The 251,975-nt window shown below is 57.5% G+C and overlaps 40 protein-coding genes, 1 long non-coding RNA gene and 1 other non-coding gene across 51 annotated transcripts in view; 4 read left to right on the top strand and 38 right to left on the bottom strand.

Annotated features, from left to right (window-relative positions):
* Positions 1-2,805, bottom strand: part of LOC130149602 (coiled-coil domain-containing protein 81-like) — a 4,200-nt gene extending 1,395 nt beyond the window's left edge. The window contains exons 1-5 of one of the 2 annotated variants that reach the window (XM_056339431.1): positions 2,703-2,805; positions 2,231-2,292; positions 1,647-1,800; positions 1,016-1,475; positions 620-744 (exon numbers count right to left, since the gene is read on the bottom strand). In XM_056339431.1, coding sequence (XP_056195406.1) covers positions 1,171-1,475; positions 1,647-1,800; positions 2,231-2,292; positions 2,703-2,805 — 624 coding nt within the window. In that variant the 3' untranslated portion in view covers positions 620-744; positions 1,016-1,170. Of the gene's footprint in view, positions 1-619; positions 745-1,015; positions 1,476-1,646; positions 1,801-2,230; positions 2,293-2,414; positions 2,559-2,702 lie in introns of those variants that run through there. The other variant, XM_056339430.1, reaches the window with a different exon arrangement.
* Positions 2,806-2,879: 74 nt separating this feature from the next.
* LOC130149591 (coiled-coil domain-containing protein 81-like) lies at positions 2,880-7,088 on the bottom strand. Of its 3 annotated transcripts, none has more exons than XM_056339408.1 (7): positions 6,698-6,827; positions 6,514-6,575; positions 5,930-6,083; positions 5,299-5,758; positions 4,903-5,027; positions 3,607-3,715; positions 2,880-3,252 (listed from the first exon to the last, which is right to left on the bottom strand). In XM_056339408.1, exons 4-7 carry the CDS (start codon positions 5,430-5,432, stop codon positions 2,880-2,882), a joined length of 741 nt encoding a protein of 246 aa, XP_056195383.1. In that variant the 5' UTR covers positions 5,433-5,758; positions 5,930-6,083; positions 6,514-6,575; positions 6,698-6,827. The 3 variants fall into 3 exon arrangements, with proteins under 3 accessions (XP_056195383.1, XP_056195385.1, XP_056195384.1); XM_056339410.1 differs by lacking the exon at positions 6,698-6,827 and adding an exon at positions 6,986-7,088 and having other exon boundaries at positions 2,950-3,252; XM_056339409.1 differs by having other exon boundaries at positions 2,950-3,252; positions 6,698-6,824.
* A 74-nt stretch (positions 7,089-7,162) lies between these two features.
* Positions 7,163-9,746, bottom strand: LOC130149592 (uncharacterized). Its single transcript, XM_056339411.1, has 4 exons — positions 9,582-9,746; positions 9,186-9,310; positions 7,890-7,998; positions 7,163-7,535 (listed from the first exon to the last, which is right to left on the bottom strand). The coding sequence occupies exons 1-4, from the start codon at positions 9,713-9,715 to the stop codon at positions 7,163-7,165; spliced, it is 741 nt and encodes a 246-aa protein (XP_056195386.1). The 5' UTR covers positions 9,716-9,746.
* Positions 9,747-9,760: 14 nt separating this feature from the next.
* LOC130149725 (coiled-coil domain-containing protein 81-like) lies at positions 9,761-10,353 on the bottom strand. The gene is made up of 2 exons (XM_056339676.1): positions 10,213-10,353; positions 9,761-10,041 (listed from the first exon to the last, which is right to left on the bottom strand). Exons 1-2 carry the CDS (start codon positions 10,235-10,237, stop codon positions 9,761-9,763), a joined length of 306 nt encoding a protein of 101 aa, XP_056195651.1. The 5' UTR covers positions 10,238-10,353.
* Positions 10,354-14,445: 4,092 nt separating this feature from the next.
* On the bottom strand, positions 14,446-15,653 carry LOC130149609 (coiled-coil domain-containing protein 81-like). Of its 2 annotated transcripts, none has more exons than XM_056339440.1 (3): positions 15,551-15,653; positions 15,079-15,140; positions 14,446-14,648 (listed from the first exon to the last, which is right to left on the bottom strand). In XM_056339440.1, exons 1-3 carry the CDS (start codon positions 15,651-15,653, stop codon positions 14,466-14,468), a joined length of 348 nt encoding a protein of 115 aa, XP_056195415.1. In that variant the 3' UTR covers positions 14,446-14,465. The 2 variants fall into 2 exon arrangements, with proteins under 2 accessions (XP_056195415.1, XP_056195417.1); XM_056339442.1 differs by lacking the exon at positions 15,551-15,653 and adding an exon at positions 15,263-15,473.
* On the bottom strand, positions 15,630-25,634 carry LOC130149566 (uncharacterized). 4 transcript variants are annotated; one of them, XM_056339349.1, is made up of 10 exons: positions 25,492-25,634; positions 23,725-24,002; positions 21,658-22,545; positions 19,367-19,428; positions 18,783-18,936; positions 18,355-18,611; positions 18,152-18,237; positions 17,755-17,879; positions 16,459-16,567; positions 15,630-16,100 (listed from the first exon to the last, which is right to left on the bottom strand). In XM_056339349.1, the coding sequence occupies exons 2-10, from the start codon at positions 23,891-23,893 to the stop codon at positions 15,728-15,730; spliced, it is 2,223 nt and encodes a 740-aa protein (XP_056195324.1). In that variant the 5' UTR covers positions 23,894-24,002; positions 25,492-25,634; the 3' UTR covers positions 15,630-15,727. The 4 variants fall into 4 exon arrangements, with proteins under 4 accessions (XP_056195324.1, XP_056195323.1, XP_056195326.1 ...); XM_056339348.1 differs by having other exon boundaries at positions 25,496-25,634; XM_056339351.1 differs by lacking the exon at positions 25,492-25,634 and adding an exon at positions 22,634-22,725 and having other exon boundaries at positions 21,658-22,542; positions 23,534-23,864.
* Positions 25,635-27,083: 1,449 nt separating this feature from the next.
* LOC130149589 (uncharacterized) lies at positions 27,084-31,835 on the bottom strand. Its single transcript, XM_056339405.1, has 5 exons — positions 31,359-31,835; positions 30,728-31,187; positions 30,332-30,456; positions 29,036-29,144; positions 27,084-28,678 (listed from the first exon to the last, which is right to left on the bottom strand). Exons 2-5 carry the CDS (start codon positions 30,859-30,861, stop codon positions 28,288-28,290), a joined length of 759 nt encoding a protein of 252 aa, XP_056195380.1. The 5' UTR covers positions 30,862-31,187; positions 31,359-31,835; the 3' UTR covers positions 27,084-28,287.
* Positions 31,836-33,318: 1,483 nt separating this feature from the next.
* Positions 33,319-36,012, bottom strand: LOC130149724 (coiled-coil domain-containing protein 81-like). The gene is made up of 6 exons (XM_056339675.1): positions 35,872-36,012; positions 35,646-35,799; positions 35,218-35,474; positions 35,015-35,100; positions 34,619-34,743; positions 33,319-33,431 (listed from the first exon to the last, which is right to left on the bottom strand). The coding sequence occupies exons 1-6, from the start codon at positions 36,010-36,012 to the stop codon at positions 33,319-33,321; spliced, it is 876 nt and encodes a 291-aa protein (XP_056195650.1).
* Positions 36,013-36,878: 866 nt separating this feature from the next.
* LOC130149720 (uncharacterized) lies at positions 36,879-40,539 on the bottom strand. Its single transcript, XM_056339674.1, has 6 exons — positions 40,515-40,539; positions 39,931-40,084; positions 39,300-39,759; positions 38,904-39,028; positions 37,608-37,716; positions 36,879-37,251 (listed from the first exon to the last, which is right to left on the bottom strand). The coding sequence occupies exons 3-6, from the start codon at positions 39,431-39,433 to the stop codon at positions 36,879-36,881; spliced, it is 741 nt and encodes a 246-aa protein (XP_056195649.1). The 5' UTR covers positions 39,434-39,759; positions 39,931-40,084; positions 40,515-40,539.
* Positions 40,540-41,163: 624 nt separating this feature from the next.
* Positions 41,164-45,545, bottom strand: LOC130149715 (coiled-coil domain-containing protein 81-like). Its single transcript, XM_056339670.1, has 8 exons — positions 45,272-45,545; positions 44,802-44,863; positions 44,218-44,371; positions 43,790-44,046; positions 43,587-43,672; positions 43,191-43,315; positions 41,895-42,003; positions 41,164-41,536 (listed from the first exon to the last, which is right to left on the bottom strand). Exons 1-8 carry the CDS (start codon positions 45,372-45,374, stop codon positions 41,164-41,166), a joined length of 1,269 nt encoding a protein of 422 aa, XP_056195645.1. The 5' UTR covers positions 45,375-45,545.
* LOC130149714 (uncharacterized) lies at positions 45,449-49,034 on the bottom strand. The gene is made up of 6 exons (XM_056339669.1): positions 48,502-49,034; positions 48,074-48,330; positions 47,871-47,956; positions 47,475-47,599; positions 46,179-46,287; positions 45,449-45,821 (listed from the first exon to the last, which is right to left on the bottom strand). The coding sequence occupies exons 1-6, from the start codon at positions 48,524-48,526 to the stop codon at positions 45,449-45,451; spliced, it is 975 nt and encodes a 324-aa protein (XP_056195644.1). The 5' UTR covers positions 48,527-49,034.
* A 3,531-nt stretch (positions 49,035-52,565) lies between these two features.
* LOC130149578 (zinc finger protein 239-like) lies at positions 52,566-65,477 on the bottom strand. Its single transcript, XM_056339387.1, has 4 exons — positions 65,376-65,477; positions 56,511-56,558; positions 54,738-55,015; positions 52,566-53,559 (listed from the first exon to the last, which is right to left on the bottom strand). Exons 3-4 carry the CDS (start codon positions 54,904-54,906, stop codon positions 52,658-52,660), a joined length of 1,071 nt encoding a protein of 356 aa, XP_056195362.1. The 5' UTR covers positions 54,907-55,015; positions 56,511-56,558; positions 65,376-65,477; the 3' UTR covers positions 52,566-52,657.
* Positions 56,952-59,373, top strand: LOC130149584 (uncharacterized). The gene is made up of 2 exons (XM_056339400.1): positions 56,952-58,903; positions 58,941-59,373. Exon 1 carries the CDS (start codon positions 57,328-57,330, stop codon positions 58,273-58,275), a length of 948 nt encoding a protein of 315 aa, XP_056195375.1. The 5' UTR covers positions 56,952-57,327; the 3' UTR covers positions 58,276-58,903; positions 58,941-59,373.
* Positions 65,478-67,851: 2,374 nt separating the features above from the next.
* LOC130149713 (uncharacterized) lies at positions 67,852-71,102 on the bottom strand. Its single transcript, XM_056339667.1, has 5 exons — positions 70,739-71,102; positions 70,536-70,621; positions 70,140-70,264; positions 68,848-68,956; positions 67,852-68,062 (listed from the first exon to the last, which is right to left on the bottom strand). Exons 1-5 carry the CDS (start codon positions 70,901-70,903, stop codon positions 67,852-67,854), a joined length of 696 nt encoding a protein of 231 aa, XP_056195642.1. The 5' UTR covers positions 70,904-71,102.
* A 25-nt stretch (positions 71,103-71,127) lies between these two features.
* Positions 71,128-72,006, bottom strand: LOC130149610 (coiled-coil domain-containing protein 81-like). Its single transcript, XM_056339443.1, has 3 exons — positions 71,935-72,006; positions 71,751-71,812; positions 71,128-71,320 (listed from the first exon to the last, which is right to left on the bottom strand). Exons 1-3 carry the CDS (start codon positions 71,990-71,992, stop codon positions 71,138-71,140), a joined length of 303 nt encoding a protein of 100 aa, XP_056195418.1. The 5' UTR covers positions 71,993-72,006; the 3' UTR covers positions 71,128-71,137.
* A 4,528-nt stretch (positions 72,007-76,534) lies between these two features.
* On the bottom strand, positions 76,535-79,898 carry LOC130149590 (uncharacterized). Its single transcript, XM_056339407.1, has 4 exons — positions 79,510-79,898; positions 79,114-79,238; positions 77,818-77,926; positions 76,535-77,460 (listed from the first exon to the last, which is right to left on the bottom strand). The coding sequence occupies exons 1-4, from the start codon at positions 79,641-79,643 to the stop codon at positions 77,070-77,072; spliced, it is 759 nt and encodes a 252-aa protein (XP_056195382.1). The 5' UTR covers positions 79,644-79,898; the 3' UTR covers positions 76,535-77,069.
* Positions 79,899-80,101: 203 nt separating this feature from the next.
* On the bottom strand, positions 80,102-81,694 carry LOC130149612 (coiled-coil domain-containing protein 81-like). The gene is made up of 3 exons (XM_056339445.1): positions 80,909-81,694; positions 80,725-80,786; positions 80,102-80,294 (listed from the first exon to the last, which is right to left on the bottom strand). The coding sequence occupies exons 1-3, from the start codon at positions 80,964-80,966 to the stop codon at positions 80,112-80,114; spliced, it is 303 nt and encodes a 100-aa protein (XP_056195420.1). The 5' UTR covers positions 80,967-81,694; the 3' UTR covers positions 80,102-80,111.
* A 4,346-nt stretch (positions 81,695-86,040) lies between these two features.
* Positions 86,041-89,036, bottom strand: LOC130149711 (uncharacterized). Its single transcript, XM_056339660.1, has 5 exons — positions 88,682-89,036; positions 88,479-88,564; positions 88,083-88,207; positions 86,787-86,895; positions 86,041-86,431 (listed from the first exon to the last, which is right to left on the bottom strand). The coding sequence occupies exons 1-5, from the start codon at positions 88,844-88,846 to the stop codon at positions 86,041-86,043; spliced, it is 876 nt and encodes a 291-aa protein (XP_056195635.1). The 5' UTR covers positions 88,847-89,036.
* Positions 89,037-89,070: 34 nt separating this feature from the next.
* Positions 89,071-90,663, bottom strand: LOC130149611 (coiled-coil domain-containing protein 81-like). The gene is made up of 3 exons (XM_056339444.1): positions 89,878-90,663; positions 89,694-89,755; positions 89,071-89,263 (listed from the first exon to the last, which is right to left on the bottom strand). Exons 1-3 carry the CDS (start codon positions 89,933-89,935, stop codon positions 89,081-89,083), a joined length of 303 nt encoding a protein of 100 aa, XP_056195419.1. The 5' UTR covers positions 89,936-90,663; the 3' UTR covers positions 89,071-89,080.
* Positions 90,664-98,042: 7,379 nt separating this feature from the next.
* On the bottom strand, positions 98,043-99,304 carry LOC130149613 (coiled-coil domain-containing protein 81-like). The gene is made up of 3 exons (XM_056339446.1): positions 98,850-99,304; positions 98,666-98,727; positions 98,043-98,235 (listed from the first exon to the last, which is right to left on the bottom strand). Exons 1-3 carry the CDS (start codon positions 98,905-98,907, stop codon positions 98,053-98,055), a joined length of 303 nt encoding a protein of 100 aa, XP_056195421.1. The 5' UTR covers positions 98,908-99,304; the 3' UTR covers positions 98,043-98,052.
* Positions 99,305-101,548: 2,244 nt separating this feature from the next.
* On the bottom strand, positions 101,549-106,999 carry LOC130149586 (uncharacterized). Its single transcript, XM_056339402.1, has 5 exons — positions 106,611-106,999; positions 106,408-106,493; positions 106,012-106,136; positions 104,716-104,824; positions 101,549-104,360 (listed from the first exon to the last, which is right to left on the bottom strand). The coding sequence occupies exons 1-5, from the start codon at positions 106,773-106,775 to the stop codon at positions 103,970-103,972; spliced, it is 876 nt and encodes a 291-aa protein (XP_056195377.1). The 5' UTR covers positions 106,776-106,999; the 3' UTR covers positions 101,549-103,969.
* On the bottom strand, positions 106,993-108,590 carry LOC130149614 (coiled-coil domain-containing protein 81-like). The gene is made up of 3 exons (XM_056339447.1): positions 107,807-108,590; positions 107,623-107,684; positions 106,993-107,192 (listed from the first exon to the last, which is right to left on the bottom strand). The coding sequence occupies exons 1-3, from the start codon at positions 107,862-107,864 to the stop codon at positions 107,010-107,012; spliced, it is 303 nt and encodes a 100-aa protein (XP_056195422.1). The 5' UTR covers positions 107,865-108,590; the 3' UTR covers positions 106,993-107,009.
* A 653-nt stretch (positions 108,591-109,243) lies between these two features.
* On the bottom strand, positions 109,244-115,506 carry LOC130149618 (uncharacterized). Its single transcript, XR_008821960.1, has 3 exons — positions 115,383-115,506; positions 114,463-114,601; positions 109,244-114,161 (listed from the first exon to the last, which is right to left on the bottom strand). It is a non-coding gene; the product is annotated as an uncharacterized LOC130149618 (long non-coding RNA).
* Positions 115,507-124,593: 9,087 nt separating this feature from the next.
* Positions 124,594-127,884, bottom strand: LOC130149705 (acrosin-like). The gene is made up of 5 exons (XM_056339651.1): positions 127,267-127,884; positions 126,657-126,922; positions 126,220-126,365; positions 125,576-125,746; positions 124,594-124,821 (listed from the first exon to the last, which is right to left on the bottom strand). Exons 1-5 carry the CDS (start codon positions 127,443-127,445, stop codon positions 124,594-124,596), a joined length of 990 nt encoding a protein of 329 aa, XP_056195626.1. The 5' UTR covers positions 127,446-127,884.
* Positions 127,885-131,445: 3,561 nt separating this feature from the next.
* Positions 131,446-133,667, bottom strand: LOC130149703 (acrosin-like). The gene is made up of 5 exons (XM_056339645.1): positions 133,507-133,667; positions 133,051-133,162; positions 132,696-132,747; positions 132,460-132,605; positions 131,446-131,986 (listed from the first exon to the last, which is right to left on the bottom strand). The coding sequence occupies exons 1-5, from the start codon at positions 133,665-133,667 to the stop codon at positions 131,621-131,623; spliced, it is 837 nt and encodes a 278-aa protein (XP_056195620.1). The 3' UTR covers positions 131,446-131,620.
* Positions 133,668-137,680: 4,013 nt separating this feature from the next.
* LOC130149702 (acrosin-like) lies at positions 137,681-139,907 on the bottom strand. The gene is made up of 4 exons (XM_056339644.1): positions 139,747-139,907; positions 139,332-139,402; positions 138,700-138,845; positions 137,681-138,226 (listed from the first exon to the last, which is right to left on the bottom strand). Exons 1-4 carry the CDS (start codon positions 139,905-139,907, stop codon positions 137,861-137,863), a joined length of 744 nt encoding a protein of 247 aa, XP_056195619.1. The 3' UTR covers positions 137,681-137,860.
* Positions 139,908-143,845: 3,938 nt separating this feature from the next.
* LOC130149572 (acrosin-like) lies at positions 143,846-147,243 on the bottom strand. The gene is made up of 5 exons (XM_056339365.1): positions 146,503-147,243; positions 145,988-146,188; positions 145,378-145,643; positions 144,941-145,086; positions 143,846-144,467 (listed from the first exon to the last, which is right to left on the bottom strand). Exons 1-5 carry the CDS (start codon positions 146,856-146,858, stop codon positions 144,102-144,104), a joined length of 1,335 nt encoding a protein of 444 aa, XP_056195340.1. The 5' UTR covers positions 146,859-147,243; the 3' UTR covers positions 143,846-144,101.
* Positions 147,244-150,084: 2,841 nt separating this feature from the next.
* Positions 150,085-152,387, bottom strand: LOC130149696 (acrosin-like). Its single transcript, XM_056339629.1, has 4 exons — positions 152,227-152,387; positions 151,812-151,882; positions 151,180-151,325; positions 150,085-150,706 (listed from the first exon to the last, which is right to left on the bottom strand). The coding sequence occupies exons 1-4, from the start codon at positions 152,385-152,387 to the stop codon at positions 150,341-150,343; spliced, it is 744 nt and encodes a 247-aa protein (XP_056195604.1). The 3' UTR covers positions 150,085-150,340.
* Positions 152,388-156,403: 4,016 nt separating this feature from the next.
* Positions 156,404-159,053, bottom strand: LOC130149582 (acrosin-like). Its single transcript, XM_056339397.1, has 5 exons — positions 158,980-159,053; positions 158,465-158,665; positions 157,855-158,120; positions 157,418-157,563; positions 156,404-156,944 (listed from the first exon to the last, which is right to left on the bottom strand). The coding sequence occupies exons 1-5, from the start codon at positions 159,051-159,053 to the stop codon at positions 156,579-156,581; spliced, it is 1,053 nt and encodes a 350-aa protein (XP_056195372.1). The 3' UTR covers positions 156,404-156,578.
* A 3,726-nt stretch (positions 159,054-162,779) lies between these two features.
* On the bottom strand, positions 162,780-164,863 carry LOC130149695 (acrosin-like). The gene is made up of 4 exons (XM_056339628.1): positions 164,703-164,863; positions 164,247-164,358; positions 163,656-163,775; positions 162,780-163,182 (listed from the first exon to the last, which is right to left on the bottom strand). The coding sequence occupies exons 1-4, from the start codon at positions 164,861-164,863 to the stop codon at positions 162,817-162,819; spliced, it is 759 nt and encodes a 252-aa protein (XP_056195603.1). The 3' UTR covers positions 162,780-162,816.
* Positions 164,864-168,880: 4,017 nt separating this feature from the next.
* On the bottom strand, positions 168,881-171,530 carry LOC130149581 (acrosin-like). Its single transcript, XM_056339396.1, has 5 exons — positions 171,457-171,530; positions 170,942-171,142; positions 170,332-170,597; positions 169,895-170,040; positions 168,881-169,421 (listed from the first exon to the last, which is right to left on the bottom strand). Exons 1-5 carry the CDS (start codon positions 171,528-171,530, stop codon positions 169,056-169,058), a joined length of 1,053 nt encoding a protein of 350 aa, XP_056195371.1. The 3' UTR covers positions 168,881-169,055.
* Positions 171,531-175,120: 3,590 nt separating this feature from the next.
* On the bottom strand, positions 175,121-177,770 carry LOC130149583 (acrosin-like). Its single transcript, XM_056339398.1, has 5 exons — positions 177,697-177,770; positions 177,182-177,382; positions 176,572-176,837; positions 176,135-176,280; positions 175,121-175,661 (listed from the first exon to the last, which is right to left on the bottom strand). Exons 1-5 carry the CDS (start codon positions 177,768-177,770, stop codon positions 175,296-175,298), a joined length of 1,053 nt encoding a protein of 350 aa, XP_056195373.1. The 3' UTR covers positions 175,121-175,295.
* Positions 177,771-181,362: 3,592 nt separating this feature from the next.
* Positions 181,363-183,584, bottom strand: LOC130149694 (acrosin-like). Its single transcript, XM_056339627.1, has 5 exons — positions 183,424-183,584; positions 182,968-183,079; positions 182,613-182,664; positions 182,377-182,522; positions 181,363-181,903 (listed from the first exon to the last, which is right to left on the bottom strand). The coding sequence occupies exons 1-5, from the start codon at positions 183,582-183,584 to the stop codon at positions 181,538-181,540; spliced, it is 837 nt and encodes a 278-aa protein (XP_056195602.1). The 3' UTR covers positions 181,363-181,537.
* Positions 183,585-187,602: 4,018 nt separating this feature from the next.
* On the bottom strand, positions 187,603-189,824 carry LOC130149693 (acrosin-like). Its single transcript, XM_056339626.1, has 4 exons — positions 189,664-189,824; positions 189,249-189,319; positions 188,617-188,762; positions 187,603-188,143 (listed from the first exon to the last, which is right to left on the bottom strand). Exons 1-4 carry the CDS (start codon positions 189,822-189,824, stop codon positions 187,778-187,780), a joined length of 744 nt encoding a protein of 247 aa, XP_056195601.1. The 3' UTR covers positions 187,603-187,777.
* An 11,146-nt stretch (positions 189,825-200,970) lies between these two features.
* On the top strand, positions 200,971-204,054 carry LOC130149599 (reticulocalbin-3-like). Its single transcript, XM_056339425.1, has 7 exons — positions 200,971-201,211; positions 201,588-201,794; positions 202,179-202,369; positions 202,663-202,835; positions 202,947-203,007; positions 203,295-203,494; positions 203,825-204,054. Exons 2-7 carry the CDS (start codon positions 201,589-201,591, stop codon positions 203,930-203,932), a joined length of 939 nt encoding a protein of 312 aa, XP_056195400.1. The 5' UTR covers positions 200,971-201,211; position 201,588; the 3' UTR covers positions 203,933-204,054.
* A 487-nt stretch (positions 204,055-204,541) lies between these two features.
* On the bottom strand, positions 204,542-211,166 carry PRMT1 (protein arginine methyltransferase 1). Of its 3 annotated transcripts, none has more exons than XM_056339368.1 (11): positions 211,020-211,115; positions 209,501-209,554; positions 209,169-209,270; positions 208,216-208,371; positions 208,069-208,132; positions 207,510-207,652; positions 207,071-207,158; positions 206,862-206,977; positions 206,444-206,594; positions 205,808-205,929; positions 204,542-205,413 (listed from the first exon to the last, which is right to left on the bottom strand). In XM_056339368.1, the coding sequence occupies exons 1-11, from the start codon at positions 211,047-211,049 to the stop codon at positions 205,330-205,332; spliced, it is 1,110 nt and encodes a 369-aa protein (XP_056195343.1). In that variant the 5' UTR covers positions 211,050-211,115; the 3' UTR covers positions 204,542-205,329. The 3 variants fall into 3 exon arrangements, with proteins under 3 accessions (XP_056195343.1, XP_056195345.1, XP_056195344.1); XM_056339370.1 differs by lacking the exon at positions 211,020-211,115 and adding an exon at positions 210,088-210,108; XM_056339369.1 differs by lacking the exon at positions 209,501-209,554 and having other exon boundaries at positions 211,020-211,166.
* A 379-nt stretch (positions 211,167-211,545) lies between these two features.
* POLD1 (DNA polymerase delta 1, catalytic subunit) lies at positions 211,546-223,383 on the bottom strand. Its single transcript, XM_056339345.1, has 26 exons — positions 223,330-223,383; positions 222,908-223,077; positions 222,427-222,534; positions 222,087-222,227; positions 221,593-221,718; positions 221,242-221,410; positions 220,622-220,866; positions 220,176-220,342; positions 219,627-219,731; positions 219,270-219,410; positions 218,718-218,828; positions 217,977-218,168; positions 217,596-217,684; positions 217,373-217,489; positions 217,026-217,139; positions 216,616-216,763; positions 216,265-216,360; positions 215,674-215,811; positions 215,130-215,305; positions 214,529-214,681; positions 214,065-214,167; positions 213,613-213,745; positions 212,895-213,008; positions 212,715-212,767; positions 212,351-212,448; positions 211,546-211,766 (listed from the first exon to the last, which is right to left on the bottom strand). Coding segments are annotated over exons 1-26 (3,306 nt in total). The 5' UTR covers positions 223,332-223,383; the 3' UTR covers positions 211,546-211,669.
* Positions 223,384-224,117: 734 nt separating this feature from the next.
* RPS9 (ribosomal protein S9) lies at positions 224,118-228,064 on the bottom strand. The gene is made up of 6 exons (XM_056339424.1): positions 227,941-228,064; positions 227,166-227,271; positions 226,968-227,090; positions 225,909-226,095; positions 224,890-225,098; positions 224,118-224,181 (listed from the first exon to the last, which is right to left on the bottom strand). The coding sequence occupies exons 2-5, from the start codon at positions 227,260-227,262 to the stop codon at positions 224,921-224,923; spliced, it is 585 nt and encodes a 194-aa protein (XP_056195399.1). The 5' UTR covers positions 227,263-227,271; positions 227,941-228,064; the 3' UTR covers positions 224,118-224,181; positions 224,890-224,920.
* LOC130150895 (small nucleolar RNA SNORD88) lies at positions 224,251-224,344 on the bottom strand. The gene has a single exon (XR_008822420.1). It is a non-coding gene; the product is annotated as a small nucleolar RNA SNORD88 (small nucleolar RNA).
* Positions 228,065-229,740: 1,676 nt separating the features above from the next.
* LOC130149692 (serine/threonine-protein kinase LMTK3-like) lies at positions 229,741-245,667 on the top strand. The gene is given in 20 exon segments (XM_056339624.1): positions 229,741-229,875; positions 231,418-231,551; positions 231,655-231,799; positions 232,925-233,001; positions 233,089-233,207; positions 233,309-233,396; positions 233,757-233,795; positions 233,797-233,906; positions 234,248-234,332; positions 234,947-235,068; positions 235,695-235,844; positions 236,644-236,758; positions 236,760-237,508; positions 237,625-238,901; positions 238,979-240,472; positions 241,019-241,380; positions 241,497-241,584; positions 243,311-243,410; positions 243,956-244,475; positions 245,554-245,667. Coding segments are annotated over 19 exon segments (5,454 nt in total). The 5' UTR covers positions 229,741-229,772; the 3' UTR covers positions 244,053-244,475; positions 245,554-245,667.
* Positions 245,668-247,318: 1,651 nt separating this feature from the next.
* Positions 247,319-248,933, top strand: LOC130149601 (neuronal pentraxin-1-like). Its single transcript, XM_056339429.1, has 3 exons — positions 247,319-247,504; positions 248,034-248,214; positions 248,722-248,933. The coding sequence occupies exons 1-3, from the start codon at positions 247,319-247,321 to the stop codon at positions 248,931-248,933; spliced, it is 579 nt and encodes a 192-aa protein (XP_056195404.1).
* A 1,250-nt stretch (positions 248,934-250,183) lies between these two features.
* Positions 250,184-251,975, bottom strand: part of LOC130149579 (cytohesin-2-like) — a 4,759-nt gene continuing 2,967 nt past the window's right edge. The window contains 4 exon segments of the mRNA XM_056339388.1: positions 250,184-250,563; positions 250,993-251,066; positions 251,068-251,148; positions 251,693-251,764. Of these exon segments, the coding sequence (XP_056195363.1) occupies positions 250,476-250,563; positions 250,993-251,066; positions 251,068-251,148; positions 251,693-251,764 (315 nt within the window). The 3' untranslated portion in view covers positions 250,184-250,475.

Genomic DNA, 251,975 nt, shown 5'->3' with positions numbered 1-251,975 from the left:
CTTGGAAGGAGGTTTACACCGAGAGAAGGACAGGCTCTGATAAATCCCGAGCAAGTCAAAACTACGTGCAATATTCCTCCCCTCGTTTCTAAGAAACGCAAGTCCTCCTTGAAGCGGTACGGGTTATGCCGGCTGTAATAAATTAATCTATCAAGATCCTGCCTGAGATTCTGCTTGGGGGATCCTAGGGTTGAGCAAAAAGGGAAAATATCTGCATGAGTGCATGTGTGGAGTCGAGGCAGCGTGCCCGTTGGATCAGTGGCCCGCCATGAAGGGTCTACAAAGTCTCAGGTGGTAGAACTTGACGCCTTGAGCGTGCACCAAGTTCCTTTTCCCCAGCAACCAGCGCTCACCGGGCTCCTCGGCGAAGGTACGGGTAGCGCCGGGGTTTGGAAAAAGGGGAGGTGGGTGATGTAGGCAAGCCTCTTTTGGAGAGGGAATGTTAAGTCATTCCCAAGAATCCGAGCATCCTGGCCCACTCCCAAAGCCAAGCTTGGGAGAAGAGGCCGTGCCAATGTGGCACGAAGCTTTGGTGCAAGCATTTGACCATCATTGCTGTGGATTTTCCTACCGGAAGCCGCTTGCCCATGCTACGGAAAAGAGCCGGGAACTGCCTTACCTTTTGTGTGTTGCCTGATGGGTGGCAAATCCTCTTCTTTCTTCCACATGTCCTCACCAAGGGCACGCCTCAAGACCTTGAGAGGGTGCCTGGACTGAGATTTGGGCACAAACTCCAGTTCAAACCTGGTGACAAAGAGGTGACAGTGGCATGATCAAAGGCACTACCAGCCCTTTTTGCTCTGCTCCCAGCCAGAGCTTGGCACCATTGTAAAAGGTGTTTTTTCCCCCCACAAATCATCCATTCCCCATCCCCAGGGAGCATCCCAGGAAATGGGGTCGCCCAGGAAAGGTGTCCCGGTGTCCTCAAATCCTTCCTCCATCCCATCGTTTGCAGGAATGACAACAGGGCAGAGCCACAGCAGGACCCCCGTGGTCACTTGGGGGAAGGACTCACTCAGGAAAGATGATGACACGGCTGGTGCGAGTCAGGGAAGAAACAGGTACCATCCGGGACACCACCATGTCCAGCAGCTGGGGAAACTGCAATGGAGGAACACGGAGATGCCAGGACATCCTCGACGTGACCATGACACTCAATCACGGAGGAGTTCAGGGCGGCATGAGCCGCTGGAGCCACAGGGAATCCAAAACACTCACTATGAGTGCAGCCATTCTGAGGTTTGTCTTCCCAGATATCTCTTCCAGGAAATCATAGTAGAATCTCATTTGCACCATCCTGTCTTCAATGAGGAGCACCCCAACATCTCTCAGGACAAGTGCAATGCTCTTCCCCTTTGCCAGGCAGTGAGACAGGAGGGACATGGTGCCTAGGATGCATCCCTCCACTTTGCACCGGGACACGTGGGCATCCGTGGCCACCTTGGCATATTTCACAGGCGCCAACACCTTATTGTCTGGAAAAACCACACGAGAGGGATGGAGGCGCTCACCCTGCAGCCCTCCCCGAGGGATTCTTACTGCGCGTGTCCTGTTTGCGGACCAGCTTCGCAGAGGGGCCAGTTTGCTTGTCGCAAAGGGATGTGATAACTCCCATCTTCACCCACACCATGCAGTTGTTGTCCTACCAGACAGGTCATCCTCGTTGTCCATGAGGTTGTGGATGTCTCTGAGGGTCCTGGACAGGCGAAACACAGGCCTCTGGATAGTGACAATCTCTGTCCCAACCTGCTTCTGTGCGGGGACCACGTCAAAGGAGCCGAGGGTGGGAATTCGTACCCCCTGGAGCAGAGAAGAAGGGCGTGAAGGGTGAAGAGGGAAGAGCTGGGGGATGGCTCCACCCAGGGATGGTACCTCGGACCCTGCCACCTCCCGCTCTTTGGAGGCACCAGCTGGGACAGTGGGGAGAGCTTTGGGGAGGAGATGCCGAGTCCTCTCCTTCCTTTTCCTCCTTGGAAAAAGCGGGACTTGGGGGCAGAAGCCACTCAAGGGCATCCAGGGTTCTCCAACAACGGATCAGCCTTGCAGTAGAAGACTACCTAGCAGAGGTGACACCACCCTTGCCCGAGCCCTGTTTTCTCTCTCAGTGGGGATTTTGTGGGGAGTTCCCTGCTTTTTGAGGAGGGAAGGAGCAACTGCAGCCCAAGCTCCACGGCCACGGGATCCCCCCAGCTTCTCTAGGGGGATGAGGAAGATGCGGGTGTCACTCTACCTTGTGTAGCAAGAGCTGTTGTTGGATGTAGCTGGCCACTGCGTCCCAGATGGCTGTTTGCTCTGGAAAGCAAAGGAAAACCAGGTCACACTCTCTGTCTGCTGGCTCTGCCTGCGTCCCACCCCCACAACGCCACAACTCTCAGTCCTGACAACACTCCTGTAGTGGCTGTGGGTGCTTGTACCTCTGAGGGTGATGCTGGGCATCACGAAGATGGGCTTCATCCCATCCCAGAAGTCCATCTTGTTTTGCCTTATGCTAGCGGGTCACTGCTTTGTGGCAACAGCCGTGTAGGAAGCTCTTCCCTGTGTTCACCCTAGAGATGCTCCTCCAGAGTGTGGGAACAACCACCCTACACCCCCTTTTGTACCCCTGCGTGGCCTGTGTCACAGACCGTGCACATGCCTGCACAGAAACGCTTGCCGAGGGAAACCATCCCTTGGGTATCAAATACAGAAACAGCACTGAAAACCTTGACTTCTGAGAGAGTCACTGCAGCCTTCTCCCAGGTCATTAAACAGCATGCTGGTGGCTGGGATCACCACTGCGTGTGCGTCACTTGCTTTCATGTCCATCTTTGTTACCCAAAGATTGGTCGAGTGAACTTTCCAAGACTTGTTTTGAAATTTAGAAAGCAGGCATTCTCTTATTACGGTGCCGGGAGCATGGGGGATCCCGCTAAGACTGTATACCGTGGGTCTTTCAGCACCGACCGGAACCTTTCAGGTCTTGATTGTACTAATTGTGCTGCCTCGTCTCTTGTTGGCAGCGGAGTCATGACCTTGTAGGTGAGCTCCTTGGGCATCCAGGCTTCCGGGCTCATTGATGAATTTGTTTCAGTGTTGAATTTGCTTCCAACAGGGTATATTTTTTCTCCTTGTCTTTGCTTGTGCCTCTGCAGTCTTGCTGCTTGTGTTTGGTTCGGCTTTGCTGCTTGGCCTTTGGCTGCAGGTTTGCCTTTGGATTGGCCGCTCACCAGCAACTTTTTTCCAGACACGGCCCCGGGGATCCCTGGCAGCTGCCTGGAAGGACATAACACAAGGACTTTGCCCGAGGCCATGATGGCTTCAGGGCTACATCCTGCCCTGCAAGCCATGTGCCTCTTGGCGCAGCCTCCGGCAGCTCAGGAGGGGAAATGCCCTCCCCAAGCCGGCACCCTCAGCTGACACACAGCTGTCCCCATGTCCCCAGGCCACACCTGTGCTCTCATGAAGGGGAGGAGGACCCCCCCCCCCTTTGAAATGGGGGCTCCCCTAGCCCCATCGCACTGCCCTGTGCTGCTGTCAGGCAGTGATGAACCCAGTGAGGGTTTGGGGCTCTCACCGGGTCGGCAAATAACCCGATGCAGATGCTCAGTCCTGAGCCCCCAGACTCACCTAGCCTGGCGCTTCGTCCTCTTATTCATCGCCGCCTTATTGTGGACTTCCTCCTGTTTGTTAGTAACCGAGCTGGAATCAGCAGGCAAAGGCACTTCAGGAAGTCCCGCTGCAAATGGGAAGGAGAAACCTCGTCAAGAAGAGCATCACCGTGATGCTCCCAGTCCCAGGGACATGGAGCGGTGCTCACATCTCATCCCAAAACATCCAAGGCAGCCGTTCTGCTCTATCCACTGCCTCCCCAATACCAGCAAAAGTGATATGAATCACTTAGCATAACTTGGCGTTAGCAGCTGGGAAGCCTTGGCTGCAAGCTGTGAAAGCTAAAATCGTTGGATTTACACCCACATTTTTCCCTACTTGGACAAAAGGAGGCCTTGAGACAGCTGCTTTTATCAGCATAAGGCTTGAGGAAAGCGGGTGAACCCCTGTCTGCTTTCACGTGGAAAGGATGATGATTAACCTGTGCTCCATCGCTCTGGGGATTTGCTTATTCCCCTACTATTTTTTCAAGGGTTCTTGGAAATAAAAGGTGTAGAATTAGCAGGCAAATCTGCTCTCATTCGGGACATGGATTACTCGGTGCTGACCAGTAAAACTAAAGATGTGTCCTAGGAGCTGTCTGCTTACAGGCTGTACTAGCAGACACCGTGCATCTCCCACCAAGTTATGGCTGGCTTGGAAGGAGGTTTACACCGAGAGAAGGACAGGCTCTGATAAATCCCGAGCAAGTCAAAACTACGTGCAATATTCCTCCCCTCGTTTCTAAGAAACGCAAGTCCTCCTTGAAGCGGTACGGGTTATGCCGGCTGTAATAAATTAATCTATCAAGATCCTGCCTGAGATTCTGCTTGGGGGATCCTAGGGTTGAGCAAAAAGGGAAAATATCTGCATGAGTGCATGTGTGGAGTCGAGGCAGCGTGCCCGTTGGATCAGTGGCCCGCCACAAAGGGTCTACAAAGTCTCAGGTGGTAGAACTTGACGCCTTGAGCGTGCACCAAGTTCCTTTTCCCCAGCAACCAGCGCTCACCGGGCTCCTCGGCGAAGGTACGGGTAGCGCCGGGGTTTGGAAAAAGGGGAGGTGGGTGATGTAGGCAAGCCTCTTTTGGAGAGGGAATGTTAAGTCATTCCCAAGAATCCGAGCATCCTGGCCCACTCCCAAAGCCAAGCTTGGGAGAAGAGGCCGTGCCAATGTGGCACGAAGCTTTGGTGCAAGCATTTGACCATCATTGCTGTGGATTTTCCTACCGGAAGCCGCTTGCCCATGCTACGGAAAAGAGCCGGGAACTGCCTTACCTTTTGTGTGTTGCCTGATGGGTGGCAAATCCTCTTCTTTCTTCCACATGTCCTCACCAAGGGCACGCCTCAAGACCTTGAGAGGGTGCCTGGACTGAGATTTGGGCACAAACTCCAGTTCAAACCTGGTGACAAAGAGGTGACAGTGGCATGACCAAAGGCACTACCAGCCCTTTTTGCTCTGCTCCCAGCCAGAGCTTGGCACCATTGTAAAAGGTGTTTTTTCCCCCCACAAATCATCCATTCCCCATCCCCAGGGAGCATCCCAGGAAATGGGGTCGCCCAGGAAAGGTGTCCCGGTGTCCTCAAATCCTTCCTCCATCCCATCGTTTGCAGGAATGACAACAGGGCAGAGCCACAGCAGGACCCCCGTGGTCACTTGGGGGAAGGACTCACTCAGGAAAGATGATGACACGGCTGGTGCGAGTCAGGGAAGAAACAGGTACCATCCGGGACACCACCATGTCCAGCAGCTGGGGAAACTGCAATGGAGGAACACGGAGATGCCAGGACATCCTCGACGTGACCATGACACTCAATCACGGAGGAGTTCAGGGCGGCATGAGCCGCTGGAGCCACAGGGAATCCAAAACACTCACTATGAGTGCAGCCATTCTGAGGTTTGTCTTCCCAGATATCTCTTCCAGGAAATCATAGTAGAATCTCATTTGCACCATCCTGTCTTCAATGAGGAGCACCCCAACATCTCTCAGGACAAGTGCAATGCTCTTCCCCTTCGCCAGGCAGTGAGACAGGAGGGACATGGTGCCTAGGATGCATCCCTCCACTTTGCACCGGGACACGTGGGCATCCGTGGCCACCTTGGCATATTTCACAGGCGCCAACACCTTATTGTCTGGAAAAACCACACGAGAGGGATGGAGGCGCTCACCCTGCAGCCCTCCCCGAGGGATTCTTACTGCGCGTGTCCTGTTTGCGGACCAGCTTCGCAGAGGGGCCAGTTTGCTTGTCGCAAAGGGATGTGATAACTCCCATCTTCACCCACACCATGCAGTTGTTGTCCTACCAGACAGGTCATCCTCGTTGTCCATGAGGTTGTGGATGTCTCTGAGGGTCCTGGACAGGCGAAACACAGGCCTCTGGATAGTGACAATCTCTGTCCCAACCTGCTTCTGTGCGGGGACCACGTCAAAGGAGCCGAGGGTGGGAATTCGTACCCCCTGGAGCAGAGAAGAAGGGCGTGAAGGGTGAAGAGGGAAGAGCTGGGGGATGGCTCCACCCAGGGATGGTACCTCGGACCCTGCCACCTCCCGCTCTTTGGAGGCACCAGCTGGGACAGTGGGGAGAGCTTTGGGGAGGAGATGCCGAGTCCTCTCCTTCCTTTTCCTCCTTGGAAAAAGCGGGACTTGGGGGCAGAAGCCACTCAAGGGCATCCAGGGTTCTCCAACAACGGATCAGCCTTGCAGTAGAAGACTACCTAGCAGAGGTGACACCACCCTTGCCCGAGCCCTGTTTTCTCTCTCAGTGGGGATTTTGTGGGGAGTTCCCTGCTTTTTGAGGAGGGAAGGAGCAACTGCAGCCCAAGCTCCACGGCCACGGGATCCCCCCAGCTTCTCTAGGGGGATGAGGAAGATGCGGGTGTCACTCTACCTTGTGTAGCAAGAGCTGTTGTTGGATGTAGCTGGCCACTGCGTCCCAGATGGCTGTTTGCTCTGGAAAGCAAAGGAAAACCAGGTCACACTCTCTGTCTGCTGGCTCTGCCTGCGTCCCACCCCCACAACGCCACAACTCTCAGTCCTGACAACACTCCTGTAGTGGCTGTGGGTGCTTGTACCTCTGAGGGTGATGCTGGGCATCACGAAGATGGGCTTCATCCCATCCCAGAAGTCCATCTTGTTTTGCCTTATGCTAGCGGGTCACTGCTTTGTGGCAACAGCCGTGTAGGAAGCTCTTCCCTGTGTTCACCCTAGAGATGCTCCTCCAGAGTGTGGGAACAACCACCCTACACCCCCTTTTGTACCCCTGCGTGGCCTGTGTCACAGACCGTGCACATGCCTGCACAGAAACGCTTGCCGAGGGAAACCATCCCTTGGGTATCAAATACAGAAACAGCACTGAAAACCTTGACTTCTGAGAGAGTCACTGCAGCCTTCTCCCAGGTCATTAAACAGCATGCTGGTGGCTGGGATCACCACTGCGTGTGCGTCACTTGCTTTCATGTCCATCTTTGTTACCCAAAGATTGGTCGAGTGAACTTTCCAAGACTTGTTTTGAAATTTAGAAAGCAGGCATTCTCTTATTACGGTGCCGGGAGCATGGGGGATCCCGCTAAGACTGTATACCGTGGGTCTTTCAGCACCGACCGGAACCTTTCAGGTCTTGATTGTACTAATTGTGCTGCCTCGTCTCTTGTTGGCAGCGGAGTCATGACCTTGTAGGTGAGCTCCTTGGGCATCCAGGCTTCCGGGCTCATTGATGAATTTGTTTCAGTGTTGAATTTGCTTCCAACAGGGTATATTTTTTCTCCTTGTCTTTGCTTGTGCCTCTGCAGTCTTGCTGCTTGTGTTTGGTTCGGCTTTGCTGCTTGGCCTTTGGCTGCAGGTTTGCCTTTGGATTGGCCGCTCACCAGCAACTTTTTTCCAGACACGGCCCCGGGGATCCCTGGCAGCTGCCTGGAAGGACATAACACAAGGACTTTGCCCGAGGCCATGATGGCTTCAGGGCTACATCCTGCCCTGCAAGCCATGTGCCTCTTGGCGCAGCCTCCGGCAGCTCAGGAGGGGAAATGCCCTCCCCAAGCCGGCACCCTCAGCTGACACACAGCTGTCCCCATGTCCCCAGGCCACACCTGTGCTCTCATGAAGGGGAGGAGGACCCCCCCCCCCTTTGAAATGGGGGCTCCCCTAGCCCCATCGCACTGCCCTGTGCTGCTGTCAGGCAGTGATGAACCCAGTGAGGGTTTGGGGCTCTCACCGGGTCGGCAAATAACCCGATGCAGATGCTCAGTCCTGAGCCCCCAGACTCACCTAGCCTGGCGCTTCGTCCTCTTATTCATCGCCGCCTTATTGTGGACTTCCTCCTGTTTGTTAGTAACCGAGCTGGAATCAGCAGGCAAAGGCACTTCAGGAAGTCCCGCTGCAAATGGGAAGGAGAAACCTCGTCAAGAAGAGCATCACCGTGATGCTCCCAGTCCCAGGGACATGGAGCGGTGCTCACATCTCATCCCAAAACATCCAAGGCAGCCGTTCTGCTCTATCCACTGCCTCCCCAATACCAGCAAAAGTGATATGAATCACTTAGCATAACTTGGCGTTAGCAGCTGGGAAGCCTTGGCTGCAAGCTGTGAAAGCTAAAATCGTTGGATTTACACCCACATTTTTCCCTACTTGGACAAAAGGAGGCCTTGAGACAGCTGCTTTTATCAGCATAAGGCTTGAGGAAAGCGGGTGAACCCCTGTCTGCTTTCACGTGGAAAGGATGATGATTAACCTGTGCTCCATCGCTCTGGGGATTTGCTTATTCCCCTACTATTTTTTCAAGGGTTCTTGGAAATAAAAGGTGTAGAATTAGCAGGGAAATCTGCTTTCATTCGGGACATGGATTACTCGGTGCTGGCCAGTAAAACTAAAGATGTGTCCTAGGAGCTGTCTGCTTACAGGCTGTACTAGCAGACACCGTGCATCTCCCACCAAGTTATGGCTGGCTTGGAAGGAGGTTTACACCGAGAGAAGGACAGGCTCTGATAAATCCCGAGCAAGTCAAAACTACGTGCAATATTCCTCCCCTCGTTTCTAAGAAACGCAAGTCCTCCTTGAAGCGGTACGGGTTATGCCGGCTGTAATAAATTAATCTATCAAGATCCTGCCTGAGATTCTGCTTGGGGGATCCTAGGGTTGAGCAAAAAGGGAAAATATCTGCATGAGTGCATGTGTGGAGTCGAGGCAGCGTGCCCGTTGGATCAGTGGCCCGCCATGAAGGGTCTACAAAGTCTCAGGTGGTAGAACTTGACGCCTTGAGCGTGCACCAAGTTCTTTTTCCCCAGCAACCAGCGCTCACCGGGCTCCTCGGCGAAGGCACTGGTAGCGCCGGGGTTTGGAAAAAGGGGAGGTGGGTGATGTAGGCAAGCCTCTTTTGGAGAGGGAATGTTAAGTCATTCCCAAGAATCCGAGCATCCTGGCCCACTCCCAAAGCCAAGCTTGGGAGAAGAGGCCGTGCCAATGTGGCACGAAGCTTTGGTGCAAGCATTTGACCATCATTGCTGTGGATTTTCCTACCGGAAGCCGCTTGCCCATGCTACGGAAAAGAGCCGGGAACTGCCTTACCTTTTGTGTGTTGCCTGATGGGTGGCAAATCCTCTTCTTTCTTCCACATGTCCTCACCAAGGGCACGCCTCAAGACCTTGAGAGGGTGCCTGGACTGAGATTTGGGCACAAACTCCAGTTCAAACCTGGTGACAAAGAGGTGACAGTGGCATGACCAAAGGCACCACCAGCCCTTTTTGCTCTGCTCCCAGCCAGAGCTTGGCACCATTGTAAAAGGTGTTTTTTCCCCCCACAAATCATCCATTCCCCATCCCCAGGGAGCATCCCAGGAAATGGGGTCGCCCAGGAAAGGTGTCCCGGTGTCCTCAAATCCTTCCTCCATCCCATCGTTTGCAGGAATGACAACAGGGCAGAGCCACAGCAGGACCCCCGTGGTCACTTGGGGGAAGGACTCACTCAGGAAAGATGATGACACGGCTGGTGCGAGTCAGGGAAGAAACAGGTACCATCCGGGACACCACCATGTCCAGCAGCTGGGGAAACTGCAATGGAGGAACACGGAGATGCCAGGACATCCTCGACGTGACCATGACACTCAATCACGGAGGAGTTCAGGGCGGCATGAGCCGCTGGAGCTACAGGGAATCCAAAACACTCACTATGAGTGCAGCCATTCTGAGGTTTGTCTTCCCAGATATCTCTTCCAGGAAATCATAGTAGAATCTCATTTGCACCATCCTGTCTTCAATGAGGAGCACCCCAACATCTCTCAGGACAAGTGCAATGCTCTTCCCCTTCGCCAGGCAGTGAGACAGGAGGGACATGGTGCCTAGGATGCATCCCTCCACTTTGCACCGGGACACGTGGGCATCCGTGGCCACCTTGGCATATTTCACAGGCGCCAACACCTTATTGTCTGGAAAAACCACATGAGAGGGATGGAGGCGCTCACCCTGCAGCCCTCCCCGAGGGATTCTTACTGCGCGTGTCCTGTTTGCGGACCAGCTTCGCAGAGGGGCCAGTTTGCTTCTCGCCAAGGGATGTGATAACTCCCATCTTCACCCACACCATGCAGTTGTTGTCCTACCAGACAGGTCATCCTCGTTGTCCATGAGGTTGTGGATGTCTCTGAGGGTCCTGGACAGGCGAAAGACAGGCTTCTGGATAGTGACAATCTCTGTCCCAACCTGCTTCTGTGCGGGGACCACGTCAAAGGAGCCGAGGGTGGGAATTCCTACCCCCTGGAGCAGAGAAGAAGGGCGTGAAGGGTGAAGAGGGAAGAGCTGGGGGATGGCTCCACCCAGGGATGGTACCTCGGACCCTGCCACCTCCCACTCTTTGGAGGCATCAGCTGGGACAGTGGGGAGAGCTTTGGGGAGGAGATGCCGAGTCCTCTCCTTCCTTTTCCTCCTTGGAAAAAGCGGGACTTGGGGGCAGAAGCCACTCAAGGGCATCCAGGGTTCTCCAACAACGGATCAGCCTTGCAGTAGAAGACTACCTAGCAGAGGTGACACCACCCTTGCCCGAGCCCTGTTTTGTCTCTCAGTGGGGATTTTGTGGGGAGTTCCCTGCTTTTTGAGGAGGGAAGGAGCAACTGCAGCCCAAGCTCCACGGCCACGGGATCCCCCCAGCTTCTCTAGGGGGATGAGGAAGATGCGGGTGTCACTCTACCTTGTGTAGCAAGAGCTGTTGTTGGATGTAGCTGGCCACTGCGTCCCAGATGGCTGTTTGCTCTGGAAAGCAAAGGAAAACCAGGTCACACTCTCTGTCTGCTGGCTCTGCCTGCGTCCCACCCCCACAACGCCACAACTCTCAGTCCTGACAACACTCCTGTAGTGGCTGTGGGTGCTTGTACCTCTGAGGGTGATGCTGGGCATCACGAAGATGGGCTTCATCCCATCCCAGAAGTCCATCTTGTTTTGCCTTATGCTAGCGGGTCACTGCTTTGTGGCAACAGCCGTGTAGGAAGCTCTTCCCTGTGTTCACCCCAGAGATGCTCCTCCAGAGTGTGGGAACAACCACCCTACGCCCCCTTTTGTACCCCTGCGTGGCCTGTGTCACAGACCGTGCACATGCCTGCACAGAAACGCTTGCCGAGGGAAACCATCCCTTGGGTATCAAATACAGAAACAGCACTGAAAACCTTGACTTCTGAGAGAGTCACTGCAGCCTTCTCCCAGGTCATTAAACAGCATGCTGGTGGCTGGGATCACCACTGCGTGTGCGTCACTTGCTTTCATGTCCATCTTTGTTACCCAAAGATTGGTCGAGTGAACTTTCCAAGACTTGTTTTGAAATTTAGAAAGCAGGCATTCTCTTATTATGGTGCCGGGAGCATGGGGGATCCCGCTAAGACTGTATACCGTGGGTCTTTCAGCACCGACCGGAACCTTTCAGGTCTTGATTGTACTAATTGTGCTGCCTCGTCTCTTGTTGGCAGCGGAGTCATGACCTTGTAGGTGAGCTCCTTGGGCATCCAGGCTTCCGGGCTCATTGATGAATTTGTTTCAGTGTTGAATTTGCTTCCAACAGGGTATATTTTTTCTCCTTGTCTTTGCTTGTGCCTCTGCAATCTTGCTGCTTGTGTTTGGTTCGGCTTTGCTGCTTGGCCTTTGGCTGCAGGTTTGCCTTTGGATTGGCCGCTCACCAGCAACTTTTTTCCAGACACGGCCCCGGGGATCCCTGGCAGCTGCCTGGAAGGACATAACACAAGGACTTTGCCCAAGGCCATGATGGCTTCGGGGCTACATCCTGCCCTGCAAGCCATGTGCCTCTTGGCGCAGCCTCCGGCAGCTCAGGAGGGGAAATGCCCTCCCCAAGCCGGCACCCTCAGCTGACACACAGCTGTCCCCATGTCCCCAGGCCACACCTGTGCTCTCATGAAGGGGAGGAGGACCCCCCCCCCCTTTGAAATGGGGGCTCCCCTAGCCCCATCGCACTGCCCTGTGCTGCTGTCAGGCAGTGATGAACCCAGTGAGGGTTTGGGGCTCTCACCGGGTCGGCAAATAACCCGATGCAGATGCTCAGTCCTGAGCCCCCAGACTCACCTAGCCTGGCGCTTCGTCCTCTTATTCATCGCCGCCTTATTGTGGACTTCCTCCTGTTTGTTAGTAACCGAGCTGGAATCAGCAGGCAAAGGCACTTCAGGAAGTCCCGCTGCAAATGGGAAGGAGAAACCTCGTCAAGAAGAGCATCACCGTGATGCTCCCAGTCCCAGGGACATGGAGCGGTGCTCACATCTCATCCCAAAACATCCAAGGCAGCCGTTCTGCTCTATCCACTGCCTCCCCAATACCAGCAAAAGTGATATGAATCACTTAGCATAACTTGGCGTTAGCAGCTGGGAAGCCTTGGCTGCAAGCTGTGAAAGCTAAAATCGTTGGATTTACACCCACATTTTTCCCTACTTGGACAAAAGGAGGCCTCGAGACAGCTGCTTTTATCAGCATAAGGCTTGAGGAAAGCGGGTGAACCCCTGTCTGCTTTCACGTGGAAAGGATGATGATTAACCTGTGCTCCATCACTCTGGGGATTTGCTTATTCCCCTACTATTTTTTCAAGGGTTCTTGGAAATAAAAGGTGTAGAATTAGCAGGGAAATCTGCTCTCATTCGGGACATGGATTACTCGGTGCTGGCCAGTAAAACTAAAGATGTGTCCTAGGAGCTGTCTGCTTACAGGCTGTACTAGCAGACACCGTGCATCTCCCACCAAGTTATGGCTGGCTTGGAAGGAGGTTTACACCGAGAGAAGGACAGGCTCTGATAAATCCCGAGCAAGTCAAAACTACGTGCAATATTCCTCCCCTCGTTTCTAAGAAACGCAAGTCCTCCTTGAAGCGGTACGGGTTATGCCGGCTGTAATAAATTAATCTATCAAGATCCTGCCTGAGATTCTGCTTGGGGGATCCTAGGGTTGAGCAAAAAGGGAAAATATCTGCATGAGTGCATGTGTGGAGTCGAGGCAGCGTGCCCGTTGGATCAGTGGCCCGCCATGAAGGGTCTACAAAGTCTCAGGTGGTAGAACTTGACGCCTTGAGCGTGCACCAAGTTCCTTTTCCCCAGCAACCAGCGCTCACCGGGCTCCTCGGCGAAGGCACTGGTAGCGCCGGGGTTTGGAAAAAGGGGAGGTGGGTGATGTAGGCAAGCCTCTTTTGGAGAGGGAATGTTAAGTCATTCCCAAGAATCCGAGCATCCTGGCCCACTCCCAAAGCCAAGCTTGGGAGAAGAGGCCGTGCCAATGTGGCACGAAGCTTTGGTGCAAGCATTTGACCATCATTGCTGTGGATTTTCCTACCGGAAGCCGCTTGCCCATGCTACGGAAAAGAGCCGGGAACTGCCTTACCTTTTGTGTGTTGCCTGATGGGTGGCAAATCCTCTTCTTTCTTCCACATGTCCTCACCAAGGGCACGCCTCAAGACCTTGAGAGGGTGCCTGGACTGAGATTTGGGCACAAACTCCAGTTCAAACCTGGTGACAAAGAGGTGACAGTGGCATGACCAAAGGCACCACCAGCCCTTTTTGCTCTGCTCCCAGCCAGAGCTTGGCACCATTGTAAAAGGTGTTTTTTTCCCCCACAAATCATCCATTCCCCATCCCCAGGGAGCATCCCAGGAAATGGGGTCGCCCAGGAAAGGTGTCCCGGTGTCCTCAAATCCTTCCTCCATCCCATCGTTTGCAGGAATGACAACAGGGCAGAGCCACAGCAGGACCCCCGTGGTCACTTGGGGGAAGGACTCACTCAGGAAAGATGATGACACGGCTGGTGCGAGTCAGGGAAGAAACAGGTACCATCCGGGACACCACCATGTCCAGCAGCTGGGGAAACTGCAATGGAGGAACACGGAGATGCCAGGACATCCTCGACGTGACCATGACACTCAATCACGGAGGAGTTCAGGGCGGCATGAGCCGCTGGAGCTACAGGGAATCCAAAACACTCACTATGAACGCAGCCATTCTGAGGTTTGTCTTCCCAGATATCTCTTCCAGGAAATCATAGTAGAATCTCATTTGCACCATCCTGTCTTCAATGAGGAGCACCCCAACATCTCTCAGGACAAGTGCAATGCTCTTCCCCTTCGCCAGGCAGTGAGACAGGAGGGACATGGTGCCTAGGATGCATCCCTCCACTTTGCACCGGGACACGTGGGCATCCGTGGCCACCTTGGCATATTTCACAGGCACCAACACCTTATTGTCTGGAAAAACAACACGAGAGGGATGGAGGCGCTCACCCTGCAGCCCTCCCCGAGGGATTCTTACTGCGCGTGTCCTGTTTGCGGACCAGCTTCGCAGAGGGCCAGTTTGCTTGTCGCAAAGGGATGTGATAACTCCCATCTTCACCCACACCATGCAGTTGTTGTCCTACCAGACAGGTCATCCTCGTTGTCCATGAGGTTGTGGATGTCTCTGAGGGTCCTGGACAGGCGAAACACAGGCCTCTGGATAGTGACAATCTCTGTCCCAACCTGCTTCTGTGCGGGGACCACGTCAAAGGAGCCGAGGGTGGGAATTCGTACCCCCTGGAGCAGAGAAGAAGGGCGTGAAGGGTGAAGAGGGAAGAGCTGGGGGATGGCTCCACCCAGGGATGGTACCTCGGACCCTGCCACCTCCCGCTCTTTGGAGGCATCAGCTGGGACAGTGGGGAGAGCTTTGGGGAGGAGATGCCGAGTCCTCTCCTTCCTTTTCCTCCTTGGAAAAAGCGGGACTTGGGGGCAGAAGCCACTCAAGGGCATCCAGGGTTCTCCAACAACGGATCAGCCTTGCAGTAGAAGACTACCTAGCAGAGGTGACACCACCCTTGCCCGAGCCCTGTTTTGTCTCTCAGTGGGGATTTTGTGGGGAGTTCCCTGCTTTTTGAGGAGGGAAGGAGCAACTGCAGCCCAAGCTCCATGGCCACGGGATCCCCCCAGCTTCTCTAGGGGGATGAGGAAGATGCGGGTGTCACTCTACCTTGTGTAGCAAGAGCTGTTGTTGGATGTAGCTGGCCACTGCGTCCCAGATGGCTGTTTGCTCTGGAAAGCAAAGGAAAACCAGGTCACACTCTGTGTCTGCTGGCTCTGCCTGCGTCCCACCCCCACAACGCCACAACTCTCAGTCCTGACAACACTCCTGTAGTGGCTGTGGGTGCTTGTACCTCTGAGGGTGATGCTGGGCATCACGAAGATGGGCTTCATCCCATCCCAGAAGTCCATCTTGTTTTGCCTTATGCTAGCGGGTCACTGCTTTGTGGCAACAGCCGTGTAGGAAGCTCTTCCCTGTGTTCACCCCAGAGATGCTCCTCCAGAGTGTGGGAACAACCACCCTACGCCCCCTTTTGTACCCCTGCGTGGCCTGTGTCACAGACCGTGCACATGCCTGCACAGAAACGCTTGCCGAGGGAAACCATCCCTTGGGTATCAAATACAGAAACAGCACTGAAAACCTTGACTTCTGAGAGAGTCACTGCAGCCTTCTCCCAGGTCATTAAACAGCATGCTGGTGGCTGGGATCACCACTGCGTGTGCGTCACTTGCTTTCATGTCCATCTTTGTTACCCAAAGATTGGTCGAGTGAACTTTCCAAGACTTGTTTTGAAATTTAGAAAGCAGGCATTCTCTTATTACGGTGCCGGGAGCATGGGGGATCCCGCTAAGACTGTATACCGTGGGTCTTTCAGCACCAACCGGAACCTTTCAGGTCTTGATTGTACTAATTGTGCTGCCTCGTCTCTTGTTGGCAGCGGAGTCATGACCTTGTAGGTGAGCTCCTTGGGCATCCAGGCTTCCGGGCTCATTGATGAATTTGTTTCAGTGTTGAATTTGCTTCCAACAGGGTATATTTTTTCTCCTTGTCTTTGCTTGTGCCTCTGCAGTCTTGCTGCTTGTGTTTGGTTCGGCTTTGCTGCTTGGCCTTTGGCTGCAGGTTTGCCTTTGGATTGGCCGCTCACCAGCAACTTTTTTCCAGACACGGCCCCTGGGATCCCTGGCAGCTGCCTGGAAGGACATAACACAAGGACTTTGCCCGAGGCCATGATGGCTTCGGGGCTACATCCTGCCCTGCAAGCCATGTGCCTCTTGGCGCAGCCTCCGGCAGCTCAGGAGGGGAAATGCCCTCCCCAAGCCGGCACCCTCAGCTGACACACAGCTGTCCCCATGTCCCCAGGCCACACCTGTGCTCTCATGAAGGGGAGGAGGACCCCCCCCCCCCCCCTTTGAAATGGGGGCTCCCCTAGCCCCATCGCACTGCCCTGTGCTGCTGTCAGGCAGTGATGAACCCAGTGAGGGTTTGGGGCTCTCACCGGGTCGGCAAATAACCCGATGCAGATGCTCAGTCCTGAGCCCCCAGACTCACCTAGCCTGGCGCTTCGTCCTCTTATTCATCGCCGCCTTATTGTGGACTTCCTCCTGTTTGTTAGTAACCGAGCTGGAATCAGCAGGCAAAGGCACTTCAGGAAGTCCCGCTGCAAATGGGAAGGAGAAACCTCGTCAAGAAGAGCATCACCGTGATGCTCCCAGTCCCAGGGACATGGAGCGGTGCTCACATCTCATCCCAAAACATCCAAGGCAGCCGTTCTGCTCTATCCACTGCCTCCCCAATACCAGCAAAGGTGATATGAATCACTTAGCATAACTTGGCGTTAGCAGCTGGGAAGCCTTGGCTGCAAGCTGTGAAAGCTAAAATCTTTGGATTTACACCCACATTTTTCCCTACTTGGACAAAAGGAGGCCTCGAGACAGCTGCTTTTATCAGCATAAGGCTTGAGGAAAGCGGGTGAACCCCTGTCTGCTTTCACGTGGAAAGGATGATGATTAACCTGTGCTCCATCACTCTGGGGATTTGCTTATTCCCCTACTATTTTTTCAAGGGTTCTTGGAAATAAAAGGTGTAGAATTAGCAGGGAAATCTGCTCTCATTCGGGACATGGATTACTCGGTGCTGACCAGTAAAACTAAAGATGTGTCCTAGGAGCTGTCTGCTTACAGGCTGTACTAGCAGACACCGTGCATCTCCCACCAAGTTATGGCTGGCTTGGAAGGAGGTTTACACCGAGAGAAGGACAGGCTCTGATAAATCCCGAGCAAGTCAAAACTACGTGCAATATTCCTCCCCTCGTTTCTAAGAAACGCAAGTCCTCCTTGAAGCGGTACGGGTTATGCCGGCTGTAATAAATTAATCTATCAAGATCCTGCCTGAGATTCTGCTTGGGGGATCCTAGGGTTGAGCAAAAAGGGAAAATATCTGCATGAGTGCATGTGTGGAGTCGAGGCAGCGTGCCCGTTGGATCAGTGGCCCGCCATGAAGGGTCTACAAAGTCTCAGGTGGTAGAACTTGACGCCTTGAGCGTGCACCAAGTTCCTTTTCCCCAGCAACCAGCGCTCACCGGGCTCCTCGGCGAAGGCACTGGTAGCGCCGGGGTTTGGAAAAAGGGGAGGTGGGTGATGTAGGCAAGCCTCTTTTGGAGAGGGAATGTTAGGTCATTTCCAAGAATCCGAGCATCCTGGCCCACTCCCAAAGCCAAGCTTGGGAGAAGAGGCCGTGCCAATGTGGCACGAAGCTTTGGTGCAAGCATTTGACCATCATTGCTGTGGATTTTCCTACCGGAAGCCGCTTGCCCATGCTACGGAAAAGAGCCGGGAACTGCCTTACCTTTTGTGTGTTGCCTGATGGGTGGCAAATCCTCTTCTTTCTTCCACATGTCCTCACCAAGGGCACGCCTCAAGACCTTGAGAGGGTGCCTGGACTGAGATTTGGGCACAAACTCCAGTTCAAACCTGGTAACAAAGAGGTGACAGTGGCATGACCAAAGGCACCACCAGCCCTTTTTGCTCTGCTCCCAGCCAGAGCTTGGCACCATTGTAAAAGGTGTTTTTTTCCCCCCACAAATCATCCATTCCCCATCCCCAGGGAGCATCCCAGGAAATGGGGTCGCCCAGGAAAGGTGTCCCGGTGTCCTCAAATCCTTCCTCCATCCCATCGTTTGCAGGAATGACAGCAGGGCAGAGCCACAGCAGGACCCCCGTGGTCACTTGGGGAAAGGACTCACTCAGGAAAGATGATGACACGGCTGGTGCGAGTCAGGGAAGAAACAGGTACCATCCGGGACACCACCATGTCCAGCAGCTGGGGAAACTGCAATGGAGGAACACGGAGATGCCAGGACATCCTCGACGTGACCATGACACTCAATCACGGAGGAGTTCAGGGCAGCATGAGCCGCTGGAGCCACAGGGAATCCAAAACACTCACTATGAACGCAGCCATTCTGAGGTTTGTCTTCCCAGATATCTCTTCCAGGAAATCATAGTAGAATCTCATTTGCACCATCCTGTCTTCAATGAGGAGCACCCCAACATCTCTCAGGACAAGTGCAATGCTCTTCCCCTTCGCCAGGCAGTGAGACAGGAGGGACATGGTGCCTAGGATGCATCCCTCCACTTTGCACCGGGACACGTGGGCATCCGTGGCCACCTTGGCATATTTCACAGGCGCCAACACCTTATTGTCTGGAAAAACCACACGAGAGGGATGGAGGCGCTCACCCTGCAGCCCTCCCCGAGGGATTCTTACTGCGCGTGTCCTGTTTGCGGACCAGCTTCGCAGAGGGGCCAGTTTGCTTCTCGCCAAGGGATGTGGTAACTCCCATCTTCACCCACACCATGCAGTTGTTGTCCTACCAGACAGGTCATCCTCGTTGTCCATGAGGTTGTGGATGTCTCTGAGGATCCTGGACAGGCGAAAGACAGGCTTCTGGATAGTGACAATCTCTGTCCCAACCTGCTTCTGTGCGGGGACCACGTCAAAGGAGCCGAGGGTGGGAATTCGTACCCCCTGGAGCAGAGAAGAAGGGCGTGAAGGGTGAAGAGGGAAGAGCTGGGGGATGGCTCCACCCAGGGATGGTACCTCGGACCCTGCCACCTCCCGCACTTTGGAGGCACCAGCTGGGACAGTGGGGAGAGCTTTGGGGAGGAGATGCCGAGTCCTCCCCTTCCTTTTCCTCCTTGGAAAAAGCGGGACTTGGGGGCAGAAGCCACTCAAGGGCATCCAGGGTTCTCCAACAACGGATCAGCCTTGCAGTAGAAGACTACCTAGCAGAGGTGACACCACCCTTGCCCGAGCCCTGTTTTCTCTCTCAGTGGGGATTTTGTGGGGAGTTCCCTGCTTTTTGAGGAGGGAAGGAGCAACTGCAGCCCAAGCTCCACGGCCACGGGATCCCCCCAGCTTCTCTAGGGGGATGAGGAAGATGCGGGTGTCACTCTACCTTGTGTAGCAAGAGCTGTTGTTGGATGTAGCTGGTCACTGCGTCCCAGATGGCTGTTTGCTCTGGAAAGCAAAGGAAAACCAGGTCACACTCTCTGTCTGCTGGCTCTGCCTGCGTCCCACCCCCACAACGCCACAACTCTCAGTCCTGACAACACTCCTGTAGTGGCTGTGGGTGCTTGTACCTCTGGGGGTGATGCTGGGCATCATGAAGATGGGCTTCACGTCGCTGCATGTCGCTCAGATAGGCGATTCGAGAGCCCTTCACGTTAGATCCTTAAACGCTTCACGTCGGGGTCACCAATTTGCAGCGAATGAAGAGACGGGACGCAGCTTGATGCAAGCAAGTTGTCCCTTTATTAGTGATTTTCTTACAATTATATACGTTTCTACCTTCTACATATTACACACTGATTGGTTAAATCTTAAGCGTAAAAAACACTGATTGGTTGATATTTAAGGCACACCGTTAGAACAATAGGAACTTACTAGTTTATCTTGATATAGCAATAATTTCTATTCCAAGGTTAGGGAGTTTCTTTCTACGCAGCTTTCTTGATTACGTATCGGCGCCATCCGTTCCCTTATCTGGCTACTTGTTTCTCTGTCCGGCTGGTTGCCTCCTCAACTGTGACGGCTCAGGGGTCTGCAGTTAGCTTTTTCCTTTGCTCCCAGGGCTTGTGCCCTACAAGTTCTAACAAGTCTCTGTTCATCAGGCTATCACTACTTGGACTCTTGTCCTTGAGGCCTTCTCCTACACATCCCCACCCCTCCTGCATCCCCACCCCATCCCTGTCCCCTCCTGCACTCCCATCCTGGTCCCAATCCCATCCCTGCCCCATCCCCATTCCTCCTGCATCCCAATCCCCCCCCTGCAACCACATCGCAGTCCCAGTGCCATTCCCGGCCAGTCCCTGCACCCCAATCCCAGTCCCAATCCCATCCCAGTCTCGTCCTGCATCCCAGTCCTGCTCCCAATGCCACCGCCATCCCCATCCCTGTGCCATCCGCACCCACTCCTGCAGCCCCATCCCACTCCCTGTCCCCTTCTGCATCCCCATCCCAGTCCTAGTCCCATCCCTTTCCCCTCCTGCACCCCCTTGCTGGTCCCAATGCCATCCCTGCCCCACCCCTGGCCCCTGCTGCATCCCAGTCCCTTCCTGGTTCCTCCTCCACCCCCGCCCCAGCCCTGTCCCCTGCAGCACCCCTATCCTATCGCAGTCTCCCAGTCCCTCCTGCCTAACAGTGCCATCCCAGTACTGCCCCGCACAGCACCCCCATCCCAGTCCCCTCCTGCATTTCCATTCTGGTTCCAGTCCCATCAGCTCCTGCACACCCATCCCAGTCCCAGTCTCATGCTAGTCCCCTCCTGCATTCCAGTCCCATCCTGGTCCCAGTTCCACCCCAGTTCCCAACCTATCTCTGTCCCCTCCTGCACCCCCATCCCAGTCCCACCCCTAGCACCCTCACCACCTCCATACCATCCCAGTCTCCTGGTCCCTCCTGCATCCCACTCCCGTCCCAGTACCCCAGCCTGTCCCCATCCCTGTCTCCCCCCTTGCTGGGCCAGTCCCAGCCCCCTCGGGGTGACAGTGAGAGGGGAGCACCCTGTTCTCCCCTTCCCCTTTCAGTGGGAGTCCCACTGGCTACAGCCAGCGCCAGCTCCACATCCTCAGGGATTTATCTGGCATGGGGGGCACCCTGCTAGCCCACCTCCCATCCTGTGTGGGGCCCAGGCCTCCAGGAACACCGGGGGTGCTGGGTGCACTCTCTGGGGCAACCAGGGGACCCCAGCACACCCCACCAGTGTCCCTGCCAGTTCAAAGGAGCCGCACATCCCCCAAATTCATACCTGCGTTGTGCAACAGCCACTTTTTGGGACGACCCCCCTGCCTCGTTCCTGTGTGTCCCGCCCGCAGAATGATGGCTGCCACCCCCTCACCACAGTGCCTGGCTGGGGGGGGGGATGGTGGGCCACAGCCACTGCTCGGCAAAGGCCCCAGGGGCAACGCTTCACCCCGCATCACACCCCAACTCCAGGCATACCGGTGGTCTCTGCTGCAGATTTTATTTTAAAAAAATGGTGGGGAGGGGGCTGATGGGGGGGGGGGGGGGGGGGGCTGGGGGGGTACAACCACCACTCAGCAAAGCCCCTGGGGGGTGACACCCCTGCCAACTCCAGGCACTTTGGTGGCCTCTGCCGCAGATTTAATTAAGAGAAACAGTGGGGAGGGGGCTGGTGGTAGTAGGGGCGAAGGGGGTGGCAGGGCACGGGGCATCAGAGGGACTTGCCGTGCTGCAGCTGCCAGTGGGTGATGACGTTGGAGCTCTGGCTGAAGCTCTTGCCGCAGTCGGGGCAGATGTAGGGGCGCTCGCCAGTGTGGATACGCTTGTGTTTGGTGAGCGCTGAGCTGGTGGTGAAGCTCTTGCTGCACTCGCAGCAGCTGTAGGGCCGCTCGCCACTGTGCACCCACTGGTGGGTGCTGAGGTGGGTGAGCTGGCTGTACCCCCGCCCACACTCCCCGCAGCGATACGGTTTCTCTGCTAAGTGTGTCCGCCGGTGCCGGAGGAGGTAGGAATTGGTGGAAAAGCTCTTCCCGCAGTCGGGGCAAGCGAAGGATTTGTCGGCACAGTGGGTGCGTTGGTGCTTGGCCAGCAGCGAGCTGTCGGCAAAGGCTTTGCCGCATGCTGGGCAGGGGTAGGGCCGCTCGCCCATGTGAGCGCGCCGGTGGATGGTGAGTGCTGAACAGTCCCGAAAACTCTCGCTGCAGTCGGGGCAGTGGTAAGGGCGCTCGCCGGTGTGAAGGCGCTGGTGGCGGGTGAGGTTGGAGCTGCTGCCAAAACGCCGCCCACACTCAGGGCACAGGTACGGCCGCTCACCTGTGTGCATCCGCCGGTGCTTCACCAGGTCCGAGTTGACATTGAAGCTGCGGCCGCAGTCGCGGCAGGGGTAGGGCCGCTCACCGGTGTGAAGCCGTTGGTGGGTGAGGAGGTGGGAGCTGTGCCCGAAGCGGCACCCGCACTCAGGGCAGGCATAGGGCCGCTGGCCCTGGTGGCCACAGCAGTGGGTCAGCAGGTTGGAGCGGAGCCGGAAGCTCTTGCCGCACATCTCACAGGCATTGGTGCCACTACTGTGCCCCGGCTCATGCTCCTGATCCTCAACCTCCCGCCCGTCACCTGCTGGGGGACATGGTGCTCAGGAGGGGAGGTGGGTGCCAATCCCCCCAGCTCGCGGGGATGAGTGTGGAGCCCACTCCCATCCTGGTACCTGCCGCAGCGTCTCCTTGGCTTGCTTCTGCTGCGGGGCCACAGGTGCCAGGGTCCATGCAGGGACCCTTTGTCCCCTGGGGAGAGAAATTGCTGGGGGGGGGGGGGGCAGGGGGCACTAGCCAGCGGAGCTGGGGTCTGCTGGCAGCGCAAGGCAGGTGACAGGCAACGTGTTACCCCTAAAGCCTAACGGGGCCAGCAGGGGGCTGGGGGGGAGCGCACACACACACACAGCAGCCCAACGACCCCCCAGCCTCAGCACCCTCCATGGAGGGGGGGCCTCCACCCATCAAGGCACAAGGTGGTGTCTGTGCCTACCCCAAGGGTCCCCCAGGCCCACCCAGATGGGTGGGTGGCACAGGAATGGGCTGTCCCCCCTACCTCCTTACCCCACCCCACCCCAGGACCCCCTGCCAAGATCCAAGCACCTCACACCCCTCATCCCACAGCACCATGGCCGCCCCTGGCCACCTCCCTCCAGCACAGCGCCCACAGCAAGGGGCTGCCGGCACCCGGGGGCTCCCTACATGCTCCCCCATGACACCCTCCTCTCCCAGGACTCTTTTTGCTCTGCAGCTGCCCCAAACCTTCTCCAGATTCCCCAAGGCAGGGGGGCTGCACTCTGCCCCGAGCACCCCAACCTCCCCCCAAGCCACTTTGTTTCTCCGCTGGGGTGCGAGTCACAGCGCTTGATGCGGCTGCCACGCGTCTTTTTTATTTTTTTAGTAATTTTTTCACCCCCCGTCGCACTTTCCACCCTTCGGGACACATTTATTATCTGTTATGGGGGCTGCAGGGAGAAACCACGGTGCCTGGGATCTGCCAGGGGTGATTTCCAGGGAATAACTCGCCCCGCGGCTGGGAATAAAGCAGAGAAGGACTTTTATGGGATTGAACCTACCCCGTGGCACGCACGGTCCTGATGGATGCAACCAGCAACAGCAGCGCATTTTCTTTTTCAGACAGAAAATTTTTGGTGGTACCACATTTAACAAACCACCTTCCCTCGTCATTTTGTAGAATCCTAAATTATTTACCTCTTTAAAAAACAGGTTTGTGTTCCACGCAGCCAAATTAAGTTTAATTACGGACCTGGAGAGGTTGTGGGTGCAACACTGCAGCGAAGGAGCGCATCGGTGTCTCTGGTAGCTGGCTCCACATCTGTTTGGTGCTGCCGTCTTACCTGCTGCACCCACAATGCTTCGTTCCTTCCTTCCTCGGGGAATTTGATTCCCAGAAAATAAAAAACACAGGCTGGCATGGTCAAAGTGCGAAATCCTGTAGAGAACGAGACGCGCTGGGGTGCTTCTCCGACCTCTGGGCACACTGCATTTTTCCTGGGAATTCCGACGTCCCTGCTCTTTATTTATCTATATAATAGAGAAGAGATACATACTGTAAATCTTAATTTTTACTCTTTGTTATTCACTTTAACGCGCCTAGGATATACACTTAAATAACAGAGGAGTCTTTAGGGGTAAGCAGTAGCCAGACTCAAGGCACCACACAAAACTTTACAGGCAGCGACTCCTCACGATTTATATTATTTTACATTATTTTAGGTTATAAAATCACCAGTGGCAAAACATAAATAATAAAGGGCTAATCAGGATTAACATCGATAGAGAAACAACTCTAGTTAGTATTAAAAAAAACAAATCACAGGCGTTAGTTAATCCCACTCAGTGGTAAAGCGACGATTACAACACCAAGGGTACGAACCAACAAAGGAAATTTAGGGATGAGTCACAACAAAATTTCATTGTTGCCATGACTCAACAAACTGGGGGGGGGACAGGGACGGTGAGGACAGTAATTAGTCCTTAATTAGCATTTGGAATTCTAGATAAATTCCAAAAAATTAGCAATCCTTTTTTCAAGACAGAAAACTAGCGGAGAGTCTAATTCGAAATATAGCCGCTGTGTTATATATAACTGCGGGTGTTAATGACTCCCAAGGAAAGTACAAGGTGATTATTTGCTCCTGAAGTAAATAATTTTCCAAGAAAAATAAGAAAGTTTTAGATTTTAAAATGAAAATAAAGATTTGGGAAGTGAAGTCGGTGTGCTTAATAACTACAATTCTAACGCAGCTCTAAGTTCACTGCAGCTCCTGCTTGTAACCCAGATATTAATCGAAGCTTTAGATTTTTAAATAAAAAGAAATAAAACTGAGTAATTCAATAACGGACACAGTCAAATATTAAGAAAATGGTGGCAACGGTTCTCAACCAGAGTTAATAATATTAAGATTGAGATTGAAAATAAAATTAGAAAGCGAAGAGAACGTCGTGACCAGCCCAATTTAAATGCACATGGTTTGGGGGGATGGAAATAAACGCCCAAACAAGCACGAATTACTTCCGAGGGGAGCGAGAGTAAAGCCGATGCAAATTACATCAGCATACGCTGCAGTTTAATCGAATTTTTGTCAACGTTTAGATGCTTATTGGGGGTCATTAACGTCCCCGGCACGTTTACCAGCCACAGTGTTTGACCGAAGGCTGCAGCCCAGACGAGACATGAATAAACAGCGAAATAATGACGATGAGTGAGGATCGGCCTTCCCTGGGCGCCGGCCTCCCTCCCTCCCGTCCTTCCTTTTCCAAGGACACGCCACCGCACTCATCAGGGAAACGCAGATATAAACCGGTACCTATGTGCACCCACACATCTACATAGGGAAGAGAGGAAGGCCATGGAACTGAGGCGAAAAGTAAAAAAAAAAAAAGCGAAAGAAAAATAAAGAAAAAGAGAAGCTAAAGACACACACAAAAAAATCGAAATGCAGAAAGAAAGCGCAAAAGGAAGAAGAAAAAGAAAGAAGGGCATTAAGAGAAGAGGAGGGGGCGCACCCACCTACCTTTGGCCTCGGTCCCGCTCAGAGCGTCGCCGCCGCCGCCGCCTCCTCCTGCCCCCCCCTCCTCCCCTCCGCTCCCGACCGCCAGTAACAGCCCCAGGGCCTCCCCGCCGCCGCCTGCCACGGCCCCGCTGCCCGGCCCGGCCCCACTGCCCGGCCCGGCCCCACTGCCCGGCCCGGCCCCGCCCGGAGGGGGGGGGGGGGGGGGGGGGGGGAGGTTCCCGGGGGATCTTGTCACCCCCAGCGGCCTCTCGGGCACGGAGCGAGGCCGAGGCCGAGGCCGGCTGCCGCAGCGGCCACGAGCGACACCGGCGCCCCCCGCGACAGCGGGCGTGCCGCTCTATGCGCCGGAAGTCCTCCAGCGCACCGGAAGCTCCCCTCAGTCGTCCGGAGCGCACCCTCGATGGGCCGGAAGTCCTCCAGCGCACCGGAAGCTCCCCTCAGTCGTCCGGAGCGCACCCTCGATGGGCCAGAAGTCCGCCAAGCACCCGGCCGCGCCCCTCAGTCCTCAGGAAGTTGCGCTCCCTGAAGCAAAGCTGCTCCAAACCAGCAGCAAAGGGCCCCAAATGAACCGCAGCGATAAATACAAGTGACAAAATGCCAGGACGCTGCAGGGACGCCTCTCCCGCCACAACCACCTGAGCACAAGGGCCGCCATGGCTGCTGGAGGTGACGCGGCGTGCCCAGGGGGAGAAATAACCTGTTTGATACCAAAAAAATCAGAGATAAATCTCTTTAATACTCGGGTTTTGAGTGTTCGAAAGCAGGCGGTCTTTATTTCCAGCCCTGGATGCACGGGGGATAAGTCGTGCCCAGCACGCATGCTGACTTTGCGCACTCTTTATTTTAATGTGGGCCAAAGGCTCACATGCTGGGCCAAACCCCCTCTCTTTTTGTTACCAAAGCCTCTTTTAGGGCCCAGAGTTTCATTTTTAGCCTTGAAACCCTCACCTGTAGGGCACAAAGCCGCTTGGGTGCTCAAACCCCCATTGTTACGGGTGTAACCCCTCTTCTAGGGCCCAAAGCTTTGTTTTTAGGGTTCAAATCTTTGTCGAGGCAAAAGACTCTCTCATGGTCCGTCCCCTCGTTTTTACGGTCAGCGAGTCACGTGCCCAGCTCCCTGCCTGCTGCCCCCCTTGTGCCTGCATGTCCCGGTGTGCAGAACAGCCCAGTACTGGGAAATTCCTGCATTTGCTGCCATGGTGACCCGGCCGATTGCGCTCTGACTCCATCTTTATCCCTGTGCTGTACTCCAGCGATAAACAGGAGATCCTTGATGCTGTCCACGGGGGAGGTCTGTCATCACCCCCCCGAGCCGTACCATGCTGGGGCCGCCTCAAGCTCTTGCAGGAGGATCAGGGTGATGGGCTTGGGGAGCAGGAGGGTGCTGGGCCAGTTCCCGAAGCTCTTGGCTCATCTGGCCCAACGAGGGCACAGCCTCGGCTCTGCTCACTGCAGCACTCACCGTCCACCCTCCACAACACAGATGCGAGGAGACCCGTACCCCTGCACAGGCAGAACCCCTGGGCCCACATCTTGCCCTTTTTCCGACGGACTGAATACTCAGCCAAAATGAATTCCAAATCCAATGTAAGAATAAATGCAGGTTATTTTATTATATTCCTATTATATTACAATATAAAAAGGGGAAATATCAGGCAATGTGATAGAAGGAAACAGTACTATTTATTATGCACGATGTGATCAAAGAGCAAGAGCAGCAAAGCATCAAATCAGTCCTGCAAAGTGTTAACGAGACTAAGAATAGGATCCTTCACTGATTCCTGCCTAAACATTGGCCAGCCCCCCCCACACCTTTGGCTGGGAGTCCCGTTGCAGCTGGTGCCAGGAGTCTCTCAGGAATGGTGAAAAAATTCCTGTGCAGCGCGTCTACCCATATGTGAGGGTTCTGCCCCGTCTCGCAGCATGCCCACCTTTATAGTCGGTGAAAAACAAAAATAGTTTACACACCTGCTGTATGTATAATGTTTAATATTATGCAAAGTGCAGGTGTGCGCTGTGTCACGATCTGCAAAGTTCACACATGCCAGGACGTTGGCCAGGCGCGACAGAGTTACCGCCATGACACAGCTGCACACTGTATTGTCTGGATGTTCCTGCTCACATCTTGCTTGTTTGGGGGTCTCAGGACAAAACCCACCTACTCATTAGTTGTCCTTGAGCTCCCTGAGCTCCCAAGTGAAGCGAGCCCTGATTAAAAACAAAGGCTTTTTCAGAAGCAGTAATCAATGTAATAAATTTTAACCGCAGCACCCCAAATTCAAGTGACTCTGGGTGGCGGTGGGGAAGTGAGGGGCTCACTGGGGACACGAAGGTCAAAGAGCTCAAAAGCAGCTTTGACCACGCGTAAAAAAAAAAAAAAATAGGTGACCGTTTTCCTCAGCCCTTTTCAGGGCACCGTCACCCCCTTGTCCGTGAGCCAGGGGCTTTCCAGCTTGCAAGGTCACCCCAAGGGCACTGAGGTCTGTTGCTCCTTTCTTATCACAGAGGTGAACGGTTGTTGCGAACAATGAAAAAACTCAGTGCTATTTCACAGCTTTGCCGTTTTGTTTGTCTCTTTTCACAGCTCCCTGCATCCTGAAGACGGAGAGATTTCTGCAAAAGAAGAGAGGCTCTTCTCGAACAGTACCGCCATGTTCTGGAAGCTCTTTGTCCGCATGTAGACCTTTCTGCCACCTCGGTGGGTGCTCTGAGCACCTCCAAACCCTGATCGCTCCATCCTGGAGATCACCAGTCTGGTCTTCAAACGCGTGGTGTTGTGTCAGCCCAGACCCTTAAAACATATAGGGCATCACGTGGGGAATTGTGAAGTTGTATCCCGCTAAGACTGTATACTGTGGGTCTTTCAGCACCGACCAGAACCTTTCAGGTCTTGATTGTAGTAATTGTGCTGCCTCGTCTCTTGTTGGCAGCGGAGTCATGACCTTGTAGGTGATCTCCTTGGGCATCCAGGCTTCCGGGCTCATTGATGAATTTGTTTCAGTGTTGAATTTGCTTCCAACAGGGTATATTTTTTCTCCTTGTCTTTGCTTGTGCCTCTGCAGTCTTGCTGCTTGTGTTTGGTTCGGCTTTGCTGCTTGGCCTTTGGCTGCAGGTTTGCCTTTGGATTGGCCGCTCACCAGCAACTTTTTTCCAGACACGGCCCCGGGGATCCCTGGCAGCTGCCTGGAAGGACATAACACAAGGACTTTGCCCGAGGCCATGATGGCTTCGGGGCTACATCCTGCCCTGCAAGCCATGTGCCTCTTGGCGCAGCCTCCGGCAGCTCAGGAGGGGAAATGCCCTCCCCAAGCCGGCACCCTCAGCTGACACACAGCTGTCCCCATGTCCCCAGGCCACACCTGTGCTCTCATGAAGGGGAGGAGGACACCCCCCCCCCCCTTTGAAATGGGGGCTCCCCTAGCCCCATCGCACTGCCCTGTGCTGCTGTCAGGCAGTGATGAACCCAGTGAGGGTTTGGGGCTCTCACCGGGTCGGCAAGTAACCCGATGCAGATGCTCAGTCCTGAGCCCCCAGACTCACCTAGCCTGGCGCTTCGTCCTCTTATTCATCGCCGCCTTATTGTGGACTTCCTCCTGTTTGTTAGTAACCGAGCTGGAATCAGCAGGCAAAGGCACTTCAGGAAGTCCCGCTGCAAATGGGAAGGAGAAACCTCGTCAAGAAGAGCATCACCGTGATGCTCCCAGTCCCAGGGACATGGAGCGGTGCTCACGTCTCATCCCAAAACATCCAAGGCAGCCGTTCTGCTCTATCCACTGCCTCCCCAATACCAGCAAAGGTGATATGAATCACTTAGCATAACTTGGCGTTAGCAGCTGGGAAGCCTTGGCTGCAAGCTGTGAAAGCTAAAATCGTTGGATTTACACCCACATTTTTCCCTACTTGGACAAAAGGAGGCCTCGAGACAGCTGCTTTTATCAGCATAAGGCTTGAGGAAAGCGGGTGAACCCCTGTCTGCTTTCACGTGGAAAGGATGATGATTAACCTGTGCTCCATCGCTCTGGGGATTTGCTTATTCCCCTACTATTTTTTCAAGGGTTCTTGGAAATAAAAGGTGTAGAATTAGCAGGCAAATCTGCTCTCATTCGGGACATGGATTACTCGGTGCTGGCCAGTAAAACTAAAGATGTGTCCTAGGAGCTGTCTGCATACAGGCTGTACTAGCAGACACCGTGCATCTCCCACCAAGTTATGGCTGGCTTGGAAGGAGGTTTACACCGAGAGAAGGACAGGCTCTGATAAATCCCGAGCAAGTCAAAACTACGTGCAATATTCCTCCCCTCGTTTCTAAGAAACGCAAGTCCTCCTTGAAGCGGTACGGGTTATGCCGGCTGTAATAAATTAATCTATCAAGATCCTGCCTGAGATTCTGCTTGGGGGATCCTAGGGTTGAGCAAAAAGGGAAAATATCTGCATGAGTGCATGTGTGGAGTCGAGGCAGCGTGCCCGTTGGATCAGTGGCCCGCCATGAAGGGTCTACAAAGTCTCAGGTGGTAGAACTTGACGCCTTGAGCGTGCACCAAGTTCCTTTTCCCCAGCAACCAGCGCTCACCGGGCTCCTCGGCGAAGGCACTGGTAGCGCCGGGGTTTGGAAAAAGGGGAGGTGGGTGATGTAGGCAAGCCTCTTTTGGAGAGGGAATGTTAAGTCATTCCCAAGAATCCGAGCATCCTGGCCCACTCCCAAAGCCAAGCTTGGGAGAAGAGGCCGTGCCAATGTGGCACGAAGCTTTGGTGCAAGCATTTGACCATCATTGCTGTGGATTTTCCTACCGGAAGCCGCTTGCCCATGCTACGGAAAAGAGCCGGGAACTGCCTTACCTTTTGTGTGTTGCCTGATGGGTGGCAAATCCTCTTCTTTCTTCCACATGTCCTCACCAAGGGCACGCCTCAAGACCTTGAGAGGGTGCCTGGACTGAGATTTGGGCACAAACTCCAGTTCAAACCTGGTGACAAAGAGGTGACAGTGGCATGACCAAAGGCACCACCAGCCCTTTTTGCTCTGCTCCCAGCCAGAGCTTGGCACCATTGTAAAAGGTGTTTTTTCCCCCCACAAATCATCCATTCCCCATCCCCAGGGAGCATCCCAGGAAATGGGGTCGCCCAGGAAAGGTGTCCCGGTGTCCTCAAATCCTTCCTCCATCCCATCGTTTGCAGGAATGACAACAGGGCAGAGCCACAGCAGGACCCCCGTGGTCACTTGGGGGAAGGACTCACTCAGGAAAGATGATGACACGGCTGGTGCGAGTCAGGGAAGAAACAGGTACCATCCGGGACACCACCATGTCCAGCAGCTGGGGAAACTGCAATGGAGGAACACGGAGATGCCAGGACATCCTCGACGTGACCATGACACTCAATCACGGAGGAGTTCAGGGCGGCATGAGCCGCTGGAGCCACAGGGAATCCAAAACACTCACTATGAGTGCAGCCATTCTGAGGTTTGTCTTCCCAGATATCTCTTCCAGGAAATCATAGTAGAATCTCATTTGCACCATCCTGTCTTCAATGAGGAGCACCCCAACATCTCTCAGGACAAGTGCAATGCTCTTCCCCTTCGCCAGGCAGTGAGACAGGAGGGACATGGTGCCTAGGATGCATCCCTCCACTTTGCACCGGGACACGTGGGCATCCGTGGCCACCTTGGCATATTTCACAGGCGCCAACACCTTATTGTCTGGAAAAACCACACGAGAGGGATGGAGGCGCTCACCCTGCAGCCCTCCCCGAGGGATTCTTACTGCGCGTGTCCTGTTTGCGGACCAGCTTCGCAGAGGGGCCAGTTTGCTTCTCGCCAAGGGATGTGATAACTCCCATCTTCACCCACACCATGCAGTTGTTGTCCTACCAGACAGGTCATCCTCGTTGTCCATGAGGTTGTGGATGTCTCTGAGGATCCTGGACAGGAGAAAGACAGGCTTCTGGATAGTGACAATCTCTGTCCCAACCTGCTTCTGTGCGGGGACCACGTCAAAGGAGCCGAGGGTGGGAATTCGTACCCCCTGGAGCAGAGAAGAAGGGCGTGAAGGGTGAAGAGGGAAGAGCTGGGGGATGGCTCCACCCAGGGATGGTACCTCGGACCCTGCCACCTCCCGCTCTTTGGAGGCATCAGCTGGGACAGTGGGGAGAGCTTTGGGGAGGAGATGCCGAGTCCTCTCCTTCCTTTTCCTCCTTGGAAAAAGCGGGACTTGGGGGCAGAAGCCACTCAAGGGCATCCAGGGTTCTCCAACAACGGATCAGCCTTGCAGTAGAAGACTACCTAGCAGAGGTGACACCACCCTTGCCCGAGCCCTGTTTTGTCTCTCAGTGGGGATTTTGTGGGGAGTTCCCTGCTTTTTGAGGAGGGAAGGAGCAACTGCAGCCCAAGCTCCATGGCCACGGGATCCCCCCAGCTTCTCTAGGGGGATGAGGAAGATGCGGGTGTCACTCTACCTTGTGTAGCAAGAGCTGTTGTTGGGTGTAGCTGGCCACTGCGTCCCAGATGGCTGTTTGCTCTGGAAAGCAAAGGAAAACCAGGTCACACTCTGTGTCTGCTGGCTCTGCCTGCGTCCCACCCCCACAACGCCACAACTCTCAGTCCTGACAACACTCCTGTAGTGGCTGTGGGTGCTTGTACCTCTGGGGGTGATGCTGGGCATCATGAAGATGGGCTTCATCCCATCCCAGAAGTCCATCTTGTTTTGCCTTATGCTAGCGGGTCACTGCTTTGTGGCAACAGCCGTGTAGGAAGCTCTTCCCTGTGTTCACCCCAGAGATGCTCCTCCAGAGTGTGGGAACAACCACCCTACGCCCACTTTTGTACCCCTGCGTGGCCTGTGTCACAGACCGTGCACATGCCTGCACAGAAACGCTTGCCGAGGGAAACCATCCCTTGGGTATCAAATACAGAAACAGCACTGAAAACCTTGACTTCTGAGAGAGTCACTGCAGCCTTCTGCCAGGTCATTAAACAGCATGCTGGTGGCTGGGATCACCACTGCGTGTGCGTCACTTGCTTTCATGTCCATCTTTGTTACCCAAAGATTGGTCGAGTGAACTTTCCAAGACTTGTTTTGAAATTTAGAAAGCAGGCATTCTCTTATTACGGTGCCGGGAGCATGGGGGATCCCGCTAAGACTGTATACCGTGGGTCTTTCAGCACCGACCGGAACCTTTCAGGTCTTGATTGTACTAATTGTGCTGCCTCGTCTCTTGTTGGCAGCGGAGTCATGACCTTGTAGGTGAGCTCCTTGGGCATCCAGGCTTCCGGGCTCATTGATGAATTTGTTTCAGTGTTGAATTTGCTTCCAACAGGGTATATTTTTTCTCCTTGTCTTTGCTTGTGCCTCTGCAGTCTTGCTGCTTGTGTTTGGTTCGGCTTTGCTGCTTGGCCTTTGGCTGCAGGTTTGCCTTTGGATTGGCCGCTCACCAGCAACTTTTTTCCAGACACGGCCCCGGGGATCCCTGGCAGCTGCCTGGAAGGACATAACACAAGGACTTTGCCCGAGGCCATGATGGCTTCGGGGCTACATCCTGCCCTGCAAGCCATGTGCCTCTTGGCGCAGCCTCCGGCAGCTCAGGAGGGGAAATGCCCTCCCCAAGCCGGCACCCTCAGCTGACACACAGCTGTCCCCATGTCCCCAGGCCACACCTGTGCTCTCATGAAGGGGAGGAGGACACACCCCCCCCCCCTTTGAAATGGGGGCTCCCCTAGCCCCATCGCACTGCCCTGTGCTGCTGTCAGGCAGTGATGAACCCAGTGAGGGTTTGGGGCTCTCACCGGGTCGGCAAGTAACCCGATGCAGATGCTCAGTCCTGAGCCCCCAGACTCACCTAGCCTGGCACTTCGTCCTCTTATTCATCGCCGCCTTATTGTGGACTTCCTCCTGTTTGTTAGTAACCGAGCTGGAATCAGCAGGCAAAGGCACTTCAGGAAGTCCCGCTGCAAATGGGAAGGAGAAACCTCGTCAAGAAGAGCATCACCGTGATGCTCCCAGTCCCAGGGACATGGAGCGGTGCTCACATCTCATCCCAAAACATCCAAGGCAGCCGTTCTGCTCTATCCACTGCCTCCCCAATACCAGCAAAGGTGATATGAATCACTTAGCATAACTTGGCGTTAGCAGCTGGGAAGCCTTGGCTGCAAGCTGTGAAAGCTAAAATCTTTGGATTTACACCCACATTTTTCCCTACTTGGACAAAAGGAGGCCTCGAGACAGCTGCTTTTATCAGCATAAGGCTTGAGGAAAGCGGGTGAACCCCTGTCTGCTTTCACGTGGAAAGGATGATGATTAACCTGTGCTCCATCGCTCTGGGGATTTGCTTATTCCCCTACTATTTTTTCAAGGGTTCTTGGAAATAAAAGGTGTAGAATTAGCAGGGAAATCTGCTCTCATTCGGGACATGGATTACTCGGTGCTGGCCAGTAAAACTAAAGATGTGTCCTAGGAGCTGTCTGCTTACAGGCTGTACTAGCAGACACCGTGCATCTCCCACCAAGTTATGGCTGGCTTGGAAGGAGGTTTACACCGAGAGAAGGACAGGCTCTGATAAATCCCGAGCAAGTCAAAACTACGTGCAATATTCCTCCCCTCGTTTCTAAGAAACACAAGTCCTCCTTGAAGCGGTACGGGTTATGCCGGCTGTAATAAATTAATCTATCAAGATCCTGCCTGAGATTCTGCTTGGGGGATCCTAGGGTTGAGCAAAAAGGGAAAATATCTGCATGAGTGCATGTGTGGAGTCGAGGCAGCGTGCCCGTTGGATCAGTGGCCCGCCATGAAGGGTCTACAAAGTCTCAGGTGGTAGAACTTGACGCCTTGAGCGTGCACCAAGTTCCTTTTCCCCAGCAACCAGCGCTCACCGGGCTCCTCGGCGAAGGCACTGGTAGCGCCGGGGTTTGGAAAAAGGGGAGGTGGGTGATGTAGGCAAGCCTCTTTTGGAGAGGGAATGTTAAGTCATTCCCAAGAATCTGAGCATCCTGGCCCACTCCCAAAGCCAAGCTTGGGAGAAGAGGCCGTGCCAATGTGGCACGAAGCTTTGGTGCAAGCATTTGACCATCATTGCTGTGGATTTTCCTACCGGAAGCCGCTTGCCCATGCTACGGAAAAGAGCCGGGAACTGCCTTACCTTTTGTGTGTTGCCTGATGGGTGGCAAATCCTCTTCTTTCTTCCACATGTCCTCACCAAGGGCACGCCTCAAGACCTTGAGAGGGTGCCTGGACTGAGATTTGGGCACAAACTCCAGTTCAAACCTGGTGACAAAGAGGTGACAGTGGCATGACCAAAGGCACCACCAGCCCTTTTTGCTCTGCTCCCAGCCAGAGCTTGGCACCATTGTAAAAGGTGTTTTTTCCCCCCACAAATCATCCATTCCCCATCCCCAGGGAGCATCCCAGGAAATGGGGTCGCCCAGGAAAGGTGTCCCGGTGTCCTCAGATCCTTCCTCCATCCCATCGTTTGCAGGAATGACAACAGGGCAGAGCCACAGCAGGACCCCCGTGGTCACTTGGGGAAAGGACTCACTCAGGAAAGATGATGACACGGCTGGTGCGAGTCAGGGAAGAAACAGGTACCATCCGGGACACCACCATGTCCAGCAGCTGGGGAAACTGCAATGGAGGAACACGGAGATGCCAGGACATCCTCGACGTGACCATGACACTCAATCACGGAGGAGTTCAGGGCGGCATGAGCCGCTGGAGCTACAGGGAATCCAAAACACTCACTATGAACGCAGCCATTCTGAGGTTTGTCTTCCCAGATATCTCTTCCAGGAAATCATAGTAGAATCTCATTTGCACCATCCTGTCTTCAATGAGGAGCACCCCAACATCTCTCAGGACAAGTGCAATGCTCTTCCCCTTCGCCAGGCAGTGAGACAGGAGGGACATGGTGCCTAGGATGCATCCCTCCACTTTGCACCGGGACACGTGGGCATCCGTGGCCACCTTGGCATATTTCACAGGCGCCAACACCTTATTGTCTGGAAAAACCACACGAGAGGGATGGAGGCGCTCACCCTGCAGCCCTCCCCGAGGGATTCTTACTGCGCGTGTCCTGTTTGCGGACCAGCTTCGCAGAGGGGCCAGTTTGCTTCTCGCCAAGGGATGTGATAACTCCCATCTTCACCCACACCATGCAGTTGTTGTCCTACCAGACAGGTCATCCTCGTTGTCCATGAGGTTGTGGATGTCTCTGAGGATCCTGGACAGGAGAAAGACAGGCTTCTGGATAGTGACAATCTCTGTCCCAACCTGCTTCTGTGCGGGGACCACGTCAAAGGAGCCGAGGGTGGGAATTCCTACCCCCTGGAGCAGAGAAGAAGGGCGTGAAGGGTGAAGAGGGAAGAGCTGGGGGATGGCTCCACCCAGGGATGGTACCTCGGACCCTGCCACCTCCCGCTCTTTGGAGGCACCAGCTGGGACAGTGGGGAGAGCTTTGGGGAGGAGATGCCGAGTCCTCTCCTTCCTTTTCCTCCTTGGAAAAAGCGGGACTTGGGGGCAGAAGCCACTCAAGGGCATCCAGGGTTCTCCAACAACGGATCAGCCTTGCAGTAGAAGACTACCTAGCAGAGGTGACACCACCCTTGCCCGAGCCCTGTTTTGTCTCTCAGTGGGGATTTTGTGGGGAGTTCCCTGCTTTTTGAGGAGGGAAGGAGCAACTGCAGCCCAAGCTCCATGGCCACGGGATCCCCCCAGCTTCTCTAGGGGGATGAGGAAGATGCGGGTGTCACTCTACCTTGTGTAGCAAGAGCTGTTGTTGGGTGTAGCTGGCCACTGCGTCCCAGATGGCTGTTTGCTCTGGAAAGCAAAGGAAAACCAGGTCACACTCTCTGTCTGCTGGCTCTGCCTGCGTCCCACCCCCACAACGCCACAACTCTCAGTCCTGAAAACACTCCTGTAGTGGCTGTGGGTGCTTGTACCTCTGAGGGTGATGCTGGGCATCACGAAGATGGGCTTCATCCCATCCCAGAAGTCCATCTTGTTTTGCCTTATGCTAGCGGGTCACTGCTTTGTGGCAACAGCCGTGTAGGAAGCTCTTCCCTGTGTTCACCCCAGAGATGCTCCTCCAGAGTGTGGGAACAACCACCCTACGCCCACTTTTGTACCCCTGCGTGGCCTGTGTCACAGACCGTGCACATGCCTGCACAGAAACGCTTGCCGAGGGAAACCATCCCTTGGGTATCAAATACAGAAACAGCACTGAAAACCTTGACTTCTGAGAGAGTCACTGCAGCCTTCTCCCAGGTCATTAAACAGCATGCTGGTGGCTGGGATCACCACTGCGTGTGCGTCACTTGCTTTCATGTCCATCTTTGTTACCCAAAGATTGGTCGAGTGAACTTTCCAAGACTTGTTTTGAAATTTAGAAAGCAGGCATTCTCTTATTATGGTGCCGGGAGCATGGGGGATCCCGCTAAGACTGTATACCGTGGGTCTTTCAGCACCGACCGGAACCTTTCAGGTCTTGATTGTACTAATTGTGTTGCCTCGTCTCTTGTTGGCAGCGGAGTCATGACCTTGTAGGTGAGCTCCTTGGGCATCCAGGCTTCCGGGCTCATTGATGAATTTGTTTCAGTGTTGAATTTGCTTCCAACAGGGTATATTTTTTCTCCTTGTCTTTGCTTGTGCCTCTGCAGTCTTGCTGCTTGTGTTTGGTTCGGCTTTGCTGCTTGGCCTTTGGCTGCAGGTTTGCCTTTGGATTGGCCGCTCACCAGCAACTTTTTTCCAGACACGGCCCCGGGGATCCCTGGCAGCTGCCTGGAAGGACATAACACAAGGACTTTGCCCGAGGCCATGATGGCTTCGGGGCTACATCCTGCCCTGCAAGCCATGTGCCTCTTGGCGCAGCCTCCGGCAGCTCAGGAGGGGAAATGCCCTCCCCAAGCCGGCACCCTCAGCTGACACACAGCTGTCCCCATGTCCCCAGGCCACACCTGTGCTCTCATGAAGGGGAGGAGGACACCCCCCCCCCCTTTGAAATGGGGGCTCCCCTAGCCCCATCGCACTGCCCTGTGCTGCTGTCAGGCAGTGATGAACCCAGTGAGGGTTTGGGGCTCTCACCGGGTCGGCAAGTAACCCGATGCAGATGCTCAGTCCTGAGCCCCCAGACTCACCTAGCCTGGCGCTTCGTCCTCTTATTCATCGCCGCCTTATTGTGGACTTCCTCCTGTTTGTTAGTAACCGAGCTGGAATCAGCAGGCAAAGGCACTTCAGGAAGTCCCGCTGCAAATGGGAAGGAGAAACCTCGTCAAGAAGAGCATCACCGTGATGCTCCCAGTCCCAGGGACATGGAGCGGTGCTCACATCTCATCCCAAAACATCCAAGGCAGCCGTTCTGCTCTATCCACTGCCTCCCCAATACCAGCAAAGGTGATATGAATCACTTAGCATAACTTGGCGTTAGCAGCTGGGAAGCCTTGGCTGCAAGCTGTGAAAGCTAAAATCTTTGGATTTACACCCACATTTTTCCCTACTTGGACAAAAGGAGGCCTCGAGACAGCTGCTTTTATCAGCATAAGGCTTGAGGAAAGCGGGTGAACCCCTGTCTGCTTTCACGTGGAAAGGATGATGATTAACCTGTGCTCCATCGCTCTGGGGATTTGCTTATTCCCCTACTATTTTTTCAAGGGTTCTTGGAAATAAAAGGTGTAGAATTAGCAGGGAAATCTGCTCTCATTCGGGACATGGATTACTCGGTGTTGGCCAGTAAAACTAAAGATGTGTCCTAGGAGCTGTCTGCATACAGGCTGTACTAGCAGACACCGTGCATCTCCCACCAAGTTATGGCTGGCTTGGAAGGAGGTTTACACCGAGAGAAGGACAGGCTCTGATAAATCCCGAGCAAGTCAAAACTACGTGCAATATTCCTCCCCTCGTTTCTAAGAAACGCAAGTCCTCCTTGAAGCGGTACGGGTTATGCCGGCTGTAATAAATTAATCTATCAAGATCCTGCCTGAGATTCTGCTTGGGGGATCCTAGGGTTGAGCAAAAAGGGAAAATATCTGCATGAGTGCATGTGTGGAGTCGAGGCAGCGTGCCCGTTGGATCAGTGGCCCGCCATGAAGGGTCTACAAAGTCTCAGGTGGTAGAACTTGACGCCTTGAGCGTGCACCAAGTTCCTTTTCCCCAGCAACCAGCGCTCACCGGGCTCCTCGGCGAAGGCACTGGTAGCGCCAGGGTTTGGAAAAAGGGGAGGTGGGTGATGTAGGCAAGCCTCTTTTGGAGAGGGAATGTTAAGTCATTCCCAAGAATCCGAGCATCCTGGCCCACTCCCAAAGCCAAGCTTGGGAGAAGAGGCCGTGCCAATGTGGCACGAAGCTTTGGTGCAAGCATTTGACCATCATTGCTGTGGATTTTCCTACCGGAAGCCGCTTGCCCATGCTACGGAAAAGAGCCGGGAACTGCCTTACCTTTTGTGTGTTGCCTGATGGGTGGCAAATCCTCTTCTTTCTTCCACATGTCCTCACCAAGGGCACGCCTCAAGACCTTGAGAGGGTGCCTGGACTGAGATTTGGGCACAAACTCCAGTTCAAACCTGGTGACAAAGAGGTGACAGTGGCATGACCAAAGGCACCACCAGCCCTTTTTGCTCTGCTCCCAGCCAGAGCTTGGCACCATTGTAAAAGGTGTTTTTTCCCCCCACAAATCATCCATTCCCCATCCCCAGGGAGCATCCCAGGAAATGGGGTCGCCCAGGAAAGGTGTCCCGGTGTCCTCAAATCCTTCCTCCATCCCATCGTTTGCAGGAATGACAACAGGGCAGAACCACAGCAGGACCCCCGTGGTCACTTGGGGGAAGGACTCACTCAGGAAAGATGATGACACGGCTGGTGCGAGTCAGGGAAGAAACAGGTACCATCCGGGACACCACCATGTCCAGCAGCTGGGGAAACTGCAATGGAGGAACACGGAGATGCCAGGACATCCTCGACGTGACCATGACACTCAATCACGGAGGAGTTCAGGGCGGCATGAGCCGCTGGAGCCACAGGGAATCCAAAACACTCACTATGAGTGCAGCCATTCTGAGGTTTGTCTTCCCAGATATCTCTTCCAGGAAATCATAGTAGAATCTCATTTGCACCATCCTGTCTTCAATGAGGAGCACCCCAACATCTCTCAGGACAAGTGCAATGCTCTTCCCCTTCGCCAGGCAGTGAGACAGGAGGGACATGGTGCCTAGGATGCATCCCTCCACTTTGCACCGGGACACGTGGGCATCCGTGGCCACCTTGGCATATTTCACAGGCGCCAACACCTTATTGTCTGGAAAAACCACACGAGAGGGATGGAGGCGCTCACCCTGCAGCCCTCCCCGAGGGATTCTTACTGCGCGTGTCCTGTTTGCGGACCAGCTTCGCAGAGGGGCCAGTTTGCTTTTCGCAAAGGGATGTGATAACTCCCATCTTCACCCACACCATGCAGTTGTTGTCCTACCAGACAGGTCATCCTCGTTGTCCATGAGGTTGTGGATGTCTCTGAGGATCCTGGACAGGCGAAAGACAGTCTTCTGGATAGTGACAATCTCTGTCCCAACCTGCTTCTGTGCGGGGACCACGTCAAAGGAGCCGAGGGTGGGAATTCGTACCCCCTGGAGCAGAGAAGAAGGGCGTGAAGGGTGAAGAGGGAAGAGCTGGGGGATGGCTCCACCCAGGGATGGTACCTCGGACCCTGCCACCTCCCGCTCTTTGGAGGCACCAGCTGGGACAGTGGGGAGAGCTTTGGGGAGGAGATGCCGAGTCCTCTCCTTCCTTTTCCTCCTTGGAAAAAGCGGGACTTGGGGGCAGAAGCCACTCAAGGGCATCCAGGGTTCTCCAACAACGGATCAGCCTTGCAGTAGAAGACTACCTAGCAGAGGTGACACCACCCTTGCCCGAGCCCTGTTTTGTCTCTCAGTGGGGATTTTGTGGGGAGTTCCCTGCTTTTTGAGGAGGGAAGGAGCAACTGCAGCCCAAGCTCCACGGCCACGGGATCCCCCCAGCTTCTCTAGGGGGATAAGGAAGATGCGGGTGTCACTCTACCTTGTGTAGCAAGAGCTGTTGTTGGGTGTAGCTGGCCACTGCGTCCCAGATGGCTGTTTGCTCTGGAAAGCAAAGGAAAACCAGGTCACACTCTGTGTCTGCTGGCTCTGCCTGCGTCCCACCCCCACAACGCCACAACTCTCAGTCCTGACAACACTCCTGTAGTGGCTGTGGGTGCTTGTACCTCTGAGGGTGATGCTGGGCATCACGAAGATGGGCTTCATCCCATCCCAGAAGTCCATCTTGTTTTGCCTTATGCTAGCGGGTCACTGCTTTGTGGCAACAGCCGTGTAGGAAGCTCTTCCCTGTGTTCACCCCAGAGATGCTCCTCCAGAGTGTGGGAACAACCACCCTACGCCCACTTTTGTACCCCTGCGTGGCCTGTGTCACAGACCGTGCACATGCCTGCACAGAAACGCTTGCCGAGGGAAACCATCCCTTGGGTATCAAATACAGAAACAGCACTGAAAACCTTGACTTCTGAGAGAGTCACTGCAGCCTTCTCCCAGGTCATTAAACAGCATGCTGGTGGCTGGGATCACCACTGCGTGTGCGTCACTTGCTTTCATGTCCATCTTTGTTACCCAAAGATTGGTCGAGTGAACTTTCCAAGACTTGTTTTGAAATTTAGAAAGCAGGCATTCTCTTATTACGGTGCCGGGAGCATGGGGGATCCCGCTAAGACTGTATACCGTGGGTCTTTCAGCACCGACCGGAACCTTTCAGGTCTTGATTGTACTAATTGTGTTGCCTCGTCTCTTGTTGGCAGCGGAGTCATGACCTTGTAGGTGATCTCCTTGGGCATCCAGGCTTCCGGGCTCATTGATGAATTTGTTTCAGTGTTGAATTTGCTTCCAACAGGGTATATTTTTTCTCCTTGTCTTTGCTTGTGCCTCTGCAGTCTTGCTGCTTGTGTTTGGTTCGGCTTTGCTGCTTGGCCTTTGGCTGCAGGTTTGCCTTTGGATTGGCCGCTCACCAGCAACTTTTTTCCAGACACGGCCCCGGGGATCCCTGGCAGCTGCCTGGAAGGACATAACACAAGGACTTTGCCTGAGGCCATGATGGCTTCGGGGCTACATCCTGCCCTGCAAGCCATGTGCCTCTTGGCGCAGCCTCCGGCAGCTCAGGAGGGGAAATGCCCTCCCCAAGCCGGCACCCTCAGCTGACACACAGCTGTCCCCATGTCCCCAGGCCACACCTGTGCTCTCATGAAGGGGAGGAGGACACCCCCCCCCCCCCTTTGAAATGGGGGCTCCCCTAGCCCCATCGCACTGCCCTGTGCTGCTGTCAGGCAGTGATGAACCCAGTGAGGGTTTGGGGCTCTCACCGGGTCGGCAAGTAACCCGATGCAGATGCTCAGTCCTGAGCCCCCAGACTCACCTAGCCTGGCGCTTCGTCCTCTTATTCATCGCCGCCTTATTGTGGACTTCCTCCTGTTTGTTAGTAACCGAGCTGGAATCAGCAGGCAAAGGCACTTCAGGAAGTCCCGCTGCAAATGGGAAGGAGAAACCTCGTCAAGAAGAGCATCACCGTGATGCTCCCAGTCCCAGGGACATGGAGCGGTGCTCACATCTCATCCCAAAACATCCAAGGCAGCCGTTCTGCTCTATCCACTGCCTCCCCAATACCAGCAAAGGTGATATGAATCACTTAGCATAACTTGGCGTTAGCAGCTGGGAAGCCTTGGCTGCAAGCTGTGAAAGCTAAAATCTTTGGATTTACACCCACATTTTTCCCTACTTGGACAAAAGGAGGCCTCGAGACAGCTGCTTTTATCAGCATAAGGCTTGAGGAAAGCGGGTGAACCCCTGTCTGCTTTCACGTGGAAAGGATGATGATTAACCTGTGCTCCATCGCTCTGGGGATTTGCTTATTCCCCTACTATTTTTTCAAGGGTTCTTGGAAATAAAAGGTGTAGAATTAGCAGGGAAATCTGCTCTCATTCGGGACATGGATTACTCGGTGCTGGCCAGTAAAACTAAAGATGTGTCCTAGGAGCTGTCTGCATACAGGCTGTACTAGCAGACACCGTGCATCTCCCACCAAGTTATGGCTGGCTTGGAAGGAGGTTTACACCGAGAGAAGGACAGGCTCTGATAAATCCCGAGCAAGTCAAAACTACGTGCAATATTCCTCCCCTCGTTTCTAAGAAACGCAAGTCCTCCTTGAAGCGGTATGGGTTATGCCGGCTGTAATAAATTAATCTATCAAGATCCTGCCTGAGATTCTGCTTGGGGGATCCTAGGGTTGAGCAAAAAGGGAAAATATCTGCATGAGTGCATGTGTGGAGTCGAGGCAGCGTGCCCGTTGGATCAGTGGCCCGCCACGAAGGGTCTACAAAGTCTCAGGTGGTAGAACTTGACGCCTTGAGCGTGCACCAAGTTCCTTTTCCCCAGCAACCAGCGCTCACCGGGCTCCTCGGCGAAGGCACTGGTAGCGCCGGGGTTTGGAAAAAGGGGAGGTGGGTGATGTAGGCAAGCCTCTTTTGGAGAGGGAATGTTAAGTCATTCCCAAGAATCCGAGCATCCTGGCCCACTCCCAAAGCCAAGCTTGGGAGAAGAGGCCGTGCCAATGTGGCACGAAGCTTTGGTGCAAGCATTTGACCATCATTGCTGTGGATTTTCCTACCGGAAGCCGCTTGCCCATGCTACGGAAAAGAGCCGGGAACTGCCTTACCTTTTGTGTGTTGCCTGATGGGTGGCAAATCCTCTTCTTTCTTCCACATGTCCTCACCAAGGGCACGCCTCAAGACCTTGAGAGGGTGCCTGGACTGAGATTTGGGCACAAACTCCAGTTCAAACCTGGTGACAAAGAGGTGACAGTGGCATGACCAAAGGCACCACCAGCCCTTTTTGCTCTGCTCCCAGCCAGAGCTTGGCACCATTGTAAAAGGTGTTTTTTTCCCCCACAAATCATCCATTCCCCATCCCCAGGGAGCATCCCAGGAAATGGGGTCGCCCAGGAAAGGTGTCCCGGTGTCCTCAAATCCTTCCTCCATCCCATCGTTTGCAGGAATGACAACAGGGCAGAGCCACAGCAGGACCCCCGTGGTCACTTGGGGGAAGGACTCACTCAGGAAAGATGATGACACGGCTGGTGCGAGTCAGGGAAGAAACAGGTACCATCCGGGACACCACCATGTCCAGCAGCTGGGGAAACTGCAGTGGAGGAACACGGAGATGCCAGGACATCCTCGACGTGACCATGACACTCAATCACGGAGGAGTTCAGGGCGGCGTGAGCCGCTGGAGCCACAGGGAATCCAAAACACTCACTATGAGTGCAGCCATTCTGAGGTTTGTCTTCCCAGATATCTCTTCCAGGAAATCATAGTAGAATCTCATTTGCACCATCCTGTCTTCAATGAGGAGCACCCAAACATCTCCCAGGACAAGTGCAATGCTCTTCCCCTTCGCCAGGCAGTGAGACAGGAGGGACATGGTGCCTAGGATGCATCCCTCCACTTTGCACCGGGACACGTGGGCATCCGTGGCCACCTTGGCATATTTCACAGGCGCCAACACCTTATTGTCTGGAAAAACCACACGAGAGGGATGAAGGCGCTCACCCTGCAGCCCTCCCCGAGGGATTCTTACTGCGCGTGTCCTGTTTGCGGACCAGCTTCGCAGAGGGGCCAGTTTGCTTTTCGCAAAGGGATGTGATAACTCCCATCTTCACCCACACCATGCAGTTGTTGTCCTACCAGACAGGTCATCCTCGTTGTCCATGAGGTTGTGGATGTCTCTGAGGATCCTGGACAGGCGAAAGACAGGCTTCTGGATAGTGACAATCTCTGTCCCAACCTGCTTCTGTGCGGGGACCACGTCAAAGGAGCCGAGGGTGGGAATTCGTACCCCCTGGAGCAGAGAAGAAGGGCGTGAAGGGTGAAGAGGGAAGAGCTGGGGGATGGCTCCACCCAGGGATGGTACCTCGGACCCTGCCACCTCCCGCTCTTTGGAGGCACCAGCTGGGACAGTGGGGAGAGCTTTGGGGAGGAGATGCCGAGTCCTCTCCTTCCTTTTCCTCCTTGGAAAAAGCGGGACTTGGGGGCAGAAGCCACTCAAGGGCATCCAGCGTTCTCCAACAACGGATCAGCCTTGCAGTAGAAGACTACCTAGCAGAGGTGACACCACCCTTGCCCGAGCCCTGTTTTGTCTCTCAGTGGGGATTTTGTGGGGAGTTCCCTGCTTTTTGAGGAGGGAAGGAGCAACTGCAGCCCAAGCTCCACGGCCATGGGATCCCCCCAGCTTCTCTAGGGGGATAAGGAAGATGCGGGTGTCACTCTACCTTGTGTAGCAAGAGCTGTTGTTGGGTGTAGCTGGCCACTGCGTCCCAGATGGCTGTTTGCTCTGGAAAGCAAAGGAAAACCAGGTCACACTCTGTGTCTGCTGGCTCTGCCTGCGTCCCACCCCCACAACGCCACAACTCTCAGTCCTGACAACACTCCTGTAGTGGCTGTGGGTGCTTGTACCTCTGAGGGTGATGCTGGGCATCACAAAGATGGGCTTCATCCCATCCCAGAAGTCCATCTTGTTTTGCCTTATGCTAGCGGGTCACTGCTTTGTGGCAACAGCCGTGTAGGAAGCTCTTCCCTGTGTTCACCCCAGAGATGCTCCTCCAGAGTGTGGGAACAACCACCCTACGCCCACTTTTGTACCCCTGCGTGGCCTGTGTCACAGACCGTGCACATGCCTGCACAGAAGCTTGCCGAGGGAAACCATCCCTTGGGTATCAAATACAGAAACAGCACTGAAAACCTTGACTTCTGAGAGAGTCACTGCAGCCTTCTCCCAGGTCATTAAACAGCATGCTTGTGGCTGGGATCACCACTGCGTGTGCGTCACTTGCTTTCATGTCCATCTTTGTTACCCAAAGATTGGTCGAGTGAACTTTCCAAGACTTGTTTTGAAATTTAGAAAGCAGGCATTCTCTTATTACGGTGCCGGGAGCATGGGGGATCCCGCTAAGACTGTATACCGTGGGTCTTTCAGCACCGACCGGAACCTTTCAGGTCTTGATTGTACTAATTGTGTTGCCTCGTCTCTTGTTGGCAGCGGAGTCATGACCTTGTAGGTGATCTCCTTGGGCATCCAGGCTTCCGGGCTCATTGATGAATTTGTTTCAGTGTTGAATTTGCTTCCAACAGGGTATATTTTTTCTCCTTGTCTTTGCTTGTGCCTCTGCAGTCTTGCTGCTTGTGTTTGGTTCGGCTTTGCTGCTTGGCCTTTGGCTGCAGGTTTGCCTTTGGATTGGCCGCTCACCAGCAACTTTTTTCCAGACACGGCCCCTGGGATCCCTGGCAGCTGCCTGGAAGGACATAACACAAGGACTTTGCCCGAGGCCATGATGGCTTCGGGGCTACATCCTGCCCTGCAAGCCATGTGCCTCTTGGCGCAGCCTCCGGCAGCTCAGGAGGGGAAATGCCCTCCCCAAGCCGGCACCCTCAGCTGACACACAGCTGTCCCCATGTCCCCAGGCCACACCTGTGCTCTCATGAAGGGGAGGAGGACACCCCCCCCCCCCTTTGAAATGGGGGCTCCCCTAGCCCCATCGCACTGCCCTGTGCTGCTGTCAGGCAGTGATGAACCCAGTGAGGGTTTGGGGCTCTCACCGGGTCGGCAAGTAACCCGATGCAGATGCTCAGTCCTGAGCCCCCAGACTCACCTAGCCTGGCGCTTCGTCCTCTTATTCATCGCCGCCTTATTGTGGACTTCCTCCTGTTTGTTAGTAACCGAGCTGGAATCAGCAGGCAAAGGCACTTCAGGAAGTCCCGCTGCAAATGGGAAGGAGAAACCTCATCAAGAAGAGCATCACCGTGATGCTCCCAGTCCCAGGGACATGGAGCGGTGCTCACATCTCATCCCAAAACATCCAAGGCAGCCGTTCTGCTCTATCCACTGCCTCCCCAATACCAGCAAAAGTGATATGAATCACTTAGCATAACTTGGCGTTAGCAGCTGGGAAGCCTTGGCTGCAAGCTGTGAAAGCTAAAATCTTTGGATTTACACCCACATTTTTCCCTACATGGACAAAAGGAGGCCTCGAGACAGCTGCTTTTATCAGCATAAGGCTTGAGGAAAGCGGGTGAACCCCTGTCTGCTTTCACGTGGAAAGGATGATGATTAACCTGTGCTCCATCGCTCTGGGGATTTGCTTATTCCCCTACTATTTTTTCAAGGGTTCTTGGAAATAAAAGGTGTAGAATTAGCAGGGAAATCTGCTCTCATTCGGGACATGGATTACTCGGTGCTGGCCAGTAAAACTAAAGATGTGTCCTAGGAGCTGTCTGCTTACAGGCTGTACTAGCAGACACCGTGCATCTCCCACCAAGTTATGGCTGGCTTGGAAGGAGGTTTACACCGAGAGAAGGACAGGCTCTGATAAATCCCGAGCAAGTCAAAACTACGTGCAATATTCCTCCCCTCGTTTCTAAGAAACGCAAGTCCTCCTTGAAGCGGTATGGGTTATGCCGGCTGTAATAAATTAATCTATCAAGATCCTGCCTGAGATTCTGCTTGGGGGATCCTAGGGTTGAGCAAAAAGGGAAAATATCTGCATGAGTGCATGTGTGGAGTCGAGGCAGCGTGCCCGTTGGATCAGTGGCCCGCCACGAAGGGTCTACAAAGTCTCAGGTGGTAGAACTTGACGCCTTGAGCGTGCACCAAGTTCCTTTTCCCCAGCAACCAGCGCTCACCGGGCTCCTCAGCGAAGGTACGGGTAGCGCCGGGGTTTTGAAAAAGGGGAGGTGGGTGATGTAGGCAAGCCTCTTTTGGAGAGGGAATGTTAAGTCATTCCCAAGAATCCGAGCATCCTGGCCCACTCCCAAAGCCAAGCTTGGGAGAAGAGGCCGTGCCAATGTGGCACGAAGCTTTGGTGCAAGCATTTGACCATCATTGCTGTGGATTTTCCTACCGGAAGCCGCTTGCCCATGCTACGGAAAAGAGCCGGGAACTGCCTTACCTTTTGTGTGTTGCCTGATGGGTGGCAAATCCTCTTCTTTCTTCCACATGTCCTCACCAAGGGCACGCCTCAAGACCTTGAGAGGGTGCCTGGACTGAGATTTGGGCACAAACTCCAGTTCAAACCTGGTGACAAAGAGGTGACAGTGGCATGACCAAAGGCACCACCAGCCCTTTTTGCTCTGCTCCCAGCCAGAGCTTGGCACCATTGTAAAAGGTGTTTTTTCCCCCCACAAATCATCCATTCCCCATCCCCAGGGAGCATCCCAGGAAATGGGGTCGCCCAGGAAAGGTGTCCCGGTGTCCTCAAATCCTTCCTCCATCCCATCGTTTGCAGGAATGACAACAGGGCAGAGCCACAGCAGGACCCCCGTGGTCACTTGGGGGAAGGACTCACTCAGGAAAGATGATGACACGGCTGGTGCGAGTCAGGGAAGAAACAGGTACCATCCGGGACACCACCATGTCCAGCAGCTGGGGAAACTGCAATGGAGGAACACGGAGATGCCAGGACATCCTCGACGTGACCATGACACTCAATCACGGAGGAGTTCAGGGCGGCATGAGCCGCTGGAGCCACAGGGAATCCAAAACACTCACTATGAACGCAGCCATTCTGAGGTTTGTCTTCCCAGATATCTCTTCCAGGAAATCATAGTAGAATCTCATTTGCACCATCCTGTCTTCAATGAGGAGCATCCCAACATCTCTCAGGACAAGTGCAATGCTCTTCCCCTTCGCCAGGCAGTGAGACAGGAGGGACATGGTGCCTAGGATGCATCCCTCCACTTTGCACCGGGACACGTGGGCATCCGTGGCCACCTTGGCATATTTCACAGGCGCCAACACCTTATTGTCTGGAAAAACCACACGAGAGGGATGGAGGCGCTCATCCTGCAGCCCTCCCCGAGGGATTCTTACTGCGCGTGTCCTGTTTGCGGACCAGCTTCGCAGAGGGGCCAGTTTGCTTTTCGCAAAGGGATGTGATAACTCCCATCTTCACCCACACCATGCAGTTGTTGTCCTACCAGACAGGTCATCCTCGTTGTCCATGAGGTTGTGGATGTCTCTGAGGATCCTGGACAGGCGAAACACAGGCTTCTGGATAGTGACAATCTCTGTCCCAACCTGTTCTGTGCGGGGACCACGTCAAAGGAGCCGAGGGTGGGAATTCGTACCCCCTGGAGCAGAGAAGAAGGGCGTGAAGGGTGAAGAGGGAAGAGCTGGGGGATGGCTCCACCCAGGGATGGTACCTCGGACCCTGCCACCTCCCGCTCTTTGGAGGCACCAGCTGGGACAGTGGGGAGAGCTTTGGGGAGGAGATGCCGAGTCCTCTCCTTCCTTTTCCTCCTTGGAAAAAGCGGGACTTGGGGGCAGAAGCCACTCAAGGGCATCCAGGGTTCTCCAACAACGGATCAGCCTTGCAGTAGAAGACTACCTAGCAGAGGTGACACCACCCTTGCCCGAGCCCTGTTTTGTCTCTCAGTGGGGATTTTGTGGGGAGTTCCCTGCTTTTTGAGGAGGGAAGGAGCAACTGCAGCCCAAGCTCCACGGCCACGGGATCCCCCCAGCTTCTCTAGGGGGATAAGGAAGATGCGGGTGTCACTCTACCTTGTGTAGCAAGAGCTGTTGTTGGGTGTAGCTGGCCACTGCGTCCCAGATGGCTGTTTGCTCTGGAAAGCAAAGGAAAACCAGGTCACACTCTCTGTCTGCTGGCTCTGCCTGCGTCCCACCCCCACAACGCCACAACTCTCAGTCCTGACAACACTCCTGTAGTGGCTGTGTGTGCTTGTACCTCTGAGGGTGATGCTGGGCATCACGAAGATGGGCTTCATCCCATCCCAGAAGTCCATCTTGTTTTGCCTTATGCTAGCGGGTCACTGCTTTGTGGCAACAGCCGTGTAGGAAGCTCTTCCCTGTGTTCACCCCAGAGATGCTCCTCCAGAGTGTGGGAACAACCACCCTACGCCCACTTTTGTACCCCTGCGTGGCCTGTGTCACAGACCGTGCACATGCCTGCACAGAAACGCTTGCCGAGGGAAACCATCCCTTGGGTATCAAATACAGAAACAGCACTGAAAACCTTGACTTCTGAGAGAGTCACTGCAGCCTTCTCCCAGGTCATTAAACAGCATGCTTGTGGCTGGGATCACCACTGCGTGTGCGTCACTTGCTTTCATGTCCATCTTTGTTACCCAAAGTTTGGTCGAGTGAACTTTCCAAGACTTTTTCTGAAGTTTAGAAAGCAGGCATTCTCTTATTATGGTGCCGGGAGCATGGGGGATCTCTCCTTCTAACATGCTCACCTTGTCCTGACATACATGTCCCTTACATTCTGTATAATCATAAATATGCACTACCTTTCCCCAAAATCCCATACATATTTGATTATTTCCCAGAATCCACTTACATTAGTCCCTCCTTCTTTTTTACATGCATAGTTTTCTTCTGATTTGAGTCGGAGGGCTGCTTTTGCAACCACCAAGTCCTTGCTGGCTCCTGAACACTTCATGACCTGATCAACCTGGTCCTTTTACAAAGTTTCTTGGCAAAACCTGCTAGGTGTCCATGACATTCAATCAGTTCTTTCTCTCATCCTAGATATTCCTTGCAAGTTGGATCATAAATCTCATCCTTTACAACATGAGGTCTTCTCAATCACAAGCTCATAATTATACTAATAAAGCAACTTCTGGGTTACAATCTCATAATTATACTAAGGCTACACATACGTGAAGGTGATACATTACACTTCTGGTATGACAGGCATCACCTTCATCTCTCGCCTGGCACTTGCTACCTCCAGTCTGCAGTATGCATAAAAGCGATTCCGTTTACCAGGAGCTTAGCACTGTGTGAACCCGCTGCATGAAGTCCTGTATTTAGAGAAATGGCTATTAATAATAAAAAGGCTATTAATAATAAATATCTGCAGGGGCTCCTGACCCACATACACGCTTGTGTTTTCTGAACAGTGACGATACATTAAACCTGCAAACTAAGGACTGCGACACCTCTCTTCCTGCCCCTTTTCCTTTGCTCTCGGTCTGGCGTGGGAGCACTTTTCATCAGAGCAGGCACACCACAGACAGCCTCACAGAGGGGAAGGATGGGGAGGGGATAAGGGAAGATGGGGAAAGCAACTACACAAGGAAGCACCTTTGCCGTCCATTGTCAAAGCCTCCCTGGCTCTTCTGCAGGCCCCCCCCAGATCTTCCTTGCAGCCCCTCCCAGAGCCAACCCAGTCCCCCCCCCCGCACCCCCCCTCCTGGTCCCGGTACCATCTGTGTGCCCCCCGACACCCCCATCCAAGTCCCAATCCATTCCTGTCTCCCCCTGCACCCCCAGTCCTGTCCCACTACCATCCTGATCCCCCTCTGCACCCCCAGCCCAGGCCCATCCCCTCTGCATCCCCATCCAAGTCCCAGTCTCACCCTGGTCCCCTCCTGCATCCCAGTCTCATCCCTGTCCGTCATACTCACCCTGTCCCATCCCTGTCCCCTACCACCCCCCCATCCCAGTCCCAGTCTCATCCCAGTACCCTCCTACATCCCAGTCTCATTCCTGTTGCACACCCCTCCCCCTGCCCCCAACCCATCACTGTTCCCTCCTGCATCCCCATCCCATCCCCATCTTCTCCTGCATCCTGGTCCTCATCCCATCCCCACCCCTCCTGCATCCCCACCCCATCCCTGTCCCCTCCTGCACTCCCATCCTGGTCCCAATCCCATCCCTGCCCCATCCCCATTCCTCCTGCATCCCAATCCCCCCCCTGCAACCACATCGCAGTCCCAGTGCCATTCCCGGCCAGTCCCTGCACCCCAATCCCAGTCCCAATCCCATCCCAGTCTCGTCCTGCATCCCAGTCCTGCTCCCAGTGCCACCGCCATCCCCATCCCTGTGCCATCCGCACCCACTCCTGCAGCCCCATCCCACTCCCTGTCCCCTTCTGCATCCCCATCCCAGTCCTAGTCCCATCCCTTTCCCCTCCTGCACCCCCTTGCTGGTCCTAATGCCATCCCTGCCCCACCCCTGGCCCCTGCTGCATCCCAGTCCCTTCCTGGTTCCTCCTCCACCCCCGCCCCAGCCCTGTCCCCTGCAGCACCCCTATCCTATCGCAGTCTCCCAGTCCCTCCTGCCTAACAGTGCCATCCCAGTACTGCCCCGCACAGCACCCCCATCCCAGTCCCCTCCTGCATTTCCATTCTGGTTCCAGTCCCATCAGCTCCTGCACACCCATCCCAGTCCCAGTCTCATGCTAGTCCCCTCCTGCATTCCAGTCCCATCCTGGTCCCAGTTCCACCCCAGTTCCCAACCTATCTCTGTCCCCTCCTGCACCCCCATCCCAGTCCCACCCCTAGCACCCTCACCACCTCCATACCATCCCAGTCTCCTGGTCCCTCCTGCATCCCACTCCCGTCCCAGTACCCCAGCCTGTCCCCATCCCTGTCTCCCCCCTTGCTGGGCCAGTCCCAGCCCCCTCGGGGTGACAGTGAGAGGGGAGCACCCTGTTCTCCCCTTCCCCTTTCAGTGGGAGTCCCACTGGCTACAGCCAGCGCCAGCTCCACATCCTCAGGGATTTATCTGGCATGGGGGGCACCCTGCTAGCCCACCTCCCATCCTGTGTGGGGCCCAGGCCTCCAGGAACACCGGGGGTGCTGGGTGCACTCTCTGGGGCAACCAGGGGACCCCAGCACACCCCACCAGTGTCCCTGCCAGTTCAAAGGAGCCGCACATCCCCCAAATTCATACCTGCGTTGTGCAACAGCCACTTTTTGGGACGACCCCCCTGCCTCGTTCCTGTGTGTCCCGCCCGCAGAATGATGGCTGCCACCCCCTCACCACAGTGCCTGGCTGGGGGGGGGGATGGTGGGCCACAGCCACTGCTCGGCAAAGGCCCCAGGGGCAACGCTTCACCCCCGCATCACACCCCAACTCCAGGCATACCGGTGGTCTCTGCTGCAGATTTTATTTAAAAAAAATGGTGGGGAGGGGGCTGATGGGGGGGGGGGGGGGGGGGGGGGGGCTGGGGGGGTACAACCACCACTCAGCAAAGCCCCTGGGGGGTGACACCCCTGCCAACTCCAGGCACTTTGGTGGCCTCTGCCGCAGATTTAATTAAGAGAAACAGTGGGGAGGGGGCTGGTGGTAGTAGGGGCGAAGGGGGTGGCAGGGCACGGGGCATCAGAGGGACTTGCCGTGCTGCAGCTGCCAGTGGGTGATGACGTTGGAGCTCTGGCTGAAGCTCTTGCCGCAGTCGGGGCAGATGTAGGGGCGCTCGCCAGTGTGGATACGCTTGTGTTTGGTGAGCGCTGAGCTGGTGGTGAAGCTCTTGCTGCACTCGCAGCAGCTGTAGGGCCGCTCGCCACTGTGCACCCACTGGTGGGTGCTGAGGTGGGTGAGCTGGCTGTACCCCCGCCCACACTCCCCGCAGCGATACGGTTTCTCTGCTAAGTGTGTCCGCCGGTGCCGGAGGAGGTAGGAATTGGTGGAAAAGCTCTTCCCGCAGTCGGGGCAAGCGAAGGATTTGTCGGCACAGTGGGTGCGTTGGTGCTTGGCCAGCAGCGAGCTGTCGGCAAAGGCTTTGCCGCATGCTGGGCAGGGGTAGGGCCGCTCGCCCATGTGAGCGCGCCGGTGGATGGTGAGTGCTGAACAGTCCCGAAAACTCTCGCTGCAGTCGGGGCAGTGGTAAGGGCGCTCGCCGGTGTGAAGGCGCTGGTGGCGGGTGAGGTTGGAGCTGCTGCCAAAACGCCGCCCACACTCAGGGCACAGGTACGGCCGCTCACCTGTGTGCATCCGCCGGTGCTTCACCAGGTCCGAGTTGACATTGAAGCTGCGGCCGCAGTCGCGGCAGGGGTAGGGCCGCTCACCGGTGTGAAGCCATTGGTGGGTGAGGAGGTGGGAGCTCTGCCCGAAGCGGCACCCGCACTCAGGGCAGGCATAGGGCCGCTGGCCCTGGTGGCCACAGCAGTGGGTCAGCAGGTTGGAGCGGAGCCGGAAGCTCTTGCCGCACATCTCACAGGCATTGGTGCCACTACTGTGCCCCGGCTCATGCTCCTGATCCTCAACCTCCCGCCCGTCACCTGCTGGGGGACATGGTGCTCAGGAGGGGAGGTGGGTGCCAATCCCCCCAGCTCGCGGGGATGAGTGTGGAGCCCACTCCCATCCTGGTACCTGCCGCAGCGTCTCCTTGGCTTGCTTCTGCTGCGGGGCCACAGGTGCCAGGGTCCATGCAGGGACCCTTTGTCCCCTGGGGAGAGAAATTGCTGGGGGGGGGGGGCAGGGGGCACTAGCCAGCGGAGCTGGGGTCTGCTGGCAGCGCAAGGCAGGTGACAGGCAACGTGTTACCCCTAAAGCCTAACGGGGCCAGCAGGGGGCTGGGGGGGAGCGCACACACACACACAGCAGCCCAACGACCCCCCAGCCTCAGCACCCCTCCATGGAGGGGGGGCCTCCACCCATCAAGGCACAAGGTGGTGTCTGTGCCTACCCCAAGGGTCCCCCAGGCCCACCCAGATGGGTGGGTGGCACAGGAATGGGCTGTCCCCCCTACCTCCTTACCCCACCCCACCCCAGGACCCCCTGCCAAGATCCAAGCACCTCACACCCCTCATCCCACAGCACCATGGCCGCCCCTGGCCACCTCCCTCCAGCACAGCGCCCACAGCAAGGGGCTGCCGGCACCCGGGGGCTCCCTACATGCTCCCCCATGACACCCTCCTCTCCCAGGACTCTTTTTGCTCTGCAGCTGCCCCAAACCTTCTCCAGATTCCCCAAGGCAGGGGGGCTGCACTCTGCCCCGAGCACCCCAACCTCCCCCCAAGCCACTTTGTTTCTCCGCTGGGGTGCGAGTCACAGCGCTTGATGCGGCTGCCACGCGTCTTTTTTATTTTTTTAGTAATTTTTTCACCCCCCGTCGCACTTTCCACCCTTCGGGACACATTTATTATCTGTTATGGGGGCTGCAGGGAGAAACCACGGTGCCTGGGATCTGCCAGGGGTGATTTCCAGGGAATAACTCGCCCCGCGGCTGGGAATAAAGCAGAGAAGGACTTTTATGGGATTGAACCTACCCCGTGGCACGCACGGTCCTGATGGATGCAACCAGCAACAGCAGCGCATTTTCTTTTTCAGACAGAAAATTTTTGGTGGTACCACATTTAACAAACCACCTTCCCTCGTCATTTTGTAGAATCCTAAATTATTTACCTCTTTAAAAAACAGGTTTGTGTTCCACGCAGCCAAATTAAGTTTAATTACGGACCTGGAGAGGTTGTGGGTGCAACACTGCAGCGAAGGAGCGCATCGGTGTCTCTGGTAGCTGGCTCCACATCTGTTTGGTGCTGCCGTCTTACCTGCTGCACCCACAATGCTTCGTTCCTTCCTTCCTCGGGGAATTTGATTCCCAGAAAATAAAAAACACAGGCTGGCATGGTCAAAGTGCGAAATCCTGTAGAGAACGAGACGCGCTGGGGTGCTTCTCCGACCTCTGGGCACACTGCATTTTTCCTGGGAATTCCGACGTCCCTGCTCTTTATTTATCTATATAATAGAGAAGAGATACATACTGTAAATCTTAATTTTTACTCTTTGTTATTCACTTTAACGCGCCTAGGATATACACTTAAATAACAGAGGAGTCTTTAGGGGTAAGCAGTAGCCAGACTCAAGGCACCACACAAAACTTTACAGGCAGCGACTCCTCACGATTTATATTATTTTACATTATTTTAGGTTATAAAATCACCAGTGGCAAAACATAAATAATAAAGGGCTAATCAGGATTAACATCGATAGAGAAACAACTCTAGTTAGTATTAAAAAAAACAAATCACAGGCGTTAGTTAATCCCACTCAGTGGTAAAGCGACGATTACAACACCAAGGGTACGAACCAACAAAGGAAATTTAGGGATGAGTCACAACAAAATTTCATTGTTGCCATGACTCAACAAACTGGGGGGGGGACAGGGACGGTGAGGACAGTAATTAGTCCTTAATTAGCATTTGGAATTCTAGATAAATTCCAAAAAATTAGCAATCCTTTTTTCAAGACAGAAAACTAGCGGAGAGTCTAATTCGAAATATAGCCGCTGTGTTATATATAACTGCGGGTGTTAATGACTCCCAAGGAAAGTACAAGGTGATTATTTGCTCCTGAAGTAAATAATTTTCCAAGAAAAATAAGAAAGTTTTAGATTTTAAAATGAAAATAAAGATTTGGGAAGTGAAGTCGGTGTGCTTAATAACTACAATTCTAACGCAGCTCTAAGTTCACTGCAGCTCCTGCTTGTAACCCAGATATTAATCGAAGCTTTAGATTTTTAAATAAAAAGAAATAAAACTGAGTAATTCAATAACGGACACAGTCAAATATTAAGAAAATGGTGGCAACGGTTCTCAACCAGAGTTAATAATATTAAGATTGAGATTGAAAATAAAATTAGAAAGCGAAGAGAACGTCGTGACCAGCCCAATTTAAATGCACATGGTTTGGGGGGATGGAAATAAACGCCCAAACAAGCACGAATTACTTCCGAGGGGAGCGAGAGTAAAGCCGATGCAAATTACATCAGCATACGCTGCAGTTTAATCGAATTTTTGTCAACGTTTAGATGCTTATTGGGGGTCATTAACGTCCCCGGCACGTTTACCAGCCACAGTGTTTGACCGAAGGCTGCAGCCCAGACGAGACATGAATAAACAGCGAAATAATGACGATGAGTGAGGATCGGCCTTCCCTGGGCGCCGGCCTCCCTCCCTCCCGTCCTTCCTTTTCCAAGGACACGCCACCGCACTCATCAGGGAAACGCAGATATAAACCGGTACCTATGTGCACCCACACATCTACATAGGGAAGAGAGGAAGGCCATGGAACTGAGGCGAAAAGTAAAAAAAAAAAAAAGCGAAAGAAAAATAAAGAAAAAGAGAAGCTAAAGACACACACAAAAAAAATCGAAATGCAGAAAGAAAGCGCAAAAGGAAGAAGAAAAAGAAAGAAGGGCATTAAGAGAAGAGGAGGGGGCGCACCCACCTACCTTTGGCCTCGGTCCCGCTCAGAGCGTCGCCGCCGCCGCCGCCGCCTCCTCCTGTAAAAAACTATGGACTAGGGTATTGTTTATTAAGATTTATGTTAAGCCCAATGTAAAGATTAGGCAGCAAAAGATAAGATCACCGCCAGGTGTCCAGGATGCCGCTTGTGAAAGATAAGATCACCACCAGGTGTCCAGGATGCCGCTTGTGCGTATGAATGAAGGGCCAACACCTCCACTACTTCATGAACACGAAAGTAAAAGAAAAAAAAAGTATAAAAAGGGACTGTTTGAACTGCTCAGTACGGCAGTTGGCGGAGCGCAGACTCCCCTGTCGTCCAGCGCTGTTTTTGCTCATATTCTACTTGCTATAATTAATAAAAATTTTAATTGGATTATGATCTATTGTGGTCTCAATTTATAACAATTCTGGTGCTATGACTCGGATAAGGAACGGTGGGCTTTGGTCCTCCGGGGAGGCGCCCCGCGACTTTTCGCGGCCCCGCAACCAACAGCTTACTCCAACCTTACCGACGAACCTAAATTCTAGAATAATGAGCAAAGGAGAAACCGGTAAAATCCCATAAAAATTCTGTGCACGGGAGTCCGGACGAAGACGCAGGACGCGTAAGTATATTGCGAAGTTTTTCGCGGGTTTGCCGTTCGGGCGGTATTGGGTTTCCTGGAATATAACGAGTGAGAGGTTCGATATACTGAACCAAGCGAGTGCGGACTCTTAAGTACTGCGTCTCCCATCTCCCGCGAGGGACTGGGCCAGGAACAAGGGGAGCGAGTGAGTGTATGTTTGTGGATATTCCAGAAGATGGGGGCGAAGGGCAGCAAGCCTTCGACTCCCATGGGAAGGGTACCCATTGTACCTAAGAATACCCCTCTGGCATATATCTTAGACAATTGGAGATATTTCCCTGGAACTCTAGGGAAAGATAAGCAGAAGGTGATAGAATATTGTACTAAGATATGGGGAGGGAAGAAAATTTCTAAAAATGTCTTTTGGCCAGTCTATGGGTCAGAAGAAGATTGGGTAAGACAGCAATTAAACCTCTGGGTTAATAATAAAAAACCCCTTAACCCGGAGGAGAGTCGATATGCGGAAGTGTGGCTAGAAAGACCGGGAGCTAGACTTTACCCACTGAATGAAATAAAAACTAAACAAAAGAAAAAGCAGGAAGAGTTAGACGAAACCCTTCTAACCCCCCCTCCTTACATTCCTCCTCCTGCTCCTGCAGAGGTCCCCAGAGCGCCCACTCCCCCACCAGAGTCGGAACAAGGGTCTCCCCCTCTTCCTAGACGCGTAACTAGAAGTCAAAAAGGGGCAGCTCAGATGTACCCCCTAAGGGAAATACCCATGGGAGGACCTCAACCTGTGATTGGATATATTTCCGTACCCCTAAACTCGGCTGACCTACGAGATTTTAAAAGAACCGAGATGGGAAACTTAATTGAGGACCCACTCGGAGTGGCAGAAAGATTAAATCAATTTTTGGGACCAAACCTTTATACTTGGGATGAGATGCAATCTATCCTTGGTCAATTATTTACTACCGAGGAAAGAGATATGATTAGACGAGCAGGAATGAGACTGTGGGATGCTCAGCATGCCCAGGGACCCCAAGCAGATGTTAAATGGCCACTCCAAAGACCTAATTGGGATAATCAGGATCCAGTGCATAGAACTCATATGCAGGACCTGAGAACTATAGTAATTCAGGGGATTAGGGAAGCAGTACCCCCGTGGCCAGAATATCAATAAAGCATTTAATGAAATGCAAAAGAAAGATGAAAGCCCTACTGAGTGGCTGGAACGACTGAGGAAAGCCCTTCAGCTGTACTCTGGGGTAAATCCAGACGACCCTTTAGGGCAAGCACTCCTCAAAACTCAGTTTGTGGCAAAATCATGGGAAGATATCAGAAAGAAGATTGAAAAGTTAGAAGACTGGCAGAATAGAGGGTTGGATGAATTATTGAGGGAAGCTCAGAAAGTCTATGTAAGGCGGGAAGAAGAGAGCAGCAAGCGACAAGTAAAAATGATGGTAGCAGCAGTCAGAGAGGATCGCAAAGGGCGAACTGGTGAACACAGATCTGCTGGAACGAAACAAGGGAACGTAGTAGTAAAGAAGGAACAGAGATGTTGTTTTTATTGTGGAAAGAAGGGACATATAAAGAAGAATTGCAGAGAAAGGATCAGGGATGAGGAAATACTGAAAACAGAATAGGAGAGTCAGGGGCTCTATATCTTAGGGGACCGGAGTCATCATGAGCCCTTGATAAAATTAAAAATAGGTCCCCATAAACAAGAGTTCACCTTTTTAGTAGACACTGGGGCTGAAAAATCAACTATTAAGCAAATACCTGAGGGATGTAAAGTTTCCCCTGAAAAAGTACAAGTAACTGGGGCAAAAGGAGAACCCTTTAAAGTAAGCAAAATCAAAAATGTGGTATTCGAAACTGAAAATAAATTTGGAATGGGTGAACTCTTGCTCGTCCCTGAAGCAGAATTTAATCTGTTAGGACGAGATTTAATTGTTGAATTGCAATTAGAAATTAAAGTAAAAAATCAAGAGCTAACAGTGTCTGCTTATCCTTTGACCGTGGATGATCAAAAACAAATTAACCCCTATGTCTGGTACTCTCCAGACACAATTAGTAGACTGGAAATCCCACCGATTAAAATTCAAATTTCCGAACCCCACATACCTGTGAGGGTAAGGCAATATCCTATATCCCTAGAAGGACGGAGAGGATTAAAACCAGAAATTGATCGATTGTTAGCACAAGGAATCTTAGAGCCTTGTATGTCACCCTTTAACACCCCCATTCTGCCTGTAAAGAAACCAAATGGGAAATATCGGCTCGTACATGATTTAAGGGAAATAAACAAAAGAACTATCACCCGGTTCCCTGTAGTAGCAAATCCATACACACTGCTAAGCAAACTAGGACCCCATAACTCCTGGTATAGTGTGGCTGATTTAAAGGATGCCTTTTGGGCCTGTCCACTGGCAGAAGAATGCCGTGATTATTTTGCCTTTGAATGGGAAGACATAGAGACAGGCCGTAGGCAGCAATTGAGATGGACCGTGCTCCCCCAAGGGTTCACTGAGTCCCCTAATCTGTTTGGACAGGCCCTGGAAGAGCTCTTAAAAGAATACCAGGTACAAACGGGAAACGTGCTGTTACAGTATGTAGATGATCTGCTCATAGCAGGGAATAATAAGGAGGATGTAAGGAAAGAAAGCATTCGACTCCTAAACTTTCTTGCACAAAAGGGACTACGGGTATCACAGGAAAAGTTACAATTTGTGGAGGAAAAAGTGAAATACTTGGGGCATTATTTGTTTAACGGCAAGAAGATATTAGATCCAGAGCGCATTAAAGGAATTCTGGAATTACCTATGCCTGTCACTAAGAGGCAAATTCGGCAGGCATTAGGGCTATTTGGGTATTGTAGGCAATGGATAGAGAACTACAGCTTTAAAGTTAAATTCTTATATGAACAACTGTCTAAAGACAATATGCCCAAGTGGACCCCTCAGGATCAAGAGCAGTTTGCCAGTCTCAAAAGGGAGCTAAGCCAAGCACCGGTTTTAAGCCTACCAGATTTAAAGCGGCCATTCCATTTATTTGTTAACATACATGAAGGAACGGCATTCGGAGTATTAACTCAGGAATGGGCCGGACAAAAGAAACCGGTGGCATACTTATCAAAGCTGTTGGACCCTGTGAGCAGGGGTTGGCCGAGTTGTTTACAAATCATTGTTGCTGCTGCCTTATTACTTGAGGAAACAAATCGCATTACCTTTAACGGAGAAGTTGTCTTATATGCGCCTCATAATATCAGGGGAGTGTTACAACAAAAAGCAGAAAAATGGCTTACAGATAGCCGATTATTAAAGTATGAGGGAATACTTATAGAATCCCCTAAACTATCTTTGAAAACTATTGGAGCAGTTAACCCCGCTGAATTTTTGTACCCAGGAGAAGGTAATGAACTATTGCACAATTGTTTTCAAACAATTGAACAGCAGACACGCATTAGGCCAGACTTAGAAGAAGAAGAACTACAATATGGAGAAGTATTATTTATAGATGGGTCATCACGAATAGTGGAAGGTAAACGATTGTCCGGATATGTCATCGTTAAGTTGGAAAAAAGAGAATTTAGGACAATAGAATCAGGCCCCCTGAGTGCCAGCTGGTCGGCTCAAGCCTGTGAGCTGTATGCATTGTGGAAAGCATTAGTGTCACTAAAGGGAAAGGATGGAACTATATATACAGACTCACGCTATGCGTTCGGAGTAGTGCACACTTTTGGGAAAATATGGGAAGAAAGAGGATTCGTTAACTCACAGGGAAAAGAACTGATACACCCAGAATTAATTCGGCGAGTTCTGGAGGCATTAAAAATGCCGAATAAAATAGCAGTTGTACATATAAAGGGACACCAGCGAGGTACAAGTTACCAAGTTAGGGGAAATAATGCAGCTGATACAGAAGCAAAACGAGTAGCAGGCAATTATAGTACGATTTTAACTATACAACAAATACCTGTTAGTAAAAATTTGAGTTTTGAGTCTGCAGAAAAGGAAAAACTAGAACAAATGGGAGCTAAGGAACAGGATGGTAAGTACATATTGCCAGATGGGAGAGAAGTTTTGCCGAAGGGCATAGCACTTGAAATATTTTCAAAAATACATAGTAAAACACACTGGGGAACCCAGGCGTTAGTTGATCATTTCAATCAACAGTTTGCCTGTATAGGCGTATATAACATAGCAAAGACAGTCACGGCAGCCTGCGAGACCTGTAAAAAGGTTAATCGAAACAACATGAGACAAAAGCCTCTTGGAGGACGTTCCCCAGCATACAGACCTTTCACACACATACAAGTGGATTTTACTGAACTACCCAGGGTAGGGCGTTACAAATATTTATTAGTAATGGTGGATCATTTAACACATTATGTTGAGGTTTTTCCTACCTCCAAGGCAACTGCTAACCAAGTTACTAAAGTGTTACTTGAACACATTATACCTCGATATGGAGTACCTGAAGTAATCGACTCGGACAGAGGAACACACTTTGTGTCAAAAATTGTTAGAGATCTAACAGAAAGCTTGGGTATTAAGTGGGAATACCATACGCCATGGCATCCACAAAGTTCGGGAAAAGTTGAAAGGATGAATGGAGAAATCAAAACTATTTTGACTAAATTAATGATAGAAACCAAATTATCATGGATTAAGTGCCTACCCATGGCACTATTAATTCTCAGAACCAGACCCCGAGCAGATGTAGGAATATCAGCGTTTGAAATGGTGTATGGAATGTCCTATAGAATTGAAAGTCCACAAACAAATGTTTTAATTCGAGACCGTGTGATTAATGAATATGTTTCACAATTAGCAGAACATCGTAACAAGCTTTGGGAACATGGACTGATTGTACAACGACCACCGTTGGACTTAAAAATTCATACTCTTAAACCTGGGGACTGGGTATTAGTTAAAACGTGGAAAGAAGAAACTCTAAAACCCAATTGGGAGGGACCTTATCTTGTTTTGCTCACAACAGAAACAGCTGTCCGGACTGCTGAGCGTGGATGGACTCATGCCAGTCGCATTAAAGGCCCAGTGACGAGACCCCACTGGAAAGTAATCAGTACTCCAGGTGATACCAAGATAACATTGAGAAGATAAAGTTATGATAGAGATTTTATTTGATTATTTTGACGCATTACCTTTTGGTATAAAGTGTGTATTATTGTTTACATTTGCTATAGTTATCTCGCTTTTTTATCAATTATATATGGAAGTGTAAGAAGTGTAATTGCTAAGCTCATGCAGCCACACAATATTGAATATAGAAAATATGCTGATGTTAATGATATATGCATTTTGGATATACGAATTAGGTGTAATAATTTGAACTACAATTATTATCCATTTGCTTGTTTTAAATGTAAGATATGCCAGGATAAATGGTGGACACACTGTGAATTCGGATACCCTCCGACAGGAGTTTGTACACAGTATTGGAAAATCCAAAGAACTCTTACTGAGTGGAAATTAAAACAATTAGAGTCTAAACAAGAAATTATTTGAGAAGCCCATGAGTGGTGGGAAATTTTTGCCAAAGGAATAAACTCTCAATATTATTGTTACCACTCCACCGAACCAGTCCCCTTTGTAGCTGAAATCTTGGTTATAAAGTGCAAAAGGGAAGTATTAACCGTGTCTTGCTTTGCCCCATTAGTTAAAGCTGCAAAGTGGGAAGCCTCTGTAAACAGGCAGAAAGCCCAAAGCAGCTGTTCTCCTGAAGAATTCCCTTGCTGCCGAGAAGATGGTACACCTCGTGGCTCGAAGCAACCGAGTCGACGGGCAAGGCAGAGGAGGAACATACTGAGGAGAAAAGAACCAGAACAATGGGATGCAAAAGCAGCAATGGCCGAACTTCCCCAGGACTGGTAAAAATATATTTGGATTGACAAAATTGACAGACACCCTTTTTCCTGGTATACCGTTAGTTTTGTTATTGATAATAACCCAAGCAAATGGAAACCCTCATGAACCTTTTAAATGGACCTTAATCAGGTGGGAAGGACAAGTAACCATTCAGACTCAAGTTACTCCAGGAGCCCCTAGTTTTCTCTGTGCGCTGTGTGATCTCATACTGGTAAAACCCTGCCTGAACAAACATGGATTTTATTTTTGCCCTAGTTCGAACCATGAGAAAGGATACTGTAATTACCCAGGACATTATTATTATTGTGCCTACTGGGGTTGTGAAACAGTAGCCTCAGACTGGGAGGTTGACCAAGACAAGTATTTATGGGTAGGGTGGGGTCCTTTCGGATGTGACCCACCGAAACATGGAACAAATGGAGGTTTTTTGAATGAGGGTACATGTGACAAAATCTACATTAATGTGACACACCCAGAAGATGCAGGTTGGTTGATAGGAAAAACATGGGGGGCTAGACTTTGGGAATCAGGAACCGATAGGGGAGGACATTTCCTTATAAAAAAGGAACCGATACCTCACGATCCTTTACCAGTAGGACCAAATCTGGTCCTGAATCCACCCACTTTATCTGAAGAAAAGGTTGCCCCCATAATTGTCGTAACCCCTTCTCCAGACTCCCTTTCGAAAAAAACTAATGACACTGTGACTGAATTCTCCTTATCCAGGGATCTAGAGTTGTCAGAATCCAAAGACCCCTTATGGAATCTCATGCAAGCCTCTTATCATGCCCTTAATGAAAGCAAACCAAATTTAACTGAGGAATGCTGGTTATGTTATAATGTTAGACCACCATATTTTGAGGCAATTGGAAAACCAGGTAGGATTCAATGGTCTAATGGTTCGAACCCACGAGAAGGCCCATGGGATGACCAGAGGAATCATACGCAAGGAATTACTATTCAATTAGTAACAGGTCAAGGAAAATGTATAGGTACAGTGCCCGAAAAGTATCAGCCTTTGTGCAACCAAACAGTCACTAACACCAATATAGAGAAACACAAGAATCAAAATGACAAATGGGCTATCCCGACACCAGGAGCTAAATGGGTTTGTTCAGACATCGGAATAACGCCTTGCCTATCCCTAAACGTGTTTAATCAATCTCAGTTTTGCGTACAGGTGATTATTGTTCCTCGACTGATCTATCACACCTCTGAGGAGGTGTTATGCCACTTTGAAGGAGACCTGAATAGACAAAAACGAGAGCCAATTACAGTGGTAACCCTAGCTACACTGCTGATAGCGGGCGGAGTTGGAGCAGGTACAGGCATAGCCTCCCTAGTAAAAGGTCAGGAATTACAAAGTTTGCAGATGGCTGTAGATGAGGATTTAGCAAAAATAGAACAATCCATCCAAAATTTAGCCACTTCAGTAAAGTCTCTATCAGAAGTAGTGCTGCAAAATAGAAGAGGATTAGATCTATTGTTCTTAAAGGAAGGAGGGTTATGTGTAGCTCTCAATGAAGAATGTTGCTCTTTTGCTGACCATACGGGAGTAGTCCAGGACACCATGTCTGAACTCCGGAAAAGGTTAGATCAACGTAAGAAAGATCGTGAGGCGGGCAGGTCATGGTATGAAAACTGGTTTAATATCTCACCTTGGCTAACCACTTTGTTGTCTGCTTTAGCAGGACCACTTATTATGTTGATTCTGGGACTTATATTTGGGCCTTGTATATTACGCTATATTTTACACTTTATTAGAGAACGGTTTGACATAGCTAAATTGCTTATTTTAACTACGAGGTCTAGGGCAAAATATAAGAGTGTATCTATTAATGAGGATGAAGATTGTTGCAAATGCATTATGCCACGTGAAAACTATGCCTATTGTAATTGTGAGGTATTACCTTGTGAGTGTTATGATAAATGTTGGGATTGCGGAAAAAGGTTTGTTCACAGTGCCGAGAATGAAAGCAGCGTGTAATAAACAATAATAGGATAAAAAAAAAAAGGGGGAATTGTAAAAAACTATGGACTAGGGTATTGTTTATTAAGATTTATGTTAAGCCCAATGTAAAGATTAGGCAGCAAAAGATAAGATCACCGCCAGGTGTCCAGGATGCCGCTTGTGAAAGATAAGATCACCGACAGGTGTCCAGGATGCCGCTTGTGCGTATGAATGAAGGGCCAACACCTCCACTACTTCATGAACACGAAAGTAAAAGAAAAAAAAAGTATAAAAAGGGACTGTTTGAACTGCTCAGTACGGCAGTTGGTGGAGCGCAGACTCCCCTGTCGTCCAGCGCTGTTTTTGCTCATATTCTACTTGCTATAATTAATAAAAATTTTAATTGGATTATGATCTATTGTGGTCTCAATTTATAACACTCCTGCCCCCCCTCCTCCCCTCCGCTCCCGACCGCCAGTAACAGCCCCAGGGCCTCCCCGCCGCCGCCTGCCACGGCCCCACTGCCCGGCCCGGCCCCGCTGCCCGGCCCGGCCCCGCCCGGAGGGGGGGGCGGGGGGGGGGGAGAGGTTCCCGGGGGATCTTGTCACCCCCAGCGGCCTCTTGGGCACGGAGCGAGGCCGAGGCCGAGGCCGGCTGCCGCAGCGGCCACAAGCGACACCAGCGCCCCCCGCGACAGCGGGCGTGCCGCTCTATGCGCCGGAAGTCCTCCAGCGCACCGGAAGCTCCCCTCAGTCGTCCGGAGCGCACCCTCGATGGGCCGGAAGTCCTCCAGCGCACCGGAAGCTCCCCTCAGTCGTCCGGAGCGCACCCTCGATGGGCCAGAAGTCCGCCAAGCACCCGGCCGCGCCCCTCAGTCCTCAGGAAGTTGCGCTCCCTGAAGCAAAGCTGCTCCAAACCAGCAGCAAAGGGCCCCAAATGAACCGCAGCGATAAATACAAGTGACAAAATGCCAGGACGCTGCAGGGACGCCTCTCCCGCCACAACCACCTGAGCACAAGGGCCGCCATGGCTGCTGGAGGTGACGCGGCGTGCCCAGGGGGAGAAATAACCTGTTTGATACCAAAAAATCAGAGATAAATCTCTTTAATACTCGGGTTTTGAGTGTTCGAAAGCAGGCGGTCTTTATTTCCAGCCCTGGATGCACGGGGGATAAGTCGTGCCCAGCACGCATGCTGACTTTGCGCACTCTTTATTTTAATGTGGGCCAAAGGCTCACATGCTGGGCCAAACCCCCTCTCTTTTTGTTACCAAAGCCTCTTTTAGGGCCCAGAGTTTCATTTTTAGCCTTGAAACCCTCACCTGTAGGGCACAAAGCCGCTTGGGTGCTCAAACCCCCATTGTTATGGGTGTAACCCCTCTTCTAGGGCCCAAAGCTTTGTTTTTAGGGTTCAAATCTTTGTCGAGGCAAAAGACTCTCTCATGGTCCGTCCCCTCGTTTTTACGGTCAGCGAGTCACGTGCCCAGCTCCCTGCCTGCTGCCCCCCTTGTGCCTGCATGTCCCGGTGTGCAGAACAGCCCAGTACTGGGAAATTCCTGCATTTGCTGCCATGGTGACCCGGCCGATTGCGCTCTGACTCCATCTTTATCCCTGTGCTGTACTCCAGCGATAAACAGGAGATCCTTGATGCTGTCCACGGGGGAGGTCTGTCATCACCCCCCCGAGCCGTACCATGCTGGGGCCGCCTCAAGCTCTTGCAGGAGGATCAGGGTGATGGGCTTGGGGAGCAGGAGGGTGCTGGGCCAGTTCCCGAAGCTCTTGGCTCATCTGGCCCAACGAGGGCACAGCCTCGGCTCTGCTCACTGCAGCACTCACCGTCCACCCTCCACAACACAGATGCGAGGAGACCCGTACCCCTGCGCAGGCAGAACCCCTGGGCCCACATCTTGCCCTTTTTCCGACGGACTGAATACTCAGCCAAAATGAATTCCAAATCCAATGTAAGAATAAATGCAGGTTATTTTATTATATTCCTATTATATTACAATATAAAAAGGGGAAATATCAGGCAATGTGATAGAAGGAAACAGTACTATTTATTATGCACGATGTGAACAAAGAGCAAGAGCAGCAAAGCATCGAATCAGTCCTGCAAAGTGTTAACGAGACTAAGAATAGGATCCTTCACTGATTCCGGCCTAAACATTGGCCAGCCCCCCCCACACCTTTGGCTGGGAGTCCCGTTGCAGCTGGTGCCAGGAGCCTCTCAGGAATGGTTAAAAAATTCCTAGCAGGCGCGTCTACCCATATGTGAGGGTTCTGCCCCGTCTCGCAGCATGCCCACCTTTATAGTCGGTGAAAAACAAAAATAGTTTACACACCTGCTGTATGTATAACGTTTAATATTATGCAAAGTGCAGGTGTGCGCTGTGTCACGATCTGCAAAGTTCACACATGCCAGGACGTTGGCCAGGCGCGACAGAGTTACCGCCATGACACAGCTGCACACTGTATTGTCTGGATGTTCCTGCTCACATCTTGCTTGTTTGGGGGTCTCAGGACAAAACCCACCTACTCATTAGTTGTCCTTGAGCTCCCTGAGCTCCCAAGTGAAGCGAGCCCTGATTAAAAACAAAGGCTTTTTCAGAAGCAGTAATCAATGTAATAAATTTTAACCGCAGCACCCCAAATTCAAGTGACTCTGGGTGGCGGTGGGGAAGTGAGGGGCTCACTGGGGACACGAAGGTCAAAGGGCTCAAAAGCAGCTTTGACCACGCGTAAAAAAAAAAAAAATAGGTGACCGTTTTCCTCAGCCCTTTTCAGGGCACCGTCACCCCCTTGTCCGTGAGCCAGGGGCTTTCCAGCTTGCAAGGTCACCCCAAGGGCACTGAGGTCTGTTGCTCCTTTCTTATCACAGAGGTGAACGGTTGTTGCGAACAATGAAAAAACTCAGTGCTATTTCACAGCTTTGCCGTTTTGTTTGTCTCTTTTCACAGCTCCCTGCATCCTGAAGACGGAGAGATTTCTGCAAAAGAAGAGAGGCTCTTCTCGAACAGTACCCGCCATGTTCTGGAAGCTCTTTGTCCGCATGTAGACCTTTCTGCCACCTCGGTGGGTGCTCTGAGCACCTCCAAACCCTGATCGCTCCATCCTGGAGATCACCAGTCTGGTCTTCAAATGCGTGGTGTTGTGTCAGCCCAGACCCTTAAAACATATAGGGCATCACGTGGGGAATTGTGAAGTTGTATCCCGCTAAGACTGTATACTGTGGGTCTTTCAGCACCGACCAGAACCTTTCAGGTCTTGATTGTAGTAATTGTGCTGCCTCGTCTCTTGTTGGCAGCGGAGTCATGACCTTGTAGGTGAGCTCCTTGGGCATCCAGGCTTCCGGGCTCATTGATGAATTTGTTTCAGTGTTGAATTTGCTTCCAACAGGGTATATTTTTTCTCCTTGTCTTTGCTTGTGCCTCTGCAGTCTTGCTGCTTGTGTTTGGTTCGGCTTTGCTGCTTGGCCTTTGGCTGCAGGTTTGCCTTTGGATTGGCCGCTCACCAGCAACTTTTTTCCAGACACGGCCCCGGGGATCCCTGGCAGCTGCCTGGAAGGACATAACACAAGGACTTTGCCCGAGGCCATGATGGCTTCGGGGCTACATCCTGCCCTGCAAGCCATGTGCCTCTTGGCGCAGCCTCCGGCAGCTCAGGAGGGGAAATGCCCTCCCCAAGCCGGCACCCTCAGCTGACACACAGCTGTCCCCATGTCCCCAGGCCACACCTGTGCTCTCATGAAGGGGAGGAGGACACCCCCCCCCCTTTGAAATGGGGGCTCCCCTAGCCCCATCGCACTGCCCTGTGCTGCTGTCAGGCAGTGATGAACCCAGTGAGGGTTTGGGGCTCTCACCGGGTCGGCAAGTAACCCGATGCAGATGCTCAGTCCTGAGCCCCCAGACTCACCTAGCTTGGCGCTTCGTCCTCTTATTCATCGCCGCCTTATTGTGGACTTCCTCCTGTTTGTTAGTAACCGAGCTGGAATCAGCAGGCAAAGGCACTTCAGGAAGTCCCGCTGCAAATGGGAAGGAGAAACCTCGTCAAGAAGAGCATCACCGTGATGCTCCCAGTCCCAGGGACATGGAGCGGTGCTCACATCTCATCCCAAAACATCCAAGGCAGCCGTTCTGCTCTATCCACTGCCTCCCCAATACCAGCAAAGGTGATATGAATCACTTAGCATAACTTGGCGTTAGCAGCTGGGAAGCCTTGGCTGCAAGCTGTGAAAGCTAAAATCGTTGGATTTACACCCACATTTTTCCCTACTTGGACAAAAGGAGGCCTTGAGACAGCTGCTTTTATCAGCATAAGGCTTGAGGAAAGCGGGTGAACCCCTGTCTGCTTTCACGTGGAAAGGATGATGATTAACCTGTGCTCCATCGCTCTGGGGATTTGCTTATTCCCCTACTATTTTTTCAAGGGTTCTTGGAAATAAAAGGTGTAGAATTAGCAGGCAAATCTGCTCTCATTCGGGACATGGATTACTCGGTGCTGACCAGTAAAACTAAAGATGTGTCCTAGGAGCTGTCTGCTTACAGGCTGTACTAGCAGACACCGTGCATCTCCCACCAAGTTATGGCTGGCTTGGAAGGAGGTTTACACCGAGAGAAGGACAGGCTCTGATAAATCCCGAGCAAGTCAAAACTACGTGCAATATTCCTCCCCTCGTTTCTAAGAAACGCAAGTCCTCCTTGAAGCGGTACGGGTTATGCCGGCTGTAATAAATCTATCAAGATCCTGCCTGAGATTCTGCTTGGGGGATCCTAGGGTTGAGCAAAAAGGGAAAATATCTGCATGAGTGCATGTGTGGAGTCGAGGCAGCGTGCCCGTTGGATCAGTGGCCCGCCATGAAGGGTCTACAAAGTCTCAGGTGGTAGAACTTGACGCCTTGAGCGTGCACCAAGTTCCTTTTCCCCAGCAACCAGCGCTCACCGGGCTCCTCGGCGAAGGCACTGGTAGCGCCGGGGTTTGGAAAAAGGGGAGGTGGGTGATGTAGGCAAGCCTCTTTTGGAGAGGGAATGTTAGGTCATTTCCAAGAATCCGAGCATCCTGGCCCACTCCCAAAGCCAAGCTTGGGAGAAGAGGCCGTGCCAATGTGGCACGAAGCTTTGGTGCAAGCATTTGACCATCATTGCTGTGGATTTTCCTACCGGAAGCCGCTTGCCCATGCTACGGAAAAGAGCCGGGAACTGCCTTACCTTTTGTGTGTTGCCTGATGGGTGGCAAATCCTCTTCTTTCTTCCACATGTCCTCACCAAGGGCACGCCTCAAGACCTTGAGAGGGTGCCTGGACTGAGATTTGGGCACAAACTCCAGTTCAAACCTGGTGACAAAGAGGTGACAGTGGCATGACCAAAGGCACCACCAGCCCTTTTTGCTCTGCTCCCAGCCAGAGCTTGGCACCATTGTAAAAGGTGTTTTTTCCCCCCCCAAATCATCCATTCCCCATCCCCAGGGAGCATCCCAGGAAATGGGGTCGCCCAGGAAAGGTGTCCCGGTGTCCTCAAATCCTTCCTCCATCCCATCGTTTGCAGGAATGACAACAGGGCAGAGCCACAGCAGGACCCCCGTGGTCACTTGGGGGAAGGACTCACTCAGGAAAGATGATGACACGGCTGGTGCGAGTCAGGGAAGAAACAGGTACCATCCGGGACACCACCATGTCCAGCAGCTGGGGAAACTGCAATGGAGGAACACGGAGATGCCAGGACATCCTCGACGTGACCATGACACTCAATCACGGAGGAGTTCAGGGCGGCATGAGCCGCTGGAGCCACAGGGAATCCAAAACACTCACTATGAACGCAGCCATTCTGAGGTTTGTCTTCCCAGATATCTCTTCCAGGAAATCATAGTAGAATCTCATTTGCACCATCCTGTCTTCAATGAGGAGCACCCCAACATCTCTCAGGACAAGTGCAATGCTCTTCCCCTTTGCCAGGCAGTGAGACAGGAGGGACATGGTGCCTAGGATGCATCCCTCCACTTTGCACCGGGACACGTGGGCATCCGTGGCCACCTTGGCATATTTCACAGGCTCCAACACCTTATTGTCTGGAAAAACCACACGAGAGGGATGAAGGCGCTCACCCTGCAGCCCTCCCCGAGGGATTCTTACTGCGCGTGTCCTGTTTGCGGACCAGCTTCGCAGAGGGGCCAGTTTGCTTCTCGCCAAGGGATGTGATAACTCCCATCTTCACCCACACCATGCAGTTGTTGTCCTACCAGACAGGTCATCCTCGTTGTCCATGAGGTTGTGGATGTCTCTGAGGGTCCTGGACAGGCGAAACACAGGCCTCTGGATAGTGACAATCTCTGTCCCAACCTGCTTCTGTGCGGGGACCACGTCAAAGGAGCCGAGGGTGGGAATTCGTACCCCCTGGAGCAGAGAAGAAGGGCGTGAAGGGTGAAGAGGGAAGAGCTGGGGGATGGCTCCACCCAGGGATGGTACCTCGGACCCTGCCACCTCCCGCTCTTTGGAGGCACCAGCTGGGACAGTGGGGAGAGCTTTGGGGAGGAGATGCCGAGTCCTCTCCTTCCTTTTCCTCCTTGGAAAAAGCGGGACTTGGGGGCAGAAGCCACTCAAGGGCATCCAGGGTTCTCCAACAACGGATCAGCCTTGCAGTAGAAGACTACCTAGCAGAGGTGACACCACCCTTGCCCGAGCCCTGTTTTGTCTCTCAGTGGGGATTTTGTGGGGAGTTCCCTGCTTTTTGAGGAGGGAAGGAGCAACTGCAGCCCAAGCTCCACGGCCACGGGATCCCCCCAGCTTCTCTAGGGGGATGAGGAAGATGCGGGTGTCACTCTACCTTGTGTAGCAAGAGCTGTTGTTGGATGTAGCTGGCCACTGCGTCCCAGATGGCTGTTTGCTCTGGAAAGCAAAGGAAAACCAGGTCACACTCTCTGTCTGCTGGCTCTGCCTGCGTCCCACCCCCACAACGCCACAACTCTCAGTCCTGACAACACTCCTGTAGTGGCTGTGGGTGCTTGTACCTCTGGGGGTGATGCTGGGCATCATGAAGATGGGCTTCATCCCATCCCAGAAGTCCATCTTGTTTTGCCTTATGCTAGCGCCTCACTGCTTTGTGGCAACAGCCGTGTAGGAAGCTCTTCCCTGTGTTCACCCCAGAGATGCTCCTCCAGAGTGTGGGAACAACCACCCTACGCCCCCTTTTGTACCCCTGCGTGGCCTGTGTCACAGACCCGGTGTGACATCACAATGATGCCGCCGCTGCTGACTTCACCATCCAATGTGAAATGGTCAGCAGTCACCTGCTGCCTGCTCTGACACAAACCTTTTGCCTGCTGTGACATTGCTGCTGATGAAGCAGTTTTAACCACATGAGTAGCCGACTGAGAGCAAAAGGACAAGCACCAAAAGCGGGCCAAACACTGGCAGCGAAATTTCATAGGCGCAGAGTAAAGGGACAAAGGGAGGATTAGAGTGACCTCTGTTGAGGCTGAGCTCCCCTCCTTACAGTCAGGCTCCAGCAAGCACTTGGGACCAGAGATCAGATGGCAGATGGGCTGACAATGGAGTCTGGGGGCGTTTCTTCCTCCTCCTCCTTTTTTTTCCTGCTAGCTGCCCTTTTCTTCCTGTTATTCCTGGGGGGGGTTGTCCCCTTTTAATTATTTTCCTCCTCCTCTACTTCTTACTTGCCCTGCTTTGGTCTTCCTGCTCTTTTCCTTCTGCTCCATTTTCCTCCCCCTCCTCCTCTTCCAAGTTCTCTTCTTAATCTTCCTCCTCTTCTGCATCCCGTTTCTCATTTTCCTCCTCCTCCTCCTCCTCCTCCTCCTCCTCCTCCTCCTCTGTTCCTTTTCTTCCCTTAGCCCATGGACTGCCCCTGTAAAACATCCACCAAATGTCCACAGTTGATGAGGTCCATGATTCCAGGCCCCGCCTCGACAGTGGTCACTTGGGATAGGAAAAGAAGGGCATTTTGTGGAGTTCCTGGGCACCAAAGCCTGCTCAGATCAGAACCTAGAGATTCCCCTCCCTTCCAGGGTCTAAAGTGTCATTTTTAGGATTCCAGCCCATCGTTTTGAGGGTCCAAACCCTTATTTGTAGGGTCCAACCCCCTCTTTTAGGTCTCAAATCCTCATTTGTAAAGCTCAATGCTTAGCTTCTGGTGCTGCAATCCTCCTTTTGACCTCCAAGAAAGGTACCGCTCCTATTACCTTGTTTATAAATACTGGGGCTCAAGTAAGTTTTATGACTTTTCAGTTTCCTAAGGATTAATGCTACTGCATTGTAACAGATTGTGAATTATGACAACAGAGGATTTGCCACAATTCCCTCATTTGAAGGGTTTGGCCACGCTTTGAAGGGTGGAAAATGATCCCTGATCTGGGAATATCCCAGGAAACATCTGGATTATGATCAAGAAGGGCCTGATTTGAAGTTCCGTCTCTATCCTGGTGGAAATAAAGAAAAAAAAGAACAGAAAAATGCCATTTTTATTCTCCCTCAAACCCACATGGACTTTCTGAGTCTGGTTCTGAGCTGCAAGGCTACCCCACGGCAGGGCTGGTCTAATACCTCTTGGAGGCATTTACTTGCTTTTCCTGACATTTGTTGTCCACCAAACCAAGACGGATTTATAAAATATTTCAGTCCTGTCTGCATTCATGTCCAAGAAACTGCTCCATCCAACTTTCAGCTCCAAGCCAGTTGTTGTCACTGGGAAAGGCAGGCTGAAATCTCTGCAGAAAATCCCACTAGCTTCAACAAAACCAAAATTTACGTGCACAAGAAAAAACAACCCCCAAACTCCCAACCGAGCTTCCCAGCTGGGACACGACTGTGCCAGAACATACTCAGATACTTTCAGAAATCACGATTTTGTGCTTGTCTCCTGCACGCTGATGGCAAACAGGGGCCAACACGTTGTGAGCAGCGTTCAACCAATTTGGATCTAAGCCAGCCTTTTCTGCCCAAGCTATTGAGATTTTTGGCTACAACAGCCCCAGGTCTGGACCCTTTTTCAGTCATCTCCAAGGTCCCAAGAGTGGCTGCCGAGGGTGATGGTGCTGCGAGGATGCTGCAAGTCTGCACAGGCTTGAGGAACAACTAGAACCCAAGACCGTGTGAAATAAATCCTTTGGGGGATATTAAATTCAAGGACATCCCGGTCAGCTCAGGAAGGGAAGCTGGGAAAGTATCGCAGGGTGCTTGTCTTGCTCTGCTGCTTTTGTTTAAGTGTCTTGTGTTGGCTCTGTTGGAGGCTGAACCTGGGGCTTGCTGGAGTTGGTCTGAGCCAGTACAGCCATTTCTAAGTTTTCTGCATTTTAAGAGCTCAAGGAAGGTCTCCTAGAAAAAGAAAAGGGTTTCTTTGTCTGATGGGGGGGGGTGGTTGATGGGAAACAGCTTTGGTTTTGCTGGGAGAAGTCCCCCATAACTTGTCACTTTTTCTCCTGGGAGAGGTCCCCATGCCCAGAGGCAGCAGATGTCCAACGGCAGCTCCATCACCCAGTTCCTGGAAATTGTAGATGCACGGGAGCTGCAGCTCCTGCACTCCTGGCTCTTCATGGGCTGCTCTTCTGGACAATGGCCTCATTATCAGTGCTGCAGAGTGCAACCACCACCTCCACACCCCCATGTACTTCCTCCTCCTCACCCTCTCCCTCCTCTACCTGGGCTCCATCTCCACCACTCTCCCCAAATCCCTGGCCAGTTCTGTGTGGGACACCAGAAAATCAGGAGGTAGGTGGCTGGGTGTGTGAAAGGGAAGGTGTTAGAGGATCGTTGTTTTAAAATGTTGACAGCTTCCCGGCCTGGATGAGGCTGGCTGCCTCGCAGCATAAATAAAAGAAAAAAAAAAAAAAAAAGAAGAAAAAAAAAAAAAGCTGTGCTTGTTCTTCTCAGCTCAGTTTTCCCCGAGCAGAGGCCATTTGGGACAATAGCTACAGCAATGAGGGACAAGAGATGCCCCCTCAGCAGAGCAGCTGGTGGGATCAAAGACTCCCCCGCCCTGTCCTTTTTGGGCAGCAGGATTAGGGCAGCAGGATGAAGGATGCTCTTTGCAGCAGCAAGTGAAGGTGACATGGCAGGGGGGAGCAGTATCAGCGATGACAAAGCTGCTTTCCAAGTGGGCGAGGGGGCTGCATGTTGGGGGCAGCCCAAGGGCTGGGGCCATCCAAGAGGGTGGGAGGATACATCCATCCCCATGATGTGATGCTCCATCTTTGCAACATGTCACCATAGTCACTGGATGTTCCCATCTGAAGGCAAATTACAGCCTGCCAAGCCTCCATTCCCAACACCCCCAAAACCTGCCCTCCACCCCCAGTTGTTCTCCTTGACGCTGACAGTAATTAAATTGCACTGAATCAGTGACGTTTGATTTGCAGAACCTTTGTGTTCATTTGAAGGGGAGTGGGATGCCCATTCCTTGGCATCCTCATGGCCAGGGGAAGCCAGCGAGACCTCCGAGCCAGGCGATCAGGCATGACTTGAAATAATTTGTCAGAGTTGGCTTGTATTCATAAATAATCCCTTTTAATCGTTTTCCTGGCCAGAAAATGGAAAGAGCAGAGCTGGAATTCGCATTCATTTCTCTGCCTACAGCCTCCCAACCTGTTCAGAGTAAGGATTTTCAGCTGTGCACAGTTTTGTGTGCTGAGACAAAAGGAGTGTAGCTGAAGGAGGACTCTCAATGTTTTTGGGGGGCCAGTTTCCCCTCTGCAGGGGTTTCTAGCTCCAGACACAAAGGTGATGATTGCGTCATGGCAGATGATTCCTGCTTAGTTCATTTGCTCGCCTGTTTTAAACAAACAGTAGGTGAGGATTTCCCCACTTGCACATCCCTCACCACAGTGATCAATGTGACGGAGCATCGCCCATTTTCTATTAGAAATCCATTCTGATATTTTGAATATCCCTTTTCCAGGATGCTTTTAACAGGACGTTTCATTCTGCAGTTTAAAATTACTGTTCACTTTGCAGTGATGGGAAGTCTCCAGACACGTTCTCAGGGTCACCTAGACCTGTGAGCAGCCCTGGCCAGCGCAGCACACCCTCAACAACAGAAGGGCACTGCCCTACCGGGGGTCGCTCATCGAATCAGTCCTGCAAAGTGTTAACGAGACTAAGAATAGGATCCTTCACTGATTCCGGCCTAAACATTGTCCAGCCCCGCCCCCCCACCACCTTTGGCTGGGAGTCCCGTTGCAGCTGGTGCCAGGAGCCTCTCAGGAATGGTTAAAAAATTCCTAGCAGGCGCGTCTACGCATATGTGAGGGTTCTGCCCCGTCTCGCAGCATGCCCACCTTTATAGTCGGTGAAAAACAAAAATAGTTTACACACCTGCTATATGTATAACATTTAATTTAATGCAAAGTGCAGGTGTGCGCTGTGTCATGATCTGCAAAGTTCACACATGCCAGGACATTGGCCAGGCGCGACAGAGTTACCGCCATGACACAGCTGCACACTGTATTGTCTGGATGTTCCTGCTCACATCTTGCTTGTTTGGGGGTCTCAGGACAAAACCCACCTACTCATTAGTTGTCCTTGAGCTCCCTGAGCTCCCAAGTGAAGCGAGCCCTGATTAAAAACAAAGGCTTTTTCAGAAGCAGTAATCAATGTAATAAATTTTAACCGCAGCACCCCAAATTCAAGTGACTCTGGGTGGCGGTGGGGAAGTGAGGGGCTCACTGGGGACACGAAGGTCAAAGGGCTCAAAAGCAGCTTTGACCACGCGTAAAAAAAAAAAAAATAGGTGACCGTTTTCCTCAGCCCTTTTCAGGGCACCGTCACCCCCTTGTCCGTGAGCCAGGGGCTTTCCAGCTTGCAAGGTCACCCCAAGGGCACTGAGGTCTGTTGCTCCTTTCTTATCACAGAGGTGAACGGTTGCTGCGAACAATGAAAAAACTCAGTGCTATTTCACAGCTTTGCCGTTTTGTTTGTCTCTTTTCACAGCTCCCTGCGTCCTGAAGACAGAGAGATTTCTGCAAAAGAAGAGAGGCTCTTCTCGAACAGTACCGCCATGTTCTGGAAGCTCTTTGTCCGCATGTAGACCTTTCTGCCACCTCGGTGGGTGCTCTGAGCACCTCCAAACCCTGATCGCTCCATCCTGGAGATCACCAGTCTGGTCTTCAAATGCGTGGTGTTGTGTCAGCCCAGACCCTTAAAACATATAGGGCATCACGTGGGGAATTGTGAAGTTGTATCCCGCTAAGACTGTATACTGTGGGTCTTTCAGCACCGACCAGAACCTTTCAGGTCTTGATTGTAGTAATTGTGCTGCCTCGTCTCTTGTTGGCAGCGGAGTCATGACCTTGTAGGTGATCTCCTTGGGCATCCAGGCTTCCGGGCTCATTGATGAATTTGTTTCAGTGTTGAATTTGCTTCCAACAGGGTATATTTTTTCTCCTTGTCTTTGCTTGTGCCTCTGCAGTCTTGCTGCTTGTGTTTGGTTCGGCTTTGCTGCTTGGCCTTTGGCTGCAGGTTTGCCTTTGGATTGGCCGCTCACCAGCAACTTTTTTCCAGACACGGCCCCGGGGATCCCTGGCAGCTGCCTGGAAGGACATAACACAAGGACTTTGCCCGAGGCCATGATGGCTTCGGGGCTACATCCTGCCCTGCAAGCCATGTGCCTCTTGGCGCAGCCTCCGGCAGCTCAGGAGGGGAAATGCCCTCCCCAAGCCGGCACCCTCAGCTGACACACAGCTGTCCCCATGTCCCCAGGCCACACCTGTGCTCTCATGAAGGGGAGGAGGACACCCCCCCCCCCCTTTGAAATGGGGGCTCCCCTAGCCCCATCGCACTGCCCTGTGCTGCTGTCAGGCAGTGATGAACCCAGTGAGGGTTTGGGGCTCTCACCGGGTCGGCAAGTAACCTGATGCAGATGCTCAGTCCTGTGCCCCCAGACTCACCTAGCCTGGCGCTTCGTCCTCTTATTCATCGCCGCCTTATTGTGGACTTCCTCCTGTTTGTTAGTAACCGAGCTGGAATCAGCAGGCAAAGGCACTTCAGGAAGTCCCGCTGCAAATGGGAAGGAGAAACCTCGTCAAGAAGAGCATCACCGTGATGCTCCCAGTCCCAGGGACATGGAGCGGTGCTCACATCTCATCCCAAAACATCCAAGGCAGCCGTTCTGCTCTATCCACTGCCTCCCCAATACCAGCAAAAGTGATGTGAATCACTTAGCATAACTTGGCGTTAGCAGCTGGGAAGCCTTGGCTGCAAGCTGTGAAAGCTAAAATCGTTGGATTTACACCCACATTTTTCCCTACTTGGACAAAAGGAGGCCTCGAGACAGCTGCTTTTATCAGCATAAGGCTTGAGGAAAGCGGGTGAACCCCTGTCTGCTTTCACGTGGAAAGGATGATGATTAACCTGTGCTCCATCGCTCTGGGGATTTGCTTATTCCCCTACTATTTTTTCAAGGGTTCTTGGAAATAAAAGGTGTAGAATTAGCAGGGAAATCTGCTCTCATTCGGGACATGGATTACTCGGTGCTGGCCAGTAAAACTAAAGATGTGTCCTAGGAGCTGTCTGCATACAGGCTGTACTAGCAGACACCGTGCATCTCCCACCAAGTTATGGCTGGCTTGGAAGGAGGTTTACACCGAGAGAAGGACAGGCTCTGATAAATCCCGAGCAAGTCAAAACTACGTGCAATATTCCTCCCCTCGTTTCTAAGAAACGCAAGTCCTCCTTGAAGCGGTACGGGTTATGCCGGCTGTAATAAATTAATCTATCAAGATCCTGCCTGAGATTCTGCTTGGGGGATCCTAGGGTTGAGCAAAAAGGGAAAATATCTGCATGAGTGCATGTGTGGAGTCGAGGCAGCGTGCCCGTTGGATCAGTGGCCCGCCATGAAGGGTCTACAAAGTCTCAGGTGGTAGAACTTGACGCCTTGAGCGTGCACCAAGTTCCTTTTCCCCAGCAACCAGCGCTCACCGGGCTCCTCGGCGAAGGCACTGGTAGCGCCGGGGTTGGGAAAAAGGGGAGGTGGGTGATGTAGGCAAGCCTCTTTTGGAGAGGGAATGTTAAGTCATTCCCAAGAATCCGAGCATCCTGGCCCACTCCCAAAGCCAAGCTTGGGAGAAGAGGCCGTGCCAATGTGGCACAAAGCTTTGGTGCAAGCATTTGACCGTCATTGCTGTGGATTTTCCTACCGGAAGCCGCTTGCCCATGCTACGGAAAAGAGCCGGGAACTGCCTTACCTTTTGTGTGTTGCCTGATGGGTGGCAAATCCTCTTCTTTCTTCCACATGTCCTCACCAAGGGCACGCCTCAAGACCTTGAGAGGGTGCCTGGACTGAGATTTGGGCACAAACTCCAGTTCAAACCTGGTGACAAAGAGGTGACAGTGGCATGACCAAAGGCACCACCAGCCCTTTTTGCTCTGCTCCCAGCCAGAGCTTGGCACCATTGTAAAAGGTGTTTTTTCCCCCCCCAAATCATCCATTCCCCATCCCCAGGGAGCATCCCAGGAAATGGGGTCGCCCAGGAAAGGTGTCCCGGTGTCCTCAAATCCTTCCTCCATCCCATCGTTTGCAGGAATGACAACAGGGCAGAGCCACAGCAGGACCCCCGTGGTCACTTGGGGAAAGGACTCACTCAGGAAAGATGATGACACGGCTGGTGCGAGTCAGGGAAGAAACAGGTACCATCCGGGACACCACCATGTCCAGCAGCTGGGGAAACTGCAATGGAGGAACACGGAGATGCCAGGACATCCTCGACGTGACCATGACACTCAATCACGGAGGAGTTCAGGGCGGCATGAGCCGCTGGAGCCACAGGGAATCCAAAACACTCACTATGAGTGCAGCCATTCTGAGGTTTGTCTTCCCAGATATCTCTTCCAGGAAATCATAGTAGAATCTCATTTGCACCATCCTGTCTTCAATGAGGAGCACCCCAACATCTCTCAGGACAAGTGCAATGCTCTTCCCCTTCGCCAGGCAGTGAGACAGGAGGGACATGGTGCCTAGGATACATCCCTCCACTTTGCACCGGGACACGTGGGCATCCGTGGCCACCTTGGCATATTTCACAGGCTCCAACACCTTATTGTCTGGAAAAACCACACGAGAGGGATGGAGGCGCTCACCCTGCAGCCCTCCCCGAGGGATTCTTACTGCGCGTGTCCTGTTTGCGGACCAGCTTCGCAGAGGGGCCAGTTTGCTTCTCGCCAAGGGATGTGATAACTCCCATCTTCACCCACACCATGCAGTTGTTGTCCTACCAGACAGGTCATCCTCGTTGTCCATGAGGTTGTGGATGTCTCTGAGGGTCCTGGACAGGCGAAACACAGGCCTCTGGATAGTGACAATCTCTGTCCCAACCTGCTTCTGTGCGGGGACCACGTCAAAGGAGCCGAGGGTGGGAATTCGTACCCCCTGGAGCAGAGAAGAAGGGCGTGAAGGGTGAAGAGGGAAGAGCTGGGGGATGGCTCCACCCAGGGATGGTACCTCGGACCCTGCCACCTCCCGCTCTTTGGAGGCACCAGCTGGGACAGTGGGGAGAGCTTTGGGGAGGAGATGCCGAGTCCTCTCCTTCCTTTTCCTCCTTGGAAAAAGCGGGACTTGGGGGCAGAAGCCACTCAAGGGCATCCAGGGTTCTCCAACAACGGATCAGCCTTGCAGTAGAAGACTACCTAGCAGAGGTGACACCACCCTTGCCCGAGCCCTGTTTTGTCTCTCAGTGGGGATTTTGTGGGGAGTTCCCTGCTTTTTGAGGAGGGAAGGAGCAACTGCAGCCCAAGCTCCACGGCCACGGGATCCCCCCAGCTTCTCTAGGGGGATGAGGAAGATGCGGGTGTCACTCTACCTTGTGTAGCAAGAGCTGTTGTTGGATGTAGCTGGCCACTGCGTCCCAGATGGCTGTTTGCTCTGGAAAGCAAAGGAAAACCAGGTCACACTCTCTGTCTGCTGGCTCTGCCTGCGTCCCACCCCCACAACGCCACAACTCTCAGTCCTGACAACACTCCTGTAGTGGCTGTGGGTGCTTGTACCTCTGGGGGTGATGCTGGGCATCATGAAGATGGGCTTCATCCCATCCCAGAAGTCCATCTTGTTTTGCCTTATGCTAGCGGGTCACTGCTTTGTGGCAACAGCCGTGTAGGAAGCTCTTCCCTGTGTTCACCCCAGAGATGCTCCTCCAGAGTGTGGGAACAACCACCCTACGCCCCCTTTTGTACCCCTGCGTGGCCTGTGTCACAGACCCGGTGTGACATCACAATGATGCCGCCGCTGCTGACTTCACCATCCAATGTGAAATGGTCAGCAGTCACCTGCTGCCTGCTCTGACACAAACCTTTTGCCTGCTGTGACATTGCTGCTGATGAAGCAGTTTTAACCACATGAGTAGCCGACTGAGAGCAAAAGGACAAGCACCAAAAGCGGGCCAAACACTGGCAGCGAAATTTCATAGGCGCAGAGTAAAGGGACAAAGGGAGGATTAGAGTGACCTCTGTTGAGGCTGAGCTCCCCTCCTTACAGTCAGGCTCCAGCAAGCACTTGGGACCAGAGATCAGATGGCAGATGGGCTGACAATGGAGTCTGGGGGCGTTTCTTCCTCCTCCTCCTTTTTTTTCCTGCTAGCTGCCCTTTTCTTCCTGTTATTCCTGGGGGGGGTTGTCCCCTTTTAATTATTTTCCTCCTCCTCTACTTCTTACTTGCCCTGCTTTGGTCTTCCTGCTCTTTTCCTTCTGCTCCATTTTCCTCCCCCTCCTCCTCTTCCAAGTTCTCTTCTTAATCTTCCTCCTCTTCTGCATCCCGTTTCTCATTTTCCTTCTCCTCCTCCTCCTCCTCCTCCTCCTCCTCCTCTGTTCCTTTTCTTCCCTTAGCCCATGGACTGCCCCTGTAAAACATCCACCAAATGTCCACAGTTGATGAGGTCCATGATTCCAGGCCCCGCCTCGACAGTGGTCACTTGGGATAGGAAAAGAAGGGCATTTTGTGGAGTTCCTGGGCACCAAAGCCTGCTCAGATCAGAACCTAGAGATTCCCCTCCCTTCCAGGGTCTAAAGTGTCATTTTTAGGATTCCAGCCCATCGTTTTGAGGGTCCAAACCCTTATTTGTAGGGTCCAACCCCCTCTTTTAGGTCTCAAATCCTCATTTGTAAAGCTCAATGCTTAGCTTCTGGTGCTGCAATCCTCCTTTTGACCTCCAAGAAAGGTACCGCTCCTATTACCTTGTTTATAAATACTGGGGCTCAAGTAAGTTTTATGACTTTTCAGTTTCCTAAGGATTAATGCTACTGCATTGTAACAGATTGTGAATTATGACAACAGAGGATTTGCCACAATTCCCTCATTTGAAGGGTTTGGCCACGCTTTGAAGGGTGGAAAATGATCCCTGATCTGGGAATATCCCAGGAAACATCTGGATTATGATCAAGAAGGGCCTGATTTGAAGTTCCGTCTCTATCCTGGTGGAAATAAAGAAAAAAAAGAACAGAAAAATGCCATTTTTATTCTCCCTCAAACCCACATGGACTTTCTGAGTCTGGTTCTGAGCTGCAAGGCTACCCCACGGCAGGGCTGGTCTAATACCTCTTGGAGGCATTTACTTGCTTTTCCTGACATTTGTTGTCCACCAAACCAAGACGGATTTATAAAATATTTCAGTCCTGTCTGCATTCATGTCCAAGAAACTGCTCCATCCAACTTTCAGCTCCAAGCCAGTTGTTGTCACTGGGAAAGGCAGGCTGAAATCTCTGCAGAAAATCCCACTAGCTTCAACAAAACCAAAATTTACGTGCACAAGAAAAAACAACCCCCAAACTCCCAACCGAGCTTCCCAGCTGGGACACGACTGTGCCAGAACATACTCAGATACTTTCAGAAATCACGATTTTGTGCTTGTCTCCTGCACGCTGATGGCAAACAGGGGCCAACACGTTGTGAGCAGCGTTCAACCAATTTGGATCTAAGCCAGCCTTTTCTGCCCAAGCTATTGAGATTTTTGGCTACAACAGCCCCAGGTCTGGACCCTTTTTCAGTCATCTCCAAGGTCCCAAGAGTGGCTGCTGAGGGTGATGGTGCTGCGAGGATGCTGCAAGTCTGCACAGGCTTGAGGAACAACTAGAACCCAAGACCGTGTGAAATAAATCCTTTGGGGGATATTAAATTCAAGGACATCCCGGTCAGCTCAGGAAGGGAAGCTGGGAAAGTATCGCAGGGTGCTTGTCTTGCTCTGCTGCTTTTGTTTAAGTGTCTTGTGTTGGCTCTGTTGGAGGCTGAACCTGGGGCTTGCAGGAGTTGGTCTGAGCCAGTACAGCCATTTCTAAGTTTTCTGCATTTTAAGAGCTCAAGGAAGGTCTCCTAGAAAAAGAAAAGGGTTTCTTTGTCTGATGGGGGGGGATGGTTGATGGGAAACAGCTTTGGTTTTGCTGGGAGAAGTCCCCCATAACTTGTCACTTTTTCTCCTGGGAGAGGTCCCCATGCCCAGAGGCAGCAGATGTCCAACGGCAGCTCCATCACCCAGTTCCTGGAAATTGTAGATGCACGGGAGCTGCAGCTCCTGCACTCCTGGCTCTTCATGGGCTGCTCTTCTGGACAATGGCCTCATTATCAGTGCTGCAGAGTGCAACCACCACCTCCACACCCCCATGTACTTCCTCCTCCTCACCCTCTCCCTCCTCTACCTGGGCTCCATCTCCACCACTCTCCCCAAATCCCTGGCCAGTTCTGTGTGGGACACCAGAAAATCAGGAGGTAGGTGGCTGGGTGTGTGAAAGGGAAGGTGTTAGAGGATCGTTGTTTTAAAATGTTGACAGCTTCCCGGCCTGGATGAGGCTGGCTGCCTCGCAGCATAAATAAAAGAAAAAAAAAAAAAAAAAGAAGAAAAAAAAAAAAAGCTGTGCTTGTTCTTCTCAGCTCAGTTTTCCCCGAGCAGAGGCCATTTGGGACAATAGCTACAGCAATGAGGGACAAGAGATGCCCCCTCAGCAGAGCAGCTGGTGGGATCAAAGACTCCCCCGCCCTGTCCTTTTTGGGCAGCAGGATTAGGGCAGCAGGATGAAGGATGCTCTTTGCAGCAGCAAGTGAAGGTGACATGGCAGGGGGGAGCAGTATCAGCAATGACAAAGCTGCTTTCCAAGTGGGCGAGGGGGCTGCATGTTGGGGGCAGCCCAAGGGCTGGGGCCATCCAAGAGGGTGGGAGGATACATCCATCCCCATGATGTGATGCTCCATCTTTGCAACATGTCACCATAGTCACTGGATGTTCCCATCTGAAGGCAAATTACAGCCTGCCAAGCCTCCATTCCCAACACCCCCAAAACCTGCCCTCCACCCCCAGTTGTTCTCCTTGACGCTGACAGTAATTAAATTGCACTGAATCAGTGACGTTTGATTTGCAGAACCTTTGTGTTCATTTGAAGGGGAGTGGGATGCCCATTCCTTGGCATCCTCATGGCCAGGGGAAGCCAGCGAGACCTCCGAGCCAGGCGATCAGGCATGACTTGAAATAATTTGTCAGAGTTGGCTTGTATTCATAAATAATCCCTTTTAATCGTTTTCCTGGCCAGAAAATGGAAAGAGCAGAGCTGGAATTCGCATTCATTTCTCTGCCTACAGCCTCCCAACCTGTTCAGAGTAAGGATTTTCAGCTGTGCACAGTTTTGTGTGCTGAGACAAAAGGAGTGTAGCTGAAGGAGGACTCTCAATGTTTTTGGGGGGCCACTTTCCCCTCTGCAGGGGTTTCTAGCTCCAGACACAAAGGTGATGATTGCGTCATGGCAGATGATTCCTGCTTAGTTCATTTGCTCGCCTGTTTTAAACAAACAGTAGGTGAGGATTTCCCCACTTGCACATCCCTCACCACAGTGATCAATGTGACGGAGCATCGCCCATTTTCTATTAGAAATCCATTCTGATATTTTGAATATCCCTTTTCCAGGATGCTTTTAACAGGACGTTTCATTCTGCAGTTTAAAATTACTGTTCACTTTGCAGTGATGGGAAGTCTCCAGACACGTTCTCAGGGTCACCTAGACCTGTGAGCAGCCCTGGCCAGCGCAGCACACCCTCAACAACAGAAGGGCACTGCCCTACCGGGGGTCGCTCATCGAATCAGTCCTGCAAAGTGTTAACGAGACTAAGAATAGGATCCTTCACTGATTCCGGCCTAAACATTGTCCAGCCCCGCCCCCCCACCACCTTTGGCTGGGAGTCCCGTTGCAGCTGGTGCCAGGAGCCTCTCAGGAATGGTTAAAAAATTCCTAGCAGGCGCGTCTACGCATATGTGAGGGTTCTGCCCCGTCTCGCAGCATGCCCACCTTTATAGTCGGTGAAAAACAAAAATAGTTTACACACCTGCTATATGTATAACATTTAATTTAATGCAAAGTGCAGGTGTGCGCTGTGTCATGATCTGCAAAGTTCACACATGCCAGGACATTGGCCAGGCGCGACAGAGTTACCGCCATGACACAGCTGCACACTGTATTGTCTGGATGTTCCTGCTCACATCTTGCTTGTTTGGGGGTCTCAGGACAAAACCCACCTACTCATTAGTTGTCCTTGAGCTCCCTGAGCTCCCAAGTGAAGCGAGCCCTGATTAAAAACAAAGGCTTTTTCAGAAGCAGTAATCAATGTAATAAATTTTAACCGCAGCACCCCAAATTCAAGTGACTCTGGGTGGCGGTGGGGAAGTGAGGGGCTCACTGGGGACACGAAGGTCAAAGGGCTCAAAAGCAGCTTTGACCACGCGTAAAAAAAAAAAAAATAGGTGACCGTTTTCCTCAGCCCTTTTCAGGGCACCGTCACCCCCTTGTCCGTGAGCCAGGGGCTTTCCAGCTTGCAAGGTCACCCCAAGGGCACTGAGGTCTGTTGCTCCTTTCTTATCACAGAGGTGAACGGTTGCTGCGAACAATGAAAAAACTCAGTGCTATTTCACAGCTTTGCCGTTTTGTTTGTCTCTTTTCACAGCTCCCTGCGTCCTGAAGACAGAGAGATTTCTGCAAAAGAAGAGAGGCTCTTCTCGAACAGTGCCGCCATGTTCTGGAAGCTCTTTGTCCGCATGTAGACCTTTCTGCCACCTCGGTGGGTGCTCTGAGCACCTCCAAACCCTGATCGCTCCATCCTGGAGATCACCAGTCTGGTCTTCAAATGCGTGGTGTTGTGTCAGCCCAGACCCTTAAAACATATAGGGCATCACGTGGGGAATTGTGAAGTTGTATCCCGCTAAGACTGTATACTGTGGGTCTTTCAGCACCGACCAGAACCTTTCAGGTCTTGATTGTAGTAATTGTGCTGCCTCGTCTCTTGTTGGCAGCGGAGTCATGACCTTGTAGGTGATCTCCTTGGGTATCCAGGCTTCCGGGCTCATTGATGAATTTGTTTCAGTGTTGAATTTGCTTCCAACAGGGTATATTTTTTCTCCTTGTCTTTGCTTGTGCCTCTGCAGTCTTGCTGCTTGTGTTTGGTTCGGCTTTGCTGCTTGGCCTTTGGCTGCAGGTTTGCCTTTGGATTGGCCGCTCACCAGCAACTTTTTTCCAGACACGGCCCCGGGGATCCCTGGCAGCTGCCTGGAAGGACATAACACAAGGACTTTGCCCGAGGCCATGATGGCTTCGGGGCTACATCCTGCCCTGCAAGCCATGTGCCTCTTGGCGCAGCCTCCGGCAGCTCAGGAGGGGAAATGCCCTCCCCAAGCCGGCACCCTCAGCTGACACACAGCTGTCCCCATGTCCCCAGGCCACACCTGTGCTCTCATGAAGGGGAGGAGGACACCCCCCCCCCTTTGAAATGGGGGCTCCCCTAGCCCCATCGCACTGCCCTGTGCTGCTGTCAGGCAGTGATGAACCCAGTGAGGGTTTGGGGCTCTCACCGGGTCGGCAAGTAACCCGATGCAGATGCTCAGTCCTGAGCCCCCAGACTCACCTAGCCTGGCGCTTCGTCCTCTTATTCATCGCCGCCTTATTGTGGACTTCCTCCTGTTTGTTAGTAACCGAGCTGGAATCAGCAGGCAAAGGCACTTCAGGAAGTCCCGCTGCAAATGGGAAGGAGAAACCTCGTCAAGAAGAGCATCACCGTGATGCTCCCAGTCCCAGGGACATGGAGCGGTGCTCACATCTCATCCCAAAACATCCAAGGCAGCCGTTCTGCTCTATCCACTGCCTCCCCAATACCAGCAAAAGTGATGTGAATCACTTAGCATAACTTGGCGTTAGCAGCTGGGAAGCCTTGGCTGCAAGCTGTGAAAGCTAAAATCTTTGGATTTACACCCACATTTTTCCCTACTTGGACAAAAGGAGGCCTCGAGACAGCTGCTTTTATCAGCATAAGGCTTGAGGAAAGCGGGTGAACCCCTGTCTGCTTTCACGTGGAAAGGATGATGATTAACCTGTGCTCCATCGCTCTGGGGATTTGCTTATTCCCCTACTATTTTTTCAAGGGTTCTTGGAAATAAAAGGTGTAGAATTAGCAGGGAAATCTGCTCTCATTCGGGACATGGATTACTCGGTGCTGGCCAGTAAAACTAAAGATGTGTCCTAGGAGCTGTCTGCATACAGGCTGTACTAGCAGACACCGTGCATCTCCCACCAAGTTATGGCTGGCTTGGAAGGAGGTTTACACCGAGAGAAGGACAGGCTCTGATAAATCCCGAGCAAGTCAAAACTACGTGCAATATTCCTCCCCTCGTTTCTAAGAAACGCAAGTCCTCCTTGAAGCGGTACGGGTTATGCCGGCTGTAATAAATTAATCTATCAAGATCCTGCCTGAGATTCTGCTTGGGGGATCCTAGGGTTGAGCAAAAAGGGAAAATATCTGCATGAGTGCATGTGTGGAGTCGAGGCAGCGTGCCCGTTGGATCAGTGGCCCGCCACGAAGGGTCTACAAAGTCTCAGGTGGTAGAACTTGACGCCTTGAGCGTGCACCAAGTTCCTTTTCCCCAGCAACCAGCGCTCACCGGGCTCCTCGGCGAAGGCACTGGTAGCGCCGGGGTTGGGAAAAAGGGGAGGTGGGTGATGTAGGCAAGCCTCTTTTGGAGAGGGAATGTTAAGTCATTCCCAAGAATCCGAGCATCCTGGCCCACTCCCAAAGCCAAGCTTGGGAGAAGAGGCCGTGCCAATGTGGCACGAAGCTTTGGTGCAAGCATTTGACCGTCATTGCTGTGGATTTTCCTACCGGAAGCCGCTTGCCCATGCTACGGAAAAGAGCCGGGAACTGCCTTACCTTTTGTGTGTTGCCTGATGGGTGGCAAATCCTCTTCTTTCTTCCACATGTCCTCACCAAGGGCACGCCTCAAGACCTTGAGAGGGTGCCTGGACTGAGATTTGGGCACAAACTCCAGTTCAAACCTGGTGACAAAGAGGTGACAGTGGCATGACCAAAGGCACCACCAGCCCTTTTTGCTCTGCTCCCAGCCAGAGCTTGGCACCATTGTAAAAGGTGTTTTTTCCCCCCCCAAATCATCCATTCCCCATCCCCAGGGAGCATCCCAGGAAATGGGGTCGCCCAGGAAAGGTGTCCCGGTGTCCTCAAATCCTTCCTCCATCCCATCGTTTGCAGGAATGACAACAGGGCAGAGCCACAGCAGGACCCCCGTGGTCACTTGGGGGAAGGACTCACTCAGGAAAGATGATGACACGGCTGGTGCGAGTCAGGGAAGAAACAGGTACCATCCGGGACACCACCATGTCCAGCAGCTGGGGAAACTGCAATGGAGGAACACGGAGATGCCAGGACATCCTCGACGTGACCATGACACTCAATCACGGAGGAGTTCAGGGCGGCATGAGCCGCTGGAGCCACAGGGAATCCAAAACACTCACTATGAACGCAGCCATTCTGAGGTTTGTCTTCCCAGATATCTCTTCCAGGAAATCATAGTAGAATCTCATTTGCACCATCCTGTCTTCAATGAGGAGCACCCCAACATCTCTCAGGACAAGTGCAATGCTCTTCCCCTTCGCCAGGCAGTGAGACAGGAGGGACATGGTGCCTAGGATGCATCCCTCCACTTTGCACCGGGACACGTGGGCATCCGTGGCCACCTTGGCATATTTCACAGGCTCCAACACCTTATTGTCTGGAAAAACCACACGAGAGGGATGAAGGCGCTCACCCTGCAGCCCTCCCCGAGGGATTCTTACTGCGCGTGTCCTGTTTGCGGACCAGCTTCACAGAGGGGCCAGTTTGCTTCTCGCCAAGGGATGTGATAACTCCCATCTTCACCCACACCATGCAGTTGTTGTCCTACCAGACAGGTCATCCTCGTTGTCCATGAGGTTGTGGATGTCTCTGAGGGTCCTGGACAGGCGAAACACAGGCCTCTGGATAGTGACAATCTCTGTCCCAACCTGCTTCTGTGCGGGGACCACGTCAAAGGAGCCGAGGGTGGGAATTCGTACCCCCTGGAGCAGAGAAGAAGGGCGTGAAGGGTGAAGAGGGAAGAGCTGGGGGATGGCTCCACCCAGGGATGGTACCTCGGACCCTGCCACCTCCCGCTCTTTGGAGGCACCAGCTGGGACAGTGGGGAGAGCTTTGGGGAGGAGATGCCGAGTCCTCTCCTTCCTTTTCCTCCTTGGAAAAAGCGGGACTTGGGGGCAGAAGCCACTCAAGGGCATCCAGGGTTCTCCAACAACGGATCAGCCTTGCAGTAGAAGACTACCTAGCAGAGGTGACACCACCCTTGCCCGAGCCCTGTTTTGTCTCTCAGTGGGGATTTTGTGGGGAGTTCCCTGCTTTTTGAGGAGGGAAGGAGCAACTGCAGCCCAAGCTCCACGGCCACGGGATCCCCCCAGCTTCTCTAGGGGGATGAGGAAGATGCGGGTGTCACTCTACCTTGTGTAGCAAGAGCTGTTGTTGGATGTAGCTGGCCACTGCGTCCCAGATGGCTGTTTGCTCTGGAAAGCAAAGGAAAACCAGGTCACACTCTCTGTCTGCTGGCTCTGCCTGCGTCCCACCCCCACAACGCCACAACTCTCAGTCCTGACAACACTCCTGTAGTGGCTGTGGGTGCTTGTACCTCTGGGGGTGATGCTGGGCATCATGAAGATGGGCTTCATCCCATCCCAGAAGTCCATCTTGTTTTGCCTTATGCTAGCGGGTCACTGCTTTGTGGCAACAGCCGTGTAGGAAGCTCTTCCCTGTGTTCACCCCAGAGATGCTCCTCCAGAGTGTGGGAACAACCACCCTACGCCCCCTTTTGTACCCCTGCGTGGCCTGTGTCACAGACCCGGTGTGACATCACAATGATGCCGCCGCTGCTGACTTCACCATCCAATGTGAAATGGTCAGCAGTCACCTGCTGCCTGCTCTGACACAAACCTTTTGCCTGCTGTGACATTGCTGCTGATGAAGCAGTTTTAACCACATGAGTAGCCGACTGAGAGCAAAAGGACAAGCACCAAAAGCGGGCCAAACACTGGCAGCGAAATTTCATAGGCGCAGAGTAAAGGGACAAAGGGAGGATTAGAGTGACCTCTGTTGAGGCTGAGCTCCCCTCCTTACAGTCAGGCTCCAGCAAGCACTTGGGACCAGAGATCAGATGGCAGATGGGCTGACAATGGAGTCTGGGGGCGTTTCTTCCTCCTCCTCCTTTTTTTTCCTGCTAGCTGCCCTTTTCTTCCTGTTATTCCTGGGGGGGGTTGTCCCCTTTTAATTATTTTCCTCCTCCTCTACTTCTTACTTGCCCTGCTTTGGTCTTCCTGCTCTTTTCCTTCTGCTCCATTTTCCTCCCCCTCCTCCTCTTCCAAGTTCTCTTCTTAATCTTCCTCCTCTTCTGCATCCCGTTTCTCATTTTCCTTCTCCTCCTCCTCCTCCTCCTCCTCCTCCTCCTCTGTTCCTTTTCTTCCCTTAGCCCATGGACTGCCCCTGTAAAACATCCACCAAATGTCCACAGTTGATGAGGTCCATGATTCCAGGCCCCGCCTCGACAGTGGTCACTTGGGATAGGAAAAGAAGGGCATTTTGTGGAGTTCCTGGGCACCAAAGCCTGCTCAGATCAGAACCTAGAGATTCCCCTCCCTTCCAGGGTCTAAAGTGTCATTTTTAGGATTCCAGCCCATCGTTTTGAGGGTCCAAACCCTTATTTGTAGGGTCCAACCCCCTCTTTTAGGTCTCAAATCCTCATTTGTAAAGCTCAATGCTTAGCTTCTGGTGCTGCAATCCTCCTTTTGACCTCCAAGAAAGGTACCGCTCCTATTACCTTGTTTATAAATACTGGGGCTCAAGTAAGTTTTATGACTTTTCAGTTTCCTAAGGATTAATGCTACTGCATTGTAACAGATTGTGAATTATGACAACAGAGGATTTGCCACAATTCCCTCATTTGAAGGGTTTGGCCACGCTTTGAAGGGTGGAAAATGATCCCTGATCTGGGAATATCCCAGGAAACATCTGGATTATGATCAAGAAGGGCCTGATTTGAAGTTCCGTCTCTATCCTGGTGGAAATAAAGAAAAAAAAGAACAGAAAAATGCCATTTTTATTCTCCCTCAAACCCACATGGACTTTCTGAGTCTGGTTCTGAGCTGCAAGGCTACCCCACGGCAGGGCTGGTCTAATACCTCTTGGAGGCATTTACTTGCTTTTCCTGACATTTGTTGTCCACCAAACCAAGACGGATTTATAAAATATTTCAGTCCTGTCTGCATTCATGTCCAAGAAACTGCTCCATCCAACTTTCAGCTCCAAGCCAGTTGTTGTCACTGGGAAAGGCAGGCTGAAATCTCTGCAGAAAATCCCACTAGCTTCAACAAAACCAAAATTTACGTGCACAAGAAAAAACAACCCCCAAACTCCCAACCGAGCTTCCCAGCTGGGACACGACTGTGCCAGAACATACTCAGATACTTTCAGAAATCACGATTTTGTGCTTGTCTCCTGCACGCTGATGGCAAACAGGGGCCAACACGTTGTGAGCAGCGTTCAACCAATTTGGATCTAAGCCAGCCTTTTCTGCCCAAGCTATTGAGATTTTTGGCTACAACAGCCCCAGGTCTGGACCCTTTTTCAGTCATCTCCAAGGTCCCAAGAGTGGCTGCTGAGGTTGATGGTGCTGCGAGGATGCTGCAAGTCTGCACAGGCTTGAGGAACAACTAGAACCCAAGACCGTGTGAAATAAATCCTTTGGGGGATATTAAATTCAAGGACATCCCGGTCAGCTCAGGAAGGGAAGCTGGGAAAGTATCGCAGGGTGCTTGTCTTGCTCTGCTGCTTTTGTTTAAGTGTCTTGTGTTGGCTCTGTTGGAGGCTGAACCTGGGGCTTGCTGGAGTTGGTCTGAGCCAGTACAGCCATTTCTAAGTTTTCTGCATTTTAAGAGCTCAAGGAAGGTCTCCTAGAAAAAGAAAAGGGTTTCTTTGTCTGATGGGGGGGGATGGTTGATGGGAAACAGCTTTGGTTTTGCTGGGAGAAGTCCCCCATAACTTGTCACTTTTTCTCCTGGGAGAGGTCCCCATGCCCAGAGGCAGCAGATGTCCAACGGCAGCTCCATCACCCAGTTCCTGGAAATTGTAGATGCACGGGAGCTGCAGCTCCTGCACTCCTGGCTCTTCATGGGCTGCTCTTCTGGACAATGGCCTCATTATCAGTGCTGCAGAGTGCAACCACCACCTCCACACCCCCATGTACTTCCTCCTCCTCACCCTCTCCCTCCTCTACCTGGGCTCCATCTCCACCACTCTCCCCAAATCCCTGGCCAGTTCTGTGTGGGACACCAGAAAATCAGGAGGTAGGTGGCTGGGTGTGTGAAAGGGAAGGTGTTAGAGGATCGTTGTTTTAAAATGTTGACAGCTTCCCGGCCTGGATGAGGCTGGCTGCCTCGCAGCATAAATAAAAGAAAAAAAAAAAAAAAAAAGAAGAAAAAAATAAAAAGCTGTGCTTGTTCTTCTCAGCTCAGTTTTCCCCGAGCAGAGGCCATTTGGGACAATAGCTACAGCAATGAGGGACAAGAGATGCCCCCTCAGCAGAGCAGCTGGTGGGATCAAAGACTCCCCCGCCCTGTCCTTTTTGGGCAGCAGGATTAGGGCAGCAGGATGAAGGATGCTCTTTGCAGCAGCAAGTGAAGGTGACATGGCAGGGGGGAGCAGTATCAGCGATGACAAAGCTGCTTTCCAAGTGGGCGAGGGGGCTGCATGTTGGGGGCAGCCCAAGGGCTGGGGCCATCCAAGAGGGTGGGAGGATACATCCATCCCCATGATGTGATGCTCCATCTTTGCAACATGTCACCATAGTCACTGGATGTTCCCATCTGAAGGCAAATTACAGCCTGCCAAGCCTCCATTCCCAACACCCCCAAAACCTGCCCTCCACCCCCAGTTCTTCTCCTTGACGCTGACAGTAATTAAATTGCACTGAATCAGTGACGTTTGATTTGCAGAACCTTTGTGTTCATTTGAAGGGGAGTGGGATGCCCATTCCTTGGCATCCTCATGGCCAGGGGAAGCCAGCGAGACCTCCGAGCCAGGCGATCAGGCATGACTTGAAATAATTTGTCAGAGTTGGCTTGTATTCATAAATAATCCCTTTTAATCGTTTTCCTGGCCAGAAAATGGAAAGAGCAGAGCTGGAATTCGCATTCATTTCTCTGCCTACAGCCTCCCAACCTGTTCAGAGTAAGGATTTTCAGCTGTGCACAGTTTTGTGTGCTGAGACAAAAGGAGTGTAGCTGAAGGAGGACTCTCAATGTTTTTGGGGGGCCAGTTTCCCCTCTGCAGGGGTTTCTAGCTCCAGACACAAAGGTGATGATTGCGTCATGGCAGATGATTCCTGCTTAGTTCATTTGCTCGCCTGTTTTAAACAAACAGTAGGTGAGGATTTCCCCACTTGCACATCCCTCACCACAGTGATCAATGTGACGGAGCATCGCCCATTTTCTATTAGAAATCCATTCTGATATTTTGAATATCCCTTTTCCAGGATGCTTTTAACAGGACGTTTCATTCTGCAGTTTAAAATTACTGTTCACTTTGCAGTGATGGGAAGTCTCCAGACACGTTCTCAGGGTCACCTAGACCTGTGAGCAGCCCTGGCCAGCGCAGCACACCCTCAACAACAGAAGAGCACTGCCCTACCGGGGGTCGCTCATCGAATCAGTCCTGCAAAGTGTTAACGAGACTAAGAATAGGATCCTTCACTGATTCCGGCCTAAACATTGTCCAGCCCCCCCCCCCCCCCCACCTTTGGCTGGGAGTCCCGTTGCAGCTGGTGCCAGGAGCCTCTCAGGAATGGTTAAAAAATTCCTAGCAGGCGCGTCTACGCATATGTGAGGGTTCTGCCCCGTCTCGCAGCATGCCCACCTTTATAGTCGGTGAAAAACAAAAATAGTTTACACACCTGCTATATGTATAACATTTAATTTAATGCAAAGTGCAGGTGTGCGCTGTGTCATGATCTGCAAAGTTCACACATGCCAGGACGTTGGCCAGGCGCGACAGAGTTACCGCCATGACACAGCTGCACACTGTATTGTCTGGATGTTCCTGCTCACATCTTGCTTGTTTGGGGGTCTCAGGACAAAACCCACCTACTCATTAGTTGTCCTTGAGCTCCCTGAGCTCCCAAGTGAAGCGAGCCCTGATTAAAAACAAAGGCTTTTTCAGAAGCAGTAATCAATGTAATAAATTTTAACCGCAGCACCCCAAATTCAAGTGACTCTGGGTGGCGGTGGGGAAGTGAGGGGCTCACTGGGGACACGAAGGTCAAAGGGCTCAAAAGCAGCTTTGACCACGCGTAAAAAAAAAAAAAATAGGTGACCGTTTTCCTCAGCCCTTTTCAGGGCACCGTCACCCCCTTGTCCGTGAGCCAGGGGCTTTCCAGCTTGCAAGGTCACCCCAAGGGCACTGAGGTCTGTTGCTCCTTTCTTATCACAGAGGTGAACGGTTGCTGCGAACAATGAAAAAACTCAGTGCTATTTCACAGCTTTGCCGTTTTGTTTGTCTCTTTTCACAGCTCCCTGCGTCCTGAAGACAGAGAGATTTCTGCAAAAGAAGAGAGGCTCTTCTCGAACAGTGCCGCCATGTTCTGGAAGCTCTTTGTCCGCATGTAGACCTTTCTGCCACCTCGGTGGGTGCTCTGAGCACCTCCAAACCCTGATCGCTCCATCCTGGAGATCACCAGTCTGGTCTTCAAATGCGTGGTGTTGTGTCAGCCCAGACCCTTAAAACATATAGGGCATCACGTGGGGAATTGTGAAGTTGTATCCCGCTAAGACTGTATACTGTGGGTCTTTCAGCACCGACCAGAACCTTTCAGGTCTTGATTGTAGTAATTGTGCTGCCTCGTCTCTTGTTGGCAGCGGAGTCATGACCTTGTAGGTGATCTCCTTGGGCATCCAGGCTTCCGGGCTCATTGATGAATTTGTTTCAGTGTTGAATTTGCTTCCAACAGGGTATATTTTTTCTCCTTGTCTTTGCTTGTGCCTCTGCAGTCTTGCTGCTTGTGTTTGGTTCGGCTTTGCTGCTTGGCCTTTGGCTGCAGGTTTGCCTTTGGATTGGCCGCTCACCAGCAACTTTTTTCCAGACACGGCCCCTGGGATCCCTGGCAGCTGCCTGGAAGGACATAACACAAGGACTTTGCCCGAGGCCATGATGGCTTCGGGGCTACATCCTGCCCTGCAAGCCATGTGCCTCTTGGCGCAGCCTCCGGCAGCTCAGGAGGGGAAATGCCCTCCCCAAGCCGGCACCCTCAGCTGACACACAGCTGTCCCCATGTCCCCAGGCCACACCTGTGCTCTCATGAAGGGGAGGAGGACACCCCCCCCCCCTTTGAAATGGGGGCTCCCCTAGCCCCATCGCACTGCCCTGTGCTGCTGTCAGGCAGTGATGAACCCAGTGAGGGTTTGGGGCTCTCACCGGGTCGGCAAGTAACCCGATGCAGATGCTCAGTCCTGGGCCCCCAGACTCACCTAGCCTGGCGCTTCGTCCTCTTATTCATCGCCGCCTTATTGTGGACTTCCTCCTGTTTGTTAGTAACCGAGCTGGAGTCAGCAGGCAAAGGCACTTCAGGAAGTCCCGCTGCAAATGGGAAGGAGAAACCTCATCAAGAAGAGCATCACCGTGATGCTCCCAGTCCCAGGGACATGGAGCGGTGCTCACATCTCATCCCAAAACATCCAAGGCAGCCGTTCTGCTCTATCCACTGCCTCCCCAATACCAGCAAAAGTGATGTGAATCACTTAGCATAACTTGGCGTTAGCAGCTGGGAAGCCTTGGCTGCAAGCTGTGAAAGCTAAAATCTTTGGATTTACACCCACATTTTTCCCTACTTGGACAAAAGGAGGCCTCGAGACAGCTGCTTTTATCAGCATAAGGCTTGAGGAAAGCGGGTGAACCCCTGTCTGCTTTCACGTGGAAAGGATGATGATTAACCTGTGCTCCATCGCTCTGGGGATTTGCTTATTCCCCTACTATTTTTTCAAGGGTTCTTGGAAATAAAAGGTGTAGAATTAGCAGGGAAATCTGCTCTCATTCGGGACATGGATTACTCGGTGCTGGCCAGTAAAACTAAAGATGTGTCCTAGGAGCTGTCTGCATACAGGCTGTACTAGCAGACACCGTGCATCTCCCACCAAGTTATGGCTGGCTTGGAAGGAGGTTTACACCGAGAGAAGGACAGGCTCTGATAAATCCCGAGCAAGTCAAAACTACGTGCAATATTCCTCCCCTCGTTTCTAAGAAACGCAAGTCCTCCTTGAAGCGGTACGGGTTATGCCGGCTGTAATAAATTAATCTATCAAGATCCTGCCTGAGATTCTGCTTGGGGGATCCTAGGGTTGAGCAAAAAGGGAAAATATCTGCATGAGTGCATGTGTGGAGTTGAGGCAGCGTGCCCGTTGGATCAGTGGCCCGCCATGAAGGGTCTACAAAGTCTCAGGTGGTAGAACTTGACTCCTTGAGCGTGCACCAAGTTCCTTTTCCCCAGCAACCAGCGCTCACCGGGCTCCTCGGCGAAGGCACTGGTAGCGCCGGGGTTGGGAAAAAGGGGAGGTGGGTGATGTAGGCAAGCCTCTTTTGGAGAGGGAATGTTAAGTCATTCCCAAGAATCCGAGCATCCTGGCCCACTCCCAAAGCCAAGCTTGGGAGAAGAGGCCGTGCCAATGTGGCACGAAGCTTTGGTGCAAGCATTTGACCATCATTGCTGTGGATTTTCCTACCGGAAGCCGCTTGCCCATGCTACGGAAAAGAGCCGGGAACTGCCTTACCTTTTGTGTGTTGCCTGATGGGTGGCAAATCCTCTTCTTTCTTCCACATGTCCTCACCAAGGGCACGCCTCAAGACCTTGAGAGGGTGCCTGGACTGAGATTTGGGCACAAACTCCAGTTCAAACCTGGTGACAAAGAGGTGACAGTGGCATGACCAAAGGCACCACCAGCACTTTTTGCTCTGCTCCCAGCCAGAGCTTGGCACCATTGTAAAAGGTGTTTTTTCCCCCCACAAATCATCCATTCCCCATCCCCAGGGAGCATCCCAGGAAATGGGGTCGCCCAGGAAAGGTGTCCCGGTGTCCTCAAATCCTTCCTCCATCCCATCGTTTGCAGGAATGACAACAGGGCAGAGCCACAGCAGGACCCCCGTGGTCACTTGGGGAAAGGACTCACTCAGGAAAGATGATGACACGGCTGGTGCGAGTCAGGGAAGAAACAGGTACCATCCGGGACACCACCATGTCCAGCAGCTGGGGAAACTGCAATGGAGGAACACGGAGATGCCAGGACATCCTCGACGTGACCATGACACTCAATCACGGAGGAGTTCAGGGCGGCATGAGCCGCTGGAGCCACAGGGAATCCAAAACACTCACTATGAGTGCAGCCATTCTGAGGTTTGTCTTCCCAGATATCTCTTCCAGGAAATCATAGTAGAATCTCATTTGCACCATCCTGTCTTCAATGAGGAGCACCCCAACATCTCTCAGGACAAGTGCAATGCTCTTCCCCTTCGCCAGGCAGTGAGACAGGAGGGACATGGTGCCTAGGATGCATCCCTCCACTTTGCACCGGGACACGTGGGCATCCGTGGCCACCTTGGCATATTTCACAGGCTCCAACACCTTATTGTCTGGAAAAACCACACGAGAGGGATGAAGGCGCTCACCCTGCAGCCCTCCCCGAGGGATTCTTACTGCGCGTGTCCTGTTTGCGGACCAGCTTCACAGAGGGGCCAGTTTGCTTCTCGCCAAGGGATGTGATAACTCCCATCTTCACCCACACCATGCAGTTGTTGTCCTACCAGACAGGTCATCCTCGTTGTCCATGAGGTTGTGGATGTCTCTGAGGGTCCTGGACAGGCGAAACACAGGCCTCTGGATAGTGACAATCTCTGTCCCAACCTGCTTCTGTGCGGGGACCACGTCAAAGGAGCCGAGGGTGGGAATTCGTACCCCCTGGAGCAGAGAAGAAGGGCGTGAAGGGTGAAGAGGGAAGAGCTGGGGGATGGCTCCACCCAAGGATGGTACCTCGGACCCTGCCACCTCCCGCTCTTTGGAGGCACCAGCTGGGACAGTGGGGAGAGCTTTGGGGAGGAGATGCCGAGTCCTCTCCTTCCTTTTCCTCCTTGGAAAAAGCGGGACTTGGGGGCAGAAGCCACTCAAGGGCATCCAGGGTTCTCCAACAACGGATCAGCCTTGCAGTAGAAGACTACCTAGCAGAGGTGACACCACCCTTGCCCGAGCCCTGTTTTGTCTCTCAGTGGGGATTTTGTGGGGAGTTCCCTGCTTTTTGAGGAGGGAAGGAGCAACTGCAGCCCAAGCTCCACGGCCACGGGATCCCCCCAGCTTCTCTAGGGGGATGAGGAAGATGCGGGTGTCACTCTACCTTGTGTAGCAAGAGCTGTTGTTGGATGTAGCTGGCCACTGCGTCCCAGATGGCTGTTTGCTCTGGAAAGCAAAGGAAAACCAGGTCACACTCTCTGTCTGCTGGCTCTGCCTGCGTCCCACCCCCACAACGCCACAACTCTCAGTCCTGACAACACTCCTGTAGTGGCTGTGGGTGCTTGTACCTCTGGGGGTGATGCTGGGCATCATGAAGATGGGCTTCATCCCATCCCAGAAGTCCATCTTGTTTTGCCTTATGCTAGCGGGTCACTGCTTTGTGGCAACAGCCGTGTAGGAAGCTCTTCCCTGTGTTCACCCCAGAGATGCTCCTCCAGAGTGTGGGAACAACCACCCTACGCCCCCTTTTGTACCCCTGCGTGGCCTGTGTCACAGACCCGGTGTGACATCACAATGATGCCGCCGCTGCTGACTTCACCATCCAATGTGAAATGGTCAGCAGTCACCTGCTGCCTGCTCTGACACAAACCTTTTGCCTGCTGTGACATTGCTGCTGATGAAGCAGTTTTAACCACATGAGTAGCCGACTGAGAGCAAAAGGACAAGCACCAAAAGCGGGCCAAACACTGGCAGCGAAATTTCATAGGCGCAGAGTAAAGGGACAAAGGGAGGATTAGAGTGACCTCTGTCGAGGCTGAGCTCCCCTCCTTACAGTCAGGCTCCAGCAAGCACTTGGGACCAGAGATCAGATGGCAGATGGGCTGACAATGGAGTCTGGGGGCGTTTCTTCCTCCTCCTCCTTTTTTTTCCTGCTAGCTGCCCTTTTCTTCCTGTTATTCCTGGGGGGGGTTGTCCCCTTTTAATTATTTTCCTCCTCCTCGACTTCTTACTTGCCCTGCTTTGGTCTTCCTGCTCTTTTCCTTCTGCTCCATTTTCCTCCCCCTCCTCCTCTTCCAAGTTCTCTTCTTAATCTTCCTCCTCTTCTGCATCCCGTTTCTCATTTTCCTCCTCCTCCTCCTCCTCCTCCTCCTCCTCTGTTCCTTTTCTTCCCTTAGCCCATGGACTGCCCCTGTAAAACATCCACCAAATGTCCACAGTTGATGAGGTCCATGATTCCAGGCCCCGCCTCGACAGTGGTCACTTGGGATAGGAAAAGAAGGGCATTTTGTGGAGTTCCTGGGCACCAAAGCCTGCTCAGATCAGAACCTAGAGATTCCCCTCCCTTCCAGGGTCTAAAGTGTCATTTTTAGGATTCCAGCCCATCGTTTTGAGGGTCCAAACCCTTATTTGTAGGGTCCAACCCCCTCTTTTAGGTCTCAAATCCTCATTTGTAAAGCTCAATGCTTAGCTTCTGGTGCTGCAATCCTCCTTTTGACCTCCAAGAAAGGTACCGCTCCTATTACCTTGTTTATAAATACTGGGGCTCAAGTAAGTTTTATGACTTTTCAGTTTCCTAAGGATTAATGCTACTGCATTGTAACAGATTGTGAATTATGACAACAGAGGATTTGCCACAATTCCCTCATTTGAAGGGTTTGGCCACGCTTTGAAGGGTGGAAAATGATCCCTGATCTGGGAATATCCCAGGAAACATCTGGATTATGATCAAGAAGGGCCTGATTTGAAGTTCCGTCTCTATCCTGGTGGAAATAAAGAAAAAAAAGAAAAATGCCATTTTTATTCTCCCTCAAACCCACATGGACTTTCTGAGTCTGGTTCTGAGCTGCAAGGCTACCCCACGGCAGGGCTGGTCTAATACCTCTTGGAGGCATTTACTTGCTTTTCCTGACATTTGTTGTCCACCAAACCAAGACGGATTTATAAAATATTTCAGTCCTGTCTGCATTCATGTCCAAGAAACTGCTCCATCCAACTTTCAGCTCCAAGCCAGTTGTTGTCACTGGGAAAGGCAGGCTGAAATCTCTGCAGAAAATCCCACTAGCTTCAACAAAACCAAAATTTACGTGCACAAGAAAAAACAACCCCCAAACTCCCAACCGAGCTTCCCAGCTGGGACACGACTGTGCCAGAACATACTCAGATACTTTCAGAAATTACGATTTTGTGCTTGTCTCCTGCACGCTGATGGCAAACAGGGGCCAACACGTTGTGAGCAGCGTTCAACCAATTTGGATCTAAGCCAGCCTTTTCTGCCCAAGCTATTGAGATTTTTGGCTACAACAGCCCCAGGTCTGGACCCTTTTTCAGTCATCTCCAAGGTCCCAAGAGTGGCTGCTGAGGGTGATGGTGCTGCGAGGATGCTGCAAGTCTGCACAGGCTTGAGGAACAACTAGAACCCAAGACCGTGTGAAATAAATCCTTTGGGGGATATTAAATTCAAGGACATCCCGGTCAGCTCAGGAAGGGAAGCTGGGAAAGTATCGCAGGGTGCTTGTCTTGCTCTGCTGCTTTTGTTTAAGTGTCTTGTGTTGGCTCTGTTGGAGGCTGAACCTGGGGCTTGCAGGAGTTGGTCTGAGCCAGTACAGCCATTTCTAAGTTTTCTGCATTTTAAGAGCTCAAGGAAGGTCTCCTAGAAAAAGAAAAGGGTTTCTTTGTCTGATGGGGGGGGATGGTTGATGGGAAACAGCTTTGGTTTTGCTGGGAGAAGTCCCCCATAACTTGTCACTTTTTCTCCTGGGAGAGGTCCCCATGCCCAGAGGCAGCAGATGTCCAACGGCAGCTCCATCACCCAGTTCCTGGAAATTGTAGATGCACGGGAGCTGCAGCTCCTGCACTCCTGGCTCTTCATGGGCTGCTCTTCTGGACAATGGCCTCATTATCAGTGCTGCAGAGTGCAACCACCACCTCCACACCCCCATGTACTTCCTCCTCCTCACCCTCTCCCTCCTCTACCTGGGCTCCATCTCCACCACTCTCCCCAAATCCCTGGCCAGTTCTGTGTGGGACACCAGAAAATCAGGAGGTAGGTGGCTGGGTGTGTGAAAGGGAAGGTGTTAGAGGATCGTTGTTTTAAAATGTTGACAGCTTCCCGGCCTGGATGAGGCTGGCTGCCTCGCAGCATAAATAAAAGAAAAAAAAAAAAAAAAAGAAGAAAAAAAAAAAAAGCTGTGCTTGTTCTTCTCAGCTCAGTTTTCCCCGAGCAGAGGCCATTTGGGACAATAGCTACAGCAATGAGGGACAAGAGATGCCCCCTCAGCAGAGCAGCTGGTGGGATCAAAGACTCCCCCGCCCTGTCCTTTTTGGGCAGCAGGATTAGGGCAGCAGGATGAAGGATGCTCTTTGCAGCAGCAAGTGAAGGTGACATGGCAGGGGGGAGCAGTATCAGCAATGACAAAGCTGCTTTCCAAGTGGGCGAGGGGGCTGCATGTTGGGGGCAGCCCAAGGGCTGGGGCCATCCAAGAGGGTGGGAGGATACATCCATCCCCATGATGTGATGCTCCATCTTTGCAACATGTCACCATAGTCACTGGATGTTCCCATCTGAAGGCAAATTACAGCCTGCCAAGCCTCCATTCCCAACACCCCCAAAACCTGCCCTCCACCCCCAGTTGTTCTCCTTGACGCTGACAGTAATTAAATTGCACTGAATCAGTGACGTTTGATTTGCAGAACCTTTGTGTTCATTTGAAGGGGAGTGGGATGCCCATTCCTTGGCATCCTCATGGCCAGGGGAAGCCAGCGAGACCTCCGAGCCAGGCGATCAGGCATGACTTGAAATAATTTGTCAGAGTTGGCTTGTATTCATAAATAATCCCTTTTAATCGTTTTCCTGGCCAGAAAATGGAAAGAGCAGAGCTGGAATTCGCATTCATTTCTCTGCCTACAGCCTCCCAACCTGTTCAGAGTAAGGATTTTCAGCTGTGCACAGTTTTGTGTGCTGAGACAAAAGGAGTGTAGCTGAAGGAGGACTCTCAATGTTTTTGGGGGGCCACTTTCCCCTCTGCAGGGGTTTCTAGCTCCAGACACAAAGGTGATGATTGCGTCATGGCAGATGATTCCTGCTTAGTTCATTTGCTCGCCTGTTTTAAACAAACAGTAGGTGAGGATTTCCCCACTTGCACATCCCTCACCACAGTGATCAATGTGACGGAGCATCGCCCATTTTCTATTAGAAATCCATTCTGATATTTTGAATATCCCTTTTCCAGGATGCTTTTAACAGGACGTTTCATTCTGCAGTTTAAAATTACTGTTCACTTTGCAGTGATGGGAAGTCTCCAGACACGTTCTCAGGGTCACCTAGACCTGTGAGCAGCCCTGGCCAGCGCAGCACACCCTCAACAACAGAAGGGCACTGCCCTACCGGGGGTCGCTCATCGAATCAGTCCTGCAAAGTGTTAACGAGACTAAGAATAGGATCCTTCACTGATTCCGGCCTAAACATTGTCCAGCCCCGCCCCCCCACCACCTTTGGCTGGGAGTCCCGTTGCAGCTGGTGCCAGGAGCCTCTCAGGAATGGTTAAAAAATTCCTAGCAGGCGCGTCTACGCATATGTGAGGGTTCTGCCCCGTCTCGCAGCATGCCCACCTTTATAGTCGGTGAAAAACAAAATAGTTTACACACCTGCTATATGTATAACATTTAATTTAATGCAAAGTGCAGGTGTGCGCTGTGTCATGATCTGCAAAGTTCACACATGCCAGGACGTTGGCCAGGCGCGACAGAGTTACCGCCATGACACAGCTGCACACTGTATTGTCTGGATGTTCCTGCTCACATCTTGCTTGTTTGGGGGTCTCAGGACAAAACCCACCTACTCATTAGTTGTCCTTGAGCTCCCTGAGCTCCCAAGTGAAGCGAGCCCTGATTAAAAACAAAGGCTTTTTCAGAAGCAGTAATCAATGTAATAAATTTTAACCGCAGCACCCCAAATTCAAGTGACTCTGGGTGGCGGTGGGGAAGTGAGGGGCTCACTGGGGACACGAAGGTCAAAGGGCTCAAAAGCAGCTTTGACCACGCGTAAAAAAAAAAAAAATAGGTGACCGTTTTCCTCAGCCCTTTTCAGGGCACCGTCACCCCCTTGTCCGTGAGCCAGGGGCTTTCCAGCTTGCAAGGTCACCCCAAGGGCACTGAGGTCTGTTGCTCCTTTCTTATCACAGAGGTGAACGGTTGCTGCGAACAATGAAAAAACTCAGTGCTATTTCACAGCTTTGCCGTTTTGTTTGTCTCTTTTCACAGCTCCCCGCGTCCTGAAGACAGAGAGATTTCTGCAAAAGAAGAGAGGCTCTTCTCGAACAGTGCCGCCATGTTCTGGAAGCTCTTTGTCCGCATGTAGACCTTTCTGCCACCTCGGTGGGTGCTCTGAGCACCTCCAAACCCTGATCGCTCCATCCTGGAGATCACCAGTCTGGTCTTCAAATGCGTGGTGTTGTGTCAGCCCAGACCCTTAAAACATATAGGGCATCACGTGGGGAATTGTGAAGTTGTATCCCGCTAAGACTGTATACTGTGGGTCTTTCAGCACCGACCAGAACCTTTCAGGTCTTGATTGTAGTAATTGTGCTGCCTCGTCTCTTGTTGGCAGCGGAGTCATGACCTTGTAGGTGATCTCCTTGGGCATCCAGGCTTCCGGGCTCATTGATGAATTTGTTTCAGTGTTGAATTTGCTTCCAACAGGGTATATTTTTTCTCCTTGTCTTTGCTTGTGCCTCTGCAGTCTTGCTGCTTGTGTTTGGTTCGGCTTTGCTGCTTGGCCTTTGGCTGCAGGTTTGCCTTTGGATTGGCCGCTCACCAGCAACTTTTTTCCAGACACGGCCCCGGGGATCCCTGGCAGCTGCCTGGAAGGACATAACACAAGGACTTTGCCCGAGGCCATGATGGCTTCGGGGCTACATCCTGCCCTGCAAGCCATGTGCCTCTTGGCGCAGCCTCCGGCAGCTCAGGAGGGGAAATGCCCTCCCCAAGCCGGCACCCTCAGCTGACACACAGCTGTCCCCATGTCCCCAGGCCACACCTGTGCTCTCATGAAGGGGAGGAGGACACCCCCCCCCCTTTGAAATGGGGGCTCCCCTAGCCCCATCGCACTGCCCTGTGCTGCTGTCAGGCAGTGATGAACCCAGTGAGGGTTTGGGGCTCTCACCGGGTCGGCAAGTAACCCGATGCAGATGCTCAGTCCTGAGCCCCCAGACTCACCTAGCCTGGCGCTTCGTCCTCTTATTCATCGCCGCCTTATTGTGGACTTCCTCCTGTTTGTTAGTAACCGAGCTGGAATCAGCAGGCAAAGGCACTTCAGGAAGTCCCGCTGCAAATGGGAAGGAGAAACCTCGTCAAGAAGAGCATCACCGTGATGCTCCCAGTCCCAGGGACATGGAGCGGTGCTCACATCTCATCCCAAAACATCCAAGGCAGCCGTTCTGCTCTATCCACTGCCTCCCCAATACCAGCAAAAGTGATGTGAATCACTTAGCATAACTTGGCGTTAGCAGCTGGGAAGCCTTGGCTGCAAGCTGTGAAAGCTAAAATCGTTGGATTTACACCCACATTTTTCCCTACTTGGACAAAAGGAGGCCTCGAGACAGCTGCTTTTATCAGCATAAGGCTTGAGGAAAGCGGGTGAACCCCTGTCTGCTTTCACGTGGAAAGGATGATGATTAACCTGTGCTCCATCGCTCTGGGGATTTGCTTATTCCCCTACTATTTTTTCAAGGGTTCTTGGAAATAAAAGGTGTAGAATTAGCAGGGAAATCTGCTCTCATTCGGGACATGGATTACTCGGTGCTGGCCAGTAAAACTAAAGATGTGTCCTAGGAGCTGTCTGCATACAGGCTGTACTAGCAGACACCGTGCATCTCCCACCAAGTTATGGCTGGCTTGGAAGGAGGTTTACACCGAGAGAAGGACAGGCTCTGATAAATCCCGAGCAAGTCAAAACTACGTGCAATATTCCTCCCCTCGTTTCTAAGAAACGCAAGTCCTCCTTGAAGCGGTACGGGTTATGCCGGCTGTAATAAATTAATCTATCAAGATCCTGCCTGAGATTCTGCTTGGGGGATCCTAGGGTTGAGCAAAAAGGGAAAATATCTGCATGAGTGCATGTGTGGAGTCGAGGCAGCGTGCCCGTTGGATCAGTGGCCCGCCATGAAGGGTCTACAAAGTCTCAGGTGGTAGAACTTGACGCCTTGAGCGTGCACCAAGTTCCTTTTCCCCAGCAACCAGCGCTCACCGGGCTCCTCGGCGAAGGCACTGGTAGCGCCGGGGTTGGGAAAAAGGGGAGGTGGGTGATGTAGGCAAGCCTCTTTTGGAGAGGGAATGTTAAGTCATTCCCAAGAATCCGAGCATCCTGGCCCACTCCCAAAGCCAAGCTTGGGAGAAGAGGCCGTGCCAATGTGGCACAAAGCTTTGGTGCAAGCATTTGACCGTCATTGCTGTGGATTTTCCTACCGGAAGCCGCTTGCCCATGCTACGGAAAAGAGCCGGGAACTGCCTTACCTTTTGTGTGTTGCCTGATGGGTGGCAAATCCTCTTCTTTCTTCCACATGTCCTCACCAAGGGCACGCCTCAAGACCTTGAGAGGGTGCCTGGACTGAGATTTGGGCACAAACTCCAGTTCAAACCTGGTGACAAAGAGGTGACAGTGGCATGACCAAAGGCACCACCAGCCCTTTTTGCTCTGCTCCCAGCCAGAGCTTGGCACCATTGTAAAAGGTGTTTTTTCCCCCCCCAAATCATCCATTCCCCATCCCCAGGGAGCATCCCAGGAAATGGGGTCGCCCAGGAAAGGTGTCCCGGTGTCCTCAAATCCTTCCTCCATCCCATCGTTTGCAGGAATGACAACAGGGCAGAGCCACAGCAGGACCCCCGTGGTCACTTGGGGGAAGGACTCACTCAGGAAAGATGATGACACGGCTGGTGCGAGTCAGGGAAGAAACAGGTACCATCCGGGACACCACCATGTCCAGCAGCTGGGGAAACTGCAATGGAGGAACACGGAGATGCCAGGACATCCTCGACGTGACCATGACACTCAATCACGGAGGAGTTCAGGGCGGCATGAGCCGCTGGAGCCACAGGGAATCCAAAACACTCACTATGAACGCAGCCATTCTGAGGTTTGTCTTCCCAGATATCTCTTCCAGGAAATCATAGTAGAATCTCATTTGCACCATCCTGTCTTCAATGAGGAGCACCCCAACATCTCTCAGGACAAGTGCAATGCTCTTCCCCTTCGCCAGGCAGTGAGACAGGAGGGACATGGTGCCTAGGATGCATCCCTCCACTTTGCACCGGGACACGTGGGCATCCGTGGCCACCTTGGCATATTTCACAGGCTCCAACACCTTATTGTCTGGAAAAACCACACGAGAGGGATGAAGGCGCTCACCCTGCAGCCCTCCCCGAGGGATTCTTACTGCGCGTGTCCTGTTTGCGGACCAGCTTCACAGAGGGGCCAGTTTGCTTCTCGCCAAGGGATGTGATAACTCCCATCTTCACCCACACCATGCAGTTGTTGTCCTACCAGACAGGTCATCCTCGTTGTCCATGAGGTTGTGGATGTCTCTGAGGGTCCTGGACAGGCGAAACACAGGCCTCTGGATAGTGACAATCTCTGTCCCAACCTGCTTCTGTGCGGGGACCACGTCAAAGGAGCCGAGGGTGGGAATTCGTACCCCCTGGAGCAGAGAAGAAGGGCGTGAAGGGTGAAGAGGGAAGAGCTGGGGGATGGCTCCACCCAGGGATGGTACCTCGGACCCTGCCACCTCCCGCTCTTTGGAGGCACCAGCTGGGACAGTGGGGAGAGCTTTGGGGAGGAGATGCCGAGTCCTCTCCTTCCTTTTCCTCCTTGGAAAAAGCGGGACTTGGGGGCAGAAGCCACTCAAGGGCATCCAGGGTTCTCCAACAACGGATCAGCCTTGCAGTAGAAGACTACCTAGCAGAGGTGACACCACCCTTGCCCGAGCCCTGTTTTCTCTCTCAGTGGGGATTTTGTGGGGAGTTCCCTGCTTTTTGAGGAGGGAAGGAGCAACTGCAGCCCAAGCTCCACGGCCACGGGATCCCCCCAGCTTCTCTAGGGGGATGAGGAAGATGCGGGTGTCACTCTACCTTGTGTAGCAAGAGCTGTTGTTGGATGTAGCTGGCCACTGCGTCCCAGATGGCTGTTTGCTCTGGAAAGCAAAGGAAAACCAGGTCACACTCTCTGTCTGCTGGCTCTGCCTGCGTCCCACCCCCACAACGCCACAACTCTCAGTCCTGACAACACTCCTGTAGTGGCTGTGGGTGCTTGTACCTCTGGGGGTGATGCTGGGCATCATGAAGATGGGCTTCATCCCATCCCAGAAGTCCATCTTGTTTTGCCTTATGCTAGCGGGTCACTGCTTTGTGGCAACAGCCGTGTAGGAAGCTCTTCCCTGTGTTCACCCCAGAGATGCTCCTCCAGAGTGTGGGAACAACCACCCTACGCCCCCTTTTGTACCCCTGCGTGGCCTGTGTCACAGACCCGGTGTGACATCACAATGATGCCGCCGCTGCTGACTTCACCATCCAATGTGAAATGGTCAGCAGTCACCTGCTGCCTGCTCTGACACAAACCTTTTGCCTGCTGTGACATTGCTGCTGATGAAGCAGTTTTAACCACATGAGTAGCCGACTGAGAGCAAAAGGACAAGCACCAAAAGCGGGCCAAACACTGGCAGCGAAATTTCATAGGCGCAGAGTAAAGGGACAAAGGGAGGATTAGAGTGACCTCTGTTGAGGCTGAGCTCCCCTCCTTACAGTCAGGCTCCAGCAAGCACTTGGGACCAGAGATCAGATGGCAGATGGGCTGACAATGGAGTCTGGGGGCGTTTCTTCCTCCTCCTCCTTTTTTTTCCTGCTAGCTGCCCTTTTCTTCCTGTTATTCCTGGGGGGGTTGTCCCCTTTTAATTATTTTCCTCCTCCTCTACTTCTTACTTGCCCTGCTTTGGTCTTCCTGCTCTTTTCCTTCTGCTCCATTTTCCTCCCCCTCCTCCTCTTCCAAGTTCTCTTCTTAATCTTCCTCCTCTTCTGCATCCCGTTTCTCATTTTCCTTCTCCTCCTCCTCCTCCTCCTCCTCCTCCTCCTCTGTTCCTTTTCTTCCCTTAGCCCATGGACTGCCCCTGTAAAACATCCACCAAATGTCCACAGTTGATGAGGTCCATGATTCCAGGCCCCGCCTCGACAGTGGTCACTTGGGATAGGAAAAGAAGGGCATTTTGTGGAGTTCCTGGGCACCAAAGCCTGCTCAGATCAGAACCTAGAGATTCCCCTCCCTTCCAGGGTCTAAAGTGTCATTTTTAGGATTCCAGCCCATCGTTTTGAGGGTCCAAACCCTTATTTGTAGGGTCCAACCCCCTCTTTTAGGTCTCAAATCCTCATTTGTAAAGCTCAATGCTTAGCTTCTGGTGCTGCAATCCTCCTTTTGACCTCCAAGAAAGGTACCGCTCCTATTACCTTGTTTATAAATACTGGGGCTCAAGTAAGTTTTATGACTTTTCAGTTTCCTAAGGATTAATGCTACTGCATTGTAACAGATTGTGAATTATGACAACAGAGGATTTGCCACAATTCCCTCATTTGAAGGGTTTGGCCACGCTTTGAAGGGTGGAAAATGATCCCTGATCTGGGAATATCCCAGGAAACATCTGGATTATGATCAAGAAGGGCCTGATTTGAAGTTCCGTCTCTATCCTGGTGGAAATAAAGAAAAAAAAGAAAAATGCCATTTTTATTCTCCCTCAAACCCACATGGACTTTCTGAGTCTGGTTCTGAGCTGCAAGGCTACCCCACGGCAGGGCTGGTCTAATACCTCTTGGAGGCATTTACTTGCTTTTCCTGACATTTGTTTTCCACCAAACCAAGACGGATTTATAAAATATTTCAGTCCTGTCTGCATTCATGTCCAAGAAACTGCTCCATCCAACTTTCAGCTCCAAGCCAGTTGTTGTCACTGGGAAAGGCAGGCTGAAATCTCTGCAGAAAATCCCACTAGCTTCAACAAAACCAAAATTTACGTGCACAAGAAAAAACAACCCCCAAACTCCCAACCGAGCTTCCCAGCTGGGACACGACTGTGCCAGAACATACTCAGATACTTTCAGAAATCACGATTTTGTGCTTGTCTCCTGCACGCTGATGGCAAACAGGGGCCAACACGTTGTGAGCAGCGTTCAACCAATTTGGATCTAAGCCAGCCTTTTCTGCCCAAGCTATTGAGATTTTTGGCTACAACAGCCCCAGGTCTGGACCCTTTTTCAGTCATCTCCAAGGTCCCAAGAGTGGCTGCCGAGGGTGATGGTGCTGCGAGGATGCTGCAAGTCTGCACAGGCTTGAGGAACAACTAGAACCCAAGACCGTGTGAAATAAATCCTTTGGGGGATATTAAATTCAAGGACATCCCGGTCAGCTCAGGAAGGGAAGCTGGGAAAGTATCGCAGGGTGCTTGTCTTGCTCTGCTGCTTTTGTTTAAGTGTCTTGTGTTGGCTCTGTTGGAGGCTGAACCTGGGGCTTGCTGGAGTTGGTCTGAGCCAGTACAGCCATTTCTAAGTTTTCTGCATTTTAAGAGCTCAAGGAAGGTCTCCTAGAAAAAGAAAAGGGTTTCTTTGTCTGATGGGGGGGGATGGTTGATGGGAAACAGCTTTGGTTTTGCTGGGAGAAGTCCCCCATAACTTGTCACTTTTTCTCCTGGGAGAGGTCCCCATGCCCAGAGGCAGCAGATGTCCAACGGCAGCTCCATCACCCAGTTCCTGGAAATTGTAGATGCACGGGAGCTGCAGCTCCTGCACTCCTGGCTCTTCATGGGCTGCTCTTCTGGACAATGGCCTCATTATCAGTGCTGCAGAGTGCAACCACCACCTCCACACCTCCATGTACTTCCTCCTCCTCACCCTCTCCCTCCTCTACCTGGGCTCCATCTCCACCACTCTCCCCAAATCCCTGGCCAGTTCTGTGTGGGACACCAGAAAATCAGGAGGTAGGTGGCTGGGTGTGTGAAAGGGAAGGTGTTAGAGGATCGTTGTTTTAAAATGTTGACAGCTTCCCGGCCTGGATGAGGCTGGCTGCCTCGCAGCATAAATAAAAGAAAAAAAAAAAAAAAAAGAAGAAAAAAAAAAAAAGCTGTGCTTGTTCTTCTCAGCTCAGTTTTCCCCGAGCAGAGGCCATTTGGGACAATAGCTACAGCAGTGAGGGACAAGAGATGCCCCCTCAGCAGAGCAGCTGGTGGGATCAAAGACTCCCCCGCCCTGTCCTTTTTGGGCAGCAGGATTAGGGCAGCAGGATGAAGGATGCTCTTTGCAGCAGCAAGTGAAGGTGACATGGCAGGGGGGAGCAGTATCAGCAATGACAAAGCTGCTTTCCAAGTGGGCGAGGGGGCTGCATGTTGGGGGCAGCCCAAGGGCTGGGGCCATCCAAGAGGGTGGGAGGATACATCCATCCCCATGATGTGATGCTCCATCTTTGCAACATGTCACCATAGTCACTGGATGTTCCCATCTGAAGGCAAATTACAGCCTGCCAAGCCTCCATTCCCAACACCCCCAAAACCTGCCCTCCACCCCCAGTTGTTCTCCTTGACGCTGACAGTAATTAAATTGCACTGAATCAGTGACGTTTGATTTGCAGAACCTTTGTGTTCATTTGAAGGGGAGTGGGATGCCCATTCCTTGGCATCCTCATGGCCAGGGGAAGCCAGCGAGACCTCCGAGCCAGGCGATCAGGCATGACTTGAAATAATTTGTCAGAGTTGGCTTGTATTCATAAATAATCCCTTTTAATCGTTTTCCTGGCCAGAAAATGGAAAGAGCAGAGCTGGAATTCGCATTCATTTCTCTGCCTACAGCCTCCCAACCTGTTCAGAGTAAGGATTTTCAGCTGTGCACAGTTTTGTGTGCTGAGACAAAAGGAGTGTAGCTGAAGGAGGACTCTCAATGTTTTTGGGGGGCCACTTTCCCCTCTGCAGGGGTTTCTAGCTCCAGACACAAAGGTGATGATTGCGTCATGGCAGATGATTCCTGCTTAGTTCATTTGCTCGCCTGTTTTAAACAAACAGTAGGTGAGGATTTCCCCACTTGCACATCCCTCACCACAGTGATCAATGTGACGGAGCATCGCCCATTTTCTATTAGAAATCCATTCTGATATTTTGAATATCCCTTTTCCAGGATGCTTTTAACAGGACGTTTCATTCTGCAGTTTAAAATTACTGTTCACTTTGCAGTGATGGGAAGTCTCCAGACACGTTCTCAGGGTCACCTAGACCTGTGAGCAGCCCTGGCCAGCGCAGCACACCCTCAACAACAGAAGGGCACTGCCCTACCAGGGGTTGCTCCATACCCCCGCGTCTCTGTGGGGAGCCCCTGGCAGGCTGAGAGCTGACCCTGGCAGGTGGCAGAGTCCCTTCCCAGCACACAACCCCCTGGGCTGCAGGGACCCTGCTGGGAGAGACAGCGGTGGGAACACCCAGCTGCACACCCACCTTCACAGCCCTGCAGCCATCCCCGGGAGGAGGGATCCACCATGCTCTGTCCTTCCGATGGTGCAGCAGGCAAGCCCTGCCCTGGAGCATGTCTTCTGCTCCATGCTCCACACCAGAAAATGCAGGAGAGCCATCCTGACAGGTCCTCTCAGCTGTGACATGTGCCAGGTCTAGGAGACACTTCCAGGACCTCCTCTGCATTGCCCTGCCTGCAGAGACTTACCCTGTCAAAGGCTGTGATGATTCCTGCCCTGGTCAGCTTGCACCTATCCTCCCACCACAGACTGACTGTAACACCTCGCTCCCTTCCCTTATCTGCCCTGGGTGCCTGCAGGCAGTGCCTCAGCCCTGCTGCGCTTTGCAGAGGAGCTGCTGGTGGGCAGAGCTGTCTCTCTGCAGCGCTGCCCATTTGCCATGAGCTCCCTCCATGTCAGGAGCCCAGCCCAGCTCAGCAGCAGGGAGCAGCCCAAGGCAGCCCTTGCTCTGCCCCTCTGGGCTCCCTCCAGGGGTCCCTGGGGCTGCAGGGGAACTTGCTGGGGAACAGCCTGAAGTCATCACTGGTGTTACTGCTCTCAGATGGGAAGGGACACTTCTTTCCAGCAATGTCTTTTTTCTGATCAGTGACAGAGTTAGGTCCAATAATCTTGTCCCACTGTGAGACAGGGCACCCAGACAGTCCAAGGGAGGACTCTCCTGTATCCCTGCAAACCACAGGTGTCGTCTGAGGTGCCAGAGGTGCTCCAAGATATTTGCACATCATTGTAAGCCATGCTGGAGCAATTCAGAGGGACATGACAATGTTGGAGCCCTCATTCTGGAGGCTGATGGGACATTCCTTGTGCCACCTGAAGTGACAGCAGATGCCCGCTTTGAGGGCCATGAAGCTTGATCCTGCTTCTACTTTTCAGGGCAGCCTATGGAGCTATTCCTCTGAGTATATGGAGTCATCGCCATGGGGAGAGCCAAGCCTCTCTTCCCCACCAGCTCTATTGGCTGGTTCTCCACTGAGCCTTGTGGCAGGCTTCCCACCGACACCCCTGCAATGCCTAACCTTATCCAGGGCAGCTGCTCAATGTCAAGGTTAACTGCAGCCTGTGGTGCTTCCTCAGATGCCAGGGCTCTCCAGCACAACCGCGTGCCGCCAGCAGGCACAGCACGAGCATTACAGGAACACCATCCCCATTCAGAGCAGCAAAGTCAAACAGAGCCCAAGGGAACCTCAGCCATGGTCCGTGCTTTTGTTCCAGCAGCTGCAGGGAAGCAAGTCCTGCCCTCCCCCCGCCCCCCCAGCCAGCAGACCTGGGCAGTGCTCCTCCACATCCTTTTGTCATCCCTTTGATGACACTTCAGGGAATGGAGCAAAGATTTTGACAGTGTTGCTGCATCACGGGATGTCCATAGGCAAGGACAGTTTCAAAAGCACCTTGTCCTTCCTGGAGGTCAGCTTCACTGGCACCACAGGCTCTCTGGGGCTGCAGACACCACAGGCAGCAATGGCCTCTCCTGCCAGCGCCGCTCAGTCCAGCCCTCTGTCTCTGTGGCACTGAGGACAGCAGGGTTTGCTCTCCTTAGAATCACCTCATTTCCTCTTTTCCTCATCCCCGCTGCTGAGGGGTGGTACCCTGTGAACTGCCTATGGAGATCATAGCGGTGCCACAGGGATCTGCTCCGCACTCTCTGCATTGGCAGGGGTTGCTCCCTGGGAGCAGTCCTGGGTGCAGGAGTATACTGGGAGCTGCATTTGGAGGGCCCTGGAGCTGTGTTATCCCTGGGAGTGTGGTGACAACTTGGAGGACTAGGTCTTCTCCTCCTCCTCCCTGTGGAGCACTTGCAGTCTGTGGTTCCCACGAAGCAGCTGCAGAGATCATTTCTGCGCTGCGGAGATCTGCTCCAGGTCCTCTCCCTGGCACCATTCCTCTGGCAGCGGGAAGAAGGGCTGAATCTGTGCTCTTCTCGGTGGCTGTCTTCTCACACAGTGTGCAGCACATGGTCAAATGGTGGACAGCAGTGTGGGCATGCAGCTCTTGTGCAGGACTCCAGCCTCCTACAGCCACAGGAGTGATGCAAGGGCATGTCCACATGGGAGGTGATGCTGAGCCCGCGTGGCCAGGAGCTTCTGTCCTCTGCAGAGTCCTCCATGCCCATCGTCATGTCCTGCCAAGAGAGCTGTGAAAAGGTCCTGTCCTTTCCTCCTGGAAGGGACGGAACAGTGGGAAACCCCCAGAGCTCTCTGAGGCGACAGCTAAAGACCTCCCAGAGACCCTCCTGGAGGGCTGCAAAGGAAGAGGGGCCAAAGGCACACAAGTAGGTTGGATCTAGGGGCAATGCTTTGAGAGGGAGTAGAGCGGCGGCTCTGAAGAAAGCTGTGGTGTGTGGGGGCAAGGAGAGCAATGCCAAGACCCCAAAAAGAAATCCGCTGTCCATCTGTTGCCCTGACCCACCTCTCCAGAGTTACCTTAGTCCAATCAGGCTGATCCCGTGGTCCCACAGGGTCTGCCTGCTGCCTGCTGCCCTGCTGCTGACCGAGGAAAGAGCCGGCATATGATGGTGCTGGTGACACTGATGCCTGTTGACCAGTTTTCCCATCAGAGCATCTGGGGAAAATAAGAAAAAAGAGTGATGTCCACTTAGGGCTGCTCTTGCAACCTCCACTGGGTATCACTCATTGACTTGGAGCCGTTTGTATGACAGAGAGAAGACATATCAAGACTACAAATGGGGACTTCACTTGGGGTCCTCCCACCAGCTCTGCCCCTGTCACAGCAAGACCTCCTCTTCATACCCGCTATGGCCTCCATTTCATGGAATCGTAAAATCACAGAACAGTTTGCGTTGGAAGGGACCTTGGTGATCATTTAGGTCATGTCTCTTGCCACGGGCAGGGACACCTTCCACTAGACCGGCTTGCTCAAAGCCCTGTCCAAGCTGGCCTGGAACACTTCCAGGGAGGGGGCATCCACAGATTCTCTGGGCAACCTCTTCCACTGTCACCCCACCCTTGCCATAAAGTAATTCTTCCTAACATCAAATCTAAATTTACATTCCTTAAGTTGAAAACTACTGGCCCTCTCCCTATCACTACGCTCCCTGACCAGGAGTCCTCCCCCCCCATCTTCCCTGTAGGCCCCTTTAGGTACTCTGCTCTCTATCAGTCAGCTACAGAGAGCAGACAAGTAGCAGTTTACATGGGGGAAGCAGCCTAAAGCCCAGCAAGGGAAGGGAAGGACTGGCAGCAGGTAGGTCACGTTCGACAGCCCTGAGTGGTGTGGGTAGTAATTGCCTCCTGGGATGGAACGACTCAGGAGGATCAGAAGAGAAATAGCAAAACCCGGAAAAGGAAACGTGTTCTGAACACCTGTTAGTCCTGGCTGTTACCTGACATAAAACAGTAAGGAGGCTGGCTGCCCAAGAGCTGTGTTGCGGTCACAGCAACCCACAGGCGTTTCATCCATCTGGTACCAGAGTCCATTGCTGGCCTGTCAAAGAAAGGCAAGGACATGTGGAGATGAACTGCATGGTTTCTCCTGAACAACACAGGCATAACTACAGAAGCAAGAGTCCACCAACACAGATCCAATGCAGCTGGTAAGGAGACCTTCTCCCCCAGAACCTTGGCTGCCAGAAAGAGTGCCACCAAAGTTTTCCTTCCCCAGCACACATAGTCGCTGTGATGAAGGAAGTGGCTCTTTACCTTTGTGTAGCAGAAATAGTGTCCTGCCTGAGAGCTGCCACCGCTGTGCACCAGGACAGCGTATAAGGTGTAGAGGGGTGGTTCTGCAGCTCCCTGAGACATGTATGGCCGGAGATCCAAGTATTGGGGATACTGCACAAACTGCGGAGAGACCAAGAGGGCTAAGGAGGGATCCTGGCATATGACGTAAAAGAGCCTGCCAAGACCGGGGCCCAGCCATGTAGAAACACATCTCTGGAGCTCATCAACACTCGCTTGTCCCTGAAGCAGCAGGTAATGCCTTGGGTGGCACGAAACTGTTCTTGGGCAGAGCAGCTCTGCTGCAGCAGAGTATATGCTTGCCTTGCCAAGGGAGCTCTCCTCTCCCCAGAAGGGAACACCAAAAGCTCCACCTGAACAGCTTGTGACAGAGCATCCTGCTTTGGGAAATCTGCTCCGGGACGAGAAAGAAAGTGGCTCTCAATTGCGTACACACCTTGCCGATCTTCTTGCTGGAGAAATCAAAGCGTTTCAGGCACAGCGTGTGAGCCCTGGGCATGCGATCAATTGTAAACCTCTTGAGGGCGGTAACCTTCTTGCCACACCTTGAAAGCAAGCAGAGAGACAAGCACCCTAGCTTGCCCCAAGGTGGCCAGACAACCTTTCCCGTCTCACACGTCCTCACACCATTTCAAGACTCTTCAGAATCATTAGCCCGGAAGAAAGAGAAGCTGTGCCTCCTGATTGTGCATCGAACCTCCTGAGGCTCGATGACACGCAGCATCTCCACACAGGCACAAGTCTTAATCTGGTGTTAGTCATCCTCTTATCTGCTACATCGAAAGCTGTTTTCACCAGCCAGCCTCTCGGGTTTGACAAAGTCCTCCAGAGATGCGGCGACAGATGAGGCTGCCTGGAGGGGTGAGAAAGGAGAGCTCTGAGCTGGGGGAAATGTCCTTGCCCAAACACTCAGGAGGAGTTGCCCATGAGACCCGGGTAGCTGCCGCTGAGGAGACCCACTGTGACCCTGCAAACCTTGGCCAGAGGTAGGCGGAAAGAGGGTATGATGCTGAACACTTCCCTCCCTTCCCAGAGATTAACTGGCCGGCACTATCAAGAGCTACCTTGCCGTGCCACCGCTCAGTTCAGCTACTGATGGTGTGCAGGGTCATCAGGAATGAAAACAACACGAGCCATCAGCCTAGGAGCCAGGTGGGTGTTGAGGGAGAGCAAAGAGAAGGCGGCTGAGAGTCCCTCAGAAGTGCAGAGAGGATAATGTGTGCTTGTCCAGCTTGAAGCCAGCACCTACAGGGAGTCCACTGCCATGGCCTCTGCAGGAGGACATCACCCATACCACCTTCGACCCCCCCACACAGCTCTCCTGTGTACACAGTGCACTTTTCAAAGCCAACTGCATGCATTCTGGGAAGCCACAAGGAGTTTGGGAAGTCTTGAAGCACAGTGAGAAACCCTCTTACTTTGATATCCAAAGGCACATCCAGGAAGGCCTCATAGGAATCAGAAACTGCTTTGCAGCTGCAGCACATGACTGGAAGGCAAACGGAAATGCTCAGCAACAGGGGAAGTCGATTGACCGTGCCTGTTTATGCCCTTCATCCCTACTAGAGCCAGCCCCATGCTCAGGTGTCTCTCACGGGCAGACAGCAGGGCACAGGCAAGTGTAAGGAGAGCAACAGTTGTGGAAACATACCTCTGGACCTCAGGAAGCCTCAAATATTTGATGGTCGATGGTAGTATATTGAGAAGAGATGTCCCAGCTGGAAAGAAATGGTAAGGCAGAGAGTTATCTCCTCCAAGAGTTTTCCTGTGCCTGAAAGCCCTGGGCATAGGCTTTCCTTGATGGGGTACACTGTGCATTGAAAGGTCATTTGCTTGTGCTTACGCGCTGCTTCCAGCCAGACAAGCTCTCTGCATGGCAGTGACAGTACAGCGTAAGAAGTCGTGGGCGTCTTCCTGCACGCCAAGCGTGAAATGCCCTCCTATTCCTAATCAAGAGGAAGGTAGTACTTCAGTCCTCTACCAACAGAGGAAAGCATGTCAAAGCACCTGAGACGACTTACATGAGAGGGCATTGATGACGGCCCTGGGCTGGATGGCACAGGCTGAGGTGGACAAGGCATCGTTAACGTGCACTTCCATGATGCACATCATGCAGAAGCCTTGCTGGCGACCTGAAGAGGGAGGGAGGGAAGCTGGTCAGGTTACTAAAATAGCCATTGTGATGGGAAACTTCATGGAGACCTTGGAGTTCTGCTAGAACAGCCTCCTAGTCGTCCCCAGGTGACAATGGCCCAGCAAGCCCATGACATCTCAGTGCATAGAAAACATTCTTGAGAGGGATGCCTCGCTGACAGAAGTTTTCTGTGCAACCAGCAAATATGTAGGTTATATGTAGGAATAGGGAAAGACAGGCAGCACTAGAAAGAGACGTCTTTGTGACAGCAAACACACCTCGATAGGACAAGCGGCTTGTAGGCTTGAGTGTTCCAAGAGCACCACCTTGGCAGTGGCTGAGAAAGAAGGGATGCTTTTCTCCTACATCCAGTGGCAGGTTCTGGGGGTCCTTGGGAAGTGCTCATCAGACTGACAAGGAGATCTTCCTAAAAGTACTCACAGGAGTCACTGTGCTCACGAGAGAGCAGGTAGTTGGCAAGAGGCGGGGTGTACGTCAGGCACCGCAGCACAGAGTTGAGGAAGCACATATTGCCCAGGTTGTAGAGCCCTGCTCCAGCTCTCTGCCTTTGCTGCCAGTCCATGCAAATCTTCTCCAGGGGAAAGAGGATCTTTTGTGGTGGAGCCATTCCCTCGGCAACGACTGCAGGGAAATAACAGGTTTGTTGCATGCAGGAGCGGGCTGGAAACTAGGACCATGCGTGGCAACCTGTTAGCTGAGGGGAATGTGCTCGAGCTTGTCTAGACAACAATTAACATGATGAGACATGTTTACAGAGCACAGGGGAGTGGGAGACGGATGGCGCCAAGGATGGCGCCAAGGAAAGGTAACACCTTGCTGTTAATTGATGGTAGTTAACCACCAATCAGGGATTGCCTAGTATGCAATGCTTAGCTTCAAGAACCAATCTGTTTAAAACATGCAGCTTCTGAAAGTGTATATAAACTTGTGCTTCTGTACAATAAATTGACATTTGCTTGCATCAAGCTGCGTCCCATCTCTTCATTCGCAGCAGTTGCACAGAAACCCTGGGTAGGCCTGGCTGCTCTCAGGAAAAGCTCCAGATATGGGATGGAGCACCAACCATGCCCATTGCATTTGGGGATTCACTAAGGCCAAGCCTGCCGGTGAAACTGTTACTCACAGGAATTGTTCCCCATTGCAGCCGTTGCTCCTCTCAGCAGCACAGTGGGAAGCTTTGGCTGACAATGGATGTCCACCACGGTCCAGAAAGAGAAGATCAATGCCAATCCCATCACCTGGTTGCAATGAAAGAAGCGGAGCTCAAGAAAATCATTCAAGCACCAAAAACCCCAGAGGCCAGAAATCGCCATCAAAAGTGTTCCAGTGTTCATTTTAACTGCCTGTAGCGACTGTTGGCAGCAGAGCCCTCTGGCTCTCCAGCCCACACTTGCCCACCCTGTCTGCAGGAGTGACCAGCTTTTGTCCGCTCCTTAATGATTGCCTTTGCTGGGCTGTGTTTCTGGTCTCCCTTCCTAACCCATCAGTCAAGGTGGGCTTTGGGTCAGGCTACACCGAGCTCGACGCCTCGGGCTGCCACCTCCCTACTTCCCCAGCCTAGGTGATGGCAAAGAGATAGTAATTACCCAAGAGGAACGCTACCCATAGTGCCTGTATGGCCAGCCTTGAAGGATAGAAGAGCTCTGCCTACAGCTTGGGAGTAAGAGAGCAGCCTCCACTTTTATCCCCAATCTACCTCCTGTAGGATCTGTGCCAAAAGTCAAACCCAACTTACCTTTGAAAGAGGGTGGAAGCTGAGGAGGGGTCAGCAGGAAAGGAGAAATGCGTGGAAGGAGGTAGCCACGCCAGGAGCCAAAGAAGGAGCCATGTGTTCCCGAAGGGCAGCTCAGCCCCACTGGCTTTCGCCATCCCTCTGTGCAGGATATCAAGCCCTGACCAGGTTCCGGGCAGGTGCCGCATCACTGCCCCTTTGTAATACGAGGCTACACGGGGACACACGGTGGCCACGCAGCCACCACCTCCCCTGCAGCCAGCAGGTGGCTGCTGCTGGGCTTCCCCACGTGCTGCTGGCGAAGGGCTGTTTGGCTGCCGGCACAGCTCCCACTTCTTCCCCGCTCCGGACAGCCAGAGGAGGAAACACCTGCCCAGGGCTGGAAGCTGCCTGTGCACGGCTGTGGCTGGCACCGTCATGTTGCGCAGGGTTTCTTTGTCATTTGTCCCAGCTACAGGACTGTGCGTGTGAGACTCATGGAGCAAAGGACCTGGGCTCTGACAGGTCTGCTGCCAAGGAATTTCATCTACCTGCCGAGACAAACCCTGACCTTTAGGCATCCAGTTTGGCCACCAACTCACTTGGGTGGCTTTTATTGACCCCTGCCGCTCGGGACAGCTGGTGTTTCCCCTCTCTTGCCTGGGGAGGCTGCTGAAAGAAGGTGTGCCCCGGGGCATGCTGGGAGCTGTAGGCCTGGGGCTGCTCCAGGGCCATGTTGTTCCCAGGGCATGCTGCCAGCTGTAGGCCTGGGGCAGCCCATGGCCATATTTTTCCCAGGGCATGCTGGGAGCTGTAGGCCCAGGGCTGCCTCATGGCCAGGTTGTTCCCAGGGCATGCTGGGAACTGTAGGCCTGGGGCTGCCCCATGGCCAGGTGTTTCCCAGGGCATGCTGGGAGCTGTAGGCCTGGGGCAGCCCATGGCTATTTTTTCCCGGGGCATGCTGGGCGCTGTAGGCCTGGGGCTGCCCCATGGCCGTGTTTTTTTTTGGTGTATGCTGGGAGCTGTAGGCCTGGTACTCCAGGGCAGCCATGTTGTTTCCAGGGCATGCTGGGAGCTGCCATTTACCACCCTCAGCCTCCCAGCAGCCATGTTGGGCTAGGCAGGCACAGCCTGTGCTGTGGCTGGGGCCAGCTGAGAGGGGTCCGTGGCCAGCCGTGGGGTGAGGGAGGCCCTTGGGCCGGCGCAGGAGTGTCTGCTGCCTGCCCTGGGGTGCGGGACGGAGCTCCCAGCCTCCGGTGTGCCAGGCCCCAGGGCAGCCCTGGAGGCAGCCCAGTCCCCTTGAGGGACTGGGAATATGTAGCTGCCTGGGAGAGTCACCAGCCAGAGTATGAGTGCTCAAGCCTTGTTTCCCTTGATGGAAAACTCTTCATTTGTAAATACAGCCTCTCAGAGGCGAGATCCAGGCCGTCAGGATTGCTTCCTGTAGGGAGCAGCCTGGTGACTCGAGGCTGCTGCCTTCGGTGTCAGAGCTGGATGCCTCTCCTCGCTGACAGGATTAAGTTATAGAGCATCACTAGGAGAGGCTGCAGCTAAAGCAATGATTAACTCCACCTATAGAATAAGCTCACCAAGGTGTGGCTAGCCTTCTGAGGCAGCTGGGCTATAACAGTAGCCAAGGGAAGTGGGGTAACAGAGCGTTGCCTTCCAAACCATATAGCACAGAGAATAAATGAAGACCTATAAGAACAAGTAGAGTGCAGGTGCCCCAGGAAAGTTCAGCTGAAGTTCACCAAGTTGTTGACCACCAGCAGTCTCCAAAGACCCCCAGGAGCAAAGTGACATAGGCAAGTGCCTTATGCATATGTAAATAATTTTGAGGAAGTAGTTAGTGCAAAGTACATCTTGCCATCTGAACATGCCCAGAAAGGACCCTGAGGGGCTAGATATTGACTGGTGGAGCGTGCTGATGGGTCGTAGTTTGGGTTTTTTCCTTCCCACAAAAAATTCCATTTTGTTTTGTGGGTAAGCGAAACTGCATATTTCGATGCGTTTTCTGGATTGGTAGTTTTTGCATAACATGTGTGATCTCCAGGTTTAAAACCTGGTGCCAGAAAACTCCAACAAGGACACGTGCCTGGAATAAGGGTTTGCACTTCTGGGGTATACTGTGGTTCTATTTCACGACTCACATCAAATTCTTCACAAACAATGCCTCAGGGGAGTATTCAGATGGGGTAGGGGATTTATTTCCCATGTTTCAACTCTATTATCTGGTTTGGACAAGAAACGTTCAAGGGACCAAGGCCATACCCCATTTGTTAGGCATTTGAATATGTCAACCCGGTGATAAGCTGACTTTCTATTTGTGGTGTATGGATTCACCGTGGGGTCTTAATACATACTGGATCCCCCCTTTGCAAGGGGTCCAGATCCCCTTCCCAGTAGGCAGCTCCTTGAGGGGCCCACCAAGACCTTCTCTGCCAAGCTTCTTTCCAACAAGGTGGCCCTCACCTGTGCTGGGGCCTGGGCTTGCTCCTTCCCAGGGGCTGGACTCAGCACTTGTTGGACCTGATGAGGTCCCTGCTGGCCCCTTTCTCCAGCCCAACTCGGTCCCCACATGCCAGCACACCCACTGTGGTCCCAGACACTCCTACCCCCCGTTTTGTGGGTGCCAGCAGTGCCCAATGCCAGACCATCCCCACTGGGTTCAGGCACTGAGGATGACGCAGCCCCAGCTGCAGGATGGATGGGTGAGCTCTAGCACCAGGAGACAGAAAAGATTGAACATTTCAGATGAGGGGGCACCCCAGGAGGGTCCCAGCCCTGCACCCCGCCAGCTGCTCACTGGCAGGGGAACCCATTGCTCTTGTGGGAGCAGCGCTGCCACCATGGGGGCTTGCAGAAATGGACACAGTGGGGCCGGCAGTCGCATCTCCACCAAGCCTTTGGGCAGCCCCACAGGTGGGAGCAGCCCTCCTGCAGGCACAGTCCTGCCCAGCACAGTCCTGAGGACACCTGGCCACATGCCCTTCCCACGGGCACACAGTGCTGAGGCCTGGGCTCTGCTGGGGTGCTCCTGCCCGGCCCCATGTGGGTGGTGCTGCCCAGGCCCATGGAGCTGATTCTGTCTGGCGTCATGGGGCTCCTCTTCCTCACCCCCACTGGACTCCTACCCACCTGCACAGGGCTGCTTCTGCTTAGCCACGTGTCCTCCCCTTGGTCTTTGTCATCATCTGCCATCTTCTCCATGTGCGCATCTGCCCTCAGCAGCTCCACTCTAAGGCCCTGGGGTCACCCTCTGGGCTCCAGCAGCCCTGGCTAGAGCTGCTCCTCTTTCCTGGCAGCGTGGAGGGAGGGAACTGCAGGGAGGTGGTGTGTGTGGTGTGTGTCCCACCACAGGCTGCCTCTCACTACTTGGCCATCATTACTTGCAGAAACTTTTGGTACTGCCTGGTCACTGTGAGGGTGCCGTTGATGATGCGGATGAGCTCCTTGGTGAGGTTCTGTGTGACCATGGCTGAAGGGCTGCCCCATCACATGGATGGTGCTCTACGCCCTGTTCCTGCCATCCAATGGGGAACTCCTCATGCTTTGGCATCCCTGCCATCCACAAGGAATTCCTCCTCTGGAAGTTCCAGGGAGAGGCCCTGGCCAAGGGCAATTCCCAGCTTCCCCACTGGCACCCAGGTTGCCCTGATGGACCAGGAAGTTGCAGTACCGGGTATGTGGAGTGGCTGGAAGACAACGGACATGTTATGAGCAATCCAGACCAAGTAACTTTGTTGTAATAGCAGGCCGAGCAGGCCAAAGCTGTAACAAGCTGCAGGTGTTGTGAAGGACATATGCAAGGCCAAGAGAAACAAAGAAACTGTGTATTCGCAGAGAGATAAGAGAGTTGGACAGAAAGATGAGAAAAAACCAGGATGCCTACACAAGGGGGGAGCAATGTGTGGGCACCACACTGGGACCAATCCTAGGGGAGGTGGAAGCGTGTGAACGAGTAGTTTTAACCTATCACCTTTTACATAACAAAGCCTGCGTAGAGTGTGTATTTTTAGCTGGGAGTATAAATTGGTGTGAGTCTATTAATAGCATCTGTAGAGTATAAATTGCTGTGTATCCCTTAATAAAGTGGCACTAACTTGATCACATTGGTCGTATAAGTCGTGTCCGAGCCTTCTGCATCAACAGGGTAGTGCCATTGGCTCTGCCATCACACCAGGCCAGTGGTGTGGGACACAGTAGAGGGAGCCCAGGGTAGAAGAGCCGCTGCACAACAGTGACAGCAGCAGGGCCTGTGCAGACTGGTGCTCCCTTGGCAGAACATCTGCACTCGCCCTGCAGTAGAGGATGGGGAAGAGAGAGAAGGCTGTTGCCCTGCAGTGCTCATGCACATCTGCAAGCCCACATGTGGAGGTCAAACTTCTGTTAGTGAGGACTGACAGGTTTCTTGGACAGACACTGGGAAGGCAGTCAGATGTCGAGTTGCCTGAGGATCCTGACCTTTTCTTCCTCAGCCAAAGTGCCACAAGTCACAGAATCACACAATGGTCATTGTTGGAGGGAACCTCTGGAGATTATCTAGCCCAATCCCCTGCAAAAGCAGGCTGTGCTAGAACAGGTTGCAAAAAATCATGTGCAGGTGGTGTTGGAATGTTTCCAGAGGCCTCTCTGGGCAGCCGGTGCCAGTGATCTTAAGCTGGGTGCTGTGCAAGGGTCCCTGTGCTGGTGGGGGGAAGTGCCTGGACTAGCTGCAACATCAAGGCACTGAAAAGGGGCATGGAGATGATGAGCACAACAAGCCCATGCGACGCTCCCTGCCTCCCCACATGACAGTGCCTGTTCCCAGGTCCCTGATAGCTGTGGAGGCCACCTGGCACTGGGCACCCTTTACCCTGGCTACCCTGAGGCAGCCTTAGGTTCTCTCTAGTCCACTCAGGCCACCTTCTACGGCCTTCATAGCACCCCAGACCGCTCTGCAGAGCCTCAGGCACTCAATAAAAGCACACTGGACCAGGGATCTGGTCCCCTAGACTCGACCATTCCACTCAAGTCCCCGTGGCACTCCTCCATAGATGTCTGGTACCCCCAGAGCCTCCAGTTGCTCGTCAAGCGTGGTCGATACTACGGCCAGAAGGCGGCCAAAGAGGGGGGAGGGGGGACAGCCAAGCAGCAGCTGCTTTGCTCCCCGCTCAAAGCTACTGGCGCTCCCTCCAGCCACGGCAGCTGTAGGCTTGGGCTTGGCAACATGGCGCAGCTGTGAAAGCAGAGCAGCCTGGGGAAGCCCAGGAACTCCGCGGCATAAGCAAAGGCCCAAGCTCGTGGATCTGCCCTGACCCCCAGCTGGCCGTGAGAGTCCACTTTCAAGTTTGCTTGCGCCTCGTCCAGAAGCACCCGGGGTTCCCACCAGGAGCCGGCCTAAGGCATTCTCTGCTTCCAGGTGCCACCCCCAAGGCCCCGAGCCCTGCGATGACCTGCCTTCCCTTCTTCCACTCTGTCCTCATGCTTCTCTCAGAGCGGGCAGAGCTTCAGCCCTTTGCAGTGACCCTTTGTGCCCGACGTGGCAGCCCGCCTCCTTCGGCAGCTGCCGGGCGCGGAAGTCCTTGCCTTGCACAGGAGACTGAAGTGGACTGGCGCGTGGTTAGCCGTGCAGACAGAAACACTTTATTGCGAGAAGTCAGCCAGCTTCATTCTGCCCTTGCGAGGAGCGCGGGCAGGACAGAGCAGGCCTTTGACACGGAGGTTGCCTTTGCTTCAGCAGGCATTGCCCCAGCGGGAAGCGGTGGTGGTGCGCTGCAGCCTGCCCTGGACCCTCTTCATCGTGCTGCTCCAAGCTGTTTCCCCCTTAGGTACTGCAGGAGCTCCTGCAGCCGAGTAAAGAAGTCCAGCAGCTTCTGGACTGGAAACGGGCAGGGTGTAAACCTGCCCGCTTCTGTTGGCCTTGGCCTTGGCCTTGGCCTCTGGACGGGGGTGTAGGTGAAGACCGGCTGTGGCCTTGCAGTAGTCGTTACTGCTAGGCGCAGGCCCATCTGCGCCAGGATCCAGTCGTAGAAGTGCTGGGTGGAGGTGTAGACGCCGGGCTTCCTTGCTCTCGCACAGCCCGTCCCCCAGCTGGTCACACCAACAAGCCAGAAGTAGTCCGCGCGCTTGTCTTGGCACACGAGAGGCCCACCGCTGTCCCCCTGCAGCGCAGGAGAGAGGATGAAGGGGTTGCTGGGTGGCCAGCGTCAGCCCGGTGGCGGGCTCCTTCTCTCTCACAGCACCTGCCAGAGCTCTATGGAGTGGCCAGGCAAGCTCTGTAGAAGCTTGCCTGGCAGGGGGCGGTGGGCTTGCAAGGCAGGGCTCGCTCTCACTGCGGCACGGTGATGCTGCAGGTGTAGGCAGACGGCTGTGTCAGGCTTGGGATGGTGGAGCTCTGGGCTGCCAAGGGCACCGGGTGGGCCTTCCAGGCAGAGTGTCAGGCCTCTGGGACAAGGCGGGCAGGCCCTGGGCAAGGGCCTTCCCGTGGGGAAGGGCGGGGGAAGGCCCTCATCGGTGGGGACCCAGCCATGGGAGTGTGAGTGGCCAGCAAAAGGCCGTGAGTGACGGCACACGTTTGGGCGGTTGTGGCGGGGCTGCCTGTGCTGCCGGGGCTTGGCTTGTAGCACACTCCTACCTGGCAGGTGTCGATGCCGCCCTGCGGGTAGCCAGCACAGATGTTGTGGGTGTGGATGGCCCCTCTGTACCACCCGCTGCTGTTACAGACCCTGGCATCGATGAGGTGGACCTGGGCCTCCTGCAGCGCGTATGCCGATGCTCCAGCTGTGAAGAGCACAGAAAGGAATGAACACCCAGCAGCTCACTGCCAGTTCTCCTCCCCCTGTCTGGCGGGCTGAAGGCTTATCCCGGGGCTTGGCTTTGCATGCGGAGAGGCGTTGGACCGCTCTTTCCTTTCTGCCTTGCTCTGGGGGAATGGCTCAGGCCCATCTCCTTAAGAGGCATACGTCCCCACAGCCTGACTCTGGCTTTCGCCTCTGCCATCAGGAAGCGCAACCTGCCTCCCCAAGCTGGCCAAGCTTGCACTCGTGCCGCCACTAGGTTTTGGCAACTCACCTCTTGCATTCCTGGCACCCCAGCCACTGACGTAGCAGGCTGTCAGCTCTGAGACTCTCAGCGAGGCGTCAGGCACACAGGCAAGCTGTACGTAGCTGTTGCACTGGACAGGCTGGTCCAGTTCCAGCAAGGCAATGTCGTTCCTCTGCGTGACATTCCGGTAGTGCTGGTGAACCAGCAGCTGCCTGACGTTGCGCACCTGAGCCTCAGGGCCCAGCTGAGTCAGCTGGGTGACACCGAGCACCACGCGCAAGGCGGTGATGTACCTGCAAGGCAGATGGAGAGAGGGCTCAGAGGGAGCGCAGCCACATGCTGCAGCAGCCTGGCACTTGCCCTGCCTTCTGCTTGGCAAGGGAGAGAGGCAAGCAGCGCTAGGGAGGCTGCGACTGCCCTGGCGTGCCTTGGGCTCAAGCAGTGTCCAGCTGGAGGCTGCTGGCAAGCAGTGGCACGCGAGCCCAGCCTTCTCCTGAGCAAGCCTCTCGGCGGGGCTCCGGAGTGCCCAGGCACTGGGCGTATACTGCAGGGCAACAGGATGGCAGTAGCACGTGCTCCTGCGCTCAGGGCACCTGCTAGTGTTGTGGGGCTAGCCCCGACCCCTGGTCCTCCTTACCTGACCTCGATGAAGCAGTGGGCTGCTGTGAGGACCCACTGTGGGCTGATGAGGGAGCCCCCGCAGATGTGCGCCGTGCCTCCTTCCAAGAGAGCCTGGATGCTGACGATCCAGGGCCAGGCCCCTGGCTGGGCATCTGTGCCACCCACGACGCGCGACATGCCGTAGTGCAAAGCCATGGGCCGAAGGCCGCAGCTCCCTCTGTAACCAGAAACTCCTTACTGTGCTGCTGGATGGCTTGCGCCGTTGCGGCTGAAGGCCAGCTGTCTTCCCTCCCCACACGGCATGGCCAGAAGGGCCGAGGAAACCCGTGGGGCGTGCGCCCGCTCCCCTCGCCCCGCTTTCTGCTTCAGCCCGTGGACCAGTTGTGCCGGCAGCCCGGGAGCTGGCAAGGAGCTGAGCCTCCCAGACGGCCTTCAAGAACCTGTGGGGTGGCCATGGGGGACAAGCAGGCCCCCTCCAGTGAAGCCCACAAGGGTTGCCCAAGCTCCCTCCCAGAGCCTGGGGCCACTTACCCACAGCTGTCCCACGTGCCGTGCACAGGACAGCACACGGCCAGCAGGACAATGAGGACATGCAGAAAATCCATCGCTGCCAGCGACATGTGGCAGTTGCAAGGACGAGGGCTTGTCGCCACCAGTACGGCCGCCGTCGTACTGCCCGCAGGATTCCCGTTGCCTGGGGTTCCCTTGGACGTGGGGCTGATGTCACAGAGTGCCCGGTTCCGGGTGCTGGGCGTGGTGGTGTCGGGGGGGTGGGGGTGGGGGGGGGAGGGGAGGCAATAGGAGGGGTTCCAAGCAGGAGTGGAGGCAGAAGCTGGGATCGCACACCCCGACAGAGCCCCGTGCAATGCCCTGCTTGCGCTGCGCCATCAGGGTGGGCAGGCCCCGTGGCAGGCAGCGGCGCCTGGCTCCCAGCTCTGCCTGTTAACAGCTCACAGGACAAAAGCGAGCATGGCCTCGCAGCCTCTTTGCGAAGTTCCCTGCCGCCCTGCTCTCTGCAGCCCTGTGCCACCGTCTCCTTCCCAATAAAGAGACACCAGAGAGCGGGGCTACTACAGGCAGCACGCGCATGCCTGGGTGTCCAAGAGCCAATCTCTCTTACGGCTGCGGCCGGCAACAGTGCTGGGCAAGCCAAATAAGCCACGCGTAGCCCAGCACTGTCAACCTTGCTGCACAAAGCACAGTGAAACGCAGGCGCAGCACAGTCCTGGCTGGCTATGTCAGCCACAGCAACGCCCTCTGGCAGGCTTCGTGTCCTTGCTGCCTATGAGCTCGATTGCGGTTCTGGGGGCACACCGAGCAGGGCACTTGTGGCAAGGACAAGCAAGGTGAAATTCTCGAGAGAGAAGGATGCTCCTGCTCTCAGCCGTACGTGCCATTGTTGTCCAGGGCTTTGGTAAATCCTGCATCAGCCTTGTCTCGTGCGTCTGCCTTCTGCCGCTGTCTGGCGGAGCCTTGCTCACCTGCTGGAGTGCAGGAGAAAAGCAGGAGCCAGGCACGTGCATTACGGTTGCGCAGCAGGGCTAGGTCCCTGGAGGGTAGAGGGCAGTGGCTTGAAGGATGGCAGCCCCAAAGCTTGTGAGAGGTGCGGCAGCTCCCTGCTGCCATCCTGGCTTGTGTGGCGAGGCGTAAGGCACAGAGCGGAGGGAGCAACTGGGTCCCGAGGAGGAGGACCACGCAGGCTCTGCCTGAAAGCGGAAGAGCTGCTCTCAAGGCGCTTGAGGCGCAGCCCGGCTTCCTAGGCCCCAGAACCGGGCCTCCAAGCAAGCGGGCTCAAGGCTGCTTTGTGTTTTGAAAAGGGACCTGCTGCCGGCTCCCATGGGTCTGCTGAGAGCAGGCAGAAGGCGGCCTTGGAGAAGACAACTTGTGTGCTGGGGAAACTCTGCTCTTCCAGCACCATGTTTGGCAGGTGGCTAGCGGGGAATGCCGTCAGAGGTGGCCACGCTTCACAGCTGCTTGAAGGAAGAGCTTGGGGTGACTTGGAGGAGAGGACTCTGGCAGGGACAGCAGTAGCCAGGCAAGCCCGTCCAGTAATGGCACGCAAGTCCGAGGTGACCTAGCTGAGAGCACCCAAAGACCGCGTGTGTTGACAGGTGGGGCAAACCTGGGAGCATGGCGGGGCAAAAGAAGCGGGGTTGGCCCCGTTTCTGGGAGGAGAGCAGGGCTGAGAAAGGGAGGAGCCAGGGAAGGTGAGGGGCACGTATAAGGATGGCAATTGGAGAGCAGGGGGGATCGAGGAGACTGTCACACAGAAGCAAAGTGCTGGCTGCTTCGCTTGCCTGAGCCCTGTGCCTGATCACCACAGAACCCGCTGGCCTCTTTTGGAGAGCCACCCCAAAGCCCTTCCTGTGTGGGACCACTCTGCACCTGCTGCGCGGTGGGTCCCCAGGCCTGGCTGCTAGCAAAGGCCGACGGCAAGACATGCCACAGGCAGCCAGCGCTTGGAAAGCCACAGTGTCTCGGGCCAGCTGCTGCTGGGAGCCCTGTGTGTGTGCGCAACTCACTAGCGAACCTGAAGCTGGACGAGGTGACAAGCAAGAGGGGAGAGAGAGCCTTTCAGGCATGTGGATGGCCTGTGGCTGCAGCCAACGTGCTTGCTCATCCCCAGCATCTCCACCTTGCAAGAGGACCAGGCCTGCCAGCCACTGGCCACCTCTCCACCTCCTGGAGGCAGGAAGGACTTGCAGGTGCTTGAGCATGCATGCCTGTGGTGACGCAAGTCGGTAGGGACTCCAAAACTCCCTATCTGCGTGGCTGGGTTCAGGCAAAATGGCTCTTCCTTGTTTTTAAGTATTGCTTATATATCTTAGATAGTACACGTGTCACATGCTGGTAGGCTTTCTGTCTTCTTTTTCTTCCTTGCTATTTGCTGTTGCTGCATGTGCCGGTATGCTGCGGTTTTATGTTCCGGGTTTTCACATGCTGTTCACATGCTTGACGTTTTTGTGGCTGTCTTAAAGGTACACGACTAAGCCTTCAAAGTCAACTTGCTCGTGTGCAGACCCCTACACATGCCCTCACCTAGGCACGCCCCCCCTGCGGGAGCTGCAGAAGGGCCTGCCTCTGAAGCTGTGTAGGACCGTCCTCCTCTTGCTCTGCGCTTGGTCCCCGGCAAGCCATGGTGCTGCAGCTCCCAGCTCTGTTCCCACCCATGGCTGCAGGGCACGCCTCCGGCTGAACTGGGATCTCTGGAAACAAGGGCATGCCCTTTGCTTCCTCTCGATCATGCAGTGAAAGGAACACTTATGGCTCTGCGGATGATGCTGGAGCATGCTCCCTCCCGGCACAAGTCCGGCTTTCTGTCAAGAGGCCTCAGGCGTACCTCGTAGCACAGAGCGCAAGGTCCACTCCCCTGCACTCCTAGCAGGCTTGGTAACATCCCCTACACACAGCTTGCTCCCCCAGCACTGCGATAGTCAGAGGTGTCACCAAGCCGAAGGCGCCGCGGAGCTCTCAGGCTGAGCGTGGTCAGTTGTGGGCAGAAGGGGGTCTGCTGGCTCCGCAACAGGGGTCCTGTGTGGAGAAACCCAAGGGGATGGAGCGGCCAGAGGGCATGCTGTGGGAAGCAGCAGGGCCAAGGTCACCAGTGCAGCCACAAACCTGAAGAAGAGCCTGGCACAGGACCAGGCAGAGCCTGCAGGCAGTCATACGGGAGCCCCGATACTACAGCCAGTAGGTGACCAGGGAGCGGGGGACAGCCAAGCAGCAGCAGCTGCTTTGCTCCCCGCTCAAAGCTACTGGCGCTCCCTCCAGCCACGGCAGCTGTAGGCTTGGGCTTGGCAACATGGCGCAGCTGTGAAAGCAGAGCAGCCTGGGGAAGCCCAGGAACTCCGCGGCATAAGCAAAGGCCCAAGCTCGTGGATCTGCCCTGACCCCCAGCTGGCCGTGAGAGTCCACTTTCAAGTTTGCTTGCGCCTCGTCCAGAAGCACCCGGGGTTCCCACCAGGAGCCGGCCTAAGGCATTCTCTGCTTCCAGGTGCCACCCCCAAGGCCCCGAGCCCTGCGATGACCTGCCTTCCCTTCTTCCACTCTGTCCTCATGCTTCTCTCAGAGCGGGCAGAGCTTCAGCCCTTTGCAGTGACCCTTTGTGCCCGACGTGGCAGCCCGCCTCCTTCGGCAGCTGCCGGGCGCGGAAGTCCTTGCCTTGCACAGGAGACTGAAGTGGACTGGCGCGTGGTTAGCCGTGCAGACAGAAACACTTTATTGCGAGAAGTCAGCCAGCTTCATTCTGCCCTTGCGAGGAGCGCGGGCAGGACAGAGCAGGCCTTTGACACGGAGGTTGCCTTTGCTTCAGCAGGCATTGCCCCAGCGGGAAGCGGTGGTGGTGCGCTGCAGCCTGCCCTGGACCCTCTTCATCGTGCTGCTCCAAGCTGTTTCCCCCTTAGGTACTGCAGGAGCTCCTGCAGCCGAGTAAAGAAGTCCAGCAGCTTCTGGACTGGAAACGGGCAGGGTGTAAACCTGCCCGCTTCTGTTGGCCTTGGCCTTGGCCTTGGCCTCTGGACGGGGGTGTAGGTGAAGACCGGCTGTGGCCTTGCAGTAGTCGTTACTGCTAGGCGCAGGCCCATCTGCGCCAGGATCCAGTCGTAGAAGTGCTGGGTGGAGGTGTAGACGCCGGGCTTCCTTGCTCTCGCACAGCCCGTCCCCCAGCTGGTCACACCAACAAGCCAGAAGTAGTCCGCGCGCTTGTCTTGGCACACGAGAGGCCCACCGCTGTCCCCCTGCAGCGCAGGAGAGAGGATGAAGGGGTTGCTGGGTGGCCAGCGTCAGCCCGGTGGCGGGCTCCTTCTCTCTCACAGCACCTGCCAGAGCTCTATGGAGTGGCCAGGCAAGCTCTGTAGAAGCTTGCCTGGCAGGGGGCGGTGGGCTTGCAAGGCAGGGCTCGCTCTCACTGCGGCACGGTGATGCTGCAGGTGTAGGCAGACGGCTGTGTCAGGCTTGGGATGGTGGAGCTCTGGGCTGCCAAGGGCACCGGGTGGGCCTTCCAGGCAGAGTGTCAGGCCTCTGGGACAAGGCGGGCAGGCCCTGGGCAAGGGCCTTCCCGTGGGGAAGGGCGGGGGAAGGCCCTCATCGGTGGGGACCCAGCCATGGGAGTGTGAGTGGCCAGCAAAAGGCCGTGAGTGACGGCACACGTTTGGGCGGTTGTGGCGGGGCTGCCTGTGCTGCCGGGGCTTGGCTTGTAGCACACTCCTACCTGGCAGGTGTCGATGCCGCCCTGCGGGTAGCCAGCACAGATGTTGTGGGTGTGGATGGCCCCTCTGTACCACCCGCTGCTGTTACAGACCCTGGCATCGATGAGGTGGACCTGGGCCTCCTGCAGCGCGTATGCCGATGCTCCAGCTGTGAAGAGCACAGAAAGGAATGAACACCCAGCAGCTCACTGCCAGTTCTCCTCCCCCTGTCTGGCGGGCTGAAGGCTTATCCCGGGGCTTGGCTTTGCATGCGGAGAGGCGTTGGACCGCTCTTTCCTTTCTGCCTTGCTCTGGGGGAATGGCTCAGGCCCATCTCCTTAAGAGGCATACGTCCCCACAGCCTGACTCTGGCTTTCGCCTCTGCCATCAGGAAGCGCAACCTGCCTCCCCAAGCTGGCCAAGCTTGCACTCGCGCCGCCACTAGGTTTTGGCAACTCACCTCTTGCATTCCTGGCACCCCAGCCACTGACGTAGCAGGCTGTCAGCTCTGAGACTCTCAGCGAGGCGTCAGGCACACAGGCAAGCTGTACGTAGCTGTTGCACTGGACAGGCTGGTCCAGTTCCAGCAAGGCAATGTCGTTCCTCTGCGTGACATTCCGGTAGTGCTGGTGAACCAGCAGCTGCCTGACGTTGCGCACCTGAGCCTCAGGGCCCAGCTGAGTCAGCTGGGTGACACCGAGCACCACACGCAAGGCGGTGATGTACCTGCAAGGCAGATGGAGAGAGGGCTCAGAGGGAGCGCAGCCACATGCTGCAGCAGCCTGGCACTTGCCCTGCCTTCTGCTTGGCAAGGGAGAGAGGCAAGCAGCGCTAGGGAGGCTGCGACTGCCCTGGCGTGCCTTGGGCTCAAGCAGTGTCCAGCTGGAGGCTGCTGGCAAGCAGTGGCACGCGAGCCCAGCCTTCTCCTGAGCAAGCCTCTCGGCGGGGCTCCGGAGTGCCCAGGCACTGGGCGTATACTGCAGGGCAACAGGATGGCAGTAGCACGTGCTCCTGCGCTCAGGGCACCTGCTAGTTTTGTGGGGCTAGCCCCGACCCCTGGTCCTCCTTACCTGACCTCGATGAAGCAGTGGGCTGCTGTGAGGACCCACTGTGGGCTGATGAGGGAGCCCCCGCAGATGTGCGCCGTGCCTCCTTCCAAGAGAGCCTGGATGCTGACGATCCAGGGCCAGGCCCCTGGCTGGGCATCTGTGCCACCCACGACGCGCGACATGCCGTAGTGCAAAGCCATGGGCCGAAGGCCGCAGCTCCCTCTGTAACCAGAAACTCCTTACTGTGCTGCTGGATGGCTTGCGCCGTTGCGGCTGAAGGCCAGCTGTCTTCCCTCCCCACACGGCATGGCCAGAAGGGCCGAGGAAACCCGTGGGGCGTGCGCCCCGCTCCCCTCGCCCCGCTTTCTGCTTCAGCCCGTGGACCAGTTGTGCCGGCAGCCCGGGAGCTGGCAAGGAGCTGAGCCTCCCAGACGGCCTTCAAGAACCTGTGGGGTGGCCATGGGGGACAAGCAGGCCCCCTCCAGTGAAGCCCACAAGGGTTGCCCAAGCTCCCTCCCAGAGCCTGGGGCCACTTACCCACAGCTGTCCCACGTGCCGTGCACAGGACAGCACACGGCCAGCAGGACAATGAGGACATGCAGAAAATCCATCGCTGCCAGCGACATGTGGCAGTTGCAAGGACGAGGGCTTGTCGCCACCAGTACGGCCGCCGTCGTACTGCCCGCAGGATTCCCGTTGCCTGGGGTTCCCTTGGACGTGGGGCTGATGTCACAGAGTGCCCGGTTCCGGGTGCTGGGCGTGGTGGTGTCGGGGGGGTGGGGGTGGGGGGGGAGGGGAGGCAATAGGAGGGGTTCCAAGCAGGAGTGGAGGCAGAAGCTGGGATCGCACACCCCGACAGAGCCCCGTGCAATGCCCTGCTTGCGCTGCGCCATCAGGGTGGGCAGGCCCCGTGGCAGGCAGCGGCGCCTGGCTCCCAGCTCTGCCTGTTAACAGCTCACAGGACAAAAGCGAGCATGGCCTCGCAGCCTCTTTGCGAAGTTCCCTGCCGCCCTGCTCTCTGCAGCCCTGTGCCACCGTCTCCTTCCCAATAAAGAGACACCAGAGAGCGGGGCTACTACAGGCAGCACGCGCATGCCTGGGTGTCCAAGAGCCAATCTCTCTTACGGCTGCGGCCGGCAACAGTGCTGGGCAAGCCAAATAAGCCACGCGTAGCCCAGCACTGTCAACCTTGCTGCACAAAGCACAGTGAAACGCAGGCGCAGCACAGTCCTGGCTGGCTATGTCAGCCACAGCAACGCCCTCTGGCAGGCTTCGTGTCCTTGCTGCCTATGAGCTCGATTGCGGTTCTGGGGGCACACCGAGCAGGGCACTTGTGGCAAGGACAAGCAAGGTGAAATTCTCGAGAGAGAAGGATGCTCCTGCTCTCAGCCGTACGTGCCATTGTTGTCCAGGGCTTTGGTAAATCCTGCATCAGCCTTGTCTCGTGCGTCTGCCTTCTGCCGCTGTCTGGCGGAGCCTTGCTCACCTGCTGGAGTGCAGGAGAAAAGCAGGAGCCAGGCACGTGCATTACGGTTGCGCAGCAGGGCTAGGTCCCTGGAGGGTAGAGGGCAGTGGCTTGAAGGATGGCAGCCCCAAAGCTTGTGAGAGGTGCGGCAGCTCCCTGCTGCCATCCTGGCTTGTGTGGCGAGGCGTAAGGCACAGAGCGGAGGGAGCAACTGGGTCCCGAGGAGGAGGACCACGCAGGCTCTGCCTGAAAGCGGAAGAGCTGCTCTCAAGGCGCTTGAGGCGCAGCCCGGCTTCCTAGGCCCCAGAACCGGGCCTCCAAGCGAGCGGGCTCAAGGCTGCTTTGTGTTTTGAAAAGGGACCTGCTGCCGGCTCCCATGGGTCTGCTGAGAGCAGGCAGAAGGCGGCCTTGGAGAAGACAACTTGTGTGCTGGGGAAACTCTGCTCTTCCAGCACCATGTTTGGCAGGTGGCTAGCGGGGAATGCCGTCAGAGGTGGCCACGCTTCACAGCTGCTTGAAGGAAGAGCTTGGGGTGACTTGGAGGAGAGGACTCTGGCAGGGACAGCAGTAGCCAGGCAAGCCCGTCCAGTAATGGCACGCAAGTCCGAGGTGACCTAGCTGAGAGCACCCAAAGACCGCGTGTGTTGACAGGTGGGGCAAACCTGGGAGCATGGCGGGGCAAAAGAAGCGGGGTTGGCCCCGTTTCTGGGAGGAGAGCAGGGCTGAGAAAGGGAGGAGCCAGGGAAGGTGAGGGGCACGTATAAGGATGGCAATTGGAGAGCAGGGGGGATCGAGGAGACTGTCACACAGAAGCAAAGTGCTGGCTGCTTCGCTTGCCTGAGCCCTGTGCCTGATCACCACAGAACCCGCTGGCCTCTTTTGGAGAGCCACCCCAAAGCCCTTCCTGTGTGGGACCACTCTGCACCTGCTGCGCGGTGGGTCCCCAGGCCTGGCTGCTAGCAAAGGCCGACGGCAAGACACGCCACAGGCAGCCAGCGCTTGGAAAGCCACAGTGTCTCGGGCCAGCTGCTGCTGGGAGCCCTGTGTGTGTGCGCAACTCACTAGCGAACCTGAAGCTGGACGAGGTGACAAGCAAGAGGGGAGAGAGAGCCTTTCAGGCATGTGGATGGCCTGTGGCTGCAGCCAACGTGCTTGCTCATCCCCAGCATCTCCACCTTGCAAGAGGACCAGGCCTGCCAGCCACTGGCCACCTCTCCACCTCCTGGAGGCAGGAAGGACTTGCAGGTGCTTGAGCATGCATGCCTGTGGTGACGCAAGTCGGTAGGGACTCCAAAACTCCCTATCTGCGTGGCTGGGTTCAGGCAAAATGGCTCTTCCTTGTTTTTAAGTATTGCGTATATATCTTAGATAGTACACGTGTCACATGCTGGTAGGCTTTCTGTCTTCTTTTTCTTCCTTGCTATTTGCTGTTGCTGCATGTGCCGGTATGCTGCGGTTTTATGTTCCGGGTTTTCACATGCTGTTCACATGCTTGACGTTTTTGTGGCTGTCTTAAAGGTACACGACTAAGCCTTCAAAGTCAACTTGCTCGTGTGCAGACCCCTACACATGCCCTCACCTAGGCACGCCCCCCCTGCGGGAGCTGCAGAAGGGCCTGCCTCTGAAGCTGTGTAGGACCGTCCTCCTCTTGCTCTGCGCTTGGTCCCCGGCAAGCCATGGTGCTGCAGCTCCCAGCTCTGTTCCCACCCATGGCTGCAGGGCACGCCTCCGGCTGAACTGGGATCTCTGGAAACAAGGGCATGCCCTTTGCTTCCTCTCGATCATGCAGTGAAAGGAACACTTATGGCTCTGCGGATGATGCTGGAGCATGCTCCCTCCCGGCACAAGTCCGGCTTTCTGTCAAGAGGCCTCAGGCGTACCTCGTAGCACAGAGCGCAAGGTCCACTCCCCTGCACTCCTAGCAGGCTTGGTAACATCCCCTACACACAGCTTGCTCCCCCAGCACTGCGATAGTCAGAGGTGTCACCAAGCCGAAGGCGCCGCGGAGCTCTCAGGCTGAGCGTGGTCAGTTGTGGGCAGAAGGGGGTCTGCTGGCTCCGCAACAGGGGTCCTGTGTGGAGAAACCCAAGGGGATGGAGCGGCCAGAGGGCATGCTGTGGGAAGCAGCAGGGCCAAGGTCACCAGTGCAGCCACAAACCTGAAGAAGAGCCTGGCACAGGACCAGGCAGAGCCTGCAGGCAGTCATACGGGAGCCCCGGTACTACAGCCAGTAGGTGACCAGGGAGCGGGGGACAGCCAAGCAGCAGCAGCTGCTTTGCTCCCCGCTCAAAGCTACTGGCGCTCCCTCCAGCCACGGCAGCTGTAGGCTTGGGCTTGGCAACATGGCGCAGCTGTGAAAGCAGAGCAGCCTGGGGAAGCCCAGGAACTCCGCGGCATAAGCAAAGGCCCAAGCTCGTGGATCTGCCCTGACCCCCAGCTGGCCGTGAGAGTCCACTTTCAAGTTTGCTTGCGCCTCGTCCAGAAGCACCCGGGGTTCCCACCAGGAGCCGGCCTAAGGCATTCTCTGCTTCCAGGTGCCACCCCCAAGGCCCCGAGCCCTGCGATGACCTGCCTTCCCTTCTTCCACTCTGTCCTCATGCTTCTCTCAGAGCGGGCAGAGCTTCAGCCCTTTGCAGTGACCCTTTGTGCCCGACGTGGCAGCCTGCCTCCTTCGGCAGGTGCCGGGCGCGGAAGTCCTTGCCTTGCACAGGAGACTGAAGTGGACTGGCGCGTGGTTAGCCGTGCAGACAGAAACACTTTATTGCGAGAAGTCAGCCAGCTTCATTCTGCCCTTGCGAGGAGCGCGGGCAGGACAGAGCAGGCCTTTGACACGGAGGTTGCCTTTGCTTCAGCAGGCATTGCCCCAGCGGGAAGCGGTGGTGGTGCGCTGCAGCCTGCCCTGGACCCTCTTCATCGTGCTGCTCCAAGCTGTTTCCCCCTTAGGTACTGCAGGAGCTCCTGCAGCCGAGTAAAGAAGTCCAGCAGCTTCTGGACTGGAAACGGGCAGGGTGTAAACCTGCCCGCTTCTGTTGGCCTTGGCCTTGGCCTTGGCCTCTGGACGGGGGTGTAGGTGAAGACCGGCTGTGGCCTTGCAGTAGTCGTTACTGCTAGGCGCAGGCCCATCTGCGCCAGGATCCAGTCGTAGAAGTGCTGGGTGGAGGTGTAGACGCCGGGCTTCCTTGCTCTCGCACAGCCCGTCCCCCAGCTGGTCACACCAACAAGCCAGAAGTAGTCCGCGCGCTTGTCTTGGCACACGAGAGGCCCACCGCTGTCCCCCTGCAGCGCAGGAGAGAGGATGAAGGGGTTGCTGGGTGGCCAGCGTCAGCCCGGTGGCGGGCTCCTTCTCTCTCACAGCACCTGCCAGAGCTCTATGGAGTGGCCAGGCAAGCTCTGTAGAAGCTTGCCTGGCAGGGGGCGGTGGGCTTGCAAGGCAGGGCTCGCTCTCACTGCGGCACGGTGATGCTGCAGGTGTAGGCAGACGGCTGTGTCAGGCTTGGGATGGTGGAGCTCTGGGCTGCCAAGGGCACCGGGTGGGCCTTCCAGGCAGAGTGTCAGGCCTCTGGGACAAGGCGGGCAGGCCCTGGGCAAGGGCCTTCCCGTGGGGAAGGGCGGGGGAAGGCCCTCATCGGTGGGGACCCAGCCATGGGAGTGTGAGTGGCCAGCAAAAGGCCGTGAGTGACGGCACACGTTTGGGCGGTTGTGGCGGGGCTGCCTGTGCTGCCGGGGCTTGGCTTGTAGCACACTCCTACCTGGCAGGTGTCGATGCCGCCCTGCGGGTAGCCAGCACAGATGTTGTGGGTGTGGATGGCCCCTCTGTACCACCCGCTGCTGTTACAGACCCTGGCATCGATGAGGTGGACCTGGGCCTCCTGCAGCGCGTATGCCGATGCTCCAGCTGTGAAGAGCACAGAAAGGAATGAACACCCAGCAGCTCACTGCCAGTTCTCCTCCCCCTGTCTGGCGGGCTGAAGGCTTATCCCGGGGCTTGACTTTGCATGCGGAGAGGCGTTGGACCGCTCTTTCCTTTCTGCCTTGCTCTGGGGGAATGGCTCAGGCCCATCTCCTTAAGAGGCATACGTCCCCACAGCCTGACTCTGGCTTTCGCCTCTGCCATCAGGAAGCGCAACCTGCCTCCCCAAGCTGGCCAAGCTTGCACTCGCGCCGCCACTTGGTTTTGGCAACTCACCTCTTGCATTCCTGGCACCCCAGCCACTGACGTAGCAGGCTGTCAGCTCTGAGACTCTCAGCGAGGCGTCAGGCACACAGGCAAGCTGTACGTAGCTGTTGCACTGGACAGGCTGGTCCAGTTCCAGCAAGGCAATGTCGTTCCTCTGCGTGACATTCCAGTAGTGCTGGTGAACCAGCAGCTGCCTGACGTTGCGCACCTGAGCCTCAGGGCCCAGCTGAGTCAGCTGGGTGACACCGAGCACCACACGCAAGGCGGTGATGTACCTGCAAGGCAGATGGAGAGAGGGCTCAGAGGGAGCGCAGCCACATGCTGCAGCAGCCTGGCACTTGCCCTGCCTTCTGCTTGGCAAGGGAGAGAGGCAAGCAGCGCTAGGGAGGCTGCGACTGCCCTGGCGTGCCTTGGGCTCAAGCAGTGTCCAGCTGGAGGCTGCTGGCAAGCAGTGGCACGCGAGCCCAGCCTTCTCCTGAGCAAGCCTCTCGGCGGGGCTCCGGAGTGCCCAGGCACTGGGCGTATACTGCAGGGCAACAGGATGGCAGTAGCACGTGCTCCTGCGCTCAGGGCACCTGCTAGTGTTGTGGGGCTAGCCCCGACCCCTGGTCCTCCTTACCTGACCTCGATGAAGCAGTGGGCTGCTGTGAGGACCCACTGTGGGCTGATGAGGGAGCCCCCGCAGATGTGCGCCGTGCCTCCTTCCAAGAGAGCCTGGATGCTGACGATCCAGGGCCAGGCCCCTGGCTGGGCATCTGTGCCACCCACGACGCGCGACATGCCGTAGTGCAAAGCCATGGGCCGAAGGCCGCAGCTCCCTCTGTAACCAGAAACTCCTTACTGTGCTGCTGGATGGCTTGCGCCGTTGCGGCTGAAGGCCAGCTGTCTTCCCTCCCCACACGGCATGGCCAGAAGGGCCGAGGAAACCCATGGGGCGTGCGCCCCGCTCCCCTCGCCCCGCTTTCTGCTTCAGCCCGTGGACCAGTTGTGCCGGCAGCCCGGGAGCTGGCAAGGAGCTGAGCCTCCCAGACGGCCTTCAAGAACCTGTGGGGTGGCCATGGGGGACAAGCAGGCCCCCTCCAGTGAAGCCCACAAGGGTTGCCCAAGCTCCCTCCCAGAGCCTGGGGCCACTTACCCACAGCTGTCCCACGTGCCGTGCACAGGACAGCACACGGCCAGCAGGACAATGAGGACATGCAGAAAATCCATCGCTGCCAGCGACATGCGGCAGTTGCAAGGACGAGGGCTTGTCGCCACCAGTACGGCCGCCGTCGTACTGCCCGCAGGATTCCCGTTGCCTGGGGTTCCCTTGGACGTGGGGCTGATGTCACAGAGTGCCCGGTTCCAGGTGCTGGGCGTGGTGGTGTCGGGGGGTGGGGGTGGGGGGGGGAGGGGAGGCAATAGGAGGGGTTCCAAGCAGGAGTGGAGGCAGAAGCTGGGATCGCACACCCCGACAGAGCCCCGTGCAATGCCCTGCTTGCGCTGCGCCATCAGGGTGGGCAGGCCCCGTGGCAGGCAGCGGCGCCTGGCTCCCAGCTCTGCCTGTTAACAGCTCACAGGACAAAAGCGAGCATGGCCTCGCAGCCTCTTTGCGAAGTTCCCTACCGCCCTGCTCTCTGCAGCCCTGTGCCACCGTCTCCTTCCCAATAAAGAGACACCAGAGAGTGGGGCTACTACAGGCAGCCACGCGCATGCCTGGGTGTCCAAGAGCCAATCTCTCTTACGGCTGCGGCCGGCAACAGTGCTGGGCAAGCCAAATAAGCCACGCGTAGCCCAGCACTGTCAACCTTGCTGCACAAAGCACAGTGAAACGCAGGCGCAGCACAGTCCTGGCTGGCTATGTCAGCCACAGCAACGCCCTCTGGCAGGCTTCGTGTCCTTGCTGCCTATGAGCTCGATTGCGGTTCTGGGGGCACACCGAGCAGGGCACTTGTGGCAAGGACAAGCAAGGTGAAATTCTTGAGAGAGAAGGATGCTCCTGCTCTCAGCCGTACGTGCCATTGTTGTCCATGGCTTTGGTAAATCCTGCATCAGCCTTGTCTCGTGCGTCTGCCTTCTGCCGCTGTCTGGCGGAGCCTTGCTCACCTGCTGGAGTGCAGGAGAAAAGCAGGAGCCAGGCACGTGCATTACGGTTGCGCAGCAGGGCTAGGTCCCTGGAGGGTAGAGGGCAGTGGCTTGAAGGATGGCAGCCCCAAAGCTTGTGAGAGGTGCGGCAGCTCCCTGCTGCCATCCTGGCTTGTGTGGCGAGGCGTAAGGCACAGAGCGGAGGGAGCAACCGGGTCCCGAGGAGGAGGACCACGCAGGCTCTGCCTGAAAGCGGAAGAGCTGCTCTCAAGGCGCTTGAGGCGCAGCCCGGCTTCCTAGGCCCCAGAACCGGGCCTCCAAGCAAGCGGGCTCAAGGCTGCTTTGTGTTTTGAAAAGGGACCTGCTGCCGGCTCCCATGGGTCTGCTGAGAGCAGGCAGAAGGCGGCCTTGGAGAAGACAACTTGTGTGCTGGGGAAACTCTGCTCTTCCAGCACCATGTTTGGCAGGTGGCTAGCGGGGAATGCCGTCAGAGGTGGCCACGCTTCACAGCTGCTTGAAGGAAGAGCTTGGGGTGACTTGGAGGAGAGGACTCTGGCAGGGACAGCAGTAGCCAGGCAAGCCCGTCCAGTAATGGCACGCAAGTCCGAGGTGACCTAGCTGAGAGCACCCAAAGACCGCGTGTGTTGACAGGTGGGGCAAACCTGGGAGCATGGCGGGGCAAAAGAAGCGGGGTTGGCCCCGTTTCTGGGAGGAGAGCAGGGCTGAGAAAGGGAGGAGCCAGGGAAGGTGAGGGGCACGTATAAGGATGGCAATTGGAGAGCAGGGGGGATCGAGGAGACTGTCACACAGAAGCAAAGTGCTGGCTGCTTCGCTTGCCTGAGCCCTGTGCCTGATCACCACAGAACCCGCTGGCCTCTTTTGGAGAGCCACCCCAAAGCCCTTCCTGTGTGGGACCACTCTGCACCTGCTGCGCGGTGGGTCCCCAGGCCTGGCTGCTAGCAAAGGCCGACGGCAAGACACGCCACAGGCAGCCAGCGCTTGGAAAGCCACAGTGTCTCGGGCCAGCTGCTGCTGGGAGCCCTGTGTGTGTGCGCAACTCACTAGCGAACCTGAAGCTGGACGAGGTGACAAGCAAGAGGGGAGAGAGAGCCTTTCAGGCATGTGGATGGCCTGTGGCTGCAGCCAACGTGCTTGCTCATCCCCAGCATCTCCACCTTGCAAGAGGACCAGGCCTGCCAGCCACTGGCCACCTCTCCACCTCCTGGAGGCAGGAAGGACTTGCAGGTGCTTGAGCATGCATGCCTGTGGTGACGCAAGTCGGTAGGGACTCCAAAACTCCCTATCTGCGTGGCTGGGTTCAGGCAAAATGGCTCTTCCTTGTTTTTAAGTATTGCTTATATATCTTAGATAGTACACGTGTCACATGCTGGTAGGCTTTCTGTCTTCTTTTTCTTCCTTGCTATTTGCTGTTGCTGCATGTGCCGGTATGCTGCGGTTTTATGTTCCGGGTTTTCACATGCTGTTCACATGCTTGACGTTTTTGTGGCTGTCTTAAAGGTACACGACTAAGCCTTCAAAGTCAACTTGCTCGTGTGCAGACCCCTACACATGCCCTCACCTAGGCACGCCCCCCCTGCGGGAGCTGCAGAAGGGCCTGCCTCTGAAGCTGTGTAGGACCGTCCTCCTCTTGCTCTGCGCTTGGTCCCCGGCAAGCCATGGTGCTGCAGCTCCCAGCTCTGTTCCCACCCATGGCTGCAGGGCACGCCTCCGGCTGAACTGGGATCTCTGGAAACAAGGGCATGCCCTTTGCTTCCTCTCGATCATGCAGTGAAAGGAACACTTATGGCTCTGCGGATGATGCTGGAGCATGCTCCCTCCCGGCACAAGTCCGGCTTTCTGTCAAGAGGCCTCAGGCGTACCTCGTAGCACAGAGCGCAAGGTCCACTCCCCTGCACTCCTAGCAGGCTTGGTAACATCCCCTACACACAGCTTGCTCCCCCAGCACTGCGATAGTCAGAGGTGTCACCAAGCCGAAGGCGCCGCGGAGCTCTCAGGCTGAGCGTGGTCAGTTGTGGGCAGAAGGGGGTCTGCTGGCTCCGCAACAGGGGTCCTGTGTGGAGAAACCCAAGGGGATGGAGCGGCCAGAGGGCATGCTGTGGGAAGCAGCAGGGCCAAGGTCACCAGTGCAGCCACAAACCTGAAGAAGAGCCTGGCACAGGACCAGGCAGAGCCTGCAGGCAGTCATACGGGAGCCCCGGTACTACAGCCAGTAGGTGACCAGGGAGCGGGGGACAGCCAAGCAGCAGCAGCTGCTTTGCTCCCCGCTCAAAGCTACTGGCGCTCCCTCCAGCCACGGCAGCTGTAGGCTTGGGCTTGGCAACATGGCGCAGCTGTGAAAGCAGAGCAGCCTGGGGAAGCCCAGGAACTCCGCGGCATAAGCAAAGGCCCAAGCTCGTGGATCTGCCCTGACCCCCAGCTGGCCGTGAGAGTCCACTTTCAAGTTTGCTTGCGCCTCGTCCAGAAGCACCCGGGGTTCCCACCAGGAGCCGGCCTAAGGCATTCTCTGCTTCCAGGTGCCACCCCCAAGGCCCCGAGCCCTGCGATGACCTGCCTTCCCTTCTTCCACTCTGTCCTCATGCTTCTCTCAGAGCGGGCAGAGCTTCAGCCCTTTGCAGTGACCCTTTGTGCCCGACGTGGCAGCCCGCCTCCTTCGGCAGGTGCCGGGCGCGGAAGTCCTTGCCTTGCACAGGAGACTGAAGTGGACTGGCGCGTGGTTAGCCGTGCAGACAGAAACACTTTATTGCGAGAAGTCAGCCAGCTTCATTCTGCCCTTGCGAGGAGCGCGGGCAGGACAGAGCAGGCCTTTGACACGGAGGTTGCCTTTGCTTCAGCAGGCATTGCCCCAGCGGGAAGCGGTGGTGGTGCGCTGCAGCCTGCCCTGGACCCTCTTCATCGTGCTGCTCCAAGCTGTTTCCCCCTTAGGTACTGCAGGAGCTCCTGCAGCCGAGTAAAGAAGTCCAGCAGCTTCTGGACTGGAAACGGGCAGGGTGTAAACCTGCCCGCTTCTGTTGGCCTTGGCCTTGGCCTTGGCCTCTGGACGGGGGTGTAGGTGAAGACCGGCTGTGGCCTTGCAGTAGTCGTTACTGCTAGGCGCAGGCCCATCTGCGCCAGGATCCAGTCGTAGAAGTGCTGGGTGGAGGTGTAGACGCCGGGCTTCCTTGCTCTCGCACAGCCCGTCCCCCAGCTGGTCACACCAACAAGCCAGAAGTAGTCCGCGCGCTTGTCTTGGCACACGAGAGGCCCACCGCTGTCCCCCTGCAGCGCAGGAGAGAGGATGAAGGGGTTGCTGGGTGGCCAGCGTCAGCCCGGTGGCGGGCTCCTTCTCTCTCACAGCACCTGCCAGAGCTGTATGGAGTGGCCAGGCAAGCTCTGTAGAAGCTTGCCTGGCAGGGGGCGGTGGGCTTGCAAGGCAGGGCTCGCTCTCACTGCGGCACGGTGATGCTGCAGGTGTAGGCAGACGGCTGTGTCAGGCTTGGGATGGTGGAGCTCTGGGCTGCCAAGGGCACCGGGTGGGCCTTCCAGGCAGAGTGTCAGGCCTCTGGGACAAGGCGGGCAGGCCCTGGGCAAGGGCCTTCCCGTGGGGAAGGGCGGGGGAAGGCCCTCATCGGTGGGGACCCAGCCATGGGAGTGTGAGTGGCCAGCAAAAGGCCGTGAGTGACGGCACACGTTTGGGCGGTTGTGGCGGGGCTGCCTGTGCTGCCGGGGCTTGGCTTGTAGCACACTCCTACCTGGCAGGTGTCGATGCCGCCCTGCGGGTAGCCAGCACAGATGTTGTGGGTGTGGATGGCCCCTCTGTACCACCCGCTGCTGTTACAGACCCTGGCATCGATGAGGTGGACCTGGGCCTCCTGCAGCGCGTATGCCGATGCTCCAGCTGTGAAGAGCACAGAAAGGAATGAACACCCAGCAGCTCACTGCCAGTTCTCCTCCCCCTGTCTGGCGGGCTGAAGGCTTATCCCGGGGCTTGGCTTTGCATGCGGAGAGGCGTTGGACCGCTCTTTCCTTTCTGCCTTGCTCTGGGGGAATGGCTCAGGCCCATCTCCTTAAGAGGCATACGTCCCCACAGCCTGACTCTGGCTTTCGCCTCTGCCATCAGGAAGCGCAACCTGCCTCCCCAAGCTGGCCAAGCTTGCACTCGTGCCGCCACTAGGTTTTGGCAACTCACTTCTTGCATTCCTGGCACCCCAGCCACTGACGTAGCAGGCTGTCAGCTCTGAGACTCTCAGCGAGGCGTCAGGCACACAGGCAAGCTGTACGTAGCTGTTGCACTGGACAGGCTGGTCCAGTTCCAGCAAGGCAATGTCGTTCCTCTGCGTGACATTCCGGTAGTGCTGGTGAACCAGCAGCTGCCTGACGTTGCGCACCTGAGCCTCAGGGCCCAGCTGAGTCAGCTGGGTGACACCGAGCACCACACGCAAGGCGGTGATGTACCTGCAAGGCAGATGGAGAGAGGGCTCAGAGGGAGCGCAGCCACATGCTGCAGCAGCCTGGCACTTGCCCTGCCTTCTGCTTGGCAAGGGAGAGAGGCAAGCAGCGCTAGGGAGGCTGCGACTGCCCTGGCGTGCCTTGGGCTCAAGCAGTGTCCAGCTGGAGGCTGCTGGCAAGCAGTGGCACGCGAGCCCAGCCTTCTCCTGAGCAAGCCTCTCAGCGGGGCTCCGGAGTGCCCAGGCACTGGGCGTATACTGCAGGGCAACAGGATGGCAGTAGCACGTGCTCCTGCGCTCAGGGCACTTGCTAGTGTTGTGGGGCTAGCCCCGACCCCTGGTCCTCCTTACCTGACCTCGATGAAGCAGTGGGCTGCTGTGAGGACCCACTGTGGGCTGATGAGGGAGCCCCCGCAGATGTGCGCCGTGCCTCCTTCCAAGAGAGCCTGGATGCTGACGATCCAGGGCCAGGCCCCTGGCTGGGCATCTGTGCCACCCACGACGCGCGACATGCCGTAGTGCAAAGCCATGGGCCGAAGGCCGCAGCTCCCTCTGTAACCAGAAACTCCTTACTGTGCTGCTGGATGGCTTGCGCCGTTGCGGCTGAAGGCCAGCTGTCTTCCCTCCCCACACGGCATGGCCAGAAGGGCCGAGGAAACCCGTGGGGCGTGCGCCCGCTCCCCTCGCCCCGCTTTCTGCTTCAGCCCGTGGACCAGTTGTGCCGGCAGCCCGGGAGCTGGCAAGGAGCTGAGCCTCCCAGACGGCCTTCAAGAACCTGTGGGGTGGCCATGGGGGACAAGCAGGCCCCCTCCAGTGAAGCCCACAAGGGTTGCCCAAGCTCCCTCCCAGAGCCTGGGGCCACTTACCCACAGCTGTCCCACGTGCCGTGCACAGGACAGCACACGGCCAGCAGGACAATGAGGACATGCAGAAAATCCATCGCTGCCAGCGACATGTGGCAGTTGCAAGGACGAGGGCTTGTCGCCACCAGTACGGCCGCCGTCGTACTGCCCGCAGGATTCCCGTTGCCTGGGGTTCCCTTGGACGTGGGGCTGATGTCACAGAGTGCCCGGTTCCGGGTGCTGGGCGTGGTGGTGTCGGGGGGGTGGGGGTGGGGGGGGAGGGGAGGCAATAGGAGGGGTTCCAAGCAGGAGTGGAGGCAGAAGCTGGGATCGCACACCCCGACAGAGCCCCGTGCAATGCCCTGCTTGCGCTGCGCCATCAGGGTGGGCAGGCCCCGTGGCAGGCAGCGGCGCCTGGCTCCCAGCTCTGCCTGTTAACAGCTCACAGGACAAAAGCGAGCATGGCCTCGCAGCCTCTTTGCGAAGTTCCCTGCCGCCCTGCTCTCTGCAGCCCTGTGCCACCGTCTCCTTCCCAATAAAGAGACACCAGAGAGCGGGGCTACTACAGGCAGCACGCGCATGCCTGGGTGTCCAAGAGCCAATCTCTCTTACGGCTGCGGCCGGCAACAGTGCTGGGCAAGCCAAATAAGCCACGCGTAGCCCAGCACTGTCAACCTTGCTGCACAAAGCACAGTGAAACGCAGGCGCAGCACAGTCCTGGCTGGCTATGTCAGCCACAGCAACGCCCTCTGGCAGGCTTCGTGTCCTTGCTGCCTATGAGCTCGATTGCGGTTCTGGGGGCACACCGAGCAGGGCACTTGTGGCAAGGACAAGCAAGGTGAAATTCTCGAGAGAGAAGGATGCTCCTGCTCTCAGCCGTACGTGCCATTGTTGTCCAGGGCTTTGGTAAATCCTGCATCAGCCTTGTCTCGTGCGTCTGCCTTCTGCCGCTGTCTGGCGGAGCCTTGCTCACCTGCTGGAGTGCAGGAGAAAAGCAGGAGCCAGGCACGTGCATTACGGTTGCGCAGCAGGGCTAGGTCCCTGGAGGGTAGAGGGCAGTGGCTTGAAGGATGGCAGCCCCAAAGCTTGTGAGAGGTGCGGCAGCTCCCTGCTGCCATCCTGGCTTGTGTGGCGAGGCGTAAGGCACAGAGCGGAGGGAGCAACCGGGTCCCGAGGAGGAGGACCACGCAGGCTCTGCCTGAAAGCGGAAGAGCTGCTCTCAAGGCGCTTGAGGCGCAGCCCGGCTTCCTAGGCCCCAGAACCGGGCCTCCAAGCAAGCGGGCTCAAGGCTGCTTTGTGTTTTGAAAAGGGACCTGCTGCCGGCTCCCATGGGTCTGCTGAGAGCAGGCAGAAGGCGGCCTTGGAGAAGACAACTTGTGTGCTGGGGAAACTCTGCTCTTCCAGCACCATGTTTGGCAGGTGGCTAGCGGGGAATGCCGTCAGAGGTGGCCACGCTTCACAGCTGCTTGAAGGAAGAGCTTGGGGTGACTTGGAGGAGAGGACTCTGGCAGGGACAGCAGTAGCCAGGCAAGCCCGTCCAGTAATGGCACGCAAGTCCGAGGTGACCTAGCTGAGAGCACCCAAAGACCGCGTGTGTTGACAGGTGGGGCAAACCTGGGAGCATGGCGGGGCAAAAGAAGCGGGGTTGGCCCCGTTTCTGGGAGGAGAGCAGGGCTGAGAAAGGGAGGAGCCAGGGAAGGTGAGGGGCACGTATAAGGATGGCAATTGGAGAGCAGGGGGGATCGAGGAGACTGTCACACAGAAGCAAAGTGCTGGCTGCTTCGCTTGCCTGAGCCCTGTGCCTGATCACCACAGAACCCGCTGGCCTCTTTTGGAGAGCCACCCCAAAGCCCTTCCTGTGTGGGACCACTCTGCACCTGCTGCGCGGTGGGTCCCCAGGCCTGGCTGCTAGCAAAGGCCGACGGCAAGACACGCCACAGGCAGCCAGCGCTTGGAAAGCCACAGTGTCTCGGGCCAGCTGCTGCTGGGAGCCCTGTGTGTGTGCGCAACTCACTAGCGAACCTGAAGCTGGACGAGGTGACAAGCAAGAGGGGAGAGAGAGCCTTTCAGGCATGTGGATGGCCTGTGGCTGCAGCCAACGTGCTTGCTCATCCCCAGCATCTCCACCTTGCAAGAGGACCAGGCCTGCCAGCCACTGGCCACCTCTCCACCTCCTGGAGGCAGGAAGGACTTGCAGGTGCTTGAGCATGCATGCCTGTGGTGACGCAAGTCGGTAGGGACTCAAAAACTCCCTATCTGCGTGGCTGGGTTCAGGCAAAATGGCTCTTCCTTGTTTTTAAGTATTGCTTATATATCTTAGATAGTACACGTGTCACATGCTGGTAGGCTTTCTGTCTTCTTTTTCTTCCTTGCTATTTGCTGTTGCTGCATGTGCCGGTATGCTGCGGTTTTATGTTCCGGGTTTTCACATGCTGTTCACATGCTTGACGTTTTTGTGGCTGTCTTAAAGGTACACGACTAAGCCTTCAAAGTCAACTTGCTCGTGTGCAGACCCCTACACATGCCCTCACCTAGGCACGCCCCCCCTGCGGGAGCTGCAGAAGGGCCTGCCTCTGAAGCTGTGTAGGACCGTCCTCCTCTTGCTCTGCGCTTGGTCCCCGGCAAGCCATGGTGCTGCAGCTCCCAGCTCTGTTCCCACCCATGGCTGCAGGGCACGCCTCCGGCTGAACTGGGATCTCTGGAAACAAGGGCATGCCCTTTGCTTCCTCTCGATCATGCAGTGAAAGGAACACTTATGGCTCTGCGGATGATGCTGGAGCATGCTCCCTCCCGGCACAAGTCCGGCTTTCTGTCAAGAGGCCTCAGGCGTACCTCGTAGCACAGAGCGCAAGGTCCACTCCCCTGCACTCCTAGCAGGCTTGGTAACATCCCCTACACACAGCTTGCTCCCCCAGCACTGCGATAGTCAGAGGTGTCACCAAGCCGAAGGCGCCGCGGAGCTCTCAGGCTGAGCGTGGTCAGTTGTGGGCAGAAGGGGGTCTGCTGGCTCCGCAACAGGGGTCCTGTGTGGAGAAACCCAAGGGGATGGAGCGGCCAGAGGGCATGCTGTGGGAAGCAGCAGGGCCAAGGTCACCAGTGCAGCCACAAACCTGAAGAAGAGCCTGGCACAGGACCAGGCAGAGCCTGCAGGCAGTCATACGGGAGCCCCGGTACTACAGCCAGTAGGTGACCAGGGAGTGGGGGACAGCCAAGCAGCAGCAGCTGCTTTGCTCCCCGCTCAAAGCTACTGGCGCTCCCTCCAGCCACGGCAGCTGTAGGCTTGGGCTTGGCAACATGGCGCAGCTGTGAAAGCAGAGCAGCCTGGGGAAGCCCAGGAACTCCGCGGCATAAGCAAAGGCCCAAGCTCGTGGATCTGCCCTGACCCCCAGCTGGCCGTGAGAGTCCACTTTCAAGTTTGCTTGCGCCTCGTCCAGAAGCACCCGGGGTTCCCACCAGGAGCCGGCCTAAGGCATTCTCTGCTTCCAGGTGCCACCCCCAAGGCCCCGAGCCCTGCGATGACCTGCCTTCCCTTCTTCCACTCTGTCCTCATGCTTCTCTCAGAGCGGGCAGAGCTTCAGCCCTTTGCAGTGACCCTTTGTGCCCGACGTGGCAGCCCGCCTCCTTCGGCAGGTGCCGGGCGCGGAAGTCCTTGCCTTGCACAGGAGACTGAAGTGGACTGGCGCGTGGTTAGCCGTGCAGACAGAAACACTTTATTGCGAGAAGTCAGCCAGCTTCATTCTGCCCTTGCGAGGAGCGCGGGCAGGACAGAGCAGGCCTTTGACACGGAGGTTGCCTTTGCTTCAGCAGGCATTGCCCCAGCGGGAAGCGGTGGTGGTGCGCTGCAGCCTGCCCTGGACCCTCTTCATCGTGCTGCTCCAAGCTGTTTCCCCCTTAGGTACTGCAGGAGCTCCTGCAGCCGAGTAAAGAAGTCCAGCAGCTTCTGGACTGGAAACGGGCAGGGTGTAAACCTGCCCGCTTCTGTTGGCCTTGGCCTTGGCCTTGGCCTCTGGACGGGGGTGTAGGTGAAGACCGGCTGTGGCCTTGCAGTAGTCGTTACTGCTAGGCGCAGGCCCATCTGCGCCAGGATCCAGTCGTAGAAGTGCTGGGTGGAGGTGTAGACGCCGGGCTTCCTTGCTCTCGCACAGCCCGTCCCCCAGCTGGTCACACCAACAAGCCAGAAGTAGTCCGCGCGCTTGTCTTGGCACACGAGAGGCCCACCGCTGTCCCCCTGCAGCGCAGGAGAGAGGATGAAGGGGTTGCTGGGTGGCCAGCGTCAGCCCGGTGGCGGGCTCCTTCTCTCTCACAGCACCTGCCAGAGCTGTATGGAGTGGCCAGGCAAGCTCTGTAGAAGCTTGCCTGGCAGGGGGCGGTGGGCTTGCAAGGCAGGGCTCGCTCTCACTGCGGCACGGTGATGCTGCAGGTGTAGGCAGACGGCTGTGTCAGGCTTGGGATGGTGGAGCTCTGGGCTGCCAAGGGCACCGGGTGGGCCTTCCAGGCAGAGTGTCAGGCCTCTGGGACAAGGCGGGCAGGCCCTGGGCAAGGGCCTTCCCGTGGGGAAGGGCGGGGGAAGGCCCTCATCGGTGGGGACCCAGCCATGGGAGTGTGAGTGGCCAGCAAAAGGCCGTGAGTGACGGCACACGTTTGGGCGGTTGTGGCGGGGCTGCCTGTGCTGCCGGGGCTTGGCTTGTAGCACACTCCTACCTGGCAGGTGTCGATGCCGCCCTGCGGGTAGCCAGCACAGATGTTGTGGGTGTGGATGGCCCCTCTGTACCACCCGCTGCTGTTACAGACCCTGGCATCGATGAGGTGGACCTGGGCCTCCTGCAGCGCGTATGCCGATGCTCCAGCTGTGAAGAGCACAGAAAGGAATGAACACCCAGCAGCTCACTGCCAGTTCTCCTCCCCCTGTCTGGCGGGCTGAAGGCTTATCCCGGGGCTTGGCTTTGCATGTGGAGAGGCGTTGGACCGCTCTTTCCTTTCTGCCTAGCTCTGGGGGAATGGCTCAGGCCCATCTCCTTAAGAGGCATACGTCCCCACAGCCTGACTCTGGCTTTCGCCTCTGCCATCAGGAAGCGCAACCTGCCTCCCCAAGCTGGCCAAGCTTGCACTCGTGCCGCCACTAGGTTTTGGCAACTCACCTCTTGCATTCCTGGCACCCCAGCCACTGACGTAGCAGGCTGTCAGCTCTGAGACTCTCAGCGAGGCGTCAGGCACACAGGCAAGCTGTACGTAGCTGTTGCACTGGACAGGCTGGTCCAGTTCCAGCAAGGCAATGTCGTTCCTCTGCGTGACATTCCGGTAGTGCTGGTGAACCAGCAGCTGCCTGACGTTGCGCACCTGAGCCTCAGGGCCCAGCTGAGTCAGCTGGGTGACACCGAGCACCACACGCAAGGCGGTGATGTACCTGCAAGGCAGATGGAGAGAGGGCTCAGAGGGAGCGCAGCCACATGCTGCAGCAGCCTGGCACTTGCCCTGCCTTCTGCTTGGCAAGGGAGAGAGGCAAGCAGCGCTAGGGAGGCTGCGACTGCCCTGGCGTGCCTTGGGCTCAAGCAGTGTCCAGCTGGAGGCTGCTGGCAAGCATTGGCACGCGAGCCCAGCCTTCTCCTGAGCAAGCCTCTCGGCGGGGCTCCGGAGTGCCCAGGCACTGGGCGTATACTGCAGGGCAACGGGATGGCAGTAGCACGTGCTCCTGCGCTCAGGGCACCTGCTAGTGTTGTGGGGCTAGCCCCGACCCCTGGTCCTCCTTACCTGACCTCGATGAAGCAGTGGGCTGCTGTGAGGACCCACTGTGGGCTGATGAGGGAGCCCCCGCAGATGTGCGCCGTGCCTCCTTCCAAGAGAGCCTGGATGCTGACGATCCAGGGCCAGGCCCCTGGCTGGGCATCTGTGCCACCCACGACGCGCGACATGCCGTAGTGCAAAGCCATGGGCCGAAGGCCGCAGCTCCCTCTGTAACCAGAAACTCCTTACTGTGCTGCTGGATGGCTTGCGCCGTTGCGGCTGAAGGCCAGCTGTCTTCCCTCCCCACACGGCATGGCCAGAAGGGCCGAGGAAACCCGTGGGGCGTGCGCCCGCTCCCCTCGCCCCGCTTTCTGCTTCAGCCCGTGGACCAGTTGTGCCGGCAGCCCGGGAGCTGGCAAGGAGCTGAGCCTCCCAGACGGCCTTCAAGAACCTGTGGGGTGGCCATGGGGGACAAGCAGGCCCCCTCCAGTGAAGCCCACAAGGGTTGCCCAAGCTCCCTCCCAGAGCCTGGGGCCACTTACCCACAGCTGTCCCACGTGCCGTGCACAGGACAGCACACGGCCAGCAGGACAATGAGGACATGCAGAAAATCCATCGCTGCCAGCGACATGTGGCAGTTGCAAGGACGAGGGCTTGTCGCCACCAGTACGGCCGCCGTCGTACTGCCCGCAGGATTCCCGTTGCCTGGGGTTCCCTTGGACGTGGGGCTGATGTCACAGAGTGCCCGGTTCCAGGTGCTGGGCGTGGTGGTGTCGGGGGGTGGGGGTGGGGGGGGAGGGGAGGCAATAGGAGGGGTTCCAAGCAGGAGTGGAGGCAGAAGCTGGGATCGCACACCCCGACAGAGCCCCGTGCAATGCCCTGCTTGCGCTGCGCCATCAGGGTGGGCAGGCCCCGTGGCAGGCAGCGGCGCCTGGCTCCCAGCTCTGCCTGTTAACAGCTCACAGGACAAAAGCGAGCATGGCCTCGCAGCCTCTTTGCGAAGTTCCCTGCCGCCCTGCTCTCTGCAGCCCTGTGCCACCGTCTCCTTCCCAATAAAGAGACACCAGAGAGCGGGGCTACTACAGGCAGCACGCGCATGCCTGGGTGTCCAAGAGCCAATCTCTCTTACGGCTGCGGCCGGCAACAGTGCTGGGCAAGCCAAATAAGCCACGCGTAGCCCAGCACTGTCAACCTTGCTGCACAAAGCACAGTGAAACGCAGGCGCAGCACAGTCCTGGCTGGCTATGTCAGCCACAGCAACGCCCTCTGGCAGGCTTCGTGTCCTTGCTGCCTATGAGCTCGATTGCGGTTCTGGGGGCACACCGAGCAGGGCACTTGTGGCAAGGACAAGCAAGGTGAAATTCTCGAGAGAGAAGGATGCTCCTGCTCTCAGCCGTACGTGCCATTGTTGTCCAGGGCTTTGGTAAATCCTGCATCAGCTTTGTCTCGTGCGTCTGCCTTCTGCCGCTGTCTGGCGGAGCCTTGCTCACCTGCTGGAGTGCAGGAGAAAAGCAGGAGCCAGGCACGTGCATTACGGTTGCGCAGCAGGGCTAGGTCCCTGGAGGGTAGAGGGCAGTGGCTTGAAGGATGGCAGCCCCAAAGCTTGTGAGAGGTGCGGCAGCTCCCTGCTGCCATCCTGGCTTGTGTGGCGAGGCGTAAGGCACAGAGCGGAGGGAGCAACCGGGTCCCGAGGAGGAGGACCACGCAGGCTCTGCCTGAAAGCGGAAGAGCTGCTCTCAAGGCGCTTGAGGCGCAGCCCGGCTTCCTAGGCCCCAGAACCGGGCCTCCAAGCGAGCGGGCTCAAGGCTGCTTTGTGTTTTGAAAAGGGACCTGCTGCCGGCTCCCATGGGTCTGCTGAGAGCAGGCAGAAGGCGGCCTTGGAGAAGACAACTTGTGTGCTGGGGAAACTCTGCTCTTCCAGCACCATGTTTGGCAGGTGGCTAGCGGGGAATGCCGTCAGAGGTGGCCACGCTTCACAGCTGCTTGAAGGAAGAGCTTGGGGTGACTTGGAGGAGAGGACTCTGGCAGGGACAGCAGTAGCCAGGCAAGCCCGTCCAGTAATGGCACGCAAGTCCGAGGTGACCTAGCTGAGAGCACCCAAAGACCGCGTGTGTTGACAGGTGGGGCAAACCTGGGAGCATGGCGGGGCAAAAGAAGCGGGGTTGGCCCCGTTTCTGGGAGGAGAGCAGGGCTGAGAAAGGGAGGAGCCAGGGAAGGTGAGGGGCACGTATAAGGATGGCAATTGGAGAGCAGGGGGGATCGAGGAGACTGTCACACAGAAGCAAAGTGCTGGCTGCTTCGCTTGCCTGAGCCCTGTGCCTGATCACCACAGAACCCGCTGGCCTCTTTTGGAGAGCCACCCCAAAGCCCTTCCTGTGTGGGACCACTCTGCACCTGCTGCGCGGTGGGTCCCCAGGCCTGGCTGCTAGCAAAGGCCGACGGCAAGACACGCCACAGGCAGCCAGTGCTTGGAAAGCCACAGTGTCTCGGGCCAGCTGCTGCTGGGAGCCCTGTGTGTGTGCGCAACTCACTAGCGAACCTGAAGCTGGACGAGGTGACAAGCAAGAGGGGAGAGAGAGCCTTTCAGGCATGTGGATGGCCTGTGGCTGCAGCCAACGTGCTTGCTCATCCCCAGCATCTCCACCTTGCAAGAGGACCAGGCCTGCCAGCCACTGGCCACCTCTCCACCTCCTGGAGGCAGGAAGGACTTGCAGGTGCTTGAGCATGCATGCCTGTGGTGACGCAAGTCGGTAGGGACTCCAAAACTCCCTATCTGCGTGGCTGGGTTCAGGCAAAATGGCTCTTCCTTGTTTTTAAGTATTGCTTATATATCTTAGATAGTACACGTGTCACATGCTGGTAGGCTTTCTGTCTTCTTTTTCTTCCTTGCTATTTGCTGTTGCTGCATGTGCCGGTATGCTGCGGTTTTATGTTCCGGGTTTTCACATGCTGTTCACATGCTTGACGTTTTTGTGGCTGTCTTAAAGGTACACGACTAAGCCTTCAAAGTCAACTTGCTCGTGTGCAGACCCCTACACATGCCCTCACCTAGGCACGCCCCCCCTGCGGGAGCTGCAGAAGGGCCTGCCTCTGAAGCTGTGTAGGACCGTCCTCCTCTTGCTCTGCGCTTGGTCCCCGGCAAGCCATGGTGCTGCAGCTCCCAGCTCTGTTCCCACCCATGGCTGCAGGGCACGCCTCCGGCTGAACTGGGATCTCTGGAAACAAGGGCATGCCCTTTGCTTCCTCTCGATCATGCAGTGAAAGGAACACTTATGGCTCTGCGGATGATGCTGGAGCATGCTCCCTCCCGGCACAAGTCCGGCTTTCTGTCAAGAGGCCTCAGGCGTACCTCGTAGCACAGAGCGCAAGGTCCACTCCCCTGCACTCCTAGCAGGCTTGGTAACATCCCCTACACACAGCTTGCTCCCCCAGCACTGCGATAGTCAGAGGTGTCACCAAGCCGAAGGCGCCGCGGAGCTCTCAGGCTGAGCGTGGTCAGTTGTGGGCAGAAGGGGGTCTGCTGGCTCCGCAACAGGGGTCCTGTGTGGAGAAACCCAAGGGGATGGAGCGGCCAGAGGGCATGCTGTGGGAAGCAGCAGGGCCAAGGTCACCAGTGCAGCCACAAACCTGAAGAAGAGCCTGGCACAGGACCAGGCAGAGCCTGCAGGCAGTCATACGGGAGCCCCGATACTACAGCCAGTAGGTGACCAGGGAGTGGGGGACAGCCAAGCAGCAGCAGCTGCTTTGCTCCCCGCTCAAAGCTACTGGCGCTCCCTCCAGCCACGGCAGCTGTAGGCTTGGGCTTGGCAACATGGCGCAGCTGTGAAAGCAGAGCAGCCTGGGGAAGCCCAGGAACTCCGCGGCATAAGCAAAGGCCCAAGCTCGTGGATCTGCCCTGACCCCCAGCTGGCCGTGAGAGTCCACTTTCAAGTTTGCTTGCGCCTCGTCCAGAAGCACCCGGGGTTCCCACCAGGAGCCGGCCTAAGGCATTCTCTGCTTCCAGGTGCCACCCCCAAGGCCCCGAGCCCTGCGATGACCTGCCTTCCCTTCTTCCACTCTGTCCTCATGCTTCTCTCAGAGCGGGCAGAGCTTCAGCCCTTTGCAGTGACCCTTTGTGCCCGACGTGGCAGCCCGCCTCCTTCGGCAGCTGCCGGGCGCGGAAGTCCTTGCCTTGCACAGGAGACTGAAGTGGACTGGCGCGTGGTTAGCCGTGCAGACAGAAACACTTTATTGCGAGAAGTCAGCCAGCTTCATTCTGCCCTTGCGAGGAGCGCGGGCAGGACAGAGCAGGCCTTTGACACGGAGGTTGCCTTTGCTTCAGCAGGCATTGCCCCAGCGGGAAGCGGTGGTGGTGCGCTGCAGCCTGCCCTGGACCCTCTTCATCGTGCTGCTCCAAGCTGTTTCCCCCTTAGGTACTGCAGGAGCTCCTGCAGCCGAGTAAAGAAGTCCAGCAGCTTCTGGACTGGAAACGGGCAGGGTGTAAACCTGCCCGCTTCTGTTGGCCTTGGCCTTGGCCTTGGCCTCTGGACGGGGGTGTAGGTGAAGACCGGCTGTGGCCTTGCAGTAGTCGTTACTGCTAGGCGCAGGCCCATCTGCGCCAGGATCCAGTCGTAGAAGTGCTGGGTGGAGGTGTAGACGCCGGGCTTCCTTGCTCTCGCACAGCCCGTCCCCCAGCTGGTCACACCAACAAGCCAGAAGTAGTCCGCGCGCTTGTCTTGGCACACGAGAGGCCCACCGCTGTCCCCCTGCAGCGCAGGAGAGAGGATGAAGGGGTTGCTGGGTGGCCAGCGTCAGCCCGGTGGCGGGCTCCTTCTCTCTCACAGCACCTGCCAGAGCTGTATGGAGTGGCCAGGCAAGCTCTGTAGAAGCTTGCCTGGCAGGGGGCGGTGGGCTTGCAAGGCAGGGCTCGCTCTCACTGCGGCACGGTGATGCTGCAGGTGTAGGCAGACGGCTGTGTCAGGCTTGGGATGGTGGAGCTCTGGGCTGCCAAGGGCACCGGGTGGGCCTTCCAGGCAGAGTGTCAGGCCTCTGGGACAAGGCGGGCAGGCCCTGGGCAAGGGCCTTCCCGTGGGGAAGGGCGGGGGAAGGCCCTCATCGGTGGGGACCCAGCCATGGGAGTGTGAGTGGCCAGCAAAAGGCCGTGAGTGACGGCACACGTTTGGGCGGTTGTGGCGGGGCTGCCTGTGCTGCCGGGGCTTGGCTTGTAGCACACTCCTACCTGGCAGGTGTCGATGCCGCCCTGCGGGTAGCCAGCACAGATGTTGTGGGTGTGGATGGCCCCTCTGTACCACCCGCTGCTGTTACAGACCCTGGCATCGATGAGGTGGACCTGGGCCTCCTGCAGCGCGTATGCCGATGCTCCAGCTGTGAAGAGCACAGAAAGGAATGAACACCCAGCAGCTCACTGCCAGTTCTCCTCCCCCTGTCTGGCGGGCTGAAGGCTTATCCCGGGGCTTGGCTTTGCATGCGGAGAGGCGTTGGACCGCTCTTTCCTTTCTGCCTAGCTCTGGGGGAATGGCTCAGGCCCATCTCCTTAAGAGGCATACGTCCCCACAGCCTGACTCTGGCTTTCGCCTCTGCCATCAGGAAGCGCAACCTGCCTCCCCAAGCTGGCCAAGCTTGCACTCGTGCCGCCACTAGGTTTTGGCAACTCACCTCTTGCATTCCTGGCACCCCAGCCACTGACGTAGCAGGCTGTCAGCTCTGAGACTCTCAGCGAGGCGTCAGGCACACAGGCAAGCTGTACGTAGCTGTTGCACTGGACAGGCTGGTCCAGTTCCAGCAAGGCAATGTCGTTCCTCTGCGTGACATTCCGGTAGTGCTGGTGAACCAGCAGCTGCCTGACGTTGCGCACCTGAGCCTCAGGGCCCAGCTGAGTCAGCTGGGTGACACCGAGCACCACACGCAAGGCGGTGATGTACCTGCAAGGCAGATGGAGAGAGGGCTCAGAGGGAGCGCAGCCACATGCTGCAGCAGCCTGGCACTTGCCCTGCCTTCTGCTTGGCAAGGGAGAGAGGCAAGCAGCGCTAGGGAGGCTGCGACTGCCCTGGCGTGCCTTGGGCTCAAGCAGTGTCCAGCTGGAGGCTGCTGGCAAGCATTGGCACGCGAGCCCAGCCTTCTCCTGAGCAAGCCTCTCGGCGGGGCTCCGGAGTGCCCAGGCACTGGGCGTATACTGCAGGGCAACGGGATGGCAGTAGCACGTGCTCCTGCGCTCAGGGCACCTGCTAGTGTTGTGGGGCTAGCCCCGACCCCTGGTCCTCCTTACCTGACCTCGATGAAGCAGTGGGCTGCTGTGAGGACCCACTGTGGGCTGATGAGGGAGCCCCCGCAGATGTGCGCCGTGCCTCCTTCCAAGAGAGCCTGGATGCTGACGATCCAGGGCCAGGCCCCTGGCTGGGCATCTGTGCCACCCACGACGCGCGACATGCCGTAGTGCAAAGCCATGGGCCGAAGGCCGCAGCTCCCTCTGTAACCAGAAACTCCTTACTGTGCTGCTGGATGGCTTGCGCCGTTGCGGCTGAAGGCCAGCTGTCTTCCCTCCCCACACGGCATGGCCAGAAGGGCCGAGGAAACCCGTGGGGCGTGCGCCCGCTCCCCTCGCCCCGCTTTCTGCTTCAGCCCGTGGACCAGTTGTGCCGGCAGCCCGGGAGCTGGCAAGGAGCTGAGCCTCCCAGACGGCCTTCAAGAACCTGTGGGGTGGCCATGGGGGACAAGCAGGCCCCCTCCAGTGAAGCCCACAAGGGTTGCCCAAGCTCCCTCCCAGAGCCTGGGGCCACTTACCCACAGCTGTCCCACGTGCCGTGCACAGGACAGCACACGGCCAGCAGGACAATGAGGACATGCAGAAAATCCATCGCTGCCAGCGACATGTGGCAGTTGCAAGGACGAGGGCTTGTCGCCACCAGTACGGCCGCCGTCGTACTGCCCGCAGGATTCCCGTTGCCTGGGGTTCCCTTGGACGTGGGGCTGATGTCACAGAGTGCCCGGTTCCAGGTGCTGGGCGTGGTGGTGTCGGGGGGTGGGGGTGGGGGGGGAGGGGAGGCAATAGGAGGGGTTCCAAGCAGGAGTGGAGGCAGAAGCTGGGATCGCACACCCCGACAGAGCCCCGTGCAATGCCCTGCTTGCGCTGCGCCATCAGGGTGGGCAGGCCCCGTGGCAGGCAGCGGCGCCTGGCTCCCAGCTCTGCCTGTTAACAGCTCACAGGACAAAAGCGAGCATGGCCTCGCAGCCTCTTTGCGAAGTTCCCTGCCGCCCTGCTCTCTGCAGCCCTGTGCCACCGTCTCCTTCCCAATAAAGAGACACCAGAGAGCGGGGCTACTACAGGCAGCACGCGCATGCCTGGGTGTCCAAGAGCCAATCTCTCTTACGGCTGCGGCCGGCAACAGTGCTGGGCAAGCCAAATAAGCCACGCGTAGCCCAGCACTGTCAACCTTGCTGCACAAAGCACAGTGAAACGCAGGCGCAGCACAGTCCTGGCTGGCTATGTCAGCCACAGCAACGCCCTCTGGCAGGCTTCGTGTCCTTGCTGCCTATGAGCTCGATTGCGGTTCTGGGGGCACACCGAGCAGGGCACTTGTGGCAAGGACAAGCAAGGTGAAATTCTCGAGAGAGAAGGATGCTCCTGCTCTCAGCCGTACGTGCCATTGTTGTCCATGGCTTTGGTAAATCCTGCATCAGCCTTGTCTCGTGCGTCTGCCTTCTGCCGCTGTCTGGCGGAGCCTTGCTCACCTGCTGGAGTGCAGGAGAAAAGCAGGAGCCAGGCACGTGCATTACGGTTGCGCAGCAGGGCTAGGTCCCTGGAGGGTAGAGGGCAGTGGCTTGAAGGATGGCAGCCCCAAAGCTTGTGAGAGGTGCGGCAGCTCCCTGCTGCCATCCTGGCTTGTGTGGCGAGGCGTAAGGCACAGAGCGGAGGGAGCAACCGGGTCCCGAGGAGGAGGACCACGCAGGCTCTGCCTGAAAGCGGAAGAGCTGCTCTCAAGGCGCTTGAGGCGCAGCCCGGCTTCCTAGGCCCCAGAACCGGGCCTCCAAGCAAGCGGGCTCAAGGCTGCTTTGTGTTTTGAAAAGGGACCTGCTGCCGGCTCCCATGGGTCTGCTGAGAGCAGGCAGAAGGCGGCCTTGGAGAAGACAACTTGTGTGCTGGGGAAACTCTGCTCTTCCAGCACCATGTTTGGCAGGTGGCTAGCGGGGAATGCCGTCAGAGGTGGCCACGCTTCACAGCTGCTTGAAGGAAGAGCTTGGGGTGACTTGGAGGAGAGGACTCTGGCAGGGACAGCAGTAGCCAGGCAAGCCCGTCCAGTAATGGCACGCAAGTCCGAGGTGACCTAGCTGAGAGCACCCAAAGACCGCGTGTGTTGACAGGTGGGGCAAACCTGGGAGCATGGCGGGGCAAAAGAAGCGGGGTTGGCCCCGTTTCTGGGAGGAGAGCAGGGCTGAGAAAGGGAGGAGCCAGGGAAGGTGAGGGGCACGTATAAGGATGGCAATTGGAGAGCAGGGGGGATCGAGGAGACTGTCACACAGAAGCAAAGTGCTGGCTGCTTCGCTTGCCTGAGCCCTGTGCCTGATCACCACAGAACCCGCTGGCCTCTTTTGGAGAGCCACCCCAAAGCCCTTCCTGTGTGGGACCACTCTGCACCTGCTGCGCGGTGGGTCCCCAGGCCTGGCTGCTAGCAAAGGCCGACGGCAAGACACGCCACAGGCAGCCAGCGCTTGGAAAGCCACAGTGTCTCGGGCCAGCTGCTGCTGGGAGCCCTGTGTGTGTGCGCAACTCACTAGCGAACCTGAAGCTGGACGAGGTGACAAGCAAGAGGGGAGAGAGAGCCTTTCAGGCATGTGGATGGCCTGTGGCTGCAGCCAACGTGCTTGCTCATCCCCAGCATCTCCACCTTGCAAGAGGACCAGGCCTGCCAGCCACTGGCCACCTCTCCACCTCCTGGAGGCAGGAAGGACTTGCAGGTGCTTGAGCATGCATGCCTGTGGTGACGCAAGTCGGTAGGGACTCCAAAACTCCCTATCTGCGTGGCTGGGTTCAGGCAAAATGGCTCTTCCTTGTTTTTAAGTATTGCTTATATATCTTAGATAGTACACGTGTCACATGCTGGTAGGCTTTCTGTCTTCTTTTTCTTCCTTGCTATTTGCTGTTGCTGCATGTGCCGGTATGCTGCGGTTTTATGTTCCGGGTTTTCACATGCTGTTCACATGCTTGACGTTTTTGTGGCTGTCTTAAAGGTACACGACTAAGCCTTCAAAGTCAACTTGCTCGTGTGCAGACCCCTACACATGCCCTCACCTAGGCACGCCCCCCCTGCGGGAGCTGCAGAAGGGCCTGCCTCTGAAGCTGTGTAGGACCGTCCTCCTCTTGCTCTGCGCTTGGTCCCCGGCAAGCCATGGTGCTGCAGCTCCCAGCTCTGTTCCCACCCATGGCTGCAGGGCACGCCTCCGGCTGAACTGGGATCTCTGGAAACAAGGGCATGCCCTTTGCTTCCTCTCGATCATGCAGTGAAAGGAACACTTATGGCTCTGCGGATGATGCTGGAGCATGCTCCCTCCCGGCACAAGTCCGGCTTTCTGTCAAGAGGCCTCAGGCGTACCTCGTAGCACAGAGCGCAAGGTCCACTCCCCTGCACTCCTAGCAGGCTTGGTAACATCCCCTACACACAGCTTGCTCCCCCAGCACTGCGATAGTCAGAGGTGTCACCAAGCCGAAGGCGCCGCGGAGCTCTCAGGCTGAGCGTGGTCAGTTGTGGGCAGAAGGGGGTCTGCTGGCTCCGCAACAGGGGTCCTGTGTGGAGAAACCCAAGGGGATGGAGCGGCCAGAGGGCATGCTGTGGGAAGCAGCAGGGCCAAGGTCACCAGTGCAGCCACAAACCTGAAGAAGAGCCTGGCACAGGACCAGGCAGAGCCTGCAGGCAGTCATACGGGAGCCCCGATACTACAGCCAGTAGGTGACCAGGGAGTGGGGGACAGCCAAGCAGCAGCAGCTGCTTTGCTCCCCGCTCAAAGCTACTGGCGCTCCCTCCAGCCACGGCAGCTGTAGGCTTGGGCTTGGCAACATGGCGCAGCTGTGAAAGCAGAGCAGCCTGGGGAAGCCCAGGAACTCCGCGGCATAAGCAAAGGCCCAAGCTCGTGGATCTGCCCTGACCCCCAGCTGGCCGTGAGAGTCCACTTTCAAGTTTGCTTGCGCCTCGTCCAGAAGCACCCGGGGTTCCCACCAGGAGCCGGCCTAAGGCATTCTCTGCTTCCAGGTGCCACCCCCAAGGCCCCGAGCCCTGCGATGACCTGCCTTCCCTTCTTCCACTCTGTCCTCATGCTTCTCTCAGAGCGGGCAGAGCTTCAGCCCTTTGCAGTGACCCTTTGTGCCCGACGTGGCAGCCCGCCTCCTTCAGCAGCTGCCGGGCGCGGAAGTCCTTGCCTTGCACAGGAGACTGAAGTGGACTGGCGCGTGGTTAGCCGTGCAGACAGAAACACTTTATTGCGAGAAGTCAGCCAGCTTCATTCTGCCCTTGCGAGGAGCACGGGCAGGACAGAGCAGGCCTTTGACACGGAGGTTGCCTTTGCTTCAGCAGGCATTGCCCCAGCGGGAAGCGGTGGTGGTGCGCTGCAGCCTGCCCTGGACCCTCTTCATCGTGCTGCTCCAAGCTGTTTCCCCCTTAGGTACTGCAGGAGCTCCTGCAGCCGAGTAAAGAAGTCCAGCAGCTTCTGGACTGGAAACGGGCAGGGTGTAAACCTGCCCGCTTCTGTTGGCCTTGGCCTTGGCCTTGGCCTCTGGACGGGGGTGTAGGTGAAGACCGGCTGTGGCCTTGCAGTAGTCGTTACTGCTAGGCGCAGGCCCATCTGCGCCAGGATCCAGTCGTAGAAGTGCTGGGTGGAGGTGTAGACGCCGGGCTTCCTTGCTCTCGCACAGCCCGTCCCCCAGCTGGTCACACCAACAAGCCAGAAGTAGTCCGCGCGCTTGTCTTGGCACACGAGAGGCCCACCGCTGTCCCCCTGCAGCGCAGGAGAGAGGATGAAGGGGTTGCTGGGTGGCCAGCGTCAGCCCGGTGGCAGGCTCCTTCTCTCTCACAGCACCTGCCAGAGCTGTATGGAGTGGCCAGGCAAGCTCTGTAGAAGCTTGCCTGGCAGGGGGCGGTGGGCTTGCAAGGCAGGGCTCGCTCTCACTGCGGCACGGTGATGCTGCAGGTGTAGGCAGACGGCTGTGTCAGGCTTGGGATGGTGGAGCTCTGGGCTGCCAAGGGCACCGGGTGGGCCTTCCAGGCAGAGTGTCAGGCCTCTGGGACAAGGCGGGCAGGCCCTGGGCAAGGGCCTTCCCGTGGGGAAGGGCGGGGGAAGGCCCTCATCGGTGGGGACCCAGCCATGGGAGTGTGAGTGGCCAGCAAAAGGCCGTGAGTGACGGCACACGTTTGGGCGGTTGTGGCGGGGCTGCCTGTGCTGCCGGGGCTTGGCTTGTAGCACACTCCTACCTGGCAGGTGTCAATGCCGCCCTGCGGGTAGCCAGCACAGATGTTGTGGGTGTGGATGGCCCCTCTGTACCACCCGCTGCTGTTACAGACCCTGGCATCGATGAGGTGGACCTGGGCCTCCTGCAGCGCGTATGCCGATGCTCCAGCTGTGAAGAGCACAGAAAGGAATGAACACCCAGCAGCTCACTGCCAGTTCTCCTCCCCCTGTCTGGCGGGCTGAAGGCTTATCCCGGGGCTTGGCTTTGCATGCGGAGAGGCGTTGGACCGCTCTTTCCTTTCTGCCTTGCTCTGGGGGAATGGCTCAGGCCCATCTCCTTAAGAGGCATACGTCCCCACAGCCTGACTCTGGCTTTCGCCTCTGCCATCAGGAAGCGCAACCTGCCTCCCCAAGCTGGCCAAGCTTGCACTCGTGCCGCCACTAGGTTTTGGCAACTCACTTCTTGCATTCCTGGCACCCCAGCCACTGACGTAGCAGGCTGTCAGCTCTGAGACTCTCAGCGAGGCGTCAGGCACACAGGCAAGCTGTACGTAGCTGTTGCACTGGACAGGCTGGTCCAGTTCCAGCAAGGCAATGTCGTTCCTCTGCGTGACATTCCGGTAGTGCTGGTGAACCAGCAGCTGCCTGACGTTGCGCACCTGAGCCTCAGGGCCCAGCTGAGTCAGCTGGGTGACACCGAGCACCACACGCAAGGCGGTGATGTACCTGCAAGGCAGATGGAGAGAGGGCTCAGAGGGAGCGCAGCCACATGCTGCAGCAGCCTGGCACTTGCCCTGCCTTCTGCTTGGCAAGGGAGAGAGGCAAGCAGCGCTAGGGAGGCTGCGACTGCCCTGGCGTGCCTTGGGCTCAAGCAGTGTCCAGCTGGAGGCTGCTGGCAAGCATTGGCACGCGAGCCCAGCCTTCTCCTGAGCAAGCCTCTCGGCGGGGCTCCGGAGTGCCCAGGCACTGGGCGTATACTGCAGGGCAACGGGATGGCAGTAGCACGTGCTCCTGCGCTCAGGGCACCTGCTAGTGTTGTGGGGCTAGCCCCGACCCCTGGTCCTCCTTACCTGACCTCGATGAAGCAGTGGGCTGCTGTGAGGACCCACTGTGGGCTGATGAGGGAGCCCCCGCAGATGTGCGCCGTGCCTCCTTCCAAGAGAGCCTGGATGCTGACGATCCAGGGCCAGGCCCCTGGCTGGGCATCTGTGCCACCCACGACGCGCGACATGCCGTAGTGCAAAGCCATGGGCCGAAGGCCGCAGCTCCCTCTGTAACCAGAAACTCCTTACTGTGCTGCTGGATGGCTTGCGCCGTTGCGGCTGAAGGCCAGCTGTCTTCCCTCCCCACACGGCATGGCCAGAAGGGCCGAGGAAACCCGTGGGGCGTGCGCCCGCTCCCCTCGCCCCGCTTTCTGCTTCAGCCCGTGGACCAGTTGTGCCGGCAGCCCGGGAGCTGGCAAGGAGCTGAGCCTCCCAGACGGCCTTCAAGAACCTGTGGGGTGGCCATGGGGGACAAGCAGGCCCCCTCCAGTGAAGCCCACAAGGGTTGCCCAAGCTCCCTCCCAGAGCCTGGGGCCACTTACCCACAGCTGTCCCACGTGCCGTGCACAGGACAGCACACGGCCAGCAGGACAATGAGGACATGCAGAAAATCCATCGCTGCCAGCGACATGTGGCAGTTGCAAGGACGAGGGCTTGTCGCCACCAGTACGGCCGCCGTCGTACTGCCCGCAGGATTCCCGTTGCCTGGGGTTCCCTTGGACGTGGGGCTGATGTCACAGAGTGCCCGGTTCCGGGTGCTGGGCGTGGTGGTGTCGGGGGGGTGGGGGTGGGGGGGGAGGGGAGGCAATAGGAGGGGTTCCAAGCAGGAGTGGAGGCAGAAGCTGGGATCGCACACCCCGACAGAGCCCCGTGCAATGCCCTGCTTGCGCTGCGCCATCAGGGTGGGCAGGCCCCGTGGCAGGCAGCGGCGCCTGGCTCCCAGCTCTGCCTGTTAACAGCTCACAGGACAAAAGCGAGCATGGCCTCGCAGCCTCTTTGCGAAGTTCCCTGCCGCCCTGCTCTCTGCAGCCCTGTGCCACCGTCTCCTTCCCAATAAAGAGACACCAGAGAGCGGGGCTACTACAGGCAGCACGCGCATGCCTGGGTGTCCAAGAGCCAATCTCTCTTACGGCTGCGGCCAGCAACAGTGCTGGGCAAGCCAAATAAGCCACGCGTAGCCCAGCACTGTCAACCTTGCTGCACAAAGCACAGTGAAACGCAGGCGCAGCACAGTCCTGGCTGGCTATGTCAGCCACAGCAACGCCCTCTGGCAGGCTTCGTGTCCTTGCTGCCTATGAGCTCGATTGCGGTTCTGGGGGCACACCGAGCAGGGCACTTGTGGCAAGGACAAGCAAGGTGAAATTCTCGAGAGAGAAGGATGCTCCTGCTCTCAGCCGTACGTGCCATTGTTGTCCATGGCTTTGGTAAATCCTGCATCAGCCTTGTCTCGTGCGTCTGCCTTCTGCCGCTGTCTGGCGGAGCCTTGCTCACCTGCTGGAGTGCAGGAGAAAAGCAGGAGCCAGGCACGTGCATTACGGTTGCGCAGCAGGGCTAGGTCCCTGGAGGGTAGAGGGCAGTGGCTTGAAGGATGGCAGCCCCAAAGCTTGTGAGAGGTGCGGCAGCTCCCTGCTGCCATCCTGGCTTGTGTGGCGAGGCGTAAGGCACAGAGCGGAGGGAGCAACCGGGTCCCGAGGAGGAGGACCACGCAGGCTCTGCCTGAAAGCGGAAGAGCTGCTCTCAAGGCGCTTGAGGCGCAGCCCGGCTTCCTAGGCCCCAGAACCGGGCCTCCAAGCAAGCGGGCTCAAGGCTGCTTTGTGTTTTGAAAAGGGACCTGCTGCCGGCTCCCATGGGTCTGCTGAGAGCAGGCAGAAGGCGGCCTTGGAGAAGACAACTTGTGTGCTGGGGAAACTCTGCTCTTCCAGCACCATGTTTGGCAGGTGGCTAGCGGGGAATGCCGTCAGAGGTGGCCACGCTTCACAGCTGCTTGAAGGAAGAGCTTGGGGTGACTTGGAGGAGAGGACTCTGGCAGGGACAGCAGTAGCCAGGCAAGCCCGTCCAGTAATGGCACGCAAGTCCGAGGTGACCTAGCTGAGAGCACCCAAAGACCGCGTGTGTTGACAGGTGGGGCAAACCTGGGAGCATGGCGGGGCAAAAGAAGCGGGGTTGGCCCCGTTTCTGGGAGGAGAGCAGGGCTGAGAAAGGGAGGAGCCAGGGAAGGTGAGGGGCACGTATAAGGATGGCAATTGGAGAGCAGGGGGGATCGAGGAGACTGTCACACAGAAGCAAAGTGCTGGCTGCTTCGCTTGCCTGAGCCCTGTGCCTGATCACCACAGAACCCGCTGGCCTCTTTTGGAGAGCCACCCCAAAGCCCTTCCTGTGTGGGACCACTCTGCACCTGCTGCGCGGTGGGTCCCCAGGCCTGGCTGCTAGCAAAGGCCGACGGCAAGACACGCCACAGGCAGCCAGCGCTTGGAAAGCCACAGTGTCTCGGGCCAGCTGCTGCTGGGAGCCCTGTGTGTGTGCGCAACTCACTAGCGAACCTGAAGCTGGACGAGGTGACAAGCAAGAGGGGAGAGAGAGCCTTTCAGGCATGTGGATGGCCTGTGGCTGCAGCCAACGTGCTTGCTCATCCCCAGCATCTCCACCTTGCAAGAGGACCAGGCCTGCCAGCCACTGGCCACCTCTCCACCTCCTGGAGGCAGGAAGGACTTGCAGGTGCTTGAGCATGCATGCCTGTGGTGACGCAAGTCGGTAGGGACTCCAAAACTCCCTATCTGCGTGGCTGGGTTCAGGCAAAATGGCTCTTCCTTGTTTTTAAGTATTGCTTATATATCTTAGATAGTACACGTGTCACATGCTGGTAGGCTTTCTGTCTTCTTTTTCTTCCTTGCTATTTGCTGTTGCTGCATGTGCCGGTATGCTGCGGTTTTATGTTCCGGGTTTTCACATGCTGTTCACATGCTTGACGTTTTTGTGGCTGTCTTAAAGGTACACGACTAAGCCTTCAAAGTCAACTTGCTCGTGTGCAGACCCCTACACATGCCCTCACCTAGGCACGCCCCCCCTGCGGGAGCTGCAGAAGGGCCTGCCTCTGAAGCTGTGTAGGACCGTCCTCCTCTTGCTCTGCGCTTGGTCCCCGGCAAGCCATGGTGCTGCAGCTCCCAGCTCTGTTCCCACCCATGGCTGCAGGGCACGCCTCCGGCTGAACTGGGATCTCTGGAAACAAGGGCATGCCCTTTGCTTCCTCTCGATCATGCAGTGAAAGGAACACTTATGGCTCTGCGGATGATGCTGGAGCATGCTCCCTCCCGGCACAAGTCCGGCTTTCTGTCAAGAGGCCTCAGGCGTACCTCGTAGCACAGAGCGCAAGGTCCACTCCCCTGCACTCCTAGCAGGCTTGGTAACATCCCCTACACACAGCTTGCTCCCCCAGCACTGCGATAGTCAGAGGTGTCACCAAGCCGAAGGCGCCGCGGAGCTCTCAGGCTGAGCGTGGTCAGTTGTGGGCAGAAGGGGGTCTGCTGGCTCCGCAACAGGGGTCCTGTGTGGAGAAACCCAAGGGGATGGAGCGGCCAGAGGGCATGCTGTGGGAAGCAGCAGGGCCAAGGTCACCAGTGCAGCCACAAACCTGAAGAAGAGCCTGGCACAGGACCAGGCAGAGCCTGCAGGCAGTCATACGGGAGCCCCGATACTACAGCCAGTAGGTGACCAGGGAGTGGGGGACAGCCAAGCAGCAGCAGCTGCTTTGCTCCCCGCTCAAAGCTACTGGCGCTCCCTCCAGCCACGGCAGCTGTAGGCTTGGGCTTGGCAACATGGCGCAGCTGTGAAAGCAGAGCAGCCTGGGGAAGCCCAGGAACTCCGCGGCATAAGCAAAGGCCCAAGCTCGTGGATCTGCCCTGACCCCCAGCTGGCCGTGAGAGTCCACTTTCAAGTTTGCTTGCGCCTCGTCCAGAAGCACCCGGGGTTCCCACCAGGAGCCGGCCTAAGGCATTCTCTGCTTCCAGGTGCCACCCCCAAGGCCCCGAGCCCTGCGATGACCTGCCTTCCCTTCTTCCACTCTGTCCTCATGCTTCTCTCAGAGCGGGCAGAGCTTCAGCCCTTTGCAGTGACCCTTTGTGCCCGACGTGGCAGCCCGCCTCCTTCGGCAGCTGCCGGGCGCGGAAGTCCTTGCCTTGCACAGGAGACTGAAGTGGACTGGCGCGTGGTTAGCCGTGCAGACAGAAACACTTTATTGCGAGAAGTCAGCCAGCTTCATTCTGCCCTTGCGAGGAGCGCGGGCAGGACAGAGCAGGCCTTTGACACGGAGGTTGCCTTTGCTTCAGCAGGCATTGCCCCAGCGGGAAGCGGTGGTGGTGCGCTGCAGCCTGCCCTGGACCCTCTTCATCGTGCTGCTCCAAGCTGTTTCCCCCTTAGGTACTGCAGGAGCTCCTGCAGCCGAGTAAAGAAGTCCAGCAGCTTCTGGACTGGAAACGGGCAGGGTGTAAACCTGCCCGCTTCTGTTGGCCTTGGCCTTGGCCTTGGCCTCTGGACGGGGGTGTAGGTGAAGACCGGCTGTGGCCTTGCAGTAGTCGTTACTGCTAGGCGCAGGCCCATCTGCGCCAGGATCCAGTCGTAGAAGTGCTGGGTGGAGGTGTAGACGCCGGGCTTCCTTGCTCTCGCACAGCCCGTCCCCCAGCTGGTCACACCAACAAGCCAGAAGTAGTCCGCGCGCTTGTCTTGGCACACGAGAGGCCCACCGCTGTCCCCCTGCAGCGCAGGAGAGAGGATGAAGGGGTTGCTGGGTGGCCAGCGTCAGCCCGGTGGCGGGCTCCTTCTCTCTCACAGCACCTGCCAGAGCTGTATGGAGTGGCCAGGCAAGCTCTGTAGAAGCTTGCCTGGCAGGGGGCGGTGGGCTTGCAAGGCAGGGCTCGCTCTCACTGCGGCACGGTGATGCTGCAGGTGTAGGCAGACGGCTGTGTCAGGCTTGGGATGGTGGAGCTCTGGGCTGCCAAGGGCACCGGGTGGGCCTTCCAGGCAGAGTGTCAGGCCTCTGGGACAAGGCGGGCAGGCCCTGGGCAAGGGCCTTCCCGTGGGGAAGGGCGGGGGAAGGCCCTCATCGGTGGGGACCCAGCCATGGGAGTGTGAGTGGCCAGCAAAAGGCCGTGAGTGACGGCACACGTTTGGGCGGTTGTGGCGGGGCTGCCTGTGCTGCCGGGGCTTGGCTTGTAGCACACTCCTACCTGGCAGGTGTCAATGCCGCCCTGCGGGTAGCCAGCACAGATGTTGTGGGTGTGGATGGCCCCTCTGTACCACCCGCTGCTGTTACAGACCCTGGCATCGATGAGGTGGACCTGGGCCTCCTGCAGCGCGTATGCCGATGCTCCAGCTGTGAAGAGCACAGAAAGGAATGAACACCCAGCAGCTCACTGCCAGTTCTCCTCCCCCTGTCTGGCGGGCTGAAGGCTTATCCCGGGGCTTGGCTTTGCATGCGGAGAGGCGTTGGACCGCTCTTTCCTTTCTGCCTTGCTCTGGGGGAATGGCTCAGGCCCATCTCCTTAAGAGGCATACGTCCCCACAGCCTGACTCTGGCTTTCGCCTCTGCCATCAGGAAGCGCAACCTGCCTCCCCAAGCTGGCCAAGCTTGCACTCGTGCCGCCACTAGGTTTTGGCAACTCACCTCTTGCATTCCTGGCACCCCAGCCACTGACGTAGCAGGCTGTCAGCTCTGAGACTCTCAGCGAGGCGTCAGGCACACAGGCAAGCTGTACGTAGCTGTTGCACTGGACAGGCTGGTCCAGTTCCAGCAAGGCAATGTCGTTCCTCTGCGTGACATTCCGGTAGTGCTGGTGAACCAGCAGCTGCCTGACGTTGCGCACCTGAGCCTCAGGGCCCAGCTGAGTCAGCTGGGTGACACCGAGCACCACACGCAAGGCGGTGATGTACCTGCAAGGCAGATGGAGAGAGGGCTCAGAGGGAGCGCAGCCACATGCTGCAGCAGCCTGGCACTTGCCCTGCCTTCTGCTTGGCAAGGGAGAGAGGCAAGCAGCGCTAGGGAGGCTGCGACTGCCCTGGCGTGCCTTGGGCTCAAGCAGTGTCCAGCTGGAGGCTGCTGGCAAGCAGTGGCACGCGAGCCCAGCCTTCTCCTGAGCAAGCCTCTCGGCGGGGCTCCGGAGTGCCCAGGCACTGGGCGTATACTGCAGGGCAACAGGATGGCAGTAGCACGTGCTCCTGCGCTCAGGGCACCTGCTAGTGTTGTGGGGCTAGCCCCGACCCCTGGTCCTCCTTACCTGACCTCGATGAAGCAGTGGGCTGCTGTGAGGACCCACTGTGGGCTGATGAGGGAGCCCCCGCAGATGTGCGCCGTGCCTCCTTCCAAGAGAGCCTGGATGCTGACGATCCAGGGCCAGGCCCCTGGCTGGGCATCTGTGCCACCCACGACGCGCGACATGCCGTAGTGCAAAGCCATGGGCCGAAGGCCGCAGCTCCCTCTGTAACCAGAAACTCCTTACTGTGCTGCTGGATGGCTTGCGCCGTTGCGGCTGAAGGCCAGCTGTCTTCCCTCCCCACACGGCATGGCCAGAAGGGCCGAGGAAACCCGTGGGGCGTGCGCCCGCTCCCCTCGCCCCGCTTTCTGCTTCAGCCCGTGGACCAGTTGTGCCGGCAGCCCGGGAGCTGGCAAGGAGCTGAGCCTCCCAGACGGCCTTCAAGAACCTGTGGGGTGGCCATGGGGGACAAGCAGGCCCCCTCCAGTGAAGCCCACAAGGGTTGCCCAAGCTCCCTCCCAGAGCCTGGGGCCACTTACCCACAGCTGTCCCACGTGCCGTGCACAGGACAGCACACGGCCAGCAGGACAATGAGGACATGCAGAAAATCCATCGCTGCCAGCGACATGTGGCAGTTGCAAGGACGAGGGCTTGTCGCCACCAGTACGGCCGCCGTCATACTGCCCGCAGGATTCCCGTTGCCTGGGGTTCCCTTGGACGTGGGGCTGATGTCACAGAGTGCCCGGTTCCGGGTGCTGGGCGTGGTGGTGTCGGGGGGGTGGGGGTGGGGGGGGGAGGGGAGGCAATAGGAGGGGTTCCAAGCAGGAGTGGAGGCAGAAGCTGGGATCGCACACCCCGACAGAGCCCCGTGCAATGCCCTGCTTGCGCTGCGCCATCAGGGTGGGCAGGCCCCGTGGCAGGCAGCGGCGCCTGGCTCCCAGCTCTGCCTGTTAACAGCTCACAGGACAAAAGCGAGCATGGCCTCGCAGCCTCTTTGCGAAGTTCCCTGCCGCCCTGCTCTCTGCAGCCCTGTGCCACCGTCTCCTTCCCAATAAAGAGACACCAGAGAGCGGGGCTACTACAGGCAGCACGCGCATGCCTGGGTGTCCAAGAGCCAATCTCTCTTACGGCTGCGGCCGGCAACAGTGCTGGGCAAGCCAAATAAGCCACGCGTAGCCCAGCACTGTCAACCTTGCTGCACAAAGCACAGTGAAACGCAGGCGCAGCACAGTCCTGGCTGGCTATGTCAGCCACAGCAACGCCCTCTGGCAGGCTTCGTGTCCTTGCTGCCTATGAGCTCGATTGCGGTTCTGGGGGCACACCGAGCAGGGCACTTGTGGCAAGGACAAGCAAGGTGAAATTCTCGAGAGAGAAGGATGCTCCTGCTCTCAGCCGTACGTGCCATTGTTGTCCAGGGCTTTGGTAAATCCTGCATCAGCCTTGTCTCGTGCGTCTGCCTTCTGCCGCTGTCTGGCGGAGCCTTGCTCACCTGCTGGAGTGCAGGAGAAAAGCAGGAGCCAGGCACGTGCATTACGGTTGCGCAGCAGGGCTAGGTCCCTGGAGGGTAGAGGGCAGTGGCTTGAAGGATGGCAGCCCCAAAGCTTGTGAGAGGTGCGGCAGCTCCCTGCTGCCATCCTGGCTTGTGTGGCGAGGCGTAAGGCACAGAGCGGAGGGAGCAACCGGGTCCCGAGGAGGAGGACCACGCAGGCTCTGCCTGAAAGCGGAAGAGCTGCTCTCAAGGCGCTTGAGGCGCAGCCCGGCTTCCTAGGCCCCAGAACCGGGCCTCCAAGCAAGCGGGCTCAAGGCTGCTTTGTGTTTTGAAAAGGGACCTGCTGCCGGCTCCCATGGGTCTGCTGAGAGCAGGCAGAAGGCGGCCTTGGAGAAGACAACTTGTGTGCTGGGGAAACTCTGCTCTTCCAGCACCATGTTTGGCAGGTGGCTAGCGGGGAATGCCGTCAGAGGTGGCCACGCTTCACAGCTGCTTGAAGGAAGAGCTTGGGGTGACTTGGAGGAGAGGACTCTGGCAGGGACAGCAGTAGCCAGGCAAGCCCGTCCAGTAATGGCACGCAAGTCCGAGGTGACCTAGCTGAGAGCACCCAAAGACCGCGTGTGTTGACAGGTGGGGCAAACCTGGGAGCATGGCGGGGCAAAAGAAGCGGGGTTGGCCCCGTTTCTGGGAGGAGAGCAGGGCTGAGAAAGGGAGGAGCCAGGGAAGGTGAGGGGCACGTATAAGGATGGCAATTGGAGAGCAGGGGGGATCGAGGAGACTGTCACACAGAAGCAAAGTGCTGGCTGCTTCGCTTGCCTGAGCCCTGTGCCTGATCACCACAGAACCCGCTGGCCTCTTTTGGAGAGCCACCCCAAAGCCCTTCCTGTGTGGGACCACTCTGCACCTGCTGCGCGGTGGGTCCCCAGGCCTGGCTGCTAGCAAAGGCCGACGGCAAGACACGCCACAGGCAGCCAGCGCTTGGAAAGCCACAGTGTCTCGGGCCAGCTGCTGCTGGGAGCCCTGTGTGTGTGCGCAACTCACTAGCGAACCTGAAGCTGGACGAGGTGACAAGCAAGAGGGGAGAGAGAGCCTTTCAGGCATGTGGATGGCCTGTGGCTGCAGCCAACGTGCTTGCTCATCCCCAGCATCTCCACCTTGCAAGAGGACCAGGCCTGCCAGCCACTGGCCACCTCTCCACCTCCTGGAGGCAGGAAGGACTTGCAGGTGCTTGAGCATGCATGCCTGTGGTGACGCAAGTCGGTAGGGACTCCAAAACTCCCTATCTGCGTGGCTGGGTTCAGGCAAAATGGCTCTTCCTTGTTTTTAAGTATTGCTTATATATCTTAGATAGTACACGTGTCACATGCTGGTAGGCTTTCTGTCTTCTTTTTCTTCCTTGCTATTTGCTGTTGCTGCATGTGCCGGTATGCTGCGGTTTTATGTTCCGGGTTTTCACATGCTGTTCACATGCTTGACGTTTTTGTGGCTGTCTTAAAGGTACACGACTAAGCCTTCAAAGTCAACTTGCTCGTGTGCAGACCCCTACACATGCCCTCACCTAGGCACGCCCCCCCTGCGGGAGCTGCAGAAGGGCCTGCCTCTGAAGCTGTGTAGGACCGTCCTCCTCTTGCTCTGCGCTTGGTCCCCGGCAAGCCATGGTGCTGCAGCTCCCAGCTCTGTTCCCACCCATGGCTGCAGGGCACGCCTCCGGCTGAACTGGGATCTCTGGAAACAAGGGCATGCCCTTTGCTTCCTCTCGATCATGCAGTGAAAGGAACACTTATGGCTCTGCGGATGATGCTGGAGCATGCTCCCTCCCGGCACAAGTCCGGCTTTCTGTCAAGAGGCCTCAGGCGTACCTCGTAGCACAGAGCGCAAGGTCCACTCCCCTGCACTCCTAGCAGGCTTGGTAACATCCCCTACACACAGCTTGCTCCCCCAGCACTGCGATAGTCAGAGGTGTCACCAAGCCGAAGGCGCCGCGGAGCTCTCAGGCTGAGCGTGGTCAGTTGTGGGCAGAAGGGGGTCTGCTGGCTCCGCAACAGGGGTCCTGTGTGGAGAAACCCAAGGGGATGGAGCGGCCAGAGGGCATGCTGTGGGAAGCAGCAGGGCCAAGGTCACCAGTGCAGCCACAAACCTGAAGAAGAGCCTGGCACAGGACCAGGCAGAGCCTGCAGGCAGTCATACGGGAGCCCCGGTACTACAGCCAGTAGGTGACCAGGGAGTGGGGGACAGCCAAGCAGCAGCAGCTGCTTTGCTCCCCGCTCAAAGCTACTGGCGCTCCCTCCAGCCACGGCAGCTGTAGGCTTGGGCTTGGCAACATGGCGCAGCTGTGAAAGCAGAGCAGCCTGGGGAAGCCCAGGAACTCCGCGGCATAAGCAAAGGCCCAAGCTCGTGGATCTGCCCTGACCCCCAGCTGGCCGTGAGAGTCCACTTTCAAGTTTGCTTGCGCCTCGTCCAGAAGCACCCGGGGTTCCCACCAGGAGCCGGCCTAAGGCATTCTCTGCTTCCAGGTGCCACCCCCAAGGCCCCGAGCCCTGCGATGACCTGCCTTCCCTTCTTCCACTCTGTCCTCATGCTTCTCTCAGAGCGGGCAGAGCTTCAGCCCTTTGCAGTGACCCTTTGTGCCCGACGTGGCAGCCCGCCTCCTTCGGCAGCTGCCGGGCGCGGAAGTCCTTGCCTTGCACAGGAGACTGAAGTGGACTGGCGCGTGGTTAGCCGTGCAGACAGAAACACTTTATTGCGAGAAGTCAGCCAGCTTCATTCTGCCCTTGCGAGGAGCGCGGGCAGGACAGAGCAGGCCTTTGACACGGAGGTTGCCTTTGCTTCAGCAGGCATTGCCCCAGCGGGAAGCGGTGGTGGTGCGCTGCAGCCTGCCCTGGACCCTCTTCATCGTGCTGCTCCAAGCTGTTTCCCCCTTAGGTACTGCAGGAGCTCCTGCAGCCGAGTAAAGAAGTCCAGCAGCTTCTGGACTGGAAACGGGCAGGGTGTAAACCTGCCCGCTTCTGTTGGCCTTGGCCTTGGCCTTGGCCTCTGGACGGGGGTGTAGGTGAAGACCGGCTGTGGCCTTGCAGTAGTCGTTACTGCTAGGCGCAGGCCCATCTGCGCCAGGATCCAGTCGTAGAAGTGCTGGGTGGAGGTGTAGACGCCGGGCTTCCTTGCTCTCGCACAGCCCGTCCCCCAGCTGGTCACACCAACAAGCCAGAAGTAGTCCGCGCGCTTGTCTTGGCACACGAGAGGCCCACCGCTGTCCCCCTGCAGCGCAGGAGAGAGGATGAAGGGGTTGCTGGGTGGCCAGCGTCAGCCCGGTGGCGGGCTCCTTCTCTCTCACAGCACCTGCCAGAGCTGTATGGAGTGGCCAGGCAAGCTCTGTAGAAGCTTGCCTGGCAGGGGGCGGTGGGCTTGCAAGGCAGGGCTCGCTCTCACTGCGGCACGGTGATGCTGCAGGTGTAGGCAGACGGCTGTGTCAGGCTTGGGATGGTGGAGCTCTGGGCTGCCAAGGGCACCGGGTGGGCCTTCCAGGCAGAGTGTCAGGCCTCTGGGACAAGGCGGGCAGGCCCTGGGCAAGGGCCTTCCCGTGGGGAAGGGCGGGGGAAGGCCCTCATCGGTGGGGACCCAGCCATGGGAGTGTGAGTGGCCAGCAAAAGGCCGTGAGTGACGGCACACGTTTGGGCGGTTGTGGCGGGGCTGCCTGTGCTGCCGGGGCTTGGCTTGTAGCACACTCCTACCTGGCAGGTGTCGATGCCGCCCTGCGGGTAGCCAGCACAGATGTTGTGGGTGTGGATGGCCCCTCTGTACCACCCGCTGCTGTTACAGACCCTGGCATCGATGAGGTGGACCTGGGCCTCCTGCAGCGCGTATGCCGATGCTCCAGCTGTGAAGAGCACAGAAAGGAATGAACACCCAGCAGCTCACTGCCAGTTCTCCTCCCCCTGTCTGGCGGGCTGAAGGCTTATCCCGGGGCTTGGCTTTGCATGCGGAGAGGCGTTGGACCGCTCTTTCCTTTCTGCCTAGCTCTGGGGGAATGGCTCAGGCCCATCTCCTTAAGAGGCATACGTCCCCACAGCCTGACTCTGGCTTTCGCCTCTGCCATCAGGAAGCGCAACCTGCCTCCCCAAGCTGGCCAAGCTTGCACTCGCGCCGCCACTAGGTTTTGGCAACTCACCTCTTGCATTCCTGGCACCCCAGCCACTGACGTAGCAGGCTGTCAGCTCTGAGACTCTCAGCGAGGCGTCAGGCACACAGGCAAGCTGTACGTAGCTGTTGCACTGGACAGGCTGGTCCAGTTCCAGCAAGGCAATGTCGTTCCTCTGCGTGACATTCCGGTAGTGCTGGTGAACCAGCAGCTGCCTGACGTTGCGCACCTGAGCCTCAGGGCCCAGCTGAGTCAGCTGGGTGACACCGAGCACCACACGCAAGGCGGTGATGTACCTGCAAGGCAGATGGAGAGAGGGCTCAGAGGGAGCGCAGCCACATGCTGCAGCAGCCTGGCACTTGCCCTGCCTTCTGCTTGGCAAGGGAGAGAGGCAAGCAGCGCTAGGGAGGCTGCGACTGCCCTGGCGTGCCTTGGGCTCAAGCAGTGTCCAGCTGGAGGCTGCTGGCAAGCAGTGGCACGCGAGCCCAGCCTTCTCCTGAGCAAGCCTCTCGGCGGGGCTCCGGAGTGCCCAGGCACTGGGCGTATACTGCAGGGCAACAGGATGGCAGTAGCACGTGCTCCTGCGCTCAGGGCACCTGCTAGTGTTGTGGGGCTAGCCCCGACCCCTGGTCCTCCTTACCTGACCTCGATGAAGCAGTGGGCTGCTGTGAGGACCCACTGTGGGCTGATGAGGGAGCCCCCGCAGATGTGCGCCGTGCCTCCTTCCAAGAGAGCCTGGATGCTGACGATCCAGGGCCAGGCCCCTGGCTGGGCATCTGTGCCACCCACGACGCGCGACATGCCATAGTGCAAAGCCATGGGCCGAAGGCCGCAGCTCCCTCTGTAACCAGAAACTCCTTACTGTGCTGCTGGATGGCTTGCGCCGTTGCGGCTGAAGGCCAGCTGTCTTCCCTCCCCACACGGCATGGCCAGAAGGGCCGAGGAAACCCGTGGGGCGTGCGCCCGCTCCCCTCGCCCCGCTTTCTGCTTCAGCCCGTGGACCAGTTGTGCCGGCAGCCCGGGAGCTGGCAAGGAGCTGAGCCTCCCAGACGGCCTTCAAGAACCTGTGGGGTGGCCATGGGGGACAAGCAGGCCCCCTCCAGTGAAGCCCACAAGGGTTGCCCAAGCTCCCTCCCAGAGCCTGGGGCCACTTACCCACAGCTGTCCCACGTGCCGTGCACAGGACAGCACACGGCCAGCAGGACAATGAGGACATGCAGAAAATCCATCGCTGCCAGCGACATGTGGTGGCAGTTGCAAGGACGAGGGCTTGTCGCCACCAGTACGGCCGCCGTCGTACTGCCCGCAGGATTCCCGTTGCCTGGGGTTCCCTTGGACGTGGGGCTGATGTCACAGAGTGCCCGGTTCCGGGTGCTGGGCGTGGTGGTGTCGGGGGGGTGGGGGTGGGGGGGGAGGGGAGGCAATAGGAGGGGTTCCAAGCAGGAGTGGAGGCAGAAGCTGGGATCGCACACCCCGACAGAGCCCCGTGCAATGCCCTGCTTGCGCTGCGCCATCAGGGTGGGCAGGCCCCGTGGCAGGCAGCGGCGCCTGGCTCCCAGCTCTGCCTGTTAACAGCTCACAGGACAAAAGCGAGCATGGCCTCGCAGCCTCTTTGCGAAGTTCCCTGCCGCCCTGCTCTCTGCAGCCCTGTGCCACCGTCTCCTTCCCAATAAAGAGACACCAGAGAGCGGGGCTACTACAGGCAGCACGCGCATGCCTGGGTGTCCAAGAGCCAATCTCTCTTACGGCTGCGGCCGGCAACAGTGCTGGGCAAGCCAAATAAGCCACGCGTAGCCCAGCACTGTCAACCTTGCTGCACAAAGCACAGTGAAACGCAGGCGCAGCACAGTCCTGGCTGGCTATGTCAGCCACAGCAACGCCCTCTGGCAGGCTTCGTGTCCTTGCTGCCTATGAGCTCGATTGCGGTTCTGGGGGCACACCGAGCAGGGCACTTGTGGCAAGGACAAGCAAGGTGAAATTCTCGAGAGAGAAGGATGCTCCTGCTCTCAGCCGTACGTGCCATTGTTGTCCAGGGCTTTGGTAAATCCTGCATCAGCCTTGTCTCGTGCGTCTGCCTTCTGCCGCTGTCTGGCGGAGCCTTGCTCACCTGCTGGAGTGCAGGAGAAAAGCAGGAGCCAGGCACGTGCATTACGGTTGCGCAGCAGGGCTAGGTCCCTGGAGGGTAGAGGGCAGTGGCTTGAAGGATGGCAGCCCCAAAGCTTGTGAGAGGTGCGGCAGCTCCCTGCTGCCATCCTGGCTTGTGTGGCGAGGCGTAAGGCACAGAGCGGAGGGAGCAACCGGGTCCCGAGGAGGAGGACCACGCAGGCTCTGCCTGAAAGCGGAAGAGCTGCTCTCAAGGCGCTTGAGGCGCAGCCCGGCTTCCTAGGCCCCAGAACCGGGCCTCCAAGCAAGCGGGCTCAAGGCTGCTTTGTGTTTTGAAAAGGGACCTGCTGCCGGCTCCCATGGGTCTGCTGAGAGCAGGCAGAAGGCGGCCTTGGAGAAGACAACTTGTGTGCTGGGGAAACTCTGCTCTTCCAGCACCATGTTTGGCAGGTGGCTAGCGGGGAATGCCGTCAGAGGTGGCCACGCTTCACAGCTGCTTGAAGGAAGAGCTTGGGGTGACTTGGAGGAGAGGACTCTGGCAGGGACAGCAGTAGCCAGGCAAGCCCGTCCAGTAATGGCACGCAAGTCCGAGGTGACCTAGCTGAGAGCACCCAAAGACCGCGTGTGTTGACAGGTGGGGCAAACCTGGGAGCATGGCGGGGCAAAAGAAGCGGGGTTGGCCCCGTTTCTGGGAGGAGAGCAGGGCTGAGAAAGGGAGGAGCCAGGGAAGGTGAGGGGCACGTATAAGGATGGCAATTGGAGAGCAGGGGGGATCGAGGAGACTGTCACACAGAAGCAAAGTGCTGGCTGCTTCGCTTGCCTGAGCCCTGTGCCTGATCACCACAGAACCCGCTGGCCTCTTTTGGAGAGCCACCCCAAAGCCCTTCCTGTGTGGGACCACTCTGCACCTGCTGCGCGGTGGGTCCCCAGGCCTGGCTGCTAGCAAAGGCCGACGGCAAGACACGCCACAGGCAGCCAGCGCTTGGAAAGCCACAGTGTCTCGGGCCAGCTGCTGCTGGGAGCCCTGTGTGTGTGCGCAACTCACTAGCGAACCTGAAGCTGGACGAGGTGACAAGCAAGAGGGGAGAGAGAGCCTTTCAGGCATGTGGATGGCCTGTGGCTGCAGCCAACGTGCTTGCTCATCCCCAGCATCTCCACCTTGCAAGAGGACCAGGCCTGCCAGCCACTGGCCACCTCTCCACCTCCTGGAGGCAGGAAGGACTTGCAGGTGCTTGAGCATGCATGCCTGTGGTGACGCAAGTCGGTAGGGACTCCAAAACTCCCTATCTGCGTGGCTGGGTTCAGGCAAAATGGCTCTTCCTTGTTTTTAAGTATTGCTTATATATCTTAGATAGTACACGTGTCACATGCTGGTAGGCTTTCTGTCTTCTTTTTCTTCCTTGCTATTTGCTGTTGCTGCATGTGCCGGTATGCTGCGGTTTTATGTTCCGGGTTTTCACATGCTGTTCACATGCTTGACGTTTTTGTGGCTGTCTTAAAGGTACACGACTAAGCCTTCAAAGTCAACTTGCTCGTGTGCAGACCCCTACACATGCCCTCACCTAGGCACGCCCCCCCTGCAGGAGCTGCAGAAGGGCCTGCCTCTGAAGCTGTGTAGGACCGTCCTCCTCTTGCTCTGCGCTTGGTCCCCGGCAAGCCATGGTGCTGCAGCTCCCAGCTCTGTTCCCACCCATGGCTGCAGGGCACGCCTCCGGCTGAACTGGGATCTCTGGAAACAAGGGCATGCCCTTTGCTTCCTCTCGATCATGCAGTGAAAGGAACACTTATGGCTCTGCGGATGATGCTGGAGCATGCTCCCTCCCGGCACAAGTCCGGCTTTCTGTCAAGAGGCCTCAGGCGTACCTCGTAGCACAGAGCGCAAGGTCCACTCCCCTGCACTCCTAGCAGGCTTGGTAACATCCCCTACACACAGCTTGCTCCCCCAGCACTGCGATAGTCAGAGGTGTCACCAAGCCGAAGGCGCCGCGGAGCTCTCAGGCTGAGCGTGGTCAGTTGTGGGCAGAAGGGGGTCTGCTGGCTCCGCAACAGGGGTCCTGTGTGGAGAAACCCAAGGGGATGGAGCGGCCAGAGGGCATGCTGTGGGAAGCAGCAGGGCCAAGGTCACCAGTGCAGCCACAAACCTGAAGAAGAGCCTGGCACAGGACCAGGCAGAGCCTGCAGGCAGTCATACGGGAGCCCCGATACTACAGCCAGTAGGTGACCAGGGAGTGGGGGACAGCCAAGCAGCAGCAGCTGCTTTGCTCCCCGCTCAAAGCTACTGGCGCTCCCTCCAGCCACGGCAGCTGTAGGCTTGGGCTTGGCAACATGGCGCAGCTGTGAAAGCAGAGCAGCCTGGGGAAGCCCAGGAACTCCGCGGCATAAGCAAAGGCCCAAGCTCGTGGATCTGCCCTGACCCCCAGCTGGCCGTGAGAGTCCACTTTCAAGTTTGCTTGCGCCTCGTCCAGAAGCACCCGGGGTTCCCACCAGGAGCCGGCCTAAGGCATTCTCTGCTTCCAGGTGCCACCCCCAAGGCCCCAAGCCCTGCGATGACCTGCCTTCCCTTCTTCCACTCTGTCCTCATGCTTCTCTCAGAGCGGGCAGAGCTTCAGCCCTTTGCAGTGACCCTTTGTGCCCGACGTGGCAGCCCGCCTCCTTCGGCAGCTGCCGGGCGCGGAAGTCCTTGCCTTGCACAGGAGACTGAAGTGGACTGGCGCGTGGTTAGCCGTGCAGACAGAAACACTTTATTGCGAGAAGTCAGCCAGCTTCATTCTGCCCTTGCGAGGAGCGCGGGCAGGACAGAGCAGGCCTTTGACACGGAGGTTGCCTTTGCTTCAGCAGGCATTGCCCCAGCGGGAAGCGGTGGTGGTGCGCTGCAGCCTGCCCTGGACCCTCTTCATCGTGCTGCTCCAAGCTGTTTCCCCCTTAGGTACTGCAGGAGCTCCTGCAGCCGAGTAAAGAAGTCCAGCAGCTTCTGGACTGGAAACGGGCAGGGTGTAAACCTGCCCGCTTCTGTTGGCCTTGGCCTTGGCCTTGGCCTCTGGACGGGGGTGTAGGTGAAGACCGGCTGTGGCCTTGCAGTAGTCGTTACTGCTAGGCGCAGGCCCATCTGCGCCAGGATCCAGTCGTAGAAGTGCTGGGTGGAGGTGTAGACGCCGGGCTTCCTTGCTCTCGCACAGCCCGTCCCCCAGCTGGTCACACCAACAAGCCAGAAGTAGTCCGCGCGCTTGTCTTGGCACACGAGAGGCCCACCGCTGTCCCCCTGCAGCGCAGGAGAGAGGATGAAGGGGTTGCTGGGTGGCCAGCGTCAGCCCGGTGGCGGGCTCCTTCTCTCTCACAGCACCTGCCAGAGCTGTATGGAGTGGCCAGGCAAGCTCTGTAGAAGCTTGCCTGGCAGGGGGCGGTGGGCTTGCAAGGCAGGGCTCGCTCTCACTGCGGCACGGTGATGCTGCAGGTGTAGGCAGACGGCTGTGTCAGGCTTGGGATGGTGGAGCTCTGGGCTGCCAAGGGCACCGGGTGGGCCTTCCAGGCAGAGTGTCAGGCCTCTGGGACAAGGCGGGCAGGCCCTGGGCAAGGGCCTTCCCGTGGGGAAGGGCGGGGGAAGGCCCTCATCGGTGGGGACCCAGCCATGGGAGTGTGAGTGGCCAGCAAAAGGCCGTGAGTGACGGCACACGTTTGGGCGGTTGTGGCGGGGCTGCCTGTGCTGCCGGGGCTTGGCTTGTAGCACACTCCTACCTGGCAGGTGTCGATGCCGCCCTGCGGGTAGCCAGCACAGATGTTGTGGGTGTGGATGGCCCCTCTGTACCACCCGCTGCTGTTACAGACCCTGGCATCGATGAGGTGGACCTGGGCCTCCTGCAGCGCGTATGCCGATGCTCCAGCTGTGAAGAGCACAGAAAGGAATGAACACCCAGCAGCTCACTGCCAGTTCTCCTCCCCCTGTCTGGCGGGCTGAAGGCTTATCCCGGGGCTTGGCTTTGCATGCGGAGAGGCGTTGGACCGCTCTTTCCTTTCTGCCTTGCTCTGGGGGAATGGCTCAGGCCCATCTCCTTAAGAGGCATACGTCCCCACAGCCTGACTCTGGCTTTCGCCTCTGCCATCAGGAAGCGCAACCTGCCTCCCCAAGCTGGCCAAGCTTGCACTCGCGCCGCCACTAGGTTTTGGCAACTCACCTCTTGCATTCCTGGCACCCCAGCCACTGACGTAGCAGGCTGTCAGCTCTGAGACTCTCAGCGAGGCGTCAGGCACACAGGCAAGCTGTACGTAGCTGTTGCACTGGACAGGCTGGTCCAGTTCCAGCAAGGCAATGTCGTTCCTCTGCGTGACATTCCGGTAGTGCTGGTGAACCAGCAGCTGCCTGACGTTGCGCACCTGAGCCTCAGGGCCCAGCTGAGTCAGCTGGGTGACACCGAGCACCACACGCAAGGCGGTGATGTACCTGCAAGGCAGATGGAGAGAGGGCTCAGAGGGAGCGCAGCCACATGCTGCAGCAGCCTGGCACTTGCCCTGCCTTCTGCTTGGCAAGGGAGAGAGGCAAGCAGCGCTAGGGAGGCTGCGACTGCCCTGGCGTGCCTTGGGCTCAAGCAGTGTCCAGCTGGAGGCTGCTGGCAAGCAGTGGCACGCGAGCCCAGCCTTCTCCTGAGCAAGCCTCTCGGCGGGGCTCCGGAGTGCCCAGGCACTGGGCGTATACTGCAGGGCAACAGGATGGCAGTAGCACGTGCTCCTGCGCTCAGGGCACCTGCTAGTGTTGTGGGGCTAGCCCCGACCCCTGGTCCTCCTTACCTGACCTCGATGAAGCAGTGGGCTGCTGTGAGGACCCACTGTGGGCTGATGAGGGAGCCCCCGCAGATGTGCGCCGTGCCTCCTTCCAAGAGAGCCTGGATGCTGACGATCCAGGGCCAGGCCCCTGGCTGGGCATCTGTGCCACCCACAACGCGCGACATGCCGTAGTGCAAAGCCATGGGCCGAAGGCCGCAGCTCCCTCTGTAACCAGAAACTCCTTACTGTGCTGCTGGATGGCTTGCGCCGTTGCGGCTGAAGGCCAGCTGTCTTCCCTCCCCACACGGCATGGCCAGAAGGGCCGAGGAAACCCGTGGGGCGTGCGCCCGCTCCCCTCGCCCCGCTTTCTGCTTCAGCCCGTGGACCAGTTGTGCCGGCAGCCCGGGAGCTGGCAAGGAGCTGAGCCTCCCAGACGGCCTTCAAGAACCTGTGGGGTGGCCATGGGGGACAAGCAGGCCCCCCTCCAGTGAAGCCCACAAGGGTTGCCCAAGCTCCCTCCCAGAGCCTGGGGCCACTTACCCACAGCTGTCCCACGTGCCGTGCACAGGACAGCACACGGCCAGCAGGACAATGAGGACATGCAGAAAATCCATCGCTGCCAGCGACATGTGGCAGTTGCAAGGACGAGGGCTTGTCGCCACCAGTACGGCCGCCGTCGTACTGCCCGCAGGATTCCCGTTGCCTGGGGTTCCCTTGGACGTGGGGCTGATGTCACAGAGTGCCCGGTTCCGGGTGCTGGGCGTGGTGGTGTCGGGGGGGTGGGGGTGGGGGGGGAGGGGAGGCAATAGGAGGGGTTCCAAGCAGGAGTGGAGGCAGAAGCTGGGATCGCACACCCCGACAGAGCCCCGTGCAATGCCCTGCTTGCGCTGCGCCATCAGGGTGGGCAGGCCCCGTGGCAGGCAGCGGCGCCTGGCTCCCAGCTCTGCCTGTTAACAGCTCACAGGACAAAAGCGAGCATGGCCACGCAGCCTCTTTGCGAAGTTCCCTGCCGCCCTGCTCTCTGCAGCCCTGTGCCACCGTCTCCTTCCCAATAAAGAGACACCAGAGAGCGGGGCTACTACAGGCAGCACGCGCATGCCTGGGTGTCCAAGAGCCAATCTCTCTTACGGCTGCGGCCGGCAACAGTGCTGGGCAAGCCAAATAAGCCACGCGTAGCCCAGCACTGTCAACCTTGCTGCACAAAGCACAGTGAAACGCAGGCGCAGCACAGTCCTGGCTGGCTATGTCAGCCACAGCAACGCCCTCTGGCAGGCTTCGTGTCCTTGCTGCCTATGAGCTCGATTGCGGTTCTGGGGGCACACCGAGCAGGGCACTTGTGGCAAGGACAAGCAAGGTGAAATTCTCGAGAGAGAAGGATGCTCCTGCTCTCAGCCGTACGTGCCATTGTTGTCCATGGCTTTGGTAAATCCTGCATCAGCCTTGTCTCGTGCGTCTGCCTTCTGCCGCTGTCTGGCGGAGCCTTGCTCACCTGCTGGAGTGCAGGAGAAAAGCAGGAGCCAGGCACGTGCATTACGGTTGCGCAGCAGGGCTAGGTCCCTGGAGGGTAGAGGGCAGTGGCTTGAAGGATGGCAGCCCCAAAGCTTGTGAGAGGTGCGGCAGCTCCCTGCTGCCATCCTGGCTTGTGTGGCGAGGCGTAAGGCACAGAGCGGAGGGAGCAACCGGGTCCCGAGGAGGAGGACCACGCAGGCTCTGCCTGAAAGCGGAAGAGCTGCTCTCAAGGCGCTTGAGGCACAGCCCGGCTTCCTAGGCCCCAGAACCGGGCCTCCAAGCAAGCGGGCTCAAGGCTGCTTTGTGTTTTGAAAAGGGACCTGCTGCCGGCTCCCATGGGTCTGCTGAGAGCAGGCAGAAGGCGGCCTTGGAGAAGACAACTTGTGTGCTGGGGAAACTCTGCTCTTCCAGCACCATGTTTGGCAGGTGGCTAGCGGGGAATGCCGTCAGAGGTGGCCACGCTTCACAGCTGCTTGAAGGAAGAGCTTGGGGTGACTTGGAGGAGAGGACTCTGGCAGGGACAGCAGTAGCCAGGCAAGCCCGTCCAGTAATGGCACGCAAGTCCGAGGTGACCTAGCTGAGAGCACCCAAAGACCGCGTGTGTTGACAGGTGGGGCAAACCTGGGAGCATGGCGGGGCAAAAGAAGCGGGGTTGGCCCCGTTTCTGGGAGGAGAGCAGGGCTGAGAAAGGGAGGAGCCAGGGAAGGTGAGGGGCACGTATAAGGATGGCAATTAGAGAGCAGGGGGGATCGAGGAGACTGTCACACAGAAGCAAAGTGCTGGCTGCTTCGCTTGCCTGAGCCCTGTGCCTGATCACCACAGAACCCGCTGGCCTCTTTTGGAGAGCCACCCCAAAGCCCTTCCTGTGTGGGACCACTCTGCACCTGCTGCGCGGTGGGTCCCCAGGCCTGGCTGCTAGCAAAGGCCGACGGCAAGACACGCCACAGGCAGCCAGCGCTTGGAAAGCCACAGTGTCTCGGGCCAGCTGCTGCTGGGAGCCCTGTGTGTGTGCGCAACTCACTAGCGAACCTGAAGCTGGACGAGGTGACAAGCAAGAGGGGAGAGAGAGCCTTTCAGGCATGTGGATGGCCTGTGGCTGCAGCCAACGTGCTTGCTCATCCCCAGCATCTCCACCTTGCAAGAGGACCAGGCCTGCCAGCCACTGGCCACCTCTCCACCTCCTGGAGGCAGGAAGGACTTGCAGGTGCTTGAGCATGCATGCCTGTGGTGACGCAAGTCGGTAGGGACTCCAAAACTCCCTATCTGCGTGGCTGGGTTCAGGCAAAATGGCTCTTCCTTGTTTTTAAGTATTGCTTATATATCTTAGATAGTACACGTGTCACATGCTGGTAGGCTTTCTGTCTTCTTTTTCTTCCTTGCTATTTGCTGTTGCTGCATGTGCCGGTATGCTGCGGTTTTATGTTCCGGGTTTTCACATGCTGTTCACATGCTTGACGTTTTTGTGGCTGTCTTAAAGGTACACGACTAAGCCTTCAAAGTCAACTTGCTCGTGTGCAGACCCCTACACATGCCCTCACCTAGGCACGCCCCCCCTGCGGGAGCTGCAGAAGGGCCTGCCTCTGAAGCTGTGTAGGACCGTCCTCCTCTTGCTCTGCGCTTGGTCCCCGGCAAGCCATGGTGCTGCAGCTCCCAGCTCTGTTCCCACCCATGGCTGCAGGGCACGCCTCCGGCTGAACTGGGATCTCTGGAAACAAGGGCATGCCCTTTGCTTCCTCTCGATCATGCAGTGAAAGGAACACTTATGGCTCTGCGGATGATGCTGGAGCATGCTCCCTCCCGGCACAAGTCCGGCTTTCTGTCAAGAGGCCTCAGGCGTACCTCGTAGCACAGAGCGCAAGGTCCACTCCCCTGCACTCCTAGCAGGCTTGGTAACATCCCCTACACACAGCTTGCTCCCCCAGCACTGCGATAGTCAGAGGTGTCACCAAGCCGAAGGCGCCGCGGAGCTCTCAGGCTGAGCGTGGTCAGTTGTGGGCAGAAGGGGGTCTGCTGGCTCCGCAACAGGGGTCCTGTGTGGAGAAACCCAAGGGGATGGAGCGGCCAGAGGGCATGCTGTGGGAAGCAGCAGGGCCAAGGTCACCAGTGCAGCCACAAACCTGAAGAAGAGCCTGGCACAGGACCAGGCAGAGCCTGCAGGCAGTCATACGGGAGCCCCGGTACTACAGCCAGTAGGTGACCAGGGAGTGGGGGACAGCCAAGCAGCAGCAGCTGCTTTGCTCCCCGCTCAAAGCTACTGGCGCTCCCTCCAGCCACGGCAGCTGTAGGCTTGGGCTTGGCAACATGGCGCAGCTGTGAAAGCAGAGCAGCCTGGGGAAGCCCAGGAACTCCGCGGCATAAGCAAAGGCCCAAGCTCGTGGATCTGCCCTGACCCCCAGCTGGCCATGAGAGTCCACTTTCAAGTTTGCTTGCGCCTCGTCCAGAAGCACCCGGGGTTCCCACCAGGAGCCGGCCTAAGGCATTCTCTGCTTCCAGGTGCCACCCCCAAGGCCCCGAGCCCTGCGATGACCTGCCTTCCCTTCTTCCACTCTGTCCTCATGCTTCTCTCAGAGCGGGCAGAGCTTCAGCCCTTTGCAGTGACCCTTTGTGCCCGACGTGGCAGCCCGCCTCCTTCGGCAGCTGCCGGGCGCGGAAGTCCTTGCCTTGCACAGGAGACTGAAGTGGACTGGCGCGTGGTTAGCCGTGCAGACAGAAACACTTTATTGCGAGAAGTCAGCCAGCTTCATTCTGCCCTTGCGAGGAGCGCGGGCAGGACAGAGCAGGCCTTTGACACGGAGGTTGCCTTTGCTTCAGCAGGCATTGCCCCAGCGGGAAGCGGTGGTGGTGCGCTGCAGCCTGCCCTGGACCCTCTTCATCGTGCTGCTCCAAGCTGTTTCCCCCTTAGGTACTGCAGGAGCTCCTGCAGCCGAGTAAAGAAGTCCAGCAGCTTCTGGACTGGAAACGGGCAGGGTGTAAACCTGCCCGCTTCTGTTGGCCTTGGCCTTGGCCTTGGCCTCTGGACGGGGGTGTAGGTGAAGACCGGCTGTGGCCTTGCAGTAGTCGTTACTGCTAGGCGCAGGCCCATCTGCGCCAGGATCCAGTCGTAGAAGTGCTGGGTGGAGGTGTAGACGCCGGGCTTCCTTGCTCTCGCACAGCCCGTCCCCCAGCTGGTCACACCAACAAGCCAGAAGTAGTCCGCGCGCTTGTCTTGGCACACGAGAGGCCCACCGCTGTCCCCCTGCAGCGCAGGAGAGAGGATGAAGGGGTTGCTGGGTGGCCAGCGTCAGCCCGGTGGCGGGCTCCTTCTCTCTCACAGCACCTGCCAGAGCTGTATGGAGTGGCCAGGCAAGCTCTGTAGAAGCTTGCCTGGCAGGGGGCGGTGGGCTTGCAAGGCAGGGCTCACTCTCACTGCGGCACGGTGATGCTGCAGGTGTAGGCAGACGGCTGTGTCAGGCTTGGGATGGTGGAGCTCTGGGCTGCCAAGGGCACCGGGTGGGCCTTCCAGGCAGAGTGTCAGGCCTCTGGGACAAGGCGGGCAGGCCCTGGGCAAGGGCCTTCCCGTGGGGAAGGGCGGGGGAAGGCCCTCATCGGTGGGGACCCAGCCATGGGAGTGTGAGTGGCCAGCAAAAGGCCGTGAGTGACGGCACACGTTTGGGCGGTTGTGGCGGGGCTGCCTGTGCTGCCGGGGCTTGGCTTGTAGCACACTCCTACCTGGCAGGTGTCGATGCCGCCCTGCGGGTAGCCAGCACAGATGTTGTGGGTGTGGATGGCCCCTCTGTACCACCCGCTGCTGTTACAGACCCTGGCATCGATGAGGTGGACCTGGGCCTCCTGCAGCGCGTATGCCGATGCTCCAGCTGTGAAGAGCACAGAAAGGAATGAACACCCAGCAGCTCACTGCCAGTTCTCCTCCCCCTGTCTGGCGGGCTGAAGGCTTATCCCGGGGCTTGGCTTTGCATGCGGAGAGGCGTTGGACCGCTCTTTCCTTTCTGCCTAGCTCTGGGGGAATGGCTCAGGCCCATCTCCTTAAGAGGCATACGTCCCCACAGCCTGACTCTGGCTTTCGCCTCTGCCATCAGGAAGCGCAACCTGCCTCCCCAAGCTGGCCAAGCTTGCACTCGCGCCGCCACTAGGTTTTGGCAACTCACCTCTTGCATTCCTGGCACCCCAGCCACTGACGTAGCAGGCTGTCAGCTCTGAGACTCTCAGCGAGGCGTCAGGCACACAGGCAAGCTGTACGTAGCTGTTGCACTGGACAGGCTGGTCCAGTTCCAGCAAGGCAATGTCGTTCCTCTGCGTGACATTCCGGTAGTGCTGGTGAACCAGCAGCTGCCTGACGTTGCGCACCTGAGCCTCAGGGCCCAGCTGAGTCAGCTGGGTGACACCGAGCACCACACGCAAGGCGGTGATGTACCTGCAAGGCAGATGGAGAGAGGGCTCAGAGGGAGCGCAGCCACATGCTGCAGCAGCCTGGCACTTGCCCTGCCTTCTGCTTGGCAAGGGAGAGAGGCAAGCAGCGCTAGGGAGGCTGCGACTGCCCTGGCGTGCCTTGGGCTCAAGCAGTGTCCAGCTGGAGGCTGCTGGCAAGCAGTGGCACGCGAGCCCAGCCTTCTCCTGAGCAAGCCTCTCGGCGGGGCTCCGGAGTGCCCAGGCACTGGGCGTATACTGCAGGGCAACGGGATGGCAGTAGCACGTGCTCCTGCGCTCAGGGCACCTGCTAGTGTTGTGGGGCTAGCCCCGACCCCTGGTCCTCCTTACCTGACCTCGATGAAGCAGTGGGCTGCTGTGAGGACCCACTGTGGGCTGATGAGGGAGCCCCCGCAGATGTGCGCCGTGCCTCCTTCCAAGAGAGCCTGGATGCTGACGATCCAGGGCCAGGCCCCTGGCTGGGCATCTGTGCCACCCACGACGCGCGACATGCCGTAGTGCAAAGCCATGGGCCGAAGGCCGCAGCTCCCTCTGTAACCAGAAACTCCTTACTGTGCTGCTGGATGGCTTGCGCCGTTGCGGCTGAAGGCCAGCTGTCTTCCCTCCCCACACGGCATGGCCAGAAGGGCCGAGGAAACCCGTGGGGCGTGCGCCCGCTCCCCTCGCCCCGCTTTCTGCTTCAGCCCGTGGACCAGTTGTGCCGGCAGCCCGGGAGCTGGCAAGGAGCTGAGCCTCCCAGACGGCCTTCAAGAACCTGTGGGGTGGCCATGGGGGACAAGCAGGCCCCCTCCAGTGAAGCCCACAAGGGTTGCCCAAGCTCCCTCCCAGAGCCTGGGGCCACTTACCCACAGCTGTCCCACGTGCCGTGCACAGGACAGCACACGGCCAGCAGGACAATGAGGACATGCAGAAAATCCATCGCTGCCAGCGACATGTGGCAGTTGCAAGGACGAGGGCTTGTCGCCACCAGTACGGCCGCCGTCGTACTGCCCGCAGGATTCCCGTTGCCTGGGGTTCCCTTGGACGTGGGGCTGATGTCACAGAGTGCCCGGTTCCGGGTGCTGGGCGTGGTGGTGTCGGGGGGGTGGGGGGGGGGGGGGGAGGGGAGGCAATAGGAGGGGTTCCAAGCAGGAGTGGAGGCAGAAGCTGGGATCGCACACCCCGACAGAGCCCCGTGCAATGCCCTGCTTGCGCTGCGCCATCAGGGTGGGCAGGCCCCGTGGCAGGCAGCGGCGCCTGGCTCCCAGCTCTGCCTGTTAACAGCTCACAGGACAAAAGCGAGCATGGCCTCGCAGCCTCTTTGCGAAGTTCCCTGCTGCCCTGCTCTCTGCAGCCCTGTGCCACCGTCTCCTTCCCAATAAAGAGACACCAGAGAGCGGGGCTACTACAGGCAGCACGCGCATGCCTGGGTGTCCAAGAGCCAATCTCTCTTACGGCTGCGGCCAGCAACAGTGCTGGGCAAGCCAAATAAGCCACGCGTAGCCCAGCACTGTCAACCTTGCTGCACAAAGCACAGTGAAACGCAGGCGCAGCACAGTCCTGGCTGGCTATGTCAGCCACAGCAACGCCCTCTGGCAGGCTTCGTGTCCTTGCTGCCTATGAGCTCGATTGCGGTTCTGGGGGCACACCGAGCAGGGCACTTGTGGCAAGGACAAGCAAGGTGAAATTCTCGAGAGAGAAGGATGCTCCTGCTCTCAGCCGTACGTGCCATTGTTGTCCATGGCTTTGGTAAATCCTGCATCAGCCTTGTCTCGTGCGTCTGCCTCCTGCCGCTGTCTGGCGGAGCCTTGCTCCCCTGCTGGAGTGCAGGAGAAAAGCAGGAGCCAGGCACGTGCATTACGGTTGCGCAGCAGGGCTAGGTCCCTGGAGGGTAGAGGGCAGTGGCTTGAAGGATGGCAGCCCCAAAGCTTGTGAGAGGTGCGGCAGCTCCCTGCTGCCATCCTGGCTTGTGTGGCGAGGCGTAAGGCACAGAGCGGAGGGAGCAACCGGGTCCCGAGGAGGAGGACCACGCAGGCTCTGCCTGAAAGCGGAAGAGCTGCTCTCAAGGCGCTTGAGGCGCAGCCCGGCTTCCTAGGCCCCAGAACCGGGCCTCCAAGCAAGCGGGCTCAAGGCTGCTTTGTGTTTTGAAAAGGGACCTGCTGCCGGCTCCCATGGGTCTGCTGAGAGCAGGCAGAAGGCGGCCTTGGAGAAGACAACTTGTGTGCTGGGGAAACTCTGCTCTTCCAGCACCATGTTTGGCAGGTGGCTAGCGGGGAATGCCGTCAGAGGTGGCCACGCTTCACAGCTGCTTGAAGGAAGAGCTTGGGGTGACTTGGAGGAGAGGACTCTGGCAGGGACAGCAGTAGCCAGGCAAGCCCGTCCAGTAATGGCACGCAAGTCCGAGGTGACCTAGCTAAGAGCACCCAAAGACCGCGTGTGTTGACAGATGGGGCAAACCTGGGAGCATGGCGGGGCAAAAGAAGCGGGGTTGGCCCCGTTTCTGGGAGGAGAGCAGGGCTGAGAAAGGGAGGAGCCAGGGAAGGTGAGGGGCACGTATAAGGATGGCAATTGGAGAGCAGGGGGGATCGAGGAGACTGTCACACAGAAGCAAAGTGCTGGCTGCTTCGCTTGCCTGAGCCCTGTGCCTGATCACCACAGAACCCGCTGGCCTCTTTTGGAGAGCCACCCCAAAGCCCTTCCTGTGTGGGACTGCAGGACAAGGCCTCAAGGACAAGAGTCCAAGTACTGATAGCCTGATGAATAGAGACTTGATAGAACTTGTAGGGCACAACAAGCCCTGGGAACAAAGGAACAAGCTAACTGCAGACCCCTGAGCCACTACAGTTGAGGAGGCAACCAGCCGGACAGAGAAACAAGTAGCCAGATAAGGGAACGGATGGCGCCCATATGTAACTTTGTTAATCAAGAAAGCCACGTAGAAAGAAACTCCCTAACCTTGGAATAGAAATTGTTGCTATGTCAAGGTAAACTAATAAGTTCCTATTGTTTTAACGGTGTGCCATAAATATCAACCAATCTGTGTTTTTTACGCTTAAGATTTAACCAATCAGTGTGTAATATGTAGAAGGTATAAACTTATATAATTGTAAGAAAATCACTAATAAATGGACAACTTGCTTGCATCAAGCTGCACCCCGTCTCTTCATTCGCCGCAAATTGGTGACCCCGCCATGATCCGGTGAAGGATCTGACGTGGAGGGACTCTCGAATCGCCTAACTGAGCAACATGCAGCGAATCCCACAGAACTTTGAATGATCCGCTGAAAGGAAGCGGGAGCCGGCCGGCCAGAAATCCCTCCGGAGTTGAGAGGTGAGCTGTGGGAAATCCGTAATGGGGAATCAGTTTTCATCCCCAGAAAGAGACGTATATGAGCTTATGAAAGGTCTCCTTAACAAACATAAGAATAGCATTTCTGAGCATGACCTTAAAGCAATGCTTAAGTGGGTGCAAGTAAATATGCCTGCAGTGACTGCAACTACAATTTTCACGCGGGAACTTTGGGACGAGACAGGGGTGAAATTGTGGGATTCTGTGACAAAAGGCAATACGGAGTCCCACCATCTGCTCTCTTCATGGAGAGTTATTTTTGAGACTATGAAAGCACAAAAAGAAAAGGCAGAGGAAGGAGAGGAGGAGGAGTCGCAAGCTCCTATAGCCCTTTCCTTATCAGCCTCCAAATCACAGTGCTCTAAACCCCTGGGTGTTAATGCAGTGGAGTATCTGCCAGAAGAAGACCCCTTTGACCCGGGACCGGTAGACCCTGAACAAGAACCTGATTTATACCCTCCTGATCTGCGTGATGTGTGGGCAAAAATAAAGAAACAAGCCTTAAAGGAGGGGGATTTAGAAATGGCTAAAACTATAGTTGCTCCGGTCTTGTATTCTCAGGGTCGGGCAGGGGGAGCACGATGGGAGGCTCTTTCTTTTTCGGTTGTTAAAGAACTGCGCCGCACGGTTACGGAACATGGTATTTCTTCTCCCTATTTTACAAGTCTGTTATCTCCTGTGTTTGATACTTATGTCATGACTCCTCATGATTTGAAATCTTTAGCACGATTGCTACTAACCCCGACTCAGTACACGTTATGGGAGTCGCATTGGAGAGGGGGACTGCAAGCACTCCTGCTCACGTATGTCAATCATAATGATGCTGCATTAGCTGCACTGACAATAGAGCATCGTACGGGCACCGGGGCACATGCTGGTCCGGTAGCGGAGGCTCAACACTGCCCCCGTGCGGCTCTCGAGGCAATTAGAGAAGAGGCGAAAAAGGCTTTTTTCCAGGTTCCTGACGTACAAAAGCCACAAAAAGCTTTTACTAACATCACTCAGGAGTCTCGAGAACCTTATATGCAGTTTATTGATAGACTAAAACAGGCTTTGGAATGTCAAGTAGATAATGCGGAAGCTCGGGATATATTGTTAACAAAACTAGCTGTTGAAAATACTAATGTTGATTGTAAAAGGCTACTGAAGTCTCTTCCCAACCCGAACCCCACTTTGATGGAAATGGTGGAAGCATGTAACTGAATCGGTACAGTTGACCATAAGTTTGAAGCTATGGCTGCTGCTTTTGCAGCGATGCATGGTGTGGGGAATTGCTATGGTTGTGGTAAGCCTGGTCATTTAAAGAGAAATTGTCTTGCTCGGGCTGCAGGGAATAGACAACAACCTCCTGGTCCTGGAGTTTGTCCGAAATGTCGGAAAGGGTGTCCTTATGCTAATCAATGTCGATCTAAGTATGACTTCCAGGGACAACCGATACAGGGAAACCGACCGCAGAGCGCAGGGCAGCGACGCGCGCAGACACAAGTGCCACAGCTGACATTTCAACAACCTCAGAGAGAAGCACCGACACCTCAAGTCCCTGTCCAGCAACCTCAGGCAGTGCCGGACTGGACCTGGCAACCTCACACACAGTAACACTGCTCGATTCCTCGGTTCATTTATTATCAACAAACGTCAAAGGACCATTACCCCCCGATACACAAGCTCTGTTAATTGGTAGATCTTCCGCAACATTGTCTGGTCTCTTTGTTTTACCAGGTGTTATTGACTCTGACAGTGTGGACAAAATCAAAATCATGGCATGGACTCCATTTCCACCTTGTACAATAGCTCAGGGTAGTCGAATAGCGCAATTGATTCTGATTCTGGCAAGAGTAAGCTCTCTTATCACTGATCATCCTCCGCAGAGGAGAGGAGGTTTTGGATCCACAGGGTTACCTCACATTTTGTGGGTACAATCTATTTCTCCACAGCGACCTATGTATCAGTGTACCCTTATTTACAATGACCAACAAATAGCACTAAATGGAATCATTGACACTGGAGCTGATGTCACAGTAATTTCTCAAGCCAAATGGCCTCCGCAATGGCCACTGACTAATGTCTCTCAGACACTGGCTGGGATGGGGGGGACTGGTAACAGTCGTCAGAGTTTGGAACTAATTCGAATTCAAGGACCAGAGGGACATGTGGCTTCTGTTAAACCTTTTGTGCTACCAGTCCCTATGGTTTTGTGGGGACGTGATGTATTGTCACAATGGGGAATGTCTATCCAAACACATTTTTAGATAGGGCCATTGAAGTGCGCAACACCCTAAAAATAACCTGGAAAACTGATGCTCCTATTTGTGTGGATCAATGGCCCCTTCCTTTGGAAAAACTTCACGCACTTCAAAACTTAGTCTCAGAACAACTGTCCCAAGGACACATTGTACCTTCTACTAGCCCATGGAATTCACCAGTTTTTGTTATTAAAAAACAAACTGGCAAGTGGCGCTTGCTCCATGATCTCAGAAAAATTAATGATGCTGTGGAAGATATGGGAGCCCTCCAACCCGGGCTCCCGTCCCCGACTATGATCCCTCGACACTGGCATCTAACTGTCATAGATCTTAAAGATTGTTTTTTCAGTATCCCGTTACATCCAGATGATGCCCCGAAATTTGCCTTTTCAATTCCAAGCATCAACATGCAAGCTCCGTTGCAGAGATATCAGTGGGTTGTACTGCCACAAGGTATGAAAAATAGCCCTACAATGTGTCAATGGTATGTCACGAAAATACTCAGTCCTGTCCAAAGTGCTGTGCCTACTGTGTTATTGTATCATTATATGGATGACCTTTTAGTGGCAGCACAACATCATGAAGTCATGGAGAAAGCTGTAGCCCTTGTCACAGATGCTGTGAATTCAGCAGGTGTCTGTATAGCACCAGAAAAGGTCCAGAAGTTTCCCCCTTGGAAATATCTGGGCTGGCGAATAAGAGCACAAACTATTGTTCCTCAACCGTTGCAGATCAATACCAATGTAAGAAACCTGCATGATGCACAAAAATTACTGGGAACAATAAATTGGGTTCAACCACTATTGGGAATTTCTAATACAGACTTGGGTCCTCTGTTTGAACTACTAAAAGGGGACACTAATCTTTGTTCTCCACGTAATCTTAACTCTGAAGCAGATACATCTTTACAAAAGGTTGCCTCAGCTATCGCTTCTCGACAGGCCCACCGATGGGCCCCTGAACTACCTTTTTACTTGATTATTTTAAACCCCCTACGACAGCCTCATGTCCTGATATTTCAGTGGGACCTTCAGAACTCAGACCCCTTGTTAATTATTGAATGGATCTTTTTACCTAACCAGTCTACAAAAACTATTTTGACACAACATGAAATGTTTGCCTCTCTGATTGTTAAAGCTAGATCACGCCTGTTAACCTTATCAGGGAAGGATTTTGTCTGTATTTGTCTACCAATAACAACAGTATACTTACAATGGCTTTATCAGCAATCAGACACCTTTGTTATGGCACTTGCTGACTATACAGGTCAAATAACTTCTCATCCACCTTCACACAAACTGTTTAACATTGACTTTCGTCTGATGTTAAAACCCAAAAGAAGTGAACAACCCTTACAGGCACTTACTGTGTTTACAGATGGATCAGGCAAATCACATAAATCTGTTCTCCTATGGTGGGATGATCAATGGAGACGATGGGACTCGGACATAGAGACAGTCTCCGGTTCACCTCAAATACTAGAACTGAATGCAGTTGTTCGCATTTTCCGAAAATGGAACGTACCACTCAACCTTGTTACTGATTCAGCTTATGTTGCAGGTATTGTTACACGAGCTGCAGCTTCTGTGCTGCGGAATGTTTCACATCCACAACTTTTTACCCTGTTACAGGAACTTATTTTCCTTTTGGACTCTCGATCTGCGCCTTATTTTGTTATGCATATTAGATCTCACACCTCACTACCTGGTTTTCTTGCAGAAGGCAATCGACGAGCTGATCTATTGATGTTACCAGTTCAAGTACTGCCAGACCGTATTGCACAAGCTAAACGAAGTCACTCTTTTTTCCATCAAAATGCTGGAGCTCTTAAACGACAGTTTGACCTTACTTCTCAACAAGCATCAAATATTATTGCTGTCTGTCCTGACTGTCAAAAACATTCTTTCCCATCAATTGCTGCAGGAGTTAACCCTAGAGGATTACAAAGCCTACAGTTATGGCAAACAGATGTCACACATTATTCTGAATTTGGTAACCTTAAATATATCCACTCCTCCATTGATACATTTTCAGGTGCCTTGTTTGCCTCTTGTCACACAGGAGAAAAGGCACGAGATGTTTGTGGACATTTAATGCGTGCTTTTGCTACTTTGGGTATTCCCTCAAAGATAAAGACAGATAATGGTCTAGCTTATGTTTCAACAACTATAAAAGCCTTTTTTGCCCTATGGGGTATAACTCATATTACTGGCATTCCTCATTCCCCCACTGGTCAATCTCTCATGGAACGGTCTCATCAGTCTCTAAAACGTCTATTACAGCAACAAAAAGGGGGAATGGGAATGGCTATTCCAGAGGAACGGTTACAGAAAGCATTGTATGTTTTCAATTTTTTAAATTGTTCTTTAATAGATAACAACCCACCCAAAAAACGTATCAAAAAATGTGACAGACAATTGGGATGTATGGATACCCCATCTCCCACTGGCTACTCTGGAACCACAGGAAATTGAACTCCTTGGTTCAGTAAAAATTGATTTTTGCATAAAATTTAACTACACGGGAAAGAATCAATCTAGGGCATGGGACGTTTCCCCTATTCATCCTGGTTTTAGAAATGCAAGTATCTGGTGTAATTACACTGCTAATAACTTGTCTAAATCTAGCAATACTCCGCTCTCACTACCTGCTGGAGTATTTTTTATTTGTGGTGATCGAGCATGGCCTGTCATTCCTTCTCATATAAAAGGAAGTCCGTGTAGCTTAGGGCGACTTTCCGTCCTGACTCCTAACACATCCATGATTTTACAACATCGCTACTCTCGAAGGACAAAGCGTGGCGTTCATGCATTTGCCTCTGATTGTGATGATAACATGCAATTTTGGTCCTTTGGCCAACGCTTTATTGCATCTCTTCTGTTGCCTGGAGCTGCTGCAGGAAAGGCTCTAGCAACATTAGATAAGCTTGGCTGTTGGCTTGCCAAACAAACTAATGCCACAAGCAGCGCCCTGTCTGGTCTTTTATTAGATGTTGATAGTGTTCGCCACGCAACATTACAAAATAGAGCTGCAATAGATTTTTTGCTTCTGGCACAAGGTCATGGTTGTGAAGAGTTTGAAGGGATGTGTTGCATGAACCTTTCAGATCATTCGGAATCAATTCATGCTAGCATCCAAAGATTGAAGGATGGAGTTTCTCATCTTCAACAAAGTGATACTTGGGATTGGTTAGATAAACTGTTTAGTGGTTGGGGCATTTCAGGATGGTTAAGAAGTTTAGTGAAGATGATTATATATGCTTTAGTTGCTTTTTTGTTTGTTTTATTACTTATACCTTGTCTTTTACAATGCTTACAAAAATTAATAACTCGTTCAATTTCAGGGGTTCTTTTTGTGCAACAGGAAGGGGGAGATGTAGGACAAGGCCTCAAGGACAAGAGTCCAAGTACTGATAGCCTGATGAATAGAGACTTGATAGAACTTGTAGGGCACAAGCCCTGGGAACAAAGGAACAAGCTAACTGCAGACCCCTGAGCCGCTACAGTTGAGGAGGCAACCAGCCGGATAGAGAAACAAGTAGCCAGATAAGGGAACGGATGGCGCCCATATGTAACTTTGTTAATCAAGAAAGACGCGTAGAAAGAAACTCCCTTTTTTTGGAATAGAAATTGTTGCTATGTCAAGGTAAACTAGTAAGTTCCTATCATTCTAACGGTGTGCCTTAAATATCAACCAATCACTGTTTTTTACGCTTAAGATTTAACCAATCAGTGTGTAATATGTAGAAGGTAGAAACATATATAATTGTAAGAAAATCACTAATAAATGGACAACTTGCTTGCATCAAGCTGAGTCCCGTCTCTTCATTCGCCGCACACCAGTACAGCCCAGTACAGGCACAGCCTGCTACAATCCGGTCTCCAGTATAGCACACTCTGGCCCAGCACAAGTCTCTTAAGCCACGTACATTCCAGTACACACAACTCCAGTATAGGCACAGCCTGCTACAGTCCGGCACCCAGTACAGCCCAGTATAACCCAGTATAGCCCACCACAAGTCTCTTTAGCTTAGTACATTCCAGTACACACCACTCTGGCCCAGTATAGGCACAGCCTGCTACACTCCGGCACCCACTACAGCCCAGTATAGCCAAATCTGGCCCAGCACAAGTCTCTTCAGCCTCATACGTTCCAGTATACACCAGTACGGCCCAGTATAGGCACAGCCTGCTACACTTCGGCACCCAGTACAGCCCAGTATAACCCACTCTGGCCCAACACAAGTCTCTTCAGCCTCGTATGTTCCACTACACACCACTCCGGCCCAGTATAGGCACAGCCTGCTACAGTCCGGTCTGCAGTACAGCCCAGTATAGCCCCGCAGAAGTCTCTTCAGACTCGTATGTTCCAGTATACACCAGTCTGGCCCACTATAGGCATTCCCTCCTACGTTCCGGCACCCAGTACAGCCCACTATAGCCCACTCTAGCTCAGCACAAGTCTCTTCAGCCTCGTACGTTCCTGTACACACCATTCCTGCCCAGTATGGGCACAGCATGATACAGTCCGGCACCCAGTACAGCCCACTATAGCCCCGCAGAAGTCTCTTCAGACTCATATGTTCCAGTATACACCAGTCTGGCCCAGTATAGGCACAGCCTGCTACGTTCCAGCACCCAGTACAGCCCAGTATAGCCCACTCTGGCCCAGCAAAAGTCTCTTCAGCCGAGTACCTTCCACTACACACCAGTACGGCCGAGTATAGGCACAGCCTGCTACACTGTGGCCCCCAGTATGGCCCAGTATAGCCCACTCTGGCCCAGCACAAGTCTTTTCAGCCTCGTACGTTCCAGTAGACACCAGTCTGGCCCAGTATAGGCACAGCCTGCTACAGTCCGGCACTGAAAAAAGCCCAGTATAGCCAGGCAGAAGTCTCTTCAGACCCATACGTTCCATATATAAAGCACTCCGGTCCAGTATAGACACAGCCTGCTACGTTCCGGCACCCAGTACAGCCCAGTATAGCCCACTCTGACCCAGCACAAGTCTCTTCAGCCTCGTACGTTCCAGTACACACCGCTCCGGCCCAGTATAGGCACAGCCGCCTATGTTCCAGCACCCAGTACAGCCCACTCTGGCCCAGCACAAGTCTCTTCAGCCTCGTATGTTCCAGTACATACCACTCCAGCCCAGTATAGGCACAGCCAGCTACACTCCGGCACCCAGTACAGCCCAGTATAGCCCATTCTGGCCCAGCACAAGTCTCTTCAGCCTTGTACGTTCCAGTACACAACACTCCGGCCCAGTATAGGCACAGCCTCCTATGTTCCGGCACCCAGTAAAGCCCAGTATAGCCCACTCCAGCCCAGCACAAGTCTCTTCAGACTCGTACGTTCCTGTACACAACACTCCAGCCCAGTATAGGCACAGCCTGCTACAGTCAGGCCCCCAGTACGGCCCAGTATATCCCATTCTGGCCCAGCACAAGTATCTTCAGCCTCGTACATTCCAGTACACACCAGTGCAGCCCAGTATAGGCACAGCCTGCTGCAGTCCTTCATCTAATACATCTCAGTATAGCCATGTACAAGTCTCTTCAGACTCATATGTTCCAGTATACACCAGTCTGGCCCAGTATAGGCATAGCCTGCTACATTCCAGCACCCAGTATAGCCCAGTATAGCTAAATCTGGCCCAGCACCAGTCTCTTCAACCTCGTATGTTCCAGTACACACCACTCCGGCCCAGTATAGGCACAGCCTGCTACGCTCCGGCACCCACTACAGGCCAGTATAGCCCAGTATAGCCCAGCACAAGTCTCTTCAGCATCGTACGTTCCAGTACACACCACTCCGGCCCAGTATAGGCACAGCCTCCTATGTTCCAGCACCCAGTACAGCCCACTATAGCCCACTCTGGCGCAGCACAAGTCTCTTCAGCGCTGTACGTTCCTGTAGACACCACTCTGGCCCACTATAGGCACAGCCTCCTACGTTCCGGTCCCCAGTAAAGCCCAGTATAGCCCACTCTGGCCCAGCACCAGTCTCTTCAGCCTTGTACGTTCCAGTACACACCAGTAAGGCCCAGTATAGGCACAGCCTGCTTTAGTCCGACACGCAGTACAGCCCAGCATCGTCAGCACGTCCCCGCCCTCTTTTGGGGTTAGAAACTCCGTTTTTCGGACACAAGAACTTCCCCCTGCAGCAACGTGGCGGGCGGCAGCCAACCCGCGCGTAGCCGGCTGTCCCCACGTGGGAAGGGCGGCCTCTGATTGGTCGGTAGGGCGGCGAGGGGGCAAGGCTCGGTGCGCGGGAGCAGCAGGACCCCCCAGACGGGCCGGGGCGAGGTGGGGGGGTCCAGGAGGGTCATGGAGGAGCTGGGGTTGGGGGAGTCCTGAGGGGTTCCGGGGAGGTCTCCGAGGGGCTTGGCGGCGTGCGGGGGGTCTGCGAGGGGGGGGCGGGTCCAGGTGGGGGCTTGGAGGCGTTTGGGGGGGTGCTGGGATCTCAGAGGCATTTGCGAGGGGGAGGTGCTGAGGGTCTGGGTAGGGGGCTGGTTCGAGTCCTAGAGAGCTGGAGGGGTGGTGGAGGGGTTCTGAGGGGTTTGGAGGGCTCCGAGAGGCAGCTGTGTGGTGGGGGGCTGGGCCCAGCTGCTGTGGGTCGGTTTGGGGCCATTTCTGGTCGGTTTGGGGACATCGCGGGCCGCTGACCCTCCCGTGCCCCCAGGATGCTGCGGGGGGGGTGGCTGTGCCTGGCAGCGCTGTGGCTGGTGGGGGGCTCCCACCCCCCCGAGCGGGGGCTGCCCCGGGACCTGGGGGGAGCCCACCACGACCACGCTGATGGCTTCGCCTACGACCACGAGGCTTTTCTGGGGCCAGAGGAGGCTCGAACCTTCGACCAGCTCTCGCCATCTGAGAGCCAGCGCCGCCTGGGGTAGGGGGGCTGGGGGGGACCCCCACTGTCCCCCGATCCAGACATTTAGGGGGTTGGAGGAGCCAGGTGGCCTGTGGGCGGCAGGGGGGGACCCAGGACCCCCATTATTCCCGGACCCAGAAGTCTGGGAGCACCCAGGGCCCGCCCAGTGCCCTCACCCGAGTACCCAGACACCCAGGGGACCCTGAGGAACCTAGGTGCCCCCAGACCCAAACCTCCCCTGACACAGCCCACCCATAGGGGCCAACATGGGGGGCAATTAAGGCCAGTCTTGGGCCCATTTTTGCCATTTAAGGTCAGTTTTGGGGCACTCTGTGCCCATTTTGGGCTATATCACATTGGGTGGTGTTTGGGGGCTCCTGAACCCTCCCTTCCCCCCCCCAGGCTGCTTGTGGGTCTGATCGATGGGGACGGGGATGGCGCGGTGACAACAGAGGAGCTGCGGGGCTGGATCGAGCGGACGCAGCGGCGGGCACGGGAGGAGAGTCTGCGCCGGGGCTGGCAGCGCTATGACCGTGACAGTGACGGCATCGTGACATGGGACGAATATCGGCGAGAGGCCTATGGACACCCCGGTGAGGCGGGGGGACGAAGTACCACCCGGGGGGAGGGGGGCTGGGACTGGATGCCTGAGTCCCCTGGGTGGGGGCATGGGGGGGGGGGTCCTCCCAGATGCCTGGGTCCCCTCAGAGAGTGCCCATGTGTCCCTTGGGTGGGGGTTGGGGGATGCTGTTTCCTGGCTGCCTGATCCCCTGGGCGGGGGGGGTGGGTTATGGGGTCTCCTAAAAGTGTGGGTCCACTTGGGGGAGGTTCTGGGGGTCTCCTGGATGCCTGGCTCCCTCGCTGAAGACCCCCCCTCTCCCCACAGAGGATGACTTTGAGGGGACGCAGCACCCCGAGACATATCGTCAGCTGCTGGCGCGAGACGAGCGGCGGTTCCGGGCAGCTGATAAGGATGGGGACGGTGGCGCCAACCGCACGGAATTTGCTGCGTTCCTCCATCCCGAGGACTTCGAGCACATGAGGCCCCTCGTGGTGACGGTCAGGGACCCCTGCACAGAGGGGGGGCGGTGAGCTGGATGCCTGGGCCCCCTTTTTAAGGCAGGAATGCAGGGAGTCATAGAGCGCCCCCCCCCCCCCCTTGTTTTCCAGGAGACTATGGAGGACATGGACAAGGATGGAGATGGCTTCGTCCAGGTGGACGAGTACATCGGTGAGCCTGGATCCCCAGGTCCTTCTCTGGGGAGGAGGGGTGGGTGGCCCAGACCCCCCGGGTCACTAATTAACCCCAGGCCAGGACACCTGGGTTCTTAATTAGCCTTAGCCCTGACCTCCTGGCTGTCTGCAACCTTGGGTCCCTCTGGGGGGTGGTGGATGGCACAGACCCCTCAGGTCCTCAGCCTCTGGGTCCCTGGATGCCCGGGCCCTGGGGTCCCACGTGTCCCACACCTCTGGGTCCCTGGCTGCCCGGGCCCACCCTGACGGGGGTCCCCCCTGCAGCGGAGCTGTACACAGGCACCCCAGGCACCCCGGAACCCCAGTGGGTGCAGGAGGAGCGAGTGCAGTTTGTGCAGGCACGGGACCGGGACGGGGATGGGCGCCTGGACCCTTCCGAGGTGGGGCACTGGCTGCGGCCCCCCAGCCCTGACTGGGCAGGGGTGGAGGCTGCCCACCTCCTGCACCACTCGGACGTTGACAAGGTGACACACACACCCCCCGGGTAGAGGAAATGGGGGCCTGCACCTATGGGTCCCTGGGGGAGGGGGGGAGGCTGGGTACCCCTAGGGTGGGGTAGGGGAAGCACCCATAGGTCCCTGGCGGAGGGGGGAGAGGCTGGGTACCCCCAGAGCGGGTTACGGGAGCACCCATAGGTCCCTGTGGGAGAGGGGAAGAGCCTGGGTGCCCCATGGATGGGGGATGGGAACACCCGGGACACCTGAATCCCTCCCAGGGTTGGGGGAGCGGAGGGCCTGGGTGCCAACAGCTGGATGCTGTGGGGATGGGTGGGCCATGACCCGCCCCTCCCCCAGGATGGCCAGCTGACCAAGGCTGAGATCCTGGGCAACTGGCAGATGTTCGTGGGTAGCCAGGCCACCAACTACGGGCAGGACCTGGAGCGCCCCCACGACGAGCTGTGACCCCCCCCGGGATGCTGGGACCCCCCAGTGGCGGGGGACAACACAAAAGGACACTTGGGGGTCAGGGGCACCATCTGTGCAGGGAATAAAGATGCAGGGGAGTAACTCCCCCACCCCCACAAGCTGCCCCAGCTGTGATGGGGATCCCCCCAGGTGATAACAGGGGCACTGTGGGGACACCCGGGGACACGTGGGACCACCTGGATCACTCAGGTGATGGGGGGTAGCCCCAGGATACTGAGCCACTCCAGGGACAGCTGGGACACACCCCCACCCCAGGACACAAGACCCACAGGTGACATTATGGAACCCCCAAGGGACAGTGGGGACACCCACTCCCCCCACCCTCCAGGACCACCTTAGGTGACTATACCCTGGGGTCAGCCAAGTGACATTAGGAACCCCTGGGTGACAGCAATGACACTCCCCCATCCCCCTCAGGGACATGTGGGAACCTACCACCAACAGCAGGGGACATTTGACCCCATGCCCCCCACCCCACCCCGGGACCCCCAGGTGAAAGCAAGACACACACCCCAGAACAGGGAACCCTCCCTGATGAGACTGGGGACCCCCACCTGGAAGTAGGCCCCCCTGTGTGACACCAGCCCCGTTCAGCTGCATTTATTCCTCAGCAACAGCCCCATATAAAAACATAACTTACGAAAGGGGGGGGAGGGGAAGATGGGACACAAGGGGCCCCCTGCCACAGCCCCACAAAACTGGCTCCCCCCAAAGGAACCCAGGGCTGGGGGAGGCTGGGGGCAGGGAACAGGATGGGATGGGATGGCAACAGGGACCCTCCCACCCCCCCCAAACATGGGGGGGGGGGCAGCTGAGAAGATCCATGAGGGGACACTGGGGACCATGCCCCCCCACCAAGAGGGAGAGCCCCCCACCCCCAAAATCACAGGACCCCTCCCAAGTCAGGGAGGGACAACACTTGGACACCCCCAAAGACAAGTGGGGGCTTCCCCTAACATGAGCCCCCCTCCTCAGGACCCCCCTTTACTGGGGAGGTGACACAGGAGACCACCCCAGGGCCATGGGGGTTCATGGGGGACACACATTGCTCCCCCAGCAGGGGCAAGAATTTGGGGCAGCCCCCTGTGGCAACAGGAAAGGTATTTGGGGACTCCCCAGTGACAAGGGGGGGGGGGCAGGGCTACAGGACCCCACCTATAGTGTCAGGGGGGCGATTTGGGGGAACTCCCCCTGGATTTGTGTGTGTGTGTGTGTGTGTGTGTGTGTGTGTGTGTGTGTTGAAGCCCTCCACAGGGACATGGGGATGCCACCACACACCCCCAGGCTGAGGGAGGTCCCTTGGTTTGATGGGAGGAGGGGTGTCCCATTGTGGGGGTGCCCCCTCCCCATTTCGGGGGTGCCAGGCCCCCACCCTAGCGCATGCGGTAGTCAGTGGAGCAGGAGAGCTCGCAGAGCTGCCCCTTGAAGTCCAGGTCGATGGTGAAGTCAAGGTCACGCTGCAGAGGAACAGAGGGGTCAGGCGTCCCCCAAAACATGAGGGGGGTCCCTCCACCTCTCAGAGGGCCCCCCAAACCCAAAGGGACACCCTCTGTCCCCAAGGCGCCCCTGCAATGTCCCACATTGTATTTAGCACTGGGTTCATGGAGACGGTGAAGACCACCAGAGCTTCCAGCCTCCCCCCAGTGTCCCCAAGGCCCTGCCCTTGTCCCCAAGGTCACTGGTTGCCCCAAGGTCCTCTCCAATGCTCCTCTGTTGTCCCCAAGGCCCTCCCCAATGTCCCCAAGGCCCTCCTAGTATTGCCAAGATCCTCTCCAAAGTTCCTCCATTGTCCCCAAGGCCCTCCCCCATGCCCAAAAGCCCTGTCCATATCCCCGAGGTCCCCCCGCTCACGTTGTTCTTGGCGTTGGGCTTCATGGTGATGGTGCCAAAGATCTCCTCCCCAGTCTTGACGGTGAGGTAGTCCTCCATGTAGAACACAGTCTGCTTCCAGTGTGTGTAGGGGGACTCAGGGCCTGGGGACACCGCAGGGATGCCGTGGGGGGACACCTCTGGGGGTCAGGGGACACCCCACAGGGACACACGTGGAGGCCCCTGGGGTGAGCAGACCCCCCCGGTGACCCCCCAAACCCACAGGGCAGCACCGGACTGCCTACTTAGCACCAGCACTAGCCACACCCACCCTGAGGCACTACCCCCTTTGCTGGCCACGCCCCTGATCCTGCCCCACCTCCCCACAGGCCACACCCCCTGCTCCAAGGGGAACACCCCTCCATGACACTGAGCGTTTGGCCCCGCCCTTTCGGCTAAGACACACCCCCGAGGTCCTTGGTTCCACACCTGCCCACAGCAGATGAACCCGATAGGGCCCTTCTGGTGGTCCCGCCCCTTCTGCGGCTGGCCCCGCCCCAAGGGGATGCCCCACCCTGCTCCACTGGTGAAGCTGGTTTGCTTGCAGCAGCAGGGTTAGCGACAGAAACCTGCTGCTGGCCCCGCCCCCCCGCGGCAGGCCCCGCCCCCCCCACTCACTGGTGGAGAAGCCCGTGCGCTTGTGGCAGCGCGTGAACTCGATGTTGAAGTACGCCACTAGCGCGTGCACATAGTCGTTGCGCTTGACTTGGAGACAGAAGGGTGCCGTGAAGGTCAGCTCCTCCACCTTCACCGTGTAGATGTCCACCTCCTGCAGGGCAGGGGGCACGTGGCAGGCGCGGGTCCCACACAGCCTCCTCCTGGGGGGTGGGGGGAGGGGGGTGGGGGGCGGGAGGCACACCCAAATCTCCCTGCTTGGCTTTCTGGAGGGGCACCAGAACCCCCAAACCTGCCTCCCACAGCCAGGGGAACCACAGGGAGCCCCCCACACCCCACTCTGGGGATAACAAAGCGCTAAGCCAGCCTGTGACCCTCCCAAAGGGGTTGGGGAGGTCCCTGTGACCCCCCCCAAACCCACCTTAATGAGGCAGGCATTGGTAACAAGCTGCTTAGGGTCCACCACATCGACAAGGGGCTCCTTGATGGCCACGTCCTTGATGCAGGACATGTCAAAGCCGTAGACGTTCTCCCACCCTGCAGGGGGTTAAAATGGCCATGGCGGGGGGTGGGGGGCACACAAGGTTCCCCCTGGACCCCCCCCCAAACCCCCCTTGTTCCTTTACTCACAGTGGATCTTGTAGTCCTTGTACTGCCGGTCTTCTATGGCTGTCACATAGAGCGTTGCCCGGTCAGGGAAGATGAGGCCGTCAGGGGTCTGGGGGACACATGGTGGGGGTCAGCGCAGCCAGGGGAGGGACTGGGTGTCCCCAAAATCTGGCTGGGAAGGGCTGAGGGCAGTCTGTGGGGTCTGGGGAGGGTTCCAGGGGGCTCCCCGGTCTCAGCAGCCACTCATTGTGCACGTGGATGAGGGTGATAGACATGGAGATTTGGGGGGGGAGGCGGGGCCGTTTGGGGGATCGAGGAGGTTCCTGGGTGGCTCCAGGCCTCCCCCCAGACTCTGCAGATGCTGGACTGTATGGAATGAGGTGGATTTGTGGGAGCTGCAGAGGGATGGGGGCCATGGAGGGGGGTTGGAGGGGGCATCCCAAGGCCTCCCCAGACTGACCAGCCACTTGTCACGAGCGTAGATGACTGTGTTGAGCATGGACTCGTAGAAGAGGCAGTAGCCCATCCACTCGCTGATGATGATGTCGACCTTCTCCACTGGCAGTTCCACCTCCTCCACCTTCCCTTTGATAATAGAGACCACTGTGGGGCAGGTAAGAAAAGTAGTCAGGGAGCGAACAGCTTGGGGGGGCTGATGGGGGGCAGCTGGAGTAACCAGAGCAACAGTTAGGGAAACCGGACAGTTTGGGGGCACTTATGTGACCCAGAGGGTCTCAGGAGGGCAGTTAGGGGGCTCAAGGTATAACTGGGTGGCACTTCAGGGGGTCAGGGGAGGTACTTAAGGGTCCTGCAGTTATTTGAAGTGCAGTTAGGAACCAAGCAGGGCAGTTAGAGGGACTAGAAAGAAATTGGGGGGCCAGGTAGGGGATCTGAGGGGGCAGTTAGAAGTCCCAGGGGTATCTGGGGGGCATTTAGGGGTCAGGGCCAGTAGTTTGGGGTCCCAAGGTTATCTGGGGAGCAGTTAGGGGTCCGGGGGGGGCACTTAGGAGTTCTCTCACCATGGTCCAGCTTATTGGCCTTGACTATCTTGACGGCATAATCGGAAATACTGGAGCACTCAATCTATGGGTGGGTGCACAAAGATGAGCCAGAGGCCCCCAAACCACATGGAGACCCCCAACCCCCCTAGGGACCCCCTGGCTCACCCCGATGACGCGGCGGGCACCAGCTTTGGCAGCAAACATACAGAGAATGCCAGTGCCGCTGCCGACATCCAGCACCACTTTGTCCTTGAAGAGGTGCCGGTTGTGGAACATGGAGTTGCGGTAGGTCAGCGTCCGCACTTCATCCTTCAGCATCTCCTGGGTGGGAGGGGGGGAGGCAATGGGGGGAGGATTAGGGGAACCTGCACCCCAACTTCCCCCCTGAACCTTCCCAAAGTCCTCCCAGTCCCCCTGAGCTGCCCTGAGTCTCCCTGGGCTCTCCTAATACTCCCAAAGTCCCTCCCCAGGCAACCTCATCCTTCAGCAACTCCTGGGGGGTAGCAGGCTGCACCTCAAAACCACCCCTGACCCCCCCAAACCCCTCCTGAGCTGCCTTGAGACCCCCCTGAGCTGTCACAAACCCCCTCCCGCACCCCCTAAACCCACCTCATCCTTCAGAATATCCCAGGGGGGCACGGGGGGGGGGGGGCTGCAACCCCAAACTCCCCCAGTCCCCCTTAGCACCCCACACAAGCCTCCCATGTCCTTCAGCATCTCCTCATGAGGGAGTGGTACAGATTTGTTGGGGCCCTAAATCTTGACACCCCTCACCCAATGGTATCTCCCTAGAGCATCCCTTGGGTGACAGCCAGGATTAGCAGCAGGTCCCAGAGTCCCGAGTCCCCCGCTCAAACCACCTTCTGCTTCAGCATCACTGGACAGGCCAAAGAAATGGGGAGAGGGGCCCCCAAGAAAATTTGGGGGGACTAACAACCCCACAGCCCCCCCAAACTCACTAATGACCCCACAGCACCCCCCACAAAACCACTCCTGCCCCTCTGGTGAGCACAGAGGGGGTGGAAGGGCACCTCCCAACCCCCCTTCCCGGGTGTGCCACAGCCCCCCTCAGCCCAGGAGCAGGGGCGGTTGTGGTGCTCTGCGAGGGTGCCCAGTACCTCATGGATGCCAAAGTGGGCGTAGGAGTCAAAGTAGTAATCCTTGGAGGTCATCTCCTCGGCCGAGGGCTTGGTGCTGCTCTCCCCGGGGGGGCACGAAACCTGGGGGAGAGGGGCACAGGGGTGTGGGGGGGGTGAGGGGAAAAAGGGAGGGGACCCCTATCAGACACACACCCCCAGTAGCCCTGGGATCCCCCCCCCAAGTCCTATTGCTCGCACATACACAGGGCTGCAAGGGAGGGGTGCATGGGTGTACAGGGGTTTGGGGGGGCCCTGGAAGTTTTGGGGAGTCCTGGAGGAGTGGTTTTTGGGGGGGTTTAAAGGATATTTACATCTTCTAGCGGCGTCTGGAGGCTCATCCCGTTAGCCAGGGTGGCTACAAACGTCTAGGAGAGAGGAAGGGAGAAACGTCAACCCCGGGGGAGGCCGGGGGACCCCCGAAACAGGCCGGGGGGGCCCCCATGGTGGGGGGAGGAGAGCCCGTTGGGGGGCTGGTAGGGGCTTTGGGGTGGTGGTGAATAAATTAGAGGGGACACTGAAGGCTTGGAGGGGTCTAAGGATTCTGATTCCAGGTGGCAGTGAAGATTTTGGGGGCTCAGGAGCCCATTTTAGGGAGCAGTGATGGTTTGGGGTGGGCACTGATGGTTTGGGGGGCTCAGGAACCCTTTTTAGGGGGCAGTGAGGATTTGGGGTTCAAGACCTCAATCTGGAGGGCATTGATGGTTTGGGGGCTCAGGACCTTGATTTAGGGGGCCAGAGGGGGTTTGGAGGACTCATGACCCCATTTTGCGGGGGCACTGAGGACCCCTGTCTGGGGGGCACTGAGGATTTGGGAGGGACAGGAACCTATTTGGGGGGCCTGTAGGGGGGAAGTGGTGATTTGAGGGGGAAAGAACCCCATTACAGGGGGGCTCCAGACCTCAAAGTGGGGGGCAGCTCATTCAGCAGGGGAGAGGAACAGGCAGGTTTGGGGGGCAGCAGCTCCTGTGTCCACCCCACCATTACCCCACGACGGGTCTGGGTCACGCCTCTGTCACAATAGGACCTCCCAATCACGACACGCCCCGCTCAATACACTGCCCCCCGCCAATTACGACAGGACCCCCTCCAATCACGCTCCCCCCCCAAAACTCAGCCCCTCACAACAGGGTCCCCGCTGTCACGACAGACCCTGCCCTATTGCCCCCCCCGCCCCCCCCCCCCGCTTTGTTCCCACTGTGGCGGGAGCCGCGTGGCGGGGGAGGGGCCTCGAGGAGGGGGGTGTCGTGGGGAGGGGGGGTGTCCGGGCCCCCCACGTGGCCCCACCGCCACGTGGCCCCTCCCCCCACATGCGCGTGAGGCCACCCCCGCGTCAGGACCCCTCCTTGCCCTCCCCCCCCCCAGCCTCATTACCCTCCCCCCGAACCCATTATAGACCCCCAGCACCATTACGCCCCCCCCCCGAGCCCCTCATCCCCAGACCCCCGGAGTATTACGGCCCCCCTGGAGCCCGCCTCCCCCCGCTGCCCCCGATTAACCGACCCCTAGGCCCCCACGACAGAGCCCTCACCCCATTATGTGCCCCCCCGGGCGCATTACGGACCCCCTTGGCTCCACGAGTCCCGCCCGCGGCCTAATTCTGGAGCCCCCTCGAGGCCCCCCAACCCCACCGCGGCCCCCTCAGAGCCCCCCGGCCCTATTGTAGGCCTCGCCATCCCCACTACAGGCCCCTCACAGCCCCCACCCCGGCCCCATTAACCAACCGCCGCCGCCACTATAGGCCCCTCAGGACTCCTCCAGGGCTCCCCCCCGGCCCCATTAAAACGCCCCTCGGCCCCGTTACAGCATCCCCTGGGCCCGGTCCCCGCTCACCTCCATGATGCAGTTCGCCGCCTCCGCCATCTTGTGAGCGCGAGGAGCAGCCCCCGCCTCACCGCCCGCTGCCTTTATACTGGGGGCGCGGCGGAGAGCGCCCCCCGCGCCACCCCATTGGCCGTCGCTCGCTAGAGGCGCGGCCCATTGGGCGGTACGGCCGCCGCTCGCCGCCCGGCCCCGCCCCACCGCGCGGAGCAGCGGCGGACGGGCCCGCCGGGCTACGATTGGGCGGCGCGATGTCAGTCAAATGGGAAGCCCCGCCGCGATGCAGCTCCGCCTCGGAGGGTGCGCACAGGCGGGGAGACGCCCATCACGAAGAGCCCCGCCCACAGCAGGCTCCGCCCCTGAACAGAGCGCCCCGCCGTGGCGGGGAGGACGCCGGCCGCACTAGCCCTCCTCCCCTAGACACCCTGCTCCCCGAGATATCCCAACGACCCCCACCCCACCCCCCATTATCCTTAAAGGGGACCCAGGGCCTCTCCCCTACCCCCACCCCCCGCCCCGCCCCTAGCCACAGAACCACTCAAAATCAGTGCTTTTTTAATTATTATTCACAGTAGAAAACCCACGAAAATGCCCCAAATCCCGCCAGGGGAGGGGCGGAAGGGGGGTCCTGGAGGGTCCCAGGACCCCAGAGCGGCCTCCCCTCACCAGCTGGGGGGGCCGAAGCGGGCCACCAGTCGCTCCTGTGCGTCCAGGTCCTTCTGCACCTTCCACCGCATGTAGAAAATGGGGCAGTCGCGGCTGGGAGGACACGGGGACATCAGGGGGGAGGGACAGGGATGGCGTGGGGGACATTGTGGGGTTGTATGAGGGGGACACTGGAGACACAAAGACAGTGTAGGGAGACACTGGGGACAGCAGACAGGACAGGGATGGCACTGGGGACACAGAGACAGTATGGGGGGACATTGGGGACATCACAGGGGGCAGACGAATGGCGTTGAGGACGTAGGGACATGTGAGGGGCGACGGGGGCAGAGTTGGGGGGACAGGGATGGTATTGGGGACATTGTGGGGGTATATGGGGAGGATATTGGAGACACAAAGACAGTGTAGGGGGACACAGGGGACAGGGATGGCATTGGGGGACACAGGGACAGCATGGGGGGACATTGGGGACAATGTTGGAGACAAAATCAGGGATGCTGGGGACATCAAGGGGACACGGGAGACCCAGGGACAGCATGGAGAACATTGGGGGATGGTGGGAGGACACTGGCAATGTTGGGGACAATGTTGAGGACCACCACGGACAATGACAGGGGGATGTGGGGCACCTGGGGATAGCGTGGGGGACACAGGGGGTGGCAGCTCAGGAAGGTCACCTGGTGCAGAGGACGTCCTCGTGCAGGGAGCCCTGGCAGCGCTGGCACTGGCTCCAGAGTCGGGAGAAGCGCTCTTCCAGCGCTGCCAGCTGGGACACCTGCGGACAAAGGCTGGCATCAGGGACCCCCCCAAAAACAGAGATCCAGGGAACGCCCTGAAAAAGGGACCCAAGTGTCCAGGACAGCGCCCCAAAAACAGGGGGACCCAGGCATCAGGAGTGCCCCAAAGAGGGGACCCAGAAGTTTAGGATACCCCAAACGAAGAGGGAAAAGGCATTCCACACCCTACCCCCCGAAAAAAAAAGGGGGGACCCAGGTGTCGGGACACCCCCAAAATATGGACCCAAGCATCCAGGACCCCCACCTCCTTCTGGTAGAGCTCGGACTGTCGCTGCCGGCAGAAGTCACACACGGCACCTGGAAGGGTGGGGAGAGAAACGGGGGACAACTGGGACCTGATCCTGCCTGGGGTGGGACGGGGGGGCAGCTGGCAGCAGCCCCCGGGGGGGGTCCCCGTTATTCTTGGGGGGAGGGTCCTACTCACCATGGTGAGTCAGGATGGCCCGGCACCCCACGCAGGTGCTGCGCTTGGTGGCAAAGGCCATGAGCCCCCCGACCTTGGCTGTCAGCACTGTCTTGCAGCGGGTATGCTCCCCCTCTGCAGGGAAAAAAAGAAGGGGTCGGGGGTGGGGGGGGGCAACAAAATCCCCAACCCCCCCAGAGCCCCCCAAATCCTCCCACACCCCTGGGAGCCTCTAAATCTAACTCCCTCCTTCCCCAGGGGCACCCTGTGCTGTGGGTCCCCAGAGGGGGTCCTAGGGTGGGGGTGGGGGATTTGGGGGAGACTGGGGGGTATCTGGGGTCACCTGGTGGGTTTTCGGGTCCCCAAGCAGGTTTTGGGGTGCCCCCAGCGAGGTTTAGGGTCCCCTGAGAAGGATTTTGGGGTCCCACGTGTATTTTGGGGTAATCAGGCAGGAGGACACTCTCAGCCCTGCTGTCCATACAGCTGGGACCAAGGGGGTGTAGGTGGGATTTCGGGGTCCCCTGGATGAGTTTGGGGTCCCCAGGTGGGTTTTGGGGTGCAAGAGCATTTCTGGGTTCACCACAGTATCAGTTTTGGGGTGACTCAAGCAGGAGGACACTCTCAGCCCTGCTCTTGCCCAGGATGGGCTCAAGGGGGTACTGGTGGGAGCCCTGGGTGGGATTTGGGGTCCTCGGGTGGGTTTTGGGGTGCCCCCAGCGTTGGCTTTGGAGTGACTCACGCAGGAGGACGCTTTCGGCCCGGCCCTCGCCCAGGATGGGCTCGAAGATGCGGAGCAGAGGCTTGGCCAGCTGCTGCTCCAGGTAGTAGCGGGTGTCGATGGGCAGGTTGTGCTCCAGGGCATAGATGGGATCCTGGGGGGGGGCGGCGGGGAGGGGGGCAGGCAGTGGCTTTGGGGACTCCCCCAGCACCCCCCCGATGTCCCTCTGTCCCATCACACCCCCAGTTTATCCTCCCAGAAACCCACTGGTGCCTCATCCCTCTGTTCATCTCTGGACCACCTCCATGTTCCCCCTGGGCTCCCCAGTCCCCATTGCATCCCCCCCATGTCCCCCCACCCCCTCACAAGCCGCCCCAAATCCCCATCATGGCCCCCCCGTGTGTCCCTCACAGGATGAGCCCCCCCGACTCATGCCCACCCCAACCCAAGGTGCCCCCCCACACACTCCCCACCTCAGACTTCATGTAGGCAGCCACCCCCTTGGCGCCGGTGACGATGACATAGGGGACGCGATCGCCCAAGCTGGGGGCACTGCCAGGGTCCCGCTGCCGCATCCTAAGGGCAGGGGGGGAGGCACCCATGGGTGGGGGGCACCCCACTTTGGTCACCCCCACCTCCCCTCCCCCAGTCTGGGGACACCCACCTGCAGGTGCCCCATAAAAGTGCCCAGTTTGGGGAGGGGGTATAAGGTGCCAAATTTGGGGGGGGGGGATCTGTTTTGTGGTGCCCATGCAAGGGGTCTCCTTTTTTAGGTGCCTATTTGGGGAACCCCCATTTCGGGGTGCCCATTTGGGGGTCTCTACTTCCAGTTGCCCATTTTGGGATCCCCCTTTTGGGGTGCCTCTTCCAGTGTGCCCACCCGGGGGTCCCCATTTGCTGGTGCTGGTTTTGGGGTGCTGCCAGAGGGTCCCCCCACCTCTCGGCCAGCTGGACATGGGCCTGGGGGGCTGCGTAGGCACTGGCCGCCCTCGTTAACTCCTTGGTGATAACGAGCTGCGAGATGTCCACCCGGTTACACAGCAGGTCCGAGATCACCTCCTGCGCGTGGGCCACCGCCCCATCGGGGTCCCTGGAGGGAAAAAGCAGGTTCAGGGGGGCTGGGGGATGCCCACATCACACCGCAGGGTCCCTGCGGGGCAACACAGGGGGGTCTGGGGGTGCTGGGGGACCCCCAGCTTCCCCAGGAGGTCTGAGATCACCCCTTGGGGTCCCTGGGGGAGAAAAGGGGGTTGGGGGCGCTGGGGGATGCCCACATCACCCCACAGCTTCCCCAAGGAGAGGAGGATGGGGGGTGTCACAGGGCCCTACAGCACCCACAGAAGACACATGGGGACCCCCCGCCCCCACAGCATCCATGGAGGGCACACATGGGGACCCCTGCACCCCATACCCCATCCACCGGGGACACATGATGACCCCCCCTCCCCCCCGCCCCTTCTCATGGAGGGACACCGTGTGGCACACAGTGCTCACGGGGACCCCTCCCCGCCCCACAGGACCACCCTGCACCCCATCACCGGTGTAGCAGGATGCGGTGCAGGCAGGCGGTGACCAGGTTGGCAGCCAGGGGACAGTTGTCACGCCGAACGGCCTCCAGCCCCTTGCAGTCCAGCTTGTCGTGGGCCTCGGCGCGGGAGGAGAAGCAGAGCCCCGCGTAGCGCTTCTTGCTGATCAGCAGGTATGGCCAGTACACCTGTGGTGGGGCAACCTCAGCACGGACCATCTCAGAATGTGGGGACCCCCCCATTCCGGGACATGGGAACCATCCAGGGACACAGGGGTCACTGAAGGGACAGGTTTGGGGCTGTAGGGATGCCCCAAGGACGTAGGGAGACCCCCGGGAAAACTTTTGGGACATGGGGACCCTCAGAAGAACATGGGGACCCCACAGACATCCCTGAGGACATGGGGACCATCCCAGTGATGTGGGGGTCTCCCTGGAGACCACCCCAGGGACCCTCACAAGAATGCAGGGACATACCTGGGGACATGAGGACCGCCCCCCCCAGGGATCTAAGAACCCCCCTTGGGGACGTGGGGACCCCCCCGGGCCCCTCTGACCTTCTCAAACTCCAGTTTGATGGGGGAGGGGAAGTGGCTGGAGACCCAGGTGGCCACCTCCCGCCCCAGGGCCATCGCCTCAGCCACCGAGGTCACCCCCAGCCGGCACATCACCGAGTCCGTGTCCCCGTACACCACCTGGGAGGGCATGGCCTCAGGGTCACCCTCGGGACCCCTACATCTCCCCCCCAGCATTCCCAAATCCTCCCGGGACCCCTGAAAACCCCGGGAATTCCCAAATCTGCCCCTGGAACCCCCGAACTGTCCCTAGGACCCCTCCCCAAAACCCCCCTGGGACCTCCAATTCTCCCCGAGACCCCCAAACCGCCCCCAGGACCCCCCCCAAATCCCCTCAGCACCCACTATAAACCCCCTGGGATGCCCCAAAACCCCCTCAGGACCCCCTAAAACTCCCTGGGATGCCCCGGAAAACCCTCAGGACCCGCCACACCCTCCCAGGACCCACCTTGGCATCAGCAGGGCAACCCAGCACCAGGCAAGATTTGCCCTCTGGGGCCCCCCCAGCCCCTCGGCATCCCCCCCGAATGCCTCAGAACCCACCCAGGACCCCCAGAAGCCTGCTCAGCCCACCTTGGCATCTGCAGGGAAGCCCTGCGCCAGGCAGTATTTACTCTCCACCAGCTGCTTCGTCCGCTCGATCATCTGGCGCCCAAAGCTGGTGACACTCTGGGGACACACACAGGGACATTGGGGGGCTGTGGGGCAGAGGGGGGCGTAAGGCAGGGAGGGCTGAGGGGCAGGGACCCCCCACCTGCCTGAGGGGTTCAGGGAAAGCCCAGTGCTGGGTCCAAGAAGCCTGAGGGAGGCTGTGTTGGGGACAGCACGTGCTGTGGGGATCTGTCGGGTGCTGTGGGGCATCGTGGGGTGCGGTGGGGTGCCACGGGGAGCAGTGGGGCGCTGTGAGGCAGCCATGGGGCTCACCTGGGAGATCTCGAGGCAGGGCAGGCGCCCAGCCTGGGCACCGGTGAAGCCATAGACTGAGTTGGCGCTGACCTTCAGTGCCTGCTGCCGCCCGTCCAAGACCTGCCGCCGGAACCCATCCTGCTCCTGCGCCAGCTCTGCCTTCACCCTGCCAGGACCTGCTGTGACCCACAGCGACCCACAGCCAACCCCAGCCCCAGAACCCCACAGAGGGACACAAACCCACCAGGGACTCCCAATCTTCATATGGAGACCCCAAAATCCCTCAGGGGACGTGTCCCCCTCCATGTCCTCTCCATGGCCACCTGTGTGTGTCCCGCATCCCCCCATGTCCCCCTGTTCCTTCACGTCCCCCCCGTTCCCGTATCCCCCTGTCCCCCAGTGTGTGCTTCCACCCCCCATGTCCCTACCTCTTGCGGGCAGCCAGCAGCCCCTCGAGGACACGGGGCAGCAGCCCCTTGCGCACGCTGGCAGTGACAAAGAGCTCACCCGTTGGGGTGCGAATGAAGTCACTGGGGCCCAGCCTGGAGGGGGAAAAGGGGGGGTCACAGGGTGGGTGGGGCACCCACAGCTGCCTCCTGGTGTCCCCACTGCCCCTGATCCCCCCAGCCCCTCCCAAGCCGCACCCAGTGACCGCAACCCTACCCCAGCCCCTGCCAGTACCTCCCCGTGCTCTCTAGCCATTCCAGCTGTTCCCAGTACCCCCCAGCCCCTCCCAGTTCCCCTCCAGTTCCCCCCAGTCCCTCCCAGTTCCCACCCAAAGCGCTGGGGCCCCCCCGGGGGCAGCAGGGTGGTGTAGCAGAGGTTGTGTGCCATCATGATGGAGGGGTACAGCGAGGAGAAATCCAGCGTCACGATAGGCACGTCGTAGTACCTGGGCGGGCACAGGGTGGGTTACAGGGGGTCAGGGGGTGTCACAGAGGAGTCTGGGGGTGTCACAGGTTTGGGGACACACACGGAGCCAGTCCCCTCACACTCACCCCTTGAGGGGCTCAATGACAGTGGCCCCCTCATAGTCCTCCCCCCCCTCTGGCTTCACCACCGGCATCAGCAGGTCCTCCTTCATCGCCTGGGGCACAGGGGGGTCACTGGCACCAGGGGGGGCACCAGCACCCCCAGTCACCTCCCTGAGACCCCAGTGGCTCCCCAGCCTGTGTCCCCACCATCCCTGGTGCGTGCAGATCCCCCTGCCGCAGGGGTGCCCGCCCCCATATCCCTCCTGTGTCCCCACGTCCCCTGTCCCCACCTCATCCCTCCCAGTGTCCATCCCCATGCCCCCCGACCCCCTCATCCCTCCCAGTGTCTGTCCCCATGCCCCCCAAACCCCTCGTCCCTCCCAGTGTCCCTGCACCCCCTCTGACCTGCCGCAGGAGCTGCGAGACCACCTTGACCTGCTGTCCTCGGATCAGCAGGTAGCTGAGGGGGACACCAGTAACACGTGCCATCTCCACATAGTTGACCACCACCATGAGCTTCTCCAGCAGCCGCAGTGGCAGGAAGGCGTCCTTCAGGCAGTACACGGCCAGCCGGCGCCGCGTCTGCTCTGAGCCATTCTGGGGGGACACTGGGGACATGTCAGGGACATTGGGGGACACAGGGACAAGCCAGGGACATGGCTGGGACATGAGGGGACACCGAGGAACAGCATCCTCCAGGCAGCAGACAGACAGCGCTGTGTCTGCTACAAGCCGTTCTGGGGGCATGGGGACACATTGGGGACATATCAGGGACATGGGGAGACACAGGGACGTGAGGGGACACTGGGGGCCATGGGGGGACACCAGGGGAAAGCATCCTGCAGGCAGCAGACAGACAGCTGGCGCCACAGCTGCTCTGAGCTGTGCTGGAGATACACTGGGGACCTATCAGGGACACTGCAGGACATGCTGAACACAAAGGGACATGTCATGGTCACAGCTGGGACATGGAGGGGCATGGAGAGGACAGCATCCTTCAAGCAGTAGATGGCCAGCTCAGCGAGTGCCATGTCTGCTCCAAGCTGTGCTGGGGACAGGAGCGGACACGGGAGTAGGAAGGAGGGGACACGGGGGGCAGGACAGTCCCCAGAACCTCCCTGGGGTGCCCCTGCCCCCCCCCACAACCTGGAGGTCAGTGATGATGCTGTGGGGCACGTCCTCCTTCTGCTCGTGCAGGAAGTGGAAGCTGACGGCGTTCAGGGTGTAGGAGCGGAGCTTGTGGTCCCGCAGCAGCACCTGTGCATGGCCCTGCTGCACCCCATTGCGCCCTGGCAGCACCCCAAGGGTGCCCCAACACCCTGGCGGCACCCCAACACCCTGACTGCACCCCATCTGCACCCTGACTGTACCCCAACACCCTGACGGCACCCCGATTGCACCCTGACTTAGCTCTGACACCCCAACAGCGCCCGACTGTGCCCCAGTGCCACCCTGACAGCACCCTGCTGCACCCAGCTGTGCCCCGACACCCCGACTGCACCCCAACACCCCAACAATTGCCCTGACAACCTGACAGCACCCACAGCCCCTAAATCCCCCACCTCCAAGTCCCCCCACACCTGCAGCACATTGAGGGTCACCCAGCCCCACCCACCCCCAGCTCCCCGGGGCCCCCCATACCTGCAGCATATCAAGGGTCACCCAGCCCCACCCCGGCCCCCCCGGGCCCCCCCATACCTGCAGCAGGTCGAGCGTCACCCTCCCTGCGGCACTGACCACTTTGCTCTCACGCCGGCCAAGCTGCCGGGACTGGAACGCTGAATCCCGCACAACTGAGCGGCACTGCTGTATGCGCCCCAGGAAGGGGAAGGATTCCACCTGGGGGGCAACGAGGGCAGTTGGGGGGCCATGAGGGGAGTTGGGGAGCAGGGGAAGGGCTCTGCCTGTGGGACAGGTTGAGGAGGGGAGAGGTCGGACTTCTACGGGCAGGTTGGGGGCCGCAGGGTGCTGTGGGGCAGGCTGGAGGGGCTGGGGGGGGGGGGGCATGGGGTGCCATGAGGCAGGCTGGGGGCTATGGGGCAGGTTGGGGGGCACCTTGAGGACGTGGGCACGCTGCAGCAGGTAGGGCAGGTCAAAGTTCTGAATGTTGTAGCCCGTTATGATGTCGGGGTCCACGATCCGGACAAACTCAGCCCATGACTGGAGGAGAGAGGGGACATGGCGGGTGGGGTGGAAAAAGTGATCAGAGGTGTCCCCAAAACTCCCCCAGACCCCCATAACCCCCCCAACCCCAGGAAGGACCCCCAAGAGCTCCCTAGGCCCCTCCTGGAGCCACCCAGGACCTCCAAGAGTCCCCCCCAAGCTCCCCACACACCCCCAGGACTCCCAAGCGCCCCCCAGGGACCTGCTGCAGGCCCCTAACCCCCGGAAAGCCCCCCAGGACCCCTGAGCATCCCCAACTCCCAGCCCCCCTCAAACACCCCAGATTCCTCCTGGAGCCCACCAGACCCCCTGAGGGCCTCCCCCAGGGACCCCTGATCAGCCCCCAGATTCCTCCTGGAACCCTCCCACACACCGCAGGAAGCTCCTGGAGCCACCCAGCTCCCTCCTGGAGCCCCCCAGCCCCCTGTCCCCCCCACTGACCTGGAGGAGATCTCGCTCCCGCTGGAAGCTGAGCACCTGGGAGCCGAGGATGGGAGCGCAGGGCAGGAGGGTGAAGATGGTGCGGAGGAAGGGCTCACGCTCCCCCTGGCGCAGCACCACCCCCGCCACCTGGATCACCGGGTCCCGCTCTGCCTCGGGGAACACGCCTGGGGGCCATGCAGGAACCCTCGGGTCACCCCACGCCCCCTCATCAACCTGTGCCCTGACACCCCCTGCACCCTCCAGCCCCTGGCCCTGTGCCCCGACATCACCGCTGTGCCCCCACTGTCACCTCCGTGCTCCAACATCACCCCTGCATCCCACTGTCACCTCTGCACCGCAATGTCCCCCCATCCCCCTGTCCCTCCAGTCCCCCCCATTCCTCCACTGCCCCTCCTGACCTCCCATGTCCCCCCTCCCCTGCGATGTCCCCCCCTGCCCCTCACCCTTGCGGCCAGCACACTCGATGTCGAAGCTGAGGATGCGCAGGGGTGGCAGACAGAGCCAGGGTCCCTCAGGAGGGTGACTCCGCAGCCCCACCCAGTCTACATCCGCCTCCAGCTGGCACAGAGAGACCGGGGGGGGGTGCCCAGGGGGGACCCCAGGGCTGGTGGGGGCCCCCCGCAACTGGTACTGACCCTTCTCTACCTCCAGCCAGCAGCACCCCACCAGCCCTGTGTCCACCATGAACCTGGGGGGAAGAAATGGGGGTGAAGGAGGGGGGCAGGACTGAGGAGGTTTGGGGACCCCAGGGGGTCAATGGGGGACCCTGGTGGGGCAGATGAGGGTAAGTGGGGGGACACAGGGGGGCAGATGGGGACTTTAAGAGGGGAGTGGGGGGGGCCTGGGGACAAATGGGGACCCCAGGGGGGCAGACAAGGGACTTTGGAAGGAAGCGGGGGAGCCCCAGGGGGCACATGGGGACATAGAGGGGTAGCTTAGAGATGCTGGGGAACAAGTAGAGACCCCAGGGCGGCAGACAGAGGACCCTGGGGGGCAGTTTGAGGACTCCAGGGGACATGGGGGAGCCCATGAGACAGTTCTGGGAGGTGGTAGAGTCCCTTACCTGATCTCGAAGTCAATGTTGGCCTCAAACGGGGGGGCGGGGTGCATCCCCAGCCCACCCCAGCGCAGCCCCTGCTCCAGTAGCCGCCGGGCGGGGGCAATCAGCCGGGGGAGGGCCAGGACCACCCGCACAAACAGGGCCATCTGCCCCCCCTGGTACCCCAGCATACCTGGGGGATGCACCAGGGTGTCAGCAGCTCCCCTGAACCCCCCCACAGCCACTTAGGGGGCTCCTCCTGCCCCACAGTGCAGCTATGCTACGGTTTCCCCCACACAGGTCACCCCCAAACCCCTCCAGAACCCCATTGCTTGGCATGGGGGGGCTGGGGGGTGGTGTGGGGGGATCACTCACTCTGCTTGTGGCACAGCTCCAGGGCCAGCACAGCCTGGCTCAGCCCTTCCTTGCTGTTCCGCTGCTCCCGCAACAATGCTGCATCCAGCTCCCGTTTCAGGTCCTCCAGGTGCTGCACCCCCAAACCTGGAGCAGGGGGACAGGGAAAGAGAGGGGTCATGGGGAGGCCCTGCAGCCCCGGGGGGGGGAGAAGGGAGAGGCAGGGGGAACACTGAGGCCCTCCCACATCCCACAGTAAGCACAACCCTTGGATGAGCCATTAATCCACAGGTGCAACTGGGAGGGGCAGATTTTGGGGGGGTCAGGGGGTTATGGAGGGGGCTAGAAGGGTTTAGGGGCTCCCGAGGCGGGTCCAAGGCACAACCCTTATACAAACCACTAGAGAAGCCCCAGGTGGAACTGGGGGCGGGATGGGGTGTTGTGGGGGGAAGGGGGGGGAAGGGGGGTGAAGGAGGGTTGGGGGGGAAGGAGGGTTGGGGGCGTCCTTGACTCACCAGGTGGCCCCAGGACGTAGAAGTAGGGGGAAAAGCCGTGGACATGGAGGCAGACGCTGTTGCCAGCTGCTGTCACCCCAAAGACGCGGAGGATGGGCACAGGGCCTTGGGTGGCCCCTGACATCCCAGGCAGTGGGGACCCTGAGGGGGCATGGCTGGGTCACACACTCCCCTGGCAAGGGGTTGCTTAGGTGTCATCCCCTCCCAGGGCACCCATGAGTGCTGAGGGACCCCTGAGGTGCCGCCCTCAAGGACTTGGGGGTCTGAGTGCTCCCCCAGGGGACCCATGGGTGCAGAGGGTTGTCCCATGGGTGGCAGGGGGGGTCCTGTGGGTGCTGACCGATGTAGTGGTCGATGTCGAGCTGCAGGAAGCAGAGGGTGTCGGGCGGCTGCAGAGGCAGGGCCGGGCGCCGCCACTTGGCGTTCACTTCTCCCACAAACTGGCTGCCTGGGGTGGGGGGCAGAGCCTGTCCTGACCCACAGCACACCACAGCACCTCCAGCATCCTACCCTGCCCCCCAGCACCCTATCCTGCCCCACAGCACCCTGTCACACCCCCAAACACTCCTACCCTGCTCTCCAGCACCCCACCCTGCCCCACAGCCTGTCCCATAGCACCCCAAACACACCTACCCTGCCCCCCAGCACCCCATCCTGCCCCACAGCATCCTCAGCCTGTCCCATAGCACCCCATCACGCCCCCAGCACCCCAAACACACCCACCCTGCCCCCCAGCACCCCATCGGCCCCCACAGCATCCCATCCTGCCCCACAGCACCCCATTCCACCCCATAGCTCCCACACCCTGTCCTCCACCTCACCTAGGGGCTGGCTCTCAGAGGTCTGGGGGGGCTCCTCGGCTGCCAGCTCGGCCTCCAGTTCCTCCAGTTGCGCCAGCTCCTCCTCGAACTGGGAGGGGACCCCCGCCCCCCCCCGCAAACGCTTCGCCTGGGGCGGACCCCCGGGCGTCCCCGGCCGTTTCCCCTCCATCCTGTGGGGAAGGAGCAGGGGGAGGTTGTGGGGATGCGCCGGGGCCCCCCAGCAGCCCGGGGACAGCCCCCCCAAACCCAGCACCCCGTCAGAGACTCCCCACCAGAGGCCCCTCAGTCCCCAGGGGCCCCTCAGAGACACCCTCAGGCTCCCCCCAGCTCCTTACGAACTCCCCGGAATCCCCAACCCTTCAAGACCCCCCCAGACAGCGGGGAACCCCCCCTGCCCCCTCAGGAACCCCCCAGCTGCGCACATTACGCCGAGGACGCGTTCTCCCGCCAACAGCGAAGGGGCGTGGCCAACGGGCGGTTCCTCCCCGGAGATGCGCGGCTATTGGTGAATGCGGCCACACGTGAGACGAGGCTTCCGGATTATGGGCGCCGCCATGTTGAGTGTGGCGGAAAGGGCCGCCGGGTACCCCAACCGGCACGCCGGGGGATACAGCCCAGAGACCCTCCCATACGCCCAGGCTTCTGCCCCACCGGCCCCCAAACGGAGGAGTCTGGACCCCAAAATTCCCAAGTAACCCAGGCACTTGCTGCCCGCCCCCCCCCCCCAAAAAAAAATACTGAGGGGTTCAGACACCCCCAAGGTTGAGTCGAGGCCTCCCAAAAAAAAAAAATTTAAAAAAATTCCTCATTTGGAGGCCCCAAGGCTGCAGGACACGCCCCACATCATCCAGGACCCCAGCTACTCGGCCACCCCCCCAAAACAAAAAGGTCTAGACCCCACCCTCAAAATCAGGGCCCCCAAAAAGCCAAAAACATTAGGGACCCTCCCCAAATCATCAGGGAACCCAGGTACTCAGCCCCCCCCACCCCCCCAAACAAGGTGCTCAGACAAACCCTCCAAATTGAGGGGTCTAGATAACCCCCCATAAAACTGGGGGACACCCCCCCTCCCCCCCAAAAAAACCCACCCTCCCAGGAACTGAGGCATCCAACCCGCCCCAAGGTTGGGGACTCCCCTCCCCCCCAAAAAAGCCTCCAAGGAACACAGGAGGCTGCTGTGTGCCCCCCCCAAACACAAAAGAGACACCAGTGAGACAACTCCATTTATTGGCATTAACCCCCACAGGGGGACCCCGAATTCTGGGAGCTGGGACCTGGAAAAAAAGCAGGGGGGTTAGTGGTGGGGACCCCAAAAACCAGCACACACAACCAGCACCCCCAGGGGCCCCCTCAGACCCCCCAGGGTGTCAAGGTCCCTGGAGGGTGCACAGACATCGTCAGGGGTTTCAGCGCCCAGTGCTGCCATCATGGGGGGCCCCCAAAATGCACCACCACCCCCAAAAAGCCCCCCCAAACTTCCAGCCCCACTTTCTACCCCTATTCCTAACCTCTCAAGAAACCCAGCACCCCAAAACCCAACCCCCCAAAACCCCCAGCACCCCAAAAATCCCACCCCAAAGTCCCTGAAACCCACCCCAAGATCTCCCATCCCCAAAACCCACTCCCCAAATTCCTCCAGCATCCCAGAACATCCAGTGCACTCAAAACCTGACACCATCCTAAGACCCAGCACCCCCAAAACCTGCTCCAAGTACTTCCAGCACCCCAAAACCCGCAAACCCCTCCCCCCACCCCTAAGACTCCCAGCACCCCCAAAACCTTTTCTCTACTGATTAACTCCAGCACCCCAAAACCCACTCCCCATTGAATAGCCCCAGCACCCCAAAACCCTTGCAACCCCAAACCCAACACCCATGCCCCAATTCCTGCCCCCCCCCCCCAACCACCTCCAACCCCACTCCCCTCCCCACCCCTCTGTCCCCCCACAAACCCCTTCCCCACAGCACACGTCATGCTCTCACCCCAGGGTCGTCCCCCCAGTTTTCAGGGGGCTCAGTCCTCCTCCTCGTCCTCGCCCCCCCCTGCACCCCCCTGCCCCTTCTTGGCGTTCTTCCTCTTGACCCTGCCAGGGCGACCCCCCCCATAGGGAGAGCGCAGTGAGAAGTCGATGTGCTTCTGCGAGTCCAGCCGCACGATGAAAGAGGGGATGTTCACCACCTGCTTCCGCACCCTGGGGGGAACCCCAAAATCGGGGGGGTCAGCACTCCAAAAAACTACACCAGCAACTCCCTCCAGGCACCCCAACCCCACTGCAGGGAGATCCTGCCCTGGGGAATGGGGATCTGGCTCTGAAACGGTACTTTCTGTTAATGTTGGGTCCCCATAAAATTTGGGGTGCATCCCTTAAATCTTGGGGTACCCCTTAACTGCAGGACCGTTGTTTTGGGGGTACACTCTTGCAAAGTGTTGCCCCTTCCCTATTATGGAACAGTGTTACCTAGGGCAGGGGCTCCCAGCAGCAGGGTGCTGAGGCTGTGCAGCTGAGCACAGACACCAGCCCCTTTGCAGGGTGTGTGCAGTGAGAGCTGGGGGGTAAGGAGGACAGTATGGGTGTGCAGATTGACATGTGCCTCCCCAAAATTTAGGGGTGGTGTCTGCCAGTGTGTGGGCCCCCTAAAATTTGGGGGGGTCACCCAGATGTAGACCCCAGCCTCTTTGCAGTGTGTCTTCAGTGAGAATTGGGAGGACAGATGAAGAGGGAGGAGATGAAGCACAGTATGGGGGTGTAGACTGAAGTGTGCCCCCCACAAAATTTAGGGGGGTGCTCAGCAGCATGCAGCCCCCCCCCAGATTTGAAGGGCGGGGGGGTTACCTGTGCTTGGACCCCGTCCCCTTCACAAGGTGTACGGCAGAGCCGCAGTGAACCTTGCCGACCTCGCTGGGGGCTGACCCTCACAGTGCAGAGAGGGTTTGCTCATGCTGTGGAAGGGCCCCTCAGGGTTTGGGGCAGCCCTGAGGGGTGAGGGGCGTAGGGACCCACCGAATGTGGCGCTGACGGATGAGGACACGAGCATGGTGGATGGACTTGGCCAGGCCCAGCTTGAAGACCTGAGTCTGGAGACGCCGCTCAAGGAAATCCTCAATCTTCAGCCCCAGGATGTAATCCAGCTTCATCTTCCCCTCATCCAGCACCCCGATGCGCACCAGCCGCCGCAGCAGCGCATTCCCTGAGGAGGGGACAGAGGGAACACGGTGAAACATGGGAAAATGTGGCACAAAGGGGATGAAATGGGGGTAAATGGGGTCAAAACAGACTGAAACACAGGGAAAAGGGGGGCAATCAGGCTGAAACGGGGGGGGGGGGGGGGGGGGAAATGGAGGCAGAAGAGGGGCAAATTGACCAAAACAGGCAAAATGAGGGGAAGAGGGGCCCAAATGGGCTGGAATGGGGACAAACAGGCTGAAACAGGAGCAAAAGACAACAACAAGAGGCAAACGGGCAGGGAAGGGGTGACAGTATGGGAGGAAATGGAGGAAAAAAGGGGAATGAGATGGATCAAAGGGGGCCCGGGAGAGAAGAACAGAAGGAAAGCGGGAGCTGGAACAGGGGGAAGGGGGGCAAAAAGGGACAGAAACAAGAAAAAAGGGGTGAAAATATGAAGGAACAGGGTCAAAGTGAGAAGAATTGGAGAAAGAAGGGGGTGAGATGGAGCAAAGCTGGAGAAAGTGAGGGACAAGATGACCAAATGGGACAAAAAAAAAGGGGGGGCACAGTGAGGCAAAGTGGGCGGTGAGGGGCGTAAAAGGGAGAGGACCAGAAAAAAGGACAGACAAAAAGAAAAGAGAGGGGACCAGGGCAGGAAAAAAAAAAAGAGGGGGATAAGAGAAAACAAGGGGAGGAAATGGGGGGAAAAATTGTGGGGAAGTAGTTAAAAATGGGGTGATCAAAACAGGGAGAAAAGGGGGAAACTGAAAAAAAAAGTAAAGAATGAAAAAGGGGTGAAAAAAGGAAGAGTAAGGACAAAGAGTGGGGAAAAAAGCTGGCACCAAAGGGGGGTGCCAGGGAGGAAAAAGGGTGACCCCTGAAATAAAACCTCACCCTCAAAGAGGCGCCGCGGGTCCTTCTCGTCAAGGGTCAGCAGCTCCCGCGCTGCCTTACGGATCTTGGCCAGGGTGAACTTGACCCGCCAGACCTCCCGCTTGTTGCGCAGGCCATATTCCCCTGGAAGGGAACAGGGGGGTCAGGGGGACCCCCAAAGCACCCCCTCCAATTCTTCAGCAGCCCCCCCCAACTCACCAATGAGCTTCAGCTCCTGGTCGAGGCGGGATTTCTCAAAGGGACGTCGAGGGGTGACATAGGTTTTTCGGCACACCCAGCTGCGGGCAACTGGCATGGCAGCGGTCTGTGGGGAGTGGAAGGAGCATATTGTGGGGGGTCAGGCCTGCTGAACCCCCTCCCTAAAATAAAAGGGGGAGTCCCACACGTGCGACAGCTAGCCTAAGAAAGAATTGGGCCCCCCTTTTGCGCTGGAAGTTGCACCCGTGACTCAGCATGTGTATGTGCCCCCATATTATCTAGGGGTTGTGCTGAGCCTTTAACTGGGGATGGGGATGCTTCGGGGGGCTCTAAAGCCCTAGGTGGTGGTGGGACCCCAACTCCCTCAACAGGCGGGAGGGTCTGACCACCTCCTCATTGGTTCCTTCTAGCACTGCGGTGGGGTGGGGCGGCTCCAGAGCCCCCGGGGGTCCCGGGCACCCCAAAATGAGCCCACTGCCCCGGCTACAGTTAATGCCGTGAAGGGAGATGCCCCAGAACCCCCCTGGGGCTGCAGGAGACCCTCAGAATACCCCGACGGGTGATGTCTTAGGCTGGGATCCCCCCCCAACACGTGTCTCCCTACTCTGCGCATGCGCGGGGGCCGCACAGGCCCGGGGCCCTGCCTGGGGCCGGCTCATGCGCAGAGCGGGCGGAGACCCCCGGCACAAGGCCGCAGGCCAGGCCTGAGCTCGCCGTTCCCCTGACCCCAAGCCGAGCCCCGGTTCGGGTCCCGCGCTGCCAGATCCAGCCTCACCTCCGCGGCGGCCGCAGTGGCGGAAAAGGGGGAGATACCGGCGCCAGCGCCGCTTTATATAGGCCACGCGGATGTCCCCGCCTCTCACACGAGGTCAGCCAATGAGAAGGCACGTTGCTTGCGTACCGCCGGCCAATGGCTGAGCGCGCCTGGAGTGCACCGAGACGAGGAGCAGCCCCGTCTGGGCGGCGCCATTGTTCCGGGAGGGAGGGGGAAGCGCGGGGTCCGCCGGTCGGGGTGCTGGGCGCTGCCAGTAGGCAGCAGCACCCAGGGGCCTGGCGGACACCAGGCTGACTGTGAGCCACCAACGTGGCACTGGTGTCCTGGGCTGTGTCACCCAGTATGAGTGGTCAAGGTGGCCTTTCTCCAGTCAGCACTGGTGGGACACTGGGAGGACCTGGTCCACCCCCCATCTCCCAGTATGAGTGAGCTGGAGCTACTGCTGAGACCCCAGCCAGGGACCACCAAGGGGAGGGGACAGCGGGGATGTTGGGGGGGAGGTGGCACCAGCAAGGTCTCTGGTGGGACCTCAGGGACGTCACACAGGTGGGACTGGGCTTGTCCACTGGTGACAAGGGACAGGGCAGTTGGGAAATTACACCATCGAGGCCACCAGCTGGTGGCCATGGGGGACCCACCGCTGGTAGACCAGTTCAAGGACATGGTGGCCCCTGTGGTCCCCACCCTGGCCACCTGCATGTCCCCTCCAGTGTCCCCCACTTGTCCCTTCCATGGCCACCTGCACGTCCCCACCATGTCTCCTCTCTGTCCCCGCCATGTCCCCTCAATATGTCCTCCTCATATATGTCTCCTTCCATATCCCTCTCCTTGTCCTCTCCAGTGTCACCTGATGTCATTACCCCCCCCCCCCCCCGTGACACTCATGTCCCTTCCATGGCCATGGCCAACGCTGTCCCCAGCGTCCCTCTATGCCCCACCCCCGTGTCCACCTTTGTCCCCTCCTTGACCATTTGTTTTTCCCCCCATGTCCCCCCTCTGTGTGCCCTCATGTCCCCCACACAGCCACCCCCGTGTCCCCTCCAGTGTCACCCGTGTCCCCCCACGTCCCCTCTCTGTCCCCCCCACAGCCACCTCCGTGTCCCCTCCAGTGTCACCCGTGTCCCCCCACGTCCCCCGCTCTGGCCACCTCCTCGCTCCCCCCCCCCGCGTCCCCCCTCTGTCGCCCCGTCCCCCGTCTCCCCCCTCGCCCCCCCGCCCCACCCCCCGTGGTACCCAGCCCCGTCGCCATGGCAACCCCCTGCATCCCGCGCCCCGCCCCGCGCCGGGAGGGCGGCCCCTGCCCTGACAGACAGCCCCGGCGACCAATGGGAGGCGGTGGCCGGCGGGGCGGGGCCGGGGGGGGGCGGGGGGGGGGGGCAGCAGCGCTCCCGCACGGCCGCGCCGGCGGCTCCTCGGCCGCCTCCGCCGCCCTGACCCCCCCCGGGCCCGCTGCTGCCCCCTCGGCACCCTCCAATTGCCCCCCCCCGCCCCCCTGCTATCCTCCCAGCCCATTTACTGCCTCTCCCACCCCTTCTGCTCCCCCCCCCACCCCCTGCTGTCCCCCCCACCCCATTTACTGCCCCCCATTGTCTCCCATCCTCCCTTCTGCCCCCCCCACCCCCCCTCCTCTAGCCTCGCCATTGTCCCCCGACCCCCTCTACAGCCCCCCCTCTATCCCCCGACCCCCTCATTGCCCCCCCCCCCTCCTTCTAGCCATCCTCCCCCCCCAAACCCAGGATGGCACGGGCTGCCCTCCCCCGGGCCGGGCCGCCCTCCCCTCAGCTGCCCCCCCCCCCCGCCCACACCCCGTTAGGGCCCTAGTGGGGGCCGGGATGCGGTGGCCAGGGCCCCCCCCCCTCCTGCTGCCGGCCGCTGCCGCCGCTGCCATGGCCTCGCTCGGGCCCCACGGTGTCCTGGGGGCCCCCCCGGCCCGCGGTGAGTCCTGCCCCCCCAATTGCCCCCCCCCGCCATCCAGCCAGCCCCATGGGTGCCTGGCCATCCATCCATCCGCCCATCCATCCATCCATCCCCATGGCCAGCCATCTGTCCATCTGTCTGTCCATCCCCATGGCTGTCTGTCCATCCAGCCCCACACTGACCATCCCCATGTCCCTCCGTCTGTCCAGCCAGCCAGCCCTATGGCCATCCATCTGTCCATCCAGCCCCATGGCTGTCTGTCCGTCTGTCCATCCAGCCCCACATCATCCATCTCCACGTCTGCCTGTACATTTATCCAGCCAGCCAGCCCCACATCATCCATCTCCACGTCTGCCTGTCCATCCACCCGTCCAGCCAGCCCCACATCCATCTGTCCAGCCAGCCAGTCCCATGTCCATCCAGCCCCATGTCCATCTGTCCCCACATCATTCATCCATCTCATCCGTGCGTGTGTCCATCCCTGTGTCCATCTGTCCCCATCTTGCATCCCTTGCCTGTGCCCCTCTGTCCGTCGCTCCCCGCATCCCTCCATCCCCACATCCGTCTATCCCTCGGTCTATCCCTCCGTCTCTCTGTCCTGCCCCCCACCCCCCCCTCCCTGGTCCCCAGCCCTCAACCCCTTCCCTCCGGTCCCCCCCGCCTTGTCCCCAGCCTTCTGTTGTCCCCATCATCGCCCCTTGTCCCCCCCGCCTTGTCCCCATCTCTTGTGCCCCCCCATCCCCAGCACTCTGTTGTCCCCAGCCCCTCGGCTTCCCCGCCCCCCCCCCGCCCCATCCCTTCATCCCCCCATTGTCCCCAGCCTCCCGTTGTCCCCATCCCCTGTATACCCCTCCCGTGCCCCCCATACCTCTGTCCCCTGTTGTGTCCCCATCCCCTACCCCCCCATTGTCCCTGTCCCCCCATTGTCCCCGTCCCCTGTCCCCCGTTGTCCCCAGCCCCCTTGTTGTCCCTCCCCCCCATCACCCTCCCTCCTCCATTACCCGGCTGGGAAAGGAGAGGGGGGAGGGAACCCGGGCATCCATACCCCTCCATCGTGTCCCCGGGGCGGAACTGGGCCCCTGAGGGGCGGGGGGGGGGGGGGGGGGGGGGGGGGGGGCTAAACACCTGTCCCCACGGGCTCAGCTAGATGGAAATGGCTGATGCGACCCCCCACCCCTGGGGACATCCCCCTCTCTGAGACACCCCCCATGGGACTCTCCCCAGGCAGGACCCCCCAGCCCCACGGGACCCCCAAAATTACACCCAACTGCCCCCCCACCCCCATGGGTCCCCCTTCAGCTGCCCCGCCCCCCCCCCGCAGCCAGGGTGCCCACCACCGGGACCCCATATCACCCCCGTGGGACCCTCCTGCCTGGTGCACACTCCAACCACCACCCACAGCCCCATGGGGCCCCCCCAGATACATCCCATGCCCCCCCCCCCCGTGCCCCCCATCACCCCCGGGCCCCACCCCCCCAGTCTTCCTCCCCCCAGCCCCGGGGTGCACCCCACTACCTTGGGGACCCCCCAAAATGGCTTCTCCTCCCTCCACCCCCCCAGGGAGCCTGCCCCCCGGGCGGGGGCTGCTGCCCCCCCCTTACGCCGTGGTGCTCATCTCCTGCTCTGGGCTGGTGGCCTTCGTCCTCCTCCTCCTCACCTGCCTGTGCTGCAAACGGGGCGACGTGGGCTTCAAGGTGAGGGGTGCTGTCCCCCCTCCAGCATGCTGGGGGGTGGGGGAGGGCCACCCCTTGATGCACTTTGACGCCCCCTTGCACCCACCCACCCGGGGGGACACAGGAGTTCGAGAACCCCGAGGGGGAGGAGGACTCCGGGGAGTTCACACCGCCAGCGGAGGAGACCTCATCCTCCCCATCCCTGCCCGATGTCTACGTCCTACCCTTGGGGGAGGTAGGGGGGCCCACCCCCCCACCCCCCCCCACCGGTAAGGGGGGCTGGGGCGTGGGGGAGGTGATGGGGAGAGGGACTCCATGGATTGGCTCTTGGGCTCTTGGGGGGGTCAAAGAGGGGTTCTAGGTCACTCAGTGTGTGGTTTGGGGGGGTGTGAAAGTGGGTTCTAGGTCACCCAATGGCTTGGGGGGATCCTCTGGGTGACCCAATGGTTTAGGGGACCTCATGAATGCTCAGAGACACCCCAGAGGCACTGGGCGGGGGGGGGGGCTATGGGTGTTCTAGGTCACCCAGCGGGTGGTTTTGGGAGGTTGAAAGGGGGTTCTAGATCACCCAAGGGCTTGGGGGGATTCTGTGGGTCACCCAATGGCTTGGTCACCCAATGGTTCATGGGGGCCCTCTAGGGGCTCAGAGGCACCCCACAGGCACTGGGGGTGGGCTATGGGTGTTCTAGGTCACCCAGCATGTGGTTTGGGGGGAATGAAAGAGGGTTCTAGGTCACCCAAGGGCTTGGGGGGATCCTCTGGGTCACCCAGTGGTTTAGGGGGGCCCTCTAGGTGCTCAGAGGCACCCCACAGGCACTGGGGGGGCCCTACGGGTGTTCTAGATCACCCAGCAGGCACTTCAAGGTGGCTCAAAGGAGGTTCTAGGTCACCCAACAGATTGGGGGGATCCTGTGGATGCTCTAGGTGTCCCCCCCAGTACCGAGTGACCCCCTCACAAGCTCCTTGTTACCCTTGGATTCTTTTTGAAGTATCTGGGGGTACCAGCATTTAGGGCAGGGAGCACCCAGTATTGTGAGGGCACCCAGAATTTAGGGGGGCCCCACCCTGGGGTAATTAAACTGGGGCAGGTGTCGATGCCCCAGAAATGTCACCAGTTGCTGATCAAAGTGGTGACATGCAGTGGCGCTGAGATGCCAGCAGCTGAGACAGGGGGTGGATGTCCCCCCCCAAAACTGCTCATCAGGGGGGGCTGAGCCCCCCCAGTATACCTTGCCCCATCTTGGGGTATTATTGGGACCCCTTAATGGGTTCTGCCCCAAGTGGGGGGGGGGGGGGGGGGAGGGGCTGATGGCTCCAGGGCACCGATAAGGTCCCTGTGGGAGCCCCACTGCACCCCACCCCCCCAAAAAAAACCCTTGCACCCCTAATTCTAGACCCATCGAAGCCCCCAAGCTTGAGCCGGCAGCATCTGAGCTACCTCCAGGAGATTGGCACTGGCTGGTTCGGGAAGGTGAGGGAGGGGTCTCGGCAGGGCGGAGGGGGGATTTAACAGGGGAGTCACTCCCCTGAACCCCAAAACTTCTTGCCCCCCCCTCAGGTGATCCTGGGGGAGCTGTTGGGGGATGCCAGCCCAGCACAGGTGGTGGTGAAGGAGCTTCGAGCTGGTGCCGGAGCCCCTGAGCAGCGACGCTTCTTGGATGAAGCTCAACCCTACCGGTACTGGGGAGGGGGGAGGGGTAACCCCGGCGTCTGAGGGGTTTGGGGGGGCTGGAGCGGGGGGGGATGGGAGCGCATACACGCCCCCCAATGCTTTGCAGGAGCCTCCAGCACCCCAACCTGCTGCAGTGCCTGGGGCTGTGTGGGGAGAGCGGGCCACTGCTACTGGTCATGGAGTACTGCCAGCTGGTAAGCGCTCACGTGGTGGGGGTGGGGGTGTTGCACGGGGGGAGGTGTTGCACGGGGGGGGGGGGGTGTACGGGGTGGGGGTTGCACGGGGGAGTTGGCACAAGGGGGTCTGCATGGGGAGGGTTGCACGGGGAGGGTTGCACAGGGAGGGGCTGCACAGCTTTTTGCACATGGGGTTTGCACAAGGGGGGGATGCACAGGAGCGCTGGGCATGAGCACTTGCACGGCGGGGGGTGCGCAAGGGGTTCACAGGGGCTCTGCCCCCTGCCCCCCGCACCACCCCGTGTCCCAAGACCACCCGGGTCGTGTGTGATCGTGTGTCTGTCCGTCCCTGCCCGTGACCCCATCAACCTCTGGCAGGGGGACCTGAAGCGGTACCTGCGGGCGCAGCGGGGGGCTGGGGGGGGGGACGCCAGAGCTGCCCCCCCGCGACGTGGCCACGCTGCAGCGGTTGGCGCTCGAGGTGACCCTGGGGCTGCGGCACCTTCACCGCCACGGCTACGTCCACAGGTACTCCCGGGGTCCCCCTTGGGGTGGGGGTCTCCCCCAGACACCTGGGTGACCCCAAAATGCCTGGGTCCCCCCCCAACACCCGGGTCCCCCCCGGGGTGGGTGTCCCCCCGAACACCCAGGTCCCCCTTGGGGTGGGGGTCCCCCCAAACGCCCAGGTCCCCCCAGACACCTGGGTGCCCCTCAGATGCCTGAGTGTCCCCTGGGATGGGGTCCCCCACAAACATGCCTGGGTTCCCCTTGGGGTGGGGTCTCCCTGAATGCCCGAGTCCCCCTTGGGGTGGGGGTCCCCCCAAACGCCTGGGTGGCCCCCGGGCCTGGGGGCTGAGTGGGTCCCGCAGCGACCTGGCCCTCCGCAACTGCCTGCTGACCTCGGAGCTGACGGTGCGGCTGGGGGACTACGGGCTGGCCCACAGCAACTACCGGGTGGGTGGCACCCATGGGGACACGGCCGGGAGGGGACAGGGGTGGGGGGGGACACAGGGGTGACTGGGGTGGGGGCAGGGATGGGGAGACACAGGGATGAGGACATAGGGGTGACCAGGATGGGGACCAGCCAGGGCAGAGGGATGCAGGGATGGGCACCAGCTGGGATGGGGACAGGGATGGGAGGACATGGGGATGACCAGGAAGGGGACGACCACGATGGGGACAATCCAAGAGGGGGACACACAGGAACAGGGGCCAGTTGGGATGGAGACACAGGGATGACCGGGATGGGGACAGGGATGGGGACAAGGGACAGAGGGATGACCAGGATGGGGACCAGCCAGGGCAGAGGGATGTGAGGATGGGGACAGGGATGGCAGGACATGGGGATGGGGACAGAGGGACCAGCCAGGATGGGGTGACAAAGCCGGGGACCCACCAGGACAGACCCAGGGGCCTGGGAACATGCTGGGAACACGGTGGGGACAGGGACCCACCAGCACGGGGCCAGGAGCCTCAGGACCAGCTGGGGACAGAACTGGGACCTGCTGGGATGGGTAGGGCCAGTCTGGGGCCAGGGTTGGGGACAATGGGTGACACCCTCCCCCCAGGAGGACTACTACGTGACCCCTGAGCGGCTGTGGGTCCCCCTGCGCTGGGTGGCCCCCGAGCTGCTGGCAGAGACCCAGGGGACCCTTGCGGTGGCAGAGCAGAGCAAAGAGAGCAACGTCTGGTGAGTTGGGGACACAGGGGACACCAGGGGACATCAAGGACATTGGGGACACCCCCATCCCAGTGGTGTGGTGTGGCAGCGTCACCCACCCTGGTGCCAGGTTGTCCCAGTGGGGGCATGGGGTTGCAGTGCCCGGGTGTGACTGGGTCCTGATGTCACATTTTGGGGTGTCATGGTGTTACAGTGTTGGGGTGTGACAGCGCTGGGGTGCTGCAGCACCCACCTGTGACAGTGTGACACTGTCCTGATGTCACCACGTCCTGTTGTACCGGCAACAACTGAATGGTGCCCAGGCGGGACATTGTTGTGATGCCAGACATGACAGCATTCAGCCCAACGGCGTCATGGCGTTGTGATGCTACGGTGGGCCCTGGTGTGGCGGTGACAAGTGTCACAGTGTTGTGATGCCACAAGACCCGGCATGATGGCCCCTGGTGTGACAGTGACAAGCATCATGGTGTTGTCACCCCACATGACAGTCACTAGCGTTAGGGTGACAAGCCTCACTGTGTCGTGACGCCACCACACCTGGCATCATGGTGTCACAATGCCACTGTATCCAGCACGACAGTCCTTGGGTGGTGGCGTCTGTGGTGACAAGGAGGGTGTCACGGTGTCCCCATCAGGTCGCTGGGGGTGACGCTGTGGGAGCTGTTTGAGCTGGGAGTCCAGCCCTACCAGCACCTCTCGGACCAGGAGCTCCTCGGCCGCCTGATGCGCCGACGTCCCCTGGCTCTTGGCCGCCCCCGGCTCCGCCTGCCCCACGCTGACAGCTGGTGAGTGGGAGGGGACAGGGGGACATGGGGGGGACAGGGGGACATGGGGGGGGACAGGGACCCCCCAATACATCCACCCACCGGCTGTGTCCTCCCATCTGTCCCTGTCCCCCCAGGGGGGTAGGTGCCCATCCCTTGGGTGTCCCTGCCACTGTCCCTGGGGTGTTCCTGTCACTGTTCCGTTGTCATCCCCCACCCCATGCCACCCCCGTCCCTGGGTTGTCCCCGTCCTTGGGGTGTGTGTCCCTGTCACTGTCCTGTCCTATCCCCCTATGCCATCCCCATCCCTTGGGTGTCCCCATCCCCAGGGTGTCCCTGTCACTTTCCCTGTCCCCTCCCACCATGCCATCCCCTTCCCTGGGGTGTCCCTGACACACACACATCCCTGCCCCTGGGGTGTCCCCGTCACCTCACCCCCCCCCCCCCATTTCCATCCCTGTCGTGTCCCCGTCACCTCCCCCCACCCCCACATCCCCGTCCCTGGGGTGTCCCTGTCACACACACCCCCGCCATCTCCATCCCTGGGGTGTCCCTGTCACCTCCTGCCCCTGCCATCCCCGTCCCCGGGGTGTCCCCATCACCTCCCCACCACCACCATCTCTGTCCCCGGGGTGTCCCCGTCACACCCCCCCACCCCACACCCCCCATCTCCATCCCTGGGGTGCCCCTGTCACAAACACACACACACACACACCCCCGCCATCCCCGGGGTGTCCCTGTCTCCCCATCCCTGGGGGGTGTCCCCGTGAGTGCCCCCTGCCCGCCAACACCCACCGTGGGGGGTGGGTGCCACCCGCAGGTTCGGGGTGCTGCAGTCCTGCTGGCGCCCGCCCCCCCAGCGCCCATCGCTGGAAGAGCTGCACCGCCGGCTGAGCACCCTCCTGCGGGGTCCCCAGGGGGGGTCCCCGGCGCCAGCCCCCCCCCCCTCGCCCTCCCTCCGCCTTCCCCCTCCTCGACACCTTCCCTGGCCCCGATCCCGAGGACGTCCTCACCGTCACCCAGAGCAGCCGGGGACGTCTGGCTTTCGAGTGTCTTTGGGAACGCGCCCGGGGGGGCCGCTCTGGTGGGGGACCCCCACCTCAAAACCGCCCCAGTACCTTGGGGACCCCCGGGGTGCTGCCGGTGTTGGGTGCCCGCAGCCCCTCGGGGACCAGCGAGTACTACATCCGCCTGGAGGAACACGAAGGTGGGGGGGACGCCGGTGAGGCCATGGCCCCCCCCGCTGTCCCTAGCCGTCGGGGGGGGCTCAACCCCTTTCGCGGGGTGCAGGAGACAGCACTGATGGGGGGAGCTGGGGAAGGGTGGGGGGAGCGCAGCTCGGCAGGGAGCACGGCTGGAAGTGGGGGGAGCAGCCCCCGGCGCCCCTTGGCTTGTCCCCTCTGCCGGGGGGACGAGGAGGGAGAGGATGGGGACACCCCCCCACCCCCCTGTACCTGCGCCCTGGCCCGTGCCGATGTGGTGCGCGGGTGGCGGGAGCGGGGGGCCCCCCTGCGGCCCCGCTGTGACAGCGCCGGGGACGACTCATCCCTGCGGGCGGAGAGGGGGTCCCTGGTGGAGTGTCCCGCGGCCACTGAGGCCACTGAAGCCACCGAGACCGCTGGTCACCCCGGGCTTTGGGGGGCAGAGGGGCAGGGGGCAGCAGTGGGGCAAGACGAGGTGGCACTGTGGGGACAAGAGGGGACGGCGATGACCAAAGAGGTGGCACCTGGGGCGCAAGGGATGTCCCCTTTGGAACTGAAGGTGGCCCCATGGGGACAAGAGCGGTCTTCGTCAATGCAAGAGGGGCCACCGCTGGCACAAGGGACATCCCCTTTGGCATTGGAGATGGCCCCGTGGGGCCAAGAAAGGTCTTTGTTGATGCAAGAGAGGCCACCACTGACAAGAGAGGTGGCACCTGGTTCACAAGGGACATCCCCTTTGGAACTACAGGTGGCCCCTCAGGGACAAGAGAGGCCACCATTGATGCAAGGGACATCCCCTTTGGCATTGGAGATGGCCTTGTGGGGACAACAAAGGTCTTTGTTGATGCAAGAGAGGCCACCATTGACAAGAGAGGTGGCACCTGGGACACAAGGGACACCCCCTTTGGAATTGGATGTGGCCCCATGGGGACAACAGAGGTCTTTGTTGACTCAAGAGAGGCCACTGTTGGCACAAGGGACGTCCCCTTTGGCACTGGAGATGGCTCCATGGGGCCAAGAGAGACCACCGCTGACCAGACAGGTGGCACCTGGGGCACAAGGGACATCCCCTTTGGCATCGGAGGTGGCCTCATGGGGACAAGACATGTCATCGTTGACACAAGAGAGGCCACCGTTGATGCAAGGGACGTCCCCTTTAGCACTGGAGATGGCCCCGTGGGGCCAAGAGAGGCCACCATTGACCAGAGAGGTGGCACCTGGGACACAATCCCCTTCAGCACCCCAGATGGTCCCGTGGGGACAAGGAATGTCACCTTTGACACCAGAAACAGTGCCTGGGACACAAGGGACGTCCCCTCTGGCACCAGAGATGCCCCCATGGGGACAAGAAAGGCCACCGCTGATGGGAGAGGTGGCACCTTCGGCATCAGAGAGGTCCCCTTTGGCACTGGAGACGTCCCCGTGGGGACAAGAAACGTCTTTGAGAGGAGAGGCAGTGCCCAGCACACAAGGGACATCCCCTTTGGCAGCAGAGATGGCCTCATGGGGTCAAGAGATGGCACCTTCGGCACAAGGGATGTCCCCTTTGGCAGCAGAGACATCCCCATGGGCACAAGAGATGGCACCTACACAAGAGATGTTACCCAGGGAACAAGGGTCATCCCCTTGGGCATACGAAATGTCACCTTTGGCACGAGAGACAGTGCCTGGGGGACATGGGACATCCCCAGTGACACCAGAGGTGTCCCCATGGACCCAAGAGATGTCACCTACCCCACCAGAGATGGCACCTGGGGCACAAGGGACATCCCCTTTGTCACAAGAGATGCTGCCTTCATCACAAGGGACGCCCCCTTGGACAGACATGACAGTGCCAGGGGCACAAGGGACCTCCCCGTGGTCACATTGGACAGATGTGACAGCACCCGGCGCACCAGGGACATCCCTGTGGATACAAGGGACGACGCCTGGGGCACCAGGGACATCCCTGAGGGAGGATTTTCCCCGGGGGGGTCCTTGGGGACCCCCACCAGGGTCTCCCTTCCCAGGCACCGGCATCCTCGTGGCCGTGGCTGTGCCACCGCTGGCCGCACTGGCCGAGGGTCCCGAGGAGAAGGTGGCCCTGGTACCCGGGGTTCTCGGGGACCCCCCCACGGTCATCCCCTGGCCAGGCGGGGACACCCAAGGTGGCGGCCCAAGGGGGGGCACAGGGAGGTGCCAAGGGACATCCCCAAAGGGGTCTCCAGAGATGTCCCCAAAGGGATCCCCAGAGAGGTGCCAAGGGATGTCCCCAGAGATGTCCCCAAAGGGATCCCCAGAGATGTGCCAAGGGATGTCCCCAGAGATGTCCCCAAAGGGGTCCACAGCAGGGTCTCCAGAGAGGTGCCAAGAGAAGCCCCCAAAGAGATGTCAAGAGATGTCCCTGTCAGGGTCCCCAGAGAGGTGCCAAGAGACATCCCCAGGGATGCCCCCCCCCGAACTGCCCGATGACATCCTCAAGGCAGTGCCCAGAAGGGGACACAAAAAGATGTCCCAGGAGGTCCCCAGAGAAGTGTCCCAAGAGGTCCCCAAAAGGGTCTCTGAGGAGATGCCCAGAGATGTCCCCAAAGGCGTCCTTGGAGAAGGTGCCCAAGGGGTCCCCAAGGAGGTGCTCAAAGTCCCCAACAGGGTCCCCAGCCCGGTCCCCAAAGGGGTCCCCGGGGAAGGGTCCACCCAGGTCTCCGAAGGCATCCCCAAGGAGATGTCAAGAGAGAGCCTCAAGGGGTTCCCCAAGGAGACTCCAAGAGATGTCCCCAAAGAGATGCCAAGAGATGACCCCAAAGGCAGCCCCGAAGAGATGCCAAGAGATGTCCCCAAGGAGACGCCAAGAGATGTCCTCAAGGGGTTCCCCAAGGAGACTCCAAGAGATGTCCCCAAAGGCGTCCCCAAGGAGGTGTCAAGAGATGATGACCCCAAAGGCATCCCCAAAGAAATGCCAAGAGATCTCTCCACAGGGTCCCCAGAGGAGATCCCCAAGAGGGTCCCCAGCGAAACTTCCAGGGGGGCCATCCCCAAAAGAACCTCCCAAGGTGTCCCCAGCCCCAAGGGTGTCACCACCCTCACCGGGACAGCGCCCAGGGGACAGCGGCTACGAGACAGAGACATCCCCATCACCCGCAGCAGGGGCCGGTGGCAGTGGCACCACCAAGGTGGCGGTGACCCCGGGGACACAGGTGTCCCATCGCGGGCAGGGGGACAGGGACGGGGACGTCCCCGGGGCCACTGCCGAAGGGGGGTTCGTGGTGCAGGTGTGCCAGGAGCAACTGCAGGTCACCCTACGCGAGGACGTCACCCGAAATCTGCTGGCACCCCGGGGACAGGACGAGCACCCCGAGGCCCTGGCACAGGGGGGGGCCAGCAGAGGGCGGGTGGGGGACAACGGCCACGGCGGCGGCGCCACCGACGTCCCCGTCCCCACGCCCACCCCCAGCAGCGCCGACATCCGAGGTGGGTGAGGAATGAGGCTGGGAAGAGGGGGGCAACAAGGGGCTTTTGGGGGCAGGAGGTGGGGGGTCTTCTGGGGTGGTGCATTGTGGGAAGGGGGCACCTCCTTGTCCCCCTCTTTTGACTTTTTGTCCCTTTTCTCTGCCCCCTCTAACCCTCCAACCATCCCCACTGCCCTCTAACCTGCCCCACGGCCCTTCTCTACCCCCCAACATCACGGCACTGCCCCCTAACCTGCCCCATTGCCCTGCTCTGCCCCTCAACCTGCCCTCCTGCACCCCCAAACCGCCTAAACCTGCCCCACGCCCCCCTCTAACCCCCCCAACCTTGCTCCACTACCCCTCAACCTGCCCTATAACCCCACCCCCGACCTCCCACTAACCCCTGACCTGCCCCACGGCCCCTCTCCGCCCCCAACCTCCCCTCCCACGCCCTCTATCGCCCCCAACCTTGCCCCACTGTCCCCTAACCTGCCCCACACACCCTCCCCACCCCCCAACCCCGCCCCGCTGCCCTCTCCCCTTCCCCACGGCCTCTGCCCCACCCCAGCGAAGGCCTCCCGCCTCTCTCTCCCGCTGCCGCCCCTGGCCCTGAGGCCCTTCCCCCGGCGCGGCCCGCGAGCCCCGCGCTGGGAGGCGGCGGAGGCGCGGGGGCCGCCGGAGGAGGAGGAGGAGGAGGAGGAGGAGGACGAGGAAGAGGAAGAAGAGGCCGAGGCCGAGGGAGCCGAGGCGGCGGGCGGGGGCGGCGCCGCGGAGCCGGCGGTGCCGGTGGTGGTGACCCGCTGGGACGGGCGCGGCCTCCGGGGCCTCCTCAAGTCGCCGAGGGCCGCGGCTGAAGCGGAAGCGGCGCTGGCGCGGAAGCGCAAGATGGTGTCCTTCTTCGATGACGTCACCATCTACCTCTTTGACCAGGTGGGCGGGGACGGCGCTGATATGCTGGCGGGGCGCGGGAAGCCCCGCCCACAGGGGCGGGGAGGGTGGGGCGGAGGGGAGGGGCGATGACAGGCTCCGCCCCCCACCTCGCGTAGGAGACGCCTACCAACGAGTTGAGCTGCCAGAGCGCCGCCGAGAGGGAGGGGGCGGAGCCCGACGCTTTCGCGCCGCCTGACGGAGTCGGTGGGTACTGCCGCCGCGGGGAGAACCCGGGGGGGAGTGTCCTGGCCCACGGCGGGGGGAACTGGGCCCATGGAGGGGCTCAGCCCCGTATAGGTGGGCCCTGAGCACTGGGGGTGGGGAGTGTCCCTGCCCTGTAGCGGGGGGTCGGGGGTCTTGGGGGGAGACCCTGCCCCGGGTGGGGGCCACTGCCCCATAGCGAGGGGGTCCTGGGTCAAGGGGAGGCTCTGGAACCGCGGCAGGGGGATCTCTGCCCCACATCACGGGAGCCTTTGGGGCAGGGGGGGGTCCCTGCCCAACAGAAGGGGGTCCTGGGGGGGGTGTGTCTCTTCCCCATGACAGGGGTGTCCTGGGCATTGGGGGGGGGGGATCCTGACCCCCGGCACCCCACAGGAGGGGTCTTTGAGTGGGAGGAGGAGCGGGACCCCCCCGGCCCCCCCCTGGGTGGGGACCCCCGACGTGGCACCCGCTTCACCGTCTCCCCTGCCCTGGAGCCCCCCCGGGCCCCCCCTGAGCCCGAGCGCCCCACGGCCCGTGAGTGGGGGGCAGAGCTGGGGGGCTGGGGGGTGCAAAGGGGCAGATAAGGGGGGTTGGGTGGTCCCAGGGGGCAGATCTGGGGGGTGGGGGTCATGTGGCACATTTTGGGGGGGCTGAAGGGTGCGGAGGGGCAGATGGGGGGGCTGGGGGGTTATGGGGCAGGTGAGGGTGGGTGGGGATGCTGAGGGAGCAAAGGAGCAGATGGGGGGGGGGCTATGGGGCAGGTAAAGGGGGTTGGCTGTCCCATGGGGCAGATCCAGGGGGGCTGCGGGGGGTGTCACAGGGGCAGATGGGGGGTCTGAGGGGTGCTATGGGGTGGATGGGGGGGAGGTTGGGGGGTCCTGGGGTGTCAAAGAGGCAGAGCTTGGGGGTTGAGGGTGCTCAGGAGGGGGTTGGAGCTGGGGGTACCTGACACCCCCCCCACCTTTTCCAGCCCCCATCGAGAACTGACCCGGGGGGGGGGGGTACCGGAGCCCCTCCCCCAGCCATCGCAGCCACTTGGGGGGGAAGAGGGCTCCCCTGCTGCCCCTCCCCCCCAGCCCCCTCCATGGCGGCGGGGGGAGGGGCCTGATCCTATCCCCCGAACACTCCTTTTCTACAGTGACTTTGGGGGGGAGGGCGAATGGCCCCCCCCAGCCGGTGCCAAAATGGGGGCCGCTCCCCTCCCCCCTACCCCAGACCCAGCAAGGGGGGGCCCTGCCCCCATGTAGCCCCCCCAGTGCCAAACTTGGGGGTCCCGAGGAAGAACAAACCCCCCCCAGAATGGGGGAGGGGGGGGTGGGGGAGGGTCAAGGGGGGGGGAGGGGCATTAAAAAAAAAAAACTCCGGGTCTGGCTTTTACTTTGAATAATATGGTGTGTACTGGTTTGTACTGGGGGGACTGGTTTGTACTGGGTGCTGGGGACTGCCCCCCCCCCCTCCAGCTGGTTTGGACTAATAGGGGCAACTGGGCTTTACTGGGAACCAGCGAATCCTCAGCTGATTTGGACTGGGGGGCAGGTGGGGGGCCATGGGGCAGGTTGGGGGGCAGCTGAGGGAACTTGAGGGGGGGGCAGTTATGGGGCAGAGCTGCCCCATAGCCATAGTGTGGGGGTGGGGAGGGGCAGTTGTGCCACCCATCCCCCCCCAAATCCCCCCCTCCCCCTGCCTGAGCCGCTCTGATCCCCCCCTCCGCCCCCCCCCGCCCTCCCAGTAAAGCCCAGTAAGACCATTAAGCACCACTGGCCCGGCCTGGGTGGCCGCGGGAACAAACGTGCAAGCAGCTGTGGGGCGTCGCACACGCGTGTGCACAGGTATGAGGAAGGGGGGCTGGGGGGGATACACACATGTGGGGTGGGGGGCAGGAGGGCCCCGTGTCGCACACACATGTGTGAGGGGAAGCCGGGGGGGGGGGGGGGGGGCGAGGGGGTCTTGCACACACACGTGCAAGGGCATCGCTTCTGTTGCACCAAGGAGGTGCAAGGGGAGGGGGGGTCACATGTGTGCAAGTGTGTGCGTGCATGGCACATACACATGCAAGGGCTGGAGGTGCTTGTGCTGCACCTGAGTGTGCAAGGGGGGGGATGACACATGTCACATGTGCACGTGCAAAGGGCGGGAGGAGTCTGTGCGCACAAGGGAGCTGCATGTCTTGCACACACGTGTGGCGAGCGGCTGTTGCACATATTGCACGTGTGTGCACAGGGCTGCTCCCTGCATTGCACGCTCATGTGCAAAGGCCTGCAGCTCATATCACACACGTGTGCAAGGGGAGAGCTGTTGGCATCACATGCACATGGGGGGCAGAGCACTCGTCGTTGCACACGTGTGTGCACAGGGATCCTTTCTTGCGTTGCAGAGGCCTTCCTGGAGCTGCACGCGCACCCCGCCCCACACCCTTGGCCTTGCACACACGTGTGCCCCCACCATGCCACCCCACGCGCTCATCCTGGTGACCCTTGGGTGCTGCTGGGGGGGGTGGGGCCTGAGCCCCTCCCCCGCTTCATCTGCACCCCGCTCCCCCCTGAAATGGAGCCGGGCTGCTCCGCCGGCCCCTCACATGAGGACTCGCACGAGGCGTCGCACGACGGTTTGCACGAGGGCCCCTACGAGGGGCTGGCAGGGGCACGGCGCACCATCCTGCGGCTTCGCGAGGCGCTGGTGCAGCAGCGGGAGGCGGCATTGGAGCAGCGGGAGGCAGCGCGGAGAGCTGGCAGCCAAGCTGGCCCGGTGCCAGGCCCGGGCTCACCAGCAGGCCTCACATGAGGAGGTGGCGTCGCACGAGGAGGTGGTGTCGCACGAGGAGGCCTGGCGGGGGCAGGGGGAAAGGGGCGCAGCAGGTGCTGCAGGGCTTGCGGCAGCGGCTGCAGCAGCTGCAGGTGAGGCGGCAAGGGGGGAGGGGCTTGCATGCTCGTGTGCAACACACCTTGGTTGGGGCACGCTTCTGCATCGCTCCCTGGGATGCACTGCCCCCGTGTATCGCTCCTTGTGTTACACCGTCTTTGTGCATTGCTCCCCGTGTTGCGCCGTCCTCGTGCAGTGCTCACCGTGGTGCACTGTCCTCGTGCATGGCTCCTCGTGCCACAGTGCACCTATGCGTTGGTCCCTTTAGCGCAATCATCCTTGTGCCTTGTGCTGTGTCACACCCATGTGTGGCACCCTGGGATGCATCATCCTGGTACACAACTTGCACCATCCTCGTTCACTGCTCCCTGGGGTGCAGCACCCTCGTGCACTGCTCCTCATGCTGCAGCAGCCTTGTGCATCGCTCTGTGCGTTGCACTGGCCTTGTGCATTGCTCCCTGCGATGCACCATCCTCGTGCACAGCTCCTAGGGCTGCAGCACCCTCGTTGCACCGCTCCCTCATGCACCGCTCCCTCGTGCAACACCTCCCTGGCCAAACGCCCGGGTCCCACCAGAGGCGGAGGGGGTGCGGGGGGGTGTGGTGTGCTGGGGCGCATCGGGGCGCACACCCTCCCCCCCACCCCACCCCCAGCTTACCCCCTGATCCTCTTTGGGGGCCTTCTGGTGGCCTTGCAGCAGGGAGGCGGTGGGGGGAGTGGGGGTGCCCGGATGCCTGGGTCTTTCCTTCCCTCCCCCCAAACCCCCTCCCCACCCCACCCCCCCACCTCGTTGCCCTCATTAGCCCGGCGCTGATTAATTCTGGGCAAGGGATTAATGGGCAGCTCCTGGGCCGCCCTTGGGCTAAATATACCGGGGAGGGAGGGGGGGGCACAAAGGGCAAGTGGGGGGAGGGGATGGGGGCACTTGGGGGTCAGGAAGGGGGGTTGGGAGGGCAACTGGGGGGGGCTGGGGGGCAGGATGAGGCTATGGGGGAAGATGAAGGGGCAGTTGGGGGGCTGTGGGTTAAGATGAGAGATCTGTGGGGTGAGGTGGGGGGCTGCGGGGTGAGGTGGGGGGCAGGTTTGGGCGCCGTGGGGTGACGCCCCCCCCAGCAGAGCCGGAATGTCTCGGGGCTGCGGGAGGCGCTGCAGAAGAAGATTGGACTCCTGGAGCTGCAGCTCCATCACCATGGCAACGGCAGCCATCCCCATGGCAACCACCACAGCCACCATGGCAACCACTTTGGCGACACGGCCACCACAGCGACCACCATTTGAAGCACGGCAACCAGCACGGCGACCAGCACGGCAACCACCATGGGTGACCATGGCGACCACCACGGCAACCACCATGGCGACCACAGCAACCACCATGGTGACCATGGCGACCACCACGGCAATCATCATGGCAACCATGGCAGCCACCACGGCCATCACGGTGACCACGAGAAGCATGGCAACCACCATGAGAGCCCCCATGGCAACCACCACGGTCACCATGGTGGCCACAGCAAGCCCGGTGACCACAGCAACCACCACGATCACCATGGCGACCACAGCAAGCCCAGTGACCATGGCAACCACCACGGTCACCATGGCGACCACAGCAAGCCCAGTGACCACAGCAAGGCTGGTGACCATGGCAACCTGCATGGCATCCTCCATAGCAACCACCATGAGGGTCTGCATGGCAACCACCACAGTCACCACGGGGACCACAGCAAGCTCAGTGCCCACGCCAAGCCCCACAGCATCCTCCATAGCGACCACCATAGCAACCACCATGGCGACCACGGCAAACCCAGTGATCCCCACGATCAACACGGCAACCACAGCAAGCTCAGCGACCACAGCAACCACCACGGCATCCTCCATAGCAACCACTACGGGAACCATGGCAACCACCACAGCGACCACAGCAAACACAGCAACCTCCCTGGCAACCATTTCGAGGATCACCATGGCAACCACCACAGCCATCTTCATGGCAACCACTATGGGAACCACGGCAACCACCACGGTGACCACAGCAAGCATGGCCATCCCCATGGCAACCACCTGGAGCATCACTGGGCCCACAGCCATCACCATGGTGACCATGAGGCCCATGAGGAAGAGGAGGACCACGAGGACCACGGGGACCTCAGGGACCACCAGGATGTCAAGGACCCCCAGGACAAGCACAAGGGTGAGGGAACAGCAGGAGGTACGGGGACCCCCGGGGTAGGGACAAAGGTTGGGGACCCCCAGGGTTGGGGACACTTGGGGACAGGGGTTGGGGACCCCCCAGGGCTGGGGACAGAGGGTTGGGGACCCCCAGGGTTGGAGACACTTGGGGACAGAGGTTGGGGACCCCCCGGGGCTGCGGACAGTGGGCTGTGGACCCCAGGAGTGGGACCCCCGGGATTGGGGACACTGAGGACAGAGGTTGGGGACCCCCAGGGGCTGGGGACAGAGGGTTGGGGACCCTCAGGAGTGGGACCCCCAGGGATGGGGACATTTGGGGACAGAGGTTGGGGACCCCCTGGGGCTGGGTACGGAGAGCTGGGGACCCCCAGGGTTGGAGACACTTGGGGACAGGGGTTGGGGACCCTCCGGGGCTGGGGACCCCCAGGGGTGGGAACACTTGGGGAAAAAGGTTGGGGACCTTCAGGGGTAGGACCCACGGGGTGGGGGACTCTTGGGGACCCCCAAGGGTGGGATCCCCCTGCCCAGGGCATCCCCAAAGGACGGAACCCCCAGGGGACAGAGTGACTGGGGACCCCCACGGTGGCCCCCACCCCACTACGAGCGCCCCATGCTGATGGCCAGGGGGTTCCCCAGGTGCCGGGGTCCACCGGGGGGGCTTCCGCGTGGCCTTCCCCTCCGCACCAACTACATGTTTGCCCGGGCGCGGGGCACAGTGCGGCGGGCGCTGCGAGCGCTCTCCGCCTGCCTCTGGCTGCGCCCCGGGGGGGCCCCGCCCCTGGGCACCCCCTTTTCCTACGCTGCCCCCGGGCAGCCCAATGAGCTGGTGCTGCTGGCGTGGGGGGGGCGCCCCATGGAGCTGCTGGTGGATGACCAGGTGGGGGGGCTACAGGGGCTGGGGGGGGGGGCTGCTGGGGGGCTATGAGGGCTGGGAGTGGGGGGGGGGGGCTATTGGGGGGGGCTATGGGGGCTGGGAGGGGTGGGGGGCTACTGGGGGGGCTATTGGGGGGGCTATGAGGGGCTGGGAGTGGGGGCTATTGAGAGGGATATGGGGGGCTGGGAGGAGTGGGCGCTATTGGGGGGCTATGAGGGACTGGGAGAAGGGGGGGATATTGGGGGCTGGGAGGAGGGGGGGCTACAGGTGGATATGGGGGGACTGGGAAGTGGGGGGGCTACGGGGGAACTGAGGGGAGCTATGGAAGGTTATGGGGGGAGGGAGGTGGGGCTGATGGGGGCTATGGGGGGCTGTGAGTACCAGGGGGTTGGGGGTGGGGGAAGGGGGGGGATGGGGGAGTGGGGGTATGGGCGGGCTATAGGGAAGTATTGGGGGGCAGGGGTCTATGGAGGGGTGGGGGGGAGCCGTGGGGCTGGGGGCTCTGTGGGGCCAGCCCTGACAGCCCCCCCAGGCAGTGCCGCTGGCGCTGTCCCCGTCCCCGGGCCGGTGGCAGCACGTCTGTGTGACCTGGGGCGGCAGCGGGGGGGCACCTGGCGCAGCTCCAGGACGGGGTCCCCCGGGGCCGGGGCGGGGGGCTGGCGGCCGGCCACCCCCTGCGCCCCCACGGTGTCCTCGTCCTCGGCCAGGAGCAGGTACAGCGGTGGGGATGGGGGGGGCACGGAGGGGGGGGGCATGCAGGGACATGGGGGGGGGCACGGGGACACCTCGAGGTCACAGGACACCACAGGGTCATGGGGACACATCCCACTGTCTGTCCCTGTGCCATGTCCCTGTCCCCACCTCCCCGTCCCCATGTCCCTGTGCGGCAGCAGTGCCACATCCCCACATCCCAGTGCCACACCAGTGCCATATCCCCATCCCCACCTCCCCGTGCCACATGGGTGCCATGTCCCCATGTCCCTGTGCCACATGAGTGCCACATCCCCATGCCCCATGCCACATGGGTGTCATGTCCCCATCCCCGTGTCCCCATGCCACACGGCTGCCACGTCCCCATCCCCACGTCCCTGTGCCACATGGGTGCCATGTCCCCCTGTCCCTGTGCCACGTCCCCATGCTGTGTGGGTGCCATGGTGTCCTGTCCCAGTGCCACGCGGGCAGCACATCCCTGTGTCCCCATGGCGCCACGTGTCCTGCAGGACGCGCTGGGTGGCCGGTTCGATGCCACACAGGCCTTCGTGGGGGAGATCTCGAGTTCCAGCTGTGGAGCCGGGTGCTGGACGCAGCAGAGGTGGCCGCGGTGGCCGGCCTGCAGTGCTCCGGGCGGGCCGGCGACCTGCTGGCCTGGGCTGAAGGTGGCCTCGAGCTGCACGGCGGTGTCACCACCCTGCCCTTTGACCCCTGTCCCTGAGAGCCCCCCCAATGCCTGGGTCTCTGCCCCACTCGCTGGGTGGCCCCAGACGCCTGTGTCCCCACACCCAGACGTCCACATATGGGGGGGGTCCGCTTCATCTTTGACATTGACCCTTGCCCTCCATTGCCCCCCCAGCCCCCAAATGCCTGAGTCCACCCTTGGGGCGGTGGGGGTCCCCCTTACCTCTAACATTGGTCCTTGACCTCCATTGGCACCCCCCACCCCCCACACCTAGGTCCCCCCCAGACACCTGGGCAGCCCCACACACGCAGCCCTTGAACCCCTCCCCCCCCAGATGCCTGGGGCAGCTCTTGGCGCGGGGCGGGGGGGGTCCACCCTACCCTCTGCCATCGGCCCTTCACCCCCGCTGGGCACCTGGGTCCCCCCAACACCTGGGTCCACTTTTAGGGGGTCCATCCTGCCCCAATCCCCCTCCCAGGATGCCCAGGTACCCCCAACACTCCTCACCCTTGGGCGAAATTGGAGGGCTGCATGCCTGGGTTCCCCCATGGGGGGTGTGGGGGGGGTGGGGTGGGGGGGGGGCGTGTGTGGGGGGGGGCGTGGTGCCCAGCCCCATCCACTCCCAAACCAGTGTTTTATTCCCCCAAAAACTGCAAAATAAACCTTACACAGAGCTGCCCTGCCCCCCCCCACGTCTGCCTCCCCCACCCCCCCAAGAAAAAGGCTGGACCCCCACTGTGTTCACCAGCTTTAATGGGGCAGAGCCATAAATAGGGGGGGGGGGGGGAGGGGGAAGGCAGAGACTCTCAGACACCACCCTCACGCCAAACTGGGAGGGACTGGGGGGCACTGGGGGTCGGGTGGGGAAGCTGCAGACAAGGTTTGTCTGTGCACCCACCTCACACACGCCAGCCTCCTGCTTCTGCCCAGCAGAAGCCCCACTCACACGTGTGTGCCCCCCCCCCCCCCATGCCCCACGGGGTGCATGCGTGGGAGGGTCTGTGTCCACGCACACACATAGAGGGGGGTTGTGTGTGTCCCCAAAGGGGGGGCCCAGGGTGGGACCCCGTGTTGTACAGAGGTCCCTCAAAGAGGGGTGGGGTGGGGGGGTGGGCAGCTTGCGGTCCCAGGGGCATCCTTTCAGGGTTTGGGGAGGGGACCCCCAAGAGCCAGGGGATCCCATATTGTCCTGGGGGTCCCTCAAGGTGCCTTGTGGTTCATGGGGGAGTCACCTGAGGGGTTAAAGGGGGCCCGGGGCAGGGGGTGTCTCCTCACAGTCCTGGAGAGGTCCAGGGTTGTCTTGGGGGGGTTTCCTCATGATCACAGGGGGTCCCACAGGGTCCTGTGTGGTCCAGAGGGGTCCCTCATAGTCTTGGGGGAGTCCACTGTGGTCCTTGCGGGGGGTCCCTCATAGTCCAGGAGGGTCCCCTGTGGTCTGGGGGTGTCATCCCACATGATCCAGAAGGGTCCCTCGTGGTCCTGGCGGGGGTCCCGTGTGGTCCAGAAGGGTCCTTGGGGTGGGGTGGGGGGTGTCCCTCATGGTCCAGGGCGGGTTTCCCAGGGGGTCCCGGCCCCCCTTCAGGGCTGCTCCTGCTTCTTCTTCACTGAAATACGCTTCTTGCGGGCAGCCAGCATCTCATAGAAGGGGTCGACGCTAACCGCTGCCCTGGGGGGGGGGAACCGAGGGGGATTTGGGGAGCCCCAGGGTGGATAGGCAGACTTCTCCCCCAGGACAAATCCCACCCCCCACCCCCCGCCTCAGGGGAAGCCCAGATGCTTGGGAGTGGTCCACAGGGTGATCCAAACACACCCCACTCCATATAAAGCCCCTGGGAGCCGGGAGGAGGACCCCCTCCCAGAAGGATTTAGGGGTCCCGGGGTGTGTGTGTGTGAAGACCCCCTCCAAGAAAACGTAGGGGGTCCCTGGGTGGGGGGGGGGGGGATTTACAGCAGCCCCTCCTCCTGGCTCCCTCCCAGAGTGATCCATACAGCAATTCTAGCACATCCCACCCCTACAGGGAGCTCTAGGTATGGGTTGAGGACACCTCCCAGGGGGATTCTGGGGTGCAGGGGGGTGGGGTTTTGGGGTGCTCACTGGATGGATTTGATCCACTCGTCCTTCTGGTCGCGGGTGGGGGCAGAGATGCGGTAGACAACATGGTTCCCCTCCCACCACCCGCCCGTCTGCCTCCGTCTTGCACGCCTTGATCAGCTGCCCCTTGTTGTTGGGGATGTAGAGCTCGAAGCAGTGCTGGGGGAGGGGGCAGCATGTCAGGCTGGGGGGGCAAGCAGGGGATGGAAGGAGAGGGACCCCTGCACTGGGGAGAAGGAAAAAAAGGGAGCTGGGGGGGGCATGGCTGCCCACTAAAAATGGGGGGGAGGATCTTGGGGATGGGGGACAGGGGAAATTTGGGGGGCCCCCACGTTGGGGGGAGGCAGACAGGGAACTGGGGAGGCACGGCTTCCCCCTAAATTTGGGGGCACCAGAAAATAAGCAGAGGGGGTTTGGGAGGGACCCCCTTGATGTGGGTAGGTAGAGGGGGAGATGGAGGGTGCAGCTGCCCCCCTGAAATTTAGTGGGGTGTCTTGGGGATGGGGGAGATATGGGGAGCACATGGCAGGGGGCAAAGGATGTGGGGGACCCCCTCGTTGGGGCAAGTTGGAGGGGCAGCTGGGGGGCACAGCTGCCCCCCAAAATGGGGGGTCCTTGGGGTACAAAGGGATATGGGGGGGACAATGGGGGGACACAAGGGACACAGCAGGGACCTAGGGGACACGGGGGGGGCGGGGCTCACCGGCTTGCGGGGGTCCTCCACCTCACGGATGCTCAGGTTCTCCAGGGGGATGATGCCCCGCGGCTCCTTGTCCTGGGGGGGGGGTGGGGGCGGTCCAGAGGGCTTGGGGGGCACCCAAGGGGGTCAAGGGGTCCCCCCCCACCCCAGAGCTTAGGGGGAAGTCCCTGCGGGTGACCAGGGTGTCAGGGGAGCCCCAGGGTTTTGGGAGAGCCCAGGGTGGTCCAAAGGGGTCAGGGGGTGTCCCCCAGGCGCTTGGTGGGTTTCTTGGGGGGTGCACAGTATC

Source organism: Falco biarmicus, chromosome 5 (genome assembly GCF_023638135.1).
Source record: "Falco biarmicus isolate bFalBia1 chromosome 5, bFalBia1.pri, whole genome shotgun sequence".
Taxonomy (NCBI): domain Eukaryota; kingdom Metazoa; phylum Chordata; class Aves; order Falconiformes; family Falconidae; genus Falco; species Falco biarmicus.
The sequence above is the reverse complement of the archived record's forward strand: the minus strand, read 5'-3'. Positions and strand labels throughout refer to the sequence as shown.

What these genes read in the sequence shown, in the direction of transcription:
- LOC130149610 (XM_056339443.1), bottom strand. Translation starts at nt 71,992, where the DNA reads ATGGACTTCTGGGATGGGATGAAGCCCATCTTCATGATGCCCAGCATC. An exon ending in GCCCAGCATCACCCCCAGAG is followed by an intron (nt 71,813 to 71,934) that starts GTACAAGCACCC and finishes TTTGCTTTCCAG; the next exon opens with AGCAAACAGCCATCTGGGAC. An exon ending in AACAGCTCTTGCTACACAAG is followed by an intron (nt 71,321 to 71,750) that starts GTAGAGTGACAC and finishes TCTCTGCTCCAG; the next exon opens with GGGGTACGAATTCCCACCCT.
- LOC130149724 (XM_056339675.1), bottom strand. Translation starts at nt 36,012, where the DNA reads ATGCCCTTGAGTGGCTTCTGCCCCCAAGTCCCGCTTTTTCCAAGGAGG. An exon ending in GGGAGGTGGCAGGGTCCGAG is followed by an intron (nt 35,800 to 35,871) that starts GTACCATCCCTG and finishes TCTCTGCTCCAG; the next exon opens with GGGGTAGGAATTCCCACCCT. An exon ending in TCAGAATGGCTGCGTTCATA is followed by an intron (nt 35,101 to 35,217) that starts GTGAGTGTTTTG and finishes CCTCCATTGCAG; the next exon opens with TTTCCCCAGCTGCTGGACAT.
- LOC130149703 (XM_056339645.1), bottom strand. Translation starts at nt 133,667, where the DNA reads ATGTCGCGCGTCGTGGGTGGCACAGATGCCCAGCCAGGGGCCTGGCCC. An exon ending in CACTGCTTCATCGAGGTCAG is followed by an intron (nt 133,163 to 133,506) that starts GTAAGGAGGACC and finishes TCTGCCTTGCAG; the next exon opens with GTACATCACCGCCTTGCGTG. An exon ending in GCGGCATCGACACCTGCCAG is followed by an intron (nt 131,987 to 132,459) that starts GTAGGAGTGTGC and finishes CCTGCGCTGCAG; the next exon opens with GGGGACAGCGGTGGGCCTCT.
- LOC130149715 (XM_056339670.1), bottom strand. Translation starts at nt 45,374, where the DNA reads ATGGACATGAAAGCAAGTGACGCACACGCAGTGGTGATCCCAGCCACA. An exon ending in CGTGTCATCATCTTTCCTGA is followed by an intron (nt 43,316 to 43,586) that starts GTGAGTCCTTCC and finishes CTTTGTCACCAG; the next exon opens with GTTTGAACTGGAGTTTGTGC. An exon ending in CATCAGGCAACACACAAAAG is followed by an intron (nt 42,004 to 43,190) that starts GTAAGGCAGTTC and finishes TCCCATTTGCAG; the next exon opens with CGGGACTTCCTGAAGTGCCT.
- LOC130149714 (XM_056339669.1), bottom strand. Translation starts at nt 48,526, where the DNA reads ATGGACAACGAGGATGACCTGTCTG. An exon ending in CAACGAGGATGACCTGTCTG is followed by an intron (nt 48,331 to 48,501) that starts GTAGGACAACAA and finishes TGGTTTTTCCAG; the next exon opens with ACAATAAGGTGTTGGCGCCT. An exon ending in CGTGTCATCATCTTTCCTGA is followed by an intron (nt 47,600 to 47,870) that starts GTGAGTCCTTCC and finishes CTTTGTCACCAG; the next exon opens with GTTTGAACTGGAGTTTGTGC.
- LOC130149713 (XM_056339667.1), bottom strand. Translation starts at nt 70,903, where the DNA reads ATGTCCCTCCTGTCTCACTGCCTGGCAAAGGGGAAGAGCATTGCACTT. An exon ending in TCAGAATGGCTGCGTTCATA is followed by an intron (nt 70,622 to 70,738) that starts GTGAGTGTTTTG and finishes CCTCCATTGCAG; the next exon opens with TTTCCCCAGCTGCTGGACAT. An exon ending in CGTGTCATCATCTTTCCTGA is followed by an intron (nt 70,265 to 70,535) that starts GTGAGTCCTTCC and finishes CTTTGTCACCAG; the next exon opens with GTTTGAACTGGAGTTTGTGC.
- LOC130149591 (XM_056339408.1), bottom strand. Translation starts at nt 5,432, where the DNA reads ATGGTCACGTCGAGGATGTCCTGGCATCTCCGTGTTCCTCCATTGCAG. An exon ending in CGTGTCATCATCTTTCCTGA is followed by an intron (nt 5,028 to 5,298) that starts GTGAGTCCTTCC and finishes CTTTGTCACCAG; the next exon opens with GTTTGAACTGGAGTTTGTGC. An exon ending in CATCAGGCAACACACAAAAG is followed by an intron (nt 3,716 to 4,902) that starts GTAAGGCAGTTC and finishes TCCCATTTGCAG; the next exon opens with CGGGACTTCCTGAAGTGCCT.
- LOC130149584 (XM_056339400.1), top strand. Translation starts at nt 57,328, where the DNA reads ATGGGGGCGAAGGGCAGCAAGCCTTCGACTCCCATGGGAAGGGTACCC.
- LOC130149601 (XM_056339429.1), top strand. Translation starts at nt 247,319, where the DNA reads ATGTTTGCCCGGGCGCGGGGCACAGTGCGGCGGGCGCTGCGAGCGCTC. An exon ending in AGCTGCTGGTGGATGACCAG is followed by an intron (nt 247,505 to 248,033) that starts GTGGGGGGGCTA and finishes CAGCCCCCCCAG; the next exon opens with GCAGTGCCGCTGGCGCTGTC. An exon ending in TCGTCCTCGGCCAGGAGCAG is followed by an intron (nt 248,215 to 248,721) that starts GTACAGCGGTGG and finishes CGTGTCCTGCAG; the next exon opens with GACGCGCTGGGTGGCCGGTT.
- LOC130149611 (XM_056339444.1), bottom strand. Translation starts at nt 89,935, where the DNA reads ATGGACTTCTGGGATGGGATGAAGCCCATCTTCATGATGCCCAGCATC. An exon ending in GCCCAGCATCACCCCCAGAG is followed by an intron (nt 89,756 to 89,877) that starts GTACAAGCACCC and finishes TTTGCTTTCCAG; the next exon opens with AGCAAACAGCCATCTGGGAC. An exon ending in AACAGCTCTTGCTACACAAG is followed by an intron (nt 89,264 to 89,693) that starts GTAGAGTGACAC and finishes TCTCTGCTCCAG; the next exon opens with GGGGTACGAATTCCCACCCT.
- POLD1 (XM_056339345.1), bottom strand. An exon ending in GCTTCCCTGCAGATGCCAAG is followed by an intron (nt 215,812 to 216,264) that starts GTGGGCTGAGCA and finishes ATGCCCTCCCAG; the next exon opens with GTGGTGTACGGGGACACGGA. An exon ending in GGCCGAAAGCGTCCTCCTGC is followed by an intron (nt 213,009 to 213,612) that starts GTGAGTCACTCC and finishes TTTTCCCTGCAG; the next exon opens with AGGGGGAGCATACCCGCTGC.
- LOC130149581 (XM_056339396.1), bottom strand. Translation starts at nt 171,530, where the DNA reads ATGGATTTTCTGCATGTCCTCATTGTCCTGCTGGCCGTGTGCTGTCCT. An exon ending in GGGTGCCAGGAATGCAAGAG is followed by an intron (nt 170,041 to 170,331) that starts GTGAGTTGCCAA and finishes TGCTCTTCACAG; the next exon opens with CTGGAGCATCGGCATACGCG. An exon ending in GCGGCATTGACACCTGCCAG is followed by an intron (nt 169,422 to 169,894) that starts GTAGGAGTGTGC and finishes CCTGCGCTGCAG; the next exon opens with GGGGACAGCGGTGGGCCTCT.
- LOC130149583 (XM_056339398.1), bottom strand. Translation starts at nt 177,770, where the DNA reads ATGGATTTTCTGCATGTCCTCATTGTCCTGCTGGCCGTGTGCTGTCCT. An exon ending in GGGTGCCAGGAATGCAAGAG is followed by an intron (nt 176,281 to 176,571) that starts GTGAGTTGCCAA and finishes TGCTCTTCACAG; the next exon opens with CTGGAGCATCGGCATACGCG. An exon ending in GCGGCATCGACACCTGCCAG is followed by an intron (nt 175,662 to 176,134) that starts GTAGGAGTGTGC and finishes CCTGCGCTGCAG; the next exon opens with GGGGACAGCGGTGGGCCTCT.
- PRMT1 (XM_056339368.1), bottom strand. Translation starts at nt 211,049, where the DNA reads ATGGCGGAGGCGGCGAACTGCATCATGGAG. An exon ending in GGCCAATAAGCTGGACCATG is followed by an intron (nt 207,653 to 208,068) that starts GTGAGAGAACTC and finishes CCTGCCCCACAG; the next exon opens with TGGTCTCTATTATCAAAGGG. An exon ending in CCAATGCCTGCCTCATTAAG is followed by an intron (nt 206,595 to 206,861) that starts GTGGGTTTGGGG and finishes CCTGCCCTGCAG; the next exon opens with GAGGTGGACATCTACACGGT.
- LOC130149572 (XM_056339365.1), bottom strand. Translation starts at nt 146,858, where the DNA reads ATGGCGCAGCGCAAGCAGGGCATTGCACGGGGCTCTGTCGGGGTGTGC. An exon ending in GGCACGTGGGACAGCTGTGG is followed by an intron (nt 146,189 to 146,502) that starts GTAAGTGGCCCC and finishes TTCTGGTTACAG; the next exon opens with AGGGAGCTGCGGCCTTCGGC. An exon ending in GGGTGCCAGGAATGCAAGAA is followed by an intron (nt 145,087 to 145,377) that starts GTGAGTTGCCAA and finishes TGCTCTTCACAG; the next exon opens with CTGGAGCATCGGCATACGCG.
- LOC130149590 (XM_056339407.1), bottom strand. Translation starts at nt 79,643, where the DNA reads ATGGTCACGTCGAGGATGTCCTGGCATCTCCGTGTTCCTCCATTGCAG. An exon ending in CGTGTCATCATCTTTCCTGA is followed by an intron (nt 79,239 to 79,509) that starts GTGAGTCCTTTC and finishes CTTTGTCACCAG; the next exon opens with GTTTGAACTGGAGTTTGTGC. An exon ending in AGGACGAAGCGCCAGGCTAG is followed by an intron (nt 77,461 to 77,817) that starts GTGAGTCTGGGG and finishes ATGTCCTTCCAG; the next exon opens with GCAGCTGCCAGGGATCCCCG.
- LOC130149578 (XM_056339387.1), bottom strand. Translation starts at nt 54,906, where the DNA reads ATGCCAGCCTGTGTTTTTTATTTTCTGGGAATCAAATTCCCCGAGGAA. An exon ending in TGCACCCACAACCTCTCCAG is followed by an intron (nt 53,560 to 54,737) that starts GTCCGTAATTAA and finishes CATGTCCCCCAG; the next exon opens with CAGGTGACGGGCGGGAGGTT.
- LOC130149613 (XM_056339446.1), bottom strand. Translation starts at nt 98,907, where the DNA reads ATGGACTTCTGGGATGGGATGAAGCCCATCTTCATGATGCCCAGCATC. An exon ending in GCCCAGCATCACCCCCAGAG is followed by an intron (nt 98,728 to 98,849) that starts GTACAAGCACCC and finishes TTTGCTTTCCAG; the next exon opens with AGCAAACAGCCATCTGGGAC. An exon ending in AACAGCTCTTGCTACACAAG is followed by an intron (nt 98,236 to 98,665) that starts GTAGAGTGACAC and finishes TCTCTGCTCCAG; the next exon opens with GGGGTACGAATTCCCACCCT.
- LOC130149612 (XM_056339445.1), bottom strand. Translation starts at nt 80,966, where the DNA reads ATGGACTTCTGGGATGGGATGAAGCCCATCTTCATGATGCCCAGCATC. An exon ending in GCCCAGCATCACCCCCAGAG is followed by an intron (nt 80,787 to 80,908) that starts GTACAAGCACCC and finishes TTTGCTTTCCAG; the next exon opens with AGCAAACAGCCATCTGGGAC. An exon ending in AACAGCTCTTGCTACACAAG is followed by an intron (nt 80,295 to 80,724) that starts GTAGAGTGACAC and finishes TCTCTGCTCCAG; the next exon opens with GGGGTACGAATTCCCACCCT.
- LOC130149586 (XM_056339402.1), bottom strand. Translation starts at nt 106,775, where the DNA reads ATGTCCCTCCTGTCTCACTGCCTGGCGAAGGGGAAGAGCATTGCACTT. An exon ending in TCAGAATGGCTGCGTTCATA is followed by an intron (nt 106,494 to 106,610) that starts GTGAGTGTTTTG and finishes CCTCCATTGCAG; the next exon opens with TTTCCCCAGCTGCTGGACAT. An exon ending in CATCAGGCAACACACAAAAG is followed by an intron (nt 104,825 to 106,011) that starts GTAAGGCAGTTC and finishes TCCCATTTGCAG; the next exon opens with CGGGACTTCCTGAAGTGCCT.
- LOC130149720 (XM_056339674.1), bottom strand. Translation starts at nt 39,433, where the DNA reads ATGGTCACGTCGAGGATGTCCTGGCATCTCCGTGTTCCTCCATTGCAG. An exon ending in CGTGTCATCATCTTTCCTGA is followed by an intron (nt 39,029 to 39,299) that starts GTGAGTCCTTCC and finishes CTTTGTCACCAG; the next exon opens with GTTTGAACTGGAGTTTGTGC. An exon ending in AGGACGAAGCGCCAGGCTAG is followed by an intron (nt 37,252 to 37,607) that starts GTGAGTCTGGGG and finishes ATGTCCTTCCAG; the next exon opens with GCAGCTGCCAGGGATCCCCG.
- LOC130149609 (XM_056339440.1), bottom strand. Translation starts at nt 15,653, where the DNA reads ATGGACATGAAAGCAAGTGACGCACACGCAGTGGTGATCCCAGCCACC. An exon ending in TGACTCTCTCAGAAGTCAAG is followed by an intron (nt 15,141 to 15,550) that starts GTTTTCAGTGCT and finishes TTTGCTTTCCAG; the next exon opens with AGCAAACAGCCATCTGGGAC. An exon ending in AACAGCTCTTGCTACACAAG is followed by an intron (nt 14,649 to 15,078) that starts GTAGAGTGACAC and finishes TCTCTGCTCCAG; the next exon opens with GGGGTACGAATTCCCACCCT.
- LOC130149592 (XM_056339411.1), bottom strand. Translation starts at nt 9,715, where the DNA reads ATGGTCACGTCGAGGATGTCCTGGCATCTCCGTGTTCCTCCATTGCAG. An exon ending in CGTGTCATCATCTTTCCTGA is followed by an intron (nt 9,311 to 9,581) that starts GTGAGTCCTTCC and finishes CTTTGTCACCAG; the next exon opens with GTTTGAACTGGAGTTTGTGC. An exon ending in AGGACGAAGCGCCAGGCTAG is followed by an intron (nt 7,536 to 7,889) that starts GTGAGTCTGGGG and finishes ATGTCCTTCCAG; the next exon opens with GCAGCTGCCAGGGATCCCCG.
- LOC130149695 (XM_056339628.1), bottom strand. Translation starts at nt 164,863, where the DNA reads ATGTCGCGCGTCGTGGGTGGCACAGATGCCCAGCCAGGGGCCTGGCCC. An exon ending in CACTGCTTCATCGAGGTCAG is followed by an intron (nt 164,359 to 164,702) that starts GTAAGGAGGACC and finishes TCTGCCTTGCAG; the next exon opens with GTACATCACCGCCTTGCGTG. An exon ending in TTCACCAGCACTACCGGAAT is followed by an intron (nt 163,776 to 164,246) that starts GTCACGCAGAGG and finishes TACGCGCTGCAG; the next exon opens with GAGGCCCAGGTCCACCTCAT.
- LOC130149693 (XM_056339626.1), bottom strand. Translation starts at nt 189,824, where the DNA reads ATGTCGCGCGTCGTGGGTGGCACAGATGCCCAGCCAGGGGCCTGGCCC. An exon ending in GGGCCCTGAGGCTCAGGTGC is followed by an intron (nt 188,763 to 189,248) that starts GCAACGTCAGGC and finishes TGCTCTTCACAG; the next exon opens with CTGGAGCATCGGCATACGCG. An exon ending in GCGGCATCGACACCTGCCAG is followed by an intron (nt 188,144 to 188,616) that starts GTAGGAGTGTGC and finishes CCTGCGCTGCAG; the next exon opens with GGGGACAGCGGTGGGCCTCT.
- LOC130149614 (XM_056339447.1), bottom strand. Translation starts at nt 107,864, where the DNA reads ATGGACTTCTGGGATGGGATGAAGCCCATCTTCATGATGCCCAGCATC. An exon ending in GCCCAGCATCACCCCCAGAG is followed by an intron (nt 107,685 to 107,806) that starts GTACAAGCACCC and finishes TTTGCTTTCCAG; the next exon opens with AGCAAACAGCCATCTGGGAC. An exon ending in AACAGCTCTTGCTACACAAG is followed by an intron (nt 107,193 to 107,622) that starts GTAGAGTGACAC and finishes TCTCTGCTCCAG; the next exon opens with GGGGTACGAATTCCCACCCT.
- LOC130149599 (XM_056339425.1), top strand. Translation starts at nt 201,589, where the DNA reads ATGCTGCGGGGGGGGTGGCTGTGCCTGGCAGCGCTGTGGCTGGTGGGG. An exon ending in GAGAGCCAGCGCCGCCTGGG is followed by an intron (nt 201,795 to 202,178) that starts GTAGGGGGGCTG and finishes TCCCCCCCCCAG; the next exon opens with GCTGCTTGTGGGTCTGATCG. An exon ending in CCAGGTGGACGAGTACATCG is followed by an intron (nt 203,008 to 203,294) that starts GTGAGCCTGGAT and finishes TCCCCCCTGCAG; the next exon opens with CGGAGCTGTACACAGGCACC.
- LOC130149566 (XM_056339349.1), bottom strand. Translation starts at nt 23,893, where the DNA reads ATGCCAGCCTGTGTTTTTTATTTTCTGGGAATCAAATTCCCCGAGGAA. An exon ending in CGTGTCATCATCTTTCCTGA is followed by an intron (nt 17,880 to 18,151) that starts GTGAGTCCTTTC and finishes CTTTGTTACCAG; the next exon opens with GTTTGAACTGGAGTTTGTGC. An exon ending in AGGACGAAGCGCCAGGCTAG is followed by an intron (nt 16,101 to 16,458) that starts GTGAGTCTGGGG and finishes ATGTCCTTCCAG; the next exon opens with GCAGCTGCCAGGGATCCCAG.
- RPS9 (XM_056339424.1), bottom strand. Translation starts at nt 227,262, where the DNA reads ATGCCAGTTGCCCGCAGCTGGGTGTGCCGAAAAACCTATGTCACCCCT. An exon ending in CCAGGAGCTGAAGCTCATTG is followed by an intron (nt 227,091 to 227,165) that starts GTGAGTTGGGGG and finishes GTTCCCTTCCAG; the next exon opens with GGGAATATGGCCTGCGCAAC. An exon ending in CCCGCGGCGCCTCTTTGAGG is followed by an intron (nt 226,096 to 226,967) that starts GTGAGGTTTTAT and finishes TCCCCTCCTCAG; the next exon opens with GGAATGCGCTGCTGCGGCGG.
- LOC130149694 (XM_056339627.1), bottom strand. Translation starts at nt 183,584, where the DNA reads ATGTCGCGCGTTGTGGGTGGCACAGATGCCCAGCCAGGGGCCTGGCCC. An exon ending in TTCACCAGCACTACCGGAAT is followed by an intron (nt 182,665 to 182,967) that starts GTCACGCAGAGG and finishes CCATTCCCCCAG; the next exon opens with AGCAAGGCAGAAAGGAAAGA. An exon ending in CTCTCCGCATGCAAAGCCAA is followed by an intron (nt 182,523 to 182,612) that starts GCCCCGGGATAA and finishes TGCTCTTCACAG; the next exon opens with CTGGAGCATCGGCATACGCG.
- LOC130149582 (XM_056339397.1), bottom strand. Translation starts at nt 159,053, where the DNA reads ATGGATTTTCTGCATGTCCTCATTGTCCTGCTGGCCGTGTGCTGTCCT. An exon ending in GGCACGTGGGACAGCTGTGG is followed by an intron (nt 158,666 to 158,979) that starts GTAAGTGGCCCC and finishes TTCTGGTTACAG; the next exon opens with AGGGAGCTGCGGCCTTCGGC. An exon ending in CACTGCTTCATCGAGGTCAG is followed by an intron (nt 158,121 to 158,464) that starts GTAAGGAGGACC and finishes TCTGCCTTGCAG; the next exon opens with GTACATCACCGCCTTGCGTG.
- LOC130149696 (XM_056339629.1), bottom strand. Translation starts at nt 152,387, where the DNA reads ATGTCGCGCGTCGTGGGTGGCACAGATGCCCAGCCAGGGGCCTGGCCC. An exon ending in CACTGCTTCATCGAGGTCAG is followed by an intron (nt 151,883 to 152,226) that starts GTAAGGAGGACC and finishes TCTGCCTTGCAG; the next exon opens with GTACATCACCGCCTTGCGTG. An exon ending in GCGGCATCGACACCTGCCAG is followed by an intron (nt 150,707 to 151,179) that starts GTAGGAGTGTGC and finishes CCTGCGCTGCAG; the next exon opens with GGGGACAGCGGTGGGCCTCT.
- LOC130149589 (XM_056339405.1), bottom strand. Translation starts at nt 30,861, where the DNA reads ATGGTCACGTCGAGGATGTCCTGGCATCTCCGTGTTCCTCCATTGCAG. An exon ending in CGTGTCATCATCTTTCCTGA is followed by an intron (nt 30,457 to 30,727) that starts GTGAGTCCTTCC and finishes CTTTGTCACCAG; the next exon opens with GTTTGAACTGGAGTTTGTGC. An exon ending in AGGACGAAGCGCCAGGCTAG is followed by an intron (nt 28,679 to 29,035) that starts GTGAGTCTGGGG and finishes ATGTCCTTCCAG; the next exon opens with GCAGCTGCCAGGGATCCCCG.
- LOC130149725 (XM_056339676.1), bottom strand. Translation starts at nt 10,237, where the DNA reads ATGGACAACGAGGATGACCTGTCTG. An exon ending in CAACGAGGATGACCTGTCTG is followed by an intron (nt 10,042 to 10,212) that starts GTAGGACAACAA and finishes TGGTTTTTCCAG; the next exon opens with ACAATAAGGTGTTGGCGCCT.
- LOC130149711 (XM_056339660.1), bottom strand. Translation starts at nt 88,846, where the DNA reads ATGTCCCTCCTGTCTCACTGCCTGGCGAAGGGGAAGAGCATTGCACTT. An exon ending in TCAGAATGGCTGCGTTCATA is followed by an intron (nt 88,565 to 88,681) that starts GTGAGTGTTTTG and finishes CCTCCATTGCAG; the next exon opens with TTTCCCCAGCTGCTGGACAT. An exon ending in CATCAGGCAACACACAAAAG is followed by an intron (nt 86,896 to 88,082) that starts GTAAGGCAGTTC and finishes TCCCATTTGCAG; the next exon opens with CGGGACTTCCTGAAGTGCCT.
- LOC130149702 (XM_056339644.1), bottom strand. Translation starts at nt 139,907, where the DNA reads ATGTCGCGCGTCGTGGGTGGCACAGATGCCCAGCCAGGGGCCTGGCCC. An exon ending in CACTGCTTCATCGAGGTCAG is followed by an intron (nt 139,403 to 139,746) that starts GTAAGGAGGACC and finishes TCTGCCTTGCAG; the next exon opens with GTACATCACCGCCTTGCGTG. An exon ending in GGGCCCTGAGGCTCAGGTGC is followed by an intron (nt 138,846 to 139,331) that starts GCAACGTCAGGC and finishes TGCTCTTCACAG; the next exon opens with CTGGAGCATCGGCATACGCG.
- LOC130149705 (XM_056339651.1), bottom strand. Translation starts at nt 127,445, where the DNA reads ATGGCTTTGCACTACGGCATGTCGCGCGTCGTGGGTGGCACAGATGCC. An exon ending in CACTGCTTCATCGAGGTCAG is followed by an intron (nt 126,923 to 127,266) that starts GTAAGGAGGACC and finishes TCTGCCTTGCAG; the next exon opens with GTACATCACCGCCTTGCGCG. An exon ending in AGATGGGCCTGCGCCTAGCA is followed by an intron (nt 124,822 to 125,575) that starts GTAACGACTACT and finishes CTGCTTTCACAG; the next exon opens with CTGCGCCATGTTGCCAAGCC.